Raw genomic sequence first — 288,358 nt, 5'->3', positions numbered from 1 at the left:
TGTTTCTTGTATTAAAGCAGTGGCGGATTTACAAATTTGCCGCTAGTAGGCCATTCAATTTTTGCCGCCCCTACTGACTTGAAATTCTGGTTTAATCCCGTTATTAGTATGATTGTGAACTTAATGATATTTCTGTCAGTTACTAGATTATTATTGCAACCCGCTATGTACTGAAGAGTTTAATGTTGACCTAAAAACAGCAATATGTACTAATCCTAAGGTGGGCAAAGGCATGACTTAAAAATACCTACACTATACAGTGTGAGTCACGTTAAAGTGTACATAATTATGAAAATAGATGAAACTAGACCTATTTTTATCGACAAAAAAGAGGATTTTGGAGAAATTTATCAAATAACCAAAAAAACACGAATTTAAAAGCAGTTTTTTTTAAAAGGTATCATTTTTTATTATTTGTTTGCCTTTTTTGTTGGTATTTTTTTAGTATCGCCTGTTATTTAGCATTATTACTGTTTTTATTTTATTAGGATATACCGCTTAGTTTAAAAGTTATTACGTTTTCTTTACAATAAGTAATTGGAAGAAAAAAAATTCTATAAAAAATTTAAAAAAAATCTCAATAAATTTTTGACCTCTATTTTGTCGATAAAAATAGGTCTAGTTTCATCTATTTTCATTGTACATTTTAACGTGACTCACACTGTATATATGAACACAGACAAAATAATGTGTGGTCAGTAAACATTGTTTTTGGTAAATATTTTTTATTGGACATAACAGTTTAAAAACAATACAAACAATTTCTATTAAAATATAACATGTTAACAATCCAGTTAATGGTGACAGACAATGAGATCAAATAAGTTTTACATTATTTTCTTGCGAGATTTTAAATTTGCAAAATCATTAATTATATCGACGTATGAAATCTTTTTCATAAGTTCTGACTCTATGCACAAAAGAGATAAAGCATTAAGCTTTTCTTGACTTAAAGTAGATCGTAGATAGTTTTTAACCCGTTTTAAGCAAGAAAAGCTTCTCATCTGAACAATTTGTCTGTGTTCACAGAGCCATGCGAAGTGTTATATCCAGTATAAGTAATTAGTTAAGAACTACTTAAAGGTAAACAGAAAGTCCAAGGCTTGGTAATACAGGGTAGCCCAGAAGAAAATTAACTTTTGAAAATTCAAGGAAACGAAAACTGTACCTACATTTTTATAGAACTTTAACTATTGCAATTTAAAGAAAATTTAATGCAATTTATTTTTAAATTTACCTTTATTAAATTACATCGCCCAGGAGATTTCCTTGACGCTTACAACATTCGATCAACATGTACATCAAAATCTTGGAATGCGTTCGTCAGAATTACCTCGAAACCTATTTTCAATTTTTTTTTGCCGAATGCTCAGCTTCAGTTGCTGCATGGTTGTTGGATTATAAAAGTATTCTCTATTATCTATAAAGTATATTTTGTATTAATGTAACACCACAAAAAATAATTTTCTGGAGTGAGGTCAGTGCTTCCTGGTGGCCAGGAGATGTCACCCCTGCCTGAAATTATTTTTTTGTGGGAACATGTCTCTTACCATCTAAATGCTCTCAGTTCAAGTGTGACACGTAGCCCCATCTTGATGAAACCAAGTGCTCCGGTCATAACCTTGCGAATCTTGCAGCTTTGAAATCAAAAAGCTTTTCAGCCTACCAGTATAGCGCTCTCAAAAATTAATCATCCTTTCAATGCAACAAACCAATTAAGCAGTGGTGAAATCTCACTGCCTCTAAGAAGCGCTAATCTCAATCCAGCAGACTTCTTTTTGTGGAGTTACCTTATGAGCAGAGTATACTCTAATAATCCAAAAACTCTGCAGCATTCATCCATCCTGAATTCATTTTGAGGTAAGGGCTCCTGCACACGACGCCGCCACCGCGCCGCCGCTGCGCCATCGCCGCGCCGCTACACTGTTCATACGCACTGAGTAAAACCGCCGCCGCGCTGCCGCGCTGCCACCGCGCCACCACCGCGCCATCAAAGCATAATTACGCGCGCGGCGCCGCGGCGGCGTGGCGGCTGCGCGGCAGCGGTGTTCACGCGGCGCGTATAAACAGTGCAAAGGCGCAGCGACGGCGCGGCGGCGGCGCGGTAGCGGCGTCGTGTGCAGGAACGCTTACGGAAGTTTTCCAAAATGTTGATGTATGTTGACCGAATGTTGTAAACGTCAAGGGAATCACATGTACGATAAAACTTATGAAAGTTAGTAAATTTTAAAATAAATTGCACTAAATTTCCTTTAAATTGCAATAGCTTAAGTTCTACAAAAATGTACAGTTTTCGTTTCCTTGAATTTTCAAAAGTGAATTTTCTTCTGGGCCACCCTGTAAAACAATATACACGAAGTTGTGGAGAGATGGTGCTCGTGCTAGGCTCCGAAGATCCTGTGTTACGAGTTTTTTATTTTATTTTTATTGAAACGCTATTGGAATATTTTAAAATTCATGATCACATTAGTACCTAAGTATATATTACAGTGCGTTTATTAATCGTTTATTTATATATGGATTGTGTAGGTATACGTATAATTTTTTTTTCCTGTAAAAAAAAATTAGCTAAATTTGCCGCCCCTCTAAATCTGCCGCCCTAGGCACTGGCCTACTTGGCCTATTGGTAAATCCGCCACTGTATTAAAGTTATGCAAATCGCTCTTTTTCGTGAATTGCTCTATATTTTTGCGAATGCAATACCTTGATGGGTATGAAATACCTTGTATATCCTAACGCGGTCTTCCTCACTCGGCACGGCAGCGAATTCCGGCGCCGAGAGGTCTAGCTTCTCTTTGGCCTCGCTCCACGGTAATGTGTAGTCTATGTTCGCGTCCGTTAGAGCCCATTTGAACGCACTTTCGATTTTCTTCTGCATTTTGGATTCTTCTTTCATCTTCTCTTTGTTCCTTGTCTCGGCCTGTTGGGTTTTAGATTAATAATAACGATATCAGTATACTCATTATTTCATAAAACCAAATAAGCAAGTATAATTATTCTGACGCTGTTTTACCTATCATATAACTATTTGTTACCCGTTTCCTTCATGTTAGAGAACTACGAACCGTCGATAAAGCTAAATCTTTCTACAGCCTTAAATTAACTCCAGATCCACATTTGTAGGGCTAGGATCCGCGCCGTAATATACAAATATACTCTTATCGACGTCAAAATGTATGGGCAAAATCGATAAAATAGAATAGAAAACTTTTTATTTGCAAGAAAAGTATACAAGCAGGTAAGACATAGATTAAAACAGAGAGAAATAAACAAGTGGACATTTAACTGCTTGTGCCCCTCTGACAGCTCAGCGTACATCAAGACCGCCAGGGCTTGTCTTGAAACTGATTTTCAGCGGGGGCCATAAAATGGTGTGATAACAGCTTATCGCGGCGCGCATACTAGGCCTACAGAAAAACAGAAACCGCAATATGTGATATGTGTAAAAGTGGCTTTATTTACCTTCTCAAGCAGCGAATTGTAGGTCAGCTTGACGTTGCCGGCGTCTAGTGAGGCCGACTTGCTATCTTCACACACGACGGTAGCAAACTCCTCGAACGTGGTGTCGGGACGCACTTCAAACGCCTTCTCTTTGAGGATCTCCTTAATAACCTTCTTTTCGTCGTGGAAACGAGCCTTGAGGTTCTCCACGTAGAACTTGAACAAGTCTAGAGGCGTTGACCCGCTTTGACCTGAAAAGTTTAGTTTACGTTAGTATTGGACAGTTGTGTGATGTTATGATGTGGGATGTCATTACAAAAAATATATTTACGACAGATCACCTTCGCAATAATAAATATATTGACGAAATGTTTCACATAATTGTCACTTATTTTAAATTTTTTTTCGAAGCTTTTAAAATGATGATAGACAAAAGTCATATTTCCAATATTGAATCAACACAATATGTATGCAACAAACGTACATTTGATTACACGTTGAATGACTTAAACCGATTCATTCCACTGCAGGGCGAGTGTAGTAGTAAAAAAGTAGTAGATTGTGATATTTTATTTAACGAATTAAGAAAGATTCTAAAATTTTATCGTCAATTACACCAGCCAGATATCATAAATATCAATTGTTTGTTTTAATAAAATCAATATTATCTTACCAAGCATAGCTGAAAATCGCATATCAGCCGATATTACTGGGTATAGTTCGACCCATAAAGACATTGACGTCAGTTTCCCTTCTTCATGTAGACCCTCAAGCAGTGCCTGAAATCAATATTATTATGTTAAATAGGAAAAACTTTAGTCTTCAAAATACAATTTAAAAAGCACACCACTAGCTACATTATCCTTACCAAGGATCTGTAATTTTAATAACAAGTTTGTAAACTATTACACAACACAATACATCGTAATGTTTAATTCAAACACACTGGCATGAAAGAAAGGAAACAAATGAAAAAATAATAAATCTCATTTATGGTTCTCATAATTCGTTTTTTTTTCATGCCAGTTTGTTTATAACCATCTCTACAAATAAAAATTACCTATATGTTAAATATTTTTTAAACTTACTAAGAAGTTATCCCGATTTTTTCTCTGCTGCCTTTTATTCCTCTTTTTAATTTGTTCCCTGTCTTGGATGTACTCAGCTTCTAAGTTTCTAATGTGTTGCTCGAAAACTAAAAGAAAAACGAAAACTAAATGTAGACCTATGATGATGTTGATTAGCATAGTCCCTTTAACACTCCATTTAAACCCAGCATGAGTGAGAGAGGCAGATATATCAAAAACTAGCTACACAGGGTATACATAACTAAAAGTATTAATTAGAATAGCAAAATATTAATGCTTTAGTCAATATTATGTTACCAATCAGAGCATCTTCCTTGTCCATTCCCAGCAAACTGACGTCATTCTTGAAAGATGAATTTTCTAGAAGCAAGACTTGAGCTTCACTCCAAGTGCTGCTGTATGATATTTCATTCATATTCTCCAAGACCTATAAATAATTAAATATTAAAATACAGGATATATGTAAAGAACAGGTAGATAAAATAATTGGCTGAAAAATGAAATAAATAACAGATTATTTATTTTTGGATCTATTTTTGCTTGTTATTTGAATCCTTTGGAAAACTATCACTAATACTTACTTGTGCTAACATTTTCATGTTACGTTTTTTAAGTGCTTTTGCTTCCTCCTTTTCCCTTTTTGCGATAGTGAATATGCTGTCTTCAAATATGTCTCTCCTGTCCGAATCAGGCACACAACGCCAGATCTATAAAATGTAGGATAAACTTGTTAGAACATGTTATTTCATTCATAAAGTAAACATATAAATTCTTGGATAAGGTTCCAGTTTGAACAAAAATATACAAACCTCAAGATTACTAAACATTTCTTCGCATTTGTAGTATTTTGTAAGCGATGTTACCCTGTCACAAGTCAGCAAGAACTCCTCAAGATTCTCGCGATTCTTCTTTGTTTTTAACCTGTTTGGAACAAAAAATAGATGTGAATTTTTTTGATTTACAAAAAAATATATTCAATACACAATGTCAATATCAAGATTTTCTGTCGTAAGTTGCATAGATAAATGGATAGATTTTATTTATTTTATTAATATTGAAGCCACGATAGCCGAACGGTGAAGAGGTCGGACTGGTCGACTCGTGATCCGGGGAACGCGGGTTCGGTCACTGCCGTCGCTCGACTATTGTGGTGAGCCCACTTGTGATACTAGCATAAAATATTTAGCTTAGTACGAGGGGCTAACGGGACTATTAGTAATTTGTGAAATAACAAATTACTAATAATCTTAAAAAAATATTGTGAATAATATTACTCACCTCTGTTCTTCCCTCTCATCCTTTAACTTTTGTGTTTTGTAAGCATTAAATGCTTGTTTCTTCTCATTGAGTTTCTTGAACGCACCATAGCGAGGATCCTTTGAGATTATTTTGACGCATTGCTCCCATGTCGCGTTTGATGGCACATTCTAGAAAGAGAACAAAATCAATTAAATATCTGAGAAGCAGCTTATCATGTGATGAAATTTTATGAAAAATAACCAAAAGGTAGAAAAGAACACTGAGAATCAAATACAAAAGGTATAATATAGAGTTATTGAAAAAAAAAATTGTTGTAGGAATTTGGGTGTGAAAAATATCAGTTTTTTTATTTATATTCCTAGGTATATGGTAAGGATTAGGTACCCTGTCCCGCAATAACTCCTTAAATGCTTCGATAGCTTCTTTTTTATCCTTGTACTGGAATTCGGGTGCTTGATCATTGCTGTCTGCGCCACCGGCCATCGGTGGAGCTACTATCTCTTCAGGCATTACTGTAAAAACATAATACCTATTTAAGATTTGACAAAATATTTAATAGATAAATCAGAAAAAAAAGAAAGAATAATATTAGCAAACAAAACCACCCACAAGGTGGACCGACGACATCATAAAGGTAGTAGGAAGGCGCTGGATACAGGCCACTACCACCTGGCCATTGTGGAAATCATAAGAAGAGGCCTATGTTCAGCAGTGGACGTCTTATGGCTGAAATAGTGACTGAAGTGATGAAATATTTCTACAACTAGTCCCAATATTTCACAAATATAATAATGCATTGACTTACTTTCTTCTGGAATCGGTATGTTGTTTGCAAGTGAAGGGTCGATCGAAGCAAGTGTCTTGGCCATTGCTTCATCCAGAGCCGATATGCCAGAGCTGGAGACAGTTGGTGAGCCAGGCAAGGGCACCTCTGCTGGAGTCACCTCCGCAAGAAGTGCAGCCCTGAATGTTAAGTTCATTTAATAATAATAATAATAATATAAGCCTTTATTACTGGATTACAAGGTATTTTTACAACATTAACATTTCATTTTACAATTTAGTTGCACTCATCTCCAGTTTGTCCTTGGACATAGGCCTCCTCCAATGATCTCCATGCTTCTCTGTTTCTAGCCATTTGTGGCCATAATGGCCCTGCTAATTCGCGGATATCGTCCTCCCATCTTTTCGCTTGTCTGCCTCTGCTTCTTTTTCCTTCACGGGGATACCATTCCGTTACGGCTCTTGTCCATTTCTCTTTCTTTTCCCTCATTAGGTGTCCCGTCCACTTCCATTTCAACTTTCTAATTGTTGCAACAACACTTCTGAATTTGGTTTTTGATTTTATTGTGTTTAGGTTTATCTTGTGTTTAAGTTTCACTCCTAATACACTTCTCTCCATACTATTTTGGCATACTTTTAACTTTTTAAGTTGTTGCTTAGTTAGTGACCAGGTTTGGCAAGCATATGTGAGGCAGGGTAGTATACAGGCATCAAATATTTTCCTTTTGTGGAACATCTTTAGGTTCCCGTTTTTCATTACCTCTGCTAGTGACCAGTATCTCTTCCATGTGTTTGTTATTCGTCTATCTATTTCTTTGCCCATGCATTCTTTGTTGGAAATTAGATGTCCCAAATAGATGTATTCATCTTCATACTCAATTTCTACTTTGTTTACGTGTATTTTCACTTTAGTTGAGTTAGTCATCACTCTTGTCTTTGAGGTGTTCATAAGAAGACCCACTTTGGCACTTACATCACATAATTCTTGTAGCATCTTTTCCAATTGTTGTGGGCAATCTGAGAACACCACAATATCGTCTGCGAAACGTAGGTGTGATAGTAATTCTCCGTTTATGTTAATTCCGCTTTTCTCCCAGTCAAGTTCTCTGATGATCATTTCAAGTACAGCAGAAAAGAGTTTAGGCGAGATCGGATCTCCTTGTCTGACACCTCGAGTTATAGGGAACTCTGGTCCAGTGTTTTCGAGCTGTATTTCTGCTGTACTTTTTGAGTATACTTCTTGTATTAATTTTATGTATTTTTTGTGAACACCTTGTGTCTCCAGTGCTGACCATATTGCTTTGTGTTCTATAGAATCGAATGCCTTGCTGTAGTCAATGAATCCGATATAGTATGATTTATTATATTCTTGAAGTTTCTGTAAGACTTGTTTTACTACATGTATGTGATCTACTGTTGAGAAATCTCTTCGGAATCCTGCCTGCTCTTTAGGTTGGTTTTCATCAAGAGTGTTCGATATTCTGGCTAATATTATTTTTGAGAAGACTTTGTATATATTGGACATTAAGCTTATGGGTCTATAATTCCCTACATCCCCCCTATTCCCTTTTTTATATAGAAGTATAATCGTTGACTTTGTCCAGTTTGTAGGTATGGTCTCGCTAACTATTATTTCATTAAATAACTTTGTCAGGACTGGAGCTGTTTCGGTGATAGTAGCTTTCAGAATCTCGTTTGTGATATTATCAGGTCCAGGAGATTTTCCATCTTTTTGGGTTAGAATTGCTTTTTCTGTTTCCGATAAGAGGATAGGTGGTATCGATTCATCGTTAAAGTTGTTACAATTTAAGTTTTTTGGTTGGTATTCGTTGTTGCAGTCCATGCCTGTGTAAAGTGTTTTGTAGAACTCTGTTGCAATGTCGAGAATTGCCTTCCTGTTCCCTGTGCATATTCCCTGTTTGTTCTTTAGATTTGGCATCCATTCTGTTTTGTCTGACAGCTTCTTATAAGCCTTCTTTATTCCTCTTGTTTTTTCAATATGATATTTGATGACATCGTTTCTTCTTACTTTGTTGTCCTTCTTTATATTTTCATTGATTTTCTTGCTTATTTCCGTGATTTGTTTTGTATTAGATTTTTTATCCTTCAGTAGTTCTTTCCGTTGTTGGAGTAAATCTTGGGTGTGTGTAGATATCCTTTTTTCTTTTGGCATTGATTTGGTTCTACCGATTTCGTTTTTTAAGGTAGTTATGAATTTATTGTAGATTTCTTCTATATTCTTACTGTTGGATTTATCCATCTCGTTTTCCAGTGCGTTTTTGAAATTTATCGTGAAGGTTTCCAGATTTTTATTGGTGATGTATGATTCAGGTCTCTTACTATAGGTTTTTCTTGTTTTCTTTACTGGGTTTCCTTCCAATATTGCACGAACCATTCTATGGTCTGTATTGAAGTTCAGGTTATTTATTACAGTACTTAACATCCTTTATCCTATCTTTTTTATTTGTCATTATATAGTCTATTTCATTCGTGTATCTTCCACAAGGTGAGATCCAGGTCCATTTCCTTGAATTTCTTTTTTTGAAAAAACTGTTCATGACGGACAGTTTATTTTCAGTCGCAAAGTTTACCAGTGATTGACCATTTTTACTTCTATGTCCATAGCCAAATCTTCCAATGATCTTCTCTTCTCCTGTTTTGGATGTACCTACTTTTCCATTAAAGTCACCCATAACTATAAGATTGGAATGTGCCTGCGTTATGGTGGATTGTAGATTACTGTAGAATGATTCAATCTTGTGCATGTCCTCGTTCTTTACTGGTTCTGTTGGTGCGTATGCCTGGATGATTGACCATGGTTCCTTTTTGTTTCCAGTGGGTAGTCTTACATTTAGCATTGATATTCTTTCTGAAATCCCTATGAACTCTTCGATCTCCGCTAGAAGTCTCCTTTTCACTAGAAATCCAGTTCCATATAGGCCTGCCGTTTCACCTTTATAGTATAGTATGTATTCTTTATTTCTCTCTTCTATGCCTTCTCCTTCTCTTCTCATTTCGCTGATACCTACTATGTCCCATTTTAGGTAATTAAGGGCCAATTCCAGCTCTTGTAGGTTCTCCTCTGTCCTCAGAGTTCTTGTATTTAGCGTACAGATATGTGTGACATTGTTGTTGTTCCTTGTAGCGTTATGTGTTTTGTTCTGTTTGTGTGATGAGGCCTTTGAAATCGTTGGAGGGTGGTACCCCTCTCCCAAGACGGCTGGTCACCGAGGGAGATGTAAGTTCATTTAGTATGTAATATTTCTTTGCAATAATTAAACATCATTTAAGGCAATAACATTGCTTGTTTAGTTAATTGGCATTAGAATATACCTAGAATTATACATATGTATAACTAGCTTTCCGCCCGCGGCTTCGCCCGCGTGGAATTTTGTCTGTCACAGAAAAACTTTATCGCGCGCGTCCCTGTTTCAAAAACCGGGATAAAAACTATCCTATGTTCTTTCCCGGGACTCAAACTATCTCTATGCCAAATTTCATCAAAATCGGTTGCGAGGTTTAAGCGGGAAAGCGTAACAGACAGACAGACAGACAGACAGACAGACAGACAGACAGACAGAGTTACTTTCGCATTTATAATATTAGTTGGGATTAGAATAAACCCAAGGTGGTTTGAGCAGTTAGGTATATTTATTTCAACTTTTCAAGTTATGCTTACATGATGTCAGTAAGGCTGAGTTGTACCATCTTACTTTAACTTTGACAAACGTCAAAAATCTGTCAACTTCCATACAAAAAGCACCGGTTATTGTTATGGTGGTGCAAAGGAAAAGAAGAAGTAATTTAGCAAAACACTATAATGAATACATTTTAAGCAGTCAATTAAAGAAACTGTAGTATGTTTTCTTTGATTTCATAAATAAAATCTAACAATTTCAAGGTAAGCTAGTAATGTTGGTATTTCATTTGTATGGTATTGTTTGAAGCAAATAGAATAGATAGATAGAAACTTCCTGCTCCGTACAACCAAACTGTGGAATGGACTGTCATCTGCGGTGTATCTGGACGGATACGACCTGCAAGCTTTCAAGAAGAGAGCGTATCTTCACCTTAAAGGCCGGCAACGCACCTGTAACGCCCCTGGGTCTGCAGGTGTCTATGGGCGACGGTAATTACTTACCATCAGGTGATCCGTCTGCTCGTTTGCCTCCTATCACATAAAAATAATAAAAAATGTTATACTTACTGGGCAGCCTCTTCAGCAGCTATTTTATCCTTGATTTCTTGGAGCTCCTTAGGCACAACCCAGCTGGACTCCTTAGTCTCAATGTTGTGATAATAAACTCTGCCAGCATCTGTTGTGTATTCTTTCCACACACATGAAGATAAAAGCCTCTGAAAAATGGAAATTATTGACTTAATGAGTACTTGTTTGACAACCATTTATTAATGCACTATAAATAAATAAAGAGAAGTATTAGTAAAACAATTTCTTAAATGCTATCTACCATAATCATCTTTTGTCAAATAAAAAAAAAAATTGAATGATTTTTTTCTTACTTCAGCCGGAGTCTTCATGTCGTCTGGCTTCTCCCAGAGACTTTGCTTGGTGACAGAGTTGTAGTAGTATGTCCTACCATCAGGAGCCTTGTGCTCAGACCAGGGACTGCTTTGATTGGCCATTGGAGCCACATCTGGTGCAGGAGCAGTTAAATCCTGAAACAGGACAATTTTATTAAACTAGAATTATTATATGGAATGATTAGATTTATGTACTTAAATTGATAGACTGTGGATCCATTAAAGGTACTAAGTTTTCAAATACAAATTAATTTTATTGGTATGTAGGCTCTCTTCCTGGCATTGCTAAAACAAATAGAATTTACTCTATCACCACTTTAGGACAATGGATCAGCTGGTGCCAAAAAAAGTAAGATTTTATAATTATTGTACTTACTGTCTTGAATGACGGGAAACCTGGTGGTGGCATAGAGAAAGGCGGGATCATGGGCGGGAAGCCCATCGGCGGCGGCATGGCTGTCATGTTGGGCGGCAGTCCCGGGACAGGCGGCATCGCCACAGCCTGAGGCATCGCTTGTAACCCGGCCAGCATCGGCGGAGGGAGCAGAGGCGCCGTGCCGATGAGACCAGGCGAGCTGGTCCCTGTCGCGGGCGTATCCTGGAACATCAACAGTTATAGGATTCCTACTAATAGTATTCGATTGAGTACATCTTTTAATTAATTTATTAATGACAAAATTGAACATATTATGGCCCTCGTAAATTATGTGAAATGCTGAATAATAACGGACAATATGGAGTATGTAAACTAGCGTAAAAGAAATACAACTTACCATAGCTTTTTTCAGTCAACTTCGTAAGTGTTTATTTGTAAGATAATTTAGAATTATCAACGAAAGAAACAACTCAAAAAAAGCAACGCGGACACACAAAAAAAAACTGTAATGCTTAGAATGACACTTAATGACAGATGACGGCAAAGATGACGGCTCTGACAGATTTCACAGATTACGCCTGACATTGACTTGTAAATCTATGGACTAGTCCATACTCTAGTCTGTGGACAATCAAATCTACAAAACAAACGTGTTCGATTAAAACTAAAGCTTAAACATAAAATAGCTATTCTTACATCGAGGTATCGATTTTTAGAGCACTGAGCCCCGATTACGGTAATTTTTAACGTGAACAATCCAGACACGCTTCTCGATTCTGCGATACGATTGGTCGTTCAACAGCGTACGTCAGCTGTTTTGACCAATCGTATCGCAGAATCAGAAACGCGTCTGGATTGTAGACGTTAAATGTTACCGTAATCGGGGCTCTGAACTGTAGCCTACGCGCGGTAATTATGTAAACCCGCCTCTGGATAGCAAAGTTTTTAATAGAGCGCCTCCACAATATTTATAGCTCTTTGCCATTGACCATTGACAATTATTTTTGTGCCATTAACTATAGATTATTTTGTCATGTCAAAAATCAATCAAATGTCAAGCAGTTGAAGTTTCTAGGTTATGTTTTCTTTTCCATCCATTTTCGGAAAACCTCAAGTAAATTTAAACTGATTTAGATTTATTTTAATTATGGCTTTGGTGCTGATAACTGCACTCAAAAGACTTAGTATTATAGCAGTACCGTCTCGAGTCTATTCATCTGCTGTAACTAAAACTACCGCAACAGTTTTAAATAATTCTTTGGATGTAACCAAGAAAGAATGGATGTTTCCTCCTGTTTACACAAAGCCCCGCGAAGTTTGGGTTGAGAATATAGATACAGTTGAAGAGAAGAAGTTGGGTTTGTTTGAACTCCACCCCTCAGTGTTTGCCACAGTTCCACGAATCGATATAATTCACCTTAACGTTATTTGGCAAAGAAAGTACAGATGGGTTTCCTGGGCGCATACAAAGACTCGTGCTGAGGTGCGTGGTGGAGGAAAGAAGCCGTGGCCTCAAAAAGGTCAAGGCAGAGCTCGACATGGATCCATCAGATCGCCTCTGTTCCGCGGGGGTGGAATCGCTCATGGACCTCGCTCCGCTACAACGCATTTCTACATGTTACCGTTCTATCAAAGAATCTACGGACTGACTTCAACATTATCAGCAAAATTGGCGCAAGATGATTTACACATCATCAAGGATTTAGATTTACCATCTGATGAACCTGATTATTTGAAGGATTTGATTGAAAATAGGAATTGGGGCCCATCAGTACTAATAGTTGACGAGTAAGTATTGTTTTCTTTTCAAATGAAAATTCTCTATTGACATTAATTATTGCTAAGAACATGCAATTATTGTGCTGCCACCATTTACTATCCACAATTACACATACAGTTTCTATGTTTACCATTTTTATGATATAAAATTTATTTATTAATCTGTATTATTTGTTTTCAGTACTGATATAGTACCTCGTAACATAACAGTGGCCACAGATGCATTGCCCCATGTGAACATAATGCCTGTGTATGGGCTCAATGTATACTCCATGCTAAAACATGATACACTCATTCTCACAATGGCAGCAGCAGAAAAAATTGAAGAGAGGATTCTACACAACCTCAACTCAATTGCTAAAGAGCAACAAGCACCATTTAAGTTAGATCAAGTGTAAAAACTTATTTGCAATATAAATAATTTGTAACATTAGTGTAAATAAAAAAATAAATGATATTTGAGTGATTTTATTTTATACAGAAACCAAGCACCTGCATTAATTATTGTCGAATTGATAGCACATTATTAGCTTGAAACTGCATTTTGTTCATTTCTTCAATGAACTTTTTTTGTCAAGATTTTGACTTTCAGGAACCTGGAAATTGAAAACTTTGAATTAAAAAGAGTTTATAAAGATTTATGATAAAAATCCAAGATAGTGTCTTTCATAATAGTAAAACTAGAAGCTGAAGAAGCTAATCACTGTTTTGCCCCCAACCCAAAACAGTAATTAGTTATTTGCATTCTAAACACTTAATAACAATAACACAATTTTTGATTTAAAAATAACTTACTTTACTAACTACAGGTTTAGGTACATTTCCAGCCATTTTTTGTCTGACATTCCATCTCAAATCGGACCAATTATTTTCACCGGGCACATTGGGCTTATACTTGGCCCACAATGATGTGTAATGGTGATACAGTGACACTGGATCACACTTCTTTATGGCTTGCTGCTGAGGAACTTTGATTACTGTAAAAGAAAATTATGAATGACGCTAGGATCTTATTATTATGAAAATTTTGTAAATATCACAGGTATTGAACATGAATATTTTTGTAATATTGTGTCTAGTAACTTAGTAGTAGTTCTTACAATTACTATTAGACGAAGGAATCTTTTCTTTTGAGATAACATCTTGTTTCTTTTCCACCACTCTTACACATGAACATGATCTTTTATAGTGTTCAGCGGTGTTCGTTTCTGGTTTCCGGTGACCTATGCTCGGCGCAGAATGGACATTACGAGAACCTAAGGGTTTTCTTCTTTGACAATCTCTGTTACAACTGACTGGGGCACTTTGAGGGCATTTCGATCTTATCCTTGATGAAAAAGTGCTAGCACTGTGCAATCTCTCAGGTCCTGAAGGTTCTGGTGTTTGATTCTGTCCACTCGCTTTTAGATTTTTCTGCTCCAAATCATACTTGATAAGTTTTTTTAGATCTGTAAACAAACAAAACTCAAGTTTGCATTATTACACTCATGATGAGTGAACGTGGATTCATAACGAAATTGTTGATAATTTTGTACATTTTGATTCATTCTTAAGCAATAAAATAAGATGATAACAGTCTTTTGTACCAGTTATGAAATATTTGAGGACCTCTCCACTAATGTTTTGAATTCCCATGTTATTTAGGTACCGCAATATTTCTCTAGCATTTAACTCTGCTGTTACATCATAGTACTCAATTTCCATCTTGAAATTTCGTCCAGTTTATTAATTTGGTTGCAGATTTCTGATAAAACTTAAAAAAACTAACGATTACGAAAGTAACTGAATTCACTCGTTTGACATTTGTTTGACACTTGACCAACCACAGACCATGAAGCTAAAGATAAAAATGGAGGGCAGAGTTGGAACAAAAACTTGAGTCAAATACCTACTTATATCTATCTCGCTCTCTGCGGCCCTACCTCTCTTTTTAGTGTGAACTGTAGTATTGCTATCTTCTGATTTAAATCTTCTTGTAAATTCTTCGAAATAGCCAATTCACTAACCAAATCAGAAGTTAAACAAATAAATAATTAATATTTGAAACTAAGATTACCTAGTTAAATAAAAAATCACAAAATTGTCGGCCATTTAGGCTTAATGTGTTGGCGAATCAGGGAATTACAATCCCAATTCCTGGGTAATCGGTACCATGTGGCAACATCGGCCCAATCCGGCCCATCATGGCGGTTGTTTACTATTTTGTTTATTAAGCAGTTAATTTCGTTTGAGATTGTTTACAGGAAATAATCATTGTTTTATCACAAGAATTGGTGCAAAATTTTGTAGTGCGTGGTTGCGGTAGTACGTGGTGTCCTGGAAGTGACATAGATTCCACGCGTAAGTGTTTATTTCGTGATTTCCGACATTGGATCATTGTAAACATTTTTCACATTTTTTACAGTAATTTCTTCCTAAAACGTTTTACCAGTAATTACATTTATCATTTTTAATGATACCTATGTCAAGAAATAAAGATTTTACATTGGTTTCATTGAATTTGAGCAATTTTATATTTTTTGTTTATTTAGAAAGAGCGAGTCTGCCCACAGAGAGCGAGATAGTGATACTTAGTTTGTGCTTCAAGTAGGTATTCGGAGTGTGGCCTCCATTTTTATCTGTAGCTTCATGCCACAGACTAAACATTGACATTGACAATGACATTTACTATTTTAACGAAACCTAAGCCCCCCTAGACAAAACGCACTTTTTGATCGAATCGAAATTCGAATCCGTCAAAACTCCATACAAAAAAGGGGCTTTTCGACCACTTTTCGACTGGTTTGCGATTATAATTTGCACTTTGTCTAGACCCACAGCACAGCAGCAGTGGTTAGGCAGGGTTATTCATTAACTATTCAGAAATAGTTACTAACTATATTTACCGTTTATGTTTTATTATTATATTTAATTAATTTATGTAATATTAATGTGATCAGTGATCACAAATTATTATAGAGCATACTTGATTATTAGCTATAGATATGTTACGTTCATAGAAATTACGATTTTAATCCGTGCCCATTCCGTGCCGAGCTATTCCAAATTGCACACATTGACAAATGTAACTGATAAGTGAAACAAAAGATACGAAATAGCACGCAAATGAAAGAGATAGCTATAGTCGGCTGAACCATATAAGAACCTAGTAAGTGCAGCGGAGCAAATTTTACAGGAGAGCGAAAAAACGCATTTTCATTTGCCCTGCTAAGATGCTTAAAGATTTGGATAACTTCCGATGTTTATATTAAAGATTAGTTACTAAAGTATACTTTATGGAATAAAAGAATATATTTAGTTGAAAATTGCAAGTTTTATGCTCTTTACTAACACTAAAAATTATTTTTTTGACAAAAGGGCCTCGTAAAAATCAAAATCGAATATGAATCAGTACTCATGTAGTCCCCAGATTTTGATATGGTTACCGAGTGTCAGCCAACAGAACTCGAAATAATATTAAAATGACAGTAGCATTTTACCTCTAGTAAGTCACATTGACCATTTTGAAACCTAGTAAGTACATGCACTTACTAGGTTTTAAATGGTCATTGTAACTTGCTAGGTTTTGATAATGGTTTTTGCAGATTTGAATTGGACTTACTAGGTTTTTAGCAACGCGTTTCTCCGGTGTTAAGTGTAATAGAGCGATTTCTGTCTTCACATCCTGTGGAGACCTTAATTCTAAGGTGATTTATGACAAAAAACGAAAATCTGCAAAAGTGTCCCTTACTAGGTTCTTAAATGGTTCAGCCGTAGTTTTAACGATTCTGCACTAATTGATTGATTGAATTGATTGATTGTTTGCATAAATAATTAAAAATATAAATACTAAATAATTTTGCATAATCACATGTGGTAAGAGATCCCTTGTATTTTGTTTACTTTAAGAGTCATAATTGGTACACTTTCGAAACACACACGATGGCATTTTTTATTTATTTTGGTAAGAACACAGGAACTTACGGTGTGGTACGCACGCGATTGCGCACGACGCAGGCCACACGAAGACTAAACACAAGACGTCCCAATTGGGACGTATTTGAGTATTCACAGCGCGAGCGTTTATAACATATCTGCTTTTGTTTTTATATAATATCTGTTAGCGACGTCGACCAAGGAAATACGCTAACTTTTCATATTCATATTCATATTCATATTCATTTATTTGCTCACTAAGTGTAGGTACATAAGGTCTTATAACTAAATACAGTGCTTAAAACTTAGTAACCTAGTTTAGGTATTGCAAATTTTTTGGAGAGCTGCATGCATGCTATATAATTATTTATTTTGTAGGTAGGTAAGTATAATATTATATTTTAAGTATTTATTTACAGTCCAGAGCGCCATTAAAAGTTATTCAGTTTACGTTAGTGTATTAGTTTTATCACAAAATCAGTCCTGTATTATTATTTTATTTATTATTTAAATATTCATCTAATTTATAGTAACATTTATTTATTAAGTATTGTTTCAACTTTTTATTGAATATTGTGTACTTTTGTTCATTTTTTATTTCTTGTGGTAGTTTATTAAATAACTTGATGGCCATGTAATATGGGCTGGTATTTAACATTTTTATTCTGGAGTATGGGAGGCATAGCTTTTCTTTGTGTCGAGTATTAACGTTATGTGTGTCTTGCATTTTTTTGAATAAATGTGTATTTCTATAAACAAATGAGCATAGGTCATGGATATATATTGCTGTTAGGGTCATTATTTTGTATTTTATGAAATAAGGTTTGCAACTCTGTGTGTTATCTATTTGGGCTATGATTCTTATACACTTTTTCTGCAATAGAAATAAGTCATTGGCATTAACGCTGTTGCCCCATAGCATTATTCCATATTTAAGCCAGGAGTATGCATAAGCGTAATACGCTGTTAGTGCTGTTTCTGTGTTTGTGCTGTGTTTTATTTCAAATAGGGCGTATGTAAATTTTGATATTTTGGTTCTTATTTGATCTATGTGCGTTTTCCAGTTAATGTTTGTGTCTATGTGTAGTCCTAATAAATTAAAAGTTTCTACTGATTCTAATTGTACATTTTTTCCAAGTGTTATATTGATGTCTAAAGGGGCTTTTGTATATGGTCGGAATTGTATTACTTTTGTTTTTTTAAGATTAATTTCTAAGTTATGTAGTTCCAGCCAATGTGTAATATTTTCTAATGTGTTACTTATAAGGATGTCGGGGCTCGAGTTTTGTTCGCACTTAATTAAGATTGATACGTCATCTGCAAAAAGTATAGGTAATAATATTTCTTTGTTTAGTATTTTTGGAAGATCGTTAATGTATATTAAAAAGAGGACACAGCCTAGTACACTCCCTTGAGGAATGGAACAGGTCATGTGTCTCTCTTCGGATGTTATTGTTTCTATCTCGTTAGTTGTAGTGTTGTGGAAATCAATTTGGACTATTTGTTTTCTGTTTGACAAGTATGATCTAAACCAGTTAAAAGCTGTACCTCGTATACCTGAACCATATAATTTTGACAATAGGATGTTATGTGAAACTTTATCATATGCTTTGGTCATATCTAATAATATGCCCAAGGCATATTTTTTATCATTTAGATGTTGCAGGGCAGCTTGGATGTATTTATATACAGCCAAGGTAGTTGATCTAGTTTTTCGGAATCCATTCTGGCAATCATCTAGAATTTTAAACTTTTCTAAAAATGTGTACAGTCTATTACACATGGCCTTCTCAATTACTTTTGAAAATGATGGTAGGATTGCTATTGGTCTATAATTTTTAGGGTTGCTTTTGTCATCTTTTTTATGAACCGGTTTGACTATTGATATCTTTAACAGGTTGGGAAATTCTCCGTCGCGAAAACTTTGATTAATTAAATAGGTAAGAGGTTGTGATAATTCTTCAGCACACTGTTTTATTAGTTTAGGTGGAATCCCGTCTACACCATAGCTATGTTTGTTTTTTAGATGGTTTATAATTTTAATTACTTCTTCGCGTGTTACAGGGTTTAGGTACAATGAATTTATTGGGGGGTCAATTACAGGTTGCCCTATATTGATTTTATTGTTATTATTTTGGCCAACGGTAACAAAATATTTGTTAAATGTTTCTGTGATCATTTTTGGACATTCAATGTTTTTATTATCAATTACCAGTTTCATGTTTTTGTATTTTTTCTGTTATTATTAATTAGAATCGATTAGCAACGTTAACAGTCAGAAAATATTGTAAAATAATCAATTAGAGTCGATTAGAGATAAATAACATTCCATCTCTTTCTCACATTATGTGTCATCTCGCTTGCACATCAATTACTCTTCCACACACTTCTGGAATATTCGAGAGAAAAAGAAACGGGACGGCAACATCGGACCTCTCGCTTCGAACATTCCAGAACTATGGTCCAGAACATGAGAGACAGAGACAGGAATATCGGGAGAGAAAGGGATGGATATATCCCGGGGCCCTATAAATACGGAGCAAGGCGCTCCGGGAGACAAGTTTGAGTTTATTTAATGTTGTGTTCAGATGTTGTGTTCAGTTCAGAGAACAAGTGCTCCAAGCAACAAGTGATCTGAAGAAGCAAGAACTGAGAAAAGGAAGCGAATAATAAACGCGAGAAGTCTCAGCAAGTGAAATAGTGGTTTTATTCCTGCAAGTAGCACCTACTACGCCTGACATAGTAAGGGCAAGCTCTCAACGGCAGTCATCATCGTCCGGTCAGCGCTCTCGAACACACACAAACGCATACAGTCCACTGCAGTCCACCACATTTTCCTGGTCCTTCGAGCCGGATCACCACATTTTCCTGGTCCTTCGAGCCGGATAACCACATTTTCCTGGTCCTTCGAGTAGCCGGATTACGGGAATAGCGAAGATGCCTGTCACCAGGTCGGAGAAGCTACGAGGTGCCGCCGCCGCGGCTAACGCCGCCGCCGCAGGGAGAATTACGTCGCCGCCGGTTCATGGAGGAAGTACTCCGACGGTAACCACGGATACTTCATCAACGCTGACCCCGTATCCCGCCGGGGGCGCGTCCTCACCGCGCATCGCCAGGGACCACGCCGCGCCGGCTGTTAGCACCCGGGTTATGGGAGAGCCCGGCGTGCATTTGGGAAGAGGGGAACCAGCACCGCGCTCCTACACAGAGGAGATAACCGCCGACGTCACGAAGCCACACGAAGCACTAAGGGCCCGTATCGCGGAAGCAGAGAAGAGACGTGCCGCCGCCGCCGCCGCCGCAGCCGCCGCCGCCGCCGCCTCCACGCCCACCGCGGCCAATGTTGCCGCCGCCTCCGCCGCCGCCGCGACTCCCGCGACTACGGTGACCACCGTGCCGACTGTTGAAGGACAGTACGCGCCTCCCACGCCGCAAGTACATGAACAAACGCCGCGACTGTCACGAGTGAATCAAGACACGCGCTCCGTCCGCTCATCAAGAAGAAGGGCAGAAATAGAGGCCAAATTAAGAGTGGCCCGCCAGGAACTGGAAGTTGCCAAAGCGGAATTGGAGTTGGCCCAATTGGATTCCGACATGGAAGAGGATCCAGAAGAAGTGCAGTACAGGCAAATGCAGGTCGAAAATTGGTTGGACCACTCAAGCATCATCGCCGAGAGGGTACCGCCGGAACCACAGCCGCTACCGCCGCCGCCGCCGCAAGTTCTACCGCTGCCGTCGCCGCCGCCGCTGCAAGTGTTGCCGCCGTTGCCGCCGCAAGTGTTGCCGCCGCCGCCGCCGCCGCAGCCACTACCTTCGGAAGGGAGGACCGATATTCAAGAATTAGCCATGGCCATCACCAAGCTGTTACTGAGGGCAGAAGGTGGCCTCACAATGCAACTGGTCGACCTCCCAAGCTTCGACGGCGCATGTGAAGAATGGCTCGCGTTCAGAAGGTCGTATGAAGACACCGCGCGCTCCTTCACACCGGCACAGAATTTGGCGCGACTTCGAAGGTGTCTCCAGGGACACGCGAGGGAGGCAGTCAAGAGCCTCCTGTTCACCGCCGAGGATCCGGAAGAGCTGATGAAGAGCCTGGAGGTCCGGTTCGGCAGACCTGGAGCAATAGCCCTGGCGGAGTTAAAGAAGATGGAGAGGCTCCCAAGGGTTAGCGAGGCATCAGGGGAGATCTGCATGTTTGCCAGCCGAGTCCGCAACGCCGTGGCCACCATCAGGGCACTCGGCAAAACGGAATATTTGTGCGCACCGGGGGCCGTGGAGTGTCTTATAGAGAAGATGCCGCCGACCATGAAGTCTCGGTGGCTGATGTATCAACGTGAGCGCCGGGCAGAAGGAAAACCAGCGCTCGAACTTATGTATGACTTCATGGAAGTTGAAGCAGATATGAACAGCGACTACGCTCCCCCAGAAGTGTCCTGGGACCAGAAGAGGAACACGTTCAAGAGGCCGATCCACCACGTCCCACAAGCGGAGGAATACTACGAAGATCAGAATACCGACGTGAAGAAGTGCCCAGAATGCCGAGAAGCTCACTGGCTGTACGAGTGCAAGAGGTACCGGGAATCCAGTGTAGACGGAAAATGGGAAATAGCAAAGAAGGCAAGAATGTGTTTCAAATGCCTGCGCTTCAAGCACGCAAGGAACACATGCCGGGCACAGCCGTGCAAGAAGTGCACGAGGTGGCATCACACCAGTCTTCACTCGGAGAAGTCCGCAGCAACGAAGACTCAAGAGAAGCCCGTCAAAGGAGTTGTGTCGTCGGTGCACGCCACAAGCTGCAGAACCTACCTCAAAATGACGCCGGTAAACCTCTACGGGCCCAAGGGGACAGCAAAAGTGCTCGCGCTCCTAGACGAAGGATCCACCGTCACGCTGCTGGACTCATCAGTGGCGAAGAAGATTGGGGCGCAAGGGAAGCCGGAAGCCATCAACATCGAGATGGTTGGGGGGAACGGAATGGTGAAGAGCAACTCCCAGAGGATCAACATGAAGATCAAGGGGGTCCATTGTAGAAATAAACTCAACATAGAAGCGAGAACTATCGACAACTTGAAGTTGACGAAGCAAGGTGTCGAAGAAGGAATGCTTCAAAACTGGAAACACCTGAAGAAAATTAAGAAGAAGCTGGTCTACGACAAAGAAGTACCTAGACTTCTGATTGGGCAAGACAATTGGGGGCTGATAGTCACACGGAGACTACGCAGAGGGAAGGCCTCCGAACCAGTTGCCTCTTTGACCAGCCTTGGATGGGTTCTGCATGGATGCAACACTGGAAGAAGTGATCCAGTGAAGTTAGTGCACCACAGCAGATTAGTGGAAGATGGAACGGAAGCCTTGGTTCACCAACACTTCGAGAAAGAGGACATCGGAGTGGAACCACGTCGGCCATGCAACGACGCCGACAAACGGGCTCGCAGTGTCCTGAAGAAGACCAGCAGAGGGCATCAGGCACATCAGCGTCTCATCAAGAGGAAGTTGGAAAAAGATCCAGCGTTGAAGACTTTGAAGAAAGATCGCTTCGAGATGAAGGATGAATACACCGGAGAGGAGAAGAATTCTCAAGTTGTTGCCACATTGAAGGTAACACCAGAAGTCACTCCGGACCCGAAGAGATTCTCCGATTGGACTCAACTGCTACCTCATCGGGAAGGCAAACTGGAGGACGACGCAGCGCTTCTGGCAAAGATGGCTAAAAGAGTACCAAACTTTGATGCCAAGGAAGATAGCCGGTCGGGAGACAGAAGACCCTCAAGTCGGCGACGTCGCCCTGAGATTCGACGCAACGCCACCAAGAAACTCTTGGCCACGAGAGAAAGTACAGCGGGTATACCCTGGTCCGGACAGAAGAGAACGAGTCCTCAACGTGCGATCACCCGGAGGAGTGCTACGGCGACCGACGCGACGAGTGGTAGTCCTGGTTCCTGCCAAGACGTCGCATCCGGAAGAGGGAGTGCTTCGCACTGCGGGGGAGATTGTTAGCGACGTCGACCAAGGAAATACGCTAACTTATTAATTAGAATCGATTAGCAACGTTAACAGTCAGAAAATATTGTAAAATAATCAATTAGAGTCGATTAGAGATAAATAACATTCCATCTCTTTCTCACATTATGTGTCATCTCGCTTGCACATCAATTACTCTTCCACACACTTCTGGAATATTCGAGAGAAAAAGAAACGGGACGGCAACATCGGACCTCTCGCTTCGAACATTCCAGAACTATGGTCCAGAACATGAGAGACAGAGACAGGAATATCGGGAGAGAAAGGGATGGATATATCCCGGGGCCCTATAAATACGGAGCAAGGCGCTCCGGGAGACAAGTTTGAGTTTATTTAATGTTGTGTTCAGATGTTGTGTTCAGTTCAGAGAACAAGTGCTCCAAGCAACAAGTGATCTGAAGAAGCAAGAACTGAGAAAAGGAAGCGAATAATAAACGCGAGAAGTCTCAGCAAGTGAAATAGTGGTTTTATTCCTGCAAGTAGCACCTACTACGCCTGACATAGTAAGGGCAAGCTCTCAACGGCAGTCATCATCGTCCGGTCAGCGCTCTCGAACACACACAAACGCATACAGTCCACTGCAGTCCACCACAATATCATTGATTATTAGGTTTTGGCCGTGGTTTTGGTACAATTTTATTTTGACTCCTTGACATTGATACCGGCATGCGTGGATGCTTGTGAATACAATAAAAAAAATGAAAAAAAAGTGCGGGAAACGAAAGATTGTGTGCGTGTTGACTTAAGTATCAAATCAGCGCGTTTTTAACTTTTAAAATTACGCAACAAGTATTAAATAACTTAGATAATTTTATTACTTTACCACTTTTACATCTGTAGGAATTTTTTTCCTAATTGACAAATTATACTACTTATTATAGTTAGTGTAAATAATTATGAAACTTTAGGTAAGTAGATACTACTAACTAACCAAAACTCATTTTGCTCCTTAGAGATGGATCTCTCTTAAAACTAAAGGTGGATTTGGTTTATTAAAATTGTTGCAGGTCCAAGTTGCAGGTAAAACAGGTCGCGCAACGAGAGTTGAGCTTGAGGTCATCACATAAACAAAGATTTGTACTTAGCTGATAACGTCTTCCGTATTTTGACCGATTTGTATGTTCTATTTGGTACCTACTATTTAAACAAAGCAGAGTGAGTATGGTAAATTAATTGGTAAGTATGTGTCCACCTCAATTTTAATGCGCGATGGTAAGTAAGTATGTGTCCACCTCAACTTTAATGCGCGACCAACACTTACTTACATTAATTACGAAATGGATATCCATTAAGCATAAATTTATTTTATTAATCTAATTCTAAGCCATTAAGTAAGTAAATACCTAGTAAGTATTTATCAAAATAGTAGGTACCTAGGTAACAACATTTTAACAAAGGAGGTTCAGCGTAAGTGGCTTACTTACCTAAGTACTGAAAACAATGTGTATGTTGTGAGAGCTATCGACCGAAATCGTTCACAAAGTAATTGTATAGTCTTCAGGCTTGGACACCGGCCAAGCAGCTAAATAAGGAGTAGGCTCGCAATGTGTCTTGCGTACAAATTGTTCTTGAAGATACAGAGTAATGTTCATTCGACATTTGATTGAACTGGATTAATCACCAGAAAGATTAATTTTGTGTTTCGAAATGACGACTCTTTATTTGTTCATTTGGGAGCTCCGCGGCGGCTTCAATGCGGAATCCATAAAAAGGAATTAAAACTTTCAATAGCCATCGAATAAGTTAATTAAGGTCGATCGGTTTTAGTCCCGTCAATTCCGGAACTTTATTAGCAAAACTTTGGTTCGTTTGGCGTAGTTGAAAAAAAAAATTGGATGGATTTTATTGGAATTTGAGATTTCAGTGCGCACGGTTTTGGGGATAATTAAACCGATTCGTTTTTGGTGTTATTTGGTTATGAATCAAAGGATGTTTGTTTTTGTTAAATATTAGGTACTTTTAGGTAACGTCTGATCCTACAGGTAGGTATGTACCTACACGTGTTCACACATAAACTTACCCTAAATATTTTACATAAGCTCACATGATTGTTTTAGATATCTGTTCGCTCAATGTCTATAAAATAATTTCGCAATAAATTTTGAAATTGTTCATATAAATTTAAATAACGTAGTTTTTATTTCATAATTTTCCACAAGCGTTTTCTGTTTTATTCAATACTTATTTTACAGGAACAACATTGAAATAGATACCTAAGTAGTAGCATACTAGGTATGCAACAATCTAACCATTTCTTGTAGAGCTCTTTAGTAACTATTTGCAACAGATCATGGCATATGGGTGGAACCAAATGACCGCGAATATTTTTTTTTGTTTGATGTAAATCATATCACGACTCAGGCTACCTATATTTTAAATAGGCTTACCTATAAATGAATAGGTAGGTAAGCCTACTTAAAATATCGTCCTGAAGTATCCACCGCTTGCCGTCAAGTTAGTAAAATATAAAATAATTTTACCTTAAAAAACAGAAAAGTAGCAACTAGGGCACTTACTCTTAAAATGCTTTCAGATACTTAACTATAAGAGCCATTATCCTATAAGCCCATAATAGAGAGGCAGGTACCAATGGCTTTTGAGTTTTTCCTTCACGGGGAAATTAATTATGCTTTGAAAATGAATTACATATAACTCCCAACATAATGGCCCGCCCGGAGAAAGAGGAGGTGTAGCGGCCTCCTATTACTTTTATTGCATCAAGGCATGTCGCCGTGAGTTAGGTAAAGAAGAGATTCTACAAAGTTACCGTCTTCTGTCTTGAATACTTATTTGAGCAGGTTACAAGCCTTAAGGAACTCTGAACACGTACATTTGTTTTGAGTTTAACTGTGTGTGTGCGAGTACCTATTTGATTTAACAAATTCAGCTACAAATGGCAATGCCAGATTTTGTATGGAAGGTGGCGTCTTTTTTTTTTCGCGCGGCCATCGACCAAACTTTGTTTTTTGATTACAAAATAGTGTAATAAACCAAACTTACTATGGCATGTATACCTCTAAACTCAGTCTGAACTGAGTTACGAGCATTAGAAGTTTAATGATTTTCATACTAGATTTGCTTTTTGCGCGCAAGTTTTGTAAGATATTGCAATAAAATATTGCGCTATTTTTTTATTGCGCTGATTCTGCTGCATACTGATGTCTGGAGCCTTTAATGGATGGTATTGTTTGTTTACACATACAATGTCATTATTTTGTTGCAATTTCTTACAAAACTTGCGCGCAAACAGCAAATCTAGTATGAAAATCATCAAACTTCTGATGCTCGTAACTCAGTTCAGACTGAGTTTAGAGGTATACATATCATAGTAAGTTTGGTTTATTACACTATTTTGTAATCAAAAAACAAGGTTTGGTCGATGGCCGCGCGAAAAAAAAAGACGCCAATTTCCGGCATTGTCTTTTGGGGAATTACTTTGTTCAGTAATACGCATCTTGTTTGATTGTGGGAACTGATCCAATTTCGTTTGACGACTCTTCAATTCGACTTCAAACGGTGATTGTGTAACTGTTTGACCGTTTTGCGGTCGTTTTACTCGTACACATTGGTCACACGGGTACTGCTTTAAATACCACAAAGGTAGGTTTCAGTGTAGCCAATAGCTAGTTCGATACAGCCACTGATAGTTAGTTGACCAGTACTTAACATTAGCATCCCAGCTCTAGAATGTAGGTAGGTATGCTTCATGTAAACCGGTCATTTTTAAAAACACCCGAAAATTTAACCATAAACTATACTTTTCAGACCAATTTATCAGCTAATTAGGTGTGGAGGAACTTTGCAAGAATTTCTCTCACCTTTGTTAGCTTTTATTAAATGAGATAAATATTTATAAAGCGTTTACGACAGATACTATAAAATTTTAATATGTGCCACCAGGGTTTATTAAGTTTAGTCGCTCTTGTCATCTAAGTTCAGACATTTTGGTCATTATTAGAGAATTTGTTAACATTTATAAGTCCCAAAATTTGTTTCTTCTCTACTGTTTTAGTTCCATAACTTACAAAATAAAACTGATAGTCAATTAATTTCTTGCAGAATAATTGGATCAGCAGTTAGGTTTTGGCCTACGACTTTTGTGTGGGTGATTGTTTTATTTCGCCGTCTGCCTGCGACATGTCCGCATTAATTGCGTTAGAAGGCGCAAGGAACTGGATCACCTACACAGGGCCATTACCCACCAATCTCAATTTCAATTTCATCTCACCGATTTTCCCGGAATTAGGTGCAATTTATTCTCGTTCTACATTCACTTCGCCAGGAATGGCTCCGAGATCGAATAGCAGATGTGACTTCTTTACGAATTGAACGCGTTAACTTTTCACCTGATTACCCATTTTGTATTCGGCGATCCTTATTTTAATTGCCTCATATCTTTTGTTTGACTTTAATGAAATATGAATAAAACGAGGATAAATTCTACAAAGAGCAATGAGTAAGCTATTATAAAAACGTTTTGATTTGATTAATCTGTTTTCTGTCGGACAGCGTCGTTTCTCATTTTAATATCCTCCTCCGTAACACCAAATAAGTACTATTAAGCGGGTTTGGTAAGTGAATAGCAGATGTTGGACAGACAGTAAGAATTAATTATAGTCTGGGTCTGTAAAAATTTACTATTTTCCCAAAAAGTTAGGGCATCTATCAGCATGCTTTCTGTTAATTGACACAGGTTTTTCTACAACCAACTTATTTATTTTGAACATGTAGATTAATGATCTCTTTTCAATTGATTTTATGGGTATTCCAACCTTCTACCATACCAATCGTCACATATTTTAAAATTGTACTTGAGAGGAATGCCTATGCCCACGTATCTTATCGTGAGTGCCTATTTGACTCAACCGTACCAACTCCGTACATGTAAGTAGGTATTATATGACTCGATAAAGACATTCGTTTCCAGAATTTGACGAATAGGCGGGCCATGTATTTGAAAATGTATTACATTTTATGAATTCAAATCGAAATCGCTATGAGCTTGTAGGTACAATAATGTAAATTAAATGCCACAATTAGAATACCATTTATATGGAATGAATAACACGGAATTTATTCAGCCAAGCGAATGTCTTTGGTATCAATTTAATTTACAGTATAATATACCTCACGACGGTACTAATTACAAGAAGAAGGTAGCTTTTATTAATGGATATAAATTAATACATTTGATACGATTTGAAACAAAATATAGAAAGATAGAAGGTAGTATTTTAATTATACATACCTACTTAGAGCTTTATATTTAATAGGTATACATATAAGTAGGAATGATTTTATGTTTGTTGTAGGATAACAGTAAAATCATATGTTAGTTATGTGATAATATTGTGCTAAGTGCACAATATTTCAATACCCTTGTAAAAAACAGAACAGAAAGTAAAAATAATCCAATTCGTCTGAAACACGAAATGAAATGAACTGAAAATAGTTTATTTCATGTTTGGCCAAAAAATGGCACTCGCGCACGCCGAAACGAATAAAACTTGCCAATAAATACAGGCATCCTGATTGACTGGCTGATTGGTAACTCATCAACCTACATACGACTCTACAAAAGAACATTTTTCAATGACGCATTTTTCTACCTAAAGGTGAGGTAATTTCGAAAAAAAAATTCCTTTTTTTCCAATTTCTTCAACAATATTACTGCTGATTATGCCTGTAATATTTTGGCACAGTTTTTTCCACGTGTTGTCCTCAGCTGCAACGTTGGCTGCGGTTTAAAAAAGGGCATAATTACCTGCTCGGGACAGGCACGGCAACAATAGAAAACTCTAGAGCCACTGTTATAATAGCCGTTGAAACCGTCATACAGGACGTCATTGTTCTATAAAAAACCGAAAAACAGGTATCCGACAAGCAGCGGAAAAGCATAATTGAGTAAATTTTAAAAATAAATGACGTTGCAAACAGAGCGTTGGTTCGAAACTTTTTGTTTGGTCTATTTATTGCATAATTTATTGTTTCAGGACTTAATTAAGTGTTAATATTTACCTTCTTTTAATATAGTCACCCGATGCGCATATTAAATAATTAAATTAAATAAGCTTATGATTTTGTCCTCTGAAAATTTACAATATAAGTAATAGTTCAGATTTAACGAGAAAATTATGAAAAACATGGTTTGGAAAATAAAGGCCTATAATTTTTAAAATTGAACACCGAATACTATAAAACATTATGTTTTGAGTTTTCTGTTGGTTACTTAAGTGCCAACAATAACAATTAACTAAGTATAGGTATTCGGGTGAAAGTTCAATAATGGATGACGTCAAGGAACTCCCATTAATTTGATGTTAGTCCAACGAAGCTCTTTCACGTTATTGGTTAATTTATCTTGATACAAATAGGGAGACTATTTATAAGTTGGTACGTACTGTTATACCCGGTCTTTGTATAGAATAAGGCTGACCCGCCGCTGTCGCGCCGAGTCAGCGTTTCTAAACTATGAGAGCGTCAGAGACCCCACTGTAAAGTTTAGTTCGGTTTGAGAGCTTGCTGCAACGGGTTGTCTTTAAAATTAATGTTTAAAAAGTGAATAAACTTCAAATACTTAACAAACTGTTTTTTAAAACTCCAATCTCGAGACCTCGTACAACATTTGGTGGCAGCTCAAGGGATTTAAAGAAATCCTCGGTAACCGCATCCGAAGTAACAGTGATCAGTGTGTGTGCGCGAAAACTCCGAACTCATTATCTCGCTGTATCTCGCCGTATCTCGCTGTATCTCGTCGCATCACACTGTGCTCTTCCACATCTCGCCGTGTCCCGTTGTTCCCGCTGTGTCCCGCTATTCCCGCTGTGTCTCAACCCGTTGTACTCACCGAACTTACCATCATCACCGCATCCTGAGAAGAAGTTCCAGTATCCTCGCCGTGTCCCGAGCTCCGTATCCTGTAAGAAACATCACCGTGCCGCTCCGTGCATCGCAGTTATCAACACGCCGTGTCACCGTCGTTGCGCAACCAAGTGCGCGATTGCGTCATCTATCCCCGTGTTCCCCGATTCAAAGAACAATGCACCTGATTGTCACACTCATCGCGTGGTAAGTCCTTGGTCATTGCTTTACCAATACAATAAGTAACCAAGCATAAATCTAATTTCATTTTATTTTTAATTTGTGTTCTATTTTGTGTTTTTGTGTGTACCATAAATCTATTTTTGTAACCATGGCAACCAACGACGAGTTTTCCGACTCCGAATCATTCAACGTCCCGACGGCCTCTGCGTCCAAACCGGTCACCCGCAGTATGGCTTCTGTTCCTAAATCGGAAGACAAAATTGATCTAAACATATTACTCAAATTCATAAAACCATTTAATGGTGACAGAGACAAATTAAATCCTTTTATTTATAATTGCCAAAGCGCATTCAATCTAGCAAATGATACACAAAAACCTATACTATTCAAATACATGCTCAGCCAACTCGAAGGTAGAGCCGAAAGTATATGCAGTATCAAAGAATTTGAGACCTTCGACCAATTCGTAGAATTTTTGAAACAACAGTTTGGCGAGAGAAAGCACTACTCGCACCTGTTGTCCGAACTCCAAGATTCACGACAAAATTTTAGCGAAACAGTAAATCAGTTCGCCTTACGTGTCGAAACCTGCCTAGCCAAACTCCTTACAGAAATAAATATTTCAATTCCAACGAAACGAAAAACGGAACTAGCCGGTCGTGTAGCTGCTCTGGAGGATCTAGCGCTACACACCTTCATGGTTGGTCTACAACCCCGGCTTTCGCAAGTTGTACGTTGCCACAGTCCGGCCTCCTTGAACGCTGCGGTCAACCTAGCCGTGGCCGAAGAGAAAATTCTAGCAGGTTTCAACAAGCGATCACCACAGACGCCCAACAACAACGACAAGCGTCCCCAACAACCTCGCCGCGATTTTCGCCCAAACAATGATTCACAACGACCAAATTCTAATCCAATCACTTGTCGTTATTGCAAAAACGTCGGTCATTCAATTGAACAATGCCGGAAGAGGCAGTATAACAATAACAGAGCTCAGTCCAACAACAACAACCAACAAAACCGTCAGTTTCCAACAACGAGTTTCCACCCTCATAACGCGTCGCATCGCATTTTCACCGTTGACCCGGAAGGTCATAACGATGTCCAACCCAATGATTATCAAATCGATCAAGGAGTCGATGAAACCGACGGTACTTTAAACTATTAAAGGGCTCTCGGTGGTGTCCCGCGAGTCCACAGCCTCGACTTACCTCTTTCAAAATCCAAAAGACACCTACTAAATCCACTGTATCTGCCAATCCTACTAAATCCACTGTATCCACTGTATCTGGCAATCCTACTAAATCCACTGTATCCACTGTATCTGCCAACCCTACTAAATTCACTGTATCCACTGTATCTGCCAATCCTACTAAACCCACCGTATCCACTGTATCTTCCAAGCCTACTAAATCCACTGTATCCACTGCATCTGCCAATCCTACTAAATCCACTGTATCCACTGCATCCACTGTATCCACTGCATCCACTGTATCCACTGCATCCACTGTATCCACTGTATCCACTGCATCCACTGTATCCACTGTATCAACAAAACCCACTAAATTCACTGTATCCACTGTATCTGCTAAACCTACCAAATCAACTGTATCCACTGTATCCACTGCATCCACTGTATCCACAAAACCTACTAAATCCACTGTATCCACTGTATCTGCTAAACCTACTAAATCCACTGTATCCACTGTATCCACAGTATCCACTGCATCCACTGCATCCACTGTATCCACAAAACCTACTAAATCCACTGTATCCACTGTATCTGCTAAACCTACCAAATCCACTGTATCCACTGTATCCACAGCATCCACTGTATCCACAAAACCTACTAAATCCACTGTATCCACTGTATCTGCTAAGCCTACTAAGTCCACTGTACCCACTGCATCCTTTGTATCAACAAATCCTACCAAATCCACTGTGCCTGCCAAGTCTACTAAATCCACTGAACTCACTGTATCCTTCACATCCACTGAATCAACTACATCCAAAACAATTAAGTCCACTGCTCCGAGATCCGTCAATCCTTCTATATCCTATGCATCCGTTGTCTCCGGGTCTCGTCCTCTGCCAAACCTGAAAAAAGAAACAGAAAACATTAAAATATATAAAATAAACAAAAATACAGACAAAAGATACTTACCTTATGTTATACTCAAAACCTCCCTCGCTGACAATCCTCTCACGTTCCTCGTCGACACCGGTTCTGCTGTAAGCCTTGTAAAAAGAAACTCAATACAAACCCTACCGACACTGAATCCTGAAATTATAAGCCTCAAAGGTATCGATGAATCCGAAGAATCCACACTTACACTAGGTCATTTCAATTTGAATCTATTCCCTGTATCAACGAAAACAATCTCATACCAATTCCATGTCGTCGACAAAATCAATCTACCTTATGACGGCATCATAGGCAACGACCTCCTCAATAGTCTCGAATGCAATATCGATTACAATTTAGGCACACTCAAAATCCAATCGTTCATTCTAAAACTAAAATTCTCTGAACCAACGTATACCATTCCACCTCGCACTGAAACCATTATAGAATGCACTGTTTCGAATACAAACCTCAAAGAAGGTCTAATACTAGATCAACATATCTCTGAATCCCTATTAATTGCCAACTGCATAGTCAATGTAAAAAGCAACAAAAGGATTAACATATCCGTTGCCAACACCTCCAATAATCCCATAACTCTGAATCCTAATCTCAAATTAAATATCCAACCTCTTCCTATCTCTGCTGCATATAGCTCAAACCGACAACCTCACCACACCACTCTGTCTCGAACCAATCAAGTACTAAACCTGCTTAGAACCGATCATCTCAACCCCGAAGAATCTGAAGCTCTATATGACGTATGCGCAAAGTATTCCGACATTTTCCATTTACCTAACGACCAACTAAGCTCAACTGATGCTATTGAACATCAAATTCGAACTACTTCCGAACAACCAATCAATGTCAAATCTTACAGATTTCCCGAAGTCCATAAACAAGAAGTTCAAACTCAAATAAATAAAATGCTAGATCAAAACATTATCCAACCATCACTTTCTCCTTGGTCTTCTCCAATCTGGATCGTTCCCAAGAAACTCGACGCATCCGGCCAAAAGAAATGGCGCATCGTAATCGATTACCGTAAATTAAATGATATTACAATCGGCGAAACATATCCCATTCCCAACATCACAGAGATCTTAGACCAATTAGGTAAATCCAAGTATTTTTCAACCCTTGACCTTGCGTCAGGGTTCCATCAAATCAAAATGAATTCCGCCGACGCATGCAAAACTGCATTCAGCGTTCCACAAGGACACTTTGAGTTCCGCCGCATGCCTTTTGGGCTAAAAAATGCCCCTTCTACATTCCAACGCCTCATGAACACAGTTCTCACCGGCCTCCAAGGAGAAAGATGTTTTGTCTACCTCGATGACGTAGTTATCTATTCACATGACCTAAATTCACACATTAATAACATCTCAGCAGTATTCCAAAAACTCCGCAATTTTAATCTAAAACTACAGCCCGATAAATGCGAATTCCTACGAAAAGAAGTCGGTTATTTAGGCCATATAATCACTGAAAACGGTTTAAAACCCGATCCTAAAAAAACAAAATCCGTACAAGAATTTCCAGTTCCAAAATGTCCAAAAGACATAAAATCATTCCTAGGTCTCATATCCTATTACAGGAGGTTCATCCCTGATTTTTCTAAGTTATCCAAACCTCTCACAAATCTGTTAAAAAAGGACGTCCCCTTTGACTGGACCAATGAACAACAACTTTCATTTGAAACCTTAAAAGACAAATTAGTCTCCGCTCCTGTCCTAATTTATCCTGACTTCACAAAGCCATTCACACTTACATGTGATGCTTCCAACCATGCAATTTCAGCCATTCTATCCCAAGGTCCCACAGGCAAGGATCATCCCATTGCCTATTCATCACGAACTCTAAACAAAAACGAAGTAAATTATAGTACAACAGAAAAAGAATTACTTGCAATAGTATTTGGTTGTAGAAACTTCCGTCCGTACCTATTTGGTAGAAAATTCTTCATCGTCACCGACCATCGTCCATTAAAGTGGCTATTTAATCATTCAGACCCCAGTAGCAAAATGCAACGCTGGCGACTCCAATTAGAAGAATACGAATACGAAATCATATATCAAAAGGGCAAACTGAATTCCGCAGCCGACGCTCTTTCCAGATATCCCGTAAATCCTATACAGCCAGAATCTCAACAACTACCCATAATCCCTGAAGAAGTCCAGAATATTCCACTTCCTACACCCGCAACAAATGCTAATCCTGTTACGCCGAATCTCGATCCTGAAACTTCAAACCCAAACGAATTCCTTCCAAGTCCAGACCACGACCTTACAGACCTCGGTCCAATCGATTTCAGTCCTCAAAGTCAAGACTTAAATCTCAACTTCGACGACATTACAATTCCATCTCCTCTGAATCCTGACGAATCACTGAGTCTCCTAAATCCTCTAAATCTTGATAATCCACTGAATCTCCCAAGTCCACCGAATCCTGAAAATCCTCTGAATCCCCAATCTCCATTTAACGTAGATGACCTGCTTAATTTTGAATCCTCACCGAATCCTCAATCTCCTCCGGTTTCTGAAAATCTACAAAATCCACTCATCACCGAAGATACAACTAACTCTGAACCAGTATCCAATACCGCACCTTCAAAAGAATACTCCAAATTTCTAAAATCTATTTCTAATAAAGAATTCAAATCTAACACTAAAATAATCGAACACAACGAAAACCTACTTAAGTCCCCTTACAAGATTATCATAATTCCTACATCCCTAGATCTTGATGATTCAAATCCCTATATCGAAGAAATCCTTTCAAATTCCGAAAACAAAGACGATATCCTAAATTCTGAAAAAGAACTATTCTCCTACCAAAAACTAGATCACGCAAACAAGTCTATATTCCTAATTTTCACTAAAGTACACAATTTCGATGAATCATCCTATCCCGATATATTCAATACCCTTAAACATACAAAAGAAGAAATCCTTAAGAACAAAGAAATAACTGACATCGCTATATCCGATTTCAAAAACCCATTTGATCACCATTCCTATACCAAAATCTACAATATCCTCGCTTACATATTCCATGATACTAATGTCTCAATCCATATTTACCTAATCAGAATAATATTTCCAACCCTAAGTGAAAGATCCAAAATCCTCCGCGAAAATCACGACATTCCCACTGCCGGTCATTTAGGCTCAGTCCGTATGTATAACAGAATTCGAGAACAATTTTACTGGAAAAACATGCGAAGTGATATAGAGGAATATGTAAAAAAGTGCACACTGTGTCAAGAAAATAAAGCTCTAAGACGAATACATAGAGCCCCTATGGAAATAACTACTACATCAACCGCACCATTCCAACGCGTTGCATTAGACATCGTCGGTCCTCTCCCTGAATCAGGCCCTGCTAAACTCAAATACATTCTCACTCTCCAAGACGACCTAACCAAGTACTCTGTAGCTTATCCAATACGCAGCACCACAGCTGAAGAAACCAGTGACTGTCTCATCCACTTCATTTCCCTATTCGGAATTCCCAAACAAATCCTTACTGATCAAGGCACTAACTTCACCTCCGACCTCTTCAAAACCACTTGCCAATTCCTCAAGATCAAACAACTTTGGTCATCCCCGTATCATCCTCAAACACAAGGCGCGCTAGAACGCAGCCATTCCACACTTAAAGAATATCTCAAGTCCTTTGTTAACGCAAATCAAGATAATTGGCCCACTTAAGTCTACACTGCTATGCACACGTATAACACAACAGTTCATTCATCCACTAAATTCACTCCTTACGAGTTAGTGTTTGGTCATAAACCATTGATCCCAAATTCAGTCTACGAAAGCGGCCCTGGTACCACTTATTCCGATTACACTAAAATGCTCCAACACAAATTCAAGTATACTCGCGAAAAGGCTCGAGAAAATATCCTTAAATCCAAAGAAACCTCAAAAACCTATTACGATTCCCATTCCAAACCTCCACCGAGCTACAAAGCAGGTGATTACGTATACCTCAAAAACCACCTCAGGCTACGAAAAGCCCTGTCTCCCCTCTGGAAAGGTCCATATAAAATAATAAAAGTCAACAGCAACCACACAGCTACACTGCTAATAAATAGACGCCATATAACCCACCATTTTGACCAAATCAAACCAGCTAATGTCGCACCGCACCTGTAAAATGAAAAATAAATAAATAAAATAATTAATCTAAAAAACTAATTCTTATAAATAAAAACTTAATAAAATAAATACTTACCAACTCTATACTTACTTACTGCATAAAACCATCCAAGCGAATCGATCACGACCTCAGATCATAGAAAGAGAATAGATATGAAGTCGCGCGTAACTACAACGAGAACCAGTGTCCCCACATTTCCCCCACCACAGCTCCCACACACACATTCAACTGTGTAAAAACAAAGCGACTGAGAGTCTACGACAACATGTGCAACCGGCTTAAAAGTGCTGTGATTGGCCAGAAGGCGTGCCTTATGGCCAATCAATGGCCGCGTGACGTGACGCACACTTTGAAAAAAGCAATTAGAGAGAAGAAAGATAAAATGGTGTCGATAAGATATCGATACTTTAAATCCTGGGGGCAAGGCTCGAAATTGGTTTAAAAAATGCTTGTATGAAAACCTTTTTATTATTATACGTTATTATTATGTTCTTTAACGATTTTTGCATGATAAAGGAGTCAGTTCCATTTTGTATGGACGAAAAACTCAGAATCAATTATTGGGACTAAATGAAGTTACCTTAAATTAATTTACCCCAACCAAAGCTCAATGTCGTTATCGATGGAGTATAGAAGTTATAGACTGACAAAGTTTGTATGAAAAGTCATGGGTTAAGTAGGTACTTGCGATTTTTACCAGTATTTACAATATTGGTAATATATTATTATTTACTTTAATAATAATAACAGGATCACTGTAATTATTATTAACTACTATCGCGCATTAACTTTTTAATTATGGCGAAATTCGTACCGCCTATGTTTATCAAAAATAATGCCTATATTAGGCTTTCAACTAGCTCTTATAGTAATTACATAGTTGACAGTTACTAATCCCTTCTACTATTGTTATTGTTTTTGTAAAAACTTAAAAATCGCAAGCAACTCATGATTTTTTCATTCAAAATTAGAAAATAGAAAATAATAATTTACTTCTATTTATCGATAATAGGAAACCGTATTAGAACACGAGCCCTGCACTATGTTACGACCGGCACATGCGGCCGTACTGTGTATTTTCACGCGTCAGTGGATATCGGAAGAAATAAAATACATTGCGCAGTAGTTACGCATGACATAAAGTGGTTGCTAACTAAATCGTCAATGTACAACGTGTTTGAATTTTTATCACCACTAATTTCGATATCGTAGTAAATGTCACGGCACTGAATTCGTTCGTAAAAATGTTTAGTTTTTTTTATTTATAAGCAAAATACCAATGGATTTGCAATACTTACATGTGGTAAATGACTTCATTGTTCCTGTAGTTCTTCGTTTCACTTATGTTATTGCACGTTACGACGCATTATCCAACAATATCGGAGAACATTTCCTCAGTACGACTGAATCGCGACTAACCTGGCGTCGCGGGCGATGTTCGTTTCTGGGCATATCGCGGAGACACGCGCCACGCCCCCGTTTCACATCTATTCCCTTCTATGATCTGAGATCACGACACTACTCCTTACAAAGTTGCAAGTATAAACAATGCCCTGTTCCAGCCTCTGATAAGCGGCATACAGTTAGAATAAGAATGTAGGCTATTTTTAGAACCAATGGTTCACTCTTAGTTTTAGAATATTTAGTTAAATAAGTTTAGATAGGTAATCTCAAATACGTTTTTACATTTCAGCCTATTAACGCAAGTGAGACCGGACTATGTCCAACCGATCAACGCAAGCCCAGGAATATATTTCGACTACGTAGGTGAACTGAAAATAAATGGTGGATATCTGAATGTTTTAGCCCCTATAGATGTCTCCTACGTAGGCCCACAAATTCAAAATTTAAAAATTATGATAAATAAAGTAAATTCTATATGTAAAGTAAGTAAAATCCATAGCGAACAAGAATGCGAAAACATTTTAGGACCCCTCCACACGAGGTATCAAGATATTACAGAGGAATATGACTCTCTGTCCCATCTTCTCTCACAAAGAAGTAAAAGATCTGCCTGGTTTGGAGGCATTGGCTCAGCCCTTAAACAGTTGTTCGGGACTCTGACTGAAGACGATGCCATTAGATATGATAATGCCCTAAGCACCGTCCAAGAAAATGAAAAGAAATTGGCCTCCTTAATTAAACAGAATATCTTAATAACCACTTCCACCTTAATAGCTCAGAATAAGACCTTAGAGAAAATCAGAATTAACGAAGCCAGTTTCCAAATAGCTATTGACAAGCTCATCGCGAACCTAAATAATCTAACTATCGCATCACAAGAGATAGCCATCTCATCTGAACTCAACACAGCCTTTAACATATTAGACTCCGCGATCCTAACAATGTCCTTCCGGCTGGAAGACATTACAAACTCTATCCTCTTTTGCAGTCAAAACGTTTTACACCCATCAGTTATAACACCGCCAAAATTGTATCACGAGCTTGCCAAGAGCTATAGACATTTTCCCAACAATTTAAGATTACCTGTAAGTTTAGATTTAGAATTTATTCACGCCATAATTAGCGCGTCAAAATTGTCTTGTTACTATTTTAGAAGTAAAATAATGTTTATATTACATATAACCCTGGTGACCCCAGAAACCTATTCTTTATATAACAACGTTCCACTACCGACACCTCATGATGTCGGAACAGTGAAATCATATGCCACTATTATACCTAGCACTAAGTACATAGCAATGACCAAGGATAAATCCCGGTACTGCACCCTGGACAGCTTAACCGACTGCAGAGTGATAAGTTCTGAAACATACATTTGTGATATAATGAACACATACACACCCAGTGCCCGTATAACGTGTGAAAGTGAAGTGTTAACGAAAGTATTAAACGGACCCCCAATACAGTGTGAAACAAAGGTACTTAATGGAAACATAGATGTTTGGATTCCATTGTTGCGTAATCATTGGATTTATGTTCAATCCAATCCATCAAAATTATTTATAGACTGTACTAACCTAGAAATAACTGTTTTAAACATAGCAGGTACAGGAATACTAAACATACCCAGTAATTGCACAGCATATTGTAAAGATACAAAACTCATTCCTAAATACAACATTTTAAATATAACTATACATATAGAACAACCCACTTTTAATATTGCCCAGGATGCATGTTGCAACATAAATATAACAGATAAATTGTTAAAATTAAATAACAATAAAATTGAAAATTTTGATTTAGAGTACCTTAGAAATTATAAACAGTATTCAAACTTTATTGTAAACAAAACAGAAGAAATTATCAATCAAACACATTTTATAAAATATAACACACATTATTCAATACTTACCATAGTCATACTCGCCATTGTTATATGTTTTATAGTTTTTAAGATCTTTATTTTTGTAAAAACCCGCCGCAGCATCCTAAACTCATTAAAAACAAGAAAAAACGTAGAATTACAAGAAACTAATGATATTGCTTTAGAAACCCTCACTGAGGTAACACCCAAGGAAGCAACCTCAAAACGGGTTAGCCCTCCCAGATTGAGGGAAATAGTTTAAAATAAATTTTCTTAAACTTCGGGTTCTATTCCCGAAGTTTCTTTTTCCCCGGGGGCTGTTATACCCGGTCTTTGTATAGAATAAGGCTGACCCGCCGCCGTCGCGCCGAGTCAGCGTTTCTAAACTATGAGAGCGCCAGAGACCCCACTGTAAAGTTTAGTTCGGTTTGAGAGCTTGCTGCAACGGGTTGTCTTTAAAATTAATGTTTAAAAAGTGAATAAACTTCAAATACCTACTTAACAAACTGTTTTTTAAAACTCCAATCTCGAGACCTCGTACAACAGTACGTACGTACGTACATTGTTAATTAGGTTGTTTTTAAGTAGGTAGGTACTTCATATGCATTCGAATCGAATTTAAGAGAAGCAGTTATTATAAAGAACCTAGTACACTAAGTCATAATGACATGACATAAATTCTACAAGCCCGTTGGATACAGAGGTGTTGTATTCTTTTAAATTAAACTAGTACCTAATTAGTTTAATTTTAAACATTAGGTAACGGTCAAGTGCCAATTGCTAATGGCAAAGAGTAGTTTTCTGAATTAATCAGTAGTAGGTATTCTGTGTGCCTTTTCAATTCCGTCATTGCGAACATTTGGTATCCTAGTAATCCCAATCACCTTGGCCAGCGGCAGACCCTAACAAACCTAATCTAAACTAGTGTGCAGGCTTGACCTTTCCCCAACTTGCTAATCTCATTCGATGTTTGATAGGGATGGCGATTCTTTCAATCGAATCGTAATCTATAATCGATTCAAGAAATCGTATGGGCACTGCGTGTACAATGACTGGCGTGGGGTTGCAAACGACGGGAAAACTAATAAGATCAGTGTTCGGATTGCAAAATTAAATTAAATCGTGATTTTGGTCCTTTACAATTAATATTAAAAGCTTGATTTTTATTCCAGTCCATAGTGTATATTTCCATTTCCATTAGACTACTGTATCATTAGATAAAAGATACTGTTGGAATAGCAAGCAGCCTTAGTTACGTCTTAAGATAATGTAGCACTTACAAAGACTTTTAGTCTTAGTTTAGAAACAGTAGAAGTTTTTCTGAAGATAGTTAAGCTTAGTTTATACTTTGTAAGATTAGTGAGTTAGATGGATTGATCTCTTGAACGTTTTATCAAATTTAAATACTTATTATTAAATCCCTAGTTATAGTCCCTATTATGCCCTCTGGTAAATTTTAAATTAAATAATGATTTTCATTTAGGTCGGAGAGTTCATTTAATGCGCTAATGTCTTTTTCATTTCACCCCACGATGCTGGTGAATTGGTTCAAAATGCCGGCTCTTTGCATATTATACAAGCATTGCACTATTGCAGGCTTGCAGCGCCATAAAATTGTGATTGCGGAGAAGATAGAACTATAAAATACAACGACGATGACGACGGAATTCGGAATAAGTCATAACGGGATTATGTTATGGAAATTATGCGCTATGCTTTGTTAATTTAGGTCGGAAATTGCGGTTGAAATGTTCCAAATAAATTGTGAAGTATACATTTATTCTCTCGTAGTTAGGGTTTCTGATTTCTCGACTTATTTTTTTTCTCGAGTTTCGGGAATTCTCGAGGCCAAAGTCTCGAGTTTTCTCGGGTCTCGAGTCTTTTAATTAAAACTGTTGAAATCGGTTGAAATTTAATAAAAACACGGGTTTTTATTAATGTTATAATGTGTCTGGGTTATAATCAATAATACTGTAAAGTTTCAACAAAATCCGTTTAGTAGTTTTTGCGTGAAAGAGTAACAAACATCCAGACATCCACACAAACTTTCGCATTTATGATATTAGTAGGATAATTATAACTTAGTAATTAACTAAAGGAACAAAAGTCATAAAGTCGCGTGTACTTTAAGGATTAATAACCATAAATATCTGGAGCTCCAATTGAATCACTTGTTTTCCAAAGAACACAAGTCCAAATTAATTGAAAAATTACGATAATAAACCTACATTTCCAAACAAAAAAAAACTTTTAAATAAATTGTTAAACTTAAAGATAACGACTTGAATAAACGTATTTACGAGTACCTAAACTAACAGATAGTTAACAAAAAAATGTCAGTCTTTAAATCAGTCAGTTATATGTACAAACATAATAAAATATAGCATACTCGTAGGTGAACATTATTAGTTTCGGTTAAGATCATTACTTGCAAATCAAATTAGTTAAAAAAAGGAAAGACTAGGCCAGTCTAAACGCAACGTTAACCTATTAAATAATTAAAAACTTACTTTTGTCTAAGAAAATAGGCTTTCAAGAATATTAAAGCTTCAAAATCGAAACTCGAGAATTCTCGAGCTCCGGTAATTTTTTTCTCGTCTCGAATGAAGCCAAATTTCTCGAGTTTTCTCGAGTTCGAGAAAGCTCGAGCAGAAACCCTACTCGTAGTAAGTATAAAGGGATGACAAAAATTTGGATTTTTATTATTTCTTTTATAAGATTTTTATTTATTCGATTGCAAGTCGCCAGCCCTAAGCCGATCCCACCATTGATTAGTGAGGGCCGCTATAATTTTCTGTGCTCAGCTGTGAAATTGCTTAAACTTTTTTGCTAAGCTCTTCGATGAGTTTGGAAAAGTTTCTTTTTTATTTATGTTTTGCGCAAGAAACTTTTTATGTATGCTATAGATTCGTTATTTCGTAACCAAAACATATCAAATTTTAATGTTCATGAATCATATACATAATTTAATACTAGGATACTTATTTTAAATGGGTAAAGAAGAAGTATTTAAGATCGGTAAACTTTTAAGTATAAATCCGTGGAATAAATTCAATGTGGAATACAAACGTAGTCTTGAAATTCAATCTTTTCTGTATCACTAAACGTAGAATTAAAGAACCAATCTTACGTGTGTAAAATTTGCATCTTAAAGTGGTATTTGCGAATGTTAAACGCCGCAATGCAGGATAATTTGCAACAGAAAGAAAACAGAATGAAATCCACCTGCGGACTTATCGCAAATTCAATATTCCCGTGTAAACAACTTAACACTCTTTGGCACTTGTTGGGAAAACCTATGTAACTGATTTCATGTAAGCATTAATATTATACTGAAATAACCAGATCTAACTCTTGCAAATGCTTTGCCATTGTATTAGAAATTCGTATTTTGATTATGTGTAATGAATAGGGTTATTGTGACAAAATGTTCTTAAATTAAATACCTACATCAAGAAACTAAGCTTTTACCTCCGAAAAATGCTATAAAGATTAAAGGTATTAAACTAATTGTCACAGAAATAATTACAAAAGACGGACGTAAGATAATATACTCTTAAATCTAGACCAAATAATCCAGAGTAGGTACAACAAGGCATAACATCCTAATCACCAAACAGACCCTGGATCAGCCGTGTAGTAACTATCAAAAACAAGTAATGGCGGTAAGCCAGGTGTTATGTTCATTATGTGAAATTGGCCATTATACGTGCGACATGTCATTTTATACGAAGTGATAATCACAAAGCAATTTACAGCATTATAACATAGTTTCGTAAAAGTTTTCAGAATGAAAAAGGACACATTACTCTAAAATTACTTCGTAATAAACTGTTGTAATTTATCGGTACCTACCGTAAGTAAATATTTAAGAACTTCAATGGCGAATCTTTTGACAATGATTGATCATCGCTTCTATTAAATGTAATTATTAAAATACCCAGCCTCTCGGGTATAATAAAATTTCTCAGATTGGCTGAGTATTGATCGACCCTTTGAAGCTTGTTTATTGGGCCTGTTTGCTCATCTTACTACTGAAAATAATGTAACTGCCACTCAGGCTTCCAGTTTCAGACCCTTTTTAAAGTAACTTTGTAGGTGGATAAAAGATTTTTAAGACCGGAGCATTAATAAAGTGGCCATGATTCGACACTTATTTTAGTTAATAAGTAGGTAATTAAACTTATTTTAGTTAATAAGTAGGTAAGGTCAGCCCTACAAAATCCGTCGGTCATCTACATTATAAACACGAGGGAAAGCTGATCACTGGTCCCTTAGACGGCTTGTTTAACATTCATAATTATTAGTTAGGTATGTTGGTACGAGTACTCTACACCACAAAATATTTGGTGTTATTATACAAGACAAAAGGTAAGTATATTTTTTTATTTGTTAAAATATTAAGTCTTTGTTGGCATTATTATTTTACTCCTAAAATCGCAAATAAGCAATAGTTGCTTTATTTTACAAATAGTAGAGTCTCCAATCATGTCACGATCAGGGATGAGTAGGTACCTACTTAGACATTGGTGAATATAGTTCATTTTCTGAAGAATTCTGAACTGTATCTTTCGAGTGATTATGAGGGGCTCTATCCCTGTGGTCTGGACGGCTGGTCTGGGGTAGAATTTTCTTGATGAAAAATTCATTAAAATCGTTTGTGTATTTCTAGATGCAATAAACACTATCGATATTCATCAACTAAGTCTCAAGTGTTCGATCTAAATTCTTAGTCGATTGGGTTTTATCTCGTAAAACGAGTAACTTTTAAATCGACTTACAAAGGACGCTTCTGTCGAGTAGTCGAAGTCTGAAGTGAGTACAGTAAAATTCAATTTGAGACAAGACTGCATACCTAGTAACGTTCAAATCCATAGTTCACCACATTGTTTTATATGTTTTCGGGCTTAGTTAGTCAGAAAACAATTCCAACTAAATTACCTAGTACTCGTAGTTACTTAATTAGGTAACATATTATCTATACTTATAATAAATCTGTAGAGAGGTCAATTCTGTACATGAAATATATTTTCAAAATAACTACCAGGGGGTGATTAGTGATCGATACTGATGCCAAAAATGCAATCAGTAAAATTTTTGTCTGTCTGTCTGTCTGTCTGTATGTTCCTTATAGAAACAAAAACTACTCGATGGATTTAAACGAAACTTGGTACAATTATTCTTCATACTCCTGGGCAGGTTATAGTATACTTAGGAATTCCCACGGGAACGGAAATTAGCACGAAAATCCTTTTGTATGAAAAATCTAAACCGCTTAAGTTAGACGCTTGAAATTTGGCATGTAGGTTCCTTAGTAAACTTAAAGCTTAGTTACAACAGGATATTGCAAAATTCCCACGAGAACGGGAGTTAGCGGGAAAAAACATTTGTATGAAAAAATCTAAACCGCGTAAGATAGATGAAGGGGGTAAAATGGGATCCACGCGTACGAAGTCGCGGGCGGCCGCTAGTTGGTACTATATTTTTACGCGGAATTCGCAAAAACGGCAGGGGCATTTGGGTTTGATTTGGTACATTTTTTATAATTCCGAGAATAATTCTCATGAAGTGAAAAAATTAAGAGTTTCCCGGAAACATTTTAAATTCGTGAATAATTGAACGTCCTTTTTAGACATATTATTATGTCTATTAGAATATTTTTTAATAAATGGCGTCGTCGTCGTCGTCGTCGTGACGACGTCTTCCGGGTCAGCTGGTTTAAAATAAAATATCACATTTGGCGATTTCTTTGGTCATACACTTTACATGAAATTCAGGTGCAGGCCACTGTGATCCTATTTCCGAGGATGAAACCGCCAGATCCTTATCAACAGCCTGTAAGTATGTAATAAACCTGAAACAATTCTTTCATTATAGTAGCTATATTATGATAAAATGTATTAAGCAATAATTATAAGATTAACTTAGATATGATTATTAATTAAGTTACAAACTGTCTTTGATTTTATTATCGCAATGGAAACTTTTGCACGTTTTAAAAGCATTTATTTTTCTTTCTAGGTATTGCTTTCTGTTTACTTCAAGAAGTCATCGCTCCATTCTTGGAAAACCTCGTTTGTTGTTTTCCAATTCTTTTGATTAGAAAAATAACTTAAGTACCTACCTATCTATCTAGGTATATTAAATCTTAATTCACATTATAAGATCCTGAAATCGCTATTGGATGAGCATTAAATTTAGACTTGTTTTCATAATAAAATTGCAGACAATAAATAAATATTAGTAGGTATATCCCAATTGGCAAACTTATCCAACAATTAGCATACGAATCCTTAACCTAGGTATGTGTGCCTGAAAAGCAAAACTACGATCACACACTCACGAATTGTTAGAGCAAGTACTAGAGTCGTTCAGAGTACTGAGCTTAATGACCGGTTTTACAATCCCTCGGTAGTTATAAGGGTCACAAAATCTAGGAAAGAGGTTGGCAAACGCATTACATCAAGAAGAAGATATCCGGCGCTTTACCACAGCTGGCAAAGTACAGACAGGTCAGCTATGTGCTAAACTAATACATAATATTATGTTAACACTTGCTGACAAAGTGTTGATAAGGGTCCCCACACACGGGTCACTGGCCACAACTATAAAACGACACTACCGGCATATTTACATTACCTACGTTTTCGTTTCGTACCCGCGCCGCCGCCGCCCCGCTGGACGCAAAATTCGAGGCAACGGCCTTACGTGCAAGATCGCATCTATTACAGACGTCAATGCATTAGTTAATTTCCAATAGATGGCTTTTGAGATAGGTATCTCATATTTGTGATTCACCACACTGTGAACTGTTTTACTAATCGAGTCAATAAACGTTCCAGTAGGTACTGGCTGTTTTTCTGGTACTCTAATTGTAGGCAGGACGCCCTTAGCCGACCATCAAAGTAATATCCTGTACAGAAGTGCCCCATTTTTCTTTGGCATCAGCGTTGAGAAATGAGGGGCAGTCAGATGATTACCGGCTCTTTAGCGCATCATCTATTCTCGCAGGGCGACTGTATCGATTTCAAATGCCATTTCCGAATCTAGGATTAAAAACATTAAAAACAAAATCATGAACCATCTAGAGACGTTCGCCGTCGCGAGTTGAAAATTAGGCCTCACCTTTTAGAGATATTGCACCAAAATTGAAATTGCTTTCAAAAGTTTTACGTAGGTATTGTAATATCTCGTAGCTTTTTAGTTTGACAGTCCGCTGTAGGTATTCCAACATTCATGATGAGTTTTGAGTTTAGATGGTGACAATAAAGTTTTATGTACGAGTAGGTATTGAGTTCTAAAGCCCAGTTTCACTGGGTCCTGATAAAATTTCAGAATTAAAATTGTGTCGTGGCCACTGGCCATAGCTTGTACGCCTACTTACTTTCTTAGATGTCGTTTCTTAAAAGAGTTTGGTTGGTCAGTGAAACTTTTTCTATGTTAAAACAGGTGTAATGGCCGGATTGCGTGTCATGGCTGGAATATAATCTAATCAATTCACGCCTCGCATATCGTGCGACGCCATAAAGGCTTAGTGCGAGTTTCATTCGATAGATTTGATGATCGCTTAAAGAGAAAATGCGGGCGGTGGACTGAATTTCTTCGTAGAAATTTTATCTTAAAGGCAATAGGTGTATTTTTAGCATAACTATAAAAACTTCTAGTACAGTTTAGGTCATATTTTTATTTCCAAGAATAAGGTTTTAGTTACCTATAATCCTAATATATGATTACCTTATTCCAACTCATTCCTTTTTCTTAATTACGTATTTCCGCAAGTTTATATTGCTGCATAATGGATTTGGTAGCGCTCCCAGACTGCATGTAAAGAAACCCATTACTTTTTTCAGTGCACACCGTTTCTACGAGTCATAAAGTAAGCAAATGATACTACCACTAATCCCTGTGATAGCATCCCTAATATTTCGATTTACAGCAAGACGCAGAACGGGGTCAAGCTTTCAACATTTTGTGAAGTACACGATATCCGTATTTTTCGCCTTTAAAAGTCACGTCCAAAAGAAGATTCCATATTTCCTGCACTTTTCGTTACGAAAGGACCGGCAAAGAGTGACGCCAAAGGACATTTAAAACGTCCTGATGCTAAAATGTTGTGATAAAATAATTTCCTTTTCTACTAAAGGACAATGTTCGTTCTCCATACATTGTTCGCCTAAGAACCAACAATTTTGACATATTACTACCCGAAAGCGAAATAATACGATTCTGTGTGTAAGAACAATGATTCCTGATGGACACTTGCCATAAAATTAATGATTAAGAATATTAAATTACAGCGATTTTATAATATGTCGTTTATGACAACATGGCGTCTAATGTATTGTGTGAATGTATGAACACCGATTCGCGAAAAATGTTTTGTATTGTCGTCACGCCGAGTCGCAGCCAAATAGTATAAAATAATAGAACAAGTTTTAGAAATACAACTCGGCATTCCACTTTCATAATATGCCCACATATTGCACGTAAATAAACAACATGAATCGTAGGTTGTTTCCACCCTTGTCATCTGACACATGAAATAAACTCCTATTGTATTATAGATATCGAAGCCGAATCGTATATAATAATAGAATGGGTTTTGGAGATCACTCGGGGTTCCACTTTTATAAAATACCTACATATTGCATAAAAATAACACGAATCATGAGTTTTCTTTTCACCATTTACATCTGACACGAGATAACAAACTCCTATCTCCATGACAACCGTCGTAGTCTATGCCAAAGACTACAATATTTTAAGCAAGAAGTTTCAAACCTTAGCGGCTACAGTAACCCCTGGGCCACATACATCGTGACATTCGGTCGACACCGGAACGAAGTCTTGCGATTATGCAAAAAAGCACCGTATTCTAGTGCGGCTATATCACGTTCAACCGGGGTTTTAATTCGACTAAAGTCCTGACTAAAGACTGGAAGAAAATACGCCGCATTGTATGAGTTCGTGTTCGTTAAAGCGGCTTCAGATCAAGAGCCTACATAGTTTTCTTTCCAATAATATCCGAAGGTACCGCTGCATGATCTTTACAACAAAAACGGCAATAGTTATTAAGGTGCCAAAATTATATGATTACTTTGGCACGGTATTATACACGTTCGAAGATTTGTCATTTTCATTCATTTCATCATCATCATCATCATTTCAGCCACAGGACGTCCACTACTGAACATAGGCCTCCCCCAATGACTTCCACATCGCACGGTTGGTAGCGGCCTGCATCCAGCGCCTTCCCGCTACCTTTATCAGGTCGTCGGTCCACCTTGTGGGTGGACGTCCCACGCTGCGTTTTCATTCATTTATTATTTTCTTAAAGTGCCGGAAATAAAATAGTTTCTAGCTGTCCCAGCAACTTCGTCAATAAAAAGTTGTCTTGTCTTATCTTTAAAATCGTAATATTAATTTCTGAAGGTATCCTGTTTGACACCTAATAATATTATTTGACATAGCTGGCTCGGCGAATTTCGGCAAATTAATTTTGACATTGCAAAATATGACTTTTGATAGGTTTATCATAGAATTCGGCGGGGATATCCTCACGGAGGAAGTTCGAAAAATGGCGGAACAAGATCTTATAATAATGCAAGGCTGAAGCTGTAACGCGCGTGCTCCTACGTGTAATCCGGCGAGTATACAATAAATAGTAATGTCTGGTAAATAGTGATACAGGCACCTCCCGCGACCTTCACCAGATCGTCGGTCCACCTAGTGGGAGGCCTGCCCACGCTACGTCTTTCGGCTCGTGGTCGCCACTCAAGAACTTTCCTGCCCCAGCGGCCATCAGCTCTACGAGCTATCCCGTCTATGTCTATATGCGCTACGATTACAGGGTATCATTTTGTATAGTCGCAAGACTTCACTCCGCTGCTGTCAAATCAATGTCGCATAATTTTATCGCAATGTGTGTGGCCCTTGGCCAAATCACAGAAGCCTATGCGAAGAAAGAGCACTTGAATGACAATGAAAATCAGGGTTACCATTTTATAAGATCTCCTCACTATTGAGGGTAACAAAGTAACAATAATCTAGCCATTAATTACATTTATTACCTATACGAAAAAGTAAAGCAACATGCGGTTTTATTTTAATTTGTAAAATATTTGTAACAGTTTGTTCTAAGTTTAGTTTTACAACAGTATTGCTGTTTCAGCTGTCACTGTGAAGCTTTGGGAAAATAAATAAATAGAAAAAATATTAACATAAATATTTATTTAAGTTTTTATGTTCATTATCATAATAAATGCCAATTTAAGTTACACTGTGTGACAGTCTTTGACACTAAACAAACTCTTCAGCTTAATAATACCTACCTACAGGGCGTTTTTATAGTTACTCTTGCTAATGAAACAAGAAGGGTTGATTCTACTACTGAAATACAACTACTTTTCTTACAGGACCATTATCAAATTCTCAAAAAAATTCACATCCTCGTGATGGTGATAATTTCTATGGAGGGGTTTTTTTTATATTCGGTCTCTTGGGATAAGTTATTCCATTTGAGCAGTAGAATTAATCCTTTTTATTTGATCACATATAAAAATAACACAAGTGTTTAGGAAAACTTCTTCTTTGGTATGGTATCACCACGGAGTTATAATGGTGGCAACTGTATCACTGACTTGTAACTTTCAAACAGTATGAATAATAAGGGCTCCACATTGGTTTTCTTTCTGAAAAAAGGCTTTCACTTTTAGTACTAACCCTTTAGCACTATTTCATTGAAATAAAAATACATTAAACGCACAGAAGACTGAAATTGAGTCAACTGACGTGACATTTATAATTTGTTGACATTATGACAGTTTGACAAGACTAGGGATTGAAAAAGTTTTAGTTGAAAAAGTAAAATGACAATTTATTAAAACGATTCACAAGGATATAATCGATTAAAAATATTTATAAAATGTTCTGATACTTGCCTGTAGCCATTATCCAATCCTGGTTTCTACTGAAAAACTACCTCGTGGCAAGATTTTAATAAAATAATAAAATCTTTATCTTCTCTTTCACAATCTATAAAAGTTCATTTGGTCTATTATTATACATGTGCTATGAATGAGGGTTTTCGCGATTGAAAAATCCGCGAGATGGCAATACGTAGACGCGAGGTCCAAATGCTGCATGATTGGATTTTTCAATCGCGAAAACCCTCATTGGCATAGATTATGAGAGACTGGCAACTATACTAGGTTGATATAGGTATGTTTCTCTCACTTCAACTGGCATTGGATTCAACATCGGATTCTGACACTTTTACAGTTATGATACCATGAATATCAGTTTATGGTCCTAATTATTTTTATTTTATTTATGACCTTCGACCAGTTGGACACTTTAGATAACTTCTTGTAATAGTGTCAATATCTTTTTAGCTTTTAACGCAAATCTAGTCTTTAAAGCAATTTAATCGATTTATTTTTTTTTTCAAAATCGATATTTTATTGTCTATGATGGCCGCAGGAACATCACTATACATGGACTCCCAGCAATAAAGTACGGTAATGCCTCGTACAGATTTTATCGGCAAAAATTATGGAACTTGATAGGTTTTAGACCATGCCAAGCACCAAAACGTCCGGAAGTTGTAATAGTATTATAGAATAAACGTTAAAAGACTTATTTATTTAATTTTTCAATGCTTAAGTGTCCATTAGAATGAAAGGGTGCTTAATGTATTAAAAAAATTAGAAAATAATTATGATGGGTTCATGTTTTTGGGCGGTTTTTTAGGCGATTTCTGACAATGTCCTTTTGCAATAGAGAGCGGAGTTTAATCTTGTTTGAATATAGTAGAATGCTTACTATTCATTGAGAGCTTCGTTCGCGCTTTAGTAAATTTCGGTTATCACGCACTCCTTAGGAATAATAAATTGTACAAGCATAGGTATTTACATGATAAAAAGCATTTGATTTAACAAGTAGTTCCTCAGAGGGCATTTTTTCAGGATTTCGTACCATGTAAGGAAAACACAAACCCTTATACATAATTAAATCAAATTGAAGCTTGAGCGTGAGAAAGTGTTTTTGTGAGATTCTAATCTTGGTTGCATAGTATTTATTGATCAGCAGATTCACCCCGTTAATGTTTTTACGCCCCTTGTTTTGGCATCGCCCGGGTCCTCGCCGTAGCCACTCTGTACGGCCCTAGTCCCGAGCAATAACTTGCATTACCTACAATATACGCTTAAGGAATTCGTGCGTACTCAATACCCAACGAGTAGGTTCCTCAACCCTAATCAATTTCCGAAAGGATAGAAAAGCAATTTGCGATTGCTTTTCAGAGCTCGTTTCAATTAACCAAACGTCTGTATTTTCTTGATTTTTGGTGGAAATTGGCAACGTTAATTCAATTCCCACAAAATTTTGGCCGAACTTCTAATGGAAGCTGAAATGATAATAAAATAATAGTAGTCTTTGTAAATAATAACAAAAGTGACTTTATTCTTCGTTTCAATGTAGATTAAAGCTTTCAGGACGTCATTGGTACAACTGAGTATAAAGTTGAATGGCCATAATACAACCTAATTGGCCTGTCAAGTCACTCAAGTGTATCTATAGTAAAGTTCTAAATTAAGAATACGGCTCTCAATAAGGTTCTTGATATCTCTTTCAGTAGAATTTTAGAATATTTTCAAAACATTTTAATACTGTAAAATCTTTGAACATTTTAAGTAATAGGTAGTTAGAATATAATTACATGGGAGAGACGGAGTTCAGTGTCAAGGGTGCCTTATCTAACAGCCACGTGACTTGATTAATTGATTGACGTTGATTAATAAACTTTATCACATTACATAACATGGACCCCTTTGCGCGGTTACTGGTGTTAGTGAACCCACTACTTACTATTATTTGAAGCGCGTTGAGTAACTAACTCGAAATGTTTTAGCACGAAATGGAATAGTGGTTTTAGTTTCTGCCTATGTTGATACAAACGTCGCCTAATTAAAGTACATATTCCGTATATGATCGAGTGTTACACACGTGGATCCTTCATAATGGGCACAGTAACTGGATATATTAAATTATTATTTCGACAGCCATTATTATCTCACGAAACTTTATATTTATTAAGGTATTGAAGTATTTTACAACACAAAAGGGATTGCGGGTTGGCTACCAACCAGATTTTATAACACTCAGCATAATAATGAATTTGTGTGTTTAAACAGCGGTGAGTCAGCTCCAGAGGACCGTTGACTTGAAACCTTTCGGTCCTTTATAATCGGACCGTTAAGGTTTGCATAATTGAAAAATTTGCTTATCACTGTCCCATTTTAAAGCTGTATTACGAGCTATTAAAGAGCTTTTATTACACCCAATTCCTTTCTTGGTCAATCTTATCCAGAACCACAGAATAAGTAATAGTACAGGTACAGAAGGATTACTCCGCAAGACGATTTAAATAAATGCAAGTCTTGCTACGACGCGATACAGTGGAATTCAGCTCGCACAGCACTACGTACCTACAATTTTATTCACCTACAAGTTTTGTCTCTTTCTATCGCGTGCCTCTGAACTCTTCTTACGCTGTTAGGGTTGCTGTCTAGTGAAAAAATAATTAATGTACTTATTTGTAATGAGGTACGTATGTAGGTAAGTATGCATTCATTATGGAAAACCTTCATAGTAGGTTAGGTTCCTATACTATCCTAAGAATTATTGATTACCTACATGGCCAACATACCTTTCAGCATCTTTGGGAAGCGAAAAAAAAAAGATAAATCCGGTAGATTACTTTTCGAATTTAAACACCCGAACGCCGCACAATATTTCTTTCTCTTTATGTCCATTTTTAAATAATACTTCGATCATAGAATTATAATCATACTACAACGCACGCCAGCGTCCTGACGAGCGCGCGCGTGACACTCGACTGATATAATTAATGATTAAACGAACTTAAAAAGTGAAGTTCTATCATAATTATGCGAGGGCTTTGTCCGAAGAGATTAGAAATAAGAACTATGTAGTATCACGTACGGTGATGCCAGTTTACGCTAGTATCACGTACGGTGATGCCAGTTTACGCACTGTTAGTTGAGGATATTTTTTTTTTTTTTTTGTGGGTATCTCACTTTACATCTTATTTGACATTGGTATCCGTCGTCAGTTAGTTTGGAGTAGTAATTTGTATTTTTTATCATTTCACTAATATGGGGGTTTGTGTTTTTAATAATATACATATATGATTGTTAAAGACGGGTGGGAGGGTTTCTAATCTCTTCGGACAAAGCCCTCGCATAATTATGATAGAACTTCACTTTTTAAGTTCGTTTAATCATTAATTATGCTCGTGCTTTGTCCTCGAGATTAGAAATAAGAACTATGTAGATTTTGAGAGAACTGATGTGAAATGATAATAAAAACAAAGCTGTTTATTACTTTGCAAAAATAATAAATCATTAGTAAGAATACAATGCTTGTTTTATAATTACTATTAAGTGTGACATAACTGTCGTAGTTACCCGAGTGAATACTTTCGTATAATTGATAATTATTATTAAGGGTAAGTAATTAAAGGCAAGTATAATTAGCTGTTATATTAGCCATAATGTAAGTGGGAAAGTTAATTATTGTTTCCCAAATCAATTGTCAGTATTAGGTTCTTCTGGCAATTAAATGTTGATTGTTATTTCTGGACGCAATAGGCATTCTATTAAAGAATTTGCCCAAAGTAGCTATTTGAAATAACGCTCCAACCGGGGGTAATTCTGATAATCAAGATTAATTCCTAATGTATGTGCTCTAGACGAGGCAGCATGCCTCGTGCTGTGAGTGGTGAATATCAAGGTGTCAATATCACAAGCCTGCAATGTTAATTGAACTAAACTTGTGACTAAACTAAGTGCTCGGTGTTAGAGCGGTAAACAATTTCGTAAGCAACACTTTGCACAAAATGCTTGTACATGACATAAATTGTCAAAACAATACCAAGATTGATTGTTGTGAACTTGGGCGCGATGTCGTGATTAAATTGAATATTTGTATGCATAATATTTGAATGCTTATAAGGAAGGTTTGAACAATGTGTGTAATAATTACACTAACAAATGACAGTAAAATGGCTAATTTCTCAATATTTTAAATTTTTTGGAAACCATAATATCTGATTATGTTTCCAATATGACAGCCAAATTAAAAGACAAGCTTATTACAGCTATCGAAATTCACAATTTTTTATTAAAATAGTGGAATCTAATACCTCAATGAATGATAGTTATGGTAAAAGTAAAACAATTTCCTTGAACAATTATTGTACTGCTTGATCATCAGACAATGATGAAGATATAATATCCATAGATAGATGAAGATGTAATCTTCGTTTTATATGAGACATTTAGACACATGTAGCGTTTTTATTTTTATCCAATTAAAGAAACAAAGCTAGACTACATTATAAGGGTACTGCTAGTATACCCGTCGCTTGATCACATGTGATTTTTGCAATGTATGTGTAATACAAAAAAGGAAGGAAACCGCAGAAATAAGCTTGACCTTGTTGTCTTAAAATTTTAATTGCGTATTCATCAGGGTACCTATCTAATTTAGGGTATATAACGATAACGAATTTAGCAAAATTAACGATGCCACGTTCTCCAAATGCAAAAATAATAAAATGGTGAATTTGGTAATGTCGAGTCCATACTAATATTGAATGGACTCTTCAAGATTCGGTATCTACCATGCTATTATCTAGATAAGATAGATCATTAGATAGGACACATCATTGTGTATTGATGATTATAATGATTTTTCTAGTTTCGCATCATTGCCACAATTATTTTTATTTGTGTTAAGTGGGGGGAAACTGCACGCCACCTATGCGGTGTACAAAACTGAATTTCATTCTGAGAAACTGAAAATTTTGAAGATCCTTAGTAAATACTTTTAGGCCAAGAAAGGTCAATGTTTGGAATCTTTGCAGATTAATTCTTATATTATGTTTTTAATATTAGATAATATTAATAAAATAAAATAGATGTTGGACCATGGGTCCCCAGAAGTTTCCCCGTAACACGCCGCCCCCCATCCCGTAGTTGAGACATCGGAGTACTATATTTCATGACACTTAATATAAGTTTATGAATAGCCTGATATAATTGCAATTTTTCTATGTCCGAATATAATCATGTATTATGTGATTTATACTGACATTTATTATTGGTTGTGAGATTGAAATCACATAACTCTATCCTAGTACAACAGAGTCACTTATTACTAGTGACCACTGATGGTAAAAATTTAAAAGCCAACCGACATATTTTACGAGATTCAACTGTTGCGGTTCTGAGCTGGATGCGGCTGGTGCGCTCACGAGCATGACACGTGATGACTGTTTTGAAAGTCAGGAGGTCAAGTCCTCTGTTTTCATCGGTTGTCTGCCTTTCGGGGAAGTCCCTTCAAGGTTAAATTCGTATAAGAAAGGACTTTTTGGTGGCTGCTGATTTGATTTTGGGATTCAATTCCAGATCAGCCCCAAACTTTGAAGTTCGCTAGGCAGTTTTTCGTGTTTTGGAAAGTTTTTATCAAAAGACATGGCGTCAATCTTCGGTGTTTGTAATAAATAAATAAATAGATGAGTCTTTTAACAATTTCACACAGCGCCAGCTGGCCCCAAAGTAGGTAATAATTGATCTTATCTTTAATGAGTCTAAGTAGAATTACGTTTTTTCTGTTAAGGAATTCTTAGTAGACAGTCGAGAAAATGCGATTGGCATCGATAAGAAATTCATATTAAGGTAATTGTGTTGAGGCTTGTCCTACACAGGATCATCACCAATATTACAATCTCATCATGAAGGGGCGCAGCTGTTTCAGACCAACAGCGTTGCAGGTGTCGAATCTAATTGATTTCTAGTTTCAGCAGCAGCGGAAGCGGCGCAGATGTCAACGAGAGCAGCAGCGTCGGCGGCGGCAGGGTTCGAGGCTAAGGGTTCTGAGTCCAATGTTTCGATAGCCACTAATGGTTTTTCACCTGCTAACGATTTGGCGTGTATCATATCACCACCCGGTAGTGTGGATATAAACCCATCAAATGATGTCTTATTAAGACAACTCCCAATTTTTAAACAAGTAGGTATGCATTATTGCATTTTTTTTAATGTGATATGTACTTTTACCAGTATGGAACAGCCCTTTTGACTGCCTGCTAAAATATGTAGCGGGTAGGTAACAACTTAACACGAATTATCTGCATGCCTAGTAATATTAACGTTCATATCAATTTAAAATTAAATATCGCCAAATTGTTATCACCGAAAAACTTAGACTTGAACTTACTTGACTTGAAGAATTAAGTAGGTAAGACAGTAAAATTACAACCCGTTGTAGTTGCCCGCAATACCGTAAGTATCGTAATATTTTTAGGATTCTGCGTCTGATTTAGAGGGTAGGTATTGTTGATAATACCGCAAACCATCATATTATAAAAATCACACAGCTCCGCAGTATGGTAGTATGGGTAATTATTATTTAAAAAAATAATTAACTTCGAACATCTGATTTAGAAGTAGGTTATTAATGCAAAGTTTTTAGTGCCGCAAACCCTTAGATATAGATAAATCATTACATTACGAACGTCTGATTTGGAGGCAAGTATATATTAATATCGCAAACTGTCAGACAAAAATAACCACACAAATTAAATAACGTGACAACCCGTGTACGGTTGCCCGCAATATGGTAGTATGTGTAATGATAATATTGTATTAAGTAAATATAATTTACTGTATTCGTCTGAATTAGAGGTAGGTAATAACTCAAACGTTAAAACGCAAATCGTCAGACAAAAACCACAACTAGCATAACGTGACAACCTGATATGGTTGCCCGCAATATGGTAGTATGTGTAATGATAATATTGTATTAAGTAAATAGAATTTACTGTATTCATCTGAATTAGAGGTAGGTAATAACTCAAACGTTAAAACGCAAATCGTCAGACAAAAAACCACAACTAGCATAACGTGACAACCTGGTATGGTTGCCCGCAATATGGTAGTATGTGTAATGATAATATTATAATAAAAATAATTTACCGTATTCGTCTGAATTAGAGGTAGGAGTAGAACTCGAACGTTAAACCGCAAACCCTCAGACAAAAAACACAACTAGCATAAGAAGACAACCCGGTATGGTTGCCCGCACCATGGTAGTATGTGTAATAATGGATAGAACTTACTGCATCTGTCTTCTTCTTCGTTTGGTTGAAGGCGATGAACTTGCGTTTTTTCTAATTGTCTGAATTAGAGGTAGGAGTAGAACTCAAACGTTAAACCGCAACCCCTCAGACAAAAAACACAACTGGCATAAGGAGACAACCCGGGATGGTTGCCCGCACTATGGTAGTATGTGTAATGATGATGTTCTTCTTCTTCTTCTTTTGGTTGAAGGCGATGAACTTGCGATTTTTCCAATTGTCTGAATTAGGGGTAGGAGTAGAACTCAAACGTTAAACCGCAAACCCTCAGACAAAAAACACAACTGGCATAAAGAGACAACCCGGGATGGTTGTTCGCATTATGGTAATGTGTAATGATGATGTTCTTCTTCTTCTTCTTTTGGTTGAAGGCGATGAACTTGCGATTTTTCCCAATTGTCTGAATTAGGGGTAGGAGTAGAACTCAAACGTAAAACCGCAAACCCTCAGACAAAAAACACAACTGGCATAAAGAGACAACCCGGGATGGTTGTTCGCATTATGGTAATGTGTAATGATGATGTTCTTCTTCTTCTTCTTTTGGTTGAAGGCGATGAACTTGCGATTTTTCCAATTGTCTGAATTAGGGGTAGGAGTAGAACTCAAACGTTAAACCGCAAACCCTCAGACAAAAAACACAACTGGCATAAAGAGACAACCCGGGATGGTTGTTCGCATTATGGTAATGTGTAACGATGATCTTCTGTTGAACCGCTTGAACGACGTTCAGCACCCCATATCTTCTGCTCCAATTTATTTATTTTCTTCAGCAAATGTTCCTTATCCTCATTTGACGTTTTTCGTTCGGCATTTTGACGACACAAAAACACTATTTTTAACACTGGGTACGTATTTAAGTAGAAGAAGTGCGAACTGGCAGAGCACTGAATCGTGACTGACGACGGATACCAATGTCAAATAAGATGTAAAGTGAGATACCCACAAAAAAAAAAAAAAAAATATCCTCAACTAACAGTGCGTAAACTGGCATCACCGTACGTGATACTAGCGTAAACTGGCATCACCGTACGTGATACTACATAGTTCTTATTTCTAATCTCGAGGACAAAGCACGAGCATAATACCCGCCGGCGGGGCGCTTCGCTGTAGGTAATTGAGAATGTTACTAGGTATGCAAAATCACTTGAAACCTATGTTACAGTTAAGCTTTTACATTTACAAATACATTAGTTTTTATTTCATTCAAAAATACCCAGTAGTTATGATTTTATAGGCATTCAAAGTTCGCTTAAATATTGAGTCCCGCCGACGGTCACGTGACCCCGTGTGACGTACATTCACAGCGTCCGCTCACTAGAAAACGGATATAAACATACTTAAATACATTTTTTTTGTAAATACAAACTTATTATACATATTAACACCCAGACCCATCACAGAAATTAAATTTGAACCAAACCCAAACTTGATGCGATTGTGTCGTTTTATTGCGAATTACCTTCCAGCTCCATCATTAGACCCCGATTACTATATAGAATTAAAATACTCATCAATACAAAACGAACGAGCCCAAACTCGATGCATTTAGGTCGTTTTATTATAGAGTTCCTATGGCCACCTTCCAGGTCCATCATCAGATCAGCTCCATGTCATCATAATATTGCATGGTCATCCAAATCACATGTGTTTGCGAAATTTCAGCTTAATCGGTTGCCTGGAAGTGGGTCTTAATTCAGTTTGCAAGATTCCACCCATACAAATATGAGCCAGTCGTTGTAATATGACGTCACGCGCATAAAATGGCGGGCCGGCCGCCGCCCGCACTTTTAAAATTCAATATCTTGGAAACTAATTGACGTATCGAAATAATTCTTTCACGTGTATTTTTTATTTTTAACAGAGAATACAGAAAGCTAAAAAACAAAATTAGTGAACATTCTTCATTATCGAATGTACCGCGCGGAGTGAGCCAGGCCTGCCAGAACGTAAAGGACTTACGATATTCGTTGGAGTGATCTTGCTATAAAATTATAGTGACCTGCTCCGGAATTGCTCTCAAAATTACTTTAGAAAATCTAACTTTACATGTCTATTTCTTTATATTCTTAATATCACTTATTCTCAGAAGTTGACTATTAAAAGCTCTTTTACTACACTCAACATCAAATAAACCGCACCTTCCGCGACGCGAACTTTAAAGATTTTCTTCTGACACAATCATGGTACCCCAACAATATTGGTGTTATTTGAAAGCCCAATAAATATCCTTAAAGAAAAATACATTTAATTTCTAAATAAATGATTAACATATACCATAAATGTGACTTGAAAATAGACCTCACTTTGGGCTCACCTCTGGGATCAATTAGACCAATTTTTATGGTTATAAAACCAAATAAAGATCTCACGTGTCCTCTTTAACAGATGGATAGCGATTAATCCCAACTTAACAGTTTTATAGTCATAAAAAATGGCTATAGCGTAACTACCTATTTTTTGAAGAAGTGACTCTGGATCCTTGTAAAGACACATTTTTGGGGTAAAAACCTTTCCTTTAATGAAATGAAGTTTAGAACTAGGCTTTCAAATGGTACCTACCAATGTTGGTGGGAAGTGGGGATGCATACGTTTGATAAGTGTCGCAGGAGGTGCGATTTATTTGATGCCGAGTGTAGTTTGAAACTTTTGAACATACCTTTAAATATTAACACTCCCACTGCTTCTCAATAAGTAGCACTGCACTTTTATTGAGTAGCTTATTTTCAGTTCTATGTTTTCAGAAGAACTTACCTACTTGATTACTTCAGCAAACTACCTACATAGTTTATGTGGCGTGGTCTTGTCAGTTGTTTTAAGTCTAATAAGATAGCAAGGTAAGTGCAGATTAGCAAAATGTAGGTAGGTTAGTGTAACGTTGCATTTCAGTTGTTTTTCACAAATTGATTTTCTTACTCGACATTTGGATTTGGGATGCCACTGGCGACATCTATTGGCGTGATTTAGAAGTGGTTTGCAATAGATGGCGCTTTTTGCTCAGTCAATTCAAATATATTTTATTGAAACATTTCCTAATGTTTTTATTTTGATTATTCTATTTTTTAATAGAATATTTTCAGTGTTCTGGAAATTGTTTTCATCATGGTTTTTATTAGTATTTACTTTTTTAAGCGGCGAAACGAAACGTATCGCGATGTCAATGACTCGCGACTGTCAGTTGAGCTGTCAAATCACTTTGGAATTTTGGTCGATCGTGCGCAACCGCAATTTTATTATTTTCGGGGATGTAATCCCCTGTGTTTCAAATCGTGTGATGCAGAATGCATCCACGATAATTTCATAATATATTTTAAAAATTAACACACATGAGGTAAGTTCCCGTCGGAGAATTTATTTATTTTTCGTGATTGATATTTTTCGTATTCCAGTACGTGGTATTTCATGTGTTCGTTTCTTTCAGAAATTCCCTAAATGCTATTTGGATGAGGGTTGGGTTGCTGAAGACTGCGAGTGAAGTTCAAATTAGCGAGCAGTCTTCGTAAGTATTTGTTTCCCATTGCGGGTTTTTTCATAACCTAATGCCACGTTCCACATGTGATGCTGACACTCTTATTTTTCGTTTCAGATGCGGGATTTTATAGTTTAAACATTTTACGTTTTATGATATTTCATTTATATTAATTTCTCTTCATTTCGTATAAATTATTCCTCCTTTCTAAACTGCTGATCTCTTCGCATTTCCTCCTTGTCATCAAACCTCTGTCTCTGCAAGAGTTTGAACGCTTTCCTGTCGAGGAGATGCAAGAGCTTCATCTGGCACTGCGCGCTTGAGGCCGTGGAGGACGCTGCTTGTAGCCTAAAAGTGTGCGAGACCCGTTGGACCCCAGAAGAAGAGAGGAACGTTCAGGGTAACGGCTTATAACCGCATGGCTTCCAAGGCACCCACTTTTCCATCCTTCAAGTAGGAGTCTTTCCGACCTGACATCGCGCAGTTATCTTAACTAGTAGAGTCTTTTAATATTTAGGCTGAGTTTTAAAAATTTGTAGTGGCAATAATATTCACCAAACCGAACCTAATTAACGACCCTGAATCCCTTGAGGTTGGCACTATCTATTACAGTAGTTATAATATCGTAATTGTTAACTGTATACGAGCTTACGAGATAAAATAAATTGTGTCAATTGAGAGGGAGCTGTTTTATTTACATTTTTAATTACAATACAAGGAACGGTAACTCTTATAAATTTCTGCAAGCCGGACAACCTCTTTTCACGTGCAGACAACTCACCATCTTCTCCGTCTGCACCGGTGGCGGTTCAATCCGGTCACCAAGCCGCCAGGAAAAAATCATTTCTTGCATTAGGTATGGCTATACCATGCCTATTCTTTCATCTGCTGAAAAAGGCTTTATCTATCGTTATCGTATGATATTATCCAACAACGGAAGCGGAGTGACAGACGTTCTTTAAATTCTAAACTTAGCTTTCAGTTAAGTTAAAATACAGAATAAGACTAACTTTATAGTGGTACTACTCATAGTACTGTTAAAGTAATAGAACGACCGAATAAAATCCGAATTTGCCTAAACTGCTGGTTTTGCCACCCCACTCACTGCTTGTCCATATTAGGGTACATTGTAGGTAAGGTGTCGTTATCACACCGCCCCAAGTGTCAACGTCGATATTCAAATAATATCGTCCACTTAGAATGAAAGGTTGCTCAATTCCTGTAAGTGTTATAGGAACGAAATATAAAGCTATATAAGTATCGACTTTTAACAGTTTTATGTCCTTTGGGATTATTCCAGTAAAACTAAAGAAGTTATTGTAGAGCATGAGCACTAAGTATTGTTAGTTTTACTTTTATTTTCAGTAAGTGCGCAACCTACGCGTCTTAACTATTCTAATTCAATTGCCCGTTAACTTTTATCTGAAGAATATGTTTAATGAAATATGTGTCAAACTACGAAAATAATAGATAGTATAAAAGTTATCTACAGAATTAAGTTACTGCAGGTAAAGTCTGAAAATATGAACGCTAAGATTCGCTCTCAGCATATTTTAAATTCTAGACGATTGTACTGAGACGATTCTTGTTCCCGCATGTGAAATTCATTTTCTGTCAAAGTCAGCACTTGCACGGGAGTAACACGGAACTACGAGTACAATATCAGATAATAGATAAGTAGACGTAACAGAACTTTAACGCTGCTATATTGGAGATATTATTTTTATTTCTTGGTAATGTGCGCTACATATCGCGTACCTATATGCGTTTAGTATGTTTCATTACACCTTCTTAGACAATGAACGTATTATGTAAGTAATTTTTAGCTGCACATTTACCTACTCGTAGTCATTGGGGGAGGCCTATGTTTAACAGTGGATGCCTTACGGCTGAAATATGATGAAAATTACCAAGTGCAATAAAGTCTAGTTTCATTGTCACTTGTTTTCCTGTGTTAGTCACATAATGTTCGTAGGTAGATGTACTAATGTTTAATTATGTATTTACTCAGTTTATTCGTTAACCAGAAACTCCGGGATTTACGGAATCTCCTAGTTTTAGGAACTTTTTGACAACAGGCACTGCCCTAGTTTTAGAACTAACGGGATAGTTTCTCAACGTCAGTTTATGACAATACGTTTTTGCCATATACGTGGACATAATTGAAACAGTTTTAGTGACTCTACGTGACTCAATATTGGTTATGTAGGTTAGTAAAACGTTTATTACCTATTCACTAGAATCTTTATGTTCAATATTGCTTTGCAAGTCAAGAGAATAACGATTCAGCTTTGGTTACCTATATGACTTCTTTTTCAGATCTCATGTCGTCTAAATTTCAGAAGTTAACCTTAGGCTCGTGTTCAGCCGGGTTCAGGTGTAATGTGTAATGTAAGATTACGTGTAATGTAACACGAATTCTACGTGTGGACGGCACTACGAGAATGACATGTAAAGTGCTGCCCATACATTTCCATTACATTACACGATACATTCCATTACGCGTTACACCCGTCCGTCTGGACCCGGCTTTTTATCCTTTATATTTTATTATCGGACCCGGGATACTCATTAATGTGTACCTCAGCAAGTAATTAGTAATAACCCAGCGAATAAAACCACAAAACAAACCAGTAAACAGTTTTGTTTACAACTGTCACATTAACTTATAGGTCTGAATTAACCTCAGTTATTTATTTGTGGTCCAAAACTACAATAAATAGATGTCAGTACCATAAATCAAAACCAATTAATATTAATTGTGCGGCAAAATTTTAAGCCTAACGTTTACGTTTGCATGGCTGCATATCATTCCGATCTGCGGTCGGAGTTAGTTCTTTCTGAAAGCACTTAGCCCATTCAATCAAACCGGCTAATTGCCGCTCGTGAGTGATCAGTTCTGCGCCGACGTGCACGCGATCGCATGATTACGGCCCCGATATTACTTACTTTACTAAAACACCTAATGGAACCACTAATAGAATTCGGTACAAAATGCTACACGATTGTAATCTATACTCGAGGCACACACGTTAAATCTTTATTGCATTTAAAAATACCACTTACGTTTAACAAGTATTTTAAACTTTGAAAGTTCGAAAACTTTCAAGTTATAACTACTAATTGAATTTCAAGATTAACTAGGTTTTTATTCTAGTCTCTATACCTATGTATTGCATATTCATTACAGGAGTAGGTACAACTGGCAGGCATGTACAACTTATCACAAAGTGAATCCGTATTTTTTGGTTAATGTGCTCAATACTGTCGCTGTACCTACCTACTAAACTAAACTAGACTTACGGTTATATCTACAGACACTGCGCAGTCCAGCAAGTAAAATGACAATAGCTATTCACGTCTGAACAACATGGCACAACAACACAACTAGAATGAGCAGCACAACTAGCATGAACAGATGCAAATATCAGACAAACTACGATTAAACGTGCATATTATGTTACACTGTCCCGAAAATTTTCAAGAAGAACTTTAGAGCAGAGTGTAAGTAACTTTTTTGTTTATTAGCCGCGTCACCTACTCGTATTATGTGCAGGTAACTATATTCGTGATTTGCAAATCCAATAATGTAACTTCCAATAATGTAGAGCTCCAGAGTAACTATCCGAAAATGTTTCTCAAACGGCTAACGCAGAACTCTTGTTTTGGCTAGGACTTGACGTATAAATTACAGAAATCGATGTGACAATGGCAGGGTAACCCTATCTCTGCAAACAGCCTCACAGGGGTGTGCGTCAATTCTTATTTCGGCCACATTTCACCCTGAGCACCAAACTGTCATTTCCTATCGTCTGCTATGTTCGAGGTTAAAAATATACTTTGAATCATTTTGAAGTAATAGTGTTAAAACCTATTATTTAGTGCATTATATTGGGTAATTTTTTTAAACCGCGACAAGTTTCACTGCGACAGATAAGTTATATGTATAAGTAGTACTTTGATTGTACTAAAGATGACCTCAGGTTTACAGGTACCACAACTTTCCTGATAATAACTGACTGACTTGGATTATTTGTTTTTTACTAAAAATGATTATTATATTTATTTGGTACCAAATAACAAATTTCACAAGAAACTCAAACGCAATTATAAAATTAGGTCGGCACCAAAGAATAAGATGGATGCCATATTTTCGACGTTTGGCAATAATAAGTATTTTACCTCCAATATTTCAATATACATCCTCCTCAAAGCGACCCTCCGGAATTAGAATGTAACTATTTATTCATTACTTACGTATTTAGGTCGCCATATCTCATCCTTGGCCTTCAAGTCTATCCATCAGGCTCTCCGAGAAAATTGAAAATTGAGTGAAAGACAGACAGACGAGGGTTTCGTTTTTCATCTGTAGCACGTAGCTCCTTTCAAAATGGAATCCGAACAAATTAGAGTCGATGCTCTGCTAAAAGGTCGTCTATGTATATTTTTTGTGTAAATATACAATGTAAGTCTAACTACATATAAATAAATGCGCATTTTGTTGTCCTTTGTAATTACACAAACTATGATAGATCACGTTTCTGATTCAATGTTAATGGCATGGTATACCTACTCGTATTATCAGTGTAATATTTCTACACTATTAAAAGATTTAATCAAGATTATGCCAGAAGTTACTAACTGAAACGCAAAAGGCTTTATATTTTTTTATGAAATAATAGCATGCAATACCACCCGCGTACCTACCTATTTGAACCACTAAACGTTTATTTTTTAACACTGCAGAAAAATATTTTATTCATTGAACACGAATACGTGTTCTCATGAACCCAAAACCCAATTTCGATTCGTGAACGCTGTTATTCCAATATGCAGTTCTGTTGAAGTGTAGTTTTGTGTGTTGCGCAAATACTATTCGCAAATTCCGTAGGTAACTAGTAAGCCCACAGAGTGAGCCTAACATTTGCACGACACACTCACTGCACGAAGCTTATTTGTGGAACAGGTTTCCTTAATTTTTCCAAAATTTATAGAGAGTAAAAAGTAAATTAGATTATTTTGTTTAATAAGCTTTGATTGAAAATCATGCCTATTTTTTCGCGGGTGCGAATCTTAAGTAACTTTACTACAGTTAAACTTGATTTATTATTTTGAAATCAAAACAGTTTAGATATAAGCAACGGGCTACAGAATAGAGGCAGGATAGAGGAGACGTTCTTTAATAATTTGCAAACAAATCACATGGAAATGTCGTAATATTGCTTTTCAGCAGTATTCGGAGAATCAGTATTGTTTGCATATTTTTCAGACTCTTATAAATTTTACTAGGTAAAAAATAGTAGTCAGAAGTATCAAATATTAATGATGATAAGTACTCGTAAATGAACAAAATAAATGAACAAAATAAATAAACAATTACATACAGAAAATTGCTGATATTTTCCTAGAATGTGCTTATCTCTATAAAAATTTAAGTGACCGTAGCCCAACGGTATCTGCAGGAGAGTATCGATTCGCAAATTTCACTAGATTGTGAAATGTGAAACCACTTCTTAAAATTACTGAAAAAATCTAGTCTTTGTTTTAAATTATGTGACATAAAATATCTTATTCTTAGAGCAGCCCACTGCTAGACGCAACTCAAACAAGGAACGCTTCGAAGTACGAAATCCCGCTTTTTTATCCAACCACTCTTAAAATCGTCGGTCCATCGAGCAGGTGGTCGTGTCATCCTACATTTGCCAAGACGTCTTCTCCATTTGAGAATCCATTTACTCCACCTTTGTGAATCAAATTATTGGCTTGAGTTAATACGTAAATGTCAGTTCCGGAAAGACTATCTATCGCCTGTTCCTCAGAAACTGTGTATTCCTGGGAACCAAGATAACACTTAGGAATATTGCATACCATCCATACAGAATTCTCAGTTTTGAAAGGTGAGAGGACTTACTGCTTGCAAATAACTTTACAGGATGGATAAGAAATAATCTTGTCAAATGCGTCTGACACCACATTCTGATTAAAAAGCAGTTTCTAAATTAAGTTTGCGAATCGAACTCAGGATCCCATAATAATATGCTCATCAAGGTGATTTTAGATCGATAGTTGTTTTGTGCATCTTTTACAAAGTATCTACGCTACATTGGACTTCTTTTCTCTAAGTATCTTCTTTCAATACACTAGCCCAAATAAACACTCAAAGGATATGAATTTTAAGAAGGCTGTAAATGTTTTAGGGGTTCAAGTAAGTTGTAAACAACAGCAATATTGATTCCGTCGGCGATAAAATTGGGACAAACTTAGTCGCGCTCGCTCGAGTAATTGCTTCAAGTTTCTTTGTCACAGCTTTATAGTAGTTTTGTAGCGGCCTTCTGACAGTATCGCGATCTGGAGTCACGAACGCTTAAGCTGATTTTTAATTGATGACGTCTTTTCATAACTACTGCTATTTGTAATAGAGTACACGAAAAATTACTTATGGAGGAAAATGTCCGGTATTTGTTTGTTTATTCAGCACTCCGACACCGCGTTACTTCGGGTTGGGTTCGCTACTTTATCGGGCACCTTCGCCGTTTTCGAGGAGGTCGAAGGATGATCACAACCCTCTGTACCTACTCGCCAATCTAGGGAGTTGAAGATGGAAAGGCTCTTATAATGTTTGCGCCAATAGATTTAGTCAAACTCACCAACTAATAAACCAGACTAAACTTTGCAGTAATTTCAGATACAAATCTATGAAAGTTAGAAGAAGGTAAGTGATATTGAGAGTACAAAATTTTCTTTATTATTGTACTTGATTGATGATCATCTCTTACAAATAAAATTGTCACAGTCAATTAGCTGACTTCCCTCAATCTCCTTGCGTCCTTGACACACTACACGTGTTCGCGATGTGAACCTGTTTGGATGTTCGTAGATTAACAATCTCACATTATTGGTTAGGTACTTAATAGGTTTTCTAGACAGTGTAAGACGTAGGTACATAAATGAAGAGCTGAATTTGTAGAGGTATTAAGAAAATTATTTCAATTAATTAACTACATTTCTCTGTTTACTTTTACGGTAATGAACAGTATAGGAACGCTCGGTTTTCCATTTCATTAAAGCACTTCAGTGATTTTGCGAATATACCGTCGGCAGTCGGCACATTGATACAAAACAATAATTTTCCCGTAGAATTTTGTTTGAGAGGTATCACAATGACGGATTTTTGCACGAAATGCAAAAAAAAATATTACGGACCGGCGGTTTCTTAAATGTCTTCTTTGCAAAAAACCATACCCCTTAAATTGTACTACTTACAGTGTCAGAACAATTATTTTCCTTAAAACAGCATAAGAAAAGCTGTAATTGGAAATGTGATATATGCCTAAATAAAAGACATGAACATTGTGATAACTTACAAGTACCATCAACATCTAAAACTGCTTCTACAACAAATACATCAACTCCGCATAATAATGTTACTAAGCGCCAGAGATATGTAATAAATGTTTCTACGGACAATTCTTTTGAGTCACTACATACAGACATTTCAAATGATGATGATTCTTCCACCCTAGAAACATCAGTACTGAACAGAAGTTGCCCTGAAACAATATATGGTACGAGAGAGGATTTAATTAAACTAAATAAAAAAATCTCTGAATTAGAAATGATGCTAAAAATAGCTGAGAATCAAATCGATGACTTGGTATTAGAAAACAGCTCCCTGAAGAAACAAATAAAAAGCTATGAACAGAAAACTGAGAGCCTGAGCCAAATATGCCGATCTACATCACAAAAAGAAAAGAAAAGAAAAGAAAATGTCGAAAGAGTGTTAGTAAGACAAGATTGGACTTTACACGGGTACATCATAGTCAAGATGAGGATCACCCAAAGACCTCCTCAGATCTTGTTCAAGATAAGAATATACTCCCGATAGTAGAAACCCCCATCAAGAAAAACTCAAATCAAAACAATGTCAACGTCTCAACACCCGTTCCACTTGGAAAAGAAGCTATAACAAAACATAAAATTGTTATACTTGGAGATGAGCAAGCACTTGGTTTATCGAGTAAATTATTGAAATATAGGTCAAAGAGTTGGAATGATAAATACGAACCGTCTGCATTTGTCAAACCGAATGCTTCTTCATCGGAAATGTTAAGTGACTGTATCAGTGTTCAGCAAGGTCTAACTGCTTCTGACTATGTCATAATTTGTACAGGTAGCCATGATACAAATCCAAAAGTGGTCATTAAAAATATCTGTATCGCATTGTACGAGTTACGAAACACAAATGTTATAATTTTGCCTACAAATTATAGTCAATATCTTAATGAAACGAAACTGAATAATGATGTAAAACTATTAGCTGATGATTTTTCTAACTGTACTGTTATTAATGTGGACCAGGTGAATATGAGTCATTCCCGATTTCTTCATCTAATGTGTATAAAAGTTAATGTTGCTATTGACTTTCCCGTTTATGAGTCTTGTTACTTAAAACAAATAGGGAGATTAGTTATAAGATCTACTCAATCGCCCGGCAACGATGTGACAAAAAAACTAACGTCAAAAGATGGACCTGGCACTATCCCTTACTATTTCAAAATAATGCAGACCACTCAGGGTAGTACTGTGCATCCCTCACCTCAAATCAATAACAATGGCGCAAATATCTGTCTTTTTCGAGACCCCTGATAGAAATCTGCGTATTTTACATCAAAACATTGCAGGTGCAATTTCAAAACAAGATATATTGGAACTTACCATCGATGAATTGGGTCATTAGGGGCGTGAACCGGATGTCATTTGTCTAACGGAAACCTTTTTGAAGTCTGGATGTGAACAAAATTTACGCTTAACTAAATATGATAATGGTTTCATTCTACTCTAGAAATAAAAAAAGGGGAGGAGTTTGTATACTATTAAAACGTGGTCAAATGTTCAAGCGCATTGATAAAATCAATAATTTAGCAATAACTAATACTTTTGAGTGCTGTGGTATTGAAATCACTAATTATAACCTAATTGTAGTTTGCATATATAGGACTCCTATGTCTAACATTGATAATTTCTTCAAATTACTACAGATAATGCTACATAATCCATAGATTTGTTCTGCGTGATAACGCAGAACAAACAAAAAGGTAGTGATCGTAGGGGACCTCAATATTAATACTTTGGTTAAAACTAAGTCCTCCGCTACTTTAACCGACTTGACCAAAAATTATAATCTAAAACTACACATAACGACCCCAACAAGAATCAATTCATGTATTGATCATATTATAAGCAATATCGACGAAGCTGAAGGCACAGTATTGCCATTGGGTCTATCTGACCATGAAACAGCACAAATGCTTTCATTTCAAGTAGAACGTAAACAAGAACTACAAAAAACATGGTGGTTTGCTAAAAAAGAATACTCTGACGAAAACATTATTAGATTTAAAAACTTTTTAAAAAAATTATCCTTTTCTGACGTATACATGGAAGCTGATCTTAATATAGCATTTCGTAAATTCAGCGGAATATTTAAATTGTTTTATGATTTGTGCTTCCCTGTAAAAAATATTAAAATGAATAGAGAATCTAAAACTAGATGGATCTCAAAAGGTTTGAAGTTATGTTCCAAAAAAAAAAAGATATTTACGGTTTAAATACTATAAAAACAAATCCGAAATTAATAAGAAAAATTATGAATTATATTCACGATTACTTAGGAAATGCATAGTCGCTTCACAAAAAATAGTAAATAATAAACGTATGGAAAACTCTCGTAATTCCTGTAGGGCGGCATGGAACATTATCAAAGATGATGCACCAAGCCCTCCTAAGTGCATTAATGAAATCAAATGTGAAAAAACAAATCACACCCTGACGGACCCAACCGTAATAGCTAAAGCCTTTAATGAATATCTCTTAGATCTGACAGATAAAGCTGCGATGACCGAACCCAAATCTACACTCACCAATAGTTGTAATAATACAATTTTTTTAAAGCCAGTTTCCGTCACAGAGATAAAAAACATCATCTTATCTCTTAATAACACCAACGCTGAAGGTTACGATGAGATATCGACAAAAGTTGTGAAAGCGTGTAGGGACGAGTTAAGCGATATACTAACATGTCTCATAAACCTCTCTTTCAAATCAGGAGTGTTTCCAGCGCAGCTCAAAAGGTCTATAGTTAAGCCTCTGTATAAAAAGGGTGACAAAAGTATTATAGGAAATTACAGACCAATTGCCATCATTTCAGTTTTTTCAAAGGTTTATGAAAAAGCAATGCATAAGCGACTAAACGATTTCTTCGTTAAGAATTGTATAATTAAAGAACAACAATTTGGTTTTCAAAAATATAAGTCTACCACTCTAGCCGGTTTTACTCTTGTACACAATATCTTACTAAGCATAGACAAAAAACATTTAACATCAGTCTTATATTTTGACATGACTAAAGCGTTTGATTTTGTGTCTCATGACATTTTACTATATAAAATGGAACACAGTGGCATTAGAGGTAGGGCTTTGGATTGGATTAAATCGTACTTGTCTGACAGAGAACAGTGTGTAGAGGTCACCAAGTTAAATAGTAAACAGGTAGTCACTAATTTCAAATCTGATTATAAAATAAATAAGTACGGAGTACCTCAAGGTAGCGTTTTGGGTCCTCTAATGTTTCTGATATACATAAATGACATTACAGAAGTAACACCACATCAGACAATTTTGTATGCAGATGACATATCTATAATAGTAAAGACTGAAAAATATTCATTAATAAATCATTTACGTGACATAAATGACACAATTGATGTAATAGTGACATGGCTTAATGCCAATAATTTGAATGTTAACTTGACCAAAACAAAAATAATGAATTTTAATAAATTAAATGACTTGAATATAAATTTTTGTAATAATGTTATTGACGAGGTAAAAAATATAAAATTCTTAGGTATAACAATAGATAGCAACCTAAACTGGAAAATTCATATCGAGGAATTATGTAAAAAAATAAACAAATTTGTATATGCCCTTAGTCGGCTTAGAAGAACAACGTCGCAGCACACTGCCTTACTAGCATACCATGGGTATGTTTGGCTCTGTTCTTAGATACGGCATTATTATATGGGGTCATGGTGTCGAATTGAATAAGGTTTTTATTACACAAAAGAAATGCATCAGGTCGATCTGTTTGGCACATCCATTGCAAAGCTGTAGAACCTTGTTTAAAAAATTGAATGTTCTGCCTTTGCCATCTTTATACATTTATGAAATGTCTTGTTTTGTGAAACAACATGCATTATTTTAAAAGGGCTGCAGAGATATACCCCAGGAACACTAGAGATCCTGATAGGCTGGTGCATACTTTTGCGCCGAGAACAACATTATTCCAAAAAAATTGTTACTCTATGGGCATCAAAATATATAATAGGTTGCCATCGAACATTAAACTCCTTCCACTAAAAGACTTTAAGAAGGAGTTACATACCTGGTTGTTACAAAAAACCTTTTACTCTGTAACTGAATATGAAAATCATGACTGTAATTGATTGTAATCTTGTTTTCTTTATTGCATGCTAAGATGTATTTAGCGAAACATGGACTTTATTTTATGTATATTTGACCATCATTATGTTACCTGTTTCTGGCAAATAAATAAATTTGAAAGAAATAAATAAATAATTTATCATAATAAAGAACATGATGATGGCGCCTCACGAATCATGCAATTAGCCTCCATCCGTAAGTTAAAGTTTATTATTCCATATGTTGAAATACCGAATATATTCGTACATTTGATTAACCGATGTGCTTCATATTCAGTGTTTGCGAGTTTCCCGAGAATTCTCTAGGTAGCCTGCTTTATCTCAGTCACCGCATACGTTTGTTACATTCAGAGTTGTTCCAAGTAGCGCGATTTAGTACTGTAAATAAAAATTTGCATATATACGAGTAAACGGCCGTTGGATTTTATTCGCTTGTTATTTTATATGTTTTTTATTGGCCCAAATGATCGTTTCAAGTTAAACGGCCGTTAAGACAAATAATAAAGCTAAGCAAGAGGAAAAATGCATGGATGGTATTAAGTTTCAATTTAAAAGCACCCTTCACTCGAGACAGTCTTTGTTCTGTTTATGTAAGAGACTATAAAGGCGGGTTGCATTGTTTTATGGTAGATGCTGTCATGTTTTAGGTTAAAATTAACAGATAAAAGGATTATAAGTAGGTACTAAACATTGGAGTAACAAATTAGTGTGTTGGTTAAAAAGGATAACCTAATATGATGATTTCATTTTAGTAAAGTGTTGGTTGTAAACTACTTACTCGTACCATTACTACCTAAAATCATTTGTTGAAAATCAATTAATCATCAAACCTGATATAGAAGAGAATGATTACCATTAACCGATCATTACATAATGTGTGGGTCTGTGTTAGTTCCGCTCCAATATATTCGAGGTGCATTTAGGAACTTTCCTCGTTGGAAGCGATCTTAAGCCAAGTCGATCTAACTCGAATTGAACGCATATTGAATCACTTCTCTGTGCTTGTACCAATTAACAACCTTTAAGACATATTTTGAACTTGCGGCCTGCCCCGGCTTGGCACGATTGCAATTTCCCGGCTTTTCTCTTCTATAATAATGCATGTTTTGTACCTACAAACCTTCCTCTTGAGTCACTCTATCTATTAAAAAAACTGCATCAAAATCCGTTGCGTAGTTCTAAAGATCTAAGCATACATGACAGACAGCGGAAAGTGACTTTGTTTTATGCTATGTATGTAGGTAGTGATGAGACGTTACGCGTTCATTGATAGAATAGTATTGAAAAACAGTAAGGGAGAGTCCGGTAATTTGGACCAGTTTTTTTCAATCCCATTTTACACATAGTTTTCTTTTGTTTTTGCCAATGTTCATGGTATATAATTAAAGAGAAATTATTCAACTTACTATATCATAGGTATTAATCAACACAATTGTTGTATATTTAGCACAAATCAACAAAATACGAGTTCAGAGCATCGGTCCAATTTAGCCAACCGGTTCGATAATTTGTACCACAGGATTACTAAATTGGATTTCAATAAATTTCAAGCCTATAAAAAAACTATGGCAAAATATTATACGATACATTCTTAACAAATTAGGTAACGAAAAAGAACAGTAGTTAATAACATAGACAATCGATATTGTTTTACACGTTATCACGATTTTGAGTAAAAGTTTTGTAATTCTAATTATCGTAACGCACACTTGTACCTAATCTACTTTGCCAGTTTTTTGCTTTCATTTATTGTTAGTCAAACATAACTACGCTATTATAACTTCAAAATATGATTTACTAAAAAAAATTCAAAATCCTATGGTAAAGTTCCATACAACTTGATGTGGTACAATTTAGCCGACTAGGTGATAGTGCTTTTAAAAAATCGGTAAAAAATATAGCTTATAAATACCGAAAAATGTTTCAAATAATTGTAATCCACACTAATTTACGCTTCTAAATAATATATTAGAAACACCCTGTGATTAAATTTTAACCAAATAACAAACTAAACATGCATTGTCAAAAGTTACTTGAAAACAATGAAAAAATACTTTTCAAAATAAAACACACGTATTCGTTGTCACGGCAAAAACCACATGGCCGATATTAATTGAATTTAGTTGTGTATCGCTGAGTGTTGCAATTACAGACATTCAATAAATACTTTACGAAATGTGAGGGTGGTACAATTTACCCGGCGGTACAATATACCGAACTCTCCTATAACATGGCAAGCGGAATAGTTTTACGCATTCATTCGATTTTTGATCGTTGTCAACCAATTAAAGTAGATTTAATTCCAGCGACTACAGATGTTTTTATTTGAGGAAAGTTCCAACTTCACCCAGTTTTAAAGTCGAATGCTATGCCTATCACAATACTCGCCTTAATGTAGCATTTAGATTTATCAGGTTTCAAGTAGAATGAACTATCATTAATTGTCATATGAGTAAACAATCAAAGCTTTCCCACTAATTAGTAATTAAAGGTCTGAGGATATTAAATGGCTTGTCGAATTCAATAGCTAAATAGTAAATTGCCTTTAATGCATTTACGAGCGTGCGCTACAATTATCACGTCATCGTAAGATTATTACCCATTAATTTAGTTGTTGAAATGGTAAAAGTTGATTTAGTTAAATTGGGTTACGTAGTAGGTACCCATTAATTTAGTTGTTTATGTTAAAAGCTGTTTTAATTGAATTGTAACAAAAATACTTTTGGGCAGTTTTTGGTATAGGTAAAAACGAACGAACATAAAAAGAATAACCAGAGAAGATTAGGTAGGTATGAGTTAACCTAACCTAATGGCCAAATGAAGGATAAAGTCAGTCAGTCTATACAGAAACTTCATTTGTTTCAAATCCTGGCCAAGCAAAATGAGGGTTGAACCTAATTAGGCAGAATGATATCTAAATTTAAGTCGAACTGGAGAAAATTTCTAGGGATTTGGAAATCTCAGAATGCTCGTTGGCTGTAATATTATAAAGGAGATTCCGAAAACAACACATTGCTAGTGGAAATTTTCATATTAAACCTGAAGATTATCTGGGCAAAGTTCTAACTAGCTTTTGCTCGCTGCCTCGCCCGCGTGAATTTTTGTCTATCACAGAAAAAACTTTAAACCTGATTCAAAAACCGGTATAAAAGCTATTCTGTCCTTTCCTGGGACTCAAACTACAGATAGAGTTACTTTCGCATTTAAAATACTTATTACTAGGAATTACGTATATTTTTCAATTTAGCTAAACATTACAGGCAGTTTAAATTTTATTTTATTTTTGTTTAATGTTTCAACAGCTTCAAAAGAACAAATTAAGAGAATATACCTATTACAGGCAACCTTTTATACGACCGTTGGCACGCTCGCCTTCTGGAATCTTTGCTCGCAAGCCTTTTATTGTTTCAGTTCTTGGATCCGGAATATATATGTATATTCGGAATTCCGAAACGATATTTTCCGATTCATCAGGCCATACCAACTTTTTATCGAATAATAAGAGTGGAAAGGAATTCTATGTCAGGTATTCAAATAACCGTTGGAGTAAAAGTTTCATATCATCCAGGTGAACTATTAAACATTTTATGGGACGATGGGAGGATGGTGTATAAAATAGCCAAGAGTTGCCTGTGTCTTGAAAGACCATGGACCATGCTCTCACAGGATAGCTATACCTATAGTGCGTTTGCACATTTAAATAAGATTTTAAGCTAAAGTAAAGTTAGTGGGTAATATTTTTGAATATAATAAAATGCGTGTGAATTTTCATGCGCGTGTTTGGCAAGTCCAAAAGTACGAGCATAAAGTTACATTTTAGTATTTATCAAAGTAGATTTATTTTTATTTCTTTTCTAAATCCTTCATTTTGCTTTGATTGGATTTTATTCCCAATTTTTCAAACCAATGTTAGCACCATCAGAAAACCTCAACATTTTTCACGTTGTTAGAGAGCTTAGTCTGTATAAAATATTTACTCGTGTGGTTAAAGTTAAAACTTCTTCCAATAATAAACAAGCGAAAGTCAATGTTTATCTTTGACAAATAACCAAGCGCGAAATTGGTTGTAGGGAACTAGGGAGTAGAGTGACGTCAGACGTTCGGATTGTCTTGGAGATCGCTAATTTCACGAAATTAACTCGGTGTTGAAACGGGCGCGGATGGAACTTGTTAGATCTGTGACAAAGTGCCTATGGGAATAATGAGAAAACTTCTCTAATTACGATTTTGGAAAGTCCAGAGTGACGGAGGTGTGCGAGGCGGAATACGCTGTAAAGTGCGACACCTCCAATGAATATTGATGATAATTTGATGAAGCCACATTTTAATTACTGAAAAAGTTTTAATGGAAGTATTTTAAGTTGTTTGTACGCGCGGTCTTCGGTTTCTGAACCCTCTAATGTATTTCAAAATAACGACAACAATGTCGTTTTAATATTGAAAACTGATGTAGCTACGTAGAAGGAAACTAAGTGTTACGGTTTTACGGTTTTCAACATAAAATTGAGCATGAAGTACAAGACCGTGTGATTGTAATAGTATTAAAAAAAATAGCGAATAATTATGTATGCCTAGTTATTGAATTTTACAACATATTTTTCACATTTAGGTTTAAGAATACAAGTACAAGTACAAGAAATGTACAGTCAAAAGAACATCAAATTATACTACAATTTTTATTGCAAGGTAGCACCTGTTAAAACATAAAGGAACTACAGCTTTTCACTTGATGTGCGTGCGGTCGTCTGTAGGCACTTAACGTTTCCACGAATACTTATTTTATTCTACTATGCTGTATATTATGGTTTACTAAAATTTGTTTTTCGTACTAGTTAAGTAAAAGTTTTACCTACTTAACCTAATTAACTTTTAAGTGGACTAAAACGTGTCATGATACAGTGTTCCCAAGAAATCGTTACTTAGTTGCATGTGAAAATGCAGTAACCCAAACTGGTACTCCCTGAATTCCATTTAACATACATTAAAAAAATTATACCCAAGAATTTGAGCAAGGACCAGTTGTATGTATCCAGTTTTAAACATTATTGCATTGACTTAGAAGTGAATATTGCATGAAAGCTTGCCTTACTCATAATTATTATTAGTTAGTTGTTGTTGTTATTTTCATAGAGTGCATGAATATGAGTCTGCAGGACTATTTTTTAGAAAGCCATAAATAAAAGGAATTTGTTACGAGATTCTTTTGGTTTCCTTGGAACTGAGCATTTTTATATGTCCCCAGGTCGACAGTTCCGTGAGTTTATTATTGGGGTAGCCAAAAAGATGCTCACATACTTTTTAATGGTTTATTAGGAACCGTAATTTTTCTTTATAAACGTACTCCGGTCTCAAAAAAATTGGTGTCAAACAAACAAATTAAAATACCATTAACCTGATATTTATTATAGTTGTCATTATTTTAAAATAAGTAACACTTTCAAATCTATCTTTTTATAGATTTAAGACTGATTGGCTGAATCTTAATATAAGACTAATCTTAGGGCTGAATATCTGATTCAGCGAGTTTTAAGCATCATTACGTTCGTCTTGTCGGGCTTTAAAGAAATATTTCAGGATTGTTAGAGTTTCTTGCGAGACGCAGCTCGGCACTCACTGGCCTACATTATTGTCTCAAAGCAGTAGTAGAATTTAAATTACATTGGGACGTGTAAAAACGAGTATCCTACTTATTACGAAAAATAAAAATGCTTGACTAGTTGTTACAAATTACTTTAAATGTATGCAGCCCTCTTGGTACAAAACACATTATTTTCTTTGTCTGGGAGCAGTAATGGCCTCAATTCCCATCGCGGCACCAATCATTTATGAATTCGCTAAAATCTTAATAGGCAGTTGCGACGACAACGCCATTGACGTGTCTCGTGTATTTTTACAACAAGCTCTTGAGTATTTTTTGCTCTGCGGAGGCTTATGATCTTAAATGATTATTCCTTATCACGGACATTTTCTCAGCCCTCAAAGGCTTTATTTGAAAGCTTTATGGGCGGAATGGATTCTTGGCAGGAAAACTCTTTCGTCCTATTTTATTTTGTTAATGTTAGAGCTTTGAGCTTAATTGTGTGTTTTAAGTTCCGCTTTGTTCTTTTTCGCGCTCAATTCGATACTGTAACATTACACGCTGTTTTAAATACTGTTTAAGTTTGTAAGTGTGGTGTTTAATCAAACAAGACCTTTAACCCCTGCGCGTTCGGCTCAGAATCCCGTAAACCAAAACCGCAAAGTTAAGTCCATCGGGTTGTATGTAAATAACAAGAGGTATCCCTCAAACTGAGGCAATCCAGAGAATTATTTCGCTAATGGAAATCCGTGCTATTTCCGACTATATCAGACTACTTTTGTTCCGGGATTAAACATGGGTCCGAGGATCGGTTCTGCGAATAACCGAAATCTACGAGGACAGCCTCGCCGGCAGTCTCGTATCTATCTAATAACAAGTTGATTAATACAACATTCCTCACTTCCACAATCATAATAAATATAGCCACGGAAATGGGTATATTGTGTTATATTATATTGGGTAGCAGAGGGAACCTTTTCGGGTAACTAAATACGCGTGATTGACCAATCTTCGACACAAAGGGTTTATTTGGACCCTTATCGCAGTAGAAGGTTTTTATCTGACTGATAAGTCAAACTTGCGTTTCATATATCGGTGATTTTTTTATGACTCTGAGTCAATAAACGCTATAAAGTATAACGTTTATGGCATATAACTTATTTTTATTTCTGTATTGTACAGTATACAGAGTAATAAAATGGACAATAAATCACAATTAAATTGAACGATATTTTAAATGAGAATACTTTCACTTCTACGAACTAATTTTATATCACAAAATCTCAAACTAAACGCTTCACAATACAAAATGCATAGCGCTTAGAAAGCTGTATGCGGCAAGGAAGTGGTTTTTATTCAGTCATAGAAGAGCTGATTAAAAGTACATTGCAAGCCAGGGAGGATAAAGCGGCTGACCCGCGCCTTCAAAGGCATTCAGAGGGCCCTCGCAGCATTTAAAGTTGTCTCTTTGCTCGTAGGCTTTCCAAAGATCACAGATTAGGTGGCAAATGATGCGTGTTATAAAGAGGTAAATGTATAGACACTATAGAATTACTATACGCTGAGGAAACGTGCCCTAAATGGGCTTTATATGGGTACTAATGTTCTTTGTGATTTTATTTTCGTACATTAAAAAAGTACCTAACACAGTATAGCCACTATAATTACTATACTCGTACCTACGCTTTAATGATATAATAGGTGTCCTAAAAAGGGAAATGGATAAGCTTATGTTGAAGGTTTATAAAGAACGAATAAAAAACAAAATGAACCTAATGAACTACTATGACGCACGGGCTTTTGTTCGATCGATATGTTCAAACTAAATCTGTAGCTGTAGTTTTAGGTAGTAAAATATTTCATAAAAAAAAGAGAAAAACTTTGCACATTCCTAAAATTGGTGAATAGTACCGAACCGTAGGAATTTCATCGGCAGGTTAATTCTAAAACGGTTTGCGAGCTGCCGAGCTCTCGCGGCGCCCACAATATCCGGCACTTACTACACACGGTCTGCAAAACGCTGCACAACGCTGCACGCTGCATTCCGGTAGATTCCTCCGGCTGAATGGTTCTTTGGTTACTTTTGGTTTTGAATAGGGTAAAGGCAAAGGCAGCAAAACTCTTGATGTTACTGGACCAATCTGAAATTAATGGCCATCATCTGCTCACTTTAGTTTGGTGCTACACGTCATAAGCGCTATTGAGTTTTATCTAAGTTATTTAAAGCATAGATGAAAAAAAAAATAGTCAATAAGACTTTTGAAGTTTTCAAAACACTAAACTTCTATTATGTAAAAGTATTTTCATCTCTACTCTTATCTCCACTTTACGTATAGTTTTCACTGGCACTTACGTTATTGATTGCTGTTTTGGATGTCACTGGCAGTTACTATTATTAAACCTTCAAAATGGTTTGTGCTGGTTGTGGTTGTCACCTTCACAGCTTGACAATATCCGGCGCCCGCGACGCACGGCCACTCCGCGCAGTCAATTTGCAGTGGGTTGCATTCCGTTTCAGTACCGAATCTTCGGGTGCTTCTTTCGCTCATACTTTTGATTTTCTGCAGCAAACCCTTTGTAATGTAAATTAGTGTAAAGATATGTCAGTATTTTTAAGACTGATTACTTTGCTCCTGTTAACTGTTCCTAGTAACCACAAATTATGATAAGTAGGTATAGATCCTCAAATTAGCCTTTCAAAAGATACCCTTGGGTTATTAAAGTCTCGTAGTAGGCAACGATTTAAACAGTCTTGTGGCTTAAAGAATATTATTATTTGCATTAGAAAGAAAGAAAGAAAACACATTTATTTGGTACCAAGAAATTAAAACAATAACTACAAATCAACTTAAAGAGCAAAATACATTGTACCAAATTGGTCTCTGCTCAGTAAGTATGAGGTCATAACATACGTCATTAAATAGATTTATAAGAAAATCTACAAGAATGCAAAGCTTTTCACATTTCTTCTTACTATCTTCTCTATAATTAAATGTAAAAAATCAAAGACCTATTGTTACAGAATAGACGATCAATTAGATTTAAATAAGACATCGAATTAAGCTCAGTTCTCTAATCAAGCCGTGCAAAGTTTAATTGAGAAAACGACAATGTCAGCAGTTCAGCACATACCTCGAATCCCGGTCCAATCTGTATCGCAGCGAGTAGCAATCTCGAGTATTCTCCAGCTGGACGTCTCTTGCTTACTTTTGATTTTCTCTGGAGCAAACTTTCTTTTGAAATGCAAATTAGCAGCGTGATAATTAATTCTATTTAAGCAAAAATCTTCAACGACATCTTGTGTTTTTCTTTGAATCTTATTTATTAAACCTGTACTTAATTAATTTGGTATAATTAAACAAGAAAGCGATATTCTTTACCAGTGTAAAGAAGCTTCCTTTTAGTAAGGAACTGTTAAAAGACCTAATTAGATTTAGCCAAGAAAGTTTGTCTTCATGTAATTGTCGAACAATTAAATTAAGATTTTTATTTCATTCGCATTGTTTTATAATAAGGCATGTTTTACAACTTCCTATCTGCGGTACAATTTGTTCCAAATAATAATGTAGGTAGATACAAAAAGAGTTGATCGACCTCTTTCTTTAGCAAGAGATCTAGCTCTAGATTAAACCATAATTTACCCCTATTAGCTATCACTTTGTATATGACAAAATGAAGCACTGTTAAACTAGTATACTGACCTGCTTTACTGGCATAAACACAACACAATATGATCTTTTTGTGGCGTTATAACAAGTTTCAGACGACAAACGACTTGCTACTTACCTAACACTGATGTGCTCATCAATTTTAATAATGTGGCATCTTATTTACATATTGTGATGTCGACTATACTTTCAGGCTTACTTAACCCTCAGATGGGTGAAACCATGCGAGATTGATGGTGGATACGAGAATCATTCTTCAATCTAGCTGAATCTGCGATGCAGGATAACGATCTATGTGACATAGCCTTTGTTTGATGCTGTGCATGCGTGGATTTTCATGTTTCACAAAACTACTATCATTTATTTTTCGGAAACTGTATATTTTTGTGGATGAAAGTAGTCATTGATGTCTAATGTATGTTTTCAATTGGTAAAAGAACCATCAATTTAGAGTAAATTCTTTCTTTATACTTACACACAACAATCTATCAAAAGCAGCTGAAGTATATTACGAGTATTGTATTATTAAAAATAGGACATTTATAGAATCCTAGTAGACTCTTTTACGTGCCTCTAAATAAGTAACAGTTTTTATTTTAACTCTACCATTATTTTAAGACTCTCATGCCCGTTTTCAACATCAATCCCTTATTTTTTAGTGACTCCTATGGTAACATATAACAGGCATTTTGATTTCATAGGGGTCACTTAAAAATTAGGGATTGATGGTGAAAACGGACATCAGTCTCAGCTCTCAAGCAGCTCAAGAAACACAGAAGTGACATGAATGTCAACATTAAACTGCTGTGCTCTCAATGTTTATATTTTACTTATGTAAGTAGCAGATAAACAAATAGTCGGCATAATCTGTCAGATGCATTTACAGCACAATGGCTTTGCGGAACGTGACGATTTGACCGACACTGCCACATGCAGTTTTATTGAAAAACTAGAACGGTAATAAAGTGTCGGTGTTTTAACTGGACGCAAACAAAAACAGTTGTGCAAACTATTTCCGTGCGAGTGCCCTAAACCGTTTCAGCCGTTTCAACCGTTTCTACAGTTCATTCTTTCATTCTTTGGGAACGGAATTTATTTGCGGGAAATAGTAATTTAATTGTGGTTCAGGGAGATTCTATTTCAAGCTATAAGCATTGGTACCAATGGGTACAGTATGCGTGAATACTGAATACTGTATAACTGACTGCAATATAAGAGTTAGGCATTCTTTCAAATTCAACTGACAGAATACACATGAAAAAAGTCAAAGCATAATGTGCACGGTTGGTAGCAGCACGTAGCAGGCAGGATGGCGCTACATGCAGGCCGCTACCAATCTTGCGATGTAGATGTCATTGAGGGAGGAGGAGGCTATGTTCAGCAGTGAACGTCCTGTGGCTGAAATGATGATGATGATGATGAATGTGCATTCTGTCTGTTTACTAAACTATCTAATTTACTACTGTCTAAAATTCTAGGGTTGCTTTATTTCACATCTTTAGAAAAACCACGTCTTTTAAAATATAGAGAATTTTATATTAGACTTTTCTCTGGAGCAACAAGACAAACAGTTACATAGTTACGTGACCAACGTCTTTCAATAGATATTTTGTTTGCTCTTATTCCAGGCATTGAATCTATTCTACAGCAGTAACTACTGGAGAATGGTTTTCAAATTACAGATATGTTCCTCGGGATTCGCCAGACTGAAGTGCTGTATCAATATTGGTAGTTCGATTGTCGATAAATAATTGTCCCGTAGAAGTGCAATTTAAGTCCAAGTAGCAGAAAATGTATCGATATTTTTTGTGTACTCGATTTAAGAAATAAATAAGTACTAATAAATACATACTACTACAGCTTATGCCCACGACTTCACCCGCCTGAAATTCAGTTTGTCACAGAATAAACCACTTAATTCACACTTACGTTATAAATATTAAAGCATAATGTTATTCTGATGTATTATGTTATATTAATCAAAATCCGTTCAGTAGTTTTGGCAAGAGTAACAAACATCCATCCACCCGCTTTCTCAAGCTTTTTCATTTATAAAATTAGTAGGAAGGATCCAGATATCGATGGCAGATCTATTTCTCTCACAGCACTAACCTATGCGAAGCGGCTAACAACAAACCTATACATCGGGAGATTAACACAGCAATTGCTGTCGGCCGCTCACCCCGCCGCTAATTCTTATTGAACCCTGCGCAGAGAGGATCTCACGCTGAAAGGATTTCGATAGCACTCGATAAGATACGAATAAAATTAAAAGCAAACAGCAGGAGTGGAAGAAACGGTAAGTGTTATCAAGTTACTTGTTGATTCTCTGTGAGATTGCTCTAAGAGATTAGCAGAGGCTCGGGGTAAAAATAGCATGTATAAATTAATTTCAGACTGAATATGTTATCTGAGTATTTACTTTTCCTAATTGTTGACTCAAAACTAGATACTCCCATGATTCCTTATTCTGTTATGTCTACCTCAAGTTTATACCTACCCCATTTACTTTTATACACCTTGTAGGTATAGATTTGCTTGTATTTTATATTTTAAATGCATTGTTTCTAGTCAAACATAGTAAATTTTATACCATTTCAAATCAACCGCCTGACGTTATATTCCTTTCAGTGATACCGCCGTGTTTTCCTCTCTGGGCGTCGGACAGATTCCAAAATTTGATACCAACTAAAAGGCTTTCTGTTTGTCACTTCCAAGGACTGATGTCCATTTTGACAGCATCGAAACCGCTGCTTTGTACGAAATTACGAGTGATATTTAAACCCCAATTCTGCTTATTATTAAAGGAAGCGATAACGTCAATCATCAAGAAATTGGAATGTAAAGTAAATAATTTAGACAACATTCTTTGATATTTTAAAAGGCTATCATCGGCAAATTAATTATGTCACGATCTCCATTTTACAGTTTTATTTAAGAATTTAAAATTTAAATACTTGTAGTTTGTTTTACAAGTTAAATGATCCACGTATTTATGAAGCTTTACTATTTAATATTGAGTTTAATTCTTCATTCACGGCACTCTCAATCACGTAAATTAAACAAGAATAAAATGAAATGTACAAAAGTAAGATAATTTCGTAAAGTAAATCCTTAACACTAAGAGCGGAATATAACAGAAAGGCAATTTAATCCTTTTCATTTAACGGCGCTCAACACAATGGGGCTCGTTTGAGTTTGAATGTCAAATTCCATTACTTCTATATGAACATGCGGGTATTATGGCTCAGATTTTACTGAAACTTATGTAGAAGTATATTATATCAGGACAATCTCTAAAGCTTAGACAATTTAACAAGCCCTTGTTATTTAGTACCTAACCATCGTAGCCTTATTTAAAAATAAGGACATCGCGCTACGAAGTGGGCAGTGAAGCTTATTCTGTCGAGAGAGCTTTTGTAAACACAGCAACAATTCACACGAATTCCGTATAGGCCAGTAGAATTAAACACAAAAATTGATTAAATCGGAAATAATTCCTACAAAAGATTTTTTTGCTTTAATGGCTTCATTGGTTGCCCATTAAGACTCTCCTAAGTTTTCGACTTCGACGGAGTTGTGCTTAAGTGGTGGGGCCCCCGAAAGGGGCGTTTTTTCGGTTTTCCGGTTATACCGCGTAAAGGACTTACCCTATCGAAAAGTGGTCTTCATGACGGTTAAAGGGCACTTAATCCTGCATTGAATAAGACCAAATTCATATGTTTTGGACAAGCCGTTCTCGCACTAAAGTTCGGCAAAGTAGAAAATATACGTATAATTAATGACCCTCTCCACGTCCAATGGCTTGTTACCCACATGCTTCCAAGCCTTGTAAAGGGTCGCCTTAACCAGTGTAACCCTAACAAGGCTCACGAGTTTGATTCGCTTATCCTTGTTCGTCCCAGCCGTTCCTTAACTGCGGTTGCTGCACCTCTTCCTGGCACTCTCCTGAACGACTCTGTGTTACCTAATGTGGCTGCCCCTCTTTCTTGTACCCTCCTGTACGATTTAATTGCTTAGCCATATGCCTGGTCCAAGGTTCGACGCCACAAAATCAACTTCGTACGAGTGAAAATAGTTTAAATACTATTTCCCGTGCTTGCAACATTTTTCTTTACTGCTTCGCCTCTATTAGTCGTAGAGTGATTGTATATATTCTATAGCCTTCTCAATCTATGAGCTATTCAACACAAAAATAATGATTTCAATCAAACTAGTAATTCTTAAGATTAGCGCGTTCAAACAAACAAACAAAAAACTCTTCAGCGTTTTAATATGAACTTGTTGTTGTTGATTTTTGGCGTCGAACCTTAGACCAGGCATACGGCTAGGCAACGTAGTCATGCAGGAGGATACAAGGAAGAGGGGCAGCCACAGTAGGTAACACAGAGTCGTTCAGGTGAGTGCCAGGAAGAGGTGCAGCAACCGCAGTTAAGGAACGGCTGGGACGAACAAGGATAGGCGCATCAAGCTCGTAAGCCTTGATAGGGTTACACTGGTTGAGGTGGCCCTTTTCAAGACTTGGAAGCCTGTGGGTAACAAACCATTGGACGTGGAGAGGGTCATTAATTATACGTATATTTTCTACTTTGCCGAACTTTAGCGCGAGAACGGTTTGTCCAAAACATATGAACTTGGTCTTATTCAATGCAGGATTAAGTGCCCTTCAACCGTCATGAAGACCACTTTTTGATAGGGTAAGTCCTTTACGCGGTATAACCGGAAAACCGAAAAAACGCCCCTTTCGGGGGCCCCCACCACTTAAGCACAACTCCGTCGAAGTCGAAAACTTAGGAGAGTCTTAATGGGCAACCAATGAAGCCATTAAAACAATAAAATCTTTTGTAGGAATTATTTCCGATTTAAAAGCTAATTCTACTGGACTAGTACCTTAACATGTTTATACGTTCATGATGAATTATGATAAATACCATGGGAGGTATTAAATTCGTGTAAGTACAGTCGACAGCATTTTTTTAAACTACTTGAATGTTTGCGTGTACTGTGTATTAAATAATCATCATCATCAGGTCATTAAGTCTCCTCTGCAGAAACACGATACTCTCTTAAAGCTCGTATTTATCAACCCGGAAAGGGATCGTAACCGTATCAACTCGAGGCGGTCAGTATTATTTGTATGAAACTCCATACTTCAACGCACCGTAACGTTAACGCGTCGCCTCGCGATTGACAGCGCGCGAAAGGCGATGGCAGGTGTTGATCCCTTTCCGAATTGATATGTTTGCTATGACCTTTATTTATTACAGGCAAATGGATGATATGGCCTACACTCCCACGCTGGTCAGACGGCTTGGGAAGGTGCCTACTTGTTTTCGATTGGCGCGCAACCAAGAATGTTTTCAAACGGCATTCGAGTCCTTTACCCCATCCGTACTCGGGGTAGCTGTTCAGACATAATACAATAACCTTTATAAGAGTACGTGCTCGCCTCAAGTACTCGCGTAATGAGCGTTTCGGGCCGCGGTACAATTTAGAGAGCATCACGAAATTTACTCTTACACTTTTGGCTAGCAAAGTGAAGCGCGCTACCGCCACAATATCGTGTATTAATTTCCCTTTGTACTCTTTCCAGAGCGATAAAAATCAAAATGTCAATATAAATACTTCGAGTTACCTTCAATGTTATTTATTGGTTATTTATGTAAGTAGTCTTCAACGTCACGGTAAGCTTCATATTATTAGAATTTATTTCCAATCATTCAATAGCAATAATAGAAAATTTGTAAGTACTAGGGATTTAGTTCTTTTGTACAGTCGACATCATAACAACGAGATTTCTCAAAATAACTAAACAAATATTTATTGAGTAGTCTCAACCTTACCTATCAAGATATTTTTCAGTTGAACTGTACATCTGCAAAAACAAACGGTCATATTATGTTAACGTTACAATTGAATTTTTAAATAATAAAGTTACTCGTAAAGCCAAAAAAGTAAGAGCAGTCGTTTGAAATATTATGTAATTTCGGGGTTAAAACATTTTCGCCCCACTCATTATGTCTATACAGAACGTCGTGCTCCCCGCATACCAAGTCGGGCGCGCAGTGAGCATAAATTAATAAATGTGAAAAAAGACACAAACGAATGTTAATTTTCTCTGTACAAATAAACCTGCAGTGCGAATTACCTCGTGAACGAGTGGCGGATAATAAACACGTATAAAGCGGAAAACTTGCGCGATTTGATTACGGAGCGGAGCGGAGTGGAGCGGAGCGGGCGCACGTACGCGCCCTCGAGCGCGAGTGATCACACGCTTCAAATTTAATTTGCACATAATGAATCCGCCCGAATTAAAATACTTTTTGTGGTAATCGTACTTTACGCAACTTCTGTTTGCTACAATGTTCTTTTTTGACGTAATCCTCCTTTACGCTCCTGTGTAATAGAATTTATAATAGGTTTTCTCGGTGATCATACGTAAGTATACAGCGTATTTTTATAGAGTTCAGACGTAAAGGCGTGTTTTTCAGATATTTTGGTCGAATTACTTATCATCAGTTAATAAAACCATATTACCTATTAGATTGTTACTAGGATCAAACAAATAACTACTTAGTCCAATGACTGGAAAGTTTGATTGTTCATTATTATGTTGCTATGCTTTGACTCGCAGCAATTCGCTTACTTTGTTTTAAGAGAACTGACTAGTATTTTTGTCTTTTTACTCGTGGACGTGGTTATCTGATTCAAGATTTAATGTTAACATCGAGTGAGAAAATATTAAAAGATCCTTGTTTTGCACTCAATTTGCCATTGAATAGCTGACCCATTTATTGAATGCAGCTTGCGACTGAACGAACATTGTATGAAGAATTTTCACTGCATATTTCAACGCAGGAATACTGCTATTGTGTAAAGGTAACAATAGACGTTTAAGGACTATATGCTTTAAAAGCGCACATCGCTATTAATTTCAACTGTTGAATCCGAGCACAAGACGTATAAAGGCGGTCCGCTGTGAAAGAGATTGCTAGTGGGTGACAGCAAGGACAATTATTATTTTATTCTAGATTCAGTTTAAATTTAAAGATCAATTCGATGACTCTAGATTGTAGAATAACTCAACAGCGTTTTGTATAGTTACGTTGCCTACTTAGAACCCTAGGTATTAATTGTATGAACAATTATTACACAAAATACCAATTACCAACTGATGCATCAGTTTGCTTTGTTTACATATTCTTTTACAATCTTGGCCAACAATAGAAGTTAACGCAAGGAAAATATCTCTTTACTATGTTTGCATTACGAGCAATGTTCCAATTTCTAAGAAAAATAAAACTAGGTTCTTGTGAACAAACGACTTCTGTATTTGTTTAAAAAGTATTGTATCTTGTTTAGGTATAAAAAATGGTTTGAAATAAGTAGTGACTTGAGGCGTACTCAAAATAAAATTTTGTAGGTGACAAAATGGTGAATATTGAGCTTTTACTCAACACAGAAGCTCATTTCTGAGGCTAATGGTGGGTGAAGACGCATATTTAGGATACAGGGGCAGCGTTTATATCGGGCAGCACCGGGCATCCGAGAGAAATAAGATCTAAGGGGCAACGATCTTAATTAAACGTAGAACTGCATCGCATAAATATTATTGTGTAAATAGCACGGATTGAAGGAAATTAGGTCAAATTTTTAACTGATACTGGGCTGGGAAATCCGATGAATGCTTGAAAATGTATTTTAATAGAGTTCTTACCTCTTTGTTGAAATGAGAAAACCTACACGTAACTTAGTTACGTAAAACAGTAATTTTTACATAATATAATCTCCTGAAAATTTTCGACAGCAATTTTTACATAAGTATTATGTAAGGGACAGTTTCCTCTAAGTTAAGGTAAGTAACTTATTAAGTATTTACATAGTTGCTGCCTATGTGACATAGTGTTCTAGGACTTTTAGTTTTTAGCTTGTATACAGGGGACAGCCTTGGGTCTTCGTGTATTTGTAAATAAATAAATAACAAGTATCTGTATTGAGCATGCAAGCCTGTCGTGAAGAAGATCCTCTTACGTAAATGCAAGGCTTATTGTATGAGTTTCGACAGCATTTATCTGTAAGGCTCTATCTATACTCTATACCTTGTTAAGCCTATTCTATTTTAACGAAATATAAAAAAAATCTCATCATGTTATACTTATTCGTATAATTATGTTTTGGTAATATTAAACTATTGGTGGACCGACGATCTGTTGAAGGTCGCGGGAAGTACCTGGATGCAAGCGGCGCAGGACCGGTCTTTGTGGAAATCCTTGGGGGAGGCCTTTGTCCAGCAGTGGACGTCTTTCGGCTGAAACGAACGAACGAACGAACGAATATTAAACTGGTTTTAGTATTTTAATATGCATGCAGTGTTTTATGCAAGCAGTTAGTAATTAAGAGATGAATAAATAAACATGTTTTCAAAGCTCTTGTTTTTTTTTCTAGCCCTAAAGCTCTTTCATCATCATTACATTCATAGTAATTATGATCCCGTGTTACTCGTACATTCTTCAGCAAAATGAAACCAATTTGTTTCACGTTAAAACGTTTACTGAAGAGACCCAAATCACTCAAACTGGCAATATTATTACTGTTTCAAATACCGAGTACACTTACTTTGCGCAGTTATGTCCCTGGTGGTTATCAATATACGATAAAAACACTCAAGTTTCACGCTTATCTCAATTTATAAGGGACTTTCGAGACCCTATTACAGACTATTATGGAATTTCCTACGTTCTGCCTACCCATAAAAGGTATTTTGCTACCACGGGCTGATTACATATCCTATGGCCCGATAAAAATGATTCCGGGAAAAATTGGGAACTAGTAATGGAAATCAATGGTTAATTCAGTGATAAACGATTGTAGGTAATTTCTTGATCCTTAATTTATTGTTACCGCAACAGATTTCAATTAGGATTGATTATGTGTGCTTATTGCATATTGTATTTATTAGCAATAGCTAATCACCAATCATTAATTCTGGGTTATTTGCGATTGCATATCAAATTGATAAATGAATTGGAATGTCCAGTATCTAAATTGCACTGTACTGGTATCGATTTAAAATCCTTCCAACGACTGAATGATAAGTTGGTAATGGAGCAGCGGTGGCAACTCGAGAATTCCCAACGAAAATATATGACGGTCGTCTGCAACGGGATTGTACATCACAAAAAGTAACATTCCTCCTAAAGTTGGATATCGTAATGACTCTCGAGCGACACTGGCATAATAATTTTACTTCACCAGCTTTTTTCGTACTCCGTCATCGTAAGGGCTGGTTTACATGATGTAGGCCGTAGGGCTTAGCTTTCAAGTATGAGTTAATTATTTTTATATGCATAAAACGAGTAAAAATAATTGAGTGTCATATTTTGTCTGGTTAATACCTTATTCTCTATTCTGTTCCTTGTCTCAGCATACGCCCTTACAAGAAAGTGTGTGGATGATTTATGACACCGAAAGTTCAAACTCCAATTATAACTTGAGATGTGGAATATGGAAAGTTGAGTACTTAATTTGATAATTCGGAAAGAAACGGCTTTAGTCCAATATCATGGATTTTCAGGAAGAGCACGTTCCCGCCATAAAAGTCTGGAATAAGGGGCCGAGAGTAAAGAAAGACAGAGCGTGCGTTGGACTTAAAGTTCTTCACGTGTCGTAAACAAGTAACTTTACGGTAGCATTTAACAAGCATCACAACTCTTGTCAGCCTATTAAAGGACATCGAATAGCAGATGACGGGTTGATAGAGCCATGTATGTATGGTGACGAACACGATAAACATTTGGCTCGCCATCTTGTATTTATCATCTAGAATTTTACTAAAATACCGAGATTTTTGTGAACAGTCTCTTATATTATTATACATGTTTCTCTATGTTATTAAGAATTTTTTCTTAAATCTACTGTCGACACAATTTTACGTTTCTTAATAAAAAATAAAAGAGAAATACAGTCCTACAAATAATAACCACACCATAAACTTTAACAACAACACCGTTAACACAGAAACATAATCACATATTAGGTGCCATATAAAACATGTTGGTATTATTAACTAGGCACTAGGTACCCATTTAGCGGCGCACTCTACGCGGCTGGCGTTATTAAAACTAGATGGTTAGTCTATAAATCTTACAAAAATGTTTTCTGGCTCGTCATATAGCCGCAGTGTAGATAACCCTCAAGCCGAGTTTGGCGGTGCACGTCTCCTCAACTGAGATAAATGTCGCCAACACCAGGTAACGTAATGCTACGTGAAATTTATTTGGTTAGAGCATTATATTAGTGCTGAATATTCATATTTTTTCTTTCGGAGTACAAGTATTGTTACCGGGACTTCGTTTTGTTTACAATTTTGGGGTTGATGTTAATGTTGTGACATTTACGTACCAATGTTGTGAATAAAAAATATGCGGAATTTTCCAAACAAATTGTTATGCTACGAGAAACGACATTATCATAATGTCGTTTGCTAGTAAAAAAATACATTGCTCGTTCTGACTGTCAGTTAACGTTGACAGTTCGATATATTCATACAAAAGCTGTTGAAAAAAAATCTAGCCTTTTTGTAGACGTGTTAGCCGTCGGCTATAACGTTCGCGGCGCTCTACAAGCTATTTTTAGAACTGATTGACGATTAGACCGCTTTTTGGAACCCGGATTTTCCTATAGAATTTAGTAAAATCGCAGCCACACTATTCTAAATACGTCACTGACCGCCTCGTTTCGGAAGATGGACGCAGAGACTCGACGTACTCGTAATTTAAACACCTGGACCGGTCACAGTGATTTAGATTTATGCGAGACTGGCATCTGTCGAGTACATCTGAGTGTTGACTGAATTAACGTCGAGTGGAAGGTGTCTTTGTGTTGATTAAATTAAATGCGACTTGCTTCAGTTGTTAAATCTCCAGGTCTCTTATTTTTTAAGTTGGTTGGTTGTTAGAGGTCACAACTCTATTCAGATTTAGAACCACTTTAACAGACCTTTGGTTAACATGATTTCCGAACTGCAGGATCATATTTATTCCCGAGATTGAATCACATTGGTTTGGTTTTATTGGTGCCCGCTGTACTCGTAGATCCTTCGCGCATAGGATGCATTTCCTATGCACCCTAGAGCTACACTTGTTGGGAACGAGAAGTGGCCATATCGTTTGAGTTTGACCAAATGGCTCAATTGCACGCTTTTATTATTACGATCGAACGCCGAATGATAACAAATATTATGATGAAGTCGCAAAATCGCTGATCGCCGACACTAACGTGAGTGAGGCGCGGCCATAAACGATGAGTCAAATCAAGTTAGCACGCAGGTGCGCCTCCACAACTTCAGTCCGGCTCTGTAACTTTTTCCGAATGTAACTTTAGCAACTTCGCTCGTAAATGAAACAGGTTTATGAAATAATACCTCAGTGGCAGCAGTGCCGTTCCGCGGGTAAGTAATGGCTGTTTTGATACTTTAAAGCCCTGATAAATATGAAAACCGACGTTTTTATCCCAAGTTTAACGTGAGCGCAGCCGCAGGATGAATATTAAATTAATGTTATTTTTAATTTTTAGCAATCTTTTAATGGGTGACACCGTTTTATGGAACTTTTTAATGTGGATGTACAGGAAAATCACAAAAAGTTTTTATTCCTTTTCACAGAGAGCTTATCCGGCTATCACACAAATTTTTAAGTAAACATATTTTTCTCGCTTGACAAACTTGTGAGAAAATGATATATAAAAATAAATGGTGGTAAACCCTGAAGCAATAAATCCTATCATTCTAGGTCACCGTCGTTTGCCCCAACTGTTTTTTGCGAGGACTTTAACGACCGAATCGGTCTCGATATAATCACCGCCGCCATATCGGCTCTCCCGCTCAGCTCGTTGTTAACTTTTTCCGCGAACTTATCCTGAAACTTCGACATTACCTTGTTATGGGACGATTCGGCGTTTCAACTTATTGGGTAAGCAGAAACAAAGTGTTATTGTAAGTACAGCGCTTTCCGCAAACTTTATTAATTCGTAGAATCCGGAGTCGGCTGGTAAAGGTTTGATGACAACGCTGTTTCAATAAAAAATGCTGATATTTTAAACTCTACAGAACACCACTTTGAAGCTATATTTCTACGATGCTACAGATGAAAATATGTGTCTTTAACGTTTTACATAAATATACAGGGTGGAAACGTTAAGTGATCTCATTCGATTATTTCTAAACTATACAAGATATCGAAAAACTGATTACTGATTCTGAAAGTGCTTCAGAAGCTCTTTCAAACGGCACCAATAATAGGTTACATAATAAACTGGATATATCCAAAAATTCAATGTTTCTAGCTTCCATACATTTAGTAAAACCACATAATATTAAAAACTATACAAGATATTAAAAAACTGGTTACTGGTCCTGAAAGTGCTTCACGAGCTCTATCCAACGATACCAATAATAGGTTACAAAATTAACTGGATCCATCCTAAAATTCAATGTTTCCAGCTTCCATACATTTAGTACAGCCACACTGCCACAGTCATGGCACTCATGTCTTGATAATATTATAGCAAGTAAAGCCTAAAACCAATGTTTTCCATGAATAATTTTAAATAAGAATGCAATTTACGAGTTCATTTTAAGTGTTTATTATTTAATAAAAAAAATACTTCTAATTTTGTTTGGCTGGCATACATTTAGTATTGAGGCTGAAAACATTTAATTTTCGGATAGATCCAGTTAATTCTGTAACCTATTATTGGTACCGTTTGATAGAGCTCGTGAAGCACTTTCAGGATCAGTAATTAGTTTTTTGATATCTTGTATAGTTTAGAAATAATCGAGTGAGATCACTTAACGTTTCCACCCTGTATTGACTTGGCCATCGCATGAAAACACGTGTAAATTAAATTATTTAGTGCGATGGCCAAGTCAATAATTTATGTAAAACGTTTAAGATTTCCTGGCCTGGACTTGGTATTACATGGATCTCACAACTTTTTACCGTAGAACAACTGAGTTGCGAGACTTGGTTTTTTTGACAAGTATTGTTTTTGATGGGTTATCTTTTACGGACTGAATAAAAAGTAGGCATACTTAGCACACTTTAAAACTGTATTTTTATAGTGCTACACATGCAATGATGTATAATGTAAAAAGCAGTATGTACTATTAAACCCTGAAATTCGCGGAAAATAGAAGTTGAGATTTAGCTTTAGTTTCAGTAACCTACTTATCTGTTACAAAATTCTCTAGAGAGCTCACCGCGGGGCTTTGTTGTTTTGTTTCCCGAAAACAAAGATAATTCAAAGCATAGCTGAACCATTTTTCGTGACCTTCTAAATGAATTTGTGTAGGTAAACAAGAATTTGATCGACTTATAATAATTATATCGATTATTGTGCTGCTAGAGATCATTTACTAATGAAAGGAAATGTCTTTGATGACACTTCACAAATGCGGATGGGAAGGTCAAACCCGCAATTTGCGCGTGAAATCGTTCTCAAATTAAGGCTCGTCACGATTTTTGCGAATATTCGAGTCTTGAACGCACACCTTATTATACAACCTGAGCCGTGAGCCAACGTGAGAATCTTTTAGCCCTTTCCACAAATTGGTGTGGAGCGAAATTGTCATTATCCCGTGTAACCATAAGAAAACGTGTTTCATATTTATTCAAAGAGGCAATGAAACGATTTTTTGCGATGAGTGGAGTGAGGCTCCGGTCTGAAATTGTTAGCAGTATATTTTCTGGAGCGATGAAGTATGTTATGTGTACTCGAGTAATGGCACCAGTACAAAGGGTTTTAATTAAATAGATACTTGTTTACAGTTTTAGGGTTCTCGCGACGATGTTGGTCTTTAGGGTTGCAATTAGAGACGTCTTGGGTTCAGTAATTAGGATGCACTCTGCAAACATTTTAGTCCACTTTAGCTCGGCTGCTTTCATAAATGTCTGTTATTATTTTGCTAGAGTGGATTACTGCGTTTCAAGTAAGTATACTACAATGTATGATTTTATTGTTTTTAATGTTTTATTGTTTGTCTGCTAGCGCATCACCTTATGTACCTAAGATACTATGCAAACAACCTGGGGGTGGAGCACTGGTGACCTGAAATACGGGTTTCTCTGAAACCTATATCAGGCACCAGTCTCTCACACACAAGATGCCTCAAATATGTAATACTCATTATAAGAATGTAATAAATTTTTTTTGTGTGTGTGAGAGAAATAAATATGATTTTATTATTATTATTATTTATACTGTCCTTTTAGGCCCTGTCCATTTCGCATATTTTTTTTACTGTTTGTTGATTTTAAATTGAAGCGGCTGTATGTGGTTTAATTCACAATAAAGTGGGTGTCCACGGCACATCTCTGACAGATTTGGAACTTACGCACGCTACCCGAAATCCATAACCTCCCTTCGGTTGCAGTCGGCTGAAAAAGAAATAACCGATTAGTGGTGATTTACAAACAGAAATAACTCAGTCGTCAGCGATGTCAGAAAAAGTCAATTTGTCTGCTTTACGAGTCGCGAGTAACAGTTTAACTGTTTTTTTACTGCGGCCCGGCTTCCCTGCTTCTCTTTTAAATCGTAAAAATACTTCGCTGAGACGACATTCGCTTAAAAGGGAGGCGTCGACGAATTATGTCGCAAAATATATTTAATGTTTCAATTTTTACTGCTCCTACATCATAAGGAAACTTCGCTGACGACACTAAGTACAATAATTTTAAGTACTGTTTGAAAGGATAATGCCGACTCTTACAATACAGCTGCAGAGTTTTAACATTTGTTTTTCAGTACATTAGAGATTTAGGACGACTTTAGCAACAACTTACGTGATATTTTAAGGCGTTAAATCAAAGCACGCAACACACGAGGCGCACCTCAAAATCTTTAAAGCAGAAAGTAAAATATGGACATTAATAGACCAACAAACGAAAAACTTTTGCAATAAAAAAGGAATAAAGAAGATCCGTAAAATGTACGTATACGACCTAAGATTGACGTACAACTTTATACGAGTATTAGGTACCGACGAGAGCGCATCAAGTTACCCACAAAAAGCATCTTATTTAAGTTGTAATAGGTGCTATTATACAACAAAACTGTGCCTGATTTGCTGTCGATTTTACGTCAAAATCGTCTTTGTCGACTGTAAGAAAGGATGAAAATAACTGATTTGCGAGATGGAACAAAGGGATTAAAAGCCCTTTAAGTTCAAAAATGTGTAAGGTTTCCTTCGCTTTGCACAATTTCCACGTATTTTAATGTTTTTTCGCTGATAAAGACGCTGCTTCCACATCCCAATTATAATTAGCCCTTTGATCCATCCACGATAATCTTTAATTGGGATGGAGAATCATTTCGAACCCTTATTCCCATCAAACGGGTCTGATAGGCTTTGCTTATTTACATGAAAGAGCCTCCTGCCGATCGTTACTTTAATCATTCGATTTTTATATTTGGGTTATGAATCCTCATAACGTCGTTATTAAGAAAACACATCACAAGCCTCTTGGAAGTTCAAAATTAGGTTTATTTTTGCGCGAGTTCCGCTATCGAATAACTTATCATTCTTTTGTTTAACTGTAAATATTTTATAGCTTCACAAAAATTTATAAAAAGATGACTGTAGTAGCAGGCTAATAACGTACTACCTATGTACTTACAAAACAAATCGATATTGGAGAAGTTGACAACTTAACCCATTAATATTGTAATAGATTTTGTTGACTAATATCTACAGCCATTACTTCCGTGTTATAGAAGGCTGTATAACACACCTGGCACATGCACGCGTCACATACCTTCCTTCTTGTTCGTTTTTTGATAAAATGAAAGAGATGTATTGAATGATTAATCAATGGCAAACGTGGAAAGTGTGTTTTCAATAAATCAAGGACCCTAGAACTTTCTTCAATCACTGCTCTTCGTTTGTGAGATAAAAGTCAAAAAAAGTCAAAAGTCAAAATTTCTTTATTTGTTTAGACTAATAAATAGTTCTTACAAATCGTCATTTTGCTCTTAAGGAGCCTCTACATGTCTCATAATCTTTTTACCCTACCAGCGCTTCGAGACCAACATTTGGCAAGTGCTGAGAAGAAGCGCCGCAACAAACTCAGTCACCACTGTCTGCCGGTTAATATAAATAAATAGAAATAGCAGGTACATTCGATTCAGGAGCAGTTCACTGAATTTACCATGCATTCTTGTATAGTGTATCTTATAAGAATGGGTATACAAAATTGCGTGGCATATTAAACAAGGTAGTGACGTGCTAATATCTAGACTTACAGATTACATACTCAAATACTAGTAGAAATGACTCGCATACATAAGTTGGAATAACTTGGATTGACCAGTCCCCGAAAGCAGCGCCTGTTCACAGACAGATAAGGGCATATCTTATTGATATATTTGTCGAGACATGGACAGGAGTGCAGGGGGACAGAATTGATCAGGGGGACCACGATAAGTCATAAAACTTGCTATGTCCACCCCCGCTCTTTGGCCGATGTAAATCATGGTCCGAATATTTTATATCTAAGTACTTTGTTTCCCAATTTTCCCTTAAGTGTGATGGACATGCTGACAAATGAAACCGTCCTCAAAAAAGCCATCACTTTTCATCATTATGTTGATTTCTGTTATTTCGGAGTTTATTTTCAACTTCGTGCACAAATAAGAGTAGATTATTGCTTTTTGTTTTCGTATTTCTTCAGTTTGTAGCTTCATACTTTTTTGTCCACACCATTGAACTAAAAAATATTTAGGGTATTATCATCATTATTTTGACGAATAGCATTTATCTTACTATTAAGGAAATAATTATATTACCTCCTTTAAGTACGTACTAAAGTATTCGTGTATTTAAAATCTTGGTTAGCCTATTTCTAGGGATTGTATCCTCGCCCTCCCGAGCTTAACTGTTTCGAGTTAGGTCAAGGTGGCTGAGATAAAGCGCTTAGGCAAGTGAGTGAAAATGTACTTAAACACCACGAAACTTAAGTTTGAAAGTATTTGCAACTTTAATCTTAAGTTAAGCCTTGTAAGATTTATTTTAACCTCTACAGCAGTTTCAAAATTTTTAATAAACAAACAAGTAGGTAATTTTAGAATGTATGAATAAATAATGAGTTCAATTTAGCATCGTGCCACGTTCGTTCGTTTCAGGAGAATGACGTCCACCGCTGGACAAAGGCCTCCCCCAAGGAGGATTTTCACAAAGACCGGTCCTGCGCCGCCCGCATCCAGGCTCCTCACCAGATCGTGGAATGTGTTTTACTGAAAATATTGAGTTAGATGGCCATGAAGAAAATACGTATTGTGGATGAATAAATTTATGCCATGTTTATTTAAGGGCTCCACGCATTTGAAGCGATACATTTAAGATGTGATTTTCGTAATTTATTTGACAGTAAGGTAACTCTTGCTTAGCAGAAGTATTAGCTGTAATCTCCTAGTAGTGTCTTGTAGTTACCACTAATTGTAGAATGTAGATTAGAGATAGCGGACCATGGCGTGCATTTACACATTAAACCCGAGTGTAGCGTTACGTTAGCGTCCATAGATTGGACGGAGACTTAGCTTGTCTCTGATTATCACCGTTTCGAACGCATTTTGCTTGAATAGTGGAAAATTCAAATCTACAGTTTGTGGCGTACAACTGATTAAGTAAAGAGTGACTGTGTTTGACGCTATTTAATCTAAACACTGACTTACATTATTAATCAGGATTTAGCATAACCATACTGTGGTATGGTAAAAATATGTGTACTGGGATATGTAAAGTGCTCGTTAAAAGCCAAGTTACAGAAAATAAATAAATATACAGGGTGTTAGGTAAATGGGTATATGAGCCGACACTAGCCCATGCTAACATGGTCATATAAATGGTATGGTTAAGTCAGAAAATTGATATTTTCATTTTAGTAATTTTATTTTTCATACAAATCGGATTTAATAAAATTTATTTTGTATGAAAATTAAAAAAATTAAAATGATGATATCAAATTTCTGACTTCACCATACCATTTATATGCCCATGTTAACATAGGCTAGTGTCGGCTCATATACCCATTTACCTAACACCCTGAATATAAAAAAAAAATATTTCTAGGAATCCAGGCGTACCTATCCTCTTTCGCAATGGACAGCAATATCTTCTGTGCACTCAATTTGATAAAGCCATTAAAGCCTTGTCAAATGCCTTAACGCAGCTTGATTACTTTCGCTAGTCCGCGTTGGACATTATTTGTGCTTTAGAATAAAATCCCTATCAGGGCTGGCTGGCCCACATTATAAGCTTGCTTCGTTCGGCGAGGTCTGTCTGAAACGTAAATAAACTTTTTAAATTGCTTTGTTTTTATGGTAATACTAGCTGACTCGACAGACCTTGTTCCATCCAAAAAGCTTTCAGTTTTTTCTGAATATTTTCCAACTGAATGACTTTTACAAAAAGTCTAGTTTACTGTTATATCGGTTCATTTATTACGAACTGATTTCGAATACTTATGCTAATTTCGAAAAACATAAAGCTGATGTACTCGTATTTTTATTTATAGTACATATAAACTACAAATCCGTTAGTAGATTTTGTTTGAAAGAGTAACTCCATCCATCCTCGAAAACTTTTGCTTTAATAATATTTGTTGAGAAGAAAGATAAATGTGAACTATTCTAAAAGAGCACATTCTTCATGCGATCATGTGGTTAAGTATTTTTGTCGCAAATATCTCAAAGTCCGAGAAAATAACTATCCATAGTTGCATGTTCCTTTGCTATAATATTCGAGGTAAATGTGGGTAACACACGGCTTACAGATGACTAGTACACCAATTTGGCGTGGCTCAGCGAGCTACGAGAGGGATTAGCTACTCTCCTAAAGTGAATAAAAAATGAGCTTGTCAAAGAGAAAACTAAAGTAATAATGAAAGTAAGGTAACTGAGCAGACGGCTGTTTGGGCTGGTGGTTAGTTAAGACGATAACCAGCTATGTTTGCGAATATGAATCTCAAATATACGTAAGATAAGTACCAAATAAACAGTTTGTAAGTGGTAATTAGAACATTAGATTTATTAATCAAAATAATTTGCATTCGACACTATGAGGCAGTGAAAAAAATAGCCACAACTTTCCTCGCTACAGCTACATTGGAAACTACGTAGGGGACCCGAATAAATCAATGCCTATAGTAATTATATGGATTAGGTAGGTACGAGTATATTGAAGATCAGCCTAATGCAAATGAGATGTCATCGGCTATTAGAATTTAATATATCACAGTGATAAGCGATGAGTGGTGCTCTATTATTTATCTGTACCATTTCAGGGTAATGAGCATTAGTGAATCGGACTTTGGCCAAAATACATATTAAAATATTGCATGGCTTCTATTACTGATTTTGGATAAACATTATTTAGGTTTTATGGGTAGGCAACAATTTGTTTGTAATCGAGGATTTACTACATATGAAAAACAGTAAGCTAGAAGCAGTATTTGAAAGATGGGTGTGTGAAAAAAACACCTGAACAACCACAAGGGCAGAAATGGGTCATAACATGTATAATTATAATTGAGCGAAATTATTTTTTCTTCAATAACGGGGAATATAGGTAGTTATATTATATTACCTTGCGTGCCTTTAAACGAGTAAGTATACCGTAAATAAACGAATTAGAATTCCAGACAGCGGTAAAATTAACATTTCTTTAATTAAAGTAAGTTAATATGATTTTACAGGCGCCTAGCAAATGAACGAGCTTTAAAGGGCTTTTAAGTTTGTCCTTAATGCAAGCTTGTTAACCACTTGGAGTTATGAAGAAGACTTGAAGTGTGTCAAGGTACTTACATAATATGTTAGTCGTTTAATATAATTTGGTACTCCACTTTGATACTAATAGCCTTTACTTTCATATTAACATGTAATTAAAACGGATTTATTTATGTCTCTCTTTAATTCTCAAAGAAAATATATAATGTAGTGTAGGACTAATAAGTTAAGCACGAGGTAGTACAATGCTTTATAAAACACAAAGTAACTTCAGATTCTACATTTACGCGATACATTACCTACTTAATCTGAACAATGAACACTCGGATATTACGGATAAAACAGAAGCAATATTATAAACGACATAAATTGAGGCAGTTGTAGCAATATTGCTCATAATTGCTCTTTATGGCTGAATATTTAAACGTTTGGGAGATTCAAATTAGCTTTTTGTCTCGGCTTTACTTAAAGCATGTCATTTGGGACCGAAAGCAAAGTCCTTAATGCTTGGGAGAAAAGTGACTTGCTCCATTTTGTCAAACTTGGAAATAGTTATTATAAACTTACAACAATTATGCTGTTCTAGACTTGAAAACTTTCATAAAAGTGGACTAGTCATTCACCCTGCAAAATTAGCTCATGTTAAAGAGTTATTAAGTTGTAGACCACTATTTGAAGTATTTACTGAGTGTTTTGTAGTTTGAACACTTTAGGTTTACCGTGTGTATATTATAACAATCACCAAATCAGCCTTAAAATCTTTAGCAAACTTACGTAATTTCGTATTGTACTAGGTACCTAGGTACCTACCTTTTTAACGAATTGCTGTCGGTACGTGATATAATAGCATACAATGTACAATGTACATTATACACTCTAGTGCCCTAAACTAGGTACTCTGAATAGCCTGAGTTTCACAAAAGCGGCGTGTAACGTCTTTTCATCATACCTCGTGGAATGGGATAAGCCTTTGTTCTTCGCGTTGTTGAGATAAATCCTCCATTAGATGTGTCAAGAAGTCGTTACGCGAGTTTCATTACGCGTAATCACGGCCTCTGCGCACACAAGAATATGTTTATCTTACTTTGCAAGTGCCTTTTGTGCCCACAGATTAAATAATGAGCCGGTTTAAGGTTGGAGTTGCACTTCTCGCAGCGAGACGCTCCTAATATTTAAGGTTTTAAGCACATCATTATTTTTTAAAATAATACTTATTTTATGTAAATAATACCAATTATAAAACAAAGGCACGAAAATAGAGGTAGGTACTCGCAGCGTAATAAGTGTGTAATGTTTTGCTCATTTGAAGGCGACGTAATATACCTGTGCCTCGTAATATTTTATTATGTTAAGAAAGCTTGAGTACAAAATTACGTTGATTGCTATTTATAGTAACCTTTCCTCGACAGCAAGTGTGATAGATTGAAAAAAAAAATAACAATTTCAAGTTGAAGGATATTTTTCCAGTTTTAAAAAAACTAGGTAATTTTGCAAATGTAATCTCACACTCGGTCACATATTTAAAGCTCGATTACTTTTTTAAAATAAAAATGCATTTCTGTCTTTCTCGATTGATCGGTGCCGCGAACTGGCAGACTCACCAGCGTTACGGGCTGACGCATTTGTCACGGTGGCATGACGCAATGGCGCAGTCGCAACGACGTGCCAGTTGCATTTATTTTACTCCTACATCGTGTAGGATGTAACAACTGAGGTCACAACCCTAGTGTCAGACTTTCTGGCGTCGTAATGAAACAATTGAATGAATGGCTTAACGAAATTTGGGGCAACTCAGCAATGTTCCAACCAAACTATTACACAACTATTCACAAATTAAAACGATTTTTCAATTTAAGATGAAAGGTCTGAGAATTCAACTCAGGACTTCTGGATCGAGGAGGTTAAATTCTCTGTATACTTGATGCAAATATCATACAAATTCTTCAAAACCGTTTTGAGTACGAAGTGGATAATATTCCACTCTTTTGATAATAACGAGCTTTAAAGTGGAAGCCACTAGAAAGGCTACACATGTATTTTAAAGAACCAATAAAATATCGTTCAATAACAGATAACATTGTGATTGTGAAATATCGGAATTCTTGCAACTCTCCGCGCTCGCGATTCACCCCTGTGTCTTACCCCACAAGTCACAACCTCGATGCATAGTTGGCAAGGATAAAAATAAACATTCTTCGTCCAGAATGTGATGAACCGGGAGAGATGTCTTATCTGCTACATCGGGTATTGTCCCCGGGCGGTTTGAACTATTAGTGGGGGTCCGGTTACTCTGGGCGGCCCGCCCCAGCCACCCGCCTAGACGGCGCCGCGGCCGTAGCTGAATTTGTCTTTGGCATAACAGCTGCTTTTGTGCTGACTCATGCTTTGTATCATTGGCATAATATTCAATAGCCGGGCTGTATAATGCAAGCTATTGTTAGATGAGTTTTAACAAAACACCAGTTAAAAATTACGTGTGAAAATATATAGCTTGATTAGAACAGCTCAAAATGAATACAATGATGCCAAGATGTCCTTCTAATTCTACTTAAATTAATAGAAAACAGAAATACAAGACGATGAATAAAGGTCGAAACTCCCCATAGTCAGGGTGGAACTTGCGGATATTAATTACCTACTGATAAAAATATTAATTTTGGTCAGTGTTCCAATAAGGAACGCGGTGAACGCCATAATTAAGTTAACATCAACCTCATGAAATAAAATTTCCGTTACCGCCGGAAGTTATTTTTTGTAATTTAATTAACCCCAAAAATTGGAAGTAGCTTGGTAGGTACCTTGATCATTAAAACTTATTGGAAGTGTCATTAGCACGTGAGTTTAGTAAGTATCTAAATAAAGTCTCACTGTATAAAAATCAATGTCTTTATAAATTCAAAACGTACCTACTTACTTGACGTACTTTTTGCCCCTTTCTTGGATTCACATCCGCACCTACAGGCGTCATAACAAGAGTGTTTATTTATTACCTCGAGTCTAGACTGAATAATTTAGCCAAATGTGCCTATGATTCAGATCCAGTCAGTTCGAGACTGATATCCCAGTAATATAAAAGTTATTCGGTTATGGCGGCATTCACTTTATAGCCGCTCGTCATTCCACTTTTGACTTGCCCAATTTGAAAGGCAAATGCTTGTTTCAAAGTATTTATTATATTCCAACTTTCCAACCGTCGAAATTTCGAAATTTCCGGAAATCACTGAGTGAGATGACTCACACTGAATTTCCTGATTCCAAACAACAAGAATGTAGGAATATGAGAAGCTTACCCTGCATGATGTGGCGAACTTTCCATCTACTCAAATATCGATGGCACAAAATGAGATGACGCCTACAGATTCTTTATTTCCTTGAATCCAAAGTATGGTTATGTAAATATTGGATGGAAAAGTAATTGGGGTTTATTTTCCACAACTTTAAAAGCCTTCTAAGACAGACAGTGGAATATATTCAAGCATTAATAAATAATGAAATCATAACTATCATACCGATACGATACCTACCCAACCAAAAAACGGGTAGGTTGTATTGAAAAAATAAAAACTAAATTACTAAAGATATTTGAATTATTAATTTAGAAATTATAGGGAAAACGTAATAAACGTTCATGTTTTTTGCCGGTCGTCAAGCCAAGACCTTAAGCTAGCTTAACTTCAGGGAGGCGCTTTCATGAAGTTGACCGAAATCCGAAACAATACGCGTGTTTAGATATGGACTAAGTATAATATTTCAACATAATGCTAGGGTATGGCTCCATTTACAGCGATTTTATGTTAACATATTTAATATTTTTAGTAGCAACTGTAGTGTAAATTTAGATAGATATTATTTTAAATAGATAGTAGAGTCATTTGACGTGAAAACACAAGACATTACACTCGCTAAAGTTTTTACAGTAATTTTAAACTATGTACCTTCATAACTATAGAACTACATTTTTTTTCTGGTAGAGTGGCATCCAATGTTATCTAACAACTTTTATTAATGTCATAAATGGTAAAAGCAGCTCAACACATTGGACCAAATAATAAAATATACAGTGTGTCCGGGCATGTAATGATCAAACTTTAAGGGCGTAATCTATGGACAATTTTATCGATGAAAATACTTCAAATTTGGGGCCTGACCCATTTCTCGAAAAATTACATCGATTTAAGTTTTTAATTTTTAGTTTTTAAAAGCGCACGCGACATGCGAAAATGCACTGCCTGAAAGAATCACACAACCTATTCCGATTACTATGGAAACCGCTGGGAAGGGGTATGTTTGTTCAACAATTACGTCGAAACTAATAGACGTAGACTAATAAATTTGAAGTATTTTCATCGATAAAATTGTCCATAGATTACGCCCTTAAAGTTTTTCACTACATGCCCGGACACACTGTATATTATATTGACGATTTCTTCGAAAATATTTTTTTTAATTACAGTACTAAATAAACAAGCAAAAAACACCTCCTAATTTGTCGCGGACGCTAAGGCCCCTCCTCGCTTGTAAATGGCGAATCCCTCTAGTCGCATTGCGGGCGAGTTTCCGAGGGTGCCGTAAGCCGACTTATAAATTGCTTTAATTTAATATATCGTAACTGCGGGCCCAGCATTGGAAACATTTTTCTCTTTGGGGGGAGTTTGGCACCCCACCATAAATAAGTTGCCGCCAAAGCTTACAATATACGGCGTGTAACGAGATTCGGTTTAAACATTCGCCATTTTTACACCGACAAGACAAACGTCACAGATAACAGAGCAGTATGTTTTATTTTAATTTTATCACACAATAATGACCGCACTTGAATTATTTAGGAACATGGACAAGTTGTTGTCCTTCCTTTTATCCCCTACTCGGGTACTAGTTGGGGTTACGCTTGAGCGAGTGTAAGGTTTGAAGTTTTTGCCTTGCTAACTTTATTATACCTATTCTGTTGTTGTATTTCATCATGAATGTCAAGTGGGAGTGCTAGGCCAAAATGTGAAATATTGTAAAAATAACATAAACATACATAAAACATAATCTATTTAGGTCCAAATAATTATTACGTGCACTTACTGTATGTGTGCTAACCAATTAATTTAACTAAGTTACATAAAATAAATTACAAATTGTTCTCACAAACAAGTTAGAACTTGGGACTACAACATGAATTTAATTTTAAATATTAATTTATGTTTTTAAGTGTTCAGTTAATATTTATAATTTATTTATTAGGTATAGTTATACACGGGAGTTTTAATTAAAGCAATCAGTTGTTATTATTGCGGAAACTTTGTTTTAGGCAGATAATTACAAATAACCAGGTTTTAATAATTATGGATTCCTTTGATTATAACGTTACTCGTAGCATATAATAATAATTGAATTTGGCGTTAAGTTAATAAAATATATTGAGCGTTATCCTTTACGAAATGTTAACACCACATTCAAGTACCTACTCGAAGGGCTTTCGAATACCTATTATTAACTTTCATTAGACGCGTTCATTTGATTTATTCATTAACGAGCGAGTAGGTAGAATGTTTCAAGTTGAAAGGTTTCAAGTACCTAATTATTCAAGAAAACGGGACATATTTCTTTACGAAATACAAATAGGGTGAGCGCGGGTTTAATAGGGCGGTTTCGATCATGCATCCGAGCGAAAGTTTTGCTACCAAAGTGTGATAAATGCTCGCGGGGCCCAGAAACTACGTATTTGCGTAATCTACGACTTCGCCGAGTGAAAATAACTTCTTTTTTCTCGGCGGGCATGTTCCTAGGGAAGCTTGATATTTATGTAAATCTGGCTGTGCACGCAGCTTTGGTTTTACTGGCTTATGTTCAACCGTTTAAATATGACTGAAAACAATCAATGAAAAAAAAAAACAATGAAAATATACTTTTAATTTCGTCAAATAAGGATTTATACATAACAGAAAAAAGAAACCTACTTAAGTATCCACTGGTACAAGCTGGGCAAAGGCATCAAAGTAGCGACTTATCTTTTCTTAAAAAGAGGTATGTAGTAGATAGTTTGAATGAAGTTTCGTCAATATAATCCAAAGTTTTGCAGTTTTGAAATATGAGCTTAAAACTAAGCTACTTTTGATGGTAACGCTGCTAGAAGACGAGGACCAACGTTGTCAAAATTTCTTCTTCAAGAATTCTCCATCCAGCTTTGTTTGGACAACGCAAAAGATAAAAAAGTTATTGTATTAAAAATATTATGAAGTCATCATAGAGGAATAATAAGAATGCTGACTTCACCAATGATCTAACATTAGGAACCAAAAAAAATGTTTTCTTCCTGTGGCTGTTACTAAAACAATTACAAAATTAATACACAGTTACACTACAATTGCCTATCTTTGAGTTTACGATTACTTTGATTACAACATACATACAACTTTATGTATGTATTTAGTTGTCACAGTTTTCAAAGTTCTTAGTTCTCTATTTTATTTATTTACTAGCTGTGCCCGTGACTTCGTACGCGTGAAAACCCGTTTTCGCAATATTTTTCATTTTTGCTCTGCACCTATTACTCGTAGTGTGATGGAATATGGCCTATAAGCCTTCCTCGATAAATGGGCTATCTAACACTGAAAGATTTTTTTTAAATCGGACCAGTTGATCCTGAGATTAGTGCGTTCAAGTAAACAAACAAACAAACTCTTCAGCTTTATAATATTAGTATAGATTCACATAGAAATTAAAGTAAATAATGGTCACTATTTGTTTTTGCTTTTCAACATTTATCTGTATTCATACTTCAACTGTGAATCCGTTTCGTTGTAATGTAAAAAAAAAATGTTTGCATAGGCCTTTAAAACAAAAACAGTAGGTTATTTTAAGGTAGGTACGCGATGGAACATTTTCAGTCGTCATCAACGTCGATTCTATTTTGTGCACATAAAACGCATTTAAAAATATTAAATCTCTTTTTTGTAAGCCGGGAATATTTTATAGCACCTGAATTTTCAATAACGAAACTGTAAAAACTCACTCTTTGATGGATATAATCATAGCCACAATGAAATTCATGGTAGTCCAACAAGGTGACTCCTTTTTGGTTGGATTTCAGTTTAAATTACTTTGATTATTTAAAAATAGCAGTTCCTGCAACTTGGTGTTGTAAAAAGTTTTCTAGTTAGGCTAGTACTCGATGAGTCAACCAAGACCTTTTATTTATATGGGTCTGAGACGTGTACGGTCAGATGGTTCAAGTTACATCTCGAATTGAAATATAGCCCAAAAAAAAAAAAACTATTTTGTTGGGCTTCTTTGTCTCAATGATGTTCTGAACAATTTATATCAGTAGGTATGTATGTCTAATAATGAAGATTTTCTTTTTGAAGTCAAAGATTTTTCTCTTCCAGGTGGTTGCGATTGGACGATGCTGAATGTGTTAGCAGTTGCTTTTGAAGCTTCCATCTCCCGAGGGAAGCTCGCGTGGACTTCCGAATCTTGTAAATATAAAAAAATACTACGCAAAAATGTGTTTCATTGCCTGCGAAATTGTTTTTCGTGATAAATTTTCAGAATATTATTCTACTGAAAAGTGATGAATAGACAAAATGTATTTAGCATTTGACTATTCAAATGCTTTATGAGCATGGCCATTACTCATTCAGCACAAAAAGTGAAACAATAAGCAGTTTGAAACTGTTTGTAAATAGGTTCACAAACTGTTAGTGTTGGGAAAGCGGCCTTTGAATACTATTGAAGACTGAACTAATTTCGGCAGAGTTTGCGAGACTCCAACTCTGAGTATAATTTTAAGTAAGAGTTCTGAATTCTAATTTGAACCGACATTTCGTCTAAGCTGCTCATGTTTTTAAAGATGTAAACAACCTCCCTACTCAAAGAAGAAGACAATAGATTTTGCACTGAATGTGTGTCATTTGTATTTTATTTAAAAATGAAATTTCAATTCAAAATAACTTGTTCTAAAGTACTTTTATGTAAGTAGGTATTGAGTATTCGATAACCGTGCTTAGAGACATTTTGATTCCAATTGGGTCTCCAAAAAAAGGACTCCAAAGGACTTCGGTCCTTCCCATTCCCACCACTAAAAGCTATCGCGTAGGTCTGTACATTATACGGCCAGTTTATGTAACCTATTTACATACATTGCGCCAAATTGCATTCGCAAACGCTTACGGGCGCAAGTAGCATTGAAAGCTAATTTAGTGCCGTAGCTTCTGCTGTTTTCTCAGAATACCCACCGATACTAAATGTTGTTCTATCGGCAAATTAAAGTAAATATTTAATGTTATCTCTAGTTTCCTTGCCTAGTGCTGTGCAGTGGACTTTGTAGGCACTAGAGCTATGTAAATTCAATTATAATTGGATTAAGTTGTCCTCAGGTCGTTGTCTGTCTGCCTGTCTGGTAAAATCCTTCTTCTTAAGAAGGGATAGAGGTAATAAGACTATTTTGGAGATAGAGTTGATGAAAACGTTTACTTGGACCTGTAAAAGACAATGAAGTTGTAATATGGGTTTTGTGCAATATAATAAGTAGGTGGTTATTAATATGGTTATTAATATGTAAGTAGTATTACATATTAATAACCATGTGAAGTTGGGTAATTTGAAATGTAGTTTTTCTCAACTTTGCGGAAATCCTTCAATCGTTTTATTTTGAGGGTACCAAATACATACTTACAGGGTGTTAGGTAAATGGGTTTATAAGCCGACACTAGCCCATTTTAACATATGTATATAAATGGTATGGTGAAGTCAGAATATCATCATTTTAATATTTTTTAATTTTCATACAAAATAAAATTTATAAAATCAGATTTGTATGAAAATTAAAATAATTGAAATGATGATAAGTATCAATTTTGTGACTTCACCATACCATTTATATGCATATTATGTTATAAACCCATTTACCTAACAACCTGTATATCGGCGTTTACGCGCCGCTGTGGTTGTTCGAAATGCATTTGATAATAGATATTGCTTGCAGCTGACTAAAATTATTTAGCTGAATTGAACAATAACACGATAGTCACATTGAAATTAAACCTGGATTTTGATTGCTCTACATACAAATGTGATGCGAAAATACTATCCGTAGGTAGGTATAGATACTTTTGTTTTTAAAATAGCATGAATCAGATTAAATTTTAATAATCCCAATTCAAACATTTCAGCACTCTTTCATGGCTTCGCGGTGTAAATCCTACTTAATATTAAATATTTATTAATATTAATATTTAATATTTTAATATAATAATAATATACAGGGTGTCCCGTAATGTAACGTCAAGCCGGAACTGGGTGTTGAGGCAAGTTGTGCTGGTTATCAGAAAAATATAAAAAAAAATCTATGTGGCATATTTTCAAAATAATGGGCATTTAAAAAAAATCAAAAATTTCTACTCCAGGTGACGGTCTTTTTACTCGTGTTGCCACAAATCTTCACTTTTTCCAAATTTTTTTTTTGTTATGTAACCCTGAATAATGCTTCTCTAAATTGTTATCAAAATTACAAAACCAGCTGCTCCAGCTTGGATAAAAAAAATACATTATTCCCAAAAAAAATTTCAAAATAAAAATTTTGTCTAGTTTAAACTGACTGTACTGAAAAAAAAAAAGTACTACGCAAGTGTGGCATGTGACGTCATAATTTGGCGCATTTAGTAAGGATTCCAAAATGGTATAACACTTGGTAAATTCTTGCTGTAATTGTCGACAATTTTTGTTTTTTTTGGAAATAATCCCGTTTTTAACTTTATCTACCTTGGTTAAAAATTATTATTCTAATGTGCCCAAAATTCAAGTTTCTGTGACTGACTACCGTACAGTCAGTCACAGAAACTTTTGTCACAATGACAGTAATTAGTAGTTGACATACTGTGACAAAAGGCACCCGTGCGTGCGCGCCGTTACTACCTGCTCTGCCTGCACTTGTACTTGGTAACAGGGATAATAAGGATATGAAGTTTCGGTTATGAATACGGTTACGGATATTACAATAATATTATACCGGTTTCGGTTACGGTCACGGATATGAAATCATTTCAGATTATCCGAAAGTTTCGGATAATTTCGGTTACGGAATTATTAGAATTTCAAAAATGTAGGTATAATTCAAATAGCAAGATGCTGCGTGACCCACATAGCTACTTTATGTACCAACTAAGAGGACACCTATGTATGATAAAGGTTAAACAGGCTGGCATATTAGATGGTGCCAGGGAATGCCAGACAAGTTGGTAACAAATATTAAGATTTAAGGTACAATTCCAAGACGGGCCGCAGACCGCAAACTGCAAAACTCTATGAAATCGGCAGCGCGGCATTGCTGCTGCGGCGTGTATACTGCAGATTTCATAGAGTTTTGCAGTTTGGAATAATTGTACCCTTAGACTCCGCCTTTCTCCGAAACTATCCGTAACTTTTGAATCAGTTTCGGTTACGGTTATGGATATTTTTTTATTTCGGATATCCGATAGTTTCGGTTACGGTTACGGATATCCATAACATCCCTGCTTGGTAAGATGGCCCTCTCCGTTTCGCTCATACCTTTTAAAATGGCTTCTCCACCTCATTTAAGCCAGAAACTTGAATTTTGGGCACATTAGAATAATAATTTTTAACTAAGGTAGATTGCAGCAAGAATTTACCAAGTGTTATACCATTTTGGAATCCTTACTAAATGCGCCAAATTATGACGTCACTTGCCACACTCGCGTAGTACATTTTTTTTCAGTACAGTCAGTTTAAACTAGGAAAAATTTTTATTTTGAAAATTTTTTTGGGAATAATGTATTTTTTTCATCCAAGTTATAGCAGCTGGTTTTGTAATTTTGATAACAATTTAGAGAAGCATTATTCAGGGTTACATAACAAAAAAAAATTTGGAAAAAGTGAAGATTTGTGGCAACCCGAGTAAAAAGACCGTCACCTGGAGTAAAAATTTTTGATTTTTTTTAAATGCCCATTATTTTGAAAATATGCCACATAGATTTTTTTTAATATTTTTCTGATAACCAGCATAACTTGCCTCAACACCCAGTTCCGGCTTGACGTTACATTACGGGACACCCTGTATAATATAATATTATAAATGCGAAAGTTTGGATGTCTAGATGTCTGGATGTCTGGATGTTTGTTACTCTTTCACGCAAAAACTACTGAACGGATTTTGTTGAAACTTTACAGTATTATTGTTTGTAACCCAGATTAACATATAGGCTATAATTTATGCCGATCTGTGACACTAAATTTCACACGGGTGAAGCCGCGGGCAAAAGCTAGTGTAAAATAAATTCAGTGTCAACACGAAAATAATCTCATATGTGGGTCGTAAATTCTGCCACTACGCATCCTAATGTTATGCTTGTAAGTGATTGTTCGCCCAGATTATAATAATAAGCCGTGATCACGCGAGCGTGGGCCTAAACCAACATCTCACTATCTGCTTCAATCTTGTTAGGATGCGTACACACGGGTTTTTACGACCGACCATAGACAGCAAACACGGGTGAATCAGGGCAAGTCCACTGACGTGAAGTTTTCAGAACACTGATCCGATATTTTATGGACAATGATAGTTTGGTTTACGAGCAGTTTAAAATTTTATTATTAGCATACATATTTATTTTAGTAAGTTAGCTTATGAACAGCAGCATGTATGGGGTGTATTTGGAGTGTATTATTGGCCCCATGGAGAGGCAGTTTTGATTGCCCTGCAAAACTAACTGGTACTACACATACCATTGAAGTAATATTACATTTTAACTTAGACACATACTAGGTATAGTGCTGAGATAAGCAGTGAAACGTAACTAAGTCAATTGCAGCCTCTCTTATTAATGACATCTCCGAATGACTGTTTATCTCCTTTTCAACAATTTTACGAGATTATGCTGAGGTGGACCGACGAGATCATAAAGGTAGCAGGGAAGCGCTGGACGCAGGCCGCTACAAATCGATCAACATAGAAAGTATTGGGGGAGGCCTATGTTCAGCAGTGGACGTCCTATGGCTGAAATGATGATGATGATGATGACTCACATTCCTAGCGGAAGTTTCTTACTCCTATTTTATCATCATTTATTTCGTTAAAAACGGCTGTTTGGCATTGGCAATAAACTTTGGAAGAGTAAACCACAGATTTTTGAAATAATATTGAGTATGTACTCTTATGTCCAATTCCTTTAAATATTTATTTGATGCTTACTGGCACGTGTTGAGTATTAAGGTTATTACCGATAATTATTAACGAAATTGCGGTGTATTTTCAGCGAGTTTTACGTAATTATTTTATGTCGGCCCACCTGCTTGTGCCGAACTTTGCAGGTATTGCGTGAAAGCAAAGCTTTTTATTAAAATTAAATATTCTTTTTAATATGGGCTGTGCTGTGCAGGGCTAATCCCAGGGTATGAATTTATTTTGCTGGCCATCAGTAAAACCAATATGGATTAATATTTTGGACACATAAAATATTAATTTCTATTTTTTTTCTCAGTAACAAAAGAAATAATATCAGTGGGTTTAGCAAGCAAGCGAGAATTTTGCATGCATTTGTTTGCTTGCCATTAAGAATTTAACATAACTAATGTAAATGAGGCCTTAGTTTAAACAGTAGGTAGCGGAGTTACGAGGACCCGGCATAGATTAAACGGTGATTACTGCTAGTACCCATTTTGGACAACAGGTGGCGGTTATAGGCAAAGTTTTCTGCCTGTATCGACGTTAGCAGTCGGCATCGCATGACTCTTGTTGTTACTAATGACGGTAAAATCGTAATCTTTAGTTAAAACGATGTACTTACCTATGGTGTTACTTGATTTGTTTATGTCAAGGCCTGGCGATATAACGTACCTACCTACCTGCGTTGCCTTTAAGCAATGTTCTGTTTCTTTTTATTTTAGATCTACTTTTAAACCTTTAACATGTTCAAAGTAATAAGAATAAAAATTGTATTGTGATTTAAATCGCAGAAATATTAAGCATCTCTTGCGTTGAATGAAGTTAATTTAACACGCGTTTATGTAAGCGTGGAGTAAGCGCTAGCGTGAAGTAGAGCGTGATAGGGACTGGACTAAATAACATATCAGATGTATATGGACATGTTTTAGCAAGGACGTAAAGGATGATTATGGTACGCGTCAACATTATAATTACATATTTGTATTTCAAAAATTGTACATTTGACAATACAATTCACATTTTGTGGTCTTTTAGGCTCGAAAGGTGCATTCCCTGATCCTCGTATCGTGTGATTGTCGCCTCGGTAAATCCAGATTTTCATTCACAAATGTAAATATTGCCATTAAGTGGCTCTTACAACAATAAAAAAGTACAATAGCATTTGTTTCACATCGATTGTTAGCTTGTATCCGTGGCTTGCATACGCTCTACTTATATCTATGTCGCTCACGTACACTGTCTCGTTACTCTGTCTCTCTCAGAGATTCATCTCAAACCCGCTCTGTCTCTTTCCAACATCACTTAGTATCGTAAGAGTGAGCATAACGACACGTTTTCAGCTCAATCAAGGCTTAGAGCTCAATCTGACCGAATGCAATTACTATTCAAATAGCTGAAATACGAGTATCGGTGCATTTGGTAGTCGGATAAAGTATTTGGATTTAATTTTGTTCAGTGTTTAGTATCGAATAACAGATTGATGTTAGTTTTTTGCGAATAAAATGCGTCCATTTCGGTTCGAGTGAAATTAAACCGTTTTTTACAAAATCTATTTGAATTCGATTCGTTCTGATTGTAGTGGTTGAATTGAAAACGCGGAAAATATTGGCACGAAAGTGGGAATATGTACTGGTTTTATTATTAGAATAGCCACGAAATAGTCTCACTTTTATGTAAATAAAAAAGGGACTGATTGTTCAGGTGTTGCCGCTTGAAAAATTACTGAGACGTTGCAAACGGCCGTCGGTGCTGTGATGGATGAAGTGAGGAATTGTTTTTCGGAAGCTTAATCCCGCCGTCCTTAATCTAGCCTAGATTAAACACTCAGTGCCTGCGTCTCAATTGAAATTATTGCGAACATAAAAAGTATTGGCATTTTTCAATATTCAAATATTTCATTTCAGATCAATTTACGAGTATGATGTTGGGTTTCTTACTTCTGACAATAATGCATCATCATTGTGCCTATCTCTCGGTACTAATGCACAATACAAATCCGGTTACGAAATTTATATTCATGCATAAATAAAACATTTGAATATTACTCAAATCGGGAGCAATCAGACCTAGGTACTCCTTTTTACCACAGATATCTCCACCGACCTGACTCGTGAATCTAGTTTCTTTTCAAAACTTACCTTTAAATCTTTCGCCTATTCACCGGGTAGCTTGTTAAACGAGATCCCCATCTGACTATTCACGACTGCAGCAGGTGATATTTACTTATTTACCAGTATTGAAACTGCAAGTCAGGAATTGAAATGTTCATTTCCATCACAATAATGAGCTAATGACCGCCGCGGGCGCCGCCATCTATCATCCCCCTCGACGTTCAGCTCACAAATTTACAAGCCACCGGAGTATTTCCACCAGATCTTTATGCCAAGTCATAACTTTGCTCAATTTGTACGATCTCACTGTTAATGGCACCATAGAAACCTACACACCACTCGCACCTTTACTGCTCACAGTATACGGTCCATAAAGCAATAATGCATTTAGGCTGCGGTGTACGATAACCACTTGTAGTGCTTCGTATTATTGCAATTTAATCCTTAACATTGGTGGATAGGGTTTGCGCGTCCGGACCCGCCTCGGGAATAAAGAAACACATTTCAGCTTCATAAATACCAAGTCCTAGTTCTTATTCCGGTGAAGTCATCAAGATTTGCAGTTATTGCTTTTTATTCACCCCGGGATATTGCTATCCTTATACATAACTAAATTTTGTGACCGTGGGCGTAGTTTATGTAAGTATAGTGGGCAATAAAACATTTAGCTAAGTAGCTTAAGGACTAAACAATAAATAAATATTTCAATTTTATTTAAGCTGTGAGCTTACTCACTTTGAAACTCTTTATCATCGGGCTTTCTAAATTTCTATACGCGTCATGACCACTGAAATACTGAACTGTCTGTGCGGATGAGTATTATTGGCAGACTAGTCTAAGAGACTATTGCATTCTTCAACCGAAGTGCCATGCGCGTTCAAAATAATATTAATACTTTATGGATTACTAGCTGAATAAAAAGAAAATATTTGCAGTATTGAAGTACCTCCACAAATATTTACAGAAAGCAAAATAAACAATCTTAAATAACACTGAAACCCCGCTACATTTATACAATTAATTAAAATAATTGTTCTTTTATTCCTGCCATAAAAGTTTCGTATTCCGGTTAAAGCTTTTGTCGCAATTCAAAAGAACAGATGAGGCTTCCTTGTGTGTTCCTTGGAGATTTCGTAAGTGTTTATATGTATTTGTCAACGCACCAAGTATTTCTTCATTAACTTTGCTTTTGAGAGACACGCATTCTTAGAACGTTTTAAGACGCTCTCCCAGCCCATTTGTCAGTGTTTGGGTCTTTTGTAATGTGGGTATTTTGTTTTTGCAAGAAGTAATAATGTAGAAAGTAAATGTGTGATGTGCTTACATTGTTTCACTGAAGTCTATAAGGAATAATGCTATAAATGCTATTTCAGTGTAATTCAAATAAAAATTAATTTATTTTGCAAGTAGACTTATAGAAAGCTCTTTTAACCCTTTATATCACCGTGTGACATAACAGTTACAAACCAATTACTTCGTCATAAAATTCCAAACATAAATTTTATTCTATTTTAAATCAATGTCGCACGACGGTGACAAACCGTTCTATGCATTTTAGTGCCTTTTGTGCATACGAGATGGCGTTACTTGTATCAAAAGTTGGACGAAAGTCACTTCCCGCCAATTTGTAAGAACCTTTCGCGAGTCGTAAATGGAAAAATCGAAAAAAAATACGATATCGAAGTAAACTACGAAGCTGTTGTATAATCTAGTAGGTAAGTTTATGATTATGACTATTTGTTGTTAGTAACGCATAATCTTTCGTAATTCTTGATAAATTCATCGAATATTTGTTTGTGACATTTCTGTTACATTGCGTTGTAATGTTCCCTTAGTGCAGTACATTGAACTTTGTTTTATTATTTGACAGAATGGCTTCTCGGAGTCTAAGAGAAGAAGACATTGAGCAACATCTCTTTGATTATGAGGTCAGCGAGGACGGATATGAAGATGATGACGACAGCGTTGTGGACCCTGACTTTATTCCAGATCTGGAGCACCCGTTCGAAGATGATGCTGTTGAAGTGGTTGAAGGATTAGATATCGATGATATTATTGAGAACTTAGAGCACAATGTAAGTACTTCTCAGCCTTCAGCTACCAAAGAATCTTCTTCTCAGCCAGGACCATCAGCTCGTCGTCAAAGCAAGCCTAAACTGAATGTACGATGGAGAAAGAAAAACTTACAACGAATCGCTACTCGGTTGAGTATGTTGGCAGTGTAGAAGAATCGGAGATATCCACAGTCGCCTGGAAAAAAATTTCTTGGACCTTGTCATGTCTAATGCCTGGATTTTATATAAAAGGGTACGCAAGGCGAATAACCCGCAAGATGCGCAGCTGTTGTCTTCAGCAGATTTTCGCGAAGAGATTGCTACAATATTGTGCAAAATTGGTACCAAAGCGAACACAACACGGCGAACCATTGAACCTGAAATTCAGGCCAAAAAACGAAAAGGTCCAGCCCAATATGTCCCTCCGATAGCTGTGCGACAGGACCAAGTAGGGCATTGGCCTGTATGGGCAGAAAAGAGGATTCGTTGCAAGTACCCTAACTGCGCTGGCGTATCACAAACATTATGTGAAAAGTGGGGCGTAGCATTATGCTACAACAAACAAAACAATTGTTTCAAAGCGTTTCATACGTCTTAAAGAAAACATTAAGACGTATGAAACGCTTTTAAGACAGTGTAACAGATATGTCACACTCCCTATTTTGTAATTTTGTTACTTTCATAATTAAAAAATAACAAAAATAAAAAATACGTGTTTAGTTATTTACTAAAACCTATTAAAAAATCAACTTTTTAAAGAAATCATAGTTGTTGAATTATAAAGGGTTAACACGTCCCAGTATAACCCTACCGATGCTTCGGGTCTACATGGTCTAAGTAGATAATATTTATGAAATTTCCAATGTCACACTAATGTGATTTCAAAATAATGTTCTTAAAGAAAATATATTAGTTTATTGTTGTCAGACATTCGTAATTCATTAAACAGAATTTAAAAAATAAATGGGTTCAAGCCAACAAACCATAACGTACTAAGCTCACATTCTGAATAGCTTCTAAAATTACTCGAGAGCTACAAACATGGAAATCGATAAGTAAATGCCGTACAATTAGCGAGGCACAAGTGCTTGCTATAATAAAAATAATTAACAGGAGTCCTTGTATACCCGATGGCAATTTAAAATAATAAGGGTATGGTGCCGGAATCTACCCACCTAAGAGCCGGGAGAATTCTTCAGAAGGGAATTTCATTAAATTCCTTCGCTCTCTTATTGATATGGGTGCCCCGGCCGGGTCGCACTTTATTAAGAAATCATATGAATGTCGGTGGGAATGGGTGTACGTGACGATACGCCTTATTGCTCGGAGTAAACGAGAGAGAATAATAAACAATTAGGCAGAGACTATATTGTCGCAAGCGGGAAATGGAACTCACACTCGTGCCTCTTTGAATCCTAATACGCTGCTGTTTTGTCATCAACTTGATGGTTTTTCAGCTTATTTTAATGGAAATGTTGGTTATTTTGGAGAAAATTTTCGTATAAGTGTATTAAGTGACTTATAAGTAAATCGGACTTGCGGCCGTGAATTTCGGAGTCTGTCGTAACCATTGTTATACATTATGTAGTTTCTGTAAAAGCTTTCAATAAGCTGTAATAATGAATCTGTCGTCTATCGTTTCTTTTTTTTTGTAATTACCTATTTTATCTCTTTTTCTGTAACTTAGATGAGACTCGTTTGGATTCATCAGTTCGTAACAATCAAATAGAAACTTCTAGCCCGACGACAGTAATTTGGTAACGTGATATTAATCGTAGACCAAGAATAATAAAACTAGTTTCTTTTGTTTACTTGGTGAAAACAATATTGTCTATAATCTTTCTTTATCCAGACCAGTAAGTAACAAGTTTAGAAATCTAATTAAGGATTTTTACGATCAGCATTTTTCGGTAACCAACCGGTTCCAACGTTTTGAAATGAAGCGTCAATGTCAGAATTCAGAATTTCGCAATGTGGTAATTTAAACATTTTTATGATTAATTAAATTATATGTTTACCATTCCAGAGGGTAAAGTTATTAATGAGCTTACAAAGGATTTATCAGCCATTGTTGTTGCCAGAACATGCTCGCAAAGGTTTTTAGAGTTCGTAATCACTGAACGTTTGTTTTGCACTTTTTTGTTAATTACTTTATTAAAACAATACTTATCTGTATTATTATAACATTCTAGTTATTATGTTTTTTTAGTAATCGTTTAGGCTTGATATTTTTACGTATTTTTCATTAATATGCTGGTAATTAAATCAATAAATATTAATACGTTTTCAGTAATGTGTTTGTTTCTGTCCATTCTCATTTACTTACATTATGCCAACCGATTCGAACCTGCAACCGCTTGCAGACCTCGAAGTGTGCGAACCATAAGACACGGCAGGTTCCGTACCTACAAGGAATAAGAATTCTGATTTCTAAGCCAACAGCAATAACTTGCAAATTGCTAAGGGAGGAAAGACCAGCCGAAATATAAAAATATATTAAATCGTATTTTCAGTTACTTTTATCTCAACCTCATGCATACTGTATAAGCACTTTGCATAAATCTATCCATTAAATAAGAACTGTGTGCTTGCACATTTATGAGAAAACAGGAAAATTACAAGACGTGTGACATCTTCGTGTTGGTATACAGGGTGGAATTTTGTAATGTCACCTGGAGGGAAAGTGCTCTAAATATTGTAGAGAAAACTTTACTCAAAGAAAACATTCCTTCATCTATATATATAAAAGAAAGTCGTGTTAGTTACTCCACTTATAACTCAAGAACGGCTGAACCGATTTAGCTGAAAATTGTCAGGGAGGTAGTTTAGAGCCAGGTGAAGGACATAGGATACTTTTTATCCCGTTCGAAAAAAAAAAGTCTGCTTATTTATTGCCATTAAGGCGGAACAAAGTTCGCCGGGTCAGCTAGTTTTTTATAAAAATGAAAACCGTATTCTAATATATCCGAAAATTATCTTGCAACATCCGGGAATCGAACCGACTAAAATCTGTTAAAAATTAAACCCTGCATTTTTGTTAGTTCTAACTTTGATAAATCAAATGAAAGGAAAGAAAACCATGAAATCTTATTTTTTTTAAATATGCACAGAATGAAAACTACATTTAAACTAAATAATTACTACAAATAATATATTATAGGCACCTATTTTTATTTAATCTCAAATTTTTACTTAGTTCTTGAGATTTGTTAAAGATTTTCTCCATCAAGTGAATCATATAGGACTGCTCGTACTCTTATTCAGGCGCACGCTAACTGGCACGATGTTAACTTTGTATTCTCATTTCTCGTTCCCACCGCTGAAACCTTTGTATATTAAGGCTGGGTTGCACCATCTTTCTTTGACTTTGACAAACGTCAAAAATCTGTCAAACTCCATACAAAAAGCACCGGTTATCGTTATAGTTGCGGTCAAAGTTAGGTGGTGTAACTCAGCCTTAGTCATTATCACTGTAAAGCCCGTCCGCCATTCATACAAAAAGCAATAGTGCATTAGTCCCAGACTTTGACATAAGTACTACAGATAGTGTGTGTGTGTGAGCAGAGAGCACGAATCTAATTAGTTTGAAGTATATAGGTCGAAGAATATTATATAAATTTCCTCTAATTGCAAATACAGATCACTAACAATGGTATTAATCCTTAGGTAGTAGAACCAGATTAGCACCAAGATTAATACAATTAAAAGGGATCTATTACGTGAGTTCTTAACTATTTTACAGTAATGGCAAATGTTCTGTGTTTATCAAAGTTATTTATCGGTCCAACTGAGTTTCAAGGTTGCTTCGATTTATTGCTATAGGTACTCAGTATAATAATGTTAACTGTGACTGTTGATCGTGTTGGTGTTGTTTTAGTTTTAAGCATGTAATCTATCAGCCTTAAAACTTGTTTTAATCCAGCTTTACATAAAAACGTGCCTGAACAACTGCTGTAGATAGCGACTTTTATTAATTGTATGAATAACTATCGAATAATTGAGGAGTGAAAAACTTCAAACAAAACGTATGCTACCTAAATAGTACCTATTACAGTAAGCGCTTAACAATTGTAAAATAAAACCTAGCTTGTTCATTCAAAACTTAGAAATATTTTATGAGGCGAGAACGTTTTGTTACTCAGTTATTATTCCTGTAAATAACAAATTATTTCAGCGATAAATAAAGGTTAAAATCGTATAAATATAACTTCGCATTAGTTTATTTTCCACTAATAAGTTGTTATGGAACTTACTTGATTTTACCCTTTCATGGCTTCAGAAGTAATTGTTTACTAAACTCACAGAGATATGGAGGGCATCGTACCTAAAGTAAAGCCTGAGGCCACACAAGCCATTTCTAAATATCAATCTCCTTCCTTTAGTCATTAAGGAAAGCTACCAAATGAGTGTCTTCTCAAAAATTACATTAATAAATCAGAATAATTAATATGATAAAATATTAAATTACCGCGAAATGAGGAATCTTTTCGTAGAATAAGAGATACAGTTGTTTCACGGTTTTGGTTGAGTGTATTGATATAATATGATGTTCTGTAAGGATATTATGTTGCAACTAGGTTGAACAAATGTATTTCTTTATTATAAATCACACTAAGTGGACAGTCTCTACAGTAAATAAATGGAGCTTAAACCTACATTTTAAGCGGTTTATCGCTAAGGTAAATAAAATAGTAAAACAATTTTCATCCCGGCAATTTTCATTATTCACTGTTAATAAGCTGTAATCTGTTCGTAGCGCAGGTGCGTAACCGCAGCAGACAATAAATATCAACAAATGTAAGTATTTAGGTAAAGTTTTGAAGTATTTGAATAATTTTGATTAATGTACTAAAGTTGAACATCAAAGTTAAACTTTATCTTCACAACAATTAAGGAAATATTATAGCCACTTGTTTCAGATTTCCTCGGAATTTTCAATCTTTCATAAGGAACAATGAACTACAAATTAAAACGAACACATATTTCAGTAATTCATTTAATGAAATACATAAATTCGGGTTGGCACAACAATAAAGAATTAACAGTGAAAATACGTGAAGAATTCGTCAGTCGTAGAAATAGGGTCTCGGCTCTCGAAAGAAAAAATATTCCAACCGCTCTTGTGGGCACTTCGGAGTCACGAACAGACTGACCCTAACAGATATTAAATATCGACAAACATTTCACAACTTCGCCATTTTGTGGAAAACATTTAAGCATTAACAAGCTCTACGTTTTAGAAGACATAAAGCGCCTGTTACTACCGGTGGAACGTGCAGTGAACTTTTCACTTCGTTTTACTTTTAGACTTGGTATAAGTAATACAAATGTAACTATAGATAAATTTACATAAATGTATACGTGAGAATAAAGTAATTGATCATATTCTCAAATTTAACTAATTTCAGATTCGGTAATAATACTTAATAAACTGTCTACACGTTATCCTAAGATGACTTATATGAAAAGCTGTATTTATAAAGGAAGAGGGTTGAGAATATAAGTAGTTAACTAGATTGATTTGTTAATATACTCGATTATCGCTAAACTTGTCATCTTCTCCTCACCTTTGTTAAACCCGTGTCATCGTTAACCTCTCGTTATCTTATTACAAATCGGACCCACTTTGAATGATCGTCGTGTGCTCATTTCAGACTCTATCACTCCTCTGCCGGGAGTTGAGTCTTCATACCCAATATAGCATTTTCATTCCGTTGTTATGTACAATACACAAATACACAATACACTGGCCTTTATTTCCCCCGAATTATGAGCGATTTTCGCGATCTAACAGTTACATTCGATGTGCCGTCGGTTGTACAGAGACCTTTTCGGATGGTAAATATCTTGAATAAACAGTATCCATATCTTATAAGTTAGCGGTGGCAAGACACCAGTATATTATTATCGATCATAAGTCGTCTACTGGTATTTGCCAACTGAATGTCACTGAATGTCGTTGTACGAATAACTTTGAACAGTTTTCAAAGATGTTCTCAAACGTAATTATATATTATAAGCGTAGTTATACTGGATTATTGCGTTAGCGTCTTTCTGCTAGTGTAATTTGCGATTTAACAGAAATTGACTTGATTCTACTTAAAACTTTTATTTTAGATGCCTAAGTAGCTGGATAACTTTAAATACTCAGTCTTAAAATAAATACATACTTAAATTAGTTAGTAACTAACATAAAAAACTGGTAAATTAATATTATGATCATATTGATCATGCACTTGAAAACGATTATTTGTTATATGCTATGAAAACGTATAGTAGGTAATTACTTTGAAATAATTTCCTTTAGCTGATTGCACTTGTATAATTTATGAATTTGCAAACACATACCTTTGTTTTAACTGATGGAAGTGGCTCTCTATTATGCACTACACGCCTGCGGCTCACATAGACTTCAGTTAGAATGTTACAGTAGTTTTTTTCGAGGTAGGTAATAAGATGCTTAGACATTTTAAAAATCCTTCCCTTCACGAATAAAATATTTGTGTAGTCAATAATAACAAGCACACTAAGTGCAACCCACAGATAATGACTGTAATAATTTTCCGGAAACAAAGAAGATAATGAGATTCCGTGGAGGGTAGTTGAACGGGAAGCATGGTCGATCTGTTTTAATGGTTTCAATTTATTATTTAATGGACTTTAGTGTACAAATTTGGTGTTATTTTGTGTTCTAAAGTGCAGTGAAGTGATAAATTATAAAAAACATTGAAATACTTCGAATTTGAGCGCGCATCGAGTGTCGAGTGGGTTGTCGAATGAACAACCCGCTTTGGACCCGGTGGCGTCTCGAAACCTGCTTACGGGCATACTTAACTCCACGGAATCCATGAAAAATCAATAGAACTGAAACACCCACGTTCTATTGATAACTATGTCAATATTTTTCACTCGACATTGGCAGAAATAAACCTCCCAGAGAGGTTTGGTTGCCACAAATAAAAAAAAATAAAAAAAAGAAGATAATTGGCACCATGGCTAATATTTAAAAAAATAATATGATAGGTATTTTGAAATAAAATAAAAATTGACGCCATCTTCCTAAAGAGTTATTAAAAGTAAATTTATTGCTGGAGCATTCTCTATTATTGCTCGGTAAGTGGTCGTAACGCTGGAAAATTACCGTAGTTGAAGTGAAAAGTAGCGAAAATGCAACTGTATGTTATATTTCACAAAATGGCTATGCGTTCATAAAAGTGTCCGCGTCGCTATTCCTGGAACGTGTATATCACACCTGTAATTTACGGCACTTTTACACTCGGTAATGTCGACGGAAATAATTTTAGATTACTTACCCACTTATATTGCTAGTGTTAACGTTAAAAATCTGAATATTCAAGTTTTTTTATGATCTGTGGCCAATGGACTGCAACCTAGTGCTACCCAGTGTCAGGTCACTAATGACAGATGATATTTCAGGGGTAAACGTAGGAGTAACGTCGCACACGCTATTTCATGCTTTCATGTTAATTATTGTGACATAGTTTGAAAATTACTAATGAAATAGAAGTGGAAGTTAAATTATCATCCGGTGTTTTATTTATAAAATTAGATCCACCACTTTTAATTTAATACTATAGACGTTTGATTGTTGGATCCTGTAATTTCTCGTTTCTTAAATGAAAACCAAAAAGAGCCCGTACAGAAACCTAACGCGGGGCTTTAGTGCTCTCTCGTTAATTCATCTCAGACATTCGGATAATCTTTGAGAAGGGAGTGATAGTTGGAATACAAAAGTAATTTCTTTCGACACTGAATTTGATACTTAAATAGAGAAATATTTGTATGGCAAAAATTATTGAAATGTATTAACCCATGCTCTCTCTTGTTTCTTAAGTTGAGAATTGAGATGTGTGATCCTATTCTAATTTACTTTACCATCTAAGTACTGACATGTAACGTATCACTTTCAAGCGAAATAAATGATTTGATTTGATTTGATGAGACCTGTTCTAAGGAGATACGGAGGTTGGGATGCAAAGCGCAGATATCTAGTTAAATCTAAAGATGATAAAAACAATAAAGAACATTTATTTTTCTTCACAATCCATCATTTATAAAGTTTGAGTAGAAAAAAAGACTTGAGATTTCGGTAAGTAGTATTAATAAATTAGTATAATAGCTTTTAACAAATACAGGAGAATATAACATTAAACACATAGATAATACGAAATGTACATTGCTGATACATTTTGTTTGTTTATAATAATATACAAGGCAATATTAGCTTATGAATACTTCGTTATATTCAATTTATAGTCCATTACACCACTGACTATCATAGCTAATATTATTATTACCTATATTGAGGAAGGAGGGGAAAGTTTGGGCATTGAACTAGGTATTTGGGGTTGTGGAAGGCCTTCACTGTGCAGTTGAAACTGGAGAGGTCCTAAAACAGTCAAAATGGAAAACGTTTTTGTTTATAAATATAATAAATACTTAGACTTAAAGGAAACAAACGAATAGTTTAAGAGAGTTCGAAATGGTAGTTCCTTTACAACTAAGTAATGGTTGGTTTAAAGTCTGTCTTGGATCTGGAAGTTCTACTACAGATCTAAACGTGGCTTTAAAATAGGTATTGTAAACTACTAAAGGATCAGACGATTTATGTAGTCATAATACGAGTAAGTTTTGAAGAAGACCGTCAAAAAATAGTAGTGTCCATGAAATAATAACACATAATTCAAGAATTCCATCTAACATTTGCCCTCGGCGGGTATCGAACCCGCAACTACAACGTCGCGGGTCAGTGCACCACCAGAGGTGGTTTGCAATATCTTAAGCTTGTAATTTACAATTTTGGCTAATCATTTAAACTTGGTTCTTTTTAAGTGGAATATCTTTATCTAGGTACCAAACATTTTGAAGACCTCTTAATATTATTTGTTTACTCATGAGATCAACGAAGGGTCAACAACATTTGGTCGAGCTACTTATAGTAAACAACTATTTAAAATTTAATGATTTTATTTACATAAACACTCTCAGATTCATCACTTATATCAATTTAATTTTTTATTTTAACGTCCAGTTACAAACTAGACAACTTAATCTACAACATGACAATAATATAAAATCGTTTTAGTATTCAGTGTTCAGAAAGAAGTGCCCACTTTGCGGGTTGATATATTTTTTGATAAATAGATACACCGGGTGGAATCGAAATCACCGAAGTAGATAGTGTTCGTGAGATTAGAAATTGCAATTAAAAAGCACTTGGATTATTATCAATAAAGTATCTGGCACACAGCGGGCGTACCTACTCGTAGTAGAGTGCGTAGAGTGAGCTAAGCGCATCGTTTTTTTTAAAACCACTATATCTTAGAAAAGCACTCAAATTTTACATCCGACACGATTAAATTGTACATTCAAACCTTAAAATAATTGAGAACCTATATTAAACCTAATGTTATACATTTATATTTACCTTTCAATAGAAAGCAGGTTTTATCTTCAAAACATTTATTTTTAAACTCTTTTACATTTTAATGCAGAAAAAAAAAACAAATAACGGAACTCAATTTCTCATAAATTGTGATCCATTACCGGTTTTTAATCAAAAGACTTCGTGGAACGGAACGTGTATCAAAATGGTAATAAAATTAATCCGTTCTTTTGATGTCGTTTCTCGATTGAGTTCCCGGAAGGAATTCAAAATTAGTATTTTTTAGGAATTTGTAGCTGACTTGTGCAAGGCCGAATGTAATTTTGAGTTCAAATATTTCAAAAATACACGTAATAATAAATAAAATTTTGAACACACGATCGCCTTTGTCAAATATAACGTTAGCCCGGTGTTTGCCAGAGGCTTAAGATGACCCGCATAAGGAATGTTCATTGCTAACATTAATCAGATGTTTTCGATTCCACTTCACCACGTAGAAAATGCTTTACATTAATTTATTGTAGCTACATAATTACATTAATGAGTTATCTAAACACAGTCGGAAGAAATGAAGTTACGATTAATAGCATCCTGAAGATTGTGGATGGAGATGAAACGGGCCCGGAATCTGAAAAAAAGAAACTGAGTTTTTATTTGTTACTTTAAACTCAAGAACATTAAAATTTAGCTTATTTTGGCATCACGGTTATAATTGTTTTCTAAAAGGTTTAGACAAACAGTTGTTTGACGAAATTAAGCCGGCATGCCTCGTTAACCGCTGACAAATCATACGAAAAATTACGTTACGCTACATAACGCAAATTGAATTTTTCAGTACATAATACACGCTGCCATTTATTTTGAAAACAATAAGGTCGAAATCACAACAACAATGACTGGCACGCTATTTGTTGTTGTGATCGCCAGGAATAGCGAATTATTTAAGACTAATAGAGTCGACACGGGCAATGAGGCGCGGAAGAAAAAGGAAAACAGGACATTTTGAGCTCAATTCTTTGCATTCTTTATAAATTTTGCATATAAATTAGTACACCATTAAGTTATATATTTTCATTGCGACACTAATAACGCTTAATCTCATTTAAATGTACAGCAACCATAGTGTTACATTTATCCGGATACATTATTACACTAAATTCAATGCTATGCCAGGCTTTGTACATTTAGTGAATATTTCAATTTATTACGTGAGAATTACGAATTATTTAAATCCAAATATTCACTATTGAAGCACTCTCTCATTCAAATGAGATTTCGGTACTACGAGTAAGTACTTGGATTCGGTTCCAAGCAATGTGTTTTTTGTTTTTCTTGGTACTTACACAAAACAAGATAATTTACTTTATAAGACTTAGTTAGAGGTCTCCAGAAATACCTAATAAACTTTGATCGTTACACAAGTAGAGGTATTAGACATAGAATTCTTGGCATGTGGCGAACTATTATCGATCACCCGACTAAATAACGCGCGGGATCAATCTCAGGTAGGTGACGGATTAGCTGCCTCACCCGGCTGGTCTAGGATATTATGCAATTTGGCCTTAGCAATATAACGGTATTGAACCCTCGGTAGAGCCTGTCAAACATGTCTATCGCATGATCGAAGGATATTAGTAGACTAAGGACGGTGATTATTGGACAATGACGAAGGCTATAAAGGTGTGTTTATACCCTCAATGGTAATTATTACCTCATAAGCAGTGGTAATTAATTTTGAATTTTCGTCGCCATATCAGTATTGCTATGAGCTCTCATATTGGTGAATGGATATGGATATGTATTGTAACATACATGGCTCTTTCTAAGTTTTACTCTAAAAGAGAGAAAAGGAATTTTTGTTTTGTCAACAAAATTAACAGCAAAGTGTCATTACATCGACGTATTTTTTGCGTTTCCTCCTCAACGCAACCACGTAATGGTCCAGTGAAATTAGCGTGCCCCAAGTAGGGGTGCCTACCGCTCCCCGAGGAAATCAAACAACTCCCATTAAGGCTGAAACATTCGCTGCTAAGTCGTGGTTAGGATGCCTGAACTCGTTCGTTAATTCTGAAATATACGAAGAAGAACCTTGACACTCCATCCGAATGCTTATCTTGCACCCGTGGGACGTGAGTTTGAGTCCCAGAGGTTATCTTCAGGCCGCCGGTTGTGGCCTTGACCAATTATGTAACCTGGCTTTCATAGTTCGTAGAATAATGGTGTCTAAGTAGGTATTTTATGCAAAAATTTTCCAACATTATATGTAAGTTTTATCTATAAAACAATATCATTTGAGTTTTAGTATAGAATATCGTAATTAACATTGGGAATCTTGCAAGGTTAATTGATCGTTAATCTTTCTTCTCTAATATTAATAGCACATCGAAATCAATCATACTATTTCGAAGTCATTAGCGGTTACGTAATACACACGTAGGTAATACCTATCAGAAAGTGTGAGGGTAAAATCTATGAAACCATAAACTGCTTTAATGTTTATTTAGAGATATAGAGTTTTATAGAGCTTTCAGTTTTCGTTCCGGGACTGCTTTAAAAGTAAGTTAAAGCGGGGCGTTCTAATAGGGCTTGAATACCGGAATTCCGGAATTTCGTAACTCCGGAATTCCGGATAGGTGTTTTCCGATATTTCAATTCCGGAACTGAAGCCAATATCGCATTCCGATATTGAAATTTTTCATAAATTATTTTAAGTTTTCAAAATGATTTTTATCCAAATCGGTCCTTCTATAAGGAAGTCCTCGAGACAGTCATGTATTCGCAATTTTATTACTAATAGTATTAAAGAGGCGATAGAGAAGAATCAAAGCTCCAAAATGTTCGCAAGAGACAACTCTAGCAAAGCCAGCTGACGAAGCTAAAGACAGCGGACGGTAATGTAACATCAACAAAGGGTTCTGGGAGAGATCGAAAAGTTTTTATGGACAGCTATATACCACGGTCACCTAACCTGTTAATAGCTCAACCACAGGATAGTTCCACCAAGAGCTAAGCTAACTCGACAATATATCGAAGATATCCCGGACATCAGCCTATACGAGATTAGGATGGCTCTCATACAACTAAAAAACAACAAGGCACCGGGTGATGATGGAATAACCTCGGAGCTTCTGATCGCGGCGGGTGGAAAACCGATACTGAAAGTCCTTCAGAGACTCTGTAACTTCGTCTTCTCCAGGGAATAATGCCAGAGGCATGGAACAGAGGAGTAGTGGTGTTTTTCTTCAAGACAGGGGTAAAAGCCTTATTAAGGAATTACAGGCCCATCTGGGTTCTGAGTCATGTCTACAAGCTGTTTTTGAGAGTCATCACGAATAGTCTCGCGCGTAGGTTCGATGACTTATAGCCTCTCGAGGAAGCCGGTTATCGAAAAGGTTAACAGTACCATATACCACATCTATACGCTACGGCAGGTTATACAGAAGACCGAAGAGTCTAACTTGCCATTATGACTGGCGTTCTTGGACTATTAGAAGGTCTTTGAGCCTGGCTGAGCACGAGGGCGATTCTATATTACGTTATAATACGTCGAATCCAACTCGGCTGGGGAGCGTACGAGAAACTACATAACATCTTTTCAACCAAAACACCTCAGTACTCAAAGACGAAAGTCTACAATTAGTGAGTGTTACCAGTAGTGATGACATTATGTTTTGAAAACGTGGCCTCTCTCTATAAATAGGCCTTATAATAAGCTCAAAGTCGCACAGCGTGCTATGAAGAGGGCTAATGCTCGGTGTTTCTTTTCGAGATCGAACCAGAAATGTGGAGATTACTAGTCGCCTGACATAGCGGTCGGATTTGCAAGCTGAAGTGGCAATGGGCAGGGCACATAGTACGTAGAACAGACGGCCGATGGGACAAGGTCCTGAAGTGGATGCCACATACGTGTACCTACATGTTTGTCGGGTGGCGCTTTCTTTTTTTAACCAACTCCGGAACTAGTTCCGGAATTCCGGAGTTGAGTGCCCAATATCGGAAATCTGTTCCGGAATTGAAAACTATCCGATTTTGCAAGCCCTACGTTCTAAGGAGTAGTTTCAATCCAAAGTAAAGTGAGGTATTTCATAAATTAACGCGTTCTGTATCCAAGGTTTTCCTGTTTATAAGTACACTTAACACGATAATATTTAAACTTGAACAGGAGTTTGTTAAGCTGCGAGATTAGATGTGACAAAGCTACGACTCTTGGCAACTTTCAAAGTCGCGTCACAGAGTGGAGGCATCGTGACACTAGCCTCGCTTTCATCGCGAGCTTAGGTACCCTAACACCTAAACAACGTATTAATCCAGCTCGAAAATTGAATTTTGAAGCGAGTGTAAAGTTACACCGAAGACTTGCAGACCCAGGCATGACTAGTTTTAAAACAAGGCGTAATTTACGGTCGACAGTCTAAGCGATGAAGTCTATTGTGAAATGTTAATGGTGTGTCGATGATTAATTAACGAAAATCCGCATTGTGGACGGATCTCAACCCAAGGATCGTCTTTTGTTTTGCTAATTGGCACTTAAAATATTGAATACCAACGTAAAGTAGCACTAGTTTAGGTAACTATGTCTATTTAATGAGATTAGATAAGGTTGACAAATTAGGTAACACTATTATGGGATTGGGCTAAAAGCAATGAAACCGAAATATATTTTTGAATCGAGAATCAAAAATATTCCTTTTGTGGAATTGATGTTGGGGATAAATGGCCTGCTCTTTTCACAACATAAAATTCTTTTTTAGGTCAGTTGGCTTTCAAATAGTGTCAAATTTCATTTGCCTAACCAGTACATATGAGCTTTTGCTAAAAATAATATATCTACAAGCAACTATTATCATGTGGTCATGTGATTTAGGAATTACTACAATAGATTTAATTTAATACAATTAAAATTACAACTTGTGAAATATCATAAACAGGGATAAAGAAAAAAAAGGTCTGTCCATTTATAACAGTATGACCTTTCCCGGATATTCATAAAGTTTAATATTCATAACAGGTGAAATTAATCAATATTATTACTAATAAAAATCTTGAGCATTGCTCGAAGCTCTTTTCAACTTGTAATCTTAACCGCAAAATGTAAATTATTATAGTAGGGGCTGAATACAAAAAGGCAACTGGGTACAATACAGTTCAGTTTTTGTTCCATCTCAAGACATAAAACACTTTTTATGTCAGTACTTTGAACGAAAAGAGTGAAAAATAATACGTACTGGATACAGAAGTTCCCAAGATAAGGTACTTAATTGTTTTTGACGAAATAAAATAAGCTTTGTTCCGCGGGAAAGTTTTTGGCAGTAAAAACAAGAAGCTCAATATTTCCTTTAACAAACAAGAGTATGTTGTTAAATTTTGACTTTATAGGACTTGTTTGGTTTTATATCAGAGCTGCTCACGCATAGAGCATCTTAAAGTGATGCTATTGTCATGTAATTTGAAGATAAATTCAAAGGATCTGTAACTTTATTTTGTGGGGCTTATATTTTATACCTACCTCAAAAGAGCCACAAAGTCATACTAAAACCTCTTTGACACGATTAGACCCGTACTATACCCAGGTTGTTAAATACAGGGAAATGACAAATAAGATGCCGTGAGGTGGGTAGATGAAAATAATGCTTGTAAAAACGTCTAATTAGACTGTCAGTTTGTCGGAACAGACAGGTAAAAAGTCACTTTAATAGTACAAAAAATGTAAGCATTGTAACTTTAAAAGATCAAATCTCTTTATTATTCTCCAGTGACATCTTTGTGCTCGTTAGGGATTGTAGAGCGTAGTACCTAATACATATTTAACGATCTCGGAAAACTAATGAAAAGTTTCTGAGTTTCTTTTTTATTTCAGAGAGAATTGGTAATTTAGTATGAGGTGGTCATCAACAAATCTGCTTAATCTGAAAACTAACGTAAGTACTTTATTATTTCATGACAGACTACTTTTCAGCCGCCCCGCCCAAAGATCTCTCTCTTCATACTTTGTGACCTTCACGAGATCATAGTTTCATCATGACGCCACTCTTGTAGCAGAGTTTTGGGCTGGCACTGTGTAGATTTGTTGTCGACGCGACAAGAAGAAGATAGTTCCATCGAGTGGGATGCCTGCTGTCCGCTGCATTACCAAGACAAGTGTCTTTCGGTGCCTGGTCACCACGTGATAACCTTTCCGCTCTAAAAGCTATCAGAGAAGAGTCTGCGGCTTATAATTACAGCTTGAGCGTGTTCATCTTCTAGTAAAGAATGAATCTATACTAAAAGCGAAAGGTCACTGACTGACTCACTCATCACGAAATCTCAGAAACTACAAGTGCCAGGGAGTCTCAAATTTTGCATGGGGGTTCCTTTTAGAACGTATTAGGTGCTCACTAAGACGGGATTTTACAAAATTCAATCCCTAAGGAGGTAAAACGGGATCCACGCGCTCACATATAAAAAGTTCATACTTGATGAGCACGCTCAAACCAAAAATCTTAATTCAGAAACCGGGTCTATATTATACACTAGTTCAAAAGTACTTACTGCTCTCGGGCAGGCGGTGTATGGAGTAGACGATGGCTTCGTGCACTTCGGGCGGGCTGGTGGGCGTGGTGGGCACCCGTTCCTCCTCCGCGCTCTTCTCGAGGCTCTGAAGGTATATGGTGTACATGTTCGCCGTGCACCGTATCTGTGTGGAAATAAATATTTATTAAAAAAAACAAATTGGCAGCCGCTTGGCCCAGACGTTTGTAAAAACTTTTTTCTTTAATTTGAGCAAAGATCCACCCTTTAAAAATCACTACCAATGATGACCACAACCACTGAATCAAAAGTGTAACGACTGTGAAGAAGAAAGATTCGTTACCAACCCTTAGTTAGGAATAGGTAACTAGTGTGACAGTTGAACAATTTATGCAAATTATCCACCTGTAGATGCCTTACCTTAATTTTCCCTCGAATGAAGTGGTGTTTCTGGACTATAAACTGGATGGTGCTGTAGGCGGTCATGAGTCCGCCCGGCGTCTTGCCGTCCACTCTGTGCAGCACGTGTTGTGAGTGTGCCTGTGGACAAAAAAAAAACAGTTATAGCATGTGCATACATACCCATAATTTGGCAATTCTCGTAAAGTAGCTGTAACCAGGTAATTAAGCATCCAGAACCAGGTAAGACAGAAAAGTAACGCTAGACTACATTATAATTTAATAGGTACAAACGATACTTTAGCAACCATCTGCATCATGAGCCCTGCACAAAAATTCATTGTATATTGCTATTCAGGAAAAGGTAACCTGCGTATACAACATTTTATTTAAACTCTGGGAAGCGTCTAAAATTTTATGATACAGAAAGACACCGGGACAGGTGAAGCTGAATAAAAGATTGTAAACAGAGTTCTAAGCTTGTTCTAGCTTAGACGGTGGTTCAACATATTTTATGAAAATGTAACAATGATGTATTTTTATTGTTTCGTGCTGCAAGCAAAGATATCCTACAACATCTTAATTTTACTGTTAACTCCACTTCTGGCAATGTTCGTATTTTCTTATCAATTAAAACGTAATTATTTTTGTATGAAAAAAATGACATTAAATCACAAGTAAATAATTTTTAAATTTCATAACATTTTTACTTTTTTTTTCAATTTTTACAGTCTTTATCGGTCGATTATCATTATTGCTACTTGAAGCTGAGCTGAAATGCCAATAGTTTGATTTTGACCAAAGCGAATAGCATTACAAAGTCCGAATTACAATGGCTAAGAGCATAGTTTACCGATTCAAGTTGAGCTACCGTTATACTGAATTTCACCGCACCCGCTCGCATAACACGGACCCACACTGGCTTATTCATTGCATGCCGCTTGTGTTATGTTTCAGTAGAACTTGCTCTAACTGCTGGTGTAATATGCCCATATTTTCACTCCACGTGGACCTTCAACTTGACGGGTTCAGAAGTTATAATTTGTTTCTAATTAGAATCTCGCCAAACAACCAAAGAAGACTGTGTCTCTCGAAGAGTCAAGCTTATACATTGAATATAATATTGAATAATTATGTAATATTGGAAATAATAATTTCGTAGGATATTTATTTGATGAAATTCGTAGACATAGAGCATAATAACTAATATAATATATCAATTTAATATTTATTTGGAAACTTCAAGTTTTTCAATAATTTTTAACTTCTTATAATTATTTTATGTTATTTAAAAAAAACATTGAGTTATAATGTACTACGTAGTAATATTACTTCAATGAAAAAAAAAAAAGGTTTTGAGATAATTCAATATTTCCATAGAATAGGAGTATGATTTCTTAATACTGAAGATGTTAAGCGAATTAAGTTCACGATTGCGCCATTTCCAATTAAAATAAATTGGCCCGTGAAGTCGATTTACAACAATCCTATTTAGCCTTAAATCCAACAGCTCAGTGAAAGGTCACGAACGAGCAAAAACAGTATTTAACTACAAAACTAGAAAACCATTATCCGTTATCTGAACCAGCAATTAAGCTTAGTCCAGAGTAACAGAGTTTGCTTGAGAAGCACTTCTTGTTCGGCCGACGAATTGTATTCTGTCTCAAGAGTAATTATTGAAATTCTGATTAGTAAGTCGTGGATGGTGTACCTAGTTGTTTCCGAAATATTTGTCTATTAATTAGGTAGGATTTGCTTAGAATATTATACAATGGACAAGTTTCGTGATGTTGAAAACATTAGATTTCACTGAATGGGATTAAAATATAGACCAAAACTAAAGCCGGTGAAGTTATTCTTGAAATCCATCAAGAAATGGCTGAGAAATTAATTATTTATATTACCTCCATATTTTCGCGTGGAACATAAACATAGACATAGGCACGGTAATACTATCTATACAGTATTCCAACTCGGCCATATTTTTTAAATAAATGTCAACAGCCGCGCGGTACGTCACCCTATGACAACATGCGATAGGGCTGCCCACCTGCAGACCCTATTTTCACTACATCTGCCTACTAAGAATTTCTATCTAGTTTTGTGAATGTATTTTGTGATTGTAATTTTTTATTTTATTTTGACAAACAAAATACTTTGTGAATGAAATAGGATAAAAATGCATGTTGTCTTGTCATTAGTAGATTTAACTAAAAAAATATATTTGTGTTAAGATTTAGTGACAAATATTATAAATTTGCGACCGTAAAATGTATGCGCCTCGACTGAGGCGTACAAAATGCTTGATTTATTATACAGAGTGTTAGGTAAATGGCTTTATAAGCAGACACTGGCCCATGTTAACGTGTGCATATAAATGGTATGGTGAAGTCAGAAAATTGATATTAGCATTTTAATCATTTTAATTTTCATACAAATCTGATTTTAATAATTTTATTTTGTATGAAAATTAAAAAAATATGATATCACTGACTACACCAACCATACCTACTATTTACATACAATGTTAACATGGGCTAGTGTCGGCTTATAAGCCCATTTACCTAACACCCTGTATAAATAGTTTACTTGTAATTATTTTTATAAAAAAAAAACACTTACTGTTTACAAAACAACACATCGTCAGTTTATTACTGTGACACATTCGCGACACCCCCGACTTCTGCATGTCGAGCGCATACCGAGATTTGAATTTCGAAGGAAAGCTCGCGTTTCGTCCGTTTATATGAAGTTACAATACTGTATGATAGTATTACCGTGACATAGGCGGTGCAATGCTTACCACCCCTAACGCATTGTCGAGAATGACACTTTAATGTCAAAGTCTTCTTTTTCTTTTTAAATATGGTCAGGTCTTGGATATGTCAAAAAAGGTTACACAATTTTACTAAGAAAGAATCTAGAGTGACTCTGGCTGAAAAATTAAAAACTACTAGATTTAAAAAAAAATTAAGGATCTGTCAACAGCACTGGATCAGAGAGAGGCACGGTAATACATACTATCTATTAGGTATACAGTATTGTTACTTCATATAAACGGACGAAACGCGAGCTTTCCTTCGAAATTCAAATCTCGGTATGCGCTCGACATGCAAAAGTCGGGGGTGTCGCGAATGTGACACAGTAATAAACGGACGATGTGTTGTTTTTGTAACAGTAAGCGCTCTTTTATTTTTATAAAAATAATTACAACTAACTATTTATACAGGGTGTTAGATTAGGTTAGCTGTAGCCCATGTTAACATAATTATTATGCATATCCCAAGTAACATTTTACTCCATTTAAGAGTTTACTAGTCGTTCACATGTACTCCACAAGCTGTGTATGTCAGCTGTATACGAGCTGTATAGCTTGCTATAATGCTTTTATAGAACCAGTTTGGGCACAAATTAGACAGCCTTAAGTTCACTATGGCTGTACATTATCAAAAAATCAAAATCAAAATCAAAAATATTTATTCAGTTTAGACCACAAGTGGCACTTATGAACGTCAAGAAAATAATAAAAAAAAGAAAAGGTAGCCCTTATGGGGCACTTTACATGTCTCCTTATCTTTTGGGCCCTACCAGCGCTTCGAGACAAACATATGGCAAGTGCTGAGAAGAAACGCCGGAACAAACTCAGTCACCACTTATTGCCAGGAATTATCTAACGGTAAGAATAGTCAAATTTAAGTACATCAAATATGTGCAGACTGAACTGACCACGCATCCTTGTCATCAATATAGTCTCGAACCTTGTAGTACCCTTTGGACATAAGGGTATTTTTTATATGTATCATAAATTTGTTTATTGGCAATTCGACAAGGTTGTGTGGTATTTTGTTAAATATGGTAATACATTTCCCCAAGAATGAATTACCTATCTTATGCAACCTAAATGATGGAACAGCAAGTTTATTCTTATGTCTCGTGTTAAATGAGTGGACGTCACTTTTCTTAGTAAATAAATGTATATGTTTACGGACATACATAATGTTATCAAATATGTATTGCGAAGCCACAGTCAATATATTGATTTCTTTAAAAACTTCTCTAAGCGAGTCACGTGGTTTAAGACCGTATATTGCCCGGACAGCTCTTTTCTGTAAAATGAAAATTGATTCTATGTCTGCTGCTGAGCCCCACAGTAAAAGACCATAAGACATAATACTATGAAAATAACTAAAATATACAAGCCTTGCTGTTTCAACATCAGTCAAGTTTCTGATCTTTCTCACCGCAAAGGCAGCTGAACTAAGTCTTCCCGCCAAGGCAGCAATATGGGGGCCCCATTGTAATTTACAGTCTAGGGTAATACCTAGAAAGACAGTAGAGTTTATCAGTTCAATGCGTTCATTATTTACTGTAATATTAGTATTAACTTGTTTGACATTAGGCATAGTGAATTTTAAACATTTAGTTTTTTTTGCGTTTAATAGCAAATTATTAGTTGTAAACCAAAAGCCACGATAGCCGAACGGTGAAGGGGTCGGACTGGCCGACTCGTGATCCGGGGAACGCGGGTTCGGTCCCCGCCGCCGCTCGACTATTGTGGTGAGCTCACTCGTGACACAAGCATATTTAGCTTAGTACGAGGGGCTAACGGGAGTATTAGTAATTTGTGTAATAACAAATTACTAATAATCTTTTTTAAAAAAAGGTTCTTTGAATAAAAAGGTAGATCATTTATATAAATCAGAAAGAGCAATGGTCCCAGTATTGAGCCTTGGGGCACTCCCATTTTTAGGGGGGCGCCCGAAGAGTTAGTTCCGTGAATATTTACTTTTTGTAATCTGTCTGAGAGGTAAGAGTGTAATAGGCTTAAGGCCTTGCCTGATACGCCATAATGTTCTAGCTTAAATAACAGAGTTTGATGATCAACACAGTCAAACGCCTTCGATAAGTCACAAAATACACCAATAGCATCTTTTTTCTCCTGCCAAGCATCGAAAATGTGTTTGATAAGAGCAACCCCTGCATCGGTCGTACTTTTCCCTTTTGTGAACCCATATTGTTTTTCATGAAACAGTTTATTTAAGTTAAAATGAGACAGTAGTTGATTGAAAATAATTTTTTCAAATATTTTACTGAGCGCAGGTAGTATCGATATAGGTCTAAAGTTGGATGGGTCACTTTTGTCTCCTGCTTTAAATAATGGTATGATTTTACTATGTTTCATCAGGGTAGGGAACTGACCTTCGTTAATACATTCATTAAAGGTATGAGCTAAATGGGGAGCTATAAGAGGAATGATGGGTTTTATTATGTCTGTTGATATGCCCCATATATCCTCTGTCTTTTTTATATTTAGTTCTTTGAAAGTTTTTATAATAACTATGGGGTCTATTTGTCTAAATTTTAATGGGCTATTGCAAACATCAACACAACCCTCGAGAAGAGACATTGCCTGATATGAACATGAATTAAGATTGCTTGTTGTTATGATTGGTACATTTGAGAAGTAACCTTCGAATGCGTTTGCTACCTTATCATTGCATTTAATATACTTATTATCAATTTTTAATGCGAATGTGTCATCCCGAGATATAATTCTACAAGTTTCTTTATTAATACAATTCCAAGTAGCTTTAATTTTGTTGCCAGAGTTTTTAATTTTGTCACGTATGTAAATAGATTTTGCCATAGTACAAACTTGTTTAAAAACTTTTGAGTATTTTTTTACATATTCTATAAAGTCCGGGTCGCTACTATAGGCTTTTCTACCATATAATTCAAACATTTTTTTCCTACTAATATAAATACCTACTGTAGCCCAGTCACTGAATTTAGTTTTATTGTTTTTAATAATAATTGTTTTCTTAGGAAAAGTTTTATTGAACTCATTTTTAATTAATTCAAATAATTGCTCATATAAAATATTTATACTACAGTTAAAATAATGCAAAAGTGGGACCTTATTAGATATTTGAGATTTAAATTTGTCTTTCTGGGATGCAGTGACTGGTCTATATTCTATTTCCTTGCTCGATGGCACAAAATGGTGTTGAAATGACGCTATTTGACCGCAATGATCAGAATTAACAAAATTTATTATTGATTTCTCTAGCACTAAGCAGTTACAGAATATATTGTCTAAGCAAGTAGCTGATGTTGGAGTCACCCTAGTTGGTTCAGAGAAAAGATTTAACAAGTTAAAAGATTTGAATAAATTTAAAAACCGTATTGAAAGAGAGGAATCTTCTATTATATTGATATTAAAGTCTCCACATACAACTACTTTCTTTGAACTATTACACACTCTTCTAAGTACCTCTTCCATTGTGGTTTCAAATAATTCATAGTTACTAGATGGGGGTCTATATACACATACAATAACATAGTCGTCCAGTTCTGCACATGACAGCTCAATAGTTCGCTCAACAGAGAGAGATACAATATCTTTACGCTCTTTACATTTTAATTTATCATTGATTAATATTAGTGACCCTCCACGAATAGCTAACTCTCTAGTGAATGAACTAATAAGCTTATAACTATTAATGCTCAGCATTAGTTCATATTGCCTGAGCCAATGTTCCGTTAAACATAAGACATGAATATTCAATTCTTGGATAAATAACTCAATTTCCAAGTCTTTGCCGGAGAAGCCTTGTACATTTTGATGCACTAAATTAAAACCGTTAAATTTCTTTGTACCCGAATTTTGTATGCCAGAGTTATCCTCTATTGTCTTACGATGTAATTTAAATTATGATTTGGAACAGATTCCAAGGGTCGAACATCCATGTTCTGCTCAATAAAAGCAGTTTGGCTAGCCAAATTAATGGCTAAATATTTAATAAAATATGATAGCGAATTCGCTATTCGTCTTTTACAATATTTATTTAGATAATTATATTTATCTATTGTCAATAAACATTTATTTTTTAAATAATTGTTAATGTCAATTACATGGAATTTGCATTGATTATATGTCAGTGTATTCAATGTCAAATTCAATTTATATCTTAAATTATTTTCCTCCTGTGGCAAGCTTCTACTGTAGGGGAATGTGAACAAAATTATTTTATCTACATTAAGTAAACATAAGCTATCAAAAATATTTAGTAGGTCTTTTTTGCCTACATTGCCCCTATTTCCTATTAAAATTACTAATGTGGTATTTATTGAGAACGAATAATTTGTTATTTTTCTCATAAATTGTAAATAGGAAGCACCCGGTAAACAATGGTTGATTACACTTTGTCCCAAGTAACTATTAATAAGTTGGCCCATATTTTTGCCTAACTCATCACTGAACATTACTATGTTGGTTTTTTCAATATTTTTAGTTGGGGAGCCGCTGGTAAATGTGTGTGATATCCTAGGACAGTAGTCTTTGTTTAGGGTGTTTAGAGTAGGTGGTGACTCACAACCAGACTGAAAACTATCTGTACAAGATTCATCCAATAGGATAGAATTTTGACAGTTGCAATTAGATATAAATTTTTTCAAAGCCTGGAAATGTTCATCACACTCTTTTTTTGTACATTGATACCGTTCAGACATTGTGTTCAAAGATTTCTTAAGATTACATAATTTATATTCTAGGTTTTCGACATCATGTTCATATTTCAGTACACTATTCTCTAACATTGTGGAACATATGTCAAGCTCATTCTTTAGACGCTGTCTCTCATTTATATAGTTTACTTTGTTGTATAAGCATTTTTGTTTTTTAATCAACTTATTTGTTTTTTTAATATAATTACTAATTTTTACATACTTTTTAAATTTATTTTTACTGCATCTGACAATCTTACCACATACAGGAGTATTGTTTAAAGTATTATCACAAGTTAGGTCTATGGTAATTAATTGTTTGTCAGATGCAGTTTGGGTCAGGCTGGGCGCACTACCGACTAACTCGTCAAACATGATTTGGGTTTTGGTGGCTGTGCAGGCTTCTCTTTCAGCTTCCATTAATTCGATATGGCTGTGAGCATCATAAAGGTCTTGTTTCATGATGGTCATACGTCTGAGGTTGTGTACGTACTCTTCATTGCACTCACCAAACCCGTCAATGATTAATTGTAGCCTATTCCGTTCCTCTACAATTGTCTCATAGTTGGTGTGCAGCTCAGCCATCTCTTTCTTTAAATGCTTGTTTTTATCCCACACATCCATCAGCTCCCTCTCATTGTCCTCTCTTTCCCTATTTAATTGCTCAATCAAGTCTTTGGCTGCCTTCAAATCTCTCAAAGCCAGTTGGAGTTGGGACTCCTCCCGGCGAGCAAAGGCTTTACGTGTAAGCATTGTTGCTTTTGGTAAATAATAAAGTATTAGAAAGTAAATGCCAAAGGATCAATTGATCAATAATTGGAGGTTAATAAAATTGTAGGTAAATAGGTATAACCTCTTACGCGGGTGACAGTATAAGGTCACACTAATAGTATTTCGCTTCTAAAATATGCACTACTGTTGTAAATATAAAACAAATAGGTACCTGTTTCCAAAGATAGAACAATGTTAACAAAATCCAACGTAATATTTTCGAAATTGCACTGTCAAATCGGTCCTAAGTATTTGCACAATTTGCACCATAAACACAATGCAATACACAGATTTAAACGATATTTCACATATAATTACATAAAACAGTAACAGTGATGAGTTTAGAGACCTTTTACAATATTAAATATAATAAAAATCAGTAAATAAATTGGGACAAGTTCAAATCAGCTGTTAGCGGTAGTGTGGCCACACACAGAAAAATTTGCAATTTGCACACATTAGCAGTATAATAGCATTATAATAGCAGTTTAAGTAGTAACATCGGACTTAAGGCTGACTTACGGCACTATATGGGACGCAGTGTGAACCATACAACGTACGTGAGTGTAATAAAGAGTAACAAGTGGCTAAATGCACAGCTTTCAAAGTTATAAAGTCCGACAAAAGTACTCCAATGCTACATAAAGTTCACGTGTGTCCTAAATTATTTCCACATTTTAATATTACTTTATAGGCGTATAAGTAGGTTTTAAATGGTTTATTCACTATAGACAATTGAAAAAAACGTGACACAAGTAGATTTTACAAATTAGAAAACAGAAAAGACAAAAGAAAACAGTGAGAAACAAAATGCGCCGGCCCCGCGGCTCGTGACGCGCGCACCGTTTGCCTTTCTGAGACGGACTGGCCGACGAGGGGCGCCGGAGTTTATGAGCGCAGTGTGCGTAGGCGGGGCGAGCGGCGGAGCGGGCTAGTGGCAGTCACGGGAGACACAGACAGCACTCCTGGTTCGCGGTAAAACATCGCGCGCTATAACTTTGGTATTTGTACGTGAGTGCCAAGAGGGAAACAACTCGGGCGGATAATCATTTATGCAAATAATAACACGGGTTTTAAATACTTAATAATGTTAATGCCATTGGGAATGCAACTTTATCGTGAAATGTATACATATTTACAGCTAAAATATTTACGCGCCTCTGTAAAAACGCGATATTCATTTTAAAATATTTAAATCTGGCTGAGAGGAAATCTACAATTTTCAGTTTTTGATATTGTATTGGCATTATAATTATATTACGGTAATTAATTATAACATGAAACCAAAACTCAATCGCTCTATCTGCGAATTTTGTAATAAATCTGCATTAATTTTGGAGATTTATTTGGTAAATATTTTAGGTTATGTAGAACAAAATGGTGGAAATGAAATACGGCTATGTGAACTGTTATAACTCCGATTTAATGCGGTGAGCGTATATTAGGTTCACATGTGTTCTGTTAGAATGCTGTTATCTATATGAAGTTCCACATTTGTACCACTACAGCGCTAATGTCTATAAATTTATTCTAATGTGAACTTATGTACAGCTTTAAGATGTACCTAGTTCAGGTCAATTGTGTATCTTTAATTCTTTCAAATACTGAAATTTTAGAGATCCGCAATAAAAAATATTAATGTCCGTTAAATCGCCTAGCCCAGCTACTAATAGTCAAGTATGAATACCTAAAGCATCAGACGGTAGTGTTCCCGTTTTATTATGCCTGACAATTTATTCAAAGCGGAATGAGGAATACGATTTTCAATAGCCCATGTTCTTATTTTTTTGCGAAAGGTTAAATAAATAATTGTCCAAATCAAAATTGTATTCACTATCACTAGAACTGCAATCATCACACTCTGATATCTGTATATTTTGAAGGGAACTTTCAGGTTCAGGCATAATATTTTCCTCTGCATCATGTACAGAACCACCATGAACAACTAAAAACAGGCTTGGGGAAAAGTGTAATAGAATATCACATTCACATTCATGTTCAGCTTAAAGCAAATAAGAGTAGTACTTGTGGACAAATAAACTGCTATTGATGTTAATGGACAACACATATAGTCCTTTTAACAGCCTACAGTGCACATGCGAACCATTGAAACACTTTTGTACAGATAGTAAAAAAAGGTTATTTAATTATCACAAACAAGTCCTACTACAGCTACTAGCTGTATAACAGTCTAAAACAAGTAAACATAACAGCCTTTGGCTTTATAAATGACCACGTGTGTTCTATTAAAATGCTAGCTCTATAACATCGTACAAGTAGGCCGTTAAACAGCGATTGCCGTATCTCTACCCTCCTATAATGCTCTTAGTCAGACGGCTGACTAAAGGATAGTTGTTAGAGTATTATAACACCAACAATCGTATAAAAGTATAACTCTACACTAGTCTACACTCCTATAAGTCCCTTAGACAGGTATAGGTGTAATTAATTGCAATAATACAGCTTATACATCACGAGTGAACTGTACTAATGCTTTAAGTACACATTGGAACTAAATGTGAACTCTTAAATGGAGTAAAATGCTACTCGGGATTGGTATGGTGAAGTCAGTGATATCAACATTTTAATTTTATTAATTTTCATCTACAGGGTGTTAGGTAAATGGGTATACGAGCCGACACTAGTCCATGTTAACATATTATTATGCATATAAATGGTATGGCGAAGTCAGAAATTTGATTTCATCATTTTAATTTTTTAAATGTTCATTTGTTCATACAAAATAAAATTTATAAAATCAGATTTGTATGAAATCGCTTCGCTAATATGAGTCGGCAACTCATGTTTGACAATCAACGATGAGGTGTAGTATATTTGTTTTTCAGCTTTCCGACTTTTCTGAGAGATGAGATTTCTTAGCAATGAACCGTTCTGGGAAACATACTCTAACTCAGAAATAACTATTATGTCGGAAATTAGCTCTAATAATACTATGACCACAGAGCTTTGTTACTTGGAATGGGTTTGTGACCTAATTAACAAACTGAGATGTTTCTAAGTAAGGATAAGATCTTAATGAAATAGCGTTATTTCTGAAGAAATAAATAAAAAAGCTTATTTTATTGATGATTGTTAATGTAACTAGATTTTATTTTTTTAATGTATTTACATTTGAAAACAAATAAATATGTGACAAAAGTTGTTCTTCCCTCTTGTAATAAACACTAAGCCAAAATGTAATGCTTGCGTATCGTATCACAAGTCCGTGTCAATAGAATTTTACAAATTAAAAAAAATAACAAAACGATGTAAAGATATTGACTGGTTGTTGATTAACTGATTCTGACGAGTCTTACCGTTATTTAATTTTGACTTTGCAGTAGCAAAAATAAATCAATAGCTATGTAACTGTAAAGATTGATTAAACTTGTCTAGTACTTAGTTTTTGCATGATAGAATTACAAACAGCCATCCATCTACAAACAGCCATCCATCTACAAACTTTCGCTTTTACTTATTTACCTAACAATATTTTATACTATTTTTGTACTCTATCGAATTCTTGTTACAAATAATTAGTGAGCTTTAGACTTAGTTTATTACTTAGTAAGTAGGTAGCTTTCTTTGGATTGACATTTTCTAATACCTGTGGGATATTCTTGAGTTGATTTGGGAAGTAGGTACTTGTCTCTCAAACTGAAGTTGGACGTAGACACTGGGCCGAGTTTAAAAAATGCAAAGGCGCGGCGCGGCGCGGTAGCGGCGTCGTGTGCAGGAGCGCTAACTTGTCAAAGTTTTCAGGAGGGTCTTGCTTTAGTAGACTATGATATTATAGGCTTATTAAAACTTGCCTTGAGCAAAACATCTGCTATGCAAATAAGTACGACCTATCGTAATGATTTAGTTAATATTTTTCTGCTCCAAAGGCATACTTTGCATTATTACGAATTGAGCTATCCAATTATACAACGTGCTCCTTTTGTTTTCCGGAAATTACCTACTATAAATAAAAACTAGTTAAAGAAATCAAAAAGAGCACGTTGTATTTGGAAAGTCAAATTTTAAAACAATGCATTTTGAGTAACACACTCGTATTCCGTAACGTCCTTTGTTTCTATGATACAAACCTTGGAATTAAGCACGTCGTGTATTCTAACGCTGCGTTATTAAATCCAGGTGGATCATAATGAGGGTTAAGCGCGAATCCTCGCCGAGCAGTGGCACGAATTTAAGCAGCATATCTGCATAATATTTTAGGACTGCGTTCCAGCAAAGACCGCGAGGCAGCTGCGTTGCTAAGATGATTAGAAAACCTGCGCAGCAGAGTATGAGTTTGAACGGGTATCCTTCCGTTTGGCCAAATTACTTTTCGCCAAATTTCACTTCGCAAACAACTTATCGCCAAAGTTTCATTTCCCAAATGAACTTTTAGCAACTGTACTTTTCGCAACTAATTCATTTGGTCAAATTATCATTTGGCAAAATTTTACTTGGCAAATGTTTATACAGGATGTTAGGTAAATGGGTATATGAGCCGACACTGGCCCATGTTAAAATGGTCATATAAATGGTATGGTGAAGTCAGAAATTTGATATCTTCATTTTAATTATTTCATTTTTCATACAAATCGGATTTTATAAAATTTATTTTGTATGAAGATTAAAAAAATTAAAATGATGATATCAAATTTCTGACTTCACCATACCATTTATATGCCCATGTTAACATGGGCTAGTGTCGGCTCATATACCCATTTACCTAACACCCTGTATAGCAAATGTTTTATTTTGCCAAATATTATATCCCAAATAATTTGTTTGGTCAAATTGACACTTCACATACTTACCCACCGTTACTCACAAATCAAAGCATAAGGCATATGATCATGGTTTTCACAAGAATTTTATGTAAAACAAAGAATTGCAGAAAATAGTATGGTTGCAAAAAGTAGGTATTGCAGAAAATAGTAGGTTAGGTTAGGAAGGCGAGCGAAGCGTGCCGCGGTAGCGGCCGCCGAGCGCTAGAATCACCTCTATCTATATCTATAATATAAAAATGAATCGCAAAATGTGTTGGTAAGCGCATGTCTCAACAACGCCTGGACCAATTTTACCAATTCTTTTTTTTTAATGTTCGTTGAAGTTCAAGGATGGTTTTTAAGGCGAGAAAAGTTCGAATAATTTCCGGGAAAACCCCGGGCGAAGCCGCGGGCGGAAAGCTAGTATGTTAATAAAAATGAAACCCGTTTTCCGTTGTCACGACATAACATGAAAACGGCTTGACCGATTTGGCTGATTTTTTTTTGTAGTTTTCTAATACTCTGTACAAGGTTTTTACGGAAAAAAATATAAAGAAAATCTCTACGCTAAGGCGGTACGAAGTTCGCCGGGTCAGCTAGTTGTTAATGAATCATTTGGAAATTTCGATAAAAAGAATGAAATAAGAAAATTAATTTAGAACAAATTTTATATTAACTAAACAAAATAATAACCACAAGCTAATTTGTATTCCATTCTATGCACCAATCAAATTATTTTGTAAATAGTTTACCGTGAAATATTTTTGCCAAATGAAACATTTGGCAAAACATACTTTGCCAAACAATAATTGGCTAAACAATAATATGCCAAAAACGACATTTGCGAATTAAAAGTTTGCAATAAGTTGTTTTGCCAAATGAGAATTTGCCAAATGAAAATTTGCGAAACGTTGTTTGCGATGTGATAATTTGGGAAACGTTTTTTGGCCAAACATTAGTAATCCGTTTGAACGAAAGTTCGTAGAATCTTTGCGTTGAGTGAATAAGTAGAGGAATTCAGTATGGAATACTGTCGTTGAGACTTTGAGCATCCTACACATAGGTCTCTTTGTAAACATATTCCATTAGCGCCGTTTGTATAAAGATCTCGCTTAACTAAACCCTTTTTTGTCCAAAGCTCAGTTCGGGTCACTTGTGATACTAGGAAAACGTAGTAATCCTATTTGTAGCTTAAGTATTTTCAGGCGCACTGCTTAACAATATGAGCGCTAGTGGAATCTCAGTCTAAAAGGGTTTATACAGACTGTTTAAATTGCTCAATTTGATTGTGACGTCATCATGAGTTTAAAGTGACGTTAATACTTATTTAGAATAAGGCAGCAGATGAGTCATCACCGCCATGAAGAATATTCGTTGTCGGCAATATCCGAATCCTACACAACCTAGAGCAGACAAACAGACCATTACTTCGTCATCGCTCGAGGCAGGCAAGATTGTCCTATTCTAGCTGTGGTATGTATGGTATATGTGTATAATCTTGCTATCTCTTAAAACCAGCTCAGAACACAATGGCCTAGTTAGGCCTCGAAAAGACAAGACACGCATTAGACAAGTACAGAGTAAACCCTAAATCTACACTTAACCTACATATACAGACACAAAATGAGAATGTAATTAGTACCTACATCCTTTTTTAACGTCATTTATTGGAGTAAAGTTCAAAATCCATTAAAATAGATGTGCAAATTATAGGTATGATATTTAAATTAATGAATTCTCAGACTGATTTTAGGCGTCAACACTCGACGCGTTAGAAGTTGCGGAGGGATTAATATTTGTCTAATTGACGAATTTGCGTAAGCAACGAGAGTGGTTCACATATACTAACTAAATATTACGTTTAGACTGAATATTCATAAACCTAACTCAATTTTCAATAACTATGTATATGGAAGATGTCATGTTTAGCATATAATATTTATCTGGATGGAAGTGAAACTTGCCGGAGGATTTAAGAAATGAATATGCAAATTCACAATTATTTGTGATTTGGAGGAAAAATGCCTAGACTTATCAGGCAAGACTGTCTCTCGGTTAATAAGTTAAAGATTTTAGGAAAAAAACGGCACATAAGAGAATGGGCTAAATTAACGTAGAGTCGACCATAAATATACCAGCCTATATGTAATTTAGTCAATTTTTACTGCAGAATGGCATCTGTTTTAACTTCATAAGATGCTACAGTATTTATTTTTTATATTGTATGTTCAATAGTTATTTTTATAATTTTAAATACGAGTAAGTAACTTTATTGTTAGCCTCTGGGTATTATTGTAAAATAATACAGTTAATTCTGGGTAACATAATAACTTTACCACAATTTAATCTAAAAAGGTTGAAAAACAATCGCACAGATCTTCATCTGGGAAATGTGGGTAACCAAAAGCCACCACGCTAACGTATATTATGTCGCCGTAACGACGTTTACTGTAATGTAATTTCACATTAAGTACAATAAAATGAAGATTCTATTTTACCCTTTAAAGCACATTTATCTCTATAAACATATTACAATTTAGAAAAACATAATAAACAGAAATCATTAGTCAGTGAATTCACCTGTCAAGATAAAAGCTAACTTAATAAGTTAGTACATTAGACTGTGACTTAACCAATTAGATTTAAAAGCATTCACAAAGTTTAGAACCAAATTAACAAACAATCAGTTTATGAGTGACAATATTCGTATTAGACGCGTCTGTGTAATGCCCATAGCTTTGTATTACATACCTATCACAACAATCTACCCCGAATTTCAATTACAGTTATGGATTAACCTAATCTCCGTTGACTGGAGGTTTAATGCGGGTTTGTTGAAAGTGAGTACAAAGTGACTTTATGATAATGAACATAATTAAGTGTAAAATTAAATGTTTCCTGGATAAACTTGTTTCACCCGCAGTCGCTCGGGTGGAATGCGGACGTCACAGAAAGATTATGTTGCACATCATTTTAGGAGCTACATGCTTTGAATTTTCAGGCTTTATCAGAGACTCTAAATTTAAAATGTTTGAATAATATTGCATAGCTCCAACAATATTCAAAAGCTTGCAGAGCTAGTGCAACAGAACACATCTCTTCTACGTGATCTCTCTATTTGCGCCATTCGATTTTCGCTACGGTCTTCATAGCTTGATAGCTCGTATAATCTCGCCAATCAATCCGTATCCGTGATGAGTGTGCCACGCCGGATCGTTTGTTCTCATTGGTAGGAGCTATCGAAGCAATAATGGAAATAAAGTAATACTGGGGCGCGCGGCAAAAATTCGCTGACAGCTTACCGAAGGGTGTAGTTCTGTACTTATAATAAGCTTTTGCTTATTAGGTCTGACACGTATCATTTATCACTCTGAATACAATGTTGCTGTAGACGTGGTTTTTGGGGTTCCGCAAAATAGAAGTTTGAGTTTCTGTCTCTTTGTCACATGAATATCATTTGATGTTTATCTTTAAAATTTCGCGCAAAATGTAGTTTATCTTACCTCTCCGGTTGATATATACATTTTCAGAATTTCAATAAAAAGTTATACAAATTATTACTTACTAAGATTCTGTAGAAACGGCTTTGCAATAACACGATTTTTAATTATTACAACGCTGTGTGAATCAATCAGACACTTTAATTAAAGAAGGTTAAGATTAGCATTTTATTAAAAAATAATTCTCATTACTACATTAATTTAACAAGATTTGCATGAAAAAGTTATTCTCAGTTTATATTTCAAATGAAAAGGCTATCACAGAATAAAAGCTCTCCAAAAGCTTGAATTGTGACGGAAGAACTATTTAGCGGGAACTACATATTAAAAACAATTTTCTCTATTAATGGTGGTTGTTGCGGTAGAAAGAAGTATGTAATAGCTTGTACCATGTAATTTCTTTAATGAGCCATATCGTGAGCAAAAGGAGTTTCCTCATAATTGGCAACATATAAATTTCCCAGGAAAAAGGCAACTTCATGGTTTTGAAAGCATGTCACATGTTTTTTCCTACTCACATTGCTTCTAAGACGGAACAACAAGTTAAAAACAATGGCATTTTATGCCTTATTTCTTATATGATTTTTCAACCTACCTAAATTAAATGACATACGAGTATGTTCCACGTCACATTAATAACGTAACATGAAAACATAATGTACAAAGATTATTACTTATTAACCCATCTCACACAAGTAACTAAATCTTCGCCGCTAATCTTCATTTAGGTTCTGAATTTCTCACAAAATTGCCCGTTCCCAGCTTTGATAAACACAATAAAAAATTACCATATCTCACTCAACTGGATTAACATCATTATTCACAAGGTAAGTCGAATTAATTGGCTCTAGAGGAAAACGTAATTTAATTTCATACAGTGGCGGGCTTTCGTTAAGATAGGAGTAGGCGGTAAAAAAATTTTCTTTAGCATAACACTGTATGATAGGTACCTAGTAGGTAGGTACTTACTGCTCTATTGTCTTATCTAAATCATTAATATGTACCGCAATAATGTAGGTAAGTATATGAAAAACTTTGCAGAACTGGAAAACCTTTTTGTTAGGAAAATTCTACCTACATGTTTTCAACTCAACGACATAGTCTGAGTTCATTACTTAACTTTTGCCAACGAGCCTCTTTTTGTATAAAAAGCTTTTTATTGATAGTGTCAAGGACTTATCCGTTTGTTGATACACCTATCCACGTGTACCTACTTGTAAGATTGAGATCAATCTTACATAACAACTAGGGTACGACCTCTTTTTCAAACTCTCCTTGAATCGGTACGACATTATTTATTGGCACAATTTATTCTGTCTACTCTTGCTGTTATAGACCAACGGATCGGTTATTACACTTTTTAACGTACTCCTACACAAGTTATGTACCTTATGTAGCATAAATGAAACTACTATTTTGATAACATTGATAAGACAATACATGAGACCATTTTTTTCCAGTGTTATGCACAATTAATGTGATTTTATAGTGGATTCCTCTGAACATGTGTTGGACTGCACAATGAAAGAATCCTTGAAGATATTCTCGACTCGACTCGAGGATTTTATTAGAGTAGTAAAGTTTGGGCCAACTTAATTAAACACAAAATCACGAACAGTGCAATAGTTTGCGCAGATTTAAAAATATTGTGTTTATTTACTTCAATTACGTTGGTTGATATGAACCAATATTTCACAAATGGTCGTCACCGCGAGATTTAACGACGTTATGGTTGCCCGGGTTTTGGGTGCTACAGTATTTTTGTTCATCTGTTCGGATAACGTCACGTTAGACTTGGTATTCCGCTATCGTCGCCGCCCAAACAAACAGCATTTCCATATATCTGGTCGCGGGGAATTCCAATTGCACACGAACGGGGCCGGCAGATTATGTGCACCAAACTGCTAATGGATTAAAACTGCGGGTAGTTCGAGCCAAGTGGAAGTCCGTGGCTTAGTAGATCCGATAATATACGTTCGCGATGCTGACACAGTTTTAATGCCGTTGTAAGTACTGAAGTTGGAAAACATTGACTCAAGTTTTGCACGACACGCTTTGTGATTGTTACAGAGTTTTTAGACGCGCCTCCAGATTTCGGATCTTTTAAATAACAGCTTCCGACTTCTAGACATAATATGTAAGATCATGTTTCTAATTGATTAAAGAAGCTGAATCAGCCTAATTGGTAGTAGCTCGGTGTTTGTAGGAGGATTCTAGGAGTACACATTAAGCCGGTCGATTAGTTTAAGCGACGTCAGACGTCTACGGGGCTCAAAGTGCCTGACGCCAGGCTTATGAACTCAGTGGTAACAGCCCACTTGACAGATGAAACAAAAGTGTATTTTGATAATAATCAGTCAACTCAGAAATTGATAATATAACGTCGGTGGATAACATAAAATTACAAATATTAATTTTAAATGATGACTGAAACGCACTGGTAGTATATTCTTCGTTTGTTTTAGATGCTTTTTAGCTTACTTTTATTATTGAAACATATTTAAAGTTTCTGTAAAAAGCGGTTACAGAAACCATCATATCCCCTTGTTCCCTTGTATGTATGTCGTATGTCCCTTGTGTGTAATATTGTACCCGCTCTATATTTTGAGTAGAATTACATCCATCCGATCAAATTATCGAAGAATTTGACTTAGCTTCAACAAAATGTCAGATTAGTTTTTGTGAATGTCAACCGTATTGTTATTCTTATCGTAAATTTTTTATTAGGATATATATCGATCGATATATCGATTAGGTAACATTGTAGTGGAAAATGTTAAAGCTTAATCTTAGGTTTATTATTCTCTTCGTGAATAATACAACAACGTTGCTTATTTAAATTGATGTTCGCGGACTTTGTAAAACTCAGCACATGAAAATGAGCTACTCGAAGTAAAAAATGCCGTAGCTTTTTCCGGTGATTTCACAATGAATGAATTATAAGAAATTTCATCCACGTGGAAGTTATAAAGTTTGAGTTTAATATAAAAATTACGGTGGACGCATAATATATTCACGTTAAGAACATTTTTCATGAAGCCCCACGGGATCCACAAACCTGGATAATGCAAAGCAGCCAAAGTGGAGTCACGCGTTAGTTTTTAGGGGCCATATATCATTACGTAAACATAACATTTTCGAGGCTATATACATAATTACGATGTAAATACGCCTAGCCACATGGTATTAAGTTTCTGGCATGAATAGAAAAAGATGGCGGACAATGCCTGGGTTTAGACACAATGACAATACATTGTTATTGAGGCTTAATATTGCCTAGAGATTCGGCGCTGCGTGTCGTTTTCATACAATTATTGTACAATAATTGTCACCATAAGTTAAACCACCAGTTTATAGTGATTTCTGCAAATCTCAAAAAAATATGATCGCTGTTTTCAATGATTACAAAGCCAAGTGGATTTTCGTGACTAGCTTTGAATGTTCATAATAAATGTCAACTATCCAATTTGACACTGTGAATATAAGCGTAAGGTAACAGCGAGGGTTGTGAGACGACGTGCTGCCAGATTGTAATTATTCTGTACAACACAGGCTAAAAGGCAGCCATGCGGTGCGAACGTGGTTATTCTGCTGAAGTAGGTTTACATGGGACCAACTGTGGAATGAACAATTACTAACACTACAGTGACACAAATGTAATTGAATTTCGTAGGCCTCAATATGAGCTTTAGTGGTTATTGAGCTTTGTCCACATAGGAAAAAATATTATTTCGCTTTCAAATTAACATGTAGCTGGCTAATGGCTAAAACACTAATTTCCATAGTTGTATATGTTTAATAATATTATTTTTTCGAGGCACGTGATAATAGACAAATATTTTCATTGCTGAAGTTGCTTTTCAGCAAATTCAAACTCAAAACTATTAAATTTCTTAACAGGTTCTGACAGGATATTAACCTCTATAAACCTATGTGCTTAACGAAATTAACCTTCTACCGTAGGTACAGTGAGTAAGCCTATCATATCAGTATTTTGTTTTAATATGTTATGTACCTACTTAGATTAATCTGATACCTAGTACTCAAAGTCCTTAGGGTATTTCATTACAGACTATGTTTGTTTATTACTACTTGATACATATTTAGTATGAAACGTCGTGCTTGTATCCTGTAAGTAGTAGGCATATGGTCCCTATTTACTGTAATGTCTTAAACTTATTTGTATTGCCATATGTTACGAGGAAACAATGATATGCCGATTGTCATTGACTATACACGTTGCCTCCGAAAGTATTAGGAAGACGACTATAATAGGTTTATCATACGATTATTAGTTAGTTTAAGTTTTGAAATTAACCATTTACCAACTTCTTGAATAAATAAGTGAGATAAATGAGTAATATTTGAGTTTCTAATACTTACAAGGTTTTATTAATTTTTTATGTAATTAATAAAGCTATAATTAAAATACATTTAGTACTAGGTAACGAATGTTTGACATAAAAATTACGTAACTTTTGGGGCTCAAGAATAATTTTTCATAATTTGAACTTTGGCATTTTTTTTTCAATTTTTATTATTGTTTCGCCAGTATAATCTGTCTTCTGAGTGACAACAGATAAACAAATGTCGTGGGCGCCTAAGCCTATGTGGGCTGACGAATTTTTAAAACTGAAAGACGTGTATCATACTTAGTTTATTATTTTCTAAATAAAACTCATTAGATTATTTTATGATGTAAATTGAAATATAAGATTATCTTTTATTATAAAGTTCAACATTACGACCATATTTTCATTTATTGAAGGAATTTTGATATGGTTTGTACTAATGAAAAGATCACGTATGGAAGTAATTAACAGCCCAGCCTAATGAATATCAAAATAGACATGTTATTTTGGTAACTAGAAATATACATAGTCAAATGCCATAGAATATTGAATTGAATGCAAATAACCGTCAACAATTTGCTCCTGCACATACAGGGTGGAAACGTTAAGTGATCTCACTCGATTATTTTTAAACTATACAAGATATCGAAAAACTGATTACTGATTCTGAAAGTGCTTCACAAGCTCTTTCAAACGGCACCAATAATAGGTTACAGGATAAACTAGATCTATCCGAAAATTCAATGTTTCCAGCTTCCATACATTTAGTAAAACCACATAATATTAAAAACTATACAAAACATTCAAAAACTGGTTACTGATCCTGAAAGTGCTTCATAAGCTCTTTCAAACGGCACCAATAATAGGTTACAAAATAAACTGGATCCATTCGAAAATTCAATGTTTCCAGCTTCCATACATTTAGTACAGCCGCAGTCATGGCACTCATGTCGTGTTAATACTAAAGCAAGTAAAGCCTAAAACCAATGTTTTCCAAGAATCATCTATATTAATATTATAAAGCTGAATAGTTAGTTTGTTTGTTTGTTTGTTTACTTGAACGCGCTAATCTCCGGAACTACTGGTGCGATTTGAAAAATTCTTTCAGTGTTAGATAGCCCATTTATCGAGGAAGGCTATAGGCTATACAACATCACGCTACGATCAATAGGAGCAGAGTAATAATGAAAAATGTTGCGAAAACGGGTTTTCACGCTTACGAAGTCGCGGGCACAGCTAGTTTTAAATATGAATGCAATTTACGAGTTCATTTTAAGTGTTTATTAATTAATAAAAAAAATTAATACTTCTATTATTGTTTGGCTGGCATACATTTAGTATGGAGGCTGAAAACATTAAATTTTCGGATAGATCCAGGTAATTCTGTAACCTAATATTGGTACCGTTGGATAGAGCTTGTGAAGCACTTACAGGATTAGTAACCAGTTTTTCAATATCTTGTATAGTTTAGAAATAATCGAATGAGATCACTTATCGATTCCTACCTGTATAATATTATACCTATAGCCACTTTACAAAAAATGATTCGAAAAGGAAATCGCTAGCTTGCTGATCTCGAGCGTGAATCACCCATGCGACTATTGAAATATTTAAAAAAAGAATTGTTTTTAGGGTTCCATACTAAAAATGGTATTATTATATGGCGGGTGTTAGCCGTAAGAACGGTTGTAACAACACAGTCCAAACACAAAACAGATGGTGTTTTGTGGCCGAAACGTCAAGTTGTAAGTAGTCTACTCATGAATTACATAATAAATGTCGCCTAGAGTAGAAACCTTAGAAACCAGTAAAACTTTTTATTGAAGTTTATACAACAATCACGATTTGGACTCATAAATCAGCAACGGGAAAACCCCGTTACCATAGCCAAGAAACTAATTAAAATTCATCTAACAATATCAAAGGGCAAATGTCTCTTGACGCGTTAGATTATTGTAATTCAGAATGTAATGTAAATTATTAATTGCAAACCAGAGTTATTGGTAATTAATAATTCTCACTGGAAACTATGTAGAGACTAGTAACGTGCCAAAATATGTGATTTCAGATTAATTGTATGTATTGTAATATACACCTACAATGAGAGCGACCTGTTAATAACTCTAACCTAAATTCCAGGTCTGTCAGTATGTGGGAAGGAATTTAATTTAATTAAAGGAGCTTTGTGGTGTATAGATTATTAAGATTCGTTTAATGATTGCATGTGGAGGTCAGTGGATTGTTTTTTTTCATAGCTTGTAAAATCATTGGCATTTTGTGGTTTGAGATTTATACGACTGCACTAATGCAATTATTAGATACGAATAATCGTTTTTTTACGATAATAATATATATATTTTTAGTAAATAGCAGCGTGTGGGTTTTTCACTTAAAATGATTTAGTGTAATCCTAGAACTATGTAGGAAAACCACATCGTGGTGTCAAAAGTAGGTAAGACATAGATTTTCAGAGCTTAAAACTATTTATAACTTTCAGGGATAGGGGTGGTCAATCTCTCTAGTTCAGCTTGTACAGTATTTTTAGGATAATCTAAATCTAGAAAGGTAGTTATCACCTAGTAAGTTGGTTTGTTTATGAATAATAAACTATTTTACCCACACACGTGCAACTTTAGAAACCAAACAAACATAAAATAATGTTTGACGGATATGTTTTAGACAATATTATTAGGTAATATTGTCTAAAACATATCCGTTATCTTTTGACCTATTTATATTTTATTGTATAAACTCAGTTCGTTCATATTACATAGAAAACTCCCAAACGGCAACTTACTAAAATACTTGACATGCCCACTACGCACATTACGATCCTTTTTGCAGTCGGGTAAGTACTTACCGGTTCACTGTTGATAAAGAAGGAGAGATTGGCGGCTGGCATGGAGTCCCTGCTGATACATTCCACCTTCAGCTTCATGCCTGGCTTGTACCGCCTCTTGAGCCCGTGCATCGATGGACCATTCTTTGGCAGATCTGGTGGAAAAAAAGAAAAATGAAATACTGTAAATTAAATTGCATTTTGCGTCAGTCCCTTTTATTTAAAAAATGTGTCCTTTTCTTGGATTGACTGAAATAAATCGTCTCTTAACGATAAGGCCGCCTAAATTATGCCGCTTCTAAACTTGTATTCTTTTCATTTGTCTTCATAATTCATATTATTCAGTTTTGTGTGGTGCATAAAGAGTATAATATTTCTATCTACTTATCTTTATTTGATACTCGTATGCAATAACATTTGATTTTATTTTTGTGTAGGTATTGTTTACCGAGGGAAAATAACATACCAATAGTTTTCAACAAACGGTCGCATGTAAATTCACAGATTTAAGTTTTTGTCAGACTGACCCTCACTCTAGTATCCCTGAGCTTAAGCTAGCTTTTTCGTGAGGGACGAAAGATGCTGATAGGTCAAAAATATTTATACGTAGAAGACTAAATTTTTATTGCAGTGCGTTGGGCTCTTTCTGTTGCAAACCAAATTCCAAAGATAGATTACTAATTTTAATATTCATGAGAGTTTTACTGCTTAGACGATATTGGTAATGAAATATGTATGTTTTGGGTGAAACGACAAGTCATTGTATTAATAACGGCTGACTTGTAAGTGGGGCTTGTGAGTCATGAAGGAAAATAACTACTAGTGCAATATTATGTTGAACTACTGAACGTACCCAAACATATTTAGAACGCTAGTGTTTTTCTTAAGGATTCATAGTAATGATCTAGTTAAACTAGGTATATTTTACACTAGCGGCCGCCCGCGACTTCGTACGCGTGGATCCCGTTTTACCCCCTTCATCTATCTTACACGGTATAGATTTTTTCATACAAATGTTTTATCCCGCTAACTCCCGTTCCCGTGGGAATTTTGCAATATCCTATTGTAACTAAGCTTTAAATTTACTAAGATACCTGCATGCCAAATTTCAAGCGTCTAACTTAAGCGGTTTAGATTTTTCATACAAAAGGATTTTCCCGCTAATTCCCGTGCCCGTGAGAATTTCGGGAATTTTTTGTTATAACTAAGCTTTAAGTTTACTAAGGTACCTACATGCCAAATTTGAAGCGTCTAACTTAAGCGGTTTAGATAAAAGGATTTTCCCGCTAATTCCCGCTACCGTGGGAATTCCTAAGTATACTATAACCTGCCCAGGAGTGTGAAAAATAATTGTACCAAATTTCGTTAAAATCCGTCGAGTAGTTTTTGTTTCTATAAGGAACATACAGACGGACAGATAGACAGACAGACAGACAGACAGACAGACAGACAGACAGACAGACAGACAGACAAAAAATTTACTGATTGCATTTTTGGCATCAGTATCGATAACTAATCACCCCCTGATAGTTATTTTGAAAATAAATTTCATGTACAGAATTGACCTCTTTACAGATTTATTATAAGTATAGATGACTGTGGTAGTGAAGGCTTTGTCCGGAATCCCACAGTTCCTTCCCACTTAAGGCGAATGACGGAGCACCGGGGTCTTTTTAGTGGGTATGCCTTTGTCCTTCTGACTTGGTGAGCCCCACATAACCTACCCTGTCCCCGCAGGATAGGTATGCAATTCAATGCATTTTTTCCCCGAAAAAAAAAAGGTATATTTTACACATTAATATAATTATAATAACACTTAGGTGTACATAAAAAGAAAATACATTGACGTCCGCGTTATAACAACAAAAGTCTTTTTGTGAGCTTTTACCTACATTTCTAGTTACTTATACTCGTACTTACACAAAAATTACACGCAAAATAGTGCTTTCTATTTTTAGACTTATTATTTGTGAAGCTAAGCAAATAAATACCTAGAGAAACAAGAAACTGTGAGCCTAGATCCCCAGAGAGCCATACACCACCAAGCGTCTCCAGACAGTTTGCGGTCCTCCGTCTAGAGGCGGAATGTTATCGCAAATATAAACTTGTTACTGCAGCGTTCAATTCAAAATCGATTAAAACCGAATGCAGTGATAGAAATTCTGCACTTTAAGGCTGGGTTGCACCATCTTGCTTTAACTTTCACAAACGTCAAAAATCTGTCAAATTCCATACAAAAAACATCGGTTATCGTTAAAGTTACGGTCAAAGTTAGATGGTGCAACTCAGCCAAAATTTCAAGCTGACGCCACGGACGCTCCGTTGACAATCACAGTAAAACGGTAAAACTAAAACTACTAATGGCCGTGATAAATTGCAGACGAATTATTTCTAAGTTCCTATATTATCGACGTACCTACCCTACGTTTGAGTAATCGCGTCTGAGCCACAAGTATTTTTTTTTGCAATTTGAGGTTAATGTGCCTGTTATTGTTTTAGATGAACCAGTGCTTGTTAAAGTTTCACCAGCTTTAACCAGGTAGGGTAGTGACTGTCTGGTAACAAACCTATTACCACAGAATAAGTAATAGTACAGGTACAGAAGGATTACTCCGCAAGACGATTTAAATAAATGCGAGTCTTGCTACGACGCGATACAGTGGAATTCAGCTCGCACAGCACTACGTACCTACAATTTTATTCACCTACAAGTTTTGTCTCTTTCTATCGCGTGCCTCTGAACTCTTCTTACGCTGTTAGGGTTGCTGTCTAGTAGTGTCTAGTAAAAAAATAATTAATAATACTTATTTGTAATGAGATACGTATGTAGGTAAGTACGCATTCATTATGGAAAACCTTGGGAGAGGCCTTTGTCCAGCAGTGGACGTCATTAATTTGCTGAAACGAACGAACGCATTCTGAGCAGTAGTCATGGTAGGTTAGATTCCTATACTATCCTAAGAATTATTGATTACCTACATGGCCAACATACCTTTCAGCATCTTTGGGAAGTGAAAAAAGAGATAAATCCGGTAGATTTCTTTTCGAATTTAAACACCCGAACGCCGCACAATAATATTTCTTTCTCTTTATGTCCATTTTGTAATAATACTTCGATCATAGAATTAGGTACTACAACGCACGCCAGCGTCCTGACGGGCGCGCGCGTGACACTCGACTGATATAATACCCGCCGGCGCACTATGTGACGAAAGACCGATCTAGATGGACAAAAAGGGTTAACTCAAATCTCCAATAATACTAGCAAAATCGATAGCCGACAATCTGGAGGTCACGATTCTGGTGATAATTTTGTGCAAGTACCCTCCAATAAATTAATAAATATTTTTGAAGTGTCATTACGGGTGGAATTCATGAAGAAATCATTCACTTTTCTGCATTTGGTCTGTCGCTATTTTAAAGTGTTTATAAAATTAATTGTGCTAAAGTAATTGATGGATCGTGAAGTTGATGGTAAGAACTACCATTTTTATTCATTCACATTGCAAATAACTTTACAGTTGCCGAAAACATAGCTGTCGAATGTGATGGATATTACATTTTTAATGCGAACTTTGTGTTTGTTGGACCAGAAACTACATGTACTTTGTTGTACCATGGCTGCAACTTATATATGTTGTAGTCTCATCCATATTGTATTGCTCAAAGTAAATTAGAAAGTGCGGACTGGTGCGGAACCTTGTCAATTTTTTTAGTAAAGCTGATGGCAAAATTTTTTTTTCGTTCTTTTTTTTTTCAGAATACGTAATATTTATATCCCGAAGGGAGTTCTACGAACAATGGATAAAATATCCCAAAAATGAAAAAAATAAGCGGAATGAATATTTCGATAAAATACGAAACTTACGAGGCAACGGAGGAGTTATGAAATATTGAAATGAACATTTCCCGAATTTGTTGTAACAATTGGCTGGAAAGTGCCTGGCATGGCATTCTATATTCTTATTCACTCATCCTTTTTATTTATTTTCAATTGCCATAAAGAATTCAGCTTTGTTTTTCTTCTTAGAAACATGTCCATTTTAAGCTGACCTCCTATCAGGTAGTAATTCTTTATAACCGTGTATCAACGTATACTGGTTTATGTATTATAGCGTTAAATGTACCAAAACTGAATGCAATTATGACTGTTTTTGCTATATATAGTCAAATCATCAATAGATACCGCCTTTAAAGCTAATTAATATTGTCAAATAATATTGTCCATCTAGATCGGCCTTTCGTCACATAGTGCGGCGGGGCGCTTCGCTGTAGGTAATTATCGGATGTACCGCGCGGAGTGAGCCAGGCCTGCTATTACACAGGTAGGAATACGTGTCATTTTTTTCGAAAACTCTTCCCTCCAGCGTTTCTTTGTGTGTAGTTAAGCGACCGTGAAGCGATTTCGATGGTGATTTTTTGCCACTCGTCTAGAGAAGAAGTTACAAGCCGGTAGCCATCGTGCCGGTTCATCGCATTTTGTTGTTTGCGATCGGGCCGCATTGGGTTCTAAAGACGACTTATCAAGTAGTGAACCCATCTAGAGGTACTGTAGACTGCTGAGCAATTAACCTAAGGCAGGATTCTCTGTGCAAGCTCAATCAGGAGAACATTTTGCGGGATCTATAAGGACGATTGTGCCAAATTCGAGAATTTCGGTCTCATACCCATTGTTTGTTGGGATACCTATTGTAATTCTGATTTCGGAAGGCAGTAGAGTAGAAGAAAGAAGAAGGAGAAAAAACTTCAGTATCACACAGTCTACAACAATTATTATTTTAAAATTGTTATTATATGTACGAGTATATCAATTATAAGAGTACGCGATTATGAGTGATTTCTCATACATCATACTACTGTTATGTACTTTGAAGTGGCATTTCTGAAATTCGTATTCAATTACTAAAGTGTAGTCGCTTTAAGGGACCTTCGGCAGGCTCAGTCCCCGGTAATGAGACATATTACGAACTTATTGATTAATGATGTTATAGAATGTTATAACGGCTTTTGAATCATAGCCCAAAAGGTCTTTGACCGCATAATAGGTATATTCATAAACCGTTAATTTAAAAGGATCGCCTGAGATATTGGAATGGTAAACACATTTTTGTAAAGTTTGATCGACATATAAATTATATTTGACTTGTAAAAAATATAAATTGCTTGTCCGACCGAAGTTCGGCTTAGGATCTAAGCCCGGGATCAAAGGTTAACAGCCGAATCGTGTATAACTCCGTTTATTAATGAACAAACGGCCCGACCCGGCTTTGTGTGTGTGCTTAATTACCTATATCACAAACCTTCGTCAGTTTGAAAGTTGTATGAATACCCCTTTAGTAAATTTCAAGATAACGAGTAATTACAGACAAAAGAAACAGAAAAATCTAACTGCATAAGACTTCATTTATTGCAAGCATACGTGTAAGTATTATGCAGATTTGATCAAATCTAAGTTTCATTATAATTCTAAAAGTTTCCTACATCAGTATTCGCAGGCGCCACTCTTGTTATACCTATACCTACTAGATATTGTTATAGCGCACTGTTCAACTTAACACGCCTGACTTCACTCCGCCTTATCCCTATAGGATAAACTATCACAAAGCAATAAATTTCGCGTGTCTGTGTAGTTCGAACTTTAGCTATACATAGATGTGCAGTGACGCAGGAGAAAAGATATCTTGCGAAAAATATTTTCCCCAGATTTTCGAGTACATTGACGTTTTATGGAGACTCCATTGGCTTTGAAGTAGCCCAATGAGTTCGTAAAATTTGATTATATTGATACTTTTACGCTCTTTATATTATTATTGCGATATTTATGACGTTCCTTGGATAATAAATGCGCCTGTTTTTAATCCAGTTCCATTCGTCTTGGCACCGAGCCCTGGCGCAGTGGAGACAATGCTTTGTTCTTTATGTGCTTAATGCAGGCTTTATTTATGATGTCTTCACCTCAAAAGACATAAAATCATTCTAATACTTTTTCTTTAAATACGCCAAGAAAACTCATTCTATAGGGTCTTTTTGTATTGGACCATAAGAATGGACGTTATTCATTAGTATTTTTACAACAAATAAATAAGTCAAACTTTGCCCTGACCCTAACCTACTAAGGCTGACAAGTAAACATAAACAATCATGATAAATGTTATTTTTCATTGATGGTGTAATTAGTGGTTGGTTATTACGTAATTTCATGATTTTACTGTCTAAAAACAATGCCATATGTTCACAACCTAAGTACAATTTCTGCGCATTTTAGTTATTAATATTTTAAGTACATAACACGTACAAATTTCTAAGAGACTTCATCGTCATCAGATCATTTTTATTAAGGCTCCACTGAAACCACTGTACGACTCTCATAATTACCAAAAGCAAAGAATGATTGATATACTTAATTTAATCGTGTAAAAGCTTCTGAACGATTTTTCTTCTAAAGTACCAGGACAAATCTGGATGCGGGCAGTGCAAGACCGGTCGTTATGGAATTGGTCTCTGTCCAGAAATGGACGTACTTTGGTTGAAACGGGTTGAAACGAACGGATACAGTTTATCCACTTAAGTCGGGTAAAGCACGAAGTTGAGGCAAATAACCGATTATCCGGCGAGCAGACACAATGGCGACACTTACCGACGACGTACATGTGTGTGTGCACTTGTGCCGTGAGGAAGGAGGGCGCGTCGGCCGACACCTCGCAAGTATACTGGCCCTCCGCCACTTGAGGAGATGCTGGGATGATCGTCAGGCGTTCTCCATCGGTTTCTGTTATCTGGAATAAAATAAATAAAACTGAATAATATTACAAATGCGAAACTTTGTATGGATGTTCGTATGTTTGTTACTCTTTCACGCAAAAACTACTGAACGGATTTTGATGAAACTCTACAGTATTATTGTTTATAACCCAGAATAACATATAGGCTAAAATTTATGACGATCTGTGACAAACTAAATTTCACGCGGGTGAAGCGGCGGGCAAAAGCTAGTAAGTAATACTATGTCTGCAATGTCGTGACGTGTTTGTGATGCGTGGGAGAAAAAATGAATATGTCACTCCACTAGTAGTAGAGCAGAGCACAATAATTCTGTACCCCCAGTGAAAAGGGATCTAACTCGACTTAGATCAAAATTGACTTTATAACATAATGTGAATCTCTGAAAAATTAGCTATTTTTGTATCTAATCGGTATGTTTCTACGACGTATAGAAAAGAAAATAATTTTGTGCCAAATGATACAAGTAAGGCTTTGTGAACCAATTTTGAGTTTTCTTTCGTGTATATTGATACATGTCTACTTTTAACAAAGTGTACCGGAGGCTTCTTTCAATTTTTTATTGTGTCAAGAGGTACGACTCGTGTTACTACTTTTTACACGATTGAAGTTGTTCAGATTGAATTTGTGATTAACAATATAAGATGACTCATATTAATATACACAAAAAATACTATGTATTGTTGGTTGGTGAAAAAGAATGTAACTTAATTTATAGCACAAAAAGTAAAAGACAAATGATTATTTATTTTGTGTATAATGATTCAATTAGACTAATACCATTAACCACAAAACTTTCGTACATGTGTAAAATGTTATAAGTTACTTAGATCAAAAACATTTGAAAATCGCAACTAATGATTTGGTTAATTATTTGGTGTAAAATGATATAACTTAGCCCAATTGTCAGATTAAAGGAAAACATAATGCGTAGTTTATAAATCAAAGAACTTTAGTTAATAGTTTTAATAAATAATAGTGAACATCTACTAGTAAAACATATAATTGAATTCATAGTGCCTAACGTTGTCAATAAAAGTACTTAATACGTGCATTATAGAATTTACAAGAGCTCCAACTACCAGAACTCTTTATAAACAAAACTCATCACCTTTGACAACAAATTGAACTGGGCGAGTCATATCGAGAACAAAATAAAAATGGCCTGTATAGCATTCCATCAGTGCAAGAGACTCATTGGTAGTAGATAAGGTCTCAACCCAAAGATAACACTGGCTCTACACGTCGGTTATATGGCCCTCTTACACATATTATTATGGATCACTTGTGTGGTGGCACAGAACACAACTATCCACAGCAAGATCAAAACTCCAAAGCCTGCAACGCCTAGTAAGCATAGCGGCCACTAGTTGTATGAGAACCACTCCATCGACATCACTTGAGTACCTTCTGAATCTCAGATCTTTAGACCTCATCATTCAGGAGGAAGCGCAAGCAGCCGCTCTAAGACTTAAAGGTAAGAACGGCATATAGAAGCAAAACAAGGAGACAGGACATTCCACGATCCTGCACAAAACCCTAAAAAAAGAAATACCTCTCACCGAGGCACCTATCGGCAGAATTCCCTGTGTTCACTCTTCGACTGAAGATATAATATCCAGCTTACAGCGGAAACGCAAGATTGCTCTGGAATCAATGAAGTTAGGATATTACACTGACGGCTCCAAACCCAAAAAGGTACGGGAGCTGGTGTCTTCTCGAATTACCTAAATATACTAAGAATATCAACAACACTAGTTAAACACGATACAATTTTCCAAGCAGATTACAATCAGAGCAGCACAGGCGGTTGCAACCATAGACATCCGAGGTCTGAATATAAAAATAATCTCAGATAGTGCAAGCAATACAAAGCAACTTAATATACTACATTATAATACTTATATTGGAATGCCATGACGCGCTCCTAAGTCATTGCAGACGCAACTGGCGTTACCCTGCACTCCTGAAGTGGATCAAAGGACACAGTAACTCCTTGGGCAACGACGCAGCAGATGAACTGGCCAGAAGGGGATCGTACACGACGGTATTTGGTCCGGAACAATTATAATGCCGATGCCATAAGCACAGATCAAGACCTGGCTGCGCTCCAATATAGAAATATAACACCACACAGAATGGAAAGATTGTGAAAGATGTAGGGAAACAAAAGATGCAGTTGTGGATATTATATCGAAAAAGTTAAAGACTCATAAGACTAAACAGGGACAACATCCGCAAGGTCCTAAGTGTAATAACAGGTATGTTAAACAAACACCTACACAGTATAGCTGTACAGACAGCCTACTGTGCAGAAGATGCATGGAGGCAGAAGATGCATGGAGGCAGAAGAAAAACCACAGCACGTGCACAAGGAGTGCAGAAGCGTAGCAGATCAACAGGCTCAAATTCTCCAATCACCAGGGTCGCTGCAGAAGGCCTGTAGCGACCTAGATAGGTTGCTGCTACCTGGGGGGATCTGGAGCGGTTGGAATAGGAAGATCAAATAGCGCACAATGGTCTAATCAAAAGGTTAAGTGCAATATTCGATTGCCCTGCAAAACTAACTACGTAAGTCCTTATGAATGGATACTATTTATAAAGTAAATAATTATGTAAATGGCATGTGTTGCTGGACTTTATCTGCTTAGCTCGCAAGTATAACATGTCTTGTTAATTCATGTCTCTATTGATTTAAGAAGATTCCCGTCTTAGGCAGTTCGATTTTTTCAAGTTATTTATGATTTAAGAAGAGGCTGACAAGGGTGGCTAAATATCTTGCGCTGCTTCTTCTCAGCACTGACCCATTTATGTCCCAAAATAAAAGTAGGGTTCAAGTGATACTAGGACGTGTTAAAGGGCTTTTCAAAAGCCTCTTTGTTGAAAACAAATGCATTTTATGACTTTACTTTTATATTATCCTTCTGTAGCCAAAAAGCAATCAATATAGCTTGGCATCATCATCTCTGGTCCAGAGTTTGATTCCTAATAGGGTAATTGTAGAAAACAAACTTTTCTCTGTCTCCTGTCTAATTAGTTGATGTGAAACCATTGTTGTTTCTGGTCTTTATTACCCAATTGCTTTAACTAATACTTACTTTAAAATAGGAGATAATGTATGTGATTTAGGCCGATATCATTCATTGTATATGGTGTAATAATTAATAAAATAGTAGTTTCAGATCAGAATAAACATTTAAGGAGTAAATAATTAGAATTCACTCTAAAATTCTAGCCTTATTCCTTTACAATCGCCACTTATATCACTTTACACATAATTATTAGGATACTTAGATCGCTATTATGTTAGTTAGATCAGTATACACATTTTTTTTCTCATCACAAAATTGGTGTATATTGATATAAGTAGCAATTTTTGGACGATTTACCCTAAATAACCTGAAATAATGATTCCTCATAGTGTAATTACTAATGTTTGTTTTACAACTTTTTCTAAAATTGAAGAAACAAAAAAATATCAACAGAAATGGCATAAAATGTATCACTTTACACTTGTTAGCGGGTGGTCTATTCAGTGTGGTGTAAAATGATTTATGTCCCATTACATCACTTTACACGAATGTAAAGTTGCCGTGCATGGCGATATAACTGGGTTTTTATTTAATTACGAAAAAACCACATGCTATATTTCCCAAACTGGCACACTGCCTAATTATATCTAACATTACCTTTCACCTAAAAAATATTTCACCAAGTTATCTCTAATAGCGACGAAGCAGGATTTTTTTTAACTTCAAATGCGATTTCCCAAAAATCACCATTTTCGACTTAACTCCGTTTTCACTGGGGGTACAGAATTTATGATTTACCTAAGGAAAATGCACAGTTTGAGCTGCCATGGCCAGACGTATTGAGAAAGCTGAATAGGGGTTGGTTTTATTTAAGATCGTATTTAATGAATCATAGGTATTTTTACATAGCGCAATCAGACCCAATACAATGCAAAAATCTTGTATATGGGTGCTGATGTCGAATGAAAATACTTCAATATGTTTATTGTTTGAAAATAGACATATGTTAAACTCTACGTATTATTATTCAGTGCTTAAATAAACATACAAAATATTCAGATCATTAAAATCATTTATTCATTAAGAAATGTTTGTGTGGGTATCCATCCCGCTCTCAACTCTTCTGAGGTGTTAATCTGATACGCGAACCACCAAGTCATGTTTTAACCATTACAAAGTCTTTTCGTCCCGTATTCTCAAATAGAATTTTCCGAATCGCTATTATGTGGCAGTATTGTTGGGTATTTTAAGCTACGAGTAACTTCAATCGCCGTAAAAGGGTTTGTAACCTCTGCCTCCATCAAACGTCACCGTTTCAATGAAAATCACCTGACACAGAATTGAAAATGTGGGGGTAGATATTATATTATTATAGTCTATTGTTTTACTTTATCTTTGAACCAAAATAGCTTCAAATAGAAGAGGAAACATTTTATATTCGACCAAAAGTCTTCACGAACAATCGTTTAAAACGTCAGAAAAGGTTATGAAATCCAGATACTAACTTTTCCTTAACTACAAAAGTAGACACGTACACGAGTAGGTACTTATAAAGATTATCTTTTTTCACACCACACACCACAAGAAATAAAGTGTTGGAAAAGCACAAATAATAAGAAAAATAATAATCTTAGGCTGGGTTGCACCATCTTACTTTAACTAAAAATCTGTCTCCATATAAAAAATACCAGTTATCGTTAAAGTTACGGTCAAAGTTAGGACCACCTACTGCACTTTGCACCAGCAACGAACCCTTAGAAATTCATGATACCAATTTAAAAAATATCAACAACCCGAAATCCCGACCCTGTTAATACAGTGTGAGTCACGTTAAAATGTACATATGAAAATAGATGAAACTAGACCTATTTTTATCGACAAAAAAGAGGTCAAAAAATTTTTGAGATTTTTTTTAAATTTTTTATATAATTTTTTTTCTTCCAATTACTTATTGTAAAGAAAACGTAATAACTTTTAAACCAAGCGGTATATCCTGATAAAATAAAAACAGTAATAATTCTAAATAGCAGGCGATACTAAAAAAATACATAAAATACACAAAAAAGGCCAACAAATAATAAAAAATGGTACTTTTTGAAAAAAATCTGCTTTTAAATTCGTGTTTTTTTGGTTATTTGATAAATTTCTCCAAAAAATGCCCCTATAACCTGTGGTTTTTATTACTTTGTATTATTCTCTATCGTATTACCTTCGTAAAACCAAAAATCGCATGTCTCTATCCCTATCACAACATTTGCTATGATCGTTTGAACAAAGGCCTGCCACAACATTATTCTCCGCTACAGGTAGAGACAATTTTAATTTTAACTAAAATGCTTATTTTACTTCGAAATCTTTGATTTTTATTTGAAATCTAACTTGTCTTTATCAAAATTACAAATCTAGAGCCATTTTCAGTTTCGTTGTTAACGAAGCGTTGAATGGCGCGCCCGGAGAGGCTTAGTTCAAACGATCATAGCAAATGTTGTGATAGGGATAGAGACATGCGATTTTTGGTTTTACAAAGATAATACGATAGAGAATAATACAAAAAAATACGAATTTTTAAGCAGATTTTTTTCAAAAAGTATCATTTTTTATTATTTGTTGGCACATTCTGGGTATTTTATGTATTTTTTTAGTATCGCCTGTTATTTAGCATTATTACTGTTTTTATTTTATCAGGATATACCTCTTAGTTTAAAAGTTATTACGTTTTCTTTACGAGAAGTAATTGGAAGAAAAAAATTCTATAAAAAAATAAAAAAAAATCTCAAAAATTTTTTGACCTCTTTTTTGTCGATAAAAATAGGTCTTGTTTCACATATTTTCATATGTACACTTTAACGTGACTCACACTGTATACAGCATTAAGCTGTTCTTGATACAATACTCTAATACATATTTTTGAAAACAATATTCGGTACTCTAAAATGATATTGTTACGCGTATGCTGCCAAAAGCTACTAAATATATTGCATGCACACAATGTATCCTATTACTGAAATGCTGAAAATGGTGTTGATACTCGCCGCCGAACAACTGATAGAGAGCGGATGAATTGCAAAGGTGCGTAAACTCGTTTCAAGTATGCAAATTGCATTTTGATTGATGATTGTGTGGGATTATCATATTCATTTGAAGCTGAGCCTGTAAAGTGTATGAGGTCGTACTGGAAATAAACCAAACAATAGTTAGTGCAGTCATTAATTTCTGAAACTGTTTTAAAACTCGAAATATAAATGGAGGCTAATAGGACGGTTTCTAATGGTGTATTTTTGCCTGTCTAATTAGTACCTCTTATAACTGTTATGCAATAGGTAATTATGTAATGTATGTTAAAAGGTTATTTATCACTTAAATAAACCATTTTATGTATTAAAATCAATCTTTTGAACTTTGTAATAAATATGATGGTTTGACCACACAGATAACATAATCATTCGATTTTATACTCTTTTCGAAGTCAACTGACTGACTTAAATCAGTTGGTGTGTCATAGCTATTAATACTTATCTTGTATTAATAATACATACTATTACTGTAATCAATGTATTCTTACTTTGAAATTAATTGCAAAGAGTGCGTTATGTTTATTAGCAAAATATTTTTTCAAGCAATAAACTTAATTGATGTGTACTACAATGCAAAATAAAATCGAATCCATTCATGCACAAAGTAAAAGTTTTGCAAATATTAGCAATAACTTTAATTAATTAAATATGCCCACACCAAACCACAAACACGTTTGAATTAAAACGTTTTTATTTTATTAGCGTAAAAACGCATTCAAATAATATTTCCCCCAATCCATTAGTATCTGGGAAACAATTAAATTAGACTGCACGAATGTTCAAGTACCTCTTGTCTTCTAATAGAGTAGCTAGAAATACTTACCATAATTATGTTACCAGTATTAGGAATTGAATAATATTATAAAAATGATTTCCTTCTATACTATAAATACATAAAAATAAATAAATAAATAGGTACCTACTATAAAATTCATAAATTGATCTTATACACTCCAGTTCATATTAAAACGATCCCTCAAAAACCTTTCATAGAATAACTGTATTAAACAGAATGAATGGGGTTTCACTCGTCACGCGCCGCTCCGTCGGCGTGTGAATAAATAACTGCCCGCGTCAGTACACGCTGCCTCAAGTTTATATGACAGATCTGCGTAAAGCCGCGGTCGGGCACACGCGGAATTTGGCGGAGCTGAAAGCATAGTTAGCTAACGATAAGCAAAGGTGCACTTTGGTGAAGTAACAAAATAATCCAGGGATTTGTGCAACAGATACATACTAAGCTGAACACTTCGGCATCCGAAATAGATTGATATAATATGTGCTACAAAAATGTATCTAATGTGCTGGTAGCATCAACTTCTTCTCTTTCGCCCTTCACTATCAAAGATCGTGACCTGTTGTCATGTGCGTCGAGGAGTACTCGGCTAGAGTCAACTCTGTTTACAACGTTAGACCGAGGGTTGGTCCCTATCCCTGGTATGTTTACTCTTGCGCTCCCCAATATAATCTGCCTCTCAAGCTATGTTTATATAATCTAATAGTGTGACCAAACAACCCCAGTGCTTTCTGCTGACGAAAGACGCTTCAAATTATCATTTCCGAATTTGAGTTAACCTACGCGCTGCACATCAAAAGGATTCACTTAACTCAAAATCACTCACCAAGAGAATCAAATTACGTAATGCGTTGACGCTTTCCCGGAGTCTATCACGATCCGCATTACGCTGCGGATCTACCACCACATTATTTTCTACTTAGGACCAATATTTATCTGAAGACAACTGAAAGACGTGAAAAACAACGTATTCATAAACGTTCTGCTGACACATCTCATAATTGATTTTGTCCTAACACCAAGCTCCGCGTGTAAACTAACGCGGACTAAATAAATAAAGTACACGCTGCGCCTCAAGTTTATGACAGCCCCGGCACTAGTCTTACAACTTCGGGATAAACATCACTCTCCTTACAGTTACATCTCTTTCCAGCGATAACTTCTTAAAAGAACTACGCGAAGAGAACTCATACAAGTTTAAATGCAGTAATTTCTACTACGTTCTACAGATCTGCAGCTCTTCCAATTTATGTTACAATGCAACAAACCTTACGCTAAGATTTTGTAGTCAGTTACAAAAATAAATCAATTATAACTAATATTTGTTTCCATAGAAACATGTCAGGTTCCTACAGCTGAGGGTATACAATTCGATGCATTTTACCCCATAAAAAAGGTTTTTACCTGTGTTGTATTCACGGGAAAAACAAACGTTAAAACCTAACCCCTTATAATGTTGTTTGGTCACGTGTAGGGATAAACAACCGTTTAGACGACACGTAAACCAGGAAAAATGGTTCAATCAACAAACGATAAAATATTTATACAATTTTTATCGGACAACCATCTCAAAAAATAACAAATGAAAGTAGCGACCCGCCTCCGTGAATGTAACGCGTGTATCGGAAATGAAACCCCACAACACCGAAGTTTAAAAAAAAAGTTTTCGATGCAAATTCGTAGACACGTTTTAACGGTGAAGTATTTTTAGATAATTTGTGCTGAAATTTTTTATTTGATCACAAAACATAGAAATAGGTCTATGTTCTATGTATCTAATAGTATTACTTTGGGCAACTTTTTTTTCATTGCATCACAAAGCTATAAGTAGGTACTAACAATAAAGCTGAAGAGTTTGTTTGGTTGAATGTATTTCACTGGTCCGATATGAAAAAACATTTTTGTATTGGTTAGCCTATTATCGAGGAAGGAGGAAGGCCATATACTTACTATCATCTGTTTCCGCAATTTATTACACCGATCTTGTCGCGACAAGGAAAAATCTCCGTGCTTTTACTCAATACTCAATACTCAATTTATTGTCCGTGGTGCATAATCTTTTCTTAAAGGTTTTAAAACTTTGTTTGTCACCTGTCATCCGATTTGCAATGGAGGGAAGTCGAACCTTAATTTCGAACTCCTCCTATGTTCTTCTGATTAATTTCGTTGCGGGTCCAATGACAGTTTAACTTTCCCCCGGGACGAACTTGACCTTCATTGGTTGGGTTTTTGTGGCGGTCAAGCTGTAGATCCTGGCTACACAGGAGTTGCAGTGGTGGGAACGAGAGGTGGGAATAGTCCCGTTTTTTTATCATGCTATGACCAATAGGAGTAGAACATTAATGAAAAATGATACGAAAACGAAGAAAAATATGCCGAAGTTTTATACACGAAGTCGCGGACACAGCTATCTATTATAAGAACTATGCAATTTATTAATAAAGTCTACCTCCTTGTTTTGGCCAAAATCCAACATGAATGTGTAGGCATGTTGACCTATTCAATCGGTGTTCATTTGCAAATGGGACGCACGAGCCGTGTGCATCGGCTGTAGGCACAAGCCAACTGTTAGGCGCTGCTATTTTCAAGCGCTGCGCTACTCAAAAGATTTTTTGGACGTGCCTTCTCTTGCGTAGATTTCGGTTGGTCACACAGAAATTCTATTGCCCCGGGCAACGTGTCTATTTTCAGGTTAAATCAAGCCTTTTTCATTTAGAAATAGTGCAGCATTGTTTCAGCAAAATTATCACAATCTCTCACCCTCAAAGATTTAAAGATTACACTCAACTCTATCTTTTTGTTATCTAATTAATGGGTTTGTAATTGATTCCTTCAAAAACACTAATTAATTAACAACTTATAACAAAAGACTATTGAATATGAAAGCTTCTTAACAAGTTAATTTAACAACGAACCAAACGGGGATTCAAGGTTAAACCGTTAATTAATAGTAAATATTTGAAGATGATAAACAAAATTAAATTAAGCCAAATATTCATAAACTATTTTTTATTACGGATTAGTCTAATACAGGCGTCTCCGGCGGACCATAAATAGTCTGACGTAAGCTGAAATTACAGAAGACTACCTTTTGCCTGCAGCTTTACCCGCGTGGAATTTGGTCGGTCGCAGATTTTTTTTGTCATGCGTTGCTCCCTTTTCAGACTATCCTAAAGTTGACTTGTTCCATTCCGTTCGGTTTCCGTTGTTATTGTAAGGTAACAGACAGATAGAGATACTTTCGCATTTATGAAATATTAGTATGGATTTGTAAATACGGGCAGGATTGCGGGTGAATAATTTGTCACCGCTTTGGTGGCGTGCGGATTTGTGGGGCGACTAAATGACTCCGGACTTGGGTGAATATCCCAAGCACGTTTTTTACGCGGCGGAGCTGAGAATCGATTGGAGAAATGTAACTAGAGCGATGATTTTTTTTCTGTATATAGTTTAAACAGCGTTTTACACGATAGCAAAGTCTTCAGGACAATAGGTAGTTATTTTATGTACTAAAAAAATTTTTAAAGACCCAAAATCTAATAGCGGTGGCGTGTCCTAACTCTATTTCTACTCATAAATTGTGTTATTCCTTCTTTCTCGGGGATTCTAGTAATTTAAGAATAGTATAGCCATAAAATACATTAAATAAGACTTCCAAATGATATGAAAGAAATGTGATATTTCATAATTTAAGTGTTTTAAATAGCCTTTCAAAACTGTCCCACGAAAAAAAGCAATTACAGTGGCTCAATTTTGACACTCTCTTACATCTTCAAAGAAGCTTTGAGAGACGTAGAGTTCTTCTTCCCTGCATCACACATCTGTGTCCTCCTGATCGGGCTATAAAGACTTGCGACTTGTGGTATTGTTTTTCCAGCAGACCCGTAAATATTTGTATCAGCGGCACAGGAATACAAAATTTTTCAATTTCGCTGACAAGTGTATGAGTGAAAGCTACTTACTTAGATGCTAAACGATTCTTTAACATGATTAAAGTTTGGTGTTTTGTTGTATCTGCATACAGAAATTATTGATCAGAATTATAGTTTTCTTTATAATTTGAATTTTGTTACAGTTTTTTAATTCCGGTGGCGCAATTTCGGTGGCTCCGGTGGCGAATCTATTGCCAGGATTGGTCTTATTGGCTCTGGAGCATTGTACCTAGGTCTACTAAGGTCTCAGTAATAACTACAATATCGTCAGTTAATCGAAGTTGTGTGATGTACTCGCCGTATACTGAGCTCGGTCTAGCTCAGAAGCTTGAAAACCTCTAAGTGGGAGGTAGTGAAGACTTTAAGAGATTATGTTGTCTCCAACTCTGAACCCTCGCAGCAATCAGATAAGTTTCGAGTTGTGATCTTGGGGGAGGGCTAATATGATGAAGTTTTCATACAAATACTTCAGAAGTTGCATGTTTGTTCGTTCGTTTCAGCCAAATGACGTCCACTGCTGGACAAAGGCCTCCCCCAAGGTTTTCCATAATGAACGATCCTGCGCTGCCCGCATCCAGGCTCTTCCCGCGACCTTTACCAAATCGTCGGTCCACCTAGTAGGAGGCCTGCCCACGCTACGTCTTCCAGCCCGTGGTCGCCACTCGAGAACTTTCCTGCCCTAACGGCCATCGTCTCTACGAGCTATGTACCCCGCCCACTGGCACTTGATTTTAGCAATTCTGCGACCTATGTCGGTTACTTTGGTTCTCATTCGGATCTCCTCATTTCTGATTCGATCACGCAGGGAAACTCCGAGAATAGCCCGCTCCATCGCCCTTTGGGTGACCGTGAGCCTTCTTATGAGGCCCATAGTAAGCGACCACTGATTTCATAAGCTCAGTCGTGATTTCATTATCTCCTGGTTCATACCTTGTTGTTTTTAATAGGGTATTCTAATCTCGCTCAAGCTTAAGTCTAGGATATCTTCGCTAAAGTGTCGGGATAATCTCGATCTTCAGCCTAATTACTAGTAGTGCTTCTAATCTCTCCTAGCAGCTTAGGCATTTACCAAAATGGTTTTGCTATCCTCATTATTCATGTTGGTAGGTATATTCAATTTGGTCCTCGCAAATACATACTTTCGATTTATTACAAAAAATCGTCTCTATAATACACTTTGTATCAGCGTGAGGACTTGAATAGGTATTTATACATCGATACTAAGCAGAATCTTAAAAACAGATGAGAATAGTTCTGAAACAGCTAAAATTTCCCTAGTCTCGTAGGTTGCAATCTATTCTGCCACTCGAGCTGAAAATTCGTGTAATTTTGGAGCTGAATTGGCACTGGTCGTGGCTTAGACTTCATCAGTCGACATCTTTTGAGCATCTTTTATTCGGCATTCGTCTATTTCGGTGATCACTTCTTCTTCTTCCTCGGTCCCTCACTGATGAGGATCGCGACCGCAGATAGTGTTCCTCCATAGACTGCGGTCATAAGCTGTTTGGTGATCGGAGAATGCACAGTGATTAAATTGCCTGTTCGTCTAAAAATGATTACTACATTTTGATTTTTGCAGTAGTACTATTAGGGTGCAGCTTAGTACGCTTTTACAGTTCTGGCATGTTTTGCTAGGCCTTCTCTCTCCATGAGGCTGGCTGGATTTAGTCCTCCATTTCTTAATTGTACTACTTTCATTTAACTCACAAATATGTAATGTGTTAGTTCAGCTGTCTGGTATAGATCTAGAAATATCTTCATACTTAATCTCCAGTTCGCATGGTCTTTAGCGAATAATTAGTTGCGTAATTCTGAGTGTAGGATAGGTATGATACCATCATGAAAACTTGGCTGGCCTGGACCAACATTTTTACTTATGGAAGATAAACCTAACAACAACCTGGGGCAGTTGGTCGCCCTCCCGGGACTAGAGTTGGTTTCTGGGTTTGAGGGTCATGTATGATGTCTTTGTGATGAGTCTAGAATAACGGGGCTGTTGGCGGCTAGAGCCAGAAAGTTTTGGATTTGTTCTCTATGGGGGGATTTTGCGGTTATCACCATGCTTAGCAGGCTGGTTGGTAGTTCCAGTATGGTAGTATAATACCTGGAAAGATGCTGCAGCCCACCCTTCAGTATTTTGATTGCTTAGTCGGCTCTTACGACTCACATGGGAAGATCTGATGCTTTTTAGGGTCACAACACAGGCCTGAATATACATCTTTACTGGATAATAATACTTATTTATTTGTAATCAAGTACAAATAAATAAGTAATTTGAGACAATCATCCATAACATTCCGGATTCCGCTGTATAAATAAATTTCGGTGGATTGGTTCTTAATTCCGGTGGCTCAAATACAATTTCGGTGGCTCTTGAGAATTTCAAATTAACATATCTCGAGAAGTATTAATAATATTTTGATCTCTACCATATAATTGAATAATACAAGTTATTTACTATTATTTCTGCCACAAAAAAGTTTTGGAAAGTGGAAATTAAAATTCGCCACCGGAATTAGGCAAAAATCGAGTTTGTTGATATTCACCCACTTCAGTGATAGCGTCAATTTGTATGCTAAGTATTATGTTAGCGCCTATACAAATGCTTCTTAGTACGTAAAAAAACTTTAAAACTATTCATCATCATCATCTTCATTTCAGCTAGAGGACGTCCACTGCTGAATATTCATTAGTTGTTACTTCTGTTAAAAATGCAAGCGAATGTTCAGCTTACCAAATTGTCACTTTGATTCGTATCGAATCGGCCGAATTGTGATTTCAGCGCTCCGGTTGTTTGTTGTCCAAGTTTCGGACACTGAATTGATGGACCAAACTTAAAATTCAACTACAACTGTTGGTAGGCGATTGCTCTTCTCAGCGCTCTTTAATTTTGAACCGCAAAAGATAATCTAGTGGAACACCAGCCGGCTTCCTGCCTGAGATAAATACTGTTTTCCCTATTCTTCCCTAATCCCTTACCCACCTAACTTTCTCCTGCTTGTTTTTATCTGTACAATATTCTTGTCGCGGCTTCGGCAAACAGGAAAATATTTGTTGTCGTGTGCGCTACGACTTTTGTCTATATTTATTTTCGATATAAGACATTGTCATATTAAGAATGAATAAAACATTAGAATTTAGTTTATCCCCGGGTCTACCAGATGGCGGTAATGGTGACTCAATTTATGAAGATTCCGGTTTGTAACGTTTTATTATTTTGAATAACGGGTGTTGCTCTGGGATGGGCTTATGTGGCGGTCGGCATAAGGCTCTATTTAATTTGGTTGATAAAAGGTATATGTATTGTGCTTGGAATACGGTTCCAATAGTAGAACATATTGTATCATATTCACAACTATACAAGTATGTAGTTATGTATAATGCTTCAGTTTGTAAAGAATAGCCTTAATATCTCCAAAAGAATAAAATGGTCGTCTAACAATGTATTTCTGTAGCTATACCGGGAAAGGTAACCTTCCCTTCTATTTTGCCTCATTGCAGAAACCCTGTTTAATAAGCAGAAGGTATAGATATCGCTCCAATTATTCAGCATTTATTTTGTCCTCGAGCCTTTCATTTCCATCGAATTATTACTGGGAGAGATAACGGATGTGTTGGGTCAGTTGGTTTTGCGGGTCACCGATTGTGCTTTATTTGTGCAAACATTTTAGAAACATAATAGCGTTCTCGGTTAAGACGATAACTTAATAACGTCAGGACTGCTCTCTTGGGATGTTTTTGGTTTTATGCAGCGGGTGACTCTCGGAGAAATTACAATGAGATTGGTGGACTTGCTACTAGACAGACAGTTGCTGTTTTATTACAATGACAATAGTACATTTTGTAATAAACGGAAGTGAACAAATATGGTTTAGTTTCTTTCGCCACTTCTTTACGGAACCAGTCTACAAAAATTGGTGTAAGATTATACCTCTAGTTATTAAAGATTTGCGCATTGAAAAGGCAATAAGGAAATCTAATTTATTTTAGATGCATTTCTACAGTCTATTCTGCGAACTATGTGAAACTAATAAAGATTGAAACATCCCTCGAGGAGAATTCTCGTAAATTTGTTTGTTGCAACGTCAGCGACGAGCCATTTACAGCGCGACCTATAAAATAAAAGGCAGCAGATACGCGCCGGTTCGCAACCAGTCATCCGTTTAAACAAATAATGTCGGATACTTCGGTATTTCTCTGTACTCTACGTAAAAAATTAATCGGTCTCGCTCGCTGTTGATACTTATCATGAACATGAATTATGACCCATGAGCCACGCAATGGGATATTTTTATCCTGAAATAAAATCGCGGTCCCAAGAGCCTACTAATTTTCGAGATATGTTCGCAAAAATGGTGGATGCTTAACTACATTGTATTATAATCGAAAAACATTTAGGCTATATTCTACTGAAATTAGGAGTTTAGAATAGTATTATGTATGTACCATACATACGCTCAATTATTGTCACCTATAGTAATATTGATTGAGATAATCTAATCTCATTATTATTTAGAATGTTACATTAATACTTACGTACTTTTATTTTGAGTTAAAAACGACCTTTCACTATCCAGCATACTTTTGAAAGACAAAATGGTATTGTCTTTCAAAAGTATGCTGGATAGTGAAAGGTCGTGGGTAGAAGTCGTATCTGAGGTATTCGATATTTTTAGCGCAAAACTTGTTTATTGAAATGGAATCTAAGTGGGCGGAGCAGGGAGTAGAAGGTTAGTCACCTAAAACAATGAAACATCTGTAGGAAGAATAATTGACGTGGAAATCCTAGCTTTCCATTGTTTTTTCCAAGTTTGCCTCACCTAGTTGAGCTGTCGTTGCTGGAAAAAACTTTAGGTGAGACAAAGTTTATCTACAATTACTAAACTACTTGTGTTCTAAAAACTAAATCAAAACTTGTGTAGAGTAGAACACTTTTACGATTCCTAGAACTCATTTTTTGCCCTGTGAATTGGAACACTTTCTCGTTATACGACTTAATATTAAGTTTTAGTCACGGACAATAATTGATCAGTTTGTTGCAATAATTTGATGTTTTTGGTTAACTTAACAAACAATGAACCTTATTGCAATTTCTCTCTAATGAGGGTAATTGTAGCAATAATGATCTAATTAATAGACAAATTGTTGGATATTTTCCCCGCTTCATTAATAAGTAGAATTGTTTCATTGACAACATTATACTGTGTTAGCGATACACATACGGTATTAAATTTCATAATTGACACCGCTGGGCGGCTCTACGTAATTTTATGACACTGTCAGTGGCAGTTTTCCGAATTAAACCCGTAGCGGTGATAAAATTTAAGCGGCCTATCAAGGCATGAAATGTCGGTAGTAAAAAATAATTATCTCGTCGACACAAACCAGAGTGAGTTAATAATATGTGACAGTTATGTTTCTATTTGAGAGAATTTTTATATTATTTTTTTATTTTTCCCCCGTCATGAAAAGCTTTTATGGTTTTAATATAATCCAGCTACTGAAAAGACGACAACACGTCATGACTCAGTGTAAGACAGTGAAAGTAGCATAGTAGTACTTAGGTGCACTGAAAAAATATGAGCTAAACTATTTTTGCTCTTTCGAATTTTACTCTACTTTGGAGAGAAATTTTTTTTTGCATAAAATAGGAAACTATTTGCAGTAAGCTTTATACAGACTGTTGCTGTTTTAGTTAAGGACAAGAGCCATTTGGAAGTCATTAATATAACAAGTAAAAGTGTGTTTATAAAACTAACTTAGTATCTACTAAGTATTATGGATAAATAGATTCGTATGTATTGAGAAACGACTACCTAATTCGACTCTGTCTTTTACGGTTACAAAAGCATGAACATTCGCAAATAGAGATTTGCGAATGTTCATGTTTTGATGCAGATGGCGTCACAAAGACCTGTCACGTCTCTAGACACATTTGCGGTGTCACTCGTGCGTTCGTCGTGTGTCATGTCGGAAACTTTAGCACTTTTGCGGTCGATCTTTTCCAACTTATTTTTGCGACACAAGGGAGAAACCATTTTTTTTAGGTAAGCTTAAGTATTTTAATTTGCAGTAGAACTAGTTATACGAGTAGTGAGATGAGACTATAGTATACCAACATTAAAGAGGAACTTGTTAATTATGACCCTCGTTTTCTTTCAATAGGTCGTATAGGATTTTATGAGTAGTAATACAATACCTATAGTGGATCTAATTGTTTATTTTAGATAGCTACTATGATTGCCATTATCTTATGATCAAATTCAATAATTTTATAAGAACAGTTTTTATGGTAGCAGCATTGGAATTTAACGCTTCCACCTTGGCGATAAAATGAGTTTATGATCATTTTATTTATAATAAATTTTTTTATTAAAATAAATGATGTAAATGATCTAAGAACCACTCACGTGTTCTCCTTTAAAATTCATTTACGGCGGGGTCTAATTTGATAATTAAATCTCTTCAATAGTCTATTTTTAATTGAGTTACAAACTTTTATATTTATAATTTAAGTAATTACGATCATCTGTGTTGATTTAACTGTTAGACAAACACTCGAGTCAGAAAATGTTATAAAGCACTGTCATAATATAAACTGGCTGGCCGTCAAAGTTTCCAGCAACTTTGTACTGGAGCTTTCATGCTCAAACACAATTACGCAGTAGACGCATACTCGCAGCAGTCATGACATTGTATAATTAGTACCACAAATATCGTAAATTTGTAGTTTTAAGAGTTGTTATCACGTTGACGGACAAAAACGTGATTAAAGTGGGCATGTTTTACGGATTAAAATGCCAACAGTAGCTACCATAATAAATAAAATAGTTTATTAGCATTAGCTTTCAGAACTCAGTAATTACCACAGTTTTAAAATTGCAACTTATCTTTTTTTGAAGCGTAAAGTGCGGAGTAGGTACGAGTAGTTTAAATACAGTTAAGTTGAGACCGGATTATATGCAACATAAAAAGCTATGCAAAATTAAATAATACATTTCAGGAACGAAAAAAGAAAAAAGTAAGTTTTCATTTATACCCATTTCAAAATCAGCATACAATTATGTTTGTTAGTTTGGAAAACACGACCTTTTTATTCACATTTCGTTAGAGGAAAAGTTTGATTTGAAAAATATTATTACTTTTGTCACATTTCGGGACGCAGAGTGAGTGCGCTGCACTCAGATAAATATTGTAAATGTATCGTTAATATGCATCTTCACTAGATTTTAGGTAAAATATGCTATTGAAGAATGACTTTAATATGCAAATATGCAAATGCATCCGGTCCCTAGTTATGACTAAGTATGATACAGATAAAGTCATAAAAAGTCATAAATACTGTGTGATTTTTTGCTCTGTTATAGCTCTGAAAGATTTGACTCAGTAATATTGCTTGCGGCTCACAAGCCATATTTGTTTGTGTCATTTGTGTTTCCATTAATAACAATTAATATTGTGAGTGAACTCATGTTCGAACACTATTTGGGTTGGTTTACGGCAAACCCGTGTACTTCTAATCAAATTCACGCTAATTATTGGAAAATAACAGATTTATTCGGGGAACTAAATTGTATTCACCAATGGTTAGAATTTAGTCGTAAATATTATCGAAACGAAAGATGTGTGTATGAAAATCAAACTTTTCCCGAAAATTATTAGTTTTAGTAGAATTATTAATATCATTTTGAGTATTTTATTATAGGCTTTATTCTACAGTTTCATGTTTCGCAAAAATTATATTTCTGACTTTTGTATCATAATTTTACGCTATTTACCTACCTATTAGCCTTTTAGTTCTCCATTATGGGAAAACAAATAGAATACTAAAAATTGTGCCATTTTGTGAAATTTGAAGCATAAAAACGAAACCTTTGAATTCACATTTCATTCGTGTATTCATAATAATATGGGACATTTTCTCTGAAAACATGTTTGCATTAAGACGGGTATTAAAATATTTTACATTGTTTTATTTATCCAGGGGATATGTATGTGTTGAAAACATAGAAAAAAAAAAAAAAAAAAAAACATACGGGTCGAATTGAGAACCTCCTCCTTTTTTGAAGTCGGTTGAAAAGAAGCGCCACAATTGAAGTTTTTTTACCACAGTTTTCAAATAACAAGCGAGCTCATAAAGTGTTTCTCACAGTTTTCTCAGCAGAGTTTAATATCTTAAGGCTTGGTATTTCTGCTAAAGTAGGTATTTCGCGCTGTCAAAATCTGCGCGCGCAATACTTCGCCGAAGACAGCGCGCCAAAGAGCTCTCGCGGCTACACAGTATAGAAATACGCAGTTTAGAAATACGCAGTTGGTTAGGTTAGGTTGACTTACTTCCGTTCAAGCGTCACACTCACAGCACTTTCTAATACAAATCATATCCAAGTGATACAAATTAAAACAACTTTCAAAATTTTTGGGAATATATTTTAGAATCGAATAAATATAGAATATACAGTCTAATTTTTTAGAAATCAGCAGAAATGTCATCAAAAATGGCCAACTGACATAAAAATATTTTTAGTCTGTGAACTAGTGATGCGACAAAACCTCTCGTTAATCGCGAAGTGAAATTATTGTAGTACTTGCGTATCATCGCAGGGTGATCGGCAAAATACTAAAAATATGCAACAAAGTCGCAACATTGAATGTGAACTGATTATAAAATTTTCGAGAACAGGAAACAAACTGTATGCACAGATGTAATCAAAAAACACACTGGACAGTAAAACAATTAATGTTCGTAATCCGTAAAGTTATTAAACTTCAAATAGTTGCAAAAAGTTCTGTTTGACAGTGTTGCTACTAGTGACATCTCGCTCGCTCAGTTCTTTGTTGCTCTATTCCGCTAGGGAGGTAATTTAAGATGCTATCAATTGAAAGAAGATTTTTATTTTCTTTTATTTTATTTACTTATATTATAGGAAAATAAGCAATGGAAAGTAAGCATAATTGCATAAAAAAGTAAAATAATTTCGTTTAAATAAAACCGACTAAAAATTAAACTGACTCCGAAAAAGTATACACTAAAAGTAGAAAAATAATTTTATTATAGCCTGACCAGGAACATAAAAACCCTCGCCATGTTGCGGAAAACTAATGGTACTAATTTCTTTTAATGGCAAATGGACATGGAGGGGGGGAGGATGCCAAAGATGCGAAACTCTCTCTTTGATGACATTACGGTATAAAGTTACAAATAACAACACCAACTACAAAGTACTTCTGCTTAAAAACTTGAAATCGAACCGCCCTTCCGCCACTGTAACGCATTGTAACGTTTTTCAAGACCTCTCCCCCCAGATTGCATTACGTAACACTAGAACGCCCCCTTAGCAACAAATACCACTTCTCACTAAAAAAAACGCTATTTTTGTTTTCACCCACCAGAATGGGTTTTTACCCAAATCACCCAGTTTTAACCCAATCGGGTGAAATGGGTTTTTACCCACTACCCATCTCTAGTTACTCGTAGTAGCGATTATTTAGAGCTTGGATAATAAATTATAGTTGTTGCAATTCACAAAGCTTTGCATGTGGTTAATTACATTAATCAGTACACGCATCAATTTTGTTCAGTCTTTTTGTTTATTAATAAATAAAAATATCATACTAAAATTGCATACATATTTGTTTGTATTGGTCTGGGTGTTTTCTTTCCATAATTTATGTATAACGTATGTACGGGGCTCTGTATCGAAAATCACTATGAGCAATAAGCATCACACACGGTTACCTGGAGTGCGAAGATTCTTCCATCTTGCAGCGTAGACCTTTAGCTACAGACCTTAGACAGTATTTTTGTGAAAATTCTTACGCATGGTGGAAGAAGGGACGCTCTAGACACTCAAGTCTACAAGAAGTCACATGAACTCCAGTTTTAAATCCGTTGACATCTGCTGCATCTGCCATCTTTTTGGCTAGAAGATTCTTCTATCTTGCAGCTTAGACCTTTAGCTACAGACCTTAGACAGTATTTTTGTGAAAATTCTTACGCATGGTGGAGGAAGGGACGCTCTAGACACTCAAGTCTACAAGGAGTCACATGAACTCCAGTTTTAAATCCGTTGACATCTGCTGCATCTGCCATCTTTTTGGCTAGAAGATTCTTCCATCTTGCAGCTTAGACCTTTAGCTACAGACCTTAGACAGTATTTTTGTGAAAATTCTTACGCATGGTGGAGGAAGGGACGCTCTAGAGACTGAAGTCTACAAGGAGTCATATGAACTCTAGTTTTAAATCCGTTGACATCTGCTGCATCTGCCATTTTTTTGGCTAGAAGATTCTTCTATCTTACAGCTTAGACCTTTAGCTACAGACCTTAGACAGTATTTTTTATTATTTATTTGTGTCAGTGTGCTCTTCTAAAGAGTGTAAGACGATTTTATGTAGGTACTATTAAAATGTAATTTTAACTCATTGGTTTTGTCTCATATTTGAGGAATGTACTATGTATCATGAGTAGAGTTTTCGTTTAAAAGGATGCGAACGATTTAAATTTCAATAAGTAGACAAAATTGATAATTTTTCATTATCAAAAATTTAAGCTTTCTCCAGTAACACTGATATTATTATACTGTGACTCATCAAAGTCATCATTGTCAAAAATATTGACAAATCGCGAACTGTCACGGCCAAAAAACTGACACGCGTCCGTCCTCCGTAAGCGCCACCGCGCGACTGATTGAGATTGTCCAAGCCGTCATGGACGATTTTTTCCACATTTTTTAACATAGTAACTAAATAAGACGCAATATAAAAATTTCATCCGTTAAAAGCCCTCAAGATATTTCTGAACTTTAGTTTAGTAAAAGATTTAGAATCTCAAATCGCTTATTTTAAAAATAAAACCATAAATAGAAAACGAATAGAGGTAACTTTGGGAATTTATTCTATCGAGTCAACTTCATCAAATCGTGTTTCCAGCCGTTAATAGCCCTAGAAAATATCCTCAACTATGCCCAATAAAAATCTTAGAATTTAATTTTACTGTTTAGTACCTCAAAAATGAAAAATGAAAACCCCATTTTCGCCATTTTCTCTGCTACCCGGCCTTAATACCAGTTTCATAATTTAGACTTATCAAAGTTTGGTATTCACTAACCTTAATGGATCTTGTTGTTGTCCAATAAAATACTTTCGTATTATGTTTTCATTATCCATAAGTCCAGGTTGAAAAAGTTCCGAAGTTTCTTACACCGCGGGGAATGGTTACCAAATCACATCGTTCACAACAAATTGCTTCAAAGTGCCACTAACAAAAGTGTCTCTGGCTTAAGTTTCGGGCATCTGAAGCCCGACGAGTCTCGTGGGTGCAAATCAATTTATTCAGAAGCATAAATAACTTACCGCAAACCTTAAGCTCTCAAACTGGTGCTGAAGTGTGCTGGGAATTCAAAGCCGGACGACTAGTAACCTTAATGTCAGTGCTGGTTTAATGGGACGATGAACAGTTTAGAATGGAGATTTCTCGCTAATTATTTTAAAAGTAAAGTGTCAAGTAACATTATCATCACCGGAAATATGAATTAAAGTAAGGGACAAAAAATCAACTTAATTTTGTACTTTTTTACCAAACTTCGTACTATCTACGTTCATCAGAAATAATGTGAGATTCTAATGGTGAAATATTTTTTTAAATTGGTCCAATAGTTTAGGAGCCTTTGTTATAGTGTAAATGTTTCCTATGTTTTTTTAGAATGTCATGTAGCCCCTTTATGTTCTTTTGCATTTACTTGGAAATATATTTTATTAATAAAATAATAAAGCAAGAAGAGATAAACTAATTTAGGAAATTAATCTCGTTCCGAGGGCTTGGTTTCCTGTAAAATTCGATAAAATTAAGCTCTGAAAACTGAAAATTGTCAAGAAGTTTATTTAGCGCTATACGCTGCAGTTGCCTGAATATTTAACGACACGTTCGTTTGTGCACACAGCAACAATTTCTATTAGTATTTTGTATACCAGAGCGCGTGCCGTTTTAAAGGTATCTGTGAAAACATCTGCCTTAAAAATTTCGAGCAGAATGCGGCTCCGCTAAAGCATTTCAGCTCCCTGAGGAATGGCATTGTTAATAAATTAAGGGTTTTTTAAAAGGTATTTTAAGTGTGTTTGCCTTGTATTGCAGAATCATTAATCATCAAATTATAAACACTTAATATGCAATAAAAATTTTGAATTTCAACCATCATACTTATTTGTGTTAATTACAATCATAAGGGTAAGTATGATGCTATGTGTATAATATTTCATGCAAAACCTTTCATCCTGTAAAATTACTACTGATTTCAGAAACGTATACTTTCAGATTGAATATTAAAAGTTGACTTAATTTCAGGCTTCAGGATAAGCATAATTAAATTAGAAAAGAAATATACAATTCTGCGAAAACAGCAAATATAATGTAGGTACCTATTTCAACTTTCTCTTTGATCATTGACCAAACATTAAATAATTAGTGGTTATTTTCCTATAGGTATGTACCTAAGTACGTAATGAAATTTATTATTTCATATGTTTACGTTTTGGCGTTTGTTTACTTAATACGTAAATAATAATTGTTAAACACCAACAACAATCAAATCGTAACGAAGTTAATAGTTGTGTTAGTAGTGGTTCAATCACGAATCGATTTGTCTAAAAACAAACTACGAATTATTGTTCCATTACTTAGGCTCAATTCGTATCGTTTCAGTCAAATGACGTCCACTGCTGGACAAAGGCCTCCCCCAAGGTTTTCCACAATGAACGGTCCTGCGCTGCCCGCATCCAGGCTCTTCCCGCGACCTAAAGGTCCTAAACCAGATCGTCGGTCCACCTAGTAGGAGGCCTGCCCACGCTACGTCTTCCAGCCCGTGGTCGCCACTCGAGAACTTTCCTGCCCCAACGGCCATCGTCTCTACGAGCTATGTGCCCCGTCCACTGCCACTTGATTTTAGCAATTCTGCGAGCTAATTATATAAGCAATTAAATTAAGCCATAAGATTGAGTGCAATAACAAACTATTGCACTCAATCTTATGGCTCAATTGCACTCAATCTTATTTTAACTTTGACAAACGTCAAAAATCTGTCAAACTCCATATATAAAGCACCGGTTAATGTTATTGTTACGGTTAAAACAAGGTGGCACAACTCAGCCTTAGAATTAGAGCAATATAACTGTCTTTCATGAGCTAAGTAGGGACTCGTATAAATACACAAACTAAAGTTGAAGTTAACTAACCCCATTAGAAGACTATATTGCTAAATATTGCTAGACAGTAATTTTGCAAAACCGAGTAACATGGATATTCAATTATCTATGTCCAGCGAGCTAATTCCACTAATTTAGACCGTTTCAGCGGCTTTGACCAGTCATTTCAGTTCTATTAAAGTTTCAATGTTATCAAAAATTCCGTTAGTTGTTGCTGTCAAAGATCAATTAGCTCATTTAGAAATAATTTACTATTTCATTGGACACATTTGCTAGATTGAAAATAAGTTCTATTATGTCAATAGACAATTTTAGAACACTTTATCATTGTGTCTGCAAAAAACTGTGATTTTTATTGTAAGTAATTTGTTTTATATTTTTTGCAAGTTTCACATATTTCGTTGACGCGGGATAAAGACCTAACATTACTTGTAAAACTAGCTAAGTAAAGTTATTTTTATTTACAATTAACTAGGTAATAAATACTAGGTTGCAATTAACTAGCCACTTGCTAGTACAAAGTACAAGTGTCTGCAATGAATCGCAGATGACACTTCCATACATTTTGTATGGAATCGGTCATTGAGCGTTCGAGCGGACGTTCAAGTTACAAGAACATTTTCAACCACTGTACACGTAGCACTAAAAGGAATAAACAAGTAAACAACTACTTACATCAACTTCAATGCCGGGGATGCCAAATATTCTGAGCGGCGGGACGTCCCGGGGCGAGTATCTGTAGAACTCCCGGTCCCCCCGGTACCATTTCACGGAATACAGCTCCTCCTTCTCCAAGTCGTAGAGGCACCGCATCTCCACCTTGGAACCGCGTTCGACTGCCTCTGGGACCACTACGTGGACGTTACGAAGGCATAACAGCCCTGGAAAGAAGGAAATGGGTTACTTTTGGAGAACTCCAGATGCGCGTCGTGATAAAAACTTATCGATCAATGTATGAGCTTATCGCGTAAATTAGATAAAATGCTTCGACAAAAGTTTATCATGTTAGTTAATTGATGAGAAGGACTTAAGACGATATAAGGATTGATTTAGTTTTGCATTTCGATTTTGCCTGTTACTCTGATCTACTCCGTTCTAGTATTACACACTAATTGACGTTAAGCGTACTTAAATATAGTTTAAGATTGTTAGATACAATCTTACAACAAACGTACTTAAATGACTACTTAGTGGCTTGTCTTGAAGACACAGAGATTATAAATATTATAATGTAAGTATATTTCATAACAAAATTCTATATATTTATGTATGTAAACTGCTTACTTGTAGTTTTATGGCTCTAGCTATGTCCAACCTCATATTCAGGTATAAAAAATCATAATTGAATCGGAACCCTGTTATTACTACCTTAAAGGCGGACCGGTCTTTATAAATAGTTAGGTAGGTAACTGTAGGAAGTGTAGGTAGTCATAATAATTACTTATCTGTAATTAAAACCATGATGACAAGCGACATACGATGTGGTAATATCTAGGATATTTATGTTTTGAGGTATCATTAGGTATTAACAGAATGAAATTTATGTCCGATGTTTAATTTTATGTCTATGTTACATGAGTAGGGGGCAAAATTGGATTTCGAAACCGTACAATTTAGTTCAACGCATTCGGAATATTGTACTCACTGAGCCAACCACAAAGTTATTTCGCGCTATGACGATTGTGGGGCTTTTTGCGAATGTCAATTTTACGTTTGCATCGAGCATCGAATCGGCACGCGTTTTGTTTCTTTGCTCACAAAAATGATAGTCGCTAGAGCACACGGATTTAAACTGTAAAATACTTTCCGCTTCTTTTATGGGCTGTTATAATATGTTAGATTTTATAAACCACCAAGTCAATCTAATTTTAGTTCTTTTGTTAACACTATTCAATACCTACTGTATTATCAAAACATAATCCACGATAGATAATATAAAAGTAAGTAAAAAAAACACAACAAATCAACTTACGTATTCTGCATTTTGTCACTAGAAAGCCTTTATTTTATGCTAATTACTATTCAATTTAATTAAAAGACCACAAAAACGAAGCAGAAAATAACAAAGGCCAGTCGATAATATTAAAAGAAAATAAGATTTTTTTCTATGTGGCCAATATCTCATCTTTTGGGCAGCGATTTAAAAAGGAGAATCATTTCAAAAGCTAACCTCTTTATTATAAAATATAGAAAAAAAAACATACAGCCGAACATAAAAAAAAATATCATTTTCATTTTTCATTTTCATATAAGGTACTTGATACAAATAAGGCCTACGTTCTAATAAGGCCTATACATCAGAAAACACAGATAAATAAATCCAACCGGGATAATACTTCAAGGACACGTACTCATATGCCCTATAACCCGGTAGAGTGCAAGAGCGTCCCGATCCACGATCCCAGCACCAATTGGCACGCGTTCTTCTAAAGTGGTGGGTGATTTCGTGCTCCCTTATAAAAATCTGCAGATTTCATCTTAAACTTTCGGTAAAATTACGCTGTTTTAGATTAAGCTTTTCTTAGTAATCGTTTCTAAATATTTCTTACTAGCTAATAATTACCTTTATTTGTACTACTGGCTATAGATGCATTATTTGTAAATTTTTAAAGACAACAAGAGCGAGATATCTAATAAGGCCTAGGCCTTATTTCAGCATGGTAGGCCATATTAGATACTTATGTCAACACCTGATTACGGACAAATTCATTAAACTAAATGAGTCAAAGAGTAACTAAATATTTATTTAATAAGAATGTTACTAACAGCAGGGAAAAAAAAAGAAAACAGAGTCGAAAAAAATTACTAAACCTGTAAAAAAAAAAGAAACAAAATACAAAACCAATAAAAAATGAGAAAAAAAAGCCGTATGTATAATTCTAAAGGAAAGGAGAATAAAATCTGGTATTATCATGCCTGTCTCGAAGACAATGTAGCAGATACGCTACCATAAAGGACTGCTTTTGGTGGTATCACAAAGATTGTGTAGGAGTTCGTAAAAATGATTCAGAAGCCTTTTTATGCCCTGTTTCTAACAAAAATTGAGATCTCATTTTGTTTACAAAAATTCAAGGCTAAATGATGTTCCTAAACTGATTTATTTAAGAGGTTTTATGTGTAGGCCTTATTCGAACACGGTGTTTTAATAAGCCCTATACAAAAAAATAATATTGTTTGTTTTTGATATTTCTTTTGATAATTTAAGTAAGGAATCATTACTTGGTTACTATGAATATTTAATTTTATCTATAATTTATGTATTATTCTTAATAAGTGGAATTTAAGTTTATCTAGATATATACAGTATATTTCTGTTTACTTGGTATGTACAATTTTGATAACGCAAACAAATCGACTTGTTTAATGTTATTAGACCGCATTTTGTTTAATACAACCTCAATTTTAAGGTCTAGAGGCATTTGAATCATATAGGCCTTATTCCGTGTAGGTGATTTATTAAAGCCAAAATCAGTGGTTTCGTAATTTGCTTATTTTGAATAGATTTAGTTAAAAATTGTGTTATTTTTTGTAATATTGCTTAAATTAAAGGATGGAAGAAGTTAATTAACCTTGTTGTTGTTGACTGGCGTTAATATTTATTGAAATATAAGCATTTAAAGTTAGATAGGCCTTATTTGTATCAAGTACCTTATTATAGCCTCCTCCTTTTTTGAAGTCGGTTAAAAATAAATTCAAAGAAACATAACTTAGGATGCAAGACTTTAATTTTACTTGATGCTTATTAAAAGCATTTTTGGCACGAGTAGAGTCACGATCAAAGGCAGTTAAGTTTGATTATAATCCGTTGGATGGTTTGCTTTAGTGTAAATTTTCCGGAATTCGTGAGTTCTAAACCCACCAAGCGGCAAATATTTAGACAATGAACTTGTGATAGATAATATTCTATCTAGATTGTAACAAGTATTTCTACCAAAATATACCTAAAACATATTCTTTTTCCTTCAAAGTGGAGTGGTTTCCTTTAAATGGCACTTTGTATTCTCTTAAAATTTAATATCACATTGAAAAGAGATTGAAACATGTATGTACATGTACAGAATGATCTTTGCCAAAATCTGTGGTAAATCATACTAGTAAAAGCAGTCTTTAGTATGAAAATATGGCTACAGTGCCGTATTTTCAAACTGAAGAGTGAGCCATTTTATGCATGAACAAATAAACACTGTTGGTAAATCCGCTTACAATTTAACGACAAACGCAAAATACTATCTAATTAAATTAATTATGACGCTAAAAGGTAGGGAAATAGCGTGAGTAATTGCTAATGATAACAAAAAAGCGGATTCGGCTGTTGCTTTCAAAAGTTATGATCGTTTTTAGGGTTCCGTAGCCAAATGGCAAAAAACGGAACCCTTATAGATTCGTCATATCTGTCTGTCTGTTCGTCCGTCCGTCCGTCCGTCTGTCCGTCCGTATGTTACAGCCATTTTTTTCCGAAACTATAAGAGCTATACTGTTGAAACTTGGTAAGTAGATGTATTCTGTGAACCGCATTAAGATTTTGATGCAAAAATAAAAAAATAATAATAAATATTGGGGGCTCCCCATACTTAGAACTGAAACTCAAACATTTTTTTTCTAAACCGAATAGTTTGCGTGACAGACGCTTCCAAAGTGGAAAAAAGTTGGTCCCCCCCTCTTAACTTCTAAAATAAGAAAATGAAAAATCGAAAAAAACATACGATGTACATTACTATAAAAACTACCAACGAAAATTGTTTTGAACGAGATCTAGTAAGTATTTTTTTTAATACCTCGTTAATCGTAAACCGCTTATTACCGCGTAATCTTTCATACTAATAACTTAAATAAAAAATAATAATTTTAATTTCATAAATCAATGGTACGGAACCCTCGGTGCGCGAGTCCGACTCGCACTTGGCCGGTTTTTCTTTGTAAAGAATTTTCAGGAGAAATATTATAAATAAGCTTTATGATATAAAAACCGTTTATCCGTACAATTTTTGTTATTGGATAAAGTATTTTATTTGGCATTTATACCTATTGCTGAAGCCTGTGGGTAGCCGGTGTGAATGAGTATAATACGCTTCCACAGAATTTGATTTAATATTTTTCAGAAAAATCTCGCTCCGATACTGATTCTTTCACGGTAAAACATAAAACATAGTAAACTAAAAACTATTACTAAAAATCAGTAACTGTCCTGACGTCAGACGACGTAGTTATTGCCAATAACGATGTGCGATTAATCATAACAACTTATGACGTAACATCGAGAAAGGTCGGTGGAGCTCCGAAACTATTAAGTTCTTGAAATAAAGCCACCGTTATTGTCAGATATAAAAAAGTCACAAGAAATGATAAAGTAAAAGAAAGCAGGTAATTCTCGTATGCTATTTCACTGAAAAGTCGTTTTTGTAAGATCTCTTTACTAATCATTACTTTGAAAGTTACTAATTTATTGAAAAGACGTTTATTGAGTCACTTAAATATTAAAACCATCAAAAAGTTTCTTCACTAACCATTAACTGAGCAAGCACACCCAACCGATTAGCGTAGAATTCTGCCTAAGCTTTCACATGAAGTGGGGTAATTTTACCCTCATCCATATTCTTTTCCACGCCATTCGCTTTGTGAGCCGATACCGTGAAGTACGGTCAGATATTATGTTTGGTCGCTGAGATGTTTTACGTTAGAAATTGTAAATATAAACCTTTTTCTAGCGACCCAAACATGGGTCGGGTAAGTGTGCACACAACACCGTAGGTACACTTGAAATGTATCGTGATGAGACAGAAACTAAGAGGAGAAGACCATGTTTATAGTTGTACTTAAAAAAAAACCTACACTAAAAAGTAGAAAAATAATTAATAATTACCTACTTATTTATTAGGATGAATTAATATGTATGTAGGTATACCATGATTGATACTTCTGGAGTCGGTGCCAAGATTATGAAACATGTAAAGTTTGCCTGCACCGACTCCAAAAGTATCAATCATGGTATACCTACATAAATATTAATTCGTCCTAATAAATAAGTAGGTAATTAGTAATTATTTTTCTACTTTTTAGTGTAGGTTTTTTGGAGTCGGTTTTATTTTTTTTTATAAAATTTTACTTATTTCTTGCTTTTTAGTTAACTATAACTAATTATTACCTTGATGTTACCACTGAAGGTAGGCAGTACATTTAGACCATATTCTTCATGTCTAGTGTAAAATAATATTCCCTACAAAATACAGGTTACCATATAGGAAACCTAAAAAGACCTTAAACCGTCAGCCCACCTTAAAAACATGAAAGAATACAACTGTTGGTCTATTTGTAACTACACTCAACATCAAATAAACCGTACCTTCCGCGACGCGAACTTTAAAGATTTTCTTCTGACACAATCATGGTACCCCAACAATATTGGTGTTATTTGAAAGCCCAATAAATATCCTTTAAGAAAAATACATTTCATTTCTAAATAAATGATTAACATATACCATAAATGTGACTTGAAAATAGACCTCACTTTGGGCTCACCTCTGGGATCAATTAGACCAATTTTTATGGTTATAATACCAAATAAAGATCTCACGTGTCCTCTTTAACAGATGGAAAGCGATTAATCCCAACTTAACAGTTTTATAGTCATAAAAAATGGCTATAGCGTAACTACCTATTTTTTTAAGAAATGACTCTGGATCCTTGTAAAGACACATTTTGGGGGTAAAAACCTTTCCTTTAATGAAATGAAGTTTAGAACTAGGCTTTCAAATGGTACCAATGTTGGTGGGAAGTGGGGATGCATACGTTTGATAAGTGCTTGTCGCGGGAGGTGCGATTTATTTGATGCCGAGTGTATAATATTTAAAGAATTATCCTCCAACTCCTAAGCATTAAGGAGTTGTACCTACCATGACCAGTTCATCATGATGAGATGATGAATATCTGATGTAAACACTTGAATGACTTTAGAAACTATACTTATCTATAAAATTAAAAGAATTATCTTCCAACTCCTAAGCATTAAGGAGTTTTACCTTCTATCATCAGCTCATCAATATGAGATGATGATTTCCAGGAGCAAATACTTAAATAACTTAAGAAAAAGTTTGAAAAACGATATACGTGCCTATAAAATTTGAGGGTTGCCCTCGATTTCCCTAGGATCCCATCATCAGATCCTAACTTGGTGACAATGGGACCACCTCAGAAGTGTACCCTATCGAAAAAAAAAAGAATTTTGAAAATCGGTCCACAATTGACGGAGTAATCGGTGAACATACATAGAAAAAAAAATACATACAGTCGAACATATAACCTCCTCCTTTTTTGAAGTCGGTTAATTACAGTGAATTATCTTTGCCAGCTTTTGCATCGATTTATGAAATTCTGCGAAAATGATATGCCATAAGCAAAACATTTTCGTAATGTCTCTTATTAAAATAAATATTTCATAACGTCTTCAAAAGGTCGAAAAAGCTACATCAATGCATTCTCAGAATTCCACGAATTCTTGTAAACGTCCATACAGGGTTCCATATAAAAATGTTTATGCTGCCTTCCTTGTTTTTTCTTTCTGTATCTAGTCAAGTTCGTAGTAATCAAAGTCAATGAAGGGAAGAGAAAAGCCCGAATAACTACGCAAAGTTTGCAAGCGACGCCGTAACTTTCCGACGAAACATATGCCTGCGAACGAAGTGGTCCCAAATTCTTCGTGGCTGTGTAATCGAAGTTTCGAAGAGCGTAATTATGTCATAAATATTTATCACAGTTCAGCCTGGAGTCACACAAACTTTAGAAATTGTTTGCGCTAAGATTTTTAAATTTTAATGTCTGAATTTTCGACGAATTTTAACACCACTCTTTATTTAAGTCTTAGTGTATATTCAAGCTTTTTTGAAGCTTTTATTTAAATTGACTTTTGATTAAAACCTAAATTGCTTATACAGGGTGACATTGCAATCAGTGTCCAAATTTTTAGGAGCGACTTACAATCAGTACTAACTTAATCGATTTACGTAAAGAAACCTTTTTTTTTCATATTTAATTTGTTTTATCAGCTATGCGTGGTTAAAAAATTGGCACACGTGGATAATTTACTTCGTTCACAGAAAAATACCTTCATATAGTTAACTGCAAAGCTTAAAAGACGTAATGGTGGGCGAAAATAAGCCTTATCTTTTAAAACTTAAGATTTATGGGCAATAAGATTTTCACTATTTTTTTTGCGAAAAATACCACGATTAAAAATAATAAAGATAAAGTTGTATTGTTAAATTGTTCTAGAGCTAATTAAAAAAATCGATACTGTTTGCAAAGTCACCTTGTATTAAAAGTCAATGACGCTTAATAAGTAAATTAAGGCGCTTACTTTTACATGGCTTTAACATCAATGTGACCAAAGGATTTCATCGAAAGTCTTTTAAATATGTAAATACATTTTAAAAAATGTGTCTGAAAAAGAGAGTATTTATTTAGTGATATAACAACTTTGAATAAAATATTAAGTCAAAGACAAGATCCACAAAATGTATTCACATTTTATATAATCTTACACAATTCCATCTTTAAAGAACAATCAGTATATCCAGACGCCGTAGTATGAATAATAAAATACGAGAAAACATGTGAATGCCACAACCGCACAAGTGTCACTCCCACACATTTACCAATCTAGATTATTTTTAGGGTTCGATACGATTACTATCGAATGTACGTCTGTCAACACCTTGTTTATCTGAACGCGTGACAAGCTGAAATTATTTACAAATACATCTACAATCCGTTGGGATAGTAAAAAGATAGTCAACGAAATGTAAAAATAGAACATTCATGCTACACAATATTGAGATACTCGTAGGCAGGATATCATAATATCAAAAAGTAGAATAGAAGTAGATGAATAGATCTTCACTTATTTCCCGAACCAAACTAACATTTGCTGTTAAATTCTGTGTTCACGTAGAATTAACTACTATTTAACACAATAGTTATTTGGTAGGGCAAGCTATATTTGGGACGTGTATAAGTGCCCTGGAAAGGGCCTATGTGCTGAATAAACTATTTTATTTAATTTCATTTCACAGTACAGTAACATCATAAAAACTGACATTATGAACAAATGCAAAATCGAAGTGAGTTTTTATATTCAGGAATAAATAATCACCATCTCATTATGAAGTAGGAACGAAAACCGGTCAAGTGCAAGTTACACTCGCGTGCAGCGGGTGTTGGGGTTACTTGCACTTCCACAGCTTCAATTTAGATGCAAATAATACAGTTATCTTTTAAACAGAGATTGAGAGATACGAGTGTATCCAATTACATTAGTTTTATCTTATTATATTTTATTCGACACCCACTTTACACTTAAAAATTTAAAACTTTGTAAGTATTTTTAGCGTTGCTTTTCGTAGGAAAAATGAATTTTTAATACAGTACCTCTAGCATGAACAACTTTCGTCTTCGAATCGTTTGCGTATTCGATAAAATTCGATACTCAATCTTCGAATTGAACGATAACGTGACAATTTTGATTCTCAAAATAAGTTTCGTGCAACCACATCTCATACTAAGTTCACTTTACGACACGTTTACAGGGGCGCTGTTGTAGTTTTCTTACTAAATCTTTTGATGGCGATTCGAGTACGCAAACGATTTGAACTCGAAAGTTTTTCGTGCTAGCCGTACAGAAATTGTGTCACAGAATAGTATTCGAACATGTAATAGCGTTTGAAAGAGCTCGTGGAGCACTTTCAGGATCAGTAATCAGTTTTTCGATATCTTGTATAGTTTAGAAATAATCGAGTGAGATCACTTATCATTTCAACCCTGTATAAAGTTTTAAGTAAAAATGTACTACCGATAAGTACGCCACACCACGGATAATTTGCATTAGGCCCCTTACGTATACCGAGCTGGTTTATTCGAATGAGCTATTGCGAAACTCTAAAATCCTTATTATCTTCAGTTTAATCCGGTAAAAGGTAAGGGTCATTCCGCACAAATTGCACATAAGCCCTTAATTTGAAGTTAGTTGATGCTTTGATATGTTTGTGCCAGAAGTTTGGAACGGTTCTCTTGTTTTAATCACTGAAGCTTTTAATAATTTATATAATTCATTCCAGACCTCTAAAGCAGTTCAAAATTTACTCTACCTACTGGGTTGGAAATTATAGGCTTTTGAGTATAAAATATTCAATATCTATCAAATTTTAAGACAGCCAAATTTCTAAGCAACACGATCGTCCTACTTAACTAATACCCTGTACTATCCTTTCTAATCGTTTTGTAGGAAGTTTATCTCGAGCGAGTAGAATAAATGATGGTTTTCGGTGACAATATCAGGCGCAGTGTGAGTCGGAGCGGGAGTAGTTTATTACTTCTGTACCACCAATACGCTATATTCGCCATAACCATCACTCTACTTCTGTAGAGCCATTTTTCCATGTAGCTTTATTATTTTTAGCACAATGTTACTTAAAACAAAGTTGTCAGTTGAAAATTAATTGAACATCTCGTAGCTCATCAAACTATAATTTACTTTGCAAATTAGCATCTCATCATCATCATCATGTCAGCCATAGGACGTCCACTGCTGAACATAGGCCTCCCCTAATGCTTTCCACATTGATCGATTGGTAGCGGCCTGCATCCAGCGCCTCCCTGCCACCTTTACGATGTCGTCGGTCCACCTTGTAGGTGGACGTCCCACGCTGCGCCTTCCGGTACGCGGCCTCCATTCCAGAACCTTGCTGCCCCATCGGCCGTCAGTTCTGCGCACTATGTGCCCTGCCCATTGCCACTTCAGCTTGCTAATCCGTCGGGCTATGTCAGCGACTTTAGTTCGTTTACGGATTTCCTCATTTCAAATTAGCATCTATTAAAACAAAATTAGATGCCATAGCGCTAAGTGACATGCTTTAAAACATTTAGGCTGAGTTGCACTACTTAACTATGACCGTAACTATAACGATAACCGGTGTTTTTTGTATGGAGTTTGATAGATTTTTGACTTTGTTAAAGTCAAAGTAAGTTGGTGCAACTCAGCCTTAGTGTACTCGCGGCCTAAAGTTCCTCTTAAATGGCGTAAGTTTCGTTAGACCGCTATTAAGAGGGTGACAGAGGATCTTTTACTCTCCTCTCTGTTGCCCTGTGACCTGTATCCACTTATGTCTGCCTACGTCACGCATCAAACAAAACATCGCCCACACTGAAACCTGAAATAACTGAACTTAGTTTAGCAGGAAACAAAATTGAAAAAAATACATGTAGAAGTAGAGAACAAGTTCGAAAGTCTATCTTTGTGGTAGCAGATCTTAAAAGTTGTCGTTTGAAGTATCAAACACTTTAAGTTGTGGTGCTATAAATAAATACACTACCCACTAGCGGCGACAAGGTAATCTACTTTCCTGAAAAAAGTGCTTCCCGTGGGCTCTTATAGTGTAGGTTTGTCCTATCCATAAATCATCTGCGGAATGATTGATGAGATCGCCTATAAGTGCCACAAAAAGTCAAAGATTGTGAGTGGTAGTATTGAATCAATATTTTTATATTTTATTACAAACATTTGAAGATATACAGTGTGAGTCACGTTAAAGTGTACATATGAAAATAGATGAAACTAGACCTATTTTTATCGACAAAAAAGAGGTCAAAAATTTTTTGAGATTTTTTTAAAAAAAATTAATGAATTTTTTTTCTTCCAATTACTTATTGTAAAGAAAGCGTAATAACTTTTAAACTAAGCGGTATATCCTGATAAAATAAAAACAGTAATAATGCTAAATAACAGGCGATACTAAAAAAAATACATAAAATACACAAAAAAGGCCAACAAATAGTAAAAAATGAAACTTTTTGAAAAAAAAAACTGCTTTTAAATTCGTGTTTTTTAGGTTATTTGATAAATTTCTCCAAAAAAGGCCCCTATAACTGGTGGTTTTTATTACTTTGTATTATTCTCTATCGTATTACCTTCGTAAAACCAAAAATTGCATGTCTCTATCCCTATCACAACATTTGCTATGATCGTTTGAACAAAGGCCTGCCACAACATTATTCTCCGCTACAGGTAGAGACAATTTTAATTTTAACTAAAATGCTTATTTTACTTCGAAATCTTTTGTTTTTATATGAAATCTAACTTGTCTTTATCAAAATTACAAATCTAGAGCCATTTTCAGTTTCGTTGTTACCGAAGCTTTGAATGGCGCGCCCGGAGAGGCTTAGTTCAAACGATCATTGCAAACGTTGTGATAGGGATAGAGACATGCAATTTTTGGTTTTACGAAGGTAATACGATAGAAAATAATACAAAGTAATAAAAACCACCGGTTATAGGGGCATTTTTTGGAGAAATTTATCAAATAACCAAAAAAAACACGAATTTAAAAGCAGATTTTTTTCAAAAAGTTTCATTTTTTACTATTTGTTGGCCTTTTTTGTATATTTTATGTATTTTTTTAGTATCGCCTATTATTTAGCATTATTACTGTTTTTATTTTATCAGGATATACCGCTTAGTTTAAAAGTTATTACGCTTTCTTTACAATAAGTAATTGGAAGAAAAAAAATTCATTAATTTTTTTTAAAAAAATCTCAAAAATTTTTTGACCTCTTTTTTGTCGATAAAAATAGGTCTAGTTTCATCTATTTTCATATGTACACTTTAACGTGACTTACACTGTATTGATGAGCAGAGTCAATAAATAATTAATTAGGTCGTAGAACATTGTCCTTTAATATCGTTCTGTAATTATCAATACTATTAGTTACTGTAATTATTAGTTCTGTAATTAAGAATACCACATGTGGTCAGATTACGAGGATTCTTGTAAATCCCAAAATATTATGTCATTTGAAGACCGTCGTTGTTTACTTGACGTGACCTTTCTTTATAACATCTGCAATAGCAACATAGACAGCCTTAACCTTGCATCCAAAACGCTTACTTTTGGTGCTCCTCGCACCCGTACTAGACATACTAAGCTTTTTAGCAGTTCTTTGTCTCGCAGTAATTACTCCCAAAATTCTGTGGTATGCAGAATGCACCGCATTTATAACAAAAAGTTTAGTCAAGTCGATTTGTTTTGCACGTCCAGGCACTCTTTCAAGAGGGAGATTTGCGACTTATTAGGTAAATGAAAACTCACGCACACTCACACACACACACACACACACACACACAACCTGCATGCGAGCCTATGTTTCTTTTTTTTGCCCCTTTGACTGTTTTTTACGAGATTGTAATAATATATAGAATCCATTATTGGCTGTAAGAACAAAAATACCTGTTTGTATTATTATTATCCTGTTTTCGCCTCCGAGATTTATTTTACCGTGTAGTACCCCTGTACGACAAGCCAATCCGCACACAATATTCAGCGTAGTAGTAGTAAAAAACAAAAGAGCGGGCAACCCCACCCCTACCACGCCGTAGGCTCGGTGTCCGAGCGGTCTCATTCCTTTGTGCGCACGCGCAACGACCGCACGCAGTATAAGAAAAATGCTTAAGTGACGTCACCAGGACGTTTTTACCGACAAAAAACGTAATTATTTTAAGTTGTGCAGTGTAGTGACGAGAATTAGACCCAACACAAGGTTGGTTGTAACAACTATTTTGTGCAAGTGCTCGTACATTTTTATTATAAGCGTTGTGACACGACGCGTAACTTTGACCCATTTTTAGCTCCAAGTTAACGCGCGATGTTAACCAGTAGCCATTTTTTGCTCCGAGGTAATGCGAGATGTTACCCAGTAGCCATTCTTTTGCTCCGAGGTAATGCGAGATGTTACCCAGTAGCCATTTTTTTCTCCGAGGTAATGCGAGATGTTACCCAGTAGCCATTTTCTGCTCTAGCGAGTTAATACGAGATATTAACCAGCAACCACTTTATATTCGGTCATTTTTGCGGGTCATTTTTTAACCAGTAGCGTTAATACGAGATATTAACCAGCAGCCACTTTATGTTCGGTTATTTTTTAACCAGTAGCCGTTTTTTGCTCTAGCGAGTAAAAACGAGATATTAACTACCGAGGTAGCCAGGTATTGTAATATTTTTCACTTTTACGAGTTAAGTATCTTCTTTTCGGCCATTTTTAAAAGCCGTAAAAACAGAACATAATGAGCTCATACAGAAAAATGTTGCGTTTCTACGAAACTACCCACATTAAGAGCTTGCCTTCTTGGCCTTACACCTTATGAACCATCAACCGTCTTGGAGCATGATGACCCGGCGCCGCGGACGCACTCGCCCCAGTCGAGCCTCCGCCTGCTTTTATAACGACCGATGACCCTGTGGCCATACACATTGTTCAATGCTACAAAGGGTAACTGAATAATTTTGTTGTTTCGTATTTTTATACATTACACCAATCGATATTGGTCTAAATACAAAGGCTAGTAAGAAAGAAATAAGTATCAGATCAAAATTCAAAGTGCATTTATGTAGATTCATTACTTGCTATTATAAGGTCAGAATAAAAGATCCTAAATAAACCTTAGGCCGGTTTGTTGACCGAACCGAGTCGAAGTGGAAATAAATGCCTACTTTATACAGGGTGTTTCAAAATACCCCCTAAAGCCTGAAAGGGCACAGAAACTGAAACAATCTGAAATAGAAGCCGTTGTTCCTATTGTCATATCTTGAACGGTTTTGGAAATAACGTACATCGAAAGTTTCCAAAAATATCGATATGAATTCCCTCACTTTCGATCAGCTGCAGCGGGGTTCATCGAACGCAAATCATAGACTTTGTATTTTTCAGAATGTCAATTAGCCGCATTTTTTGCCTACTTCCTTTATCGATGTGTTAAAAGCATGTTTGTTCGTTAAATAAACATTTTAAATAGGTACTCACTAAAACTTTACATGGGTACGTACATTTAAAAATTTTTGTGAAAACTTCATCTATCGAAATCAGGCCACTTGATGGAAAAAAAATCGTAAGTAAATAACTTTTTCCGATAGCAACATCACTACTAATGATAGTTTTCAAACATTCTTAGACAACAGAAAAAAAATAAAAAAATCCGTGAAATTCCAGGTAGGTTACGTTACCGTACCTTCAGTCGAATTCTGTTATTATTTAATCTTTGAAATTGCATTTCCGCCCATCTTTAGCTTACTCCTAGTACCTTTCCTGGTACCACCAGGAGTAAGATTGAATTGTGTTCCGTATAAAAATAAGCATTTAGTAACCAGTTTGTAAGTTCACCATAAGCATCAATAAGGCCTCATAATTACGGAGCCGCAGCGCGTGATGCGGTACTTATTATCGCACGCATAAACACAAAAAATATTGATGCGAGATGGGTGAAGTGGTGGTGCCAGCCTCTCTTCGCGCGGTGAATCCCGCAACAATAAACGCCGTGTGAGACGCATCGAAGCCATCCGCAGGATTCGGCTGCAAATAACGTTCCATTTCAAGAATACGCGTCTTAAATCGCTTTTCCGTAAAAGCACTCCTGCACACACAATGCCAATGTTTGAAATCAGTACGTCGCACAACGTATGAGGCCTTAGTTTTATGTCATTGGATACAGAGGCGTTCACATCATATTTTACAAAATCCTTGCAAAATGTCTCCTATTTAAGCAGCAAAAGGTTGATGTGAACGCATCTGTACCATTATTATTATTTTGTAATAATTTGCCAATAATAATAACATTAATAGCGGCATTTAAAAAATGCTGAGAATTTAAAACAATTCTAAAATAATAATAATAATAACAACAACAACAACAAAAAACGTACATTTTGACAAACATTTTATTTAGTAAGGCAAGCGCTCAAAGAAAGGCCAACGCGGAAGCAAAAGTACTAGGGAAACATCAGTGCTTGAGCTTAAGCATTTTGGGTTTTCAGTTTCTTTTACGAAACCCTAATAGACAGTGATTGTAAACATTTTTACTTAGAATTTTTTTTTGGTGGCTTGTTTTGAGTTTGCACATTTGCATAGTAACGGTTGGCACCTTTTAAACCCGCGCGTTCGCGGGGGCGAGTGGGGCACCTTACTACATTTTTCAATTATCCCAAAAGTGAAATTTTAAGTTGGTATGAAGAACATGACGTCATACTGTAGCATCGTATCGTACAACTCCGTGTAAGTTTTTCCCTCCATTCGATAAAATTTGTCGTATCAGAAAAATCTAAAAACATTAACCCAGTTGTTACGGATATCCCTTTTTTCTTACGATTCCTGTGATTTTGCATATATCGGCTATTTAATGCATCAAGGCAAAAGGAAAAATACAAAAAAAAATATTGGTCTAACGGAAACGCTGGAAAATGGTGTTTGATATACGGAACCCTAGTAATATGTACGGCCACTTGTATGAACTTAGAGATAATACCCACTCTTTGCGACTTGCGTAAGTTATTAAAGTATTTGCATAAAATATGGAATATTCATTAATAAAATAATATTCAGAGTTAAATTGATTATTTTTCAAATTTAATTCCAGTAGTGTGAAACATTTTCTGGGATAAAGGGTAATATTATATTTCTTGCAAAAAACATTGCATTTGTATCAAAGCGTGAGTTTCATAAAAACTGTGTGTTGTGGCTGAATTTGAGATGTGAAAATACTTCTCCTCTGTTTATGTGGCGGAGAAAATCTCTTGGTTTTGACAGTTGGCGCAATTTTCAATGCATTTGAAGCAACTGTAACCACACTAAATCATCTCATTTACAAACAATAATTTCTTCATTATCTTCAAACATGACTGACCCTGTCTAGGGCATAATTGGCAATCTAAGCTAACGGGATGCAGTCTTCTTCATCATCACTGGATGAAGAATTCTCTAGTGATTTCTATGTGGGCTCTCATTTGTAATCCAGGCAAATCTATTGGCACTTTGTTTTCATCACCAGAGCTCTCTTTGGTTAAGTCACCATTACAATTTTCCGGATTTTCCGGCGGAAAAATTGTGATTGAGTTAGGGATACACTCATCTTCATTTTTCTCCAATTCTTCAATGATTTCATATTAAAGGAAAGGGCCTCGAAGACATGCGCTAAAACAACAAAATACCACAGCTCATATTACTAGCGTTCCTTATACGGATCACTAAGTTTAACGTTGAATTTTTAACAGTTACTATAAAAATGTTTATAATTATGTTATCGATTTACAAAAAGTGGGCCACAAACTTTCATATTTCGGCAGGAAATACTTTAGAATAAATACTTATCATATTTGTATTCACCCTGAAAAAGTCATCGTAAAATTTACAAAAACAACAAAACGCTTACGATTGAAATGTGACACCCAATGTAGAACAAAACACTTCTGATGGACAAAGAGACCCCACAGGAATCGTTTAACATAAACAATGTTATCAGAAACCACCCTCATTGTTTATAATAATTTAATTTTTATGTTGATCCGTATATCAAACGCTAGTAACAAGTGGGTTAACTACTCACATCCATAATCATTATTTCAAAACATAAATGCCTAGTCAATGGTAATACTAACTTACCATCAGGTGAGATCGCGGCCAAATGTTTAACTATTCATTTAAAAAATATGTTTTTATTTACTCATAAACCTTTCTTTAATAAATTTCAAAATCGCCTCGTACTTTTAAACTTAAAATCTTAAAAATCAATGAAAAATTAAAATAATACCCAAAGAAAATGTTGGCAACCTCATTAGTGGGCAGACGCTCGGGAACACCACCCCCCGCCCCATCTAACGGCTAACTCGTGCGCAGCGCTGCGCGCCTGGTGGCGCCTGGTACACAATGGGCCGAAATATGCATTGCGTACTTATTCCGGACCAACAATATTTTTTTATTCACAACTAATTTTAAACATGCCTTTTGTATGTTAAACTTTTGGTGGTACAAATACTCTTAAGATTGTGTATGTAATTCTAACTCAGCAAACTCTTGCTGTAAACGTAAACTTATTACAAAGGTAATGCTAGAACATAATCACGGGATGATATTACTTTAATATGCTTAAACTAAACAAGGCGGCTGAATAAAGGTATGGGAGAAATACTAAGTAGGTGCGCGTTATTGACACTGATATCAGAACGCCTAAACATTGAGGCTCAGTCAAAGAGAAGGTGACCTTTGTTCCTTAACTCGCCGAGCCTATTATTTACTTTGCGTGTTTGAACACAGTCACTCAATGTTTTGTTAAATTTATTAATTATCTCTTTGTCAAACAAAATAAATCAAAAATAGCACAAAAAAGCACAACTATTTGAATTGCATACTCATCTGTTTTCGGAATGCAGATCATAGATTTAAAAAGATAGCTGATTCTGGTTTTACATTATTTGTAGAACAGTCATGTTTCTGATGTTGCAGTAAGTTAAGAGGACTGTTTATTATTAACAGAGATGCAATTAATGTTCCCGTGTAAACACGTTTAGGATTGTTATGTTAAGTAGGTAACTAAATTTTACAATATTTTTTCGGGTATGTTGGTGGGTGGGGCTTGTCACTTGACACCTTTTGACAAACAGTTTCATACTAATTATGAGACATTTGGACATAGACTTAAAATTAAGTTAAAATTTAGTTACCGACTTAACTACTTAGTACGTGTAAATCAGTCTTAGGCTGCTTTTGTAAAAGTGAAAATTATTAAGGGACGCTTTAGAATGTTGATATGAAAATAAATCTGAGAATTCAATAACATTTCTTCTATTTTAAAATGAGACGTAACTTGGTAGACAAAGTAGGTACATAAACGACATTGCGACATTCCTTTACCTGCGAAATAAAAATTAGCGTACTAAAATCATTCGAAATGTTGCATTGTCATAATAAGAAGTTGCAAAAATTTGGCATGTGGCACGATCCCGTTCGCACCACTTTGCACTGTGCAGAAGTGCCGAAAGATCGCGACACCGGCCGTCGGCTCTTCTTTGATTTAGTCGTTCATATGCTTCGTGCGTGATCGGTGTGTTTTCCTATCGTTTAACTACTTTCGAAAGCTTTGTGTTTTGTGTTGTTTTGCTACAATGGCAATGTTTTCTAATTCCGAATATTATGAGATGATGTTGTGTGTGGGTCGAGCTGATGGAAATTTAGTTCAAGACCGTGAACTTTATCGGGAACAGTTTATCGAAGGTAGACCGGCGGCTGACCAGCGACGGCTTCCGTCGTATCAGTGTTTCCTTGATATGGTGACACGTCTCCATTTTACGGGCTCTTCATCGATCGGGTTCTAGTGGACGCCCGTGTCGTCACGGGTGATGACGGGTGATGGGATGACGGTCACGTCATCATCATCCGTGAACCATAATTTTGAATGCTTGTTGTTTTGTTAACGACGTGCGTGTAATTTTTTTTCTCCGTAGGTATTAAATAATACCTAGTAATACTAGGCGCACAGAATGTTTTATGAGGCGTGGCCGGGGGCGTGAACATAGAAAGTTGCTCCTGGTCACCCCTGGTCACTCCTGGTAGGACAATGAACCCAAATTAGTGATGGGAATTTTTATAATCGATATTTTTATTTTACATAAATTTACCCGAAATTAGAATATGTCGCTATGATTGTAAGAAATTAACAAGGGACTCTTTATAGACGTTTATTAAACACCCTTCAGTTATTAGGGGTTTTTTTGAAACACCCTGTATAAAATATGAAGTATGACAATATGTCGTTTTTTCTATGCAACGACTCATATTAACTGACATTGTGATTGTGAGTACTTATCAGTCTCACATTTTTTTGTTGGAAACTTACAAAAGATCTTTCTACATTTCCGGTCGGTCGACCAATTACATCGACGGTCGACAACTATAACTCATTATAATCCTCTAAAACGGGAAAAGAGGTATTTATTTGATATGACAACTAATCCAGGCACTGAATATATAATTTAAGCTTTAGCCGTTAGCATAACTATGTGAATCGAGGCTTTATACAGAGGCCGTACCGACAAGCTACGCCCTGCTGTATGGTATGATGGGCTAAGACCTATCACCCGCCCGCGGCGCAACCACGCCACCTTCCACAAGCGCAGGCGCCGTTATTTACGCCGCAGCCCCGCGCCGCCGCCGCCGCTTGCCCAGCGCTGCCAGCGCAACGCGGGAAGCGCCATTAAAGACCGACCAGAACACCAAGGTAACCCGCGTCCCTAGACGACGCGCCATCTATGTACAGGTATGTGCTGGCCGCTTAAAATATTGTTATTTTAAATGCAATGTACCTAATATCCGGTTACAGAATTTATTGTACCGAGATACCTATTCGATTCCCGATTCGAACCCAGATGAATTTTTTCATAATCATCATAACCATGCGAGTAAACATAATTAATTATGCATAACAAATAATTATACACGTCGGCGCAGAGACGTTGATATTAAGAATATTCTTAATCGCATCCGTCGACACGAGTACATTCTGAGATTACCCACTTGTTAAAAAAAAAATGTTCTTAGATGGTGGACTTAGATAGCGTTTATATAAGATGCTAAACAAAGTTTATGTGGTTTAAGCACTTCAAAAGGGATGATATTTTAACCGCAATTAAACTTTTAACAAAAGATTCATTTATGGTTTAAAGAAACTTATTAATTTAATAATTGTTTATTACATAAACACGATAGCCACTGAAAAGCAAATAGAATTATGGTCTTATTTTAACGAATGTTTGTTTTGTATCTGAACAAACAGGCAACATTTTTGTTTGTCTCTTTGCGGCCTTTCTTTAGCCCTGATATTTTTACAAAGTTTATTTTTTTATTTATGACGTCTCACCAGCTTGTATCTATAAATAATAAATAAAATCTAAGAGCTTCCTTAAACTGTATCGGTATCGGTACATAAGATGACGTCATTTTTTTCTTGTATTGGAAAAACATTATTATGTAGGTTTGTACCTACTAATCAATGTATGATTAATGCTAATAATACTATTGATAGTCTTACAAAGTAAGGCTTCATCATCATTATTATTATTCATTTACTAAAAAAAAAAAAAAAAGCTTTAACTCCATGTACTGTTTTACAATTGGTTCGTATAAATTATTATTTATGTATAACGTTAGTATTCTCATAAGAAGAGATGCGACATCATGAAATACATTGAATCATTTCTTATCTTGCTAAATCTTTTAGACAAGCAAAGTATCTTATTATGCGTTAAAGCGATAATAACTATGCCTTTATAAATATAACACAATAATAATTACATTGTAATTAATGTAATAGAAAATTATTGACACATCAAAAAAGAAATCGGGCCGCTTGTAATAACAACCGGACTAGTGGACTTTGGTCAGTCAAAGAACGAATCAACCACATAAAATAAACTATGTATTATGTAGGTACCTATCAGTACTACCACTACTTGTAACCTTTAGTTTCGATTAAGGACATTTTTTAATAATATCAAAAAATAATGCGATATTATTTTACGAATCGATAACGCTGCCACAAACTCATAATAATGAATGAGTCTTTCTTCCCTTTCTATGAAGTATAAATTGAGAATTAGTATTTTGTTATTTTTTCTTAGCATGATTATAAAAATTCAATCATCACAGTCATAATACTGAAGCTGACTGAATCAAGGTGTCTGAATAAAGACACGGAGTAGGAGCTTTGTTTAATATTGTCTCAGAAAATGTTAGACGCTTTGGTTTCAGTACATGACATAAACCTATTTTTTGTTTCTTGAACTTTGTTTGATATTTAGTCATAATTCATATTTTATCGTCTGGCGTAGAGATTTCTACACGATTAACATGAATTAATTCCAATTAATTCGCCTTAGAATGGCGACCATTTTTTTAGACGTTAATACGTTTTTTCACAAAAAAAATAAATAAATAAAAAAAATAGAATGCTGGGGCAACAGGTACATCAGTAGTACCATATTGCCCATTTAAGCTTACCTTTCCTTGGCAGTGAGTTTTGTATTTGGCAGTCGTGGATCAAATAAAACGTACCTACCAGACTCCGCTATACACTCCGCAAATAATAAATAAATATCCTTCCTTCGACATTTTACACTACGCTCCTAGTCCCAAACTGAGCAAAGCTATGGGTCCTAGACAACGGATATAAACATACTTAAATACCGTTTTTATATACATAAGTACATATTATACATAGTAACACCTAGACCCATCACAGAAATTAAAATGTATCAATTCAATTTCTTTCCGGCCAGGGATCGAACCCGGGACCTCTCGGCATAGTAGTCCGTTTCGAAACCACTACACCAAATGACTGACAAATAAATATTTTTACAATGCTCAATTACATCATTGTACTTACCTTACTCTATTTTCTTAGCATATTCTAAAGTCGGGTGCATCCTATAATAACATTAAATAACCACCGCTTAGCAATATCGTTAGTGAAATCATATAATTTATTGAAATATATAATTATTTAAATAAATATTATAATTTATAGGTAAGGTTTCAAGAATCAAAAGATTGCTATTAAATAGTGCTATTAAATAGAAACCAAACTTTTTCCTCGCAACAGTGTTACTTGGAATCCAAATTAATACTGTTTTGGAATACTGGTCAAACTGTATCCAAATAAATTAATAAGTTTTAATTAACCACATTATTTATTTATTTAATTAAAATGCAAGTGAGCTTATGTTTTACAACAATCAGAGTGTTAGCCTTGCAGTCACTGTGATCGATTCGGTGTTAACCACTACCGTCGTCAAGCTCAGTTCTGAGATGAAACTGGATAAATATAGGAAAGGAGTGTCGACACGAGGGCGTTCGGCCCACACAGCACAAGACACGCGGCAGTATGGCCTGCGGTTTGCGCCGCTGTCAACGTTGACACAATTAGCCAGTGTGCTGGATAGACAGGATGCTCTGTTAACTGTCTTGGCAACTTTTTACAATCAGTAGTCGTACTTAACAGTTAATAGAAGTACAAATAAATGTATATAATAATACTCTATAATGAACAAAATCTTGTTGAGACCGTGATACTTGTTATTGTTATGAATAAGTGATGCAATACGATTATAATACAAAAATATTGCTTTATTATGTATTTAGTACATTGACATTTACTCTCTTAACCATTTAACATGGACATTGATCCATGCTCTAAACATCTACACGGTAAAATAAATCTCGGAGGCGAAAACAGGATAATTATATGATCAAACGAACTTACCAAGTGAAGTTCGATCTGAATTATCCTGTTTTCGCCGAAGAGATTTAAGGTCCCTCCCAACCCGAAGATTTCTTTATCTTCTTCCCTGGAGGTAAACGTCAATGTCATCTCTTCTCTAAATATAATGAGACCGCTCGGACACCGAGCCTACGGCGTGGTAGGGGTGGGGTTGCCCGCTCTTTTGTTTTTTACTACTACTACGCTGAATATTGTGTGCGGATTGGCTTGTCGTACAGGGGTACTACACGGTAAAATAAATCTCTTCGGCGAAAACAGGATAATTCAGATCGAACTTCACTTGGTAAGTTCGTTTGATCATATAATTATAAAGAGCTGTGGTTTTCTGAATAAAGAAAAAGAAAAATAAAATAAATAAAATTAATAATAACGAATGTTTTTGTTACTTTAAAGAGCAAAACACCGCACTGTTTTTATTACAAGTTATATGAATAAGGCTAAGATACCCGAGGTTTTAAGCCTTGAAATGAGCGTATTTATCAAATACATTAGAGGGATCTTATTTAGTCTCATTAAATTTTTTGCCCTAAAATCACAACCTTTACAAGATTCATACATCTTTGTCATAATATTTAAACGGTGTATTTTAATTTTGAGTCTAAAGAATTTAAATTATAACATAAACTGAAAACTTTTTTGTCACACATTTATCTTTCAAAGTGAACCCCATTCGCGTCACTTTGCTGAAGTCTAGTGTTGTACCCAAGATCTTATTGTGTACCTAAATATTGACACGGTTTTGTGAAAAAATTACAAATATGGGACAAAATAAACAATCTTAAGTATTTCGCTATAGCAAAAGAATGTCACAGGGTCACGATAAGCAACAATATTTTTGAAATAGCATTTACGAGTATAATAATATTGTTAACATAATAAATATTTCTTTTGTAGAAAGAACTAGGTAATTGTATTTATATGAGCGCATAGTACCTAAATGTATTTTGTTACGCCAATTGATGTCAAAGCAGAAAAAGATGGCCCCGTTGATGCGTATGTAACTAGTCTACGAAGTCTAGTATAGATATTCTTACGAAAGTTAGAATACTTATTGTTAGAAATAAGTACAAGGTTTTCTCACTCGTAAAAACGCCTTGACGTCCAGATCCGAGAAATCATAAGTCAAGGATGATTTGACAATAGTTTATGTACCTCCTTCAATTATTGTATATTTTTTGTTTAAAAAAAGGTTCGACTTAAACCAACACAAAGGGAGTTATTCGCCAAAGAGTTATTTTTAGCATAAAACTAAACTAAAAAAAAGTTTCTAAATATTAAAAAAAAATCTACAAATACATTTTCTGTTATTAATAAAGTTCATAACAACAGAAAAACTATAGACTTATTTTTGCTTTAGCTAAATGAAGACCACTTCTGGACAAAAGCCCAAGGATTTTCACAAAGACCGACCCTGCGCTGCTCGCATCCAGGTACTTCCCGGGACGTTCATACCATATCGTCCTAGCGGGAGTCTTGCCCACACTACGTTTTCCGACTCGTGCCCGCCAATCGAGAACTTTCGTGTCCCAAAGGGCATCAGATCTACGAGCTATGTGCCTTAAGATCTATTTTTGGGTACTATCATTAATAGAATATGAAATACGTCAGCTCCACTACATTATTTTCATAAGTCCGTATTGAAGCTTGAGTGAACCGCATTATTGGATCATTATTGAAGGTACAGTGCGCGCCCACAGTTCTATTACTTCGTACCATAGCTGCTATTCATACCTTCCAACTTATTTTAAGAATACAATACTAACCTTTCTAACTAAGCGACGAAAACCTTGGCAGGAAGTAGCAGACCAAAGAAGAAGCCTCTTAAGTCAAGTGATGGAGAGCTTATTGTGTCGTCTGAAGGGCAACTGCAACGATGGCGTGAACACTTTCAGGAGGTCTTCCGCCCTACCTTGACTACAGCCACCACCACGCCTGAGCCACCGCAGCACACCTCTACTCCACCTAGGCTGCTCGACATCAATGTGGAACCACCATCACACGCCGAAGTGACCAAAGCTATCCTGTCCCTCAAGATTGGCAAGGCCCCAGGACTCGACCTTATCACCGCAGAAATGCTGAGAGTCGACGTAAACTCCGCCGCCGACGTTCTGACACCTCTCATCGAAAACATCTGGATGGAAGAGGAACTCCCAGACGACTGGAATAAGGGGCTTTTAATTACTGTGCCAAAGAAAGGGGATCTAAGCCAGTGTAGCAATTGGAGAGGTATCACTTTGCTCTCGATACCGTCAAAGGTTTTCTGCAAGATTATCTTGGATAGGTTATCGGGGGCCGTTGAACCTCTTTTGCGGAGGGAACAGGCTGGCTTCCGCCCGAACCGCTCGTGCACCGACCAGATCAATACTTTGCGTATCATTTTGGAGCAGGCTTCAGAATGGCAAAGGGAAGTCTACCTAACCTTTGTAGACTTTGAAAAAGCCTTTGATACGCTGAAGTGGGCAAGTATATGGTCGCGACTCGCTGACATTGGTGTCCCGCCGAAAATCATCGACCTACTGAAGGCCATCTACAGGAAATATTCTTGTACGGTGACTCACGACGGCCTCATCTCCGAAGACATCGAGGTGCATGCGGGCGTCCGGCAAGGCTGCCTGCTTTCGCCCCTTCTCTTTCTGGTTGTCTTGGATGGAGTCATGAATCGCGCATATCAAGACCAACGGCGTGGAATAGAGTGGGGTATAATCGGAGTCTTAGAAGACTTAGATTATGCCGATGACCTCTGTTTGCTGAGCCACACGCATCACGATATGCAGTCCAAACTTGATGACCTACATCGAGAAGCGGGTATCACAGGGCTCAAAATTAACTGCCGGAAGACCCAAGAGATGCGATCTGGTGTGAGAAATTGCACGCCATTGCGGATTGGTGCAGAGGATGTGGCACGAGTCCACAATTTCACCTACCTCGGGAGCGTCGTGTCAGAAACTGGAGGTACCGAAGAGGACATCACTTCGCGCATTGCCAAGGCCAGAGCTACCTTCGCACAACTTCGCCCCATATGGCAGTCACGGAAATTGACCCGAAGGGTCAAGATCAAAATATTCGGGTCCAACGTTAAATCCGTTCTGCTCTATGGGTGTGAAACGTGGAAGGTCACCAAGGTTATCTCGCACCAGCTGCAGGTCTTCATCAACCGCTGCCTTCGCCGAATTCTCGGCATATACTGGCCCGAGAAAATCTCCAACGTCGAGAACGTATTGGAACGCTGCCACGAAATTCCGATCGACCAGCAGATCAAGCGCCGCAAGTGGAACTGGATTGGCCACACTCTCCGAAGGGACCCCGATCACATCCCTAAGCAGGCTCTGGATTGGAATCCCCAAGGAAAACGCAAACGTAGTCGACCCAGGCAAACTTGGCGGCGCACTGTAGCGGACGAGGCGAAGAAGATCGGCAAAACCTGGAGCGAGATCAAGCGAGAAGCTCAAGACCGAACGAGATGGAGGACTGTTGTGGACGCCCTCTGCCCCATCTAGGGGACATAGGACCATAAGTCAAGTAAGTCATACTAACCTTTCACTCAAGACTTAGGCTGGGTTGCACCATCTTCCTTTAACTTTGACAAACGTCAAAAATCTGTCAAACTCCATACAAAAAACACCGGTTAATGTTATAGTTACGGTTAAAGTAGGTTGGTGCAACTCAGACTTACTGTCATACACGCGTCACTGTTGGAATTATTTACGTTTATACCTTAGCATTTGAGGTTACGAGACATTTACGAGGGCCTCCGCAATTTTTATAAAATTTAGCATTTCATAAACTTTTCAGAAGGTGGTGAACACATTGGTGAACTCAGATCGACGCACACAAATTGATAGAATGTAAAAAAAGTATTTTATGGGCAACAAGTCGACAATGTTGTAGTAGTACCGTACCCGTTCTGTTGTCTAGTTTTAGTCGTTATTTTGTTGTGTACTTGCACCGAATAAATACTTTTTCTTTCTTTCTTTCAGTACCTTTTAAAAATGTTCGTGACCATTCTTGGTGCAATAAATGGCTTCAACGGCAGAAATTCTATTTTAAGTGAAAATTGCCGCCATATTGGCGAAATGTTGCCTTAAGTTTGGTTGCTGGGCAATATTGCCTAAAACTTTGCCTACAAAGACGTTTGTTCCTATTTACATATTATTATTCCCACACGTTTTCGATTAGCGTTTCATCTTGTCTTGATACTGTATACCTAGATTGACGGATCCGGTAGCCCACCCGTTGTATTCCACATCCTGCCAATTATTATCGTTATCAAAGCATAGCATACCTAAGTAGTTTGTTAGACAGCTCTCAAGGCCCATTGTAAAGAACCTCCCTTATCCATACATATACCTACCTCTATTTATAAACTTTCTTATAAGTTTATGAGTATAAACATATTGGAATAGTTATTATCCAAATGAAGTAATAGAGAAAATAATGTTTTTCGAGTAATAATGACGATTAGTTGTATGAAATAGTATTTTTAGAATGATATGTTGTCTACACTATCTACACTAATATTATAAAGAGGAAAACTTTGTTTGTTTGTTTGGTTGTAATGAATAGGCTTAAAAACTACTGGATTGTTTTTAAAAATTCTTTCACCATTCGAAAGCTACATTATCCACGAGTAACATAGGCTAAATTTTATTTTGGAAAAAAATAGGGTTCCGTCAAATATGTAGATAATGTAGTCCACGCGCGCGAAGCCGCGGGCGGAAAGCTAGTATTACATAAAATGAATAAGAAATATTGCTTTTGAAAATCTAAATGTATGTCTACAAGGTGTTAGGTAAATGGGTATATGAGCCGACACTAGCCCATGTTAACAGGGGCATATAAATGGTATGGTGAAGTCAGAAATTTGGTATTCACTATTATGTTGCAACTGGAAATAGGACTAAGACGATGATTTGCCAATGTAGAACCACCTTTACATAACAAATTCTATCGGATGATTGAATAATAATAAAGGGGAAGCATACGAGGCTTATAAAATTCAGCCATGAAGTATGTTATTTTAACAACGATTTTATTAACTCGCCCGAAATAAGATCTTCGTCTCTCAAATAATATTCACATAAAGCGTTTTAGCTTTTGTACGTATTAGGTGTGTTTATTTTGTGAAACGGAATATTACTTGATCCCTTTTAGTAAATCTTATTTCATTTCAGTAAAACATTTTTAAAACCTTCTTTTCACCTAATAGTATACACGCGCACACAAACCGGCCACGGTGGTTTCAAAAGATTCTAATTCAAAATTATGTTAGGACTACGAAAGAACTAGAAAGAAAACTTAATAAATTGGTCTAGTTAGTTTAAATATCACTACTTATTATAAAACAAAGTCGCTTTCCTGTCTGTCCCTATGTATGCTTAGATCTTTAACAATAAGCAACGGATTTTGATGCGGTTTTTTTGATAGGTAGAGTGATTCAAGAGGAAGGTGTGTGTCCTACTTAGCATCCATGTGAAGTCGGGGGGGTTGCTAGTTCATAATAATGCGATTAACGGAGAACTAACTATAGTTCAGTTAAGTCCAGCAAATAGTGATTTATTATGTTCAACTTTCTCGTAATTCCGTAAAAGTTTAATGCTATTGTATAAAAGATAGCAGTGCACAGAGCTGGAACGAATCGGGCGACCGTGATCGCTCCCCAGGGTGCCATAACTAAAATTAAACAAAAAAACAGTTACAGTTCAAATATGAACTCTGATTTGCTAGATTTATATGACTTTGTTGTTTTTTTATTCTTTACGAGATCAAATCAGAAATGAGGAGACCCGTAAACGATCTAAAGTCGCTGACATATCCCGACGGATTAACAAGCTGAAGTGGCAATGAGCAGGGCACATACTTAGTACGCAGAACTGACGGCCGATGGGGCAGCAAGGTTCAGGAGTGGAGGCCGCGTACCGGAAAACGCAACGTGGGACGTCCACCCACAAGGTGGGCCGACGACATTATAAAGGTAGCAGGAAGGCGCTGGACGCAGGCCGCTACCAACCGATCATCATGCAAGTAGAGATCGGTACTTGTAGAAACTATATTTGGTAGTTGCCGCATTCATATGTTCAATTCAGCAATACTAAAGATGGAATACCGAAATCCTGAAAAAAAAGTTTCTCTACACAAATCGTTACAATATATTTTTAATGTGCTTATCGCGGCGCGCATCTTAGGCCTACTGATCTGTATTTTGTTAGTGTTATTAATCAAAAAAGTGTAGCAAACATTAGTAAAACGTGTTCAAGAGAACCCTGTTCCCTTCGGAATTGAGACGATATTCGTGGAAGTGAACACCTTCGCCACGACACCGAAAACTTAATAGTACCCGCTAATTAGTTCTGCCAAAGTAATTTATTACGTTACAAAGGATAGTAGGTACCTACTTAATGAAACCTATTAAACTAAAAACTCGTTTCTGAGAACTATACTTTTAATATGGGTATTTGGTAGCCTAGCAATTATGTGAGATTTGGTGAGTGACAAACATAAAAAATATGTACAATTTTACAAGCATTTTACGCAGAATGACGTATTTTCAACTTCAACTAATAGTATGGAAATCATAGGGGGAAGCCTATGTTCAGCAGTGGACGTGCTGTGGCTGAAATGATGACGATGTAAATTATTTTGACTCGTGGCTTTTTTGCATTCAAGCATTCATGAGTCGTTATTGAGCTAAAAACCTCACTAAAAGAGGAACAAGAAAAGCAGTAAAATAGTATAATAAAAGATGAAAATGGCGTAGATACAGAATTTACGTTAAAGAGTGTCATTATACTATTCTCAGAGAATGCTATTTCGTTTCATTTATATTAAGTCGTTATGTCTATAAAAGACTTACTGAAAACGGTTTCAGCTTCGCCCGTCTCTTTTTCTCCTTCAGTAAATGTGGGAGAAGATTGCGTCAAATATATCGAAGTCATTTTGAAGAATATACTCGTAGTCTCGGAATAGACCGTAGTTACAAAGAATAGGAAGTTTGCGGTGACCATCAATTATATACTTAAGTTGTTCGCGAACCAACTTAGCAATCCCAAAGTAAGCTTTACTTTTCTTTATTACATTAATCTTCTTGGCAAAAGTTTGTGAATAAACTGATTGTTTTTGCGATTACCGGCCTGAATCCATACTTACTAAAGTATTTTTGGATTCGAGTTTTATGGCGTGACAGCACGCGGTTTGTATTTTATTGCCGCTTTCATAGGTTTTAAGTAGGATAATGCCCCTAATAAACATGTCAAAAATCATATTTAATGCGATCTCTTGGTAAGTGCCCGTTTATGTAAATACTTGCGGCTTAGTGTAAGCTCGCCGTGGCTATGGCATCGTTTTCTGCCTCACTTATCTTTTATTTTTAAAAGCGAAAAAGTCCTTACGTTAGTGATGGGAATTAGTTGAAAAAAAATAATACACCCCGCCCGATAAATGTATAAATATTAAATATAGCTTAATAAAGTACGCGTATTTTTAATAGTCTGTCGACGAGATCTCGACGATATCAACAGAAGTTGGCTATTACTTAATGTCAAACACTAAAAATAGGTACCTACTCTAACTTCAGTTCTTATTATTAATAAAATTAAATATACCTAACCTAATATTGGCTTCTTTATTAAAATTTGGCAGTAGATAAGATTTTTGATAAAATTCGAAAATAGCTCAAGTTCGACGAAAACACTTAATTTGCGCGATAAAATAAGCGTTTTCTTAATAAGATCACAGTAACAGACTTGGCATTCAGAATTACTTAAGATTCTCGGAAACTCGGCCTAAATGAGTGCGGTACTTAACAGACGACTTTAAGGCCCGTACTATAAAACGGAGTTCAAAACTCGATTCAAACCAGTATAGATTCATGAAATGTAATATCACAGGCCTGTATTTATTTGAGTGTAGACTCATATCTGAGTCTCATTTTATTACACGCCCGTATAAAACCTGTGTTAAGACTTAAGTCTTTCCCAACACTAGCATTGAATCTGCGTAGCCAGAGATAAGACGCATTTGGGTTGAAATGGTCTCGCAAAATGATATTCAATAACGAGTTGGAAAATACTTGGATTATTATAACCTCATGGGGAATAACTAACTTGGGCAACTAATTAATAGGTAACGAGTTTTTGTAATTAAGCCTATGGGAATGGGAAAGCCCAACAGACAAGTTGAAAATTTTGTTTTGAAAGCTTGAGCTTTAAGCTTTCATTAGATCGAAGCGTATTGAGTTATTACTCGTAGTACCGCTAAAACTCATTTTATATTATAGTAGTTTTTTTTATATTAACACATTCACGCTTGGTAACTTCACTACCAAGCGCGCGGAACTGCACATAATCCATGTTTCCATGTACAAAACCATAGTGTCCAGTTTTACTCTGTTCAGCATGTTTAATTGATAGTATTCATACAATTTTAACTGGAATGCGCTACTGTCAAAACTTCGAGAGCCAACACATATTTTTATCTCAGATTGGAATTAATCCGGCCCTATAATGTTGCTCTCGAATATTGTGCACGCCATTTACCGTAGAGATATTTGGAGCGATTTAATGAACACTGAAATCACAGTGTGTCACATTTAATGAATCCAGTGTGCGTGAACGGGTTAATTAGAGAATACAGTTTAATGGTATGGTGTCACTATTGTCAGTGTATTTTAACACAACAGATACCATAATATGTATTAGGTAGGTATATAGATTCTTACAAAACTTTGACGTTCAGTGGATCATAACTTTTTTGCATCGTCATTATCAAAATCAGGGTATGTAGTCTCCACAGTAGGATGTCAACCATGTCTAATTTACAAGAGTACAGAACATTTGGCCTTCACTTTGGTTTAGAAAACCATGAGCTTCCGTACCATCAAGACAGTTGTGCCGATCCCATTATATCATGTCCCATTCACCTGTGGATACGGCGGCTTTAATTACTCCCCGGTCGATAATGAGCCGGCTTATTCGGCGCTGGTTTCTAAAGATAAGTGAATTCGTTTTAACGAATAGCTACCCATTATTTCTTCCTATCTATATTATGTATAACTGTGTCAGTGTAAATTATGTAAAACTATTAAATCAGAATAGTGGAAGACTTAAGAAAAGTCAAAATAACTACTAACTCTAGACCAATAAATATAGTAGTTTCGTTCGCGGAGATTAAATGAAAACTCTAAAGTAATATTTACGAGCTAGGTACTTGGTGTTTAGCTGAAACATTGTTCATTTTAATCCGTCTAGAAGTTTTGGCGTGGAAAAGTAACAAACATCCATCCATCAATCCATCCTGAGAAATTTTCGCGTTTGTAATAAAATTAGTGCCTTAGCTTAAAGAAGTTGCATAACCTTCGAGTGTTAAATTCTTAAAACCTATGAACATGGTGGGTATTATATGCTACATTATTTATAGTAGTTTATTATTTATTTATACGCATTTATCGTTTCTGAAAAAATGCAGAGTTTGGAGAGTATTCAACTGTACAGCAATCGTTTTCACAGAAAAATTCTAGGTACCTATTTGCATCAAAAGTTTTTGTAATAGGTAGCTCCATTTCAGCGAAAAGTCTTTTTTAGAATTTTTAGGATTCGATTAATCTAAACGCAGCTTTGTGTTGGGCCACTTTGAGATAATATCTTTCCTATATTTTTTACTTCGTGTTCAGTTTAGCTTTGTGTCTCAATAAACAGCTTTTTTCTGCCTGAAATAATAATATCAATAACTTTATTGAATAATACTGGCCATCGATGTCTATACGAATGTTATGCCAATTCATATTCTCCGTTCGTGCATCCGTCAAAAAACGCGAACGTTTTCCTTAACCTCTTTTCGTGACCAAGAAATATAATCCTTAGTTCAACGCCACTCTTGAGAAAAGGGTCGCTTCCTGTAACATTGTCGGCATAGTTGGGAAACATTTAGTTCAACCGGGAAAGAACAAAAGTGATAATCGCAAGCTATCTAGCGACGAAAGTGACAGCTACGTACAGCAGCGAATCGAAAATCGAATCCGTCAAAACTCCATACAAAAAAGGGGCTTTACGACCACTTTTCGACTGGTTTGCGATTATAATTTGCACTTTGTCTAGACCCACAGCTGGCGACAATCAGACAATTTGTTGATGCTTTTCAGCTAGAGGTTTTATAAAACAACGGAATAACTTCCACTAAATTCACATTAAAAGATGAATATCCGTCAATTTACAGTGTGTTGCGAAATAAATAGTTTAATCAAAAACTAGCGGCTTTTAGTGGATGTCTACATCCTATAAGGAACCTACCTGTCAAATTTCAAGTTTGTAGGTGTTATAGTTTCTGAGATTTCATGGTGAGTGAGTCTGTCAGTGACCTTTCGCTTTTATAAATATAGATAGAAGATATTGTGACAACGTATCAACTTTATGGCCTTTTTGGTGTAATTGACTTAACACGTTTACTTGTTAAATAGGGCTCTACTGAATCAATTAACGAGCCTTTTGTAAGCTCCATTTTAAATATTCGTCACGTACCGGATCATTGAATCCGTTGCCGGGAAACAGGCGGGCGGAATGCCAGACGATCTGGCACAGGCTGGTTTGAGTGAACAGTTCATTTGGTACAGTCCCATCAAGACGTCTAGATTTCTTTGGGGGTCGAGGCTGGAATTCGGTGAACCTCTCGTAAAGAGCTATGGTCAAATCGATTTCGGAACTTACGGAAGCGCTTCTCGAAAGACACGTCTCTATCATAAAATGAAAGGGCTTCTTCCTAACGGTGTTTTCGTATTTTCGTAATGCCTCTACAGCTCCATGTCAGTATTCTTCTACAAGATAGATCATTGATCCCAATGACGTCTATAAATATTTATAAACTCTTAATCCACATGAATGTACCTACCTGATGTTCTATTTTTGTCTTTGGCACTTTCACGAAAAAGTACATGATGTAAAGGATGATTCCATATAATTTTTGTATAGGTACGTAGAGTCACAAATTATCTTAAACTTGATGCAAAATACCAACTTAAATCGTAACTTTTAAACATATTCTGTGAACTGGCTGAGAAGTATGATCTATGCTTTTTGAAACGATTCCAGACGAAAAATAGCGCCAGTACGTCTGGCCTAGGTTAATGACACCAGCTTTATATCTGGAAGCTCTCACTGCAAGCGCAGCCTACGCTTATTTGAAGGCACTAAAACAACTATAAAGAAAAATTTGTAGTCACTAGTTTTTGTTCACGGTTTTGCCCGCGTGGATTATAAATAGGTATTTTAAAGTTTAAGCCTATAGGTATGTTATTCTGATACCTACTTAAAAACAATAATACTGTAAAGATTGAACAAAATCCGTTTAGTAGTTTTTGCGTGAATTACAGACAATTATGTTTTATTTGAAAGAAACCCATACGTACGCGATGATACGAATGTATTTTACGGTTATGATTAATTATAATTAGTTACTAATTGATATTTTTGTAACCATAGCATACATTAACAAGCCTAAGTTTACGTAATAATTATGGAAAATGACTGTGATCGTTCAAACATCAAAGTTCAAAGTGCAATCGACGCTCCAGCTGTAAGTAGTAGAAAAAAAGAATCGAAAGAATAGTTATTTTAAAACTTGAGTTAATGGACTGCATTACCTCAGGTAAAAATTGAATACACAAAATTTTTCAAGTATTAAAATTAGTTTGAAATAAGTTTTGCATTTTAGATGAAATTTTAAAATTATTGAGAGGCGTAAAGCTTATGAATGAAATATTGTTTTAACTTGAAATAATTTCTCGATTCAATAAAATTAAAAAAGACATAATATTCAAGTGTTTCCAAACACACGCTGTATACAGGGTGAGTTTGCAACTAGTATCCAGATTTTTAGGAGCGATTCAGAATCAGTAACTGAATCGATTTATGTGAAGAAAACATTTTTTTTCCATATTTAATTATTTTTATCCGCTGCGCGCGGTTTCAAAATTGGCGCACGTGGATAATTTGCTTCGTTCATGGAAAAATACGTACACACAGTTAACTACAAAGCTTAATAGATATCGTACGCGAACATAAGTTTTAACCTTTGAAAAATAAGAGGCACCCGCGAATTCAATTTTCTATATTTTTTTCGGGAAACATACGACGATTAATAATAATTAAGATAACGTTGTATCGTAAAATTGTTATTATAGAGCTTATTAAAACAAATTGACACTGATTACAAAATCACTCTGTATGTATAAATGTGGGTAATCTTGAAAGCAAATAGGACGAGAAAACATTTTACGAAACCCGATAACAAATTTGTCTTTGGAAAGGCTGATGTTCTGACGTCAGTTCCTAATTTCATTATTTACTTCTAAAGGAAAGTACCTACTTAAGCTCCAATTCTGACTAGTATAGGAGTATGTCCAAACAAACCTAACTACTTCAGGAATAAGTAGCTAAACTTTTTCAGTCAAGTAGGTACTTAATTACTCTCAAATTGGTTAAGTGCCTAACTTATACGAAGTGTCTGAAGTTTCATTGGATAAACAATTAAAAATTCTTAACGCTACGTAATTTAGTTTTAACGAAATCCTGAATTTCGGATAACAAATACCGCGAAACGTGAAATTTCTTGCATTCTAAAATTCACCTTATATTCACCTTAAACTTCCTTAAAAATTGATGTAATTGAATGTAATATTAATAAAGAGTGATCCTACTGACTTAATTACCACTTGACAAAATGTATTTGCACACCTGCATGCAGGTTGAATACTTGTACTCACATTTTTGTAAGAACTTTATAACCTGTATTCTGGCAAATAAACGCTTCTTATCTTCTTATCTCATCTTATGCCCTGAGATAGAGAATTGAGATTTTTAGGGCGTGCACTACGCAGTGCTTATTTATAGGTAAACTGGCAGTGCCTACTAAGAAAATGGCATTATTTTGATAAAATATTTTTGTTCTCTTGGCGTATCAAAAATGCATATTTTTTTCTAAAGAATCTGTTTCGCGTTGTTTGCGCTCACTTTTTCACAGTAACCATACTTTAACATTTTTTGAAACTAAAGGCTAATACATCTACAGGGTGGAATTTTGTAATGCCACCTGGAGGGAAAGTACTCTTAATACTGCCGATAGAAAATTTTACTAAAAGAAAACATTCCTTTATTTTTGAAAAGAAAGAGAACTGCATTGAAAGATTTTCGAAATTTTTTCGAAAATTCACTATCATACCATACAATTTTCTGTAACGTTTGTTAGAGAGATTTCATTCTTATACTTGACCCTAACGATTGATGCAATAAAAATACAGGGTGTAATTTTTAACAGGTTTTAGTTGGTTCGATTCCCGGGTGTGGCAAGCAAATTTTTGGAAATCTTTGAATGCAGTACTATTTCTTTTCAAAAATAAAGGAATGTTTTCTTTGAGATTTTTTTTCTATCTACAATATTAAGGGTACTTTCCCTCCAGGTGGCATTACAAAATTCCACCCTGTATATCTATCTATATAAATAAAAATGAATTGTTGTTCGTTAGTCTGATTAAAACTCGAGAACGGCTGGGCCGATTGAGCTGATTTTGGTTTTAAAATGTTTGTCGTAGTCCAGGGTAGGTCTAAACGGTGAGCAAATAAGGAAAAATTGCGATGGCTTATTTATTGCCTTCGGAACAGAGTTCGCCGGGTCAGCTAGTTAAATAATAAAACAGAATCAGCATGAATTGACGAGAGAAGTCTTGTATTCCTGTAGTTTACATTAGAGTTCTAAGTACACACATTTATCTAACAATTATTATGATAGATGTATCGCAAACCTTGTTTTGCACCTAGGGGTATAAAAAATAGTTTCTGTCCCATTCGTGAGAATATACACACTTTCTTATGAATCGGTCAAGCCGTTTTAGGAGGAGTTTTATTTCACGAGAATTAATAAGTAAAATAAATAAAACATAACATCAAATATTATTGTTTCACGTGTTATTTCATTGCAGATAATATTAATTTACATCGTTTTGAGTTTTTCCTTTAGCCAGCGGCGCCCACATAATCTTGGTCGAAAAAATACTATGGCACTTCCCTAAGATTTTGTTCCTGTTCTGGGTAACAAATAAGGTATTACTTTTTGAAACACGAGTGTCGGTTTATATTAAATGAACAATAAATAGCAAGGAAAAAATAATTTCCTAAAAACTATACTAATATTGTTTGTTTGGTTGAACGCGCCAATCTCAGGAACTACTGGTCCGATTTTTGTTGGATAGCCCATTTAACGAGGAAGGCTTAAGGCTATATAACATAACCCTACGGCCAATAGGGGCGAAGCAGTAAAGAAAAATGTTCCAAAAACGGGAAATATTATTCAAACTAGGTACATATTTTCACGCGTACGAAGTCGCGGGAACAGCTAGTTTTTAATGTATGGCTACAGTTAAGACGATAATAATTAATGAAACAATAAAACACATGAAAGCTATCTAATTAAATTCGTTCATCACTAAATAATTTACCGTATATTTAGAACTACTTAATTGGAATTTATAACTTAAATATTAGAGCCAGTACCTAATTAGTATCACTACAATATTCTAAGGAAAAACTTCGATAAATACAAACAAATATAGCTTTACTTTTCAACGCAAATATTTGTATAGTACCCAGTCCAAACTTTAGACCTTTTACATGGAAACCACGAGTACCAGCAAGTCGCAGAGCAAACAACGAAAGGCTTCGTAGGTCCACGTGCGTCGGATTAAAATTATCAAAGCTTCCAACCTTCAACAGCGATGTTATTTTTATTTAGCTTTACCTGTACGGAAGCTTATCTGCGCGTGGGCTACAAATCTTAAGTTGAGTATGACGCGAATTTAGATGATTGTTTTGATTGAAATTTGCGTATTTAAGTAGGTGACAGGGTTAGGTATTACTCTATTGTAGTTGAGTAGGTAAGTTAAGCTGAATAGCTTAACTAGGTATTAATATAAATCACAATAATACTTCGTTCGTTCGTTTCAACCGTATTGAATAATAATAATATTGAATAGCTACCATAAGGTAGAAGATACGGAGATGTTCAAGTGAACAAGTTCTAATAATGTATTTGATCTAAACTCTTTTTTTTTTCACATTGTATGCCCGTGAGACAGAACATAGCTGACCTTACGTATAAATACAAATTGAATTTTATAAAGGTTCGAACTAAAACTCTAAAGTCGATTCAATTCAAGCATTTGAAGAGGGCGTCCATGTCTAAAATTTAATTTAGTTTTGCCCTTTGTTTTGAAATAGGTACGGACCTTATTTTTTACTAACGTAAGTTATCTAGATGTCCAGATTGCGGCTTCGCCCTTTGGTCGCAGTACTAAACTTGCCTGTCTAAAAGTTAGTTCACAGTCACACAAGTTAGAAGTTTTAGGTGTGCGAGTTTTTCAGCGAACGTTGTTAGTTGAGACTGACCCGTTCTAGTTGGAATTAAATTTGATATAAATTGCGTGATAGTGTAAATTAAGTGACTACAGACATTCGCTTCGCATCGCTCGCACGGTACGGACGTGCTAGGGCTTCCAATCCCGCAATACCGAGATCTCGGTATTCCGGGATCCCGCATCATTTCTTAGTCCCGCGTGCTGCGGGATTACGGGTGCGAGATCCCGCGGGATTTGTGGGACTGTAAAGAAACATGCGCACGACCATTCGCGACTGCGATCGGTCGGCTACTGAAAAACTCTTTATGAGTCCGGAGGGTCAATGGGGAAATATCTCACATTTACATACAATTCTTTAAAAGGAATACCACCGACTAGTGTGGAAGCCGTAAGAGCCTTCTCTGCTGCTGGCTATATTGCCTCTAAAATACGCTGCAGTTTGGCAGACGACACTTTAGACATGCTATGTTTTCTTCGCAAACATTTCCAATTGAATGATAAAAAAAATATGAAAGAAACTACATAATTATTTATCATTCAGCTGAAACTGTTTTTTTCTATTGTACTTGATTGAAGTTGATTGTATTTTTATATTTGATCTCAGTAATTGAAGTGTAATTTGAGTGATCTCATTTAACGTTAATTAAAGTGAAATTACGTTGATTTAAATTGATTAAAGTATTGTTTTATTTGCCTCACATAATATTTTTCATAATTATATGCGGGATCCCGCCAATACCGGGATCCCGCGGGATTTGAATTCCAACTCCCGCCAATACCGGGATCGACCACGGGGTGCGGGATTGGAAGCCCTAGGACGTGCGCTCCGCCTCGCCCGCCCGCTCGCATGCGCTGCGCTCCGTGTTCCTCGAGCTTATCGCCTTCGCTCTGCGAGTCTTGTTTCTGTGGTGTTTTGTCACAATTACGTGGCTTGCCCGCGGCTGCGCTTGGGATACCTAACGGTGATAACGAACAAGCGTAGTTTTAAACGCCTTTCTAAAGGCGGTTCGGTTCGATTGGGAGCGACCGACAGTGCCTTTTTCAAGGCGCTGAAATTTCCTGCCGCCGCCGGTATATTAGGCTGTGAACCTTGGCCTCCTGGAAGGCACGTTTGAGAGGGTGAGGCGTTCCTCCTCGCCCTTGAGACACTCGGTTTCACAGTCTTTTCACTGCCGGGCGTGACCCCCCCCTACCCCTCCCTATTTTCCATCCCTGAAGGAGCGTATCCCCGGTTGTTTTTGCGACCGGGGCCCTCCTGAAGGACTGCTAGGAGTAGGTACTCACCCTACGTCGCGGCGTTGCTACGTTGCGGCGTAGTTACATTGGTTAGGGCACACTTTTCCCACTCACCCCGCACGGTTTACACCGACTGTGCGGGACTTACACACCGCTATAACCACCGAGTTTCTTGCCGGCTCTTCTCGGTGGTTGCGACTTGCGAACCGGCGTAGATTCACGCGTCGCGTATCTCAACTCCATGCCATGGACACGGAGGAACTTTTAAAGTTCCTCCGGGCCACTCACCCGGAGGTCCTCTCCGGGTTTAAAGCCCACATACGGGCAAAGACCCTCGCAAGCTCTGTGTATGAGGAGCCTGCTTCCCCTTCATGTCCCGAGGACGCCATGTGCGATCCGAACTCGGCCCCTCTACCAATCCCGCTCACGAACGAGCACTCTATTGTGATAGATCACCAATCCCATGCCCCCAGTAGGGACATGGAATGTGACTCTGTCTCAGACGCCGATGACAGTGGCTTCACCACCGTCAGTCGTCCGAAGAGGACCCGCAAATCCGCGGCCTCTCCCCCTCCTTCCCCCCCTGCGAAGGCGCTGAAGGCCAACTCGGGCCTCTCTCAGCCCTCGCAATCTTCCCAGCCATCCGGCTCGCAGTCGAGCACCGGGCGGACTGTCAGAGTCCCCCCAGTCTTTGTCCAGGACAAGGCGTCCTGGAACAAGATTTCCGGCGCGCTTAAGGAGCGCCACATCAACTTCTCGCACGCTAAGTCGTGCAATGTAGGCATTAAGGTGTCCTTGTCCACCTCCGACGAGCACCGAGCCCTAACGCGGTTCCTAGATGAGAACCGTATCGGTTATCATACTTTCCCCCGCGAGGAGGAAAGGGAGCTGCGGGTTGTTATCCGTGGCATTCCCAAGGAGCTAGACTCCGCCTCCATCTTGGCCGACCTCAAGGCCCAAAACTACCCCGTCAAACAGGTTCATCGTCTGTACAGGACTCGTACACGTGAACCTTTTGACCTTGTCCAAGTAGTCTTGGACTATTCCGACGAAGCGAAATCGATTTTCAACTTGAAATCGGTTTGCTTCATCTCCGGGCTCAAAGTTGAGCCACCCCGAAAGCGCGGCGCTCCCGGCCAGTGCGTCAAGTGCCTAGGCGATCACGGCACAGCCGACTGTGTCCGTGACAAGGCCACAGCCACCGAACCACCGAGCTGCATACTGTGTGGTACCCAGGGTCATCCTGCGAATTATCGCGGTTGTCCCCGGGCCCCACGCACTCAGCCGCGTGCCCCCATCCCCTCTGCCCCCAGGCAGATCAATGCTACTCGCAACTTTGCGGTAGCAAGTGAGGCTCCTAGCCTCCGTCCCAATAGGCCCAATGCTTGGGCTAGGCCTCTGGCCTACACCCAGGCAGCCAGCCTTACTCCCGCACCCGCCCAAACAGCTGTGGCCCCACCCGCGCTCCAGCAGGCTCCTCAACCCCACCCAGCCCCTAAGGTTACGCCAAAGGCACCTACCCATCAGGCGCCTAACCCTAGTCCCCCTGCCCCTAAGGCACCGGCCCACAAAGTCCCGGCCCCTCAGGCCAAGCCCCAGCCTACACATTCACCTGCGGCTGACATTAAATTGGTCAGAGACTTCTTTGGCCAAATTAATGTCGGCGAGATGTTTGTGATCGCCGCAAAACTGCGCGCGACTAATGGCGAAGGCAACATCATGGATAGGTTATCTATCCTCGCCGAACACGTAGACTTTTGCTACGCTATCTCTTCTTTCCACGCTCCGTAATGGCTAACCCCACCGCTAGGATCAAACCCCGGTCAATCACCTTAGCTTTTTTCAACGCTAACGGTCTTAGACAGCAGAAGGACGAGGTTACTCAGTTCCTTACCGACCACCAGGTCGACATCTTTCTGGTTCAAGAGACCCTCCTAACACCCTCTATTCGCAATCCTAGGATAGCGAACTACAATATCATTAGACACGATAGGCCCACACGTGGCGGCGGCACGTTTTTTACTATAAGCGTTCTCTGCACTGTGCTTTAGTCGATCCCCCTTCTCTCTCTAACCTAGAAGTCTCACTCTGTCGGCTAGCTATGACTGGACACGAGCCCATTCTCATAGGCTCGGTTTACCTCTCCCCGAACAAGACTCCCTTAAGGAGCGACTTTGAGGCCCTGTTTGCTATGAATAGTGCAGTCATTCTTGGCGGCGACTTTAATAGCAAACACACTCATTGGGGTTGCGTAACATCCACTGCCAACGGCATGATGCTAAGCGAACTCTCTGAGGAACTCATCTTTGACATCTTAGTCCCTATGACGCCCACTCACTATCCTTACAATGTCGAGCATCGGCCCGACATTCTGGACATGGTAATTCTAAAGAATATAGGCCTCCGCCTACAGTCTATAGAAACCATGCACGCGCTCACTTCTGACCATCGCCCTGTCGTACTCCAACTAGGCTCTCCTGAGTCTACACCCACTATGAAGACAGTTGTGGACTGGGACAAACTCAAGGTAAAACTTGGGAACTGTCAGAGCCCACAACTGTCCTCAATCCCCGACGATATAGTTTCGCCTCACGAAACTATTCACGCGATCGATGCGCTCACTAGTCACATCTCGGTCGCCATCGGCGACTCGTCTAGGCAAGTGCCTGCGATGGCTAACCACCGTCTCAGGTTGCCGGACGACGCGCGAGAGCTATTGAGGGCAAAGAACGCAGCCACTCGCGATTATGACGCTTATCCAACCGAGGAAAACAGAGTCCGCCTACGTTCCTTACAGCGCGCTGTCAAGGCTCGTATCGCGGAACTCCGTAACAATCAGTGGGATGATCTACTTAAAGAAATCTCGCCATCTCACCAAGCCTATTGGAAGTTGACGAGAGCCTTTAAGTCTGACACCGTAGCGTCCACGCCACCGCTTTTACGTCCCGATCAAACGCTTGCGTTTGACGACGACGCCAAAGCTGAATGTCTAGCCGACAGTCTAGAAGCACAGTGCTCCCCCAGTACCCTCCCAGTAGACTCTGCCCACCTCCGCATGGTGGACAGCGAAGTCGAACGTAGAGCCGCCCTCCCTCCGACCACAACCCTAGACCCGACCAACGTCGACGAGGTGCGAACGATAATCAAAGGTTTCCGTCCCAACAAAGCCCCCGGCCCGGACCGTATCTCTAATAGAGTCTTACGCGCCCTGCCCGCCCCCCTAGTATACCTCTTGGTTGCTATTTTCAACGCGGCCATGTCTCACTGCATCTTTCCCGACGCGTGGAAAGAGGCAGAAGTCATTGGCATCCCGAAGCCCGGTAAGAAACTGGCTGACCCCACAAGCTACAGACCCATCAGTCTCTCATGGGTAAGTTATACGAACGTATAATTGTCTCTCGATTAAGAGATTATGTTTTTTCTAATAATCTCTTAATAAACGAACAGTTTGGCTTCCGCGCCTCACATTCCTGCGTACAACAGGTGCACCGCTTAACGGAGCACATACTTAGCGGCCTCACTGCTAAGCCACCCGTAGGGACAGGAGTGCTATTCTTCGACGTAGCGAAGGCATTCGATAAAGTCTGGCACAATGGCTTGATTTACAAGCTTTACGAACTCGGTGTGCCGGACAGTCTCGTGCACATCTTACGTGACTTTTTATCGAATCGCACCTTTCGTTACCGAGTAGATGGCTCCCTCTCCTCCCCCCGCCCCATAAGAGCCGGAGTCCCCCAGGGCTCCGTGCTCTCGCCCATCCTCTTTTCATTGTACGTCAATGACATCCCCAAATATCCGCATACGGATTTAGCCCTCTTTGCGGACGACACCGCACTCTACAAGTCCGGACGTAATCGGAATTACGTCATCTTGGCGCTCCAACGCGCAGTCACACAATTAGGCGAATGGTTCAGGAAGTGGCGTATCGAGGTTAATCCCGAAAAAAGTGCAGCCGTGTACTTTTCTAGGGCTTTGTCTGCGAAACGTCCTCCGGTTCGCACTCGTCCTAATGTCCCCACCCATCTCACCTTATTTGACCAAACTATTCCTTGGAAAAGTGAGGCCAAGTACTTAGGTGTCACCCTCGACCAGAGATTATCGTTCGCTCCGCACCTCAGACGCGTCTTGAGCCGTGCGAACCACTACATCCACCGACTCTACCACCTAGTTGGAAGGAAAAGTAAATTGTCACTTAGAAATAAGTTGACAATTTACAAAACCTGCATCCGTCCAGTGTTGACTTACGCCAGTCCGGTGTTTGCTCACACTTCCTGCACAGACCTTAAGAAATTCCAGACCCTCCAAAACAAATTCTTACGCCGAGCCGCGGACGCCCCGTGGTTCGTGCGTAATACGAATCTCCATAGAGATTTCGAGATCCCATCGATTGATCACTTTATGAAAGAAGCCTCTCGCCGCTACTTTGATAAAGCGATCAACCACAAGAACCCTCTTATCGTTAGCGCCGCCACGTATACACCCCAGAAAGATGTCGCTGCCCAATACCGACGACCTAGGCATGTCCTAGACGACCCGGACGATCCTATTACCGAATTTCTGAACACAGACATCACTGCCTTAAGCACGCCGACTACTCCACAACACAGTAGCTCGTTACACCGTACTCGCCGGCGAGTACGAGGCCCTGCTTTCCATTTCGGACGGTACAGACATGTACCGGGCCGGTTCTCCCCTATCCGTCCCCCGGACACGGCCTGAGCCGAGGTCCGAGCCTACCGTGGCGCCCTCAGGCCGCGTCCGTAGTCCCCTCGATCGGGCCCACTAGAGTGAGCCCGCCGTAGGCTGGACTTTGGTCCAACACCGCGGTGGGCAACCCTCTAGTTGGGTTCGCCACTGATCGGGCGCCTTATGCGCTCGATACGACCCGATCGCGAACGTCGGTCTGCGACCGACGCGGACGAGCCACACTCGGCCTCGTCGGCACGCGCACCGACGATCGCCAAACGGCTAGAGTACCTTCTGTACTCGCCACTCTGCCCGGTGAAGCTGGAAAAGCTCCTCAAGCTACCAGCGCGCGTCCCTTCAAAAAAAAAAAAATTAAGTGACTATGCAATATAATGGTGTCATAAAGTCTGATGTGTCCTTGAGACTTTGTAATTAATACTTAGCGGCTTTCATAATTATTGCAAATTAATGCTGTCCATTTATAAACGACCCATGTCATCCGGATTAAAAAACAAAAACTTTATCTCTGTAAATTATGAAAACAACCGTTAAATGCGACCACCGTATTTTGTAGGAAAGTTAGCAATTTCATGAATTTTAGAAACGTCTGCCGGCATCGCCTCGCCCACTTTGTGCAAAAAATTATGTCAAAACTTGCTCAAGCTAGGATAGTTAAGTTCGCGAAGTTTCCGCGTTTTAACCCACTACATATTTCCAACGGTAAATCTCACAGTTTCCCCAAAGAACAATAACAGTTACATAAAATAAATCGCAGTTAAAAGATAACAGATTATTTTAGCATGGCTGGCTTGCGCTTCACACAACAGGAGAATGGGTGAAACTTGTATGCTGCAAATGTAGTAAAGACTAAGAAATAAGAATAAAGCGTTGATCTTAGTATAAAGCTTAGGTCCACACTTGTATTTTATTCAGTGTTCGATGTCGTTTGTACATTACAAAACAAAACTAAAAGGTCCCTATGTATGCTTAGATCTTTAGAACTACGCAACGGATTTTTAAACAGATAGAGTGACTCAAGAGGAAGGTTTATATGCATATTAATTAATCATGCTTATATTATACGTAGAAAAGAAAACCTGGGAAATTCCATTGCAACCGCGCGAAGCCGGGGCGGGCCGCTAGTAGTGTTATAAAATCAAAGTGAATATTGTAGTTTCAATATCTACTTTACACACATACAGTTACTACATAGTGATTATTTCAGTGGAACGCACATTGCTACAAATAGAGCATTAATGTGTAAAATAATACGAAATTCCGAACTTCATTACCATAATTTCATCGTACCTACCTTTTACATCTACTTTCGCGGAAATGTGTGAAACCGAACTTTAATTTATTTAGTACCAAGCCAATTAAGATCAATCGAGGAAAATTTTAATTATACACCGTATTGTGTATCTTTCTAGATATTTTATCGTTTACAGCAAATTAAGCATTCTAGTGCTGTGCATACGAGCAAACCATCAGACCAGTGTGCCTACCATGAGTTTACGTTAGGTGAGCTCGCTAGCTAATACGTCAAAAAATTCTATGAAGATTTTATTTCTTGAAAGTAGCCGCTAGGGGCGCTGCACAATATGTCATACATTTAAATGTCATTTTTTTACGCAGTCGCTAGCGAGCACACCTAACGTAAACTCATGGTAGGCACACTGATTACGATATCGGTAAAGAGGGAACTTTTGTATAAAATAGGACTGGACAAACTTTCTTCATTGCACTCTACAATTTGAAAAATACAAATCTTATTTTGTTAAACTAGGATTTTCTTTGTAACATACACACATTTTTGTTTTTGATTTCGATTTGGTCGGGTAGGAAAAGTGTTCAGTTTTAGAGTATTTCGTTACTGCTCATCATTAGAGAACGTATAACGAACGTAAAAAAATCTTAATAGTATAAAATGCCCAGTCCGAAAATTGAATTAATTAACACCAATTTTTTTATGTTATGATACAAAATGTTTGAAACGCGATCACAAAGAAGTAGCTTCTGCTAAGCGTGTAATATTATAAAACAAAGGCGATCTCACAAATAAGTATAATAGAAAACTTTCTTCATGCCTTGGGCGTATTTCTGAAAATCTCATTAAAGCTAAGTGAAGGCAGCTGTTCCAGATAAATATACACCTGAGACTTTTATTATGGCTTCGACAATACCCCTTTATGATCACGGAGAACACGCAAGAAACTGTATAGATCTATACAAGGTGTAAAGGACAGGTTGGCATAAACTTAAAATAGAGAAGAGAATTCAGAGTGCTCTGAAAGAGATTTCGTCTTTTTTCTTAGAAATCGTAAGCAGACCGTTTTCTTGTGTTCAATTAAGTATTTCTCCTCCGAATGTACGGTGGACAACAAAATATACGCTTTATTTTGTTGCAAAATCACACCAATTACAACTAAAATGGGGCTCGCAAGATGTCGCAGTGTTTACTTCGAGGTTATTCGGCCAGTAATGCCTGGTTTTTTATTACTAAACTTTTGTGTACATTTGTGTAATTTCTTTTCAAGCTATTTACTGGTTTTGAACGCACCTATATATTTTATTAATAGAGTCACTAATATTATTTAGACAGTTTCATAATATTTTCCTTTTATTTTATTTCTAAACTTTTCAATGAAAAAGCATTAGTATTTAATTTACAAAATGTCAAGATCTATCAGATTATTAATAAATAACGTTCTTATAAATTAATGAGACATTCCGTGGGATTCGTCCCTCTCCGTTATTGTATTACCTACTTGTAGACAAAACTAAAGAGTACACTGTAGTCTACGCCAATTGGTTACTGGTAATCTTACAAAGAAATCCTATCCTATTAGTCGTAGCATAATGGTATACAAACGTCGATACATTTATGGCCATCCAACACAAAAATATTTTTTCTATGTATGTTCACCGATTACTCCGTTAATTGTGGAGCGATTTTCAAAAATTTTTTTTTTCGATAGCGTTTGTAAATTTTGTACTTTTGGCTTGAGCTTGGCACTGAGCAGGCTGGCACTGACTTGCAGGTTTTTTGGAATCGGTTTTAATATTTTTGTTAATTAATCGCAAAGTTAATTAACTAACGTTAAAAATTCAGTCTTTGCTTGTAATTACCCATACTTTATTTAATAATTTGCTGGATATAATTGGCATGAGCCATGAGACTTTAGAAAATTGATTTCAAAAGGAAATCGTATGTTATCAGTAGGTAGGTAACTAACATTTAGTTCGTATGAAGTGACATAAGGCATCTAGCAATGTTGAATCAGACTATCCTTTGAAAGTTCTAAAATCATCGTCTAGCCTTTAATATTTGTAAATCAAAATCGTATTCGTGTAATGCAGTAAATCCCTTTCCTAAGTCAATTTAGACCCGACTATCAAGATGCAGTTACCTAACCGAACTGGTAAACAATGGAGGCTTTGTTTTAGTAATTAACTGTTAAATATTCTTAGATACATACTCGTAGCTATTATTTTGGTAACAAAAGCAACCCGTGGGTCCAATATTCTTCCTACCTTTATCGTGTAGGTTAACAACCGAGGTCAACCCTTCATGAGACTTTATGAACCACTAGCAGTGTGTTATCACAACGTATAAGTCTGCTATTTACCTTAAAAACTGAGAATAAGTTACACAAAACGAGTTTACTAATTTGTTTGTCCCACATAACAATTGTCAGCTGAAATTAATTTCAATAAATTAGTCGTAACTAGGTCGGCAACAAGTGAAATAACAAGATTTTATTACCTTGAAATTTGTTAATTAAGGTCTAATGATTAATTAACCATGTCTAGCCCACAGCTTTTTTAATGTCTTAATGAGGAATACTTGTGTTTAGAAAAACTACAAAACATCCAGTCATCACTTCAATATCAGAGGAACAATGTACGTGTCTTGAAAGCCTGCTAAGCCTTAATTAGCACACGCTTTTGCCTGTAATTAATACAATGAAAATTTCTGGAATTTAGTATTATACTGTTAAAATTGTTTTTGCTAAAGCTGTCAACATTAAAGTTTTTAATAAACGAGCTTTCTCCGTCTACCTGAGCCCTTTGTGGTAGGTAATGTTATTAATTAGTAGTATAGTTTGTATGAAGAGGATTACATTAATGTGATAGCGATGAGATGTCCGATCTATAGGATTCTAGGCTATAGCATGGCACAATCTCTAATTAATTTGTGAATTGATCAGATATGCAGGTAAATGTATAATTTTAGTGCAAGATCATTTAAATTTGAATTTAAAAGAATTGTATTACAGCAAAATGCTATAACGTATCGATATTTGTTATTTGAGCTTTATCAAGACTATAATAGTTTTGATAGAGATGAGGCCTATAGCGAGGTTCATAGAGCACTCAAGTTACATATAATAATATTAGAACCATCAAGTTTGACCAAATCGGATACTGTGACGGCTCATTTAGTTGCCACGCCCATGTCATCTTGGTTTCGTATGGTCAACATAGACATGCATATCAGACTATATAAAGTAACCACATACAATGCTGTGTCTTGTGTTGAATGTTGATGTGCTGAATCTGTTTTGTAATTTGGATGTTTAAAAGACGTATCCCTTTTTGACAATATGACCTGAAATATTTGACTAAGTATGTGGTTGACAATAAACCTACCTACCTAGAAACTATTTTTTACCTATTTATACAGTTATGTCTTACATTCTATCTAAAATTATGACAACGTCTCAAAATCTATGTTTGACAAAGAATTTTGTTCTTTATGCAGGTGTTTGTGTCACTAACACCACTCAAGCAAAAGACATATGTACTTACACTCAGAAAGGCGACAATCTTAATTTTACATTATACCCAATACCGAGTCAAATGTTTTTTCTGATTCCAGCACATCACAATAAAAATCGTGGAATCTGTCGTTCCACGAAAGATGTCGTAACCTGAGCTACGTAGGTATGTTTGAAGCATTCGAGTTAGGTTCCGCATATATTCCTAAAATCGCATGAGAATCCCTGAGATAGCTATTTTTGAAAAGCTTCCTTGAATTCTAGAACGAGTGGTCGAAACTCTATCATATTTAAAGTTGTATCCCTTGATTGTTACCTGTTGTGTATGCCTTAATAAATAAATAAATAAATAAATAAATATAATTGGAATTCTAATAGTGGAATTATAGACAAACCACCACATCTAAAAAGGCCCAATAGAACATTTTTGATACAGTAACATTAATTTATCAGCTTGAAACAAACTTTAATTTTATTAGTAACATTTATTTCGTGTAGTTCAGAAATACCTCAAATAAGAAGCAGTAAAAATTGTAATCCAAATAAAAATCCGCGTGCGAATGTTCCTTTCGAACGTTTCAAAAATACGTCCCCTGGACCTATTTCATTTGTGACGTCCCGTTTTCGGGACAGGAGTATTAACACAGCTTGTGTCGTAATTGGGGATGAGATTGAAAAATCTCTTCTCGTGTCCTCTTACGGAGTGACAGTCTTGGCCATTTTGCAACTACAGTGTGGATTCTTCGAAGGATATAATAGCACGGTCGATCTGTTTTAATGCTCTTAGTTTTTATTTTATCGAATTTGAAAAAAAAAATGTGTTCAGAATGAAGTACAGTAAATAGTAAGGCCCTAAGATAACAAAAAAAAATTGGCCAAGTGCGTGTCGTGCCACGCGCAGTGTAGGGTTCCGTAATTATCCTTCGTTACCACAATATATTTCAGAAGCAAGCAATTACTTCATCTAAAGTCACTTTTAATCTTCTAAGGAATTTTTATTAGGTATGAAATTTTATAATACATGAGTAAAACGACTATTACTAATTACTAACTAGTTAACTGATTTATTTAAACCGCTATAGTTTTCCTTGAAAGTTCATAAAAAGCACTAAGTACTACTACTTTTTTCAGATTTTTCAAGCCAACAGTTTAGTTTTTAGAGGGGGGGGGGGGGTTCTGACTTGTCGTGTCAACAACATGTTAGGAACCAAATGGCGTCTTAAGACCTGCTGACAGGGGAGGCTTATCCCCACGAAAAAGCTAAAATTTTACCTTTTGGGCCGCTTTTCATACGAATAGAGTCAGAATATCCAGTATAATATAATAACGTACTGAGAAACAGCTTCGTACAGCGTAAAAGAGCGTAGGTTTAATACTCGTATAATCAGCAACAATAATAAAATTATCAAAACTGCCCCCCTAGACAAAACGCACTTTTTAATCGAATCCGTCAAAACTCCATACAAAAAAGGGGCTTTTCGACCACTTTTCGACTGGTTTGCGATTATAATTTGCACTTTGTCTAGACCCACTGTGGTGTTTTATTGAGATAAAAAGATGTCTTTCATCAACAGCTGTTTCCAAAGCTCTTGTCAAGTATTTTTTAATTTTACGCAAACTAATAACAATATTGTTTTCTGTTTCGATAGCAAACAATGTTTCGTTGTTGGCAACGGCTTTACAGTCCGGTAAGATATTTAAAATCTATATACTTATATTATAAATTCGAAAGTAACTCTGTCTGTCTGTCTTGCTTTCACGCCTAAACCACTGAACCGATTTTGATGAAATTTAGCATAAAGATAGTTTGAGTCCCGGTAAAGGACATAGTATAGTTTTTATCCCGGTTTTTGAAACAAGGACGCGCGTGACAGAAAAAATTCCGCGCGGGCGAAGCAGGCGGGCCAAATAATTGGTGAAACTAGGTCTTAATCAACTTTTAAACCCTCTAAAGTATTCGGTACAAACTGTACGTAGGTAATATTAGTGCACGGGCAATGTTTGCGAGCTCGGGTTAAATGTGAGACCATAGTCAACTTTAATTATCTTCTGTTGCTGAGCTGGTTAAAAGAAATTAGTTCTGTCGTGATTTGTTAATGTAGCCTTATTAACTAATTAGGGCGTCCGTTTATTAGACGTAGTGGATTGTTAGCAGTAATTTGTCTAATCAATGTCCTTGAAGTAATGAACTGTTATAACTTTATAAGAGACGATACCAAGGTTGTCCGCTAATCAGCACTCAGTCTGAGGGAAGACTTTTCTTCTTGTCGTCTTTATCGTTAGATGATTTAATTAATAATTCTTATCAGAATAGGTGTAGCTTTTATGAGTGATAAAATTTCACAGACATTTTGAAACGCTATGTTTTGGCCATTTGTATGGAGGCGTAATACTGCTTACTTAATTATTCTGTGACTGAACTGCAGGAAACGCACGGGAGCAGTACGGTCTAGTAGCGTCGAGCAAATTACATTCAAAATGGCGTGTGCATAAGGTGCATAATTGATGGAACCCGACGGTCCGACCCGGTCAAATTAATAGGCCACTTCTAATGTTACCTACAACAGACCGAGCTGTTAATTTTAACACTAATAACAATAAAAGCATCTCTTTAATAGTGCTATTCAGGGGCAATTTTGTTAAATTTCTGCGGACGCCTTTCCATCAAATTATAATGACGGTTTAAATGTCGTTGACCTCAATTTTAAAATGTTCGGGTATAATTTAACATTATGATCCTTAAACCCTTGTTAACATTTTGAGGGACGTAGGTTGAACCATCGTTAACACCAGAACAAGCAGAAAGGAAATTATTATTACTTGTGGGTTTGTAGCAAACGAGCAAAGAAATCGTACTATATCAAATAAGGCCTTATTTACTTTATAACATAAGTTAAAACATCAAAGCTTTCTCAATATGTAATCATCTCACACATCTAAATATAGTTAACTAGGTTTGCCCGAGATTTCGCGAGCGTGGATTTTATCAAAAAGACTCTTTTACGTAACAGGTGTCAAAGTCGCTTCAGTAGGTACCTAGTTTCATTTAAAAGCTCCTTAGGAGCTAAACTTTAAAGTTTTTTATTAGTCTGTTTTTATTTTTTAAATTTTAATATTTGACGATATAAGCATATTAATGTCCATGCAAATAAAATAATTTTGAATTATAAGATTAGGGCCGGCCCTGTGCGCCACAAGTGGCCGACAAGACACTTTCATACATTTGCTTGTGGACTCGGCTAAGACCACTCAAACACTCAGACCTGTACTTGAAACGGCACTCAAGTATGAGTCTACAGTCAAGAAATATTCTAACCTGTGATTGGTTCAATTCCAACACTCAGAACGATCACTGGCTGGAATTTTTGCAGGATTAAAATTTTGAGCTCAATGACATTTGAAAATACGAGTGAAGTTTCAACGACATCAACGCGTGCAGATCGCCATCGCGATCACGGCGCGGGATTCCGTGGAGGGTAGTTGAACGGGAAGCATGGTCGATCTGTTTTAATGGTTTCAATTTATTATTTAATGTACTTTAGTGTACAAATTTGGTGTTATTTTGTGTTCTAAAGTGCAGTGAAGTGATAAATTATAAAAAACATTGAAATACTTCGAATTTGAGCGCGCATCGAGTGTCGAGTGGGTTGTCGTATGAACAACCCGCTTTGGACCCGGTGGCGTCTCGAAACCTGCTTACGGGCATACTTAACTCCACGGAATCCATGAAAAATCAATAGAACTGAAACACCCACGTTCTATTGATAACTATGCCAATATTTTTCACTCGACATTGGCAGAAATAAACCTCCCAGAGAGGTTTGGTTGCCACAAAAAAAAAAAAAAAAAGAAAAAAAAAAAAAAAAAAAAAAAAACGGCGCGACCAAAGGCCAATGACAGGTCGCGTGAACTGTCATGGGTCGCGCGACCGCTGTCATTGGCTTTTGATCGTGCCGGCGGTGGCGATCTGAACGCGTTGGTGTGGTTGAAGCTTGTCAGTATCTAATCTATGCGATGCTAAAAGAAGTTAATAACCACGGCATCTTACATTATAAATAGTTACGTAGGTGTAGTACTTAGGTGTTAATTTGATATAAAGATAGTCTGACGTACTATGATTGCTTTCTGTGACTTAAAATTAAATTCTATTCATATTCATCCACTACTGGTGGGTCACGTCACCAATAATTTAAACTAGTAGTCTGGCTAATATACGCCTGTGTCGCCTGTACTAAATATTAAATATCTGTAAAGGCCATTGGTCATTTGACACGTTCCACCCAGACCACGCTCCCACGCTAGTACTCGTACCTATCTGTTTTACAAATCAATTTCAAATTCGGAAAATTCGCAATTTTAAACCAATTTAGGCTTCTGGTTTATGCGGTACTATTGAATTACATTTAGGTAAATTTCTATGTAGGACGTGGAATTGTATCTGAATACCATTTTTATGGACTGTAGGTGTAATCTGAGTGAAAGCAATTAGTGGTATGTGTTAGCCTTTTCCTGTGGTTTTGCAGGTTTAGACATTAGTTACTCACAAAATACATTTTTAATGCAGGACAAGGCAGGTATTTGATCGCAATCGTACCTGGTGTTAAGTAAGATGCAGTCTAGGATGGTACATACATATCTACCCTGTAAGTGCCTATTCACTCTCGCCTTCAAAAGGCCCGGATTATACGCAATATTGGGAAATTGTAAAACAAAAAGATTCCAAAGAACGAAGTAATATTGTGTCAGTGACAAAAATAGTTTCTTATTAAAATAATTACAAACATTAACTTTATATTTTTCATACATTATCATGACAAACTTTTTCCATTTAAATACTACACTCGGCATCAAATAAATCGCACCTCCCGCAACAAGCACGTTTCAAAAGTATGCATCCCCACTTCCCACTAACATTGGTACAATTTGAAAGCCTAGTTCTAAGCTTGATTTCATTAAAGGAAAGGTTTTTACCCCAAAAATGTGTTTTTAGAAGGATCCAGAGTCACTTCTTCAAAAAATAGGTAGTTACGCATGAGCCAACTTTTATGGCTATAAAACTGTTAAGTTGGGATTAATCGCTATCCATCTGTTAAAGAGGACACGTGAGATCATTATTTGGTTTTATAACCATAAAAATTGGTCTAATTGATCCCAGAGGTGAGTCCAAAGTAAGGTCTTTTTTCAAGTCACATTTATGGTATATGTTAATCATTTATTAAGAAATTAAATGTGTTTTTCTTTAAGGATATTTATTGGGCTTTCAAATAACACCAATATTGTTGAGGCACCATGATTGTGTCAGAAGAAAATCTTTAAAGTTCGCGACGCGGAAGGTGCGATTTATTTGATGTTGAGTGTAGATTAACTATTCCAATGTGACATTAACTTGATCGATAAACTTTAAAACAAACACTTCTAAATGTATATCGACCGGTCGGTATACATTTCACCGGTCGAATGACAATTAAGTCGTAGCTGATGTTTATTTTAGTTATTAACTTTAGTACCTGCGACACTGATTGACGAATACAACGATTAACTATTAATTGTACTTTTTATTAAATTTTAGTTCAATTATAATTGTATATTAATTACAGACAAAGATTTTACTTATTTGACTTTTCTTGCTCGACATTACTTTGAAAAGTACCTACATATATTAAGTTTGTTTTTCTGTGTGTGGAAGGCTTAATATCCGTAAATCTTGTGTAACGGTATTTTATTAAAACGAATATGTAGGCGGTAACCTTTTCTTAGTTGGACATGTGTCTGACATAATTCTTTGTGTCCTATATGACACGGAAACTGGGACCACAAAAGATCACTATAATGTAATATTATCTACTAGGTAAAAGCCGAAATAAGTAACTTGAGAGCTGAGCATGAATATTGAGTCAATCTTGGCACTACTATTACTGTTGTAGTCTTCACTATTACTACCTACATATTATGAAACAAAGTCGCTATCCTCTGTCTGTCCCTATGTATGCTTAGATCTTTAAAACTACGCAACGGATTTTGATGCGTTTTTTTAAATAGAGTGATTTAAGAGGAAGGTTTTTAAGTATAATACATTGTACCTGTGCGAGCAGGGGCGGGTCACTAGTTTAGGATAAAAAAGACAGGTATATCTAAAAAACTCTGTGGTCAGTGAAAACTTTTTTATTTATTCTGAATAGCAAGCTAGGATTCAGGGTCACCCTTAGTGGATACGACTGTGCTCTTTAGACTATAATATTGCAGATACATGTGCAAAAAAGACCTTTTTTGGTAGAGTATGTGAATATATTTTACAGCTGTGTCTTAGTACTGTAGAAAACATTAAAAAAATAGAGTCTTATAAAATATCATAAGTGAGCGAGTTTTTCTTCTACTTAGTAAAAAATCCGAATGAAATGAAATCAAATAAAAATATCTTTATTTGTAAGTATATTCTAATTGAATTAGTTCTTATAAATCGTCAAATGCTCTTATGGTGCCTTATTATTTCTTTGTGTCAGTTAAAAATTGATTGTTATTTACCAAAAACAACAAAGTTTTAATTTCAATCATTAATTTAGTTCTAACTATCGGAAGAATGTTGAACTATTCATATTATAATTTGTCAATATCGACTTCATAGTCGACAAGTTTCGTGATTTGATTGACCCCTCAAAACTATCCGGGATGGAGCACGTGTCACCCCAAGCAATACAATTTTGGGTAAACACTATTAATTTGATTTGAAAAGTAAATTGACAGAGGCAGATGTTGTTTATCAGTCAATCAATTCATCAAATTACTAAATAAATAATAATGTATTGCTTTGGTTAGTGTATTATTAAAAATATAGTTTTGAAACAAAATATTTTTACTGGTAAAGTTGTTATTTTATTTAATCATCAGATAAAAAAGCACAACAAAGGTCATTTGTCTCATTTATGCCAATGAATAAATGGTATTTTTTTGATCTAGCATAATGGTCATCTTTTGGTACCATTTACATAATCATAATGTGGTGTGCGCGGGCCATACGCGGGGCGTCTGACCTTCGAATCAGACACGGGCCGGTGCATGCGTGGGTCTTTATATCAGACGCCTCGCCCACGCGAAGTGGTAATGTGAACCTTTAAGTGATTCATCTATAAAAGAACGAAGGTTGATTGATCTGAAACCGACCACCCTCAGTCCGAAGCTTTTTTATGCAGAATAAGGCAAGTATTTTGACCGCAATAACACTTGGCGTTAAATGAGATGCAGTCTTGTATGATACGAGCGTACGTAGCTACTCAGTAAATGCCTATTCACTCTTACCTTGAAAAGGCCCGGTTTGTAATATTCGGGAAAGACAGCAGCAAAGAAAGGGCAAAAAGTAGTATTATGTGAGATGCAGTAGCAGGCAGTCTTGGATGATACATATCAACTGCCCAGTAATGCCTATTCGCTGTCGCGTTGAAGAGGACCTCTTCAGTGAGATTATAGTGTTCGGGAAAAACAAAAGATGTAGAATCATTTTTGTTAGTATTGTATCCGAGTCATATCCTTGAAAGAAGTAAGAAAGAAAATAATTAAATTTCATTTGGCAACAAAAGACATACACATTACACATAATTAATTTAAAAAAATACAAGAGTTGCAGTGTTGGAACGAGAGGTGGAAATAGTCCCGACACTGATTTTCAGTTTCTCCTTTTAATCGGTCCTTTTAATGCAGGGGTTTACAATAATTAAGTACAGAAATAGCAAAAATAACAATGAAAACCATATTAAATTATTAAAATCATTCAACAAATTGATCAAATTATACTTAAAACATCTTCTAATTATGACTGGATACAGTGCGTAACCGCTGTAAGAAGTTATGGATCGAATGACAATTATCTGGCCCAGAGGTCAAGGACTATAATAAAAACTGTCACTGATTAATTATTCTCGTGGTAATATTTATGCTAAGTTGGACTGTATTGATTAATCCATTCGTTTGTTTAGTTTGTTAATTAATTGCTGGATGACTAGCGTATATTTTAATTAACTGTCACTCAATATATCGTTAAATCTAAACCAGTAACTTATACTTAAAGATACCTATCTCTTAAATGTCGTACCGTAATTATATTTCAAGTTTAGATTGTGTAATTTATTTAGTGGAATAACACTGCCTAATAAAATCAAATCGTTTGAAAAACACTTAAAAACTTAAATAATGACCATTTTAAAATAAATTGATTTAATATTGTGGTATTAAAAGACAATATCATAACACAAGTAGGTACTTAATTAATCGGCAATGACCACACTTCTGTTTGTTACAATAATATTAATCTGTTTAAAAAAAATATGTTAGTATTTGTTTTTCATTGTCAATTACTTAATTATAATTTATTTACAGTCATTCACAATGGCCAAATAATATATATTGCTGCAGAGCGATAAAACCAGCTATAAATCAAGTAACAAACACTAGTTTTTCAATTTTTAGTGCCATACACACATTTTTATTTATAAATATAACATAAACTTCTTACCCTTTGTGGTCAAAATAATCACGTAAATCCTAATAGAGATCTTGAATATATCCATAACTACTTTAACACCACTGAAACTCCGTACAACCACCCTCCGTACTACGCGCGGAGATGTTTCGTAGTTCGTAGCGCACGTGCGTGCGGCCCGCGTCTACGGCTCGACTGACTACCGACTACGCCGTAGCCGGGGCGGCTGAATACATAAATTGCACTGATGTATGCCATCCGATGTTTACCGATTTTTAACGCTATCAAGGGGTTAATAGGATTTGGTCAGCGTTAAGTACGATCTGATTATTCTATTTTGTTTCCTTTGGAGTAGAATTTAAGGATATAAATTGAAGTTTTCTTGAGTTATTTTTTAAATCAAATCAAAATAAAATATTATATTTGCTCAAAACATGGTAATACATCGATATTTTACAATGTGGTGTGCTCATGTTTTGCTTCATAGAAAAAACATGCAAATATTAAGTTATCAAGTTGAATTTAAATGTCATACAAAATAAGTAGCCAATACGTCAATATCAGTCCAAAACCTACATACCTAGTACCTACAACATTCATTAACATATTTTTTCAAAAACTCAGTGATAGAATAATAAAAAAATAACAGATTTTAAAAGCGTCGCTATGAGTAAAGTCGAGAAGTTAGTGAGCCTTTTATTTACTTTCAAGGGCTAATACAAACATCTGGTTGTGTTCACAATTTTCTTTTACAAATATGTATTCGTATAAGTAAGACGCGTTTTAAAATTCATGTATCTATTTTATTTGTGAACCTTTACAAACACAATCAAAGTAAACAATCTCGGTATAAATTGTTTACAGCTTTTGTGGAGATATTTTTTTACTCACCACATTTTTATTATTCCGCCGATTGCTAACGGAACCGTATTGCTAAGCACAATTACGGTAGCAGTAGTAGTGTTATTATTACTATTAAGGCAATAACACCAATTAAAAAATCAAGTAACTGCACTTTAAAATAAAAGGAGAAAAGCAAAATAAAAAGTTGTGTGTTCTTTTTTGCCATTGTGACTAGATTTTATAATGAGAATAGAAGATCATCATCATCATCATCATCATTTCAGCCATAGGACGTCCACTGAACATAGGCCTCCCCCAATGCTTTCCACGTTGATCGATTGGTAGCGGCCTGCGTCCAGCGCTTCCCTGCTACCTTTACGATGTCGTCGGTCCACCTTGTAGGTACCTACATGGGCAGGGCACATAGTACGCAGAACTGACGGCCAATGGGGCAGCAAGGTTCTGGAATGGAGGCCGCGTACCGGAAAACGCAGCGTGTGACGTCCACAAGGTGGAGAAAAGAAGATAAAATCTGATATTGTATGAATTATTATTCCTTTAAGTGTGTGTAATTCTGACTGGCAATTGAACTGTTTTTTATGATATTCACTTACAGCCTTAGACAGACAAAAACACTTTAGAATATTTATCAGAATTTCATTTTCAAGGTACTTATTTGCAATATTAGCGTAGCAACCCATAGTTTACCTTCGGTTCGATTTTAAATTAACTCCATGATGCTTTAACCGTTGTAGAGTTCTTAATTACTAGTCTTGGAATTAATTAATGAGTTTGTAGCTAATTTAAGTTACCCTCTTTATTAGCGTGCTCCAACACACAAGACAGAAAAATATGTTTTCGATTTTATTCTTGAAGTACATGTTTACAACCCACATGGGTTGCAACAACTGAGGTTATAAACCTTAGTGTCAAGATTTTTAGAGTCAGCTGGTGTCTGCCCTTATTCAGGTATCATTATGCCTAACTAGCTTTTGCCCGCGGCTTCACCCGCGTGAAATTTAGTGTCACAGATTGGCATACATTTATAGCCTTTAAGTTAATCTGGGTTACAAACAATACCAGTTTCAACAAAATCCGTTCCGTAGTTTTTGCGTGAAAGAGTAACAAACATCCAGACATCCAGGCATCCAAACTTTCGCATTTATAATGTTAGTAGGATATCTGTACTACCTTGGAACCTAACCCTGGGTCTGCTTAGAAAGAGTAAAAAACTGTAACCACTAGACCATCGTGCCCCTAATTATATTTTATAGAGCATAAGATGATAATTTTTGGACCATTAATTCCTGATTAAAAAGGGGACCGAAGAGTTTAACTTTTGGTTTTAAAGTTGTTGAGTTCTTTTGATAGACTTGCTATAATTATATGGAAAAGGCATCAGTTAAATAATTGACTGAAAAATATCCTAACGGTACCTTTTACGGACGTTTTATTATGATATGATGACCAATCAATAAAATGTACCTAACTATGAGTCAATTCGAATATTGCATTATTCTATGTTTATTTTTCATTAATTTATTAACCTCATAGTTTTGTGGCAATGGAAATTAAAATGAAATAAACGCTATTAAAATGTTGAATATATTCTGTTTGACTTATTAACGACATCATATTTGTCACTAAAAGTTATAACTATGTTTTAATCACGTAGCTGGAAATTACACGTGCAAATAGCTTTCGTGTATCATAGTAATTTGTACGTTTCAGTATGCATAGAATTCGGCTTTTCCGATATTGGTACCATATACGTTTCAACGTTCGTGTACGGATTTGTATCGTTGCAATGCATTTAGTGCTTTACGAAGAGCTAAGCTGAGTCTGCATGTGGATAATTATTCCGTTGCAAATGATGTATCTCGCATAATTCTACATCAATGACAAGATTTCATAATATCTGTGTACGTATTACATGAGACCATTTTTGGGCATAGCGACATTTAAGTGGGTATTTTGTAGGTATTAAGAAATTTTGGCTATTTTCTTTTTACTTACCAACTATTGATTGCGATTTTAGAGAATTTCAAATGAACAATATTGTTTCAGCATATTTAATATACCATTTACATTACTTATAATAAAACTTTCCAATATTATGAAAAAGTACAGTTTTCGGTATTTGACCATGAATTTTTAGATAGCTACATACAATAATAATCAATTAAAACAGCACATCATACTGTAAGTACATAATTTAATGTGCAGTCGTCTTTTGACTGACAATAACTTAACATTTCATTTATATTAGTAAAAAATATATGTAATGATACATACTTCATTGCTTTCTATCTAAAGCAAATAATAAGCAAACATTCAATTCCCAAAGAGAAAAATCATGGCACATTTATTATTCTTTGTTTAAATAAAGACTCAAAATAAATATGGAGTGTATCATGCTTAATTACCTGTTTTAAATAAAATAAACATTGGATTTCCGACGGTATTGTTGCTAATCGGTTTCCACTCAAACAGGATGTTGTGCAAACTTCCCTTTATTGATTCTTTTGAGGTTCCAAGTTGATTTAGAAATTGGAAACTTCTAATTGCTTGCTTAAATTGTTGAACCGAGTCTTTTTATTTACCACGAAACTGGTTAAGTGCTGGTTACACTTAACGCAGCGATTTTCCGATGTTTTCATTACAATAAAATCATGTTTTTATGAAAAAATTCTAGGAAATCAATTGATTAGGCATTGCTTCGTATTATTCAAGACTGGAAATGCGTCTATTGTAAATGTACGATTGATTTTATTCTGGTAAATTTTTTGCTAAAATTGCTTAAAAATATTACCACATTATTCTTATTCCCTCTACATCTGAAACTTAAAACAATCAGGGTACAAAACAAACAAGATAAAAGAAAGCACCAAATCGTAGACACGTTTAAAAGAACTTGTTATTTGTTGTGACTTTATCCGTTTTTATTTTCTACCCCGACGCAAACGGAACTTATAATACTACCCCTTTATAAGCTCAATGCTTGTGTGTTTGTTTAAATTAAAGTAAAGGAAAAAGTGCATTTTGTTTAAATTCGTTTCAATTGCAAGGAAAGTCGATGTAAATGAACAATCAGCGACAATCATGTTTTGCATTTACAATAATTAGTTAAAGTTCAAAATTTTAAGGTACAGACGATAGCATCCCAAGGTGAATACAGTAGGATTTTATGTAATCGTAATTAGGTTATGTTTTGCATACAGGTTGTACACCGTGAAATATTAGTGGTTGTTTTCCCGCGGCAGAATGACATTTAGTAGTACTATCGTATCGTACGAGTTAGTTTTGAAAAAAAAGAAAATGTTCTCAACTAATAAAAAAAATATCATCAACTCGAAAGCGTAAGAAACGAAAGTCTTTTTACAAAATGTGACGTATTTGGATTCTGCCTGCCTCACGAAATCAATATTTAAAGTAAAAGAAGCTCTCGCACTAAGTAATACCATTATGGTGGTACAGCATAAACTGAATGGCACACGCTCCGTACAGGCTAATTTTTTATTTGAATTAAAAAAAAACTTCCTTAATCTATTGTACTAGTAAGATAGAATCATTTTACTGCGGGAAAACAACTTCTAAAATTTCACGGTGTATATGCTATCGTCTATACTTTAAGCACTTTTATGTGGGGATTTCACTGCATTCTACCTCCGTGATATCCCCTTAGAATGCAGGAATGTCAACCTTTAGACAGCACCATAGGGGGCTTCAAATTAGTCGGTCAGAGATGGTGTCCGGTCGTTCGACATCTCACATCTCATACAGTCGAAGGCAATATAATCTACCATCTTTCGAATGCATGAAAAAATCTATGATTAACAATCTTTGATATTTTTTATGTGAATTTCTGGTGCAGTCCTGTTGTCCCCCCTGGTTGGCCCCCCTGGGGGAGCCAACAGGATTTCGAAATCCTGTTGTCCCCCCTGGCTAGGGGAGACAACAGGACTAGATTTTTAATCAATGATTTGAGGACTGTTGTCCCCCCTGGCAAACATGATATTTTAAAAGCCATATATTTTTATACCATAATTTTTGAAATACTGGAAGTACTTGACTGAATGCCAAATTGCCAAACTGAATAACCGTTTGTTAAGTAAAAATTACCATTTTGATAACGAAAAAAATAAGGTGTTGGTGCCGATACTGACACCTACAAACTTGAAATTTGGCAGGTAGGTTCCTTATAGAGTGTAGACATCTGCCAAGAACGGATTTTATTTTTAACTATTTATTTAAGGATATGAAATAATACGAAGGATATAATAGGATTTTACGAAATTCCACACAGAAGGGGTAAAACGGACTCCACGCATACGAAGTCGCGGGCGGCCGCTAGTTGAATCACTGAGCAAGTGTTGAATATTATGATTAAATGTCAAAGTTTGTGAGTATGGATGTTTGATACTCTTTTACGTATTTAAAAACTACTAAACGGATTTTTAGTAAACTTTACAGAAGATAATATTTTTTATACATGTGAATAGCATACCTTTAACTTAGCTATTGCCAACGGTTTTGTCTGCGTAAAATTTTGTTTGTCACAGAAAAAAATATAAGAGCGCCTTCCTGTTTCAAAAACTGGCATAAAAACTATCGCACGTCCTTTCCCGGGACTCAAAACTATCTCTTTACCAAATATCAAAATCGGTTCAATGGTTTAGGCGTGAATTCGTAACAGACAGACAGATAAAGTTTTTCGCATTTACTTAATATTATTTAGTAGGGATAATTCATTAAGTTTTTTTTAAAAGCAAGTAAAGCAGATTTTGGAATAGTCAGAAATAGTACCGGTACCAACTACTTATATTTTTTTCGTTAACAAAATGTTAATTATTATTTGACATATAGTTTAGGTTTAGGTATTTAGTTTGGCAATAAGTATGGCATTCAGTCAGGTACTCCATTTTCAGTTCATCTTAAAAGTTATAAAAATATATGGCTTCTAAATACTCAATGTTTGCCAGGGGGGACAACAGTCCTCAAACCATTGATTGAAAATCCAGTCCTGTTGTCTCCCCCAGGGGGGCCAAGCAGGGGGGACAACAGGACTGCACCGAATTTCTTCACAAAAACACAAAGAAAGAATCTACGTTTTTTGTGGTTAAGTCGTTGCAACCGAGACATTAGAAATTACCGGTGAGCCATGTGACGTCCAAGGTGATAACACTCTTGATAAATTAGATTCCCAAAATTCATAGTCTTTGGGTTCATTCAAAAACTTGCCATTCATTATGTGGTAATCTCAATTTACGCTTTAAAGATCTATTAAATAGACCGAAATATTCCAAGCGACGTACGAGTAGATCTCACTTATTAACCACAGTCAATGCCATTCAGTTATATTGTATGGCGTCGACTTTACTGCGTGCTCGTCTCGCATATAGTCGGTTATGGTTATTCATGCGAAATGACTCGACGTGAGAATAGGCTTTAGGTCTGGTAACATAAAGGGTCGACCGCATTTGGGCGACGGCAAATGCTGAATGCGAAATGACTCGATTATTTCTAAACTATACAAGATATCAAAAAACTGATTACTGATCCTGAAAGTGCTTTAGGTACGAGCTCTATCAAACGGTACTAATGATAGGTTACAGAATAAACGGGATCTAGGCAGTTCGATTTTTTCTAGTTAAGTATTTATAATTTTCAAACGGGATCTATCCGAAAATGTAATGATTCCAGCTTTGTATAATGTATTAAATATATTGATATTTTGATGCTATATGCCGCATAACGCAGAGTGGGCATAGTTTTCCTAACCCTGTTTTTCTTTGCCACGTATTAGTATTATCTCTTGTATTCGAAATAAACTAATAGTTTTATTGACAATCATTGAAACAAGCTGTTGCAAGGATCGCCCAAACTTTAGGGGATAAAATCTAAACGTTTCTATGTGCTTAGCTTATGTTATTGTAGTTTTAAATAGCTTTTTACTCGTATCAGTCGTATCTACAAATACAAAGAACTCAGTTCTTTTATTGTTAGTATTGAACAAAAGTCTTTTGTTCTTCGTTCTTGTTTTGCCTAGACGGTAAACTCTTTCTACATTTAATTCAGTCTAATATAATTCTAGGAATTGAAGAGTTTCCAGACCGAGATAACCTTTACGAATTGAGTCATATGATATGAAGAACAATCAAGACAATTTAGTACGAAAAAATAGAGTTTTTGGGAGAAAAAAACCAAAGAAATAAAATGCAGTGAGTTAAAAAACAATACTCTATCACATAAAGTATAAATATGAATTTTTATCTGAAATGAACGAGTGGAATTCTTTACATTATTTCATTCGAAATTAAAAATATGAATATCAGCTTTATTCAATTTTATTATTTAGTCTCGCCAAAATTGATACGAATCATAATATAGTATTAATATTTAAATTGGTATCATTTTAGCGTTTCTCCTAAATCAGTTTTAGTTGAAATAATTATAAGTGCTTAATTTTTTAACTGTATGTGGGTGCCTACATAATCTATTCGGAAATTATGTCTACACACTGCGTATTTAAAATCATTCTATGTATAAATATGATTTTGTTTTGATTCGATAGGTAAGGTAGTATGTTTTTTTAATATCATAACGATTACTTTAGGTCTTAAATAACGCAAGCTCACAGTGCTATTAGTAGAGCGTGTATTAACGCGGCTATTATGGTTGGTATAGACTGGGCATGATACAAATGATACTTAATTACACCTTACAGTTTATCGAAAGTAATGAACGGCCTAGGCATCCATTCAGCTAGCTAATTTTACCAGACAGTTGCGACAGGTTAAAATAGAACTAAAATATAATATCTAGAGATTGCAATCCGGATTATTCGAAATTCGAAAATATCTGAAAAATCCGGATTTTGAGGCTTTAAAAAAATCCGGATTTTTACTTTGAAATCCGGTTTTTTCGAATATTTTTACCCCAAAAATTTTATCATAAAATCATAAACCAAAATATCTATTGAATGCACTTCGTCGCACAACACTCACACCTGCACTGTGCCTGCACAATGACGCGTCATGCCGCATGCGTAAGTGAATTCGCTAGTCGGCCAGTGAGTTTTATATACGAGACGCTGATTCTGAAACACCATATCGCTGAGTTTTAAAAGTCATTATCATCATCATCATCTCAGCCATAGGACGTCCACTGCTGAACATAGGCCCCTTGCCCAATGCTTTCCATGTTGCCTGGTTGGTAGCGACCTGCGTCCAGCGCCTTCCTGCTACCTTTATGATGTTATCGGTCCACCTTGTGGGTGGACGTCCCACGCTGCGTTTTCCGGTACGCGGCCTCCACTCCGAATTCAAATTATTTATTGCATGTCACTCCAGAACCTTGCTGCCCCATCGGCCGTCAGTTCTGCGTACTATGTGCCCTGCCCATTGCCACTTCAGCTTGTATCCGTCGGGCTAGTATGTCAGCGACTTTAGTTCGTTTACGGATCTCCTCATTTCTGATTCGATCTCGTAAAGAAACACCGAGCATAGCCCTCTCCATAGCACGCGAGGCCACGTTTCCGAACCATAAGTCATCACTGGTAACACACATTGGCTGTAGACCTTAGTCTTCAGGCACTGAGGTATTTTGGACGAAAAGATGTTGCGTCGTTTACCAAACGCTGCCCAGCCGAGTTGGATTCGACGATTGGCCTCTTTCTCAAAATTGGACCTTCCCAGCTGAATCGTTTGTCCGAGGTAGACATACTTGTCAACAATCTCGAGAATTGAGCTTCCAACCGAAACTGGGTAGGGCGCAACATGGACATTGGACATAAGCTTTGTTTTCTCCATATTTATCCGGAGGCCAAGTGTAAGTAGAGATCTTCAACCTCGCCCATCAAGTTCACCCAGCGGATTCGATTTGCTTACATTAATTCATCTCGAAATGTTATTGTATGAGAATGGGAGTGATTGTGGAGAAGTCCTTAAAAGAGTTCTAAACAGGTTGTTGGATATACCGCCAACCATTTAGCTGGGTTGATGATGGAGTCAAGAGGTGACCATAGGAACTCTTAAACGAAACGGCGGAATCGCATCGAACTTGGGTTCGTTATATTTGTCTTTTCGAGCACTTTAGTGCTAGATGATGCCCAGGGTCCTGATGATGGATTCGGAAGGTGGCCATAGGAACTCCTAAACGAAACGGTGGAAACTCATCGAGTTTGGGTTTGTTGGATTTGTCTTTTCAAGCACTTAAGTGCTAGATGTTCAGGGTTCTGATGATGAATCAGGAGGTGGCCATAGGAACTCCTAACCGAAACGGCAGAAACTTATAGAGTTTGAGTTCGTTGGATTCGTCTTCCCGAGCACTTTGGCCGTAAATAATGACCAGGGCCCTGAGATTGAAATACAACTTAAAAGTGTAAAATAAAATTATAATAAAAAAATGAGCTCCCCTGGCCTACCTGGAAATCTTTATAGACTTCGGACAGGTCTGCCGTAGTAAGGACAATCTGTTCAGGTGTCAGGTAGGGATTCTTAGATGGATCAAACTTGGAGTGCAAGTGTGGTTTTGTTCCCCAGTCGACGAAGCACATGATGTCGTGCCCTGCGTGCCCAAACAACTGCAAGCAGGAAGATTTAATGAAGGCTACTGACAACGCCACTCTTGTGGCGGAGTTTTGGGTTGACGCTGTGTAGGTTTGTTGTCGACACGACAAGAAGAAGAATAAAAAAAATATTTTATAGGTACAAGCAAGTTTTTATTCTGAAATGCATTTGTACTAAAACGAAAAAAATAATGCAAGGTTCAAATAATTTCGAAAGCTTGTAGCGCAAACCGAAAAAAAGAGGAATAAATTCCATGCGCGATAATGAAATAAAACGCTTTTCTTCAAATACTTACATCTTTTTGAAAAAAACTACGTTTTATTTAAATTAAATTGATGGTTTAAAAAATTTACCCAATATTCGAAAAATCCGGATAATCCGGATTTGTACGTAACACAAATCCGGAAAACCGGATTTAAGAAAAATCCGGATTTTGCAATCTCTAATAATATCCAACTACCTACTAATATTATAAATACCTGTCATCCACTTTGCAATGGAGGGAAGTCGAACCTTAATTACGAACTCCTCCTAAGTATGTTCTTCTGATTAATTTCGTTGCGGGTCCAATGATAGTTTAACTTTCCCCCGGGACCTTCATTGGTTGGGTTTTTATGGCGGTCAAGCTGTAGATCCTGGGTACACAGGAGTTGCAGTGGTGGGAACGAGAGGTGGGAATAGTCTCGTATAATATTATAAATACGAAAGTTTGTATGGATGTTTGGATGTTTGTTACTCTTTCAAGCAAAAAGTACTGAACGGATTTTGATGAAACTTTACAGTGTTTTTGTTTACTAGCGGCCGCCCGCGACTTCGTACGCGTGGATACGCGTAAAATCCTTTCTTAGCGGCTGCCTACATTATAACATCTACCTGCATGCCAAATTTCAGCCCGATCCGTCCAGTGGTTTGGGCTGTGCGTTGATAGATCACTATGTCAGTCAGTCAGTCACCTTTGAATTGTAGGTACCTATATTATTTAGATAACCCAGAATAACATTATATAGGCTATAATTTTCTTTTTAATTTGTTAAAGAGGACACGTGTGATCATTATTTGGTTTTATAACCATAAAAATTGGTCTAATTGATCTCAGAGGTGAGCCCAAAGTGAGGACTTTTTTCAAGTCACATTTATGGTATATGTAAATCATTTATTAAGAAATTAAATGCGTTTTTCTTTAAGGATATTTATTGGGCTTTCAAATAACACCAATATTGTTGGGGCACCATGATTGTGTCAGAAGAAAATCTTTAAAGTTCGCGTCGCGGAAGGTGCGGTTTATTTGATGTTGAGTGTATTATTATGAGGTCAGATCCGAAACAAATAAAATTATACGCTTTGCATCATAATAAGGCCAGATACTACAATTATATGATTACTAGCGGCCGCCTGGATCCCGTTTTACCCCCTTAGGGGTGGAGTTTCGTAAAATCCTTTCTTAGCGGATAGGGCTGTGCGTTGATAGATCACTAATAACAGTAAGTCAGTCAGTCACTCAGTGAGTTACCTTTGAGTTATAAATGTTTGGATCTACAAAATGACTTTTCAAAGAGTTATAGCAGAGCTGTCTGTTTGTTCGTGCAGAAACTCGCTGAATTCAGCGGCTACATTATGAAATAAACGTAAAGTCGGTTTGATGTCTCTGTCATATTTAGGGTCAAAGCAAAACGTTTTCACAGGGGTATCTACTGCGTTCAACATTTGAAAAATAACATTTAAAATGGCGAAGTTTTTTTTTTAGTTTGGAGCATTCCGTGAAAATATTTTGGTGGGTTTTTGAATGCAAATAAAAAATATATTGCCAGGTTTGTTTTAAGTAATATTTTGGGTGCAAATACAGCTTTCAGATGTGCTTTTGTCCTAAGCCTTGAAAGGTCATTGACTGGATGATCCGATGATAATAATCTCTTCTTCAATTAAGGCTTGTACGAGTATCTACTTATCAAAAATTTAATTTCTAATATATTTTTTGGCTTATATCTGTGACTAAAATGTTTTTAGTATTCACACCCACTAGAAATTTAGCCAACATACTAATTAGGAAAACATAAAATTTTTGAAGGCTATGATCATAAGCCAAGTCCAGGCCAGGAAATCTTTAACGTTTTACATAAATTATTGACTTGGCCATCGCACTAAATAATTTAATTTAGGTACACGTGTTTTCATGCGATGGCCAAGTCAATATATTTATGTAAAACGTTAAAGATTTCCTGGCCTGGACTTGGTATTACATGGATCTCACAACTTTTTACCGTAGAACAACTGAGTTGCGAGACTTGGTTTTTTTGACAAGTATCGTTTTTGATGGGATCTCATTTCTTTTTGTATTTTGTAGACAGCAGTTATGTATCTAGAAAACTGGACCGAAATTGAAAAATTTTACTCGACTTGGCGGTTGCACTACCGTGCCCACAAATATTTTAGTTTTTCCTTGATTCATACACCAAACACTACTTATATTCCAAATTTGAAGCTTCTAGGTCTGCTAGAAGTGCCTTAGAATTTTGATGATCGGTGAGTCAGTCAGTCAGTGAGTCAGTGAGTGACAAAATTAAGTAACTTTGACCCGTTATAATTCTTAAACTACTGGTTCAAATTGAATGAAATTTTAAATATACCGTGTCTTTACAATGCCTGCATAGCTAATGAAAATTCAGCCTTCTAGTTTTATCCACAACGAAGTTACAGGCGGTCGAAAATGGCCTGAATTGCTTCGAGAAAAGGATGGTACGGCCGTGCCGCTTTTTTGCTCGACTTGGTGGGGGCACTGCCGTGCCCCCAGATACGTCAAATGATTATTGATGATGTAAAAACATGAACATAAAGTAATGTAACTTATAGCTTATTTAGGTATTTTAGATACTACTAAAATATGTGACATATTTAGGACGAAACTAACTGGCCTATTTTGTTTATTACTATGGTTTATGGTAAGGTTTGCACGACAAAAGCCAGTCAGCTATTATTGAAGTATTGAACGTGTGTGTATCTAATGAAGTACAATTTTCTTTGGCAACTCATTGCATTAACTATGATAAATAAATAGTACGAGGGTTTTTATGAAGATCAAGGCAGGTATTTGACCACAATCGCACATGGTGTTACATGAGATGATAGTAATGCACACATAGGTATGTAGGTAAGTAATAAGAGTAAATTGTCTATAAGGATAGCAAAAATAACCTGTAGTAGCAAAAATCGCCAAACTGGTAGGTTATAGATATTTATCTATCTAAACCACTACTAATTAGATGTACAATGGAGAAATTTCGTGACGTTGAAAACTGAATGGGAAAACTAAAAAGACGATGAAGTTTTTTTTTAATCCATCAATAAATTACTGAGAAATTCATTATTTTTAAATTACCTACATATTTTGCGTGGAACTCAAACATAAGCGGTGCCGTGGATTCACGCGAGATTGCAACCCGGTATATTTCTCAACCCTGCCGGGCTCGGTGGCATTCATCGCCACCAAAGGGTTGTATGTTACCTTTACGCTCGCATTCACTCACAGACATTACTATGAGGTCTCACAGTGCGCGTGGACGCACAGGGTGACACGAACCAATCACAGAGCTTTATTCAACGCTGTGTGTTCGATTTACTGCTTCACCGTTTGTGAATATGGGCGTTAAAGTATTTTATGAAAATTTCTATACGTGTTTCTTTTAATTTCCCGTAACTTTATGGCTATCCTATGAATAAAAACTAGTTAAAATTTCTTAAAAACATTTGTGTTCCTACACGCATATTTTCGAAGATATTATCCATCTTAGGCCGGGTTGCACCATCTTACTTTAACTGAGACAAACGTCAAATATCTGTCAAATTCCATACAAAAATATCGTATCGTCATAGTTAAGGTCAAATTTGGGTGGTGCAACTCAGACTTAGTAGAGTTTGTACCAAAATTGACACCCAGTTCAATTTATTTAAATATGTCGAATTATTTTATGCGTTCAAGATAGAATCAAATGGACGGCGCATGATTGGGAAAGTCGACCCCGTGTAGCGGGATAAGGCGAGGCAGAAGAGAAAGAGAGAATTATGTTGTATGAAAAAATAAGGTGAAAGAAATTGTTGAATTAAACAAAAACTTTAATGCCATTCGATTCTTTGAAGTGGTCTTAATACTCTAGGAGTTACAAAATATTGTCAGGAACACGTTGTATGTGAAAGGAAAAAAGACAATGATTCAATACTCAAGTAACAAAATCACACTTAATACAGAATTGATTACTTAGATTACGCAGATACGACCTGCAAGCTTTCAAGAGGAGAGCGTATCTTTACCTTAAAGGCCGGCAACGCACCTGTAACGCCCCTGGGTCTGCGGGTGTCTATGGGCGACGGTAATCACTTACCATCAGGTGATCCGTTTGCTCGTTTGCCTCCTATCACATAAAAAAAAAAAAAAAAAAAAACTTAAGGACGGAAAAGTAACATTACTATTAGTAATTATTCGTAAAATCCGTTCTTAGTGAGCACCTACGTTATAAGACAAACACCCATGCAAAATTTGAGACTTCTAGCAGGTGTAGTTTCTGAGATTTTGTGATGAGTGAGTCAGTCAATAAGTGACCTTTCGCTTTTATGGATATAGAAAGAAAGAAATAAGACGTAATTTTAATTACCTTTGGGAATATGGTCATGTGCGATTCTATCTTTGAATAAATTATACATAATGTCGCCCTCCGACATCTAAACGCTAAGTATTAAACTACCTACGTATAATTTTGTAGTTAGTGAGATCAAATTCTATGAAAACCTTGAACTTGTTCGTTATTAGAGGTTAAAGGTACATTCACACGTTGCGTGTGAGTTTTGTATTATTTTCAATTTGCTTGTGTGAAACCATTGACGGCTGATGGAAAAGAAAGATTCTAGAATAGAGGCCATATTTTGGTAAGCGTGCGTGGAACGTCCACCCACAAGGTGAAGAGATAAACCGAAAAAAATTTTAAGGGCATAAGGTAGCAGGTAGGCGCTGAATGATGGGTATTTTTTAACCGGTCAACCTGAAAATCATTGCCGGCATTGCTATTGTTCGACACTAGTCATTCAGTGACTGAAATGATGTCATCATTATCATTCTTAACATCATTATCATTTCAATGTTAAGGACATAAGGTTGCAGGAAGACGCTGAATGCAGGGTATTTCCAATCGGTCAACCTGAAAATCATTGAAGGAGCCCTATTGTTCCTCACTGGTTGTTCAGTGGCTGAAACGATTCATATGAGACCACGGGGAGATCCTATCAAACGGCTTGTATCATTGAGAGGTTTGCTGTTCTGTCAGTTATGCCAGTTGTTATAAGTGGAGACTTGAGAGAACGGCTAAATTAACATTTGGACTTCTACCGACTTTTGATGCTCAGATGTTGCAGCGTCTATAAAGCCAGCAGTCTGGAATAGAGAACAGGAATAGAGCTGTCAGCTCTCCCAAGATTAACGTTCAAAATAAATCCTTCAAGTTTTCGAAGAACTAGTTTTTCTCGGTAGCAATGTACGTTATTCATGATTCACGGAAAAAGGAATGGTCAGTACTGCAGATTGCTAATACGATGGCTTAAAATGTAACCGCGTAAGTAAATGAAATGTTTACAAATCGAGTAGTAAACTCGATTGATCCTTTAAAATGGCAGACCTTACGCTACTGCCCATTTTTTAATCCTTTCGGCTAGGGGAGACAAAACATATTTATTGATGTTATCACCAATGAGCTTCAGTATTAGATTAGTACCTATTTATAGAAATTTGCCCTTTGATCAATTTGATCATAGAACTTATTTTATCTGCCTTATGGTACTGCTATAAGGATAATAAAAGCAAGTTCAAACATCAAGCATCGCAAATATAAGTTAGTATATCATTAATTATAAGTATTATTAAAAATCTGAGTCTATTATAGTAATACAATACAAAGTTCTAAAGCAGATGGGTGGAAAATACAAGTCTTGTAATAGACTATTATAAAATTTTATTACTGTGTCAGTTTTAATTAATTAAAATAATAAATCAGTTTGCCAAGGCGGACAAAGGACTGAAGAGTTGTTACGGTCTTTAATTGAAATAATAAAGAAATTATTTAATTTTATGGACATTTTAGGTTGTTATAATTTTTACACAAAAAATTAGGTACTTTTAAATAAAATGCTTTCGTCATGATCCCTCCAATGAATATCGTCTAAATCAGGGTTTCAGAATTTTTTTTTGCCAAGGAACCCTAATTGATTATACTTTTCCTAGCGGAACCCCCGTACTACTCCGCCCGCACGCCCTGCCCCTCCCTTGTGCGTAAAGAAGTCGGTGCGAGCGAACAACGTCGGTCACGAAACGTGGGATAATATTTTTTACGGAACCCTTGCGGCCTTTCCACGGAACCCCAGGGTTCCGCGGACCACCTTTCGGGAACCGCTGGTCTAAATGACGCTTTGGGATTAATTGTTTCTATATCCAGATATTATCTCTTAAAATAGACCCCATTTGACGGTACATCAGTCAACAATTCGCGATTTCAAAATTTATGAGTTGATATCCTTGCTATTTCCGCTTGTGATCCCTCTGCATACAGCCCCTCGCGAACTTAGACAGGCAAGAGAGATCAAAATAAATATCCCTCCCCATCTAAACTTGACCCCTGATATCGCCTAGTTTGTATTGTTTGCAAGCACGATCTACTCATGCCACAGCTCTCTACATACTGGCGGCTAACAGGCTCGGAGTCTCGGGTAAACATTACACAAATAAAATTATTTTGCAAGAAGTTTCGGTAATATTTTTGGAGGTCATTCCTCTCCTAAGCTAGGGCATTGACTCAATTGAACAGAGGGGGAATGAAGCATTACAACGCGAGGGCTGTAGAAACTGAGCCTCGAGGTATTTTATTATTACATTATTAATAGACATTTTTGTACAAAATAAAAACGTTTTCTTTTATTTTGGATCAGTTTCTATTATGGCAATTTTTATGCCGTCACTTATTTTTTATTGATGTGAATATCATACTTATTTGTTAGGTACAACAACTCTACTAAATAATTTAGTAGTTAGTGTGCCGTGTAAAATGTCAAATGATACTATTATTATTTTTATTTTTGGCCCAAATAATGTGATTTACACCCACACCTAAAATATACTATCGATGACTTTCGAAATTGCACGTTGGGTTTGACTATTCAAAGATAAATAGCATCAAAGAAGCTGCTCTACGATCCTGTCTGATCAAACAATTGTGAAATAGTCAAAATGTCTGCTTCAAGATATTTTACCCATTCATGTGAGAGCAACCAATTTCTATCCTATAATCCAAGAAATACTACGGAGAACAAAGGTTTCTGCTCGGATGTATCCAGCAAAACGATTTGAATTCTATCGATCATATCTATCTCTCTCAATCATATTAGAATCACAGTGAAAGTGAAAGAGATGGAAACAGCTGAATGAAATAGAATTGCTTTGCGTAGTCGGACGTCGTCTTCTCCAGCTTGCATCTGTAAGAATGACGTAATTCCGCTTTATTGCAGTAGCACCTGTTTGAAATGTACCTAATGGAAAATTCTTTTGAAATAATACACTCGGAGTAGAAGGCTTAAGCACCCACTATGCACCCACTTTGTCTGGGGTTTCACGATCTAACGTGCTTTTGCTTTAACAAGCTCGCATTTAGACGGAGAGTACCTTTATAAAAGTGTTGCTGATTAGTTGCAATGTTTTGGTTTGTTTTATTCTTGCTAATTCTAAAGATGAGATTACGGAGTTGAGTTGAATGAAACAAAGTAATCTTAGGTATGGACAATAAAAATAATGATTAAAATGCAGTTGACTATACCTTCAGAATTACAGCACGTTCGCAATTTTGATATTGTGCCGATAGTGTGTTATGATGACTCATTTTTATCAGGAGTTTTACCATTGCTATAATATTAATAGTCTTACTGGTCTTACTCCCAAAAGAGCGCAACCCCGAACTATTCACTAACTTAGAATCGATAGTAATATTATGTATATTGCCACCTATTCTAAGAGCCATAGCACACGATGAGTTGCGGCGCCGAACCGCGCAATGATTTCACCGTATCGCGCGCGACGAGGTTTCTGACGACTGGGACCGCAATTAACTAGGACCGCGGTCCAAATCGGCGGATCCGTATAAATTAAATAAATTTCTTCCGGCGACTGGGACCACTCATAAATTTTAGTACTGTACCGATTTTGGCTTGAAATATTTTTTTTAAAGTTATCTATCGCTGTAAGAAAGTCGCTGGAAGAAAAATAATATTTTTTATGGATTCTGCGACTGGGACCGCGGTCCCAGTAGCCGGAAACCTCCGCACAACGCGGGGCGCACCGCTAGTGTTCCCGCTACAGATATTTCTATGTAAGGCCCGGTTTCCACCAAGGCAGAGCGGTGCGGAGAGAAGCAGATAAGTTTTTTGAATAACCAATCAGATTCCATTATTTGCACATCTCGCGGTGCGGAGAAGAGCGGAGCGGTGCGGAGATGTGCGGTGTTTCATAGATAGCAATAAATAGACTGACAGCTGAAAGTTACGCACAGCTTACACATCTCCTCTCGTCTCCGCACCGCTCCGCTTTCGTGAAAACCGGGCCTAAGACAACGCAGCGACACCGCTCCGGCGTTGCATCGCCGCCGTAACGCACCGTGTGCATTGGCTCTTAGTAATTTCAAGACGCAATTAATAGCGTGGATTCATTAACGAGGAGCGACACGCGGAGGGATTTATTCAAATGTTTAGAGTAGGTAGAGCTATAATGTTAATTTAACCATTAATTCAGTTTGTATGTATTACTATGTACCTACAGACGACTGCAAGTTAAACACTCGAGCATTTTATTTAGTTATGATAGCGTTGATTTTCCTACAACAAATATGTTTTGATGTGCTCTTAACTCTACCTACTCGTTTAATCTTTAGTTTCTTATACTAATACTCAAAAAATTACTAGATTTACCATCTCATTTGAAGTAATTTTGACCCTAAGTGCAAATTGGATTTTCTATGAGACCATCGTCGAGATATTAAATTTAATATTCACTTCCTCATAAAAATTGCCATCACGACGGCTAATCGGGGCTTTTGTAAAAATGTAGCTATTGAGCGAACGGTCGGAAACTCGCTACGAATGTAAAGATAATAAGACTCGTAGTAATCCCAAGAATGTTGGCAAATAAAACAAGAGATTTCACCACAGCGGCACCGCAACGTTTAGCGTTCTTCCAATTCACGAAGGCGAGTGAGCCTTACTTGTGTGTGTACGTGTACATGCACATAAACTTTTGGAAAACGAACAGTAGCCAGCCACCACGCATGTAAAGCTCACTCGCCTTCGTGAATTGCAACAACTATAATAAAGCTAAATTCTCTGGACTCGAAGATTTTAGGCTGAATAAAATTCTCAGGTAAGTATAATGACATTATTTACTTACTCGTAGCTTCCGATATTAAAAGCTTGATGAGGCCAGGGTAATCACCTGATTGCGCGATAAGATTTCCGTGCTTTGGAGTATTGATTAACGAAGCTATGTACGCCTATAGCAGTTCATAAAATCTTATACAATACGAATTTGTTGCTCAAGCACAAGACACAAAACAGTTTTTGAATTATGTATATCACACTTTGTATGTATGTATATAAATGTGCTGTTAGCGTAACACGTACAATATCACATCTTAAGCTTTAATGAAGTGACGCCGCTGTTGCCACACTTCGTAATAATTAATACCCTGTTCGTTAGATAATTTGAACTACCTTACATTGTGTAACAGGTGAGTCGTTCACCCGTGTGGGTGCTTTGATCTCAAAGTGTCTGTTACTAGTCATATTGCTCGTGACAGTTAGTTTCTACCACCGAAAGTTATTTTACTAGTCTACAAGTTACGAAATTAATCAAAATCAAAATATTTTTCTTATTTTCATTTCTGAGAAAAAACACTAATGACGGTCTGAGTTTGCTGCTCAAGCATTTGCCAATTTCTGTTTCTTACACCCTGTATTTTTACTCGTAATCATTAATAAATGTTCTGGGAATCGGCTGAGCTGAAATAAATGTCTGGAAGGTTGGTTCTAATACGGTTATATAATGGAGTTATATCAATATTAGCTGTAGAGCGCCACCTCTCTCTCGCACTCACGTCAATGGACAACATTTGCGTTGCTCTTGACTGCTACTGAATCCAGCCGTGGTTGAATTCAAAGTGTATTAGTTTAAGGTTGAATTTCCAATTGATGGATAGCTTGTAGTTGTACTTTAAGCTTTGCCTTTTGTAAATCTGTCTAAATGTCGAATTTATATAACAAATAAAATATTAATTATGTAGTACCTTAAAACTTTATGGAACTTCAACAAGGAAACACTTGAGTGCACATAATGGCTGACCGATTATATTAGGTCTGCTGAGAATCATTTTGATGTAATGCCGCTATTAACTGTTTTCGCTGAAGTCAAGCCCTTCATTTATTAATAAAGAAGTTGCTATTTTATGGTTTCATAATCAATAAGAACCATCATAGATTCGCTATGTTCGACGGTGCGATGCGGTATCTTAGATACTATTTAGTAATACTTCTTCTCAGCACCAGCCCATATGTTGTCCAGAAGTGGTGGTAGGGCAAGCTATATTTAAGTCGTATGTAAACGCCCTGAAAACGGAATAAAGCCCGTTTTCCACCAAGGGCGAGCGGAGCGGAGAAGGACGAATTTTTCTATGGAATTTGACAGCTGTGGCGGCCGCGGCGCGATATATACTTTGTATGTATGTTATAAGTGTGCTGTTAGCGTAACACGTAGGGGAATCCCGGGCAAGAAGCATAATGTGGGTAAGAAGAATAATCGATTTTACTAAAAACCTACAACACATGGCGCTACTGGACGTTTGCGGGTCTGTAAAACAGCAACACAGCTACGCCATGATAGTTCCACCAAAACAATACGTGCGTGAACTTTTTGTCAATTCGAAATCAAAAGTTTTTGGCTGTTTTCTTACGATTTTTGGCAAAGTATGTGTGTTGATTTCTTGTATTACGTATTAAGTGTTGACTTATAGACTCTGTTTAGTTGACTGCATGTTAAATTAAGTTTAATTTGTGTGTGTTGCTTTTTTTCGCCGGTAGAAATTTAACGGGTGGGTACACAACTTTTAAATATTGGTGCTTTGGGCAAGACGGATATGGGCAAAACGGATAGGTAAAGACAGCCATAACTGAATAGCAGGCCCTTACAAAACCACACATCTGAAAACAAGAACTTCCAAACAAGACTTGTCAAGAGTAAAAATGACCAAAAACAAAAATCAGATGAAGAAAACAAAATATTTATGTTGTGTGCTCAGAAGAATACACTGAACCACCTACCGAGGATTGGATAGAGTGCAATCAATGCAAGAAGTGGGCACACGAGGATTGTACCTTATATTCAGGCATAAGCAGTTATTATTGTGATGATTGAAATGATTAAAGCAGTTATTACTGTACATATCCGTCTTGCCCAAGGGGGTCGGGCAAAATGGATAATTGGAACTTTTTTTTTAATGACATTTTTATTGCAGAATTTGTTTAAGTTTCTAAGTTTATTCTTTACAATTCCAAAGATGATTACCTAAGATACAAATTATTAATTAAGAGACTGTTGTTGATTGCATATTTATGTGGTTTTTTTGCCACTTTTCTTAAGTTATCCGTGCTGCCCGGGCTTCCCCTACAATATCACATCGTAAGCTTTAATGAAGTGACGGCGCTATTGGCGAGAGGAGCGGAGAAGAGCGGAGAAGTGTCGGGCGGACGAATTTTTCTATGAAATATATACATATCGACGGCAGAAAGCGGAAATGTCGTATCTCAAAAATTGGCTAAAATGACTTTTAATTGTATTGTATTAAGAAAAAAAAGCCGCGTCGAATGGTGTATGTATCGCCTTTCTACGATGAAAAAAAATATAGATACGTCATAGATTTTTTTCCAGTTTTTTTACAATTTACTTGACCAATTGCTGTAACTAGTCAAAAAATCGCAACCTTCGAAAATAAAATAGATACGACCACACTACTAGTATGTTAAACAGTTACAGCACTCTTTTCCTGAGTCGAACATTGATTTTAAAGGAGATACAGCATTTCAGCCGCCCTAAAATCTTACGATGTCGAACATACAGCAAATGCGCCGAACTGACGTGAGTACTTATAAAATAGTTACTGCATTTCAAACGTATCATCTAATAGCGAAAATCTTACTAACATCATTAGAATAGAGTCTTGTTTTGTGTACAGCAAGTAATATGTCACTCTAGCAAAACAAACCCCCTCCACCCGCTGCGTCATACGCCATTCTGATCGCGCGGCAGTTGTGCGTTAGCGCCGATAGTGAGAACGCAGAATTGTAAATTCTTAAAATAAATATTATTTTACATTTTTATTTGTTGTTTCGTTTCAGCCGAAAGACGTCCACTGCTGGACAAAGGCCTCCCCCAAGGATTTCCACAACCACCTTCATCAGATCGTCGGTCCACCTAGTGGGAGGCCTGCCCACGCCACGTCTTCCGGCTCGTGGTCGCCACTCCAGAACTTTCCTGCCCCAGCGGCCATCAGCTCTTCGAGCTATGTGCCCCGCACACTGCCACTTCATTTTAGCGATTCTGCGGGCTATGTCAGTCACTCTGGTTCTCCTACGGATCTCCTCATTTCTGATTCGATCACGCAGGGAAACTCGAGCATAGCTCGCTCCATCGCTCTTTGGGTGACTTTGAGCCTTCTTATGAAGCCCATAGTAAGCGACCACGTCTCAGATCCGTATACCATCACTGGCAACTAGTGGCAGCACACATTGGTCAAATACTTTTGACTTGAGACACTGCGGTGTTTCGGACGAGAGAATTTCGCGAAGCTTCCCGAACGCTGCCCAGCCGAGTTGGATTCGACGATTGACCTCTTTCTCGAAGTTGGCCCTACCTAACTGGACTGTTTGTCCCAGGTATACATAATTGTCAACAACTTCGAGTGTAGTGTCTCCAACCTTCAGAGGAGTGGGTACAACACGGGCATTTGACATGATTTTTGTCATGTCCATGTTCATTTTATGACCCACTTGTTGAGAGGCTCTACTGAGGCCATCCTCCGCGGTCTCAGCTATGACTACGATATCGTCCGCGAAACGAAGGTGGGTGATATACTCGCCGTTGATATTTATGCCGAATCCGCTCCAGTCCAGAAGCTTGAAAACATCTTCCAGGGCGGTGGTGAACAGTTTCGGAGATATGACATCTCCCTGTCTCACTCCTCGCTGCAACTGGATAAGTTTCGAGTTCTGATCCTGGAGGCGGACCGACGGCGTTTTCGTACAAGCCCTTCAGCACTTCGATGTATCTATAGTCAATTTGGCACCGTTGGAGAGACTGTAGCACTGCCCAGGTCAGTCGAAGGCTTTTTCGGGAGGCTGGAAGTCGTCGAGCCTGCGTGCTAGACGATTCATGATGACTCTCGAAAACAGCTTATAGACATGGCTCAGAAGTGAGATGGGTCTATAAATTTTTCAACAAGGTTTTGTCGCCTTTTTTGAAGAAAAGTTTCACCACACTTTTGTGCCATGCCGTAGGCGTTTTCCCCTCAAGTATGACGGAATCGAACAGCCTCTGAAGAGCCTTTAGTACCGGCGTTCCGCCTGCTTTCAGAAGCTCAGCCGTGATTCCATCATCACCCGGTGCCTTGTTGTTTTTCAGCAGTTTGAGAGCCATTCTAATCTCGTATAGACTGACGTCCGGGATATCTTCGGTGTAGTGGTCGGGTCAATCTAGCTTTTGGGTCTTCAGCTAGATTTGGGAAGTACACTCGTGTATAATTGTCCATAGAACTTCTCAACTTCTTCCAATAACTCAGGCCCCGACGAGATGTCTCTGCCATCCTCGGTCTTCAGCTTGGTCTGTTGACTTTGGCCAAGAGACAGATCCCTTGCGAACACTTTAGAGCCTTTGTTACGCTCAATCGCCTCTTTAATACGATCTGTATTAAATTGGCGTAGGTCGCGAGTCAAAGACTTGGAGATCTGTCTGTTAAGACGCCGATACTGAGCAGCATCTTCAGAAGACTGCAGAACCAAGTTTCGTCTCTCTTCTATAAGTTTATTGGTGAGGTCAGATATCTTTTTGGTTTCTTTTGAACGACGGGTTTTAAAGAACTTAGACCCAGTCGTTTGGACAATTACCACGAACCTGTCATTGTATTCGTCCACAATTTCGCAGTCTCCCAGGCATTCGAAACGATTTTGCAACTCGAGCTGAAAGCTTTCGGGGTTTTGGAGATGGGTGGGCGCTGGGCGGAGCGTAGACTTCATCAGTCGACGCCTCTCGAGCTTCACAACGGTAAAATGGGACCGGGAGCTATGTATGGCTCTGGAAATATCCTCATATACATATAGTCTCCACTTCGTCGTCGGGGTGTTCCGTGGTCGGTGCGTATACCTGTATGACCTTCAGCGAATACCGTTTGGTAATTCTGAGTATAAGGTACGCTACCCTCGCCGAAATACTCTCGATCTGGACCACGTTGTTGACAAGGGACTTGTGGACGATAAACCCGACACCACCTGGGACTGTTGGTCGCCCTCCCGGAAATAGAACAGGTTTCCGGATTTCAGGATTATGGTGTCCTCCCCCTCTCTTCGTACTTCGCATAATCCTACGATATCCCATCGCAACCTGCTCAGTTCTTCCTCGAGTTCGGCGAGCCTCACGTCAGTCCGCAGCGTGCGAGTGTTAAATGTTGCCAGGGCCAGAGGTCGTCGGGGTTGGTAGCCTGTCGGTACCCGGTGATTCTTAGCACCTCTCGCCCCACCGTTACCGTGACCGCTACCGTGGCCCGGGATAGTGGGGCAAAAAAATCATCGATATAATATGAAAGCGGAGAAGATATAGAGATGTGGGAACAATGAAATCTGGTTGGTTATTCAAAACATTTCTCTCTCCGCTCCGCTCCACCTTAATGGGAACCGGGCCTAAGTACTGAATAAAAGCTTTGACTTTGACACAATGCAAATTATTATTTATTTGCATATTAAGTATGTTATGGCTATTTGTTATTCAAGTCGTGTAGGTAGGTACCTACTGGAAGGTGGTAATACGGTTATACTGTGCTAACATTACCGTAGAGTTGGGGTCTCTCACCTGTAGATGTATGCATGTACTTACGTTAAGATACAACGTTTACATTGCTCTTGGTGTACTGAATGCAGCCGTGCTTCAATGCAATGATCTCACGCCCGTATTCACAAACGATGCTTGCTTAAGTGAAGCAGCAAATCGAACGCACAGCGTTGAATAGAGCTCTGTGCATCCCCGCGCATTGTGAGATCTCAGAGTAATGTTTGTGAATACGGGCGTCGATCACTGTTGACTTGACTTTTTATCGTATAAAAGTTTTAAATCGTATAAAAGTATCGTATAAAGTTCTCTAAGCATTTTGTAAGGAAAATGTTAATAGTTTAATATCATAGCTTAAAATCATAAATACGGAAATGATGCGTTTGAATATAAAATAACTTTCATTTGGATCTTCATCTAATCTAGAAATGATATTAAGCTACCTTTGAACAAATAAATGAGCTCTTCATTTCAAGTCAAGGATGTAAATATCCAAAAATACCTATTTACACTTTTTGAGATATTTACGAATAAGGTAACACTGTGATAATTAGGTAAAATTGTTATTTTCTTCACCCATTTCCATGAATTGAAGAAAATGTTTCAATAACAAGTCTCTTGAGATAAGAAGAACAGCAGACTCCTTAAAAATGCCCATCGAGACTACAATAGTCTTTTATAATAACAGACAGCCTATAATTAGCCAACATTGTTAAATGGATACAAATTAACTATTCACATCAAATAACTTCGCCACAAAGTTCTCCTTTATTACACCGACAACAAATTTCAGTTCAAATACAGCTTTTAATCACATTTAAATAGAAATGTACTCCAACTTAGATATACCTACCCTTTGCCGTAGCAAAAGAGGTCACAACGTATTTTTAAATCCATTGAGCTTTTAAATACGGGTGTATTTTTCATAAAACAACCTGATACAGAGTTAAAAATAGACGTAGACACATGATTATTAAAATTTGAAGTTGAAAATAATCCCTGCCATCCAGTACACCTCAGTGGACTGGGAAAAAAAGTGGATATTTTAAGCCTTTAGGGTCGGCGCACACGGGCTTCAAGCCACAGCCACAAACGCCGCCACAAGAAGCTAGAAGCGGCTACAAATAATGTAGCTAAAGCGCACGACAGTCACTTGTGGCCGGTGGTCGCCACTTGTGGACGGTGGCCGCTTCTTTTACACCCATGCAGGTTTACTGAGGTATGAGAGCGAGCGGCATGTAGCAGCGTTCTTTTGTGGCCGGAGAAGGCCACAAAAAGCGAGCGCGGCGTTTTGTAGCGTGTGGCGGCCACCGGCATCAATAGTGGCGAGTGTATAAAACTACAGGAAATACGCCGGTGGCGGCGTCTTGCGGTTGTGGCCGGTGGCCAGTGTGCGGCAACTCTTAGCTACCACAATCTTCCTGTGACTTTGCTCGCGTGGTGTCTTTTTGATATTTGTAATTTTATTTCATCTTGTTTTCATAGGTACTTACCTATACAGGGTGTTAGGTATATGGGTATATGAGCATGGTCATATAAATGGTATGGTGAAGTCAGAAAATTGATATCTTCATTTTAATTATTTTATTTTTCATACAAATCGGATTTTATAAAAAATATTTTGTATGGAAATTAAAAAAATTAAAATGATGATATCAAATTTCTGACTTCACCATACCATTTATATGCCCATGTTAACATGGGCTAGTGTCGGCTCATATACCCATTTACCTAGCACCCTGTATAGTGTTACAACAAAAAGGTCAAGTCACAAACAAAAACTCCCGGAAAACTATATCGTGGGATATCGGATAAAAAGTCTTACAGATTACATTTTACCCCAATGTACTTAAACGTTTCACTATCAATATTCGTGTATAGGGCGCTTCAGGAGGTGTCAGATTTGTGAATCTATTTTGAAACTAGTGCATTAGAAGGAAGGCGATATTATTAGAAAGTTTAATATTGTTTATTATTCATGTATTCGTAACGTGAGACAGCTTCCGTGACAATTCGGAAAATGGTTTAATACTTATTAGTTTAAAGACCGTTCTTTAAAGAGTCCAATTTGAACTGAAGTTGTAAATTATGCAAGTTTATCGATGTTACTAATGTTAAATTCGTTAAAACAGTATCTAAAAATTACATACTATTTCTCTGCCCATAAGTGTATAACGGTAAGAATAGTGATTTGTGATAAAGTTTACGTTAAGGTTCCTTACAGACATAATAGCCATCCTTGCTTTTTATATTACGAGCGGATATTTCGCTTCGATAAAAACGAAGATGTTATTCAATCCAATTAAGCAATTCAAGAGGGTCGTGAACGTTACGTGACAACCCTCGGAAATGAAGGACATAAAATCTATACGTATTTCGTTGAAATTCCACCGAAAGGTAATTTGAGATGTCAATTGATACCAATTCTCAAAGATATTTTGCGGGCCACAAACCACTTTTTCATTTTACGGTTTATTTTTACATGAAAATTCGAGTAGAGGCACTTTGAAATGTGTGTCAAAGCTTTCTGAGGCCAACATTGAAAGGGTATCAATAATGTTACTTTAACCTTGTGAGATTTACCCGTTAATTCTATGATTTTGAAATTTTACCTAAATAAGATTCAGCTATCAATAAAAAGAGTTTAATGCCCGTTTTCACCATCAATCCCTAATTTTTAAAAGACCCTCAAAACAAAAATCCTGTTACTTAAAATTTACTTAAAAATTAGGGATTGATGGTGAAAACGGGCTAATAAATAAGGCTTTTTTTAAGGGACGCTCGCTGGTAGTTTTAGGAGCTTTTCCAGCCTCACCGAGCAGAGTGGCGAGTACAGAAGGTACTCTAGCCGTTTAGCGATCGTCGGTGCGCGTGCCGATGAGCTCGAGTGTAAGCTTCGAGTTTAAGGCTGAGTTGCACCACCTTATTTTAACCGTAACCGGTGATTTTTGTATGGAGTTTGACAGACTTTTGAAAGTTATTTAATAGGGGACAAACAACCCATCACACGTGTCGTCCGGCATAATATCACGACGTAGCTCGACATAGTAGGTATCTAATGTTACCTCGTCAATTTGTATGAAAGGTGTTGTAATACATTTTTAGACTCTCTAGACATGACGATGAACCGAGTCCTGGTAACATTGAGAGGTTAGTTTGTATTACTAAAAATAGTCTAGATTCTTTAATTCTTTTTTTCAGACTCTGCAAGTCTCACGACTTTGCACCGCAATCCTTCTAATACCTTATTTTTTTATTATTAACTTTGTATGAGCTGTCAAAACTTGATCCCCTCAAAGATTTTGTTCCTGAATGTGCTCTTGACGTCTATTTTGTCAAATCAATTGAATACTTATTGATTCAAACCAGCTAAGGAACATAAGTTTACAGTCGATTGAAAACTATTCAGGTGTAAGTGCTATGAAGTGTTCTTTTGAAGAAGTTGTAACGTGGAATTATTGGTTAGGTAATTGTCGGCGGCTTTCAGAAAGACAAAGTATCGGGCGCGTGTACCCCTTTTGAAAACCGTGATAAAAACTAGCCTATTTTTTTCTCTGAGTCACAATCTCTATACCAAATTTTAACGTGTTTGAGCGGTAATTGATTCCACATAAAAACATCTAACATCCTTTTCAACCCCTTAAACCAGTGGTTCTTAACCTTTAAGTCACGAGGGACCATTTTACCAAATTTCTGTCTTGTCAGGGACCACATATTATTTATTTTTTTCAAAATCCTATGAAAGAAGGGTCGATTTCTCGCCCACTGTGCGCCGTTTGCGTTGTGTTGATTCGACTCATCAAGTCACGTCACTTGTTTATTACGATGTCTTCGCGGACCACTTGGAATGCCTCCAGGGACTACCAGTGGTCCGCGGACCACCGGTTCAGAACCACTGCCTTAAACGTTGATATCTGCGATGTATCTTTACCAAATTTCATTTAAATCGGACAGCAAGACATACTTTCGGATTTATAACATTAGTTTGTAAGTATGGATTTAAAGGATTCTGTCCAATTTACCGGCGTCAAAGGAAAGTGTGTTTTAATGATATTAAGACTCGTTTGCAATTCCTCCAACGTAAGACAACACTAGAGATGAACAAATTTGCGGCACTCCCTGCCGAGTAGGATGTAATTAATGTAGTTACTCGAAAACATGCCGCGCTTGCTATAATAACATTTCTGTTATAATTTGGTGCTACATATAAAATACAAATTCAAATTCTTATTGCACTGCGTGCGTTATACTTTATATGTTAACAGACATAATAATACAAAATGTGTTTGATATCATTTCTGAGGGCTAACTAAGCCAGCTAATTTAAAAGTATCCAGAATCTTTTTATCTTTTGATTTGCTTTTAGTAAGACCAGAATGACAATATTACTAATTGAAGAAACTTTCATGTCTTATGCAAGGCAGTTGATTTTTTGGTGAAAATATTTTTAGTCAAGCTTCTTACTGTATAGGTATTCATTCTCATTGTAAGCAATCGGTTTCGCATAGATCAAATCAAATCAAATCAAATCAAATCAATTTTTTAATCAATTTGTTTTTTCAATTTTAACCAGTATTTTGGCACTTGAGACTGCGGGTGTCTATGGGCGACGGTAATCACTTACCATCAGGTGATCCGTTTGCTCGTTTGCCTCCTGTCACTTAAAAAAAAACTTATGAACGTCAACCTGTATTACTGTGTTTTTGGCAAATAAACGTTTTGAATTTGAATTTGAATTTTCAAAAATAAAAAAGGGGTAGTGGCTATTAGGGCTCTTAAGGGGCACTTTACATGTTTCCTTATCTTTTGGGCCCTCGACGCCCCCACACGACGCGTGTACAGTAAAATTAAACCTTATTTTTGTTACACTGTCTAAATGTAGATTAAGTCAAATCTCAGTAACTCGTTATATTAGTATAATAAATGTTCCCATTTCGAAAACAGACTCAATTATTAGAATATCGTGTTATATCAGAGTACCAATTTGTAGGCTTGTGACGCGCCCTGCGACGCATCGACAGCCCTAGCACCGACCGCGGAGATTTTGACAACCCTACGGCTGCGCGGCCGCACGCCGCACGGACCGAGCTAATATAAGAGACGGCGGCGACCGCGGGCGCCTAGCATTCGCTCGGGAGCCATCGCAACAGCCAGACGATCGCGCGCGCGTCTAACTTTCCCACGGCTAATTGCGCAAGAGTCCCTAGCGAATAGCTACCCTCACTGTTCCCACTAACCTGGCTCGATAGGACTTTCTGCTCGCGCGGTTTCCGCGACACGAGCGAACCATCGCTGCCTGTATTCACATCCAAATCCCTACCGAGTGCATGCTTTACTCAATCCCGACCTGCGGTAGCAATCCCGCTGCCACCCTTCCTGTAATTCCTCCCCACTCGCCACGTAGGTCCCAAGCCTTTTACCTTCGGTGCACGAATCCCCACTTCGTTGACCTCGGTTACCGATTTGGGAGCGAACCGTCCTACCCCCCTAGTTTATAAGTATCCAAACTAATACTCGCTAAACCTCGCACAGGGCGCCGCCCCTCTCGCGGATACGTAAACTAGTCTCGGGACGCGAACCGGGCGCGTCGCTATCCCTCTTGTCATTAGTAGATTTGCAATTGTGGAATAACTTGCTCATTATTTAAATAATAGTAATTTAGAGTCAGTGAAACTAGAATAAGTAAACTATTGTGGAACCTGAATTATAAGTGCCATTGTGTTATTGATTGTGCGTTTCCTTGGTCAAATATCCCTGTAGGCATCCTGGATAGGTACACATCCCTCATCGCAGAAGGCGAACTGGGACTTAGTACTAAACAGCGGGGTGTCAGACTGAGCTAGCTAAGACGCCCCGTTGCAATGGCGCCCAACTAAATAACCCACGGAACCTACAGGGAACACCAGATCGCTAGACACAAGCGAAAGACCAAAAGGAAAGCAAAACTTGGCACCAAATTGATAATCACACATGTCAGAACCGACATCTTGGATATACAAACTCAAGAAGACAGAACTTGAGAACGAGTGCAAAAGAAGAAACATAAAAACGGAGAACAGAACCGTACAAGAACTGAGACAGAACCTCACAGAAGTACTCAGAACCAAGCAATCCCGTCAACCAATCCAGTCCGCCAGTAAATCTGCCGAAGACAGTGAGTCAGAAACCGATTTCGAAGACACAGAGATGCACCAAGAATCAAACATGTCGTACACCATAGATCAGACTGAAAGCATAACGGCAAGATGGAACATAAGTTTTGACACATGCAACGACCCAGTGGAGTTTTTAGAGCAACTGGACGAACTAATATCGTCGGGCGAGGTCAAGCCAGATAAAGTGCTCAAAGTGCTCCCCAGATTCCTGAAAGGTAAAGCTGTACTGTGGTATAGAAATAATAAAAACTCGTTCACTACATGGAACGAATTCATAGAACTCTTCAAGTTGACATTTGTGAGCCGTGACAGTGACCTGTTAGCTAAAATTGTGAATTATAGGCAACATTACCGCCAAAAATTCACAGACTACCTGATTGAAATACAAACACTCATGCGCAGATATGCAAAAATGTCAAAAGAAGAAGAACTAAATAGAACCTACGAAAACATGAACACAAAATACAAGTTTTATATCAAGAAAACAGAAGTCGACTCGATAAGCAAGTTAATACAACTGACAAACGACTATGAAAATGTCACAGCAGACCGTCAAACTAGCTTCATACAAAGAGAACCACGAAATGACCACCACGAAACAAGCACAAATTTTAATCAAGAACACAAGGAGACGGCATCATACATACACAATTACAACACAAATACTTGCTGCTGGAGCTGTGGAAAACACGGGCACTCCATGAAAGATTGCAGAAGTAAGAAAATACTATTCTGTAACGGTTGTGGCAGGATCGGCAAAATGAGTAAACAGTGTTGTAAGAAAACAAATGAGTACACACAGTCCATGACAATAAACACAAGTCCGCACCTCAAAGATAACCGTCCATTCGTAGATGTATCGATACTAGGCGAAAAATATCAAGCACTCGTAGACACCGGCGCCACAAGATCATATATCAACGACCAAGTGTACAATAAATTCGTGAAAAGAAACCTGAAACCGAAAACAGTAAGCATAACAGCTAGCATGACAGATGGGCACACAACTCGAATTAAAGAAGCACTAGACTTGCAAATAAATATAAAGGGAAAAACAATTAACCACCAAGTGTTATATCATCCACAAATCACGAATATACTGATCGGCATGGACATATTGAATAGAATAGGAGCCAAAATAGAATGGCCTAAAGATAGTACCAAGCAAGGGGAACAAGTGGGAACAAAGTCAAGAAAAACTACAGAAGTCAACATCGTACCTACATACGAAATGGCTGAAATACCGACAAGCAAGAAAATACACAAGATTAAACTCGCACACGAAAAACCAATCAAGAAAATATACTATTCACGGAACCCTAAAAATCAAGAAGTAATAAATAAACACGTAACACGCTTAAAACAAGAAACAAAAGAAGACTGGATCCAAAAGAAAATTCAAGAACTACAGAAAAACGGAAACAAAGATTATAACATGTCAAATAATAGTTTATACAGGAAAATAACAAATCACGCATACGGACCAAGAACAGAAGCATCACCAAACTGGAAATTATGCATAAACAATAATGAAAAAGACCAGATTCTCAAAGAAAACCACGATACACCAACCGCAGGCCATCTAGGAACAGCAAAAACACTGAACAAAATATCACAGAGATATTATTGGCCCGGTATGTACAGAGATGTGTCAACGTACGTCAAGAACTGCAAAACTTGCCAAGTTAACAACGCACGCAAACACTGGAGCGCAGTGTCTTCAACCCCGAGTAGACCACTACCCAGATCATCAAACCGGTCCACAGACTGGACCGAAATCCTCGATGTCGACACCGTCGACCACCCACAAGACCTGGACTGGCGCGAGTCCGGCCCTGGAGAGGAGCCGACCCGAGCTGAGAACCAGACCAGGAGGCGGCCGGGAGAAAGAAGAGGCGAGCACCACCAAATCCAGAACCAGCTAAACAAGGCTAGTAACATTTACTCGTAGTTTAAACTTAATACCTAAGCTAGGTTTCAAGTACGAAGTACAAATTGATTGTTATCTAGTCTGTTCTCGTTTAAATAATCTTCCCAGTATTTGAAAGTACAAATTGTTTATTATTTAGTCTGTTCTCGTTTAAGTAAAATCATCAGTATTTAAAAACGTAAAAATAACCTACAAGTATTAATTTACATTACATAGTAACCCTGTATAATCTAGATCATGCAGTTCTTGAATTTAATCTCGTTAAATATCATATATCAATAACCTATAAGTATTAATTAACATTACATAGCAACCCTGTATAATCTAGATTATTCAGTTCTTGAATTTAATCTCGCTAAATATCACATATCAATAACCTATAAGTATTAATTATCATTAGATAATAACCCTGTATAATTTAAATAATTAAAGTGTTCTATTTAATCTCGTTAAATAACTATTGACGCAAATCACATTGTTATTTACTCGTAACTCGCAACTTAAACTCACATAAATAACAAACCGGTTTGCTACGCGTCAATAGTACTAACAGTTTCTCGATAACTTTTAAATAGTAAACAAACATTGTAAGAACGATTCACCTAGCCAGCTCATTTGCATATTATCAGAGAAACATGTATTTTTTCTATTCGCCACGGGCGATCAACAGCGCTCGCTTACTAGATGACTCATAACTAGATTTTACCTGCCTAATGTTTGCGCGCCGCGTCAGGCTGCATTCCATTATGAAATAATATTATTGTAGTTGAAACTTAACCCCTTAACTGCCATTGTCTTGTATAACTTTTAATAATTATAGAAATTATTAACATTAATCAGATGCCTATTCTGAGTATGGTAATTTAAAAAATAAAACTAGTAAACTAGAAATATTAATAACAAGTGACATGAATACTATTATTGTATTAAAGAAATATTTCAAGTAATACTCGTAATAACAAATTAAACAACTCGTTTAATTAGCTCATTAGTTAATTGTAAGCAAAAAAAATTAAAGGTATCTTAATAACATTGTTTCAAAACTAAGCTAAAATTAGCGTTTAATTAGTTCATTGTAAGCAAAAAAATTAAAGGTATCTTAATAACATTGTTTCAAAACTAAATTAGCTAAAATTATCGTTTAACGGGTTAATTGTAAACAAAAGGTCAAAGGTCCTACCTATCTTAACAACATTGTTTCAAAACTAAGTTAGCTTATATTAGCGTTTAATTAGTTCATTGTAAGCAAAAAGTTAAGGGTATCTCAATAACATTGTTTCAAGACCAAGTTAGCTAATATTATTATAAGTAAATAAGTAATGTTCGGTCATGTTTTAAATGAAGAGTTATTATTGGGCTAACGATTAAATACAAGTTCAGTCATGTTTTATATTTTAATTTTTACTCGCTATGAAGTTACCCAAAAATAACTTATTATTAACATGAATTGTAGTTGTTCTTGTAAAACCTTTATGTACCAGACTTGTGATTTTTCCAGGTAAAAATCTCCAAAACAAGGGAGGATGTGACGCGCCCTGCGACGCATCGACAGCCCTAGCACCGACCGCGGAGATTTTGACAACCCTACGGCTGCGCGGCCGCACGCCGCACGGACCGAGCTAATATAAGAGACGGCGGCGACCGCGGGCGCCTAGCATTCGCTCGGGAGCCATCGCAACAGCCAGACGATCGCGCGCGCGTCTAACTTTCCCACGGCTAATTGCGCAAGAGTCCCTAGCGAATAGCTACCCTCACTGTTCCCACTAACCTGGCTCGATAGGACTTTCTGCTCGCGCGGTTTCCGCGACACGAGCGAACCATCGCTGCCTGTATTCACATCCAAATCCCTACCGAGTGCATGCTTTACTCAATCCCGACCTGCGGTAGCAATCCCGCTGCCACCCTTCCTGTAATTCCTCCCCACTCGCCACGTAGGTCCCAAGCCTTTTACCTTCGGTGCACGAATCCCCACTTCGTTGACCTCGGTTACCGATTTGGGAGCGAACCGTCCTACCCCCCTAGTTTATAAGTATCCAAACTAATACTCGCTAAACCTCGCACAGGGCGCCGCCCCTCTCGCGGATACGTAAACTAGTCTCGGGACGCGAACCGGGCGCGTCGCTATCCCTCTTGTCATTAGTAGATTTGCAATTGTGGAATAACTTGCTCATTATTTAAATAATAGTAATTTAGAGTCAGTGAAACTAGAATAAGTAAACTATTGTGGAACCTGAATTATAAGTGCCATTGTGTTATTGATTGTGCGTTTCCTTGGTCAAATATCCCTGTAGGCATCCTGGATAGGTACACATCCCTCATCGCAGAAGGCGAACTGGGACTTAGTACTAAACAGCGGGGTGTCAGACTGAGCTAGCTAAGACGCCCCGTTGCAGGCTGTACGCATCAAAGCTTTCCATTTGATACCAATTTCAAGACGTTTGCTGCTCTGTTTTGTACAAACATTTATTTATACTTACTAATATTATAAAGCTGAAGTTTGTTTGTTTGAATGCGCTAATCTCAGGAACTGCTGGTCCGATTTAAAAAAATATTTTTGTGTTGGATAGACCATTTATCAAGGAAGGCTTGAGGCTACGTAACATCACCCTACAGCTAATAGCAGTAAAGAAAAATGTTACAAAAACGGGAAATATTGTTCATACTATTTTCACGCGTATGAATTCGCGGACACAGCTAGTTTATTACTTTGTTTTTCTTTAGTATGATGTCATGAATATGAGACCACCCTGTAACAAGAAAAGTGGCCAGATTTCAACTGAAAAGAACATTTTAAAGAAATGAGCTTTAAAAATGTTCTTAGAATGGAATAAGCAAGCGTACGCTTACTTCCATACAAGTAAAATTTATAAAGACTTATGCCCGTTTTCACCATCAATTCCTAAATTTTAAGTGAAAATATCTATTATGTGTTGCCATAGGGGTCATTTAAAAATTAGGGATTGATGGTGAAAACGGGCAACAGTGTTCCTACAAGATTTAATTAATTCAACGCCAGTAATGATCACCATTTATACAGAAAAAATAAACAAAACAAATTATTTTGCGATAAGCCCAAAGAGATTATATTGTAGCTCTTAGGCTTCTAAAGCCATTAGGGTTTTATTTATTTCCTAAACGAGCTTGTTATATATTTTTAATAAAAATGACAGAATTTCATTAACACGAATCAGCTTTTGGTTCGTACCTAACTCGTTTTCAAATGCTCAGATAAAAAAATACCTTAGGTAATTGAAAAAGCAATGATTGTCCTACTAATATTTACTATAAATGCGAAAGTTTGGATGTCTAGATATTTGTTACTCTTACTCGCAAAAACTACTGAACGGATTTTGATGAAATTTTACAGTATTATTGTTTATAACCCAGAATAACATATAGGCTATAATTTATGACGATCTGTGACAAACGAAATTTCACGCGAATGAAGCCGAGGGAAAAAGCTATTTTACTATACCTAAAAACTATCTGCTTGTTTCCTTCTAAATCATTAAATTGTATTGTATTACAGTTTAAGCCATAGAGATTTATTGATATCGTAAGTCAAATTGGTTCACCAAAGGTTAAAGACGTTTTAAGGATTGATCAACACAATTATTTTACCTTATTGGTGTACCTATTATACACATCATTACACGTTATCGAACAAAGACATCACTCGCTTTCCCCTTTCGGAGGCAAGACGGCTTCAACGTGAGCTTTAGGTAAGTATCTCCTGGAATAAGTTAGGGGATGCGCAAACGTAGACACTTTTTGTTACCGATACGGCACACAGCGACCGTCACAAGAAACCGAGTCGATAATGAGATGTCAGTCAAGTGGAAGCAACTGGACGCAAAAAGTGTTTACGTCTGTGCAGAGCGTTACTGACGCCCGTATTCACAAACGATGCTTGCTTAAGTGAAGCAGCAAATCGAACGCACAGCGTTGAATAGAGCTCTGTAATTGGTCCGTGTGTCATCCTGTGCGTCCACGCGCACTATGAGACCTCGTAATAATTTTTGCGAATACGGGCGTGATTTCATTTTGGTTATATGAAAATCACTCGGTTGGTAGTGGCCTGCATCTAACGCCTTCCTGCTATTTTTATGTGGTCGTCGGACCTCCGGGCCATGTTGAAATCATTGGGGGAGGCCTGTGTTCAGAATGGACGTCCTGTGGCTGAAATGGTATGAAAATACGCGAGGAGGAGGAGGAATAGGACTAACCCCAAGGTGGAAAAATCACCTTATAAAGGTTGTGGGAAGACGTTGCATGCAGGTCGCTATCAACCGGTCAATCTGGAAATCATTAGGAGGCCTATTTTCAGCGGACGTCCTGTGACTGAAATAATGATGATATGGAAACGTACACGGAAGATCAGCTTCTTGACATGAACTTTCGAGCATATCACGATAAATACTGAGCGGGGCTGGCACAGTATTACCTACCATTGTTTTTGTGCTGTACCTACTGTTGCAAATGTTATAAGGTACTGTGATAATGAAGTTATTTGTATCTATAAAAATATTCACTAGTAGCTTGTATACCTCTCAATTTTATACGTTTGCGAAGCCCTTATTGTAGGTACCTATCACGTTACCGCGCAATGTCAAAGAGTGCTCTAAAAGTCAATGACTCCGATAACGGTTAGCTCCTCAGACTCGCATCGATCAAGTATTCCCTCGTTCCCACCGCGCCCACGGCCAATCAATCATTTCCCCAGTAAATACAAGTAGCAGGTATTATCTTAAGTTGTTTTCAGTTGTATCCGATAAATTATTAGCAGATAATACCCGTGATAATAAGTTAGGACATCAATTTTAGTTGTAGTAGTACTTATATTTTTTTATTTATGACCAAAATATATTTGTGTAAAACCGAATATTACTAATATGAATTACTTATTGGTGGATTATAAACATTTTATGTGTGTGAACATGTATGAGTATGAGAGGGTCAAATGTAACAAAACTTCCTGTAAAAAGTCCTCATGAGATTTTAGAAAGGTCACTCACTAAAATCAAGATCTCTCCTGGATTTCACCAGTCATTCATCAAATATTTTCTTTCTAGTATTCATTTCATCGATTGACCTCTTTCTCGAAGTTGGACCTACCTAACTGGACTGTTTGTCCCAGGTATACATAATTGTCGACAACTTCGAGTGTAGAGTCTCCAACCTTCAGAGGAGTGGGTGCAACACGGACATTAGACATGATTTTTGTCTTGTCCATGTTCATTCTGAGGCCCACTTGTTGAGAGGCTCTACTGAGGATACTACTACTACTACTACTATACTAATCGTCGAATCCAACTCGGATGGGCAGCGTTCGGGAAGCTTCGCCATATACTCATGTCCGAAATACCGCAGTGTCTCAAGACAAAAGTCTTCGAGCAGTGTGTGTTGCCAGTGTTGATATATGGATCCGAAACGTGGTCGCTTACTATGGGCCTCATAAGAAGGCTCAAGGTCACCCAAAGGGCGATGGAGCGGGCTATGCTCGGAGTTTCCCTGCGTGATCGAATCAGAAATGAGGAGATCCGTAGGAGAACCAAAGTAACCGACATAGCTCGCAGAATTGCTAAAATCAAGTGGCAGTGGGCGGGGCACATAGCTCGTAGAGACGATGGCCGTTGGGGCAGGAAAGTTCTCGAGTGGCGACCACGGGCTGGAAAACGTAGCGTGGGCAGGCCTCCTACTAGGTGGACCGACGATCTGGTAAAGGTCGCGGGAGGAGCCTGGATGCGGGCAGCGCAGGACCGTTCATTGTGGAAAACCTTGGGGGAGGCCTTTGTCCAGCAGTGGACGTCATTTGGCTGAAGCGAATTCATTTCATCATAGTTTTAATAAGTTCTAAGGATTTAAATCTTTACTTTTTTAACTGATGGGGCTTTCATCTACAGCACAAGAAACACTAGATATGGAAAAATAATGTCAAAAGACAGCGAAAAAGACGACAAAAACTCAGAACCGCACATATCGACGGAATAGTCAAAAGTGCAAACAAATCAAATAATCGAAGAGAGAAGACTTATTTAGCCCAAGACAAAAAATAATAATAAAATAATAAGAAATATTCGACTCAAGGAAAACAGACAACAAAGAAGACGACAAAAACCCAAAATCACAGTTATCGCTGTAGCAATTTTAAAAAAAACCAAAAGAGTCAAGTTTTTCAGAGGTTGTGGATAAATGGAACTAAAATTTAAACATCTACTATCCAAGAAATAGAAAAGAGTGAACTCAATTATGACACAAAGAAATGAAGCATAAGAAATATCTGACCCGGAACATGTAAACAAAGAAGACGTCAAAAACTCAGTAGGTACCTACCTACCTAAAACAGACCTCAGGAGAAAAATGAAGATAGCCTAGCAGCAGTACAAGAACCAAGACATCTCACCAAAGGCTAGACCGCCCATCTCATCGCACCACGCGTTTAGTCCTTCCAACGACACTAAGAAAAGAAGTAGAAGAAATAATTAATCTGGAAGATACAGAGACGACAAAAACGTAGTACCGCAGACATCAAGAAAATAACGTGGCTAGTCTAGCAGCAGTATATGAACCAAGAACAACCAAACCCATCTCATCAAAGGCCAGACCTCCCATCTCATCGCATCAACGCTCAGTCCTATCAACGATAACCCATCTTTACCTATTTTCCTAGACCAGGCTCAGGATGCATATCTACTTGGTTGTGGTCGACCGGTTGCGGTTTAACCAATCCAATCCAGCTTGTTTCCAGGCAGTTCAGTTTACGGCCAAAAACTGCCTTGTTCTTTTTCGTATTATGACGTCCGTTAATCTCACTGGGATCATCCTGGATAAATTGTCTATGGCCGGTTTAGACTGGCATGGAGGTGACGTTCGGAAATCGACCTAACGAAATACCGGTTCCTTACCGATTCAATAATTTGTGTATTAAACATATTTTTTCGTACAAAACTGGTGTAAATAAATAATTATTATTGAATAGAGATAGAATAAAAATGAAATTAATTAATATCTATTCAGATTCGTTAGCAAACGCTTAGAAAAATTATATTGACGGCTGCTATACAAAGCACTATACTTATTTCTGAACGATACGACACGTGTATTTTGCTGAGCCCGCAAAAAACAAATTTATAAACATGCTCGTAGTCATTAAACCAAAACTTTTAAGATTGAAATGGAATGTAATACTTAATGTATGATGCTGTAAGATTTGTGTGCTATTCTTGGGTTCGGAACCCTATGGTGTTTATGAAGAACCGAATGTGTGATTGTCCATAGTAACGTAAATACTTGTGTAAATACTGAGGGCCTTTGTAGGGTCTTGATACTTATACCTTTGTTTTGAATGCTTAACTTAGGTGGAATAGAAATAACAGTGTACTTGTTATTATGCCGGATGACGTGATGGGTTTGAGGAGAATGTTCGTGTGTACAAGTGACACGAATACTTATTATTGTGTGGTGTTACTTGATTGCGTTGCATCGACGACGTAATTAATTTGTGTTGCTAAGCAAACTTTTATGGAATTTTATTGAGAATGGCGTAAGTACTTATTTCTGTTTTTACTTGGGTTTTTGCCTATCTCTCAAGTGATAAATTCGAAGCCCTTGCGAGCTCAGCCACAACCAATCGTGAACTAATTGTTTACTTACTAAACCTTTACTACAAACGTTTTATTAAGTGCATTTCATCAAATAGCATCATTTTCAAGAATTTAGAAAATTACAAACTCGTCATACATGTTTATATTACCCTATTATTCGTTTTTGAGTCATGTTATAACGTAAAACTCTGTAAAATTAGTATAAAACAGAAAACTATATCAAAACAAGTCACAAAAAGTTGATTAAAGACGACGAAAACTGAATGGCTTAATTGAAACGAATTTTGACAACTAATCAAGGCTACAAACGTCAAATTGACCGTCGTAATACGAAAATTCCAGCCAACTTCCAGTCAGAAGTCAGTCAAGTGTCACGTGACCGCTGCCTGGCTGGCCATAAGGGATCATAATACGGAAACGCAAGGCAGTTTAGTTTAAGGCGTACACTGACTGGAATTAAGAGGTCGTAATAGGCCTGCTGGCTGGGTCGGCACTATCGTATCGTCGTATCGTATCGATGGGGCTTTCATCTAGCTTGACACAGTCTTAACAAACAGGCAATACAATTTTATTTATTTTTTTATTACTAGCTTGGAAAATGCCTATAGAAGATACAAGCGTGTAAATATAACAATTTCATACCCATGTCTATATGCAAATTGAACAAGTAATTAACGCAAATTATATTCAAAAGCTCATGCAAATATAAAGCCAAGCCTTTTCTCGGATAATAGAAAATTATTTGCGCTGTTATGAATTTTAAAAAGGTTTTCTTTCAGTTTTGTAATGCTAATGTTGTACATTGTTTTATTCATATTATCACACAGTTTGGAAATGTATTTGTTTTTGCCCAAACACTTTTAAGTAAATACTAGACAGGGTGCCCTAGTCTGAGTTATTTCTCACTAAGTTAGTAACACTTATCGATATCTTAATTGATTGCTGCTGGCCGAGAGAACATTATGCTGTCAAGGTAGAGTCGACAAAATAAAACTCATAATTATTATCGTATAATGAGATGAAACGTGCGCTAGGTAGATATGTTACTGTAAAAGCTCGAACTACGGTTAATCTTAAGATTTAAGTGTAAGTCTTAAGATTTACCGAGATGAGTTGGTAAATGTAAGTATTTCTGAAAATACGACGATTTTTTCGAGCTTTTACCATTCGAATTCAGTATATGCTAGGTTTTAC

The 288,358-nt window shown here is 36.5% G+C and overlaps 3 protein-coding genes and 1 long non-coding RNA gene across 5 annotated transcripts in view; 1 reads left to right on the top strand and 3 right to left on the bottom strand.

The window, feature by feature from the left end:
* LOC135072451 (pre-mRNA-processing factor 40 homolog A-like) overlaps window positions 1–11,993 on the bottom strand; it is a 17,211-nt gene extending 5,218 nt beyond the window's left edge. For both annotated transcript variants that reach the window (XM_063966356.1, XM_063966357.1), the window contains exons 1-14: window positions 11,888–11,993; window positions 11,491–11,712; window positions 11,094–11,249; window positions 10,780–10,928; window positions 6,595–6,752; window positions 6,174–6,301; window positions 5,808–5,956; window positions 5,339–5,450; window positions 5,111–5,236; window positions 4,827–4,956; window positions 4,530–4,636; window positions 4,115–4,220; window positions 3,463–3,692; window positions 2,723–2,920 (exon numbers count right to left, since the gene is read on the bottom strand). In XM_063966356.1, the coding sequence (XP_063822426.1) occupies window positions 2,723–2,920; window positions 3,463–3,692; window positions 4,115–4,220; window positions 4,530–4,636; window positions 4,827–4,956; window positions 5,111–5,236; window positions 5,339–5,450; window positions 5,808–5,956; window positions 6,174–6,301; window positions 6,595–6,752; window positions 10,780–10,928; window positions 11,094–11,249; window positions 11,491–11,712; window positions 11,888–11,890 (1,974 nt within the window). In that variant the 5' untranslated portion in view covers window positions 11,891–11,993. The remainder of the gene's footprint in view (window positions 1–2,722; window positions 2,921–3,462; window positions 3,693–4,114; window positions 4,221–4,529; window positions 4,637–4,826; window positions 4,957–5,110; window positions 5,237–5,338; window positions 5,451–5,807; window positions 5,957–6,173; window positions 6,302–6,594; window positions 6,753–10,779; window positions 10,929–11,093; window positions 11,250–11,490; window positions 11,713–11,887) is intronic.
* A 553-nt stretch (window positions 11,994–12,546) lies between these two features.
* LOC135072900 (large ribosomal subunit protein uL4m) lies at window positions 12,547–13,712 on the top strand. The gene is made up of 2 exons (XM_063966925.1): window positions 12,547–13,278; window positions 13,451–13,712. Exons 1-2 carry the CDS (start codon window positions 12,638–12,640, stop codon window positions 13,665–13,667), a joined length of 858 nt encoding a protein of 285 aa, XP_063822995.1. The 5' UTR covers window positions 12,547–12,637; the 3' UTR covers window positions 13,668–13,712.
* Window positions 13,713–13,721: 9 nt separating this feature from the next.
* Window positions 13,722–15,069, bottom strand: LOC135072899 (uncharacterized). The gene is made up of 4 exons (XR_010257512.1): window positions 14,856–15,069; window positions 14,370–14,717; window positions 14,065–14,246; window positions 13,722–13,865 (listed from the first exon to the last, which is right to left on the bottom strand). It is a non-coding gene; the product is annotated as an uncharacterized LOC135072899 (long non-coding RNA).
* A 111,385-nt stretch (window positions 15,070–126,454) lies between these two features.
* Window positions 126,455–247,073, bottom strand: LOC135072463 (uncharacterized). Its single transcript, XM_063966375.1, has 7 exons — window positions 246,939–247,073; window positions 189,880–190,085; window positions 165,033–165,171; window positions 158,417–158,550; window positions 134,689–134,808; window positions 134,290–134,434; window positions 126,455–128,389 (listed from the first exon to the last, which is right to left on the bottom strand). The coding sequence occupies exons 1-7, from the start codon at window positions 246,991–246,993 to the stop codon at window positions 128,307–128,309; spliced, it is 882 nt and encodes a 293-aa protein (XP_063822445.1). The 5' UTR covers window positions 246,994–247,073; the 3' UTR covers window positions 126,455–128,306.
* Between the last annotated feature and the right edge of the window lie 41,285 nt (window positions 247,074–288,358).

This window comes from Ostrinia nubilalis, chromosome 6 (assembly GCF_963855985.1).
Source record: "Ostrinia nubilalis chromosome 6, ilOstNubi1.1, whole genome shotgun sequence".
NCBI lineage: Eukaryota > Metazoa > Arthropoda > Insecta > Lepidoptera > Crambidae > Ostrinia > Ostrinia nubilalis.
This window is presented reverse-complemented; position numbering and strand designations above follow the sequence as displayed.

Bases quoted from the DNA above. Each gene is read 5' to 3' on its own strand.
- LOC135072900 (XM_063966925.1), top strand. From the start codon at position 12,638: ATGGCTTTGGTGCTGATAACTGCACTCAAAAGACTTAGTATTATAGCA. The intron at 13,279-13,450 runs GTAAGTATTGTT...ATTTGTTTTCAG, and splicing joins TCAGTACTAATAGTTGACGA to TACTGATATAGTACCTCGTA.
- LOC135072463 (XM_063966375.1), bottom strand. From the start codon at position 246,993: ATGGATATATTCAAGATCTCTATTAGGATTTACGTGATTATTTTGACC. The intron at 190,086-246,938 runs GTAAGAAGTTTA...CCTTCTTTCCAG, and splicing joins GATTATTTTGACCACAAAGG to GGCTGTTATGCCTTCGTAAC. The intron at 134,809-158,416 runs GTAAGTACTTAC...TTTTGTCCACAG, and splicing joins TCTTTATCAACAGTGAACCG to GCACACTCACAACACGTGCT.